We start from the raw sequence: 275006 nt of genomic DNA, 5'->3' as shown, positions 1-275006 counted from the left end.
TGAGATAAGGGAGGTAAAGGCAAAAAAAAGGCCATGGTGGCAAAGTAAATACAATATAGCAAGTAAAATACTGGAATGGTAGATTTGCAGTGGAAGAATGTGCAAAGTAGAGATAGAAATAATTGGGTGCAAAAGAGCTAAATATATAAATACAGTAGTGGGAGAAGTAGTTGTTTGGGCTAAATTATAGATGGGCTATGTACAGGTGCAGTAATCTGTGAGCTGCTCTGACAGCTGGTGCTTAAAGCTAGTGAGGGAGATAAGTGTTTCCAGTTTGAGATTTTTGTAGTTCATTCCAGTCATTGGCAGCAGAGAACTGGAAGGAGAGGTGGCCAAAGGAAGAATTGGTTTTGGGGGTGACCAGAGAGATAAATATGCTGGAGCAGGTCCTACAGGTGGGTGCTGCTATGGTGACCAGCGAGCTGAGATAAGGGGGTACTTTACCTAGCAGGGTCTTGTAGATGACCTGGAGCCAGTGGGTTTGGCGACGAGTATGAAGCGAGAGCCAGCCAACGAGAGCGTACAGGTCGCAGTGGTGGGTAGTATATGGGGCTTTGGTGACAAAACGGATGGCACTGTGATAGACTGCATCCAATTTATTGAGTAGGGTATTGGAGGCTATTTTGTAAATGACATTGCCGAAGTCGAGGATCGGTAGGATGGTCAGTTTTACAAGGGTATGTTTGGCAGCATGAGTGAAGGATGCTTTGTTGCAAAATAGGAAGCCATTTCTAGATTTAACTCTGGAAGGAGAGTTTACAGTCTAACCAGACACCTAGGTATTTGTAGTTGTCCACATATTCTAAGTCAGAACCGTCCAGAGTAGTGATGTTGGACGGGCGGGCAGGTGCAGGCAGCGATCGATTGAAGAGCATGCATTTAGTTTTACTTGTATACACTGATACTGACACTTCTATACACTGATCTTTATAGGAAACATCTTGATCGTAACAGTTTGAGGGCTGATAGCTGTCACCCGCTTCCCATTACATACAGTTAGCCCTACAGCCAATTCTGTCGCATCAAAAACATGGCTGAGATGCAAAAAAAATTCAAGGGGAGAGGGTACAAAAATGGTCAGATTAATACTGCCATTGAGAAAATCAAAAACAAATATTTATGCAGGGACACTGAAAGTCAATCTTAAATGAATAATAGTTTATTTGTCAGCGCGCTGGAAAGGTTCCAACCAACTCATTGCACTATAGTACACACGTCTGTCAGGAAAAACTCTTGCCGGGGCAGTCCCAACAGTTGTCTTATATACGGCTATACACAGACTAGTTAGAATAATTCATTAATCATTACCATTTTGTTTCATCCATGTGACTGACCAATACTGTTTCATAACGTGACAGACCAACACCTCACGAGGCTTCTTTCTCTAAACTGAGACCTTGAAACTGAGATATTTTGTTTGTTCTCAAAACACGATCTGGGCTTACTGCCTACTTACTGCAGTTACTGATAGGTGTGACTTATACAGTCAGCCACTTGCATGAACACAGAAATTGGTTTATAGAACAGCACATGTATAGAACACAGAAATTAGTTAAGAAAAGCACAAACATTAAAATGTCCCTTAATCTCTTTCAAGGACAGTCTCGCAAAAATAAGCATTCTTGCGTCTTCACTACCTGCTATTTAAAGTCCTCTGAACAAATTAAGGGAATCGTTCACAAACATTGCCACATTCTAAGATCCGATGACCGTATTGGTAATGTGTTTTCGGACCCTCCCTTGGTCGTATTCTTGCGGGACAGAAATCTCAATTGGTAAACTGATTTATCCCTGCACAATGTCTATTTGCACCTCCACCGGATGGAAATTACAAATGTAACGGCTGCACTCAATGCAATGTCACTTACAAATGTAGATCCTTTAAACACCCCCAAACAGGGAAACAGATCCCAATCAAAGGTGTTATGTATCTTAACTTGTCCTTGTGGTAAAATGATCTGGGTAAAACCAAGAGTGAATTAAAAGTGCAAATTGTAGTACCATTAGGTGCAAAAACTCGACGTACCCAGTTGCGGCCCACTTTTTGGAAGTGAACCACTCGATTTCATCCCTACGTTATATCGGCATCGAAGACGTCACCCTCCCTTATTGTTAAAACGAGAGGCTGCCCGGATCTTTAATTTAAAGACCCTTGCTCCCCTCGGGCTCAACGTAGACTTTGATCTGAAGCCATTATTGTGATTATTGTGATTTTGCTATTCATTATAAATGTTTGTAGGCCTATGTAGCAAAATGTTATCTATGATTGTATGCTATCCATTCATGTTTTTTGTATGTTCTATTTATATCTCAAAATTAACCAATGATGTCAAGCCACACCCGGTCATGATTACAGACACCTGTGTGTGTCCTTTGACACTATAAAAACGAGTGACCTGCAGTGTTAGTCGTTATACCCTGATGAAGACAGCTTGTCTGTCAAAACGTTGGTTATTAAGTTATTACATTATTCCATCTGAGCTCCTGGAGTGTGTGGCTCTCCGTTTTCAGGACACCGGGGTTAAAACTTCTTAAGGCTAGGGGGCAGTATTTTGACGTCCGGATGAAAAGCGTGCCCAAAGTAAACTGCCTGTTACTCAGGCCCAGAAGCAAGGATATGCATATAACTGATAGATTTGGATAGAAAACACTCTAAAGTTTCTAAAACTGTTAAAATAATGTCTGTGAGTATAACAGAACTGAGAAATACAGACTCCCAAAGCAGGACTTTTTCCACTTTCTACAATAAGACACATTTTGAAGAGCACCACCTTAATTGGCAACCCTGATGTGTCTGTCATTGAAAGAATGCTTTTTTCCCCCACAAACGAAAATGTCTAAGTTTGTTTTATGATGCTGTAAGGTCCTTTTCTGCTGTTGACACACAGAGGGTGAAACAAGTGCGGGAGAAAGAATTGTCTGTTACTATTGACGAAGAGATGTGGGAGGACATTTGGAGATATGCAAAAACAATATCTATATGTAATCGTACTAGAGCTATCCAGTTAAGAATAATACACAGATTGCATATATCCCCAAATCGCAGACATGCCTTTATCCCCTCTTCCTCTTCTCCTCAGTGTCTTAAATGTAAAACTGATACAGGCACCGTAACACATTGTTTATGGTCATGTTCCAAAATACAAAGATGCTGTTCTGGTGTTCTGCAAGAATTTGAAAAGATCCCAGGGGTCGATCTAGAATTGGACCCAGTTTCTTTACTGGTAGGTGACCCTAGCAGACATGTTACTTCTGTGGGTAAGAGGAGGCTTTACAACATCCTTACTTTCACAGCAAGAAAAAACATCTTCTTACAGTGGATTAGTGATAAGGTTCCTTCTATCAAAGATTGGCATAAGATGCTATTTGAATGGGTGCCACTGGAATATCTGACTTGTACATTGCATTCTAAAACAGATCAGTTCTAAAAAGTATGGGAACCGTATCTAAATTATCTAGAACCTGAGGTATCAGATATTGTGCTGCAAGGGTTCTCTTAGAATGGTGGTGATCTATTTATTTCAGACATTGTACGTTCCATGTGTTGAACCTAACTTCTTGGTTTAAACTGAGCTTTTGTGTTTAATTTCTATTTGTATATTTGTTTAAAATGTATGTATTGAATGATGGGGATGAAGTGAGAGAAGCGCCGAGCGGGGAGAGGAAGATTGTATGTATATATGTATGCAGGAACGTGTAAGTGAGTGCTGTTTTTTGCTTTGTCTTTGTATCTCTTAATATGGATGAAAATTGTGAAATTCCAATATTAATGCTGTTACAAAAAAAGATGGGCCCTTTACTTATGACTTAAACAGATCACTTTACCCCCCCCCCCCCCCCCCTTAATAACCTATTACTGCAGTGGGCTAAATGATGGGCACACAGTGTTTCTTGGTAGTCTTAAACAAATCTACAGTGAAACAAAGGTGTACACTTCACACACATAGTTATGGACTTAAAAAAGAAGACACCAGTAACATGTCAGATATAGTTTAAATGTATTAATTTTTGAGTTTGCAACACAATATGCCACTTTAAATACATCACAGAAGACTGAAATGTAACAAAATGCCTACTGAGCTGTACACTGAGATGCTCAGTTGGTCAATATGCCCCTCGAGTGATTCCCCAACATCTTGTTAACATGTGCCCCAAAAATGGAGCAGATATCTTATACCAATCATTCTTTATAGACATTTGTCTTTAACAAGGCCTAGGAGGCCCCTATAGTGTCCAAAAATCTCTCCAAAATGTCAAATGTTTTAAGCATCTGTCACGTTCCTGACCTGTTTTCTGTTAGTTTTGTATGTGTTAGTTGGTCAGGACGTGAGTTTGGGTGGGCAGTCTATGTTTTCTGTTTCTATGTTGGTTTAAAGGGTGACCTGATATGGCTCTCAATTAAAGGCAGGTGGTTTTCATTTCCTCTGATTGAGAGTCATATTAAGGTAGGTGTTTTCACACTGTTTGTTTGTGGGTGGTTGTCTCCTGTGTCTGTGTAAGTGTATGTTGCGCCACACGGGACTGTTTTCGGTTTTGTTTGTTCGTTCGTTTTATGTAGTCAGTTTGCCTGTTCATGAGTTCTTCGTGTTTAATGTAAGTTCGTCGTCCAGGTCTGTCTACGTCGTTTATTGTTTTGTAGTTTATTAAAGTGTTGTCGTGTTTTCCGTTTTGTAAATAAATATTATGTCGAATCGCAAAGCTGCATTTTGGTTCAATCCCTGCTCCTCCTCTTCGGATGAAGAGGAGGAGGAAAGCCGTTACAGAACCACCCACCAAATTACCAGAACCAAGCAGTGTGACTACGAGCAGCGACCAAACAATCAGGACTCGTGGACTTGGGAAGAAGTCTTGGAGGGAAAAGGACACTGGGCACATATTGGGGAATATCGCCGCGCTCGTGAGGAGATGGAGGCAGCGAGAGCCCAAGAGCGGTGGTATGAGGAGGCAGCAAGGAGACGTGGCTGGAAGCCGGAGAATAAAGCTCAAGACCGGAGATATGAAGGTACGCGGCTAGCAAGGAAGCCCGAGAAGAAACCCCAAAAATTTCTTGGGGGGGGGCTAAGAGGTAGTGGGCCAAGGGCAGGTAGGAGACCTGCGCCCACTTCCCAGGCTAACCGTGGAGAGCGGGAGTACGGGCAGACACCGTGTTACGCAGTAGAGCGCACGGTGTCTCCTGTACGTGTGCATAGCCCGGTGCGGGTTATTCCACCTCCCCGCACTGGTAGGGCTAGATTGAGCGTTGAGCCGGATGTCATGAAGCCGGCCCTACATATCTGGCCACCAGTACGTCTCCTCGGGCCGGCTTACATGGCACCAGCCTTACGCATGGTGTCCCCGGTTCGCCTACATAGCCCGGTGCGGGTTATTCCACCTCCCCGCACTGGTCGGGCGACGGGGAGCATTCAACCAGGTAAGGTTGGGCAGGCTCAATGCTCAAGGGAGCCAGTACGCCTGCACGGTCCGGTATTTCCGGCGCCACCTCCCCGCCCCAGCCCAGTACCACCAGTGCCTACACTACGCACCAGGCTTCCAGTGCGTCTCCAGAGCCCTGTTCCTCCTCCACGCACTCTCCCTATGGTGCGTGTCTCCAGCCCAGTGCCTCCAGTTCCGGCACCACGCACTAAGCCACCTGTGCGTCTCCAGAGCCCTGTACACACTGTTCCTTCTCCCCGTACTCGTCCTGATGTGCGTGCCCTCAGCCCGGTGCCACCAGTGCCGGTACCACGCACCAGGCCTATAGTGCGCTTCGAGAGGTCAGTGTGCCCTGTCCCTGCTCCCCGCACTAGGCTTGAAGTGCGTGTCTCCAGTCCGGTGCCTCCAGTTCCGGCACCACGCACCAGGCCTACAGTGCGTCTCAGCCGGCCAGAGTCTGCCGTCTGCCCAACGGCGCCTGAACTGTCCGTCTGCCAAGCGCCGCATGAACTGCCCGTCTGTATTGAGCCTTCAAAGCCGCCCGTCTGCCATGAGCCTGCAAAGCCGCCCGTCTGCCATGAGCCTACAGAGCCTTCCGCCAGACAGGAGCCGCTAGAGCCTTCCGCCAGACAGGAGCAGCCAAAGCCTTCCGCCAGACAGGATCAGCCAGAGCCATCCGTCTCCGCAGCGCCATCTGAGCCATCCGTCTCCTCAGCGCCATCTGAGCCATCCGTCTCCCCAGCGCCGTCTGAGCCATCCGTCTCCCCAGCGCCGTCTGAGCCATCCGTCTGTCCCGAGCCATTAGAGCCGCCCGTCTGTCCCGAGCCGTCAGAGCCGTTAGTCAGTCAGGAGCCGCTAGAGCCATTCGTCAGTCAGGATCTGCCAGAGCCGCCAACCAGACAGGATCTGCCAGAGCCGCCAACCAGACAGGATCTGCCAGAGCCGCCAACCAGACAGGATCTGCCAGAGCCGCCAGCGAGCCATGAGCGTCCAGAGCCGTCAGCCAGCCATGAGCGTCCAGAGCCGTCAGCCAGCCATGAGCGTCCAGAGCCGTCAGCCAGCCATGAGCGTCCAGAGCCGTCAGCCAGCCATGAGCGTCCAGAGCCGTCAGCCAGCCATGAGCGTCCAGAGCCGTCAGCCAGCCATGAGCGTCCAGAGCCGTCAGCCAGCCATGAGCGTCCAGAGCCGTCAGCCAGTCATGAGCTGCCCCTCAGCCCAGAGCGGCCATTTATCCAGAACTGCCCCTCAGTCCAGAGCTGTCTCTCTGTCCGGAGCTGCCCTTCAGTCCGGAGTTGCCCCTCTATCCTGAGCTACCTCTCTATCCTGACCTACCTCTCTGTCCTGTGCTATATCTCTGTCCTGAGCTACCTTATCCCGGTGCTGCCCCTTGTCCCGGTGCTGCCCCTTATATTAAGGTTACCATTAAAATTAAGTGGGTGTAAGATGAGGGTGGTCATTCTAAGGGGGAGACGTAAGCTGGGATTGACTATGGTGGGGTGGGGACCTCGCCCAGAGCCTGAGCCACCACCGTGGTCAGATGCCCACCCAGACCCTCCCCTAGACTTTGTGCTGGTGCGCCCGGAGTTCGCACCTTGAGGGGGGGGTTATGTCACGTTCCTGACCTGTTTTCTGTTAGTTTTGTATGTGTTAGTTGGTCAGGACGTGAGTTTGGGTGGGCAGTCTATGTTTTCTGTTTCTATGTTGGTTTAAAGGGTGACCTGATATGGCTCTCAATTAAAGGCAGGTGGTTTTCATTTCCTCTGATTGAGAGTCATATTAAGGTAGGTGTTTTCACACTGTTTGTTTGTGGGTGGTTGTCTCCTGTGTCTGTGTAAGTGTATGTTGCGCCACACGGGACTGTTTTCGGTTTTGTTTGTTCGTTCGTTTTATGTAGTCAGTTTGCCTGTTCATGCGTTCTTCGTGTTTAATGTAAGTTCTTACGTCCAGGTCTGTCTACGTCGTTTATTGTTTTGTAGTTTATTAAAGTGTTGTCGTGTTTTCCGTTTTGTAAATAAATATTATGTCGAATCGCAAAGCTGCATTTTGGTTCAATCCCTGCTCCTCCTCTTCGGATGAAGAGGAGGAGGAAAGCCGTTACAGCATCTTTATTTTCATGCTTATAACTTGTCAAAAAGTATTTTTATGACCACGTTAAGAGACAACTGCAAAATTATCAGTTTCTCTGGTTTTACTATGTATACGTATGTGTTTGGGTAACATGAACATTTTTGCTTTATTCTATGAACTGCTCTCCACCAGTCTTACATATTGATGTTGGGTAACTTTATGCCACTCCTGGCGCAAAAATTCAAGCAGCCCGGCTTTGTTTGATTGATGGCTTGTGACCATCCATCTTCCTCTTGATCACATTCCAGAGGTTATCAATGGGATTCAGGTCTGGAGATTGGGCTGGCCATGACAGGGTCTTGATCTGGTGGTCTGGCTGTGTGCCATGGAACATTGTCCTGCTGGAAAAACCAATCCTCAGAGTTGGGGGACATTGTCAGAGCAGAAGGAAGTAAGTTTTCTTCCAGGACAACCTTGTACGTGGCTTGATTCATGCGTCCTCACAAAGACAAATCTGCCCGATTCCAGCCTTGTTGAAGCATCCCCAGATCATCACTGATCCTCCACCAAATTTCACAGTGGGTGCGAGACCTGGAGAGACCTACAAGCCAGTGTCTCGCACCCACTGTGAAATTTGGTGGAGGATTGGTTGGAACAACAGTTGGCACAACGTTGACTCCCCTTGGTTCTCATCAACTGCACTGACGCACTCATGTCACTGTCTGAGTGACGGCTACAGTCTGAGCACTGAGACTGCTGCACAGCTTGAACAGCACTGGAAGCATGTGGCTGTGCCTCAGTGATCTTAGTTGCACAGTGAGGTGCTGATTCCAATTGGGAAACAGTTTTTGCTAAAGTCAGATCATCATCTTCAAGGAGAAGCCTCTCCACAGAGTGAGCTTGAGGTTCTTTCAATAAACTGGTGCCTGATCATTTAATCTCTAAAATAAACCAACTGACATGATTTCCCTAGCCCTTTAAGATCACTAACGTACTGTGTCTCTGACTCACCCACATGCTGTGTGCGGTGCCGAAAAGGCAGTCTCTTCAGAAGCACAATCTTCGCGAAATGTCCATCCAAAAGTTCAACAGCTGCATCATATGTGTGTGCTTCCCCGAGCGCATCTTCCAAATGCAGGCCCTCGGCACCGAAACAGTGGAGAAGAATGGCCCTTATCCTCTCAGGGATAACCACATCCAGGCTGGTAGCTACCATGTACACCTCAAACGACAACATCCATCTGTCCCATGGGATTGTTGGTTCGACCGCTTGAGGAAATAACTGCTCCAGTGGAGGTAGGGATATTGTAGAAATACTTCCAGGCATCCTCGTTCACCAAACTAATAGGTTCGGGGAAAATTAAATGCAAAACATTATTGAATTCAAACGATCTGTTTACAGGTCCACAAACAATTTGCAATTGTATTTGTATTTCAGAAACGTCAGATACAGCAAATGTCACTGCAAAATGAAACATTCTGCCAACACCTATAAAGACATTTGATCAAGTGCCTAATTCCAAAACTTCCAAAGTATACAGCAATAAGGGCATTATTGTCACCAAAATGTTGAATGATCGTCGTTTTTCAGGCCGAGTTTTAATAGTAGTTCAGGCCCACAGTTTCAGGACGGGTCTGATTTTTAACTGGAAACATGCGTGTATATAGCGTGCGCTAAGTTAAATCTCAATAGTTTTGTACTGTAGATTACCTTTTGGGGCTGTTTTCTGGCATTCCTCGTACTACCGGCAGTAATCCTGGACTGCCCTCTTCACTCCGGGCCAGTAGAACGGAGCCCGGATCCGATCATTGGTTTTCTCCACTCCTAGGTGTGCTCCAAGCAAATGTGAGTGGGCTAGGTATAGAACTTTTGAGATGTAACATTTGGGCACTAAGAGTTGTTCTACCACTTCGTCTCCCAGTGCCGAACTGTCCCGGTGAAGTTCCCTTTCCTTCCTCCACAAAGTGACACTCTGAAAACATTTCACCTGAGGAATTCTCCTCCTCAAGCTTCTCTTCACCTCGGTGCCGAGGGGGATTGGCTGGGGCCTCCACAGAGTCTGAAGAGGTGGGCGGGGAAGCGGCGGCACAGACTTGCATGATGCTTCTATGTCAGAAAACCGTTCTCTTCCCCTAAGCTCTTCTCCTAGGGGCTGTGGCACCTCTGCTCCAGAATCTCTGGAAAATTGGGCACTCCTGGCCCAGTAGGACATCTACTGGCACTTTCTCTACTACCCCAGCTACAATCACAAAGCTACCTTGAGGCATTTGCACTTCCACACGGCTGGTGGGGTAACTTATCGTATCTCCCAGTGTGGTCTCACCGGGGCGTGGCCATTATAGGCCCAGGAAGGAAACCGTTGGGCCCGGGTTGGTAGGTTGTGCCCATAATGGGCCAAGATGCACGTTTTCAGAGCTGCATAGTTGTTGATGTCCGCCAGTGCCAAGTCTCTACAGTCCTCTGGGCCAGCCCAGTCCTCCTTGGGCCATCACTCTCTCTGCAGTGTGCTCAAATACCTCTAGATACGCTTCAATGTCCTCTCCAATAGTTAGCTTGGTGAGGACCGTGCCTGGTTCTGTCATTCGGTCCGGCTGGACCATGGCTTGGCTAAGCTGTGTTACGGCCTCCTGAAGTGCAATGAGGCTTTGGGTTTTCTGCGTTTGGCCTTGCACCAGCTGAGTTACAGTATCTTCCGTAATGATGTCTTATTTTATTGTGAGTTCAGAGCATGGGAGGGTTGTGCCCTCATTCTCCACCAAATGTGGCAGCCCAGGGGAATCAGAGGTGAATCTCACAATAAAATAAGACAGCAGGAGACCGATTTATGGTGCTCAAAACAAAGTAGTTCTTTAATAAAGGTTGGGGGGAGGGGAGAAATACAAATGAAAGGCCTCTCAGGTAACTGGTGGGTCACTCTCTGAGTGAGAGAGTGATGAGTCTGGAGTTTCAATCCTTGCTCTCAACTTGCGCCAGGTGGCGTGCTGCCCGGGAATAGGTCCTCTTCTCCGGTTCTTCTGAGGACCAGATCTCCCGGCCCAAGAAGAGAGCAGAGACGCTGCTCTTCAGCCGCACTTGCGTCATCGCCAACCGTGATGACCAGCTGTGTCTGATGTTCCGACAGGGTAACCTGAGGGAGAGCCACATGGCCATGAACAGTTGAGGAAGCAGCAGTTTGAAGTCATTGTCCTCCTGGAGGGATTGTGGAGGCCACTGGTGGGTCACACACTCTGTGTTCAGTTACGGAAGGAGGGAGGGAGGCGAAGGGAGGGCTGGGTGGGGAGTGACCCGTGGACAGTGTGGTTAGGCGCTGAGTATATGTTGTGGAAATTTTACACCAGGACACTCAAAGTCAATATTAAATGAATCACTCTTTATTGTCAGCAAGCTGGAGAGGTCACAGTCAAACTTAGATGCATAAGTACCGGTCTGAAGGGAGCTCTAAAAGTACGTTCCTTACATAGAGCCTTCTATACTGCCATCTAAACCTACATAAACATGATTTATTGGATCGGTTCACACATGTGACTGGCTCTGTCTCTATCTTAACTTAAAGAACATATTCTGGGCGTTCTGCCAGATGTTCCCCTGGAGGGGGCCCTCCCCCTCTTCTCTTGACCAGATACAGGCAGGAACCAATGATTGTTTATGAGTGTCACGCCCTGACGTTAGTTCCTTTTTTTATTTTTATTTTTACCCCCTTTTCTCCCCAATTTTCGTGGTATCCAATCGCTAGTAATTACTATCTTGTCTCATCGCTACAACTCCCGTACGGGCTCGGGAGAGACAAAGGTCGAAAGCCATGCGTCCTCCGAAGCACAACCCAACCAAGCCGCACTGCTTCTTAACACAGCGCGCCTCCAACCCGGAAGCCAGCCGCACCAATGTGTCGGAGGAAACACCGTGCACCTGGCCCCCTTGGTTAGCGCGCACTGCGCCTGGCCCGCCACAGGAGTCGCTGGAGCGCGATGAGACAAGGATATCCCTACCGGCCAAACCCTCCCTAATCCGGACGACGCTAGGCCAATTGTGCGTCGCCCCATGGACCTCCCGGTCGCGGCCGGCTGCGACAGAGCCTGGGCGCAAACCCAGAGACTCTGGTGGCGCAGCTAGCGCTGCGATGCAGTGCCCTAGACCACTGCGCCATCCGGGAGGCCCTCCTTAGTTCCTTTTTTATGTCTATATTTTGGTTTGGTCAGGGCGTGAGTTGGGGTGGGCATTCTATGTTTTGTTCTATGTTGTCCTTTTCTATGTGTTTGGCCGGGTGTGGTTCTCAATCAGAGGCAGCTGTCTATCGTTGTCTCTGATTGAGAACCATACTTAGGTAGCCTGTTCCCACCTGTGTTTGTGGGTAGTTGTTTCCTGTTTTGTGTTGTGTCACCTTTCAGGACTGTTTCGATTTTCGTTGTTTCACCTTGTGATTTTGTATTTCGTGTTCAGTTATATTAAATTAACATGGACACTTACCACGCTGCGTTTTGGTCTCCTCCATTAGACTATCGTGACAATGAGACCAAAGATAAGATGCACAAAGTCAATTTCATTCACAAGATTCCATCCTTTTATCACTTGTGTGATTAACAATAATTACATTTAAAAGTAAGCATTTAGATTTGAGCTTCTATCAAAAGGAGGTTCTATAAAATTATATCATAAATCATAATAAAGCTAAAATGTACAATCAAGAAGTTATAACCAACGTGTGTGAGTATATAAAAAAATACATACACAAGGAATCTGTAGATTCAGAGGTGAACAACTCTCAATGCTATCCATTGTTTCCATACCTCTTTCCACCATCTGGTTGGATTGACCGATGTTTTTCACTAATTGTCCCTGGGACATCAACCTAGTCAAGATATAAAAGCCTATTGTTTAACAATTCTGCAAAGACCTTGATCATCAGCTCTATGTTCCACATAATGTAAAACAGATTAAGGGTTTAGATGACCTTACCCTCAACTTAAAAGAAAATAAACTTCAATCATTACTTATCGTCTGCATCTACAAGGGGGAAATGGGAGGTCATCCAGAGTTAGTAGCTCATTAGTTTCACCATTCTCTGGAGGAGCAGAAAACAACATAATAACAGTTGAAATCTTACCAGTCAGAGAGGCACAAATTGCCTTACAGCATGTTAATAACACAATTAAGCAAACTAAACAAAAAACACACACTGCACTGGGCAATTTGGGATCCCCAATTTACAAACAGGGATTCAAACCAAGTTGCAAGCGTCCAATCTGGTTTTGAAGAATTATTCTTAGCAACAGTGGCAATGTATTTGGCAAAATCAGTCACATTTGAAAAGTGATCTGGGACAAAAGTACAACATTCATCACCAATGATTGCACAAGTGCCCCCTTGACCTGCCAAAATATAGTCAAGGGCCTAATAATGTTTGATGGCAGACCCCACCTGGGTATGATCTCTCTCACGAGTGCTTTCACCACATGTGACTGGCTCTGTCTCTATCTTAACTTAAAGAACACATTCTGGGCGTTCTTCCAGATGTTCCCCTGGGGGGGGCCCTCCCCCTCCTCTCTTGAACAGACACAGGCAGGAACCAAGGATTGTTTATGACACCAAAGATAAGATGCACAAAGTCCATTTCATTCACTACATATACATGGCCTATTCTGGATGGGGGACTGAAGCACTGACTCAGAGCTAGAATATGACATTTATTAATTTAAACTTGTATTTAACCTGCACTCATTGAGATTTGAAATCTCTTTATCAAGAGTGTCCTGGCCAAGATAGGCAGCACCAAGTCATTACACAATTACAGACAGACAACATGAAAGACTACAGGTAATCTAGTTAAAACCATAGAAATCACAGGATTATAACAAAATCATAAAACAGCAAATTTAAAACATTGACAGGTCAAGTAATCAGCCTTAGAGTAGGGACATAAATGTTTAGTCTAAAATGCATGCATACATACATGTTTCACGTAAAGAGATCAAGGGTTGAGGAAATAGGGAATGTTTTTCCTAAACAAATGGTATTTAGGTAACAGAACTTTTCAGTTTGAGAAACAAGTAAGAAACTAAATCGCTGTAATTATGTTGCAGCTTTGGCACGTACAGCGCAATAAACACTTGCTGTGGTGTCTGTTTGCTGCAGCAGGGAGGAGAGAGAGACTCGCTGTCTTAATTATTTTATCAAACAGTGTGCTTAAAGCGTCAGACAAGCTCGATGCATGTAAACTCAGCAAAAAAAGAAACTTCCTCTAACTGTCAACTGCGTTTATTTTCAGCAAACTTAACATGTGTAAATATTTGTATGAACATAACAGGATTCGACAACTGAAACATAAACTGAACAAATTCCGCAGACACGTGACTAACAGAAATTGAATAATGTGTCCCTGAACAAAGGGGGGGTCAAAATTAAAAGTAACAGTCAGTATCTGGTGTGGCCACCAGCTGCATTAAGTACTGCAGTGCATCTCCTCATAAACTGCACCAGATTTGCCAGTTCTTGCTGTGAGATGTTACCCCACTCTTCCATCAAGGCACCTGCAAGTTCCCGGACATTTCTGGGGGGAATGGCCCTAGCCCTCACCCTCCGATCCAACAGGTTCCAGACGTGCTCAATGGGATTGAGATCCGGGCACTTCCTGGCCATGGCAGAACACTGACATTCCTGTCTTGCAGGGAATCACGCACAGAACGAGCAGTATGGCTGGTGGCATTGTCATGCTGGAGGGTCATGTCAGGATGAGCCTGCAGGAAGGGTACCACATGAGGGAGAAGGATGTCTTCCCTGTAACGCACAGCATTGAGATTGCTTGCAATGACAACAAGCTCAGTCTGATGATGCCCTGACACACCGCCCCAGACCATGACGGACCCTCCACCTCTAGACCATGACGGACCCTCCACCTCTAAATCGATCCCGCTCCAGAGTACAGGCCTCGGTGTAACGCTCATTCCTTCGATGATAAACGCAAATCCGACCACCACCCCTGGTGAGACAAAACCGCGACTCATCAGTGAAGAGCACTTTTTGCCAGTCCTGTCTGGTCCAGTGACGGTGGGTTTGTGCCCATAGGCGACATTGTTGCCGGTGGTGGGGTTTGGACTTGATAGCAGTAAGACAACTGAACGGACACACAAACAATCAATGCTTTCTGGGTAATATCTATAAATCACTCAAAACCTGACAATTAAAAGTCCTAACAAAGTTAATTTTTTTAAACCCAGAGGTGTTCTAGAAAACAACATCAGCCAACCACGAAACAGTTACCTGGGGAGGGCAGTCCCCGGAACAGTTGATAAGGGGATATGTTTTAATTATGTTTTTTGTGAAGACTTACAGAAAACGTTTGACCTCTGTCATTGCCAACAAAGGGTATATAACAAAGTATTGAGATAAACTTTTGTTATTGACCAAATACTTATTTTCCACCATAATTTGCAAATAAATTCATAAAAAATCCTACAATGTGATTTTCTGGATTTTTTTTTCTCATTTTGTCTGTCATAGTTGAAGTGTACCTATGATGAAAATTACAGGCCTCTCAAATGTATTACATTTGTGTGTTATGCTGTGTTACTCACACCTTACTCTTCTCTCTCTCCATTCCTCTTCCCCCTCCTTTCCCTCCTCAGAGGCCTGGAGGGCAGTGATCGACTGTGTCCAGGAGGCGCGGGCGGGGGCCAGGCTTAGGCAGCTGTCCTTCTCTGGGATGACAGGTGCCCGTATGCTGGGCCTGCTCCACGACACAGTGGTCTTCCTGGTGGAGCAGCTCCAGGGGGCCCGCCGCTGCCATAGCCACGTCTTCCGCTTCTTTAAACAGATCAGCCAAGGAGGACCTGCCTGTCAACCCCTCTGGATGTGCCCACTCTGAGGTCTACCTCAGGTCAGTGTCCCGGTGTTCTGTCCACTACAGGTGCCCTGGAAGTTAAATATAGAAATGACAAGGGGAGTCATTATTTTGGAATGTAATTCGTAAATTGAGTCCGAGTTATCTAACAGATTCATCTTACATATTTTGAAAACATTTTAACCAATACTTCCTAGGTATCATGAGTCGTAGCTTAGAAGTTTAATAAATAAAAATGTGTTCTTTTGGAAGTTTCAGAGAAATTGTACATCACCACAAGTGTAATGGTGGGAACCGGTATTACTTTGTCCTTACCTTGCAGTTGGTCAACCCATACCACTGTCTAGAAAATGTCTGGAGAATCTAGGTTTTCCCCTCTGTAGGTGGTTTTCAACTTCAAAGTGGAAGCTAGTCTCTCTGTGTAGAGTATTGGTGAAATGTATGTTTTGAATGTAGACATCTGTCAGGTTTAGAGGAACAAATGCTGTGTCTGTTGTGTTTCTATGTGAGGGTCATCTCCACCTCCCACAGTCTGCGTAAATTAGAAATAAGACCTGTATGACGTCTATGCTGCTCCATTCATTAACATATGAAGAGTGTGTGGGTGATGTCCACATCCCAAATTCTATACCAATGCTCGGGGAAAAAACAATGATAAAGTAAGTCAAGCCTGCATACTGTAAAATGTAACGTAACACCTTGTTCCTGTCTTCTCTAACAGGAAGACCACCTTCGACATGTTCAACTTCCTGGCTTCCCAGCACCGCCAGCTGCCTGACATCAACCCCTACGATGAGGAAGAGGATGAAGTCCCACTCAAATCCACAAGGTCAGATTACAGAGTTATTGTATGCCGGCCATCGCAAAGGAAGCCAGCTAAATGCTAACATCTTAAAAAAGGAAGCTTTGGCTTAAATACTGCAGGAGCTAGTCCATGAAAGATCTTGTCTAGCAGAACATTCTTAGAAGGTGTTGTACATGGCCGCAAGTGTTGTTCCTTTAAAAAACAACTTTCACATTAACAAATGATCCATTTATAAGTTGGTAGACATAACATATCAATGTTCTCATTCAGACTTATGAGTAACAAAGGAGCTGTACAACTACAGGTTTACATAATCGTTTTTATAGCTGTAACTAATTCACTATTGAAATGTTGTCCATTTCTGTTTTGTAACAGAAACCCTAAAGTCATCTTTGTGGTTGGACTAAACCATTCCGTCATGTCTGCAACTACCTCCTCCTAACAAGCAATGTTAAAAATATGTTCTCACCTCTTGTGTCTGAGTCTCTAGTGACTCATTTCTCAGAGTTAAATGTGAAAGGTCAGAAGCAAGCAAGCTCAACTGCAACTGCGGGGCACGGAAATGCAGACGCTTCCTCAACTAGGGGCAGGAGGAGGACGTGGTACTGCCACAGTCTCTGCAGGGGGAACAAGGCACTACGGGAGGGGCTGAGAGCAGAGGCAACAGGGGAAGACAGAGGTTAAAAGCCTTAAATTAAGGTTTTACTGGGTTGGGAGGTGGGGGAGGAGAAAATACAGGAAAGGATGAGGCACTACGAAGAGACTGGAAGAGGAACCAAGGCCAGGAGATGGGGAGCAAGAGGGAAGAGGAGCGCCACACAGGGACATGCATCCATAAGCTCACATTGACTTCTAACCAATATGCACTTGCCAGAGGTTGGACAAGTTCACCACAGGAGAGGGTGGAAGTAGCTACCGTTATAGTGTGGGTTTTTTCCCTTGAGAACAGGATACTGAACCCTGCAGACATCTGTTGTGGTTATGCTGGTTCTATGTTGCATGGAGGTATTTTCCTTGACGCCCTAATGTCAAGCCCTTTCTGTTGAAATAAGGGTGGAGCAGAAAAGCTAGACTTGGACATATTCTTTATATATTTTTTGTCGGGGGGCGGGGGAGTCGATCCCTTGGCCATATCTCCATCTTTACTTGATCTTGTAATCATAGTTTTATTTATTTGAAGTTATATTTCACAGTGCTCATCATGCGTCAGGTTGTACATATTTGCTTTCCGTTGACTGTTCAGAGAACCATGGTGCTAGATATGATGGGCAATAGGCTTGGAGGCTCCTGGGTCAGAGACCCTGCAAATAATAACTATTTTTCTATCCATTCTCCACTCCCCTCTCACACAGACCGGGGAAGGGACCTCCATTATGTTCAGTTAAACGGTTAGATAACGGTTAGTGTCACCCTTATAGAGTTTGCTGTAGCTAAATCATATATTTAAGAACTTTCCCTTCACCATTTTTGTATGTAGCAAACACTACCCAATCCAAGAGTGAAGAGTTTAGCTGGAAACCTTAGTGCGTCTTTTTTTATTTAAAATTTATGTTATTACTATCATGGCAAATGCTGATTACCTTTTGCAGTAATATTAAGCCTACGACTTTGCTGCATTACAGTTGCGCGTCTTTAGTGAACTAACAAAATCCAGACTCCATATTTCTTCGACATTCAGTGGAGTTAACAAAGAACTGACTTCTCTCTCTGACATTCTCCGCAATCCAAGGGTGGAAGGGTGGAACACTGTCCAAGTTACACCACTAAGAGATGCGTTATAAACTCTATATATTCCCGACTGTGTGGACTGACAGCACCCCTGAGATCTCAAGCATAGCATTAGGCCAGTACTGTACTGTGTTGCTCCGTAGGATGGCTTTAAGAGAGAATCATGTCTTGGTGTAAAACCTAGATAGGGAGAGAATGCACTCAGCACCTTAACGTTTGCTGTCGTACAACTTTAGACAACGCTGTCAGTTCAGACATATTAGGAAATCAAATGTACACACTGTGGTTCACATCTTTACAGTGAGAGATTGCTTGAGCTCTAAAATAGCTGTATTTATTCATGTTTCTGTTCAGATTTTCCCATGTGTCAATCATCTAACACCCTTAGCAGAGTTTGCCATTAACAGGATGCATCTGGATTTCAGGGATACGGCTATCCTTAACCTAGCTTCCCTTTCTGCTTAAAACCGGAAATGGGAACACCTCTCAGAGCAGAAAGTTTCTCTATACCCACTCCACTCCCCAACCTCTTGCCAGGATTCTACCTCAGTTGTTCTGACAGATTTTAAAGAATACTAATGCAAAAAAGAGGATGATGATGATAATATAATAAGAGTAACTTGGTTTTAATGTCCTGCAGAGCTGGCCTGTGTGTTCAATGAAGCATGCAAAGCACTAGTTGGAAACCTGAAGTTACCATGACGATCTCTCCCAGAACTGGTTCAGAAAGCTATATGTTCTATATGGTAGGGTTATTTTAAAGTATAACAAAGTGTAAAAGACATAAGAAAATGTGTGAACTTGTCTTTGTTACCTTGTACAAATATACCCTGAGTTTGTAAATAATTGAATACATATTTCTAAACCTGTTAAATTTTTCTATGCACTTTTTTTTATTTATAATGTTATTTGCTTAAAAAAGATGTTAAGATGTTTGAACAAATCATACTTGGTCAATTGAAAAAATAAATAAATGCTGATATGACATTTTTACAACAACATGCAATGTATAAATACAGCAAAATCGTTGGTTGGTGATAAAATCATGGTGATAATACATTTTGACATAAAATTATAATGATCAGGTAGCCATGATTGTGTGAGGGACAGGTTGGGAACTTAACTCTTCTTCTGAGCACCTGAGATTTACTATGCAATCTGACACACGTCAAATCAGTCATCTTGATCTTCTGATTTTGTGTGAGGATAATGTTCTATACACTGATCTTTACAGGACACCTACTGATTGTAACAGTCTGTTGAGGGCTGATAGCTGTCAACCGCTTCCGTTGAAAAACAGTTTTCCCTGCAGCCAATTCTGTCTAATCACAATAATTGGCAAAAAACAATCAGATTTTGACAGATACAAAAATTGTCAGATTAACACTGCCATTGAGAAAGTCTCAAAAAGAAGCATTCTTGCATCCTCACTACCTGCTATTCAAAGTGCTCTGAACAAATTAAGGGAATCGTTCACAAACATTGGCACATTCTAAGATCCGATGACAGTATCAGTAATGTGTTTTCGGATCCCAATCAAAGGTGTTATTTATCTTATAACTTGTCCTTGTGGTAAAATGAAGCGTGAATTAAAAGTACGGATCTCGGAGCATCGTAGCACCATTAGGTGCAAAAACTCGACATACCCAGTTGCGGCCCACTTTTTGGAAGTGAACCACTCGATTTCGTACCTACGTTATATCGGGGGGGGGGGCTCGACAATTTATTGTTAAAACGAGAGGCTGCCTAGACTTTGATTTGAAGCCATTATTGTGATTTTGCTATTCATTGTATATGTTTGTAGGCCGATGTAGCAAAATTGTATCTATGATCGCATGCTATCCATTCATGTTTTTGTATGTTCTATATACAGTGGGGCAAAAAAGTATTTAGTCAGCCACCAATTGTGCAAGTTCTCCCACTTAAAAAGATGAGAGAGGCCTGTAATTTTCATCATAGGTACACTTCAACTATGACAGACAAAATGAGAAAAAAAAATCCAGAAAATCACATTGTAGGATTTTTAAGGAATTTATTTGCAAATTATGGTGGAAAATAAGTATTTGGTCAATAACAAAAGTTTATCTCAATACTTTGTTATATACCTTTTGTTGGCAATAACAGAGGTCAAACGTTTTCTGTAAGTCTTCACAAGGTTTTCACACACTGTTGCTGGTATTTTGGCCCATTCCTCCATGCAGATCTCCTCTAGAGCAGTGATGTTTTGGGGCTGTTGCTGGGCAACACGGACTTTCAACTCCCTCCAAAGATTTTCTATGGGGTTGAGATCTGGAGACTGGCTAGGCCACTCCAGGACCTTGAAATGCTTCTTACGAAGCCACTCCTTCGTTGCCCGGGCGGTGTGTTTGGGATCATTGTCATGCTGAAAGACCCAGCCACGTTTCATCTTCAATGCCCTTGCTGATGGAAGGAGGTTTTCACTCAAAATCTCACGATACATGGCCCCATTCATTCTGTCCTTTACACGGATCAGTCGTCCTGGTCCCTTTGCAGAAAAACAGCCCCAAAGCATGATGTTTCCACCCCCATGCTTCACAGTAGGTATGGTGTTCTTTGGATGCAACTCAGCATTCTTTGTCCTCCAAACACGACGAGTTGAGTTTTTACCAAAAAGTTCTATTTTGGTTTCATATGACCATATGACATTCTCCCAATCTTCTTCTGGATCATCCAAATGCTCTCTAGCAAACTTCAGACGGGCCTGGACATGTACTGGCTTAAGCAGGGGGCCACGTCTGGCACTGCAGGATTTGAGTCCCTGGCGCGGCGTAGTGTGTTACTGATGGTAGGCTTTGTTACTTTGGTCCCAGCTCTCTGCAGGTCATTCACTAGGTCCCCCCGTGTGGTTCTGGGATTTTTGCTCACCGTTCTTGTGATCATTTTGACCCCACGGGGTGAGATCTTGCGTGGAGCCCCAGATCGAGGGAGATTGTCAGTGGTCTTGTATGTCTTCCATTTCCTAATAATTGCTCCCACAGTTGATTTCTTCAAACCAAGCTGCTTACCTATTGCAGATTCAGTCTTCCCAGCCTTGTGCAGGTCTACAATTTTGTTTCTGGTGTCCTTTGACAGCTCTTTGGTCTTGGCCATAGTGGAGTTTGGAGTGTGACTGTTTGAGGTTGTGGACAGGTGTCTTTTATACTGATAACAAGTTCAAACAGGTGCCATTAATACAGGTAACGAGTGGAGGACAGAGGACCCTCTTAAAGAAGAAGTTACAGGTCTGTGAGAGCCAGAAATCTTGCTTGTTTGTAGGTGACCAAATACTTATTTTCCACCATAATTTGCAAATAAATTCATAAAAAATCCTACAATGTGATTTTCTGGATTTTTTCCCCCTCATTTTTTCTGTCATAGTTGAAGTGTACCAATGATGAAAATTACAGGCCTCTCTCATCTTTTTAAGTGGGAGAACTTGCACAATTGGTGGCTGACTAAATACTTTTTTGCCCCACTGTATATCTGAAAAGGAGCCAATGATATCAAGCCACACCCGGTCATGATTACAGACACGTGTGTGTCCTTTGACGCTATATAAACTAATCACCCCACCGTGTTTGTCATTATACCCTGATGAAGACAGCTTGTCTGTCGAAACGTTGGTTATTAGGTTATGACATTATTGCATCTGAGCTACTAGAGTGTGCAGCTCTTCGTTTTCAGGACACCGGGGTTAACATCTCTGCTTTAAGTAATAAGTGCCATGTTATCACAGTTAAATATCTTATTTGAACCCTAATGCAAAAGAACAGTGTTGCCAATCACTGCCTTGGGACTTTGGGGTCCCCAAGGAAAGCATGCCTCCTACTTGCCCTCTTGTTATATCTCAGTGCCTTGGCAGGTGGTAGAGACTCGTGGTTGTATCTGGATGGAGCCATCTTTTCCGGGCCCAACACAAAACACACCCGGACTAGACAACCTTAAGCAAGGCGAGCTTGGTGAGCACCGCCACTGCGTCGTTCCGGTCCATCTCTCTCAGCAGCCTGGCCAATTGTCCTACAGTCCAGTCTGGGTGCTTGGTGGTGATCCCCTCCAGCACGGCCCTCAGGGGGCTCTTGCTGTCCCTCAGGGAGTAGGTGTAGGTAATCCAGGTGGCGGGGAAGGAGCAGCGAGATGCTAGGTGCCTGGTGTTCTTCGCCCCAGGGATCTCCGGGTCCAGCAGGATCACAAGCTCCTCTAGAACGTCCAGGTTGTCCAGAACCGTCTGCAGCGGCGCCGACTGGATGTCAGGACCTGGTGAGACGAGGGGAAATATCATTAAGGGTGAGTTACGCGTCTGTAATGCTGACTTGTGTCAATCCAGAGCCAAATGCGTAAATCATGAATTAATGGGCCGTTCCACGAAATGAGTCCCTTTTGCGTAGTGTAACTTGGTGGAGAAAAACCTGATTTCACATCATTTTAACATTATGTCATGAGCACACAGTCACCTTAATAAAAAACATGATTTGCCATCTCAAGAGGTTAAATAAAATAATTACTATATTAAGTGGCTAATAAAGTAACCGGGTTGACGATTTCATCTTAAATCAGCTATGAATCCCCTTTGACAGAGGGAATGGAAGCTTATGTGTAACAGGGAGGGGCAATTGAATGCAATCTTCACAATGTAAATTGTTGGGTAACAGGGTTGACTTGTTATGCTCAACCCACTCAGTTTTCAACCTCAAAACACCAGAAAATGTACAAAAAGCAAAAAGAGTAGAACCAGCTCACCTGCTTTTACACTATGATTTGACTATTAGATGTTCAATGTTTCTTATGAAACAATTATTTTAAAAGGAATAGTTTAAAGTCTTTTGAGTCTTTATTCATATGAAAGACCTGATTTTTTAAATTATCCATGTGGTCTATATTAAAGGGCACTTCATTTAATATAGCAGGCATTTCAAATAAAATATTGGTGCACAATTTCTACTTAAAATATTAAAGAAACACAAAAGGGACCCATTTCATGGAACCACCCAAATGTCATGGGAGATTTGAGCTGAAATTTGAGTGACGTGTTAAAACCTCAAGAGCCTTCTAGCAACTTATGGAAGAGTAGTGATGTAGAGGTACTAGTAATACCAATGAATAACAGACTGGTAGTAGCTCTATTAGTAATAGCACTTGATAACTCACTCAAAATGTCCTCTAGGCTCCTTGTCTCTGACTGTAGGAGAGCAACCTCTTCATTGACAGCTGCTGTTCTCCTACTGCTCCGTGACTGTTGGTTGGTATACAGGATATTGTCTGATGGGAGGCAGTTGAGGTTGACCTTAAAGCATGGCTTATTATCCTTATCTGTGTCAAACCACACCCATTCAAAAACAGGACAGGAGAAAAGTGCGTTTTACACAGAGTAAGGTAAGTGGAAGAGTTAAAGCGGTTTTAAGCAAACATGTCAAACCAGTTGGTCTGTGTTATACATTGACAGTTCGACATTTTTTAATTCTGCCTAATGCTCATCATTCTGCTCACCTCTGAAGCAAAAGGCTCTTGATCTTCTCCTTCTCTTCTTAATATAGATGAATAAGAGAAATGCAAGTACAGAGAGAACCAAGATGACAGTAAGCACTATCCCTGAAAGAACAGAGGAGCGTGACAATGAGCAGTTAGACATGTTCAGCAGTATCCTAACAAAGCAGTTTAGTCATATTTTTGAATGGTGAAGGACTGGTATTATCAAACTCAGTACCTTCTAATATTACTTCTAAAATGGCTCATATTTGGGGGTTGGGTTGGAACTTACACGCAGTCTGATGGTTGACATGTAATGTCGGATCAATGTGTTTGGCTGTGGTGGGATTTGATGTTGACATTTGGACCCTTAACGTTGTTGACCGTTGCACCTGTTGAGTCTAAAATTGATGTGAAGTCAACATATTAACTATGTCATTCCAAATGTAATAAGTTTGTTTTGTTTTCTCTTTTCCCTATTGGGAAGTCCTTGACAAAAATTGAAAACATTTGTGAATAAATGGCCTCCCTGGGTCACTGTTGTTGATGTAGTTTGAGTCTACAGAAGAATAACTGCCATGATAAGTTTGAGAGTGGACTTCAAAGTCTACCACACAAATGCTCTTAATAACTAACTAGAATCATCAGCTTCATCATCATAGATTAAACTCACCGTAGTACCCAGGGCTTCTTTCCAACAGCCTGTCTGGTCCCTAGATATAGGGTTTACAGTTAAACATGTTACTCAACCATCCACAACCAGATGAAAAACAAATGGGCATCCTTTTTTTTCTTGTCAAAATTTGAAGCTATCCCAGACTGAATTTGCGCTCACCTCGATCCGCAGCATTGCGTGTTTGTCGTTGCGTTGCATTCGGACAGCTTTTGATAATTTGCGGGGCAGCTAGAACAGGGTTTGCAGGTCACGAAACTCCCATTATTGAAGGTCTGGGCGGCACAAAGTCGATACGGTCCTTCCGACTTCCCCCCATCATCATGCCTGCCACAGTTTGGACTAAATTCGTACCCTGGTAAAAAAAAATGTATATTTGTTTGTAGACTACAAGTGTGCGCTGTGCACAGACAAACGTAGCAACATCAAATAAAGATGATCTTTGCAGCATTTCGAGCTCACCTGGTCGGATCGGATGCTGTGGATGTTGATGACATGGCACACATTTGTTTCTCAACTCATCCCAAAATGTATCCAAGTCATGAGAGCAATTATCAGAATAGTGACCCATTTTGTTAAGAGAAGACTCTGACTCTCCCGAGTGGCGCAGCGGTTTAAGGCACTGCGTCTCAGTGCTGGAGGCGTCCCCACAGACACCCTGGTTCACAACCGGCCGTGATTGCACAATCGGTTTGTTGGTTTCAGTATTTGTAGACTGTCTGGACGAAATATCATACCAGACAGGATCAGCCTTAGACCGCTAGGAGGTGTTTCGCTCGATCGGCTGTTTTCTATGGTGGTATAGTTTCAGCGCGGAGACGCCAAAATCTGTCTTGAATAAGCCCAATTCGAATATGCCCGCCTTCCCGCTTTTGGAACAAAGATTCACAATGTTAGGGCGGAAACTTGAGCATATATACTGAACTCTGGTTTCAGCCTCATGCAAATTGGAAATGATGCTGGATCGTAAATTGATACGTCAAAATTATATAATTATTCCTGTCTAAATAAAATAATTTAAAATACTTCACCGGAGAGCATGAGCTTCTTTTTTGTTGCTGTGGATTGTTTCAATTCAGAAATGTGTTTAGGAAGCCCCGATTTGGGTAGCCACTGTGTGGCAGTAGGTCTAACTGATTGAGTTGCAGCTGTCAGTGAAAAGCGTCTAAAACATGTGTGAACATAGTATAATGTAAAATGTTGCATCAAAAAGAAGGGGAGGGGTGTGTGGCGAAGATATGGTCCCGGTGGTCTCTCTCCAGGATGCATGCATAGGTAGGAAAGTGCCCATTTGGCAATGTGTTATTTCTGATTGTTTTAACTTAACAGGTACACCACTAATACATTGGATTTGGACCCCTTGACATTTGTTACGTTACAGCCTTATTCTAAAATGGATTGAATAGTCGTCGTCGTCCCCCCCCCCCCTCAATAATCTACACACAATAACCCATAATGAAAAAGCAAAAACAGGTTTAGAAATTTTAGCAAATGTATTAAAAATAAAAAAATGAAATATAACGTTTACATAATTATTCAGACCCTTTACTCAGTACTTTGTTGTAGCACCTTTGGCAGCAATTACAGCCTTGAGTCTTCTTGTGTATGATGCAACAGGCTTGCACACCTGTATTTGGGGAGTTTCTCCCATTCTTCTCTGCAGATCCTCTCAAGCTCTCAGGTTGGATGGCACAGCTATTTTCCAGTCTCTCCAGAGATGTTCAATTGGGTTCAAGTCTGGGCTCTGGCTGGGCCACTCAAGGACATTCAGAGACTAGTCCCAAAGCCACTCCTGCATTGTCTTGGCTGTGTGCTTAGGGTTGTTGTCCTGTTGGAAGGTGAACCTTCGCCCCAGTCTGAGGTCCCGAGCGCTCTGGAGCAGGTTTTCATCAAGGATCTCTCTGTACTTTGCTCCGTTCATCTTTCCTTCAACCCTGACTAGTCTCCCACTGCCTGCCGCTGAAAAACATCCCCATAGCATGATGCAGCCACCACCATGCTTCACCGTAGGGATGGCACCAGGTTTTCTCCAGGCGTGACGCTTGGCATTCAGGCCAAAAAGTTCAATCATTGCTTCATCAGACAAGAGAATCTTGTTTCTCATGGTCTGAGAGTCCTTTAGGTGCCTTTTGGCTAACTCCAAGCGGGCTGTCATGTGCCTTTTACTGAGGAGTGGCTTCCGTCTGGCCACTCTACTATAAATGCCTGATTGGTGGAGTGTTGCAGAAACGGTTGTCCTTCTGGAAGGTTCTCCCATCTCCAAAGAGAAACTCTGGAGCTCTGTCAGGGTGACCATCGGGTTCTTGGTCACCTCCCTGACCAAGGCCCTTCTCCCCAGATTGCTCAATTTGGCGGCCATGTCTAGGAAGAGTTTTTGTGGTTCCAAACTTCTTCCATTTAAGAATAGAGGCCACTGTCTTCCCCAGGTCTGTGCCTCGACACAATCCTGTCTCAGAGCTCTACCGACAATTCCTTCAACCTCATGGCTTGGTTTTTGCTCTGACATGCACTATCAACTGTGGGACCTTACATAGACAGGTGTGTGCCTTTCCAAATCATGGCCAATCAATTGAATTTACCACAGGTGGACTCCAATTAAGTTGTAGAAACATCTCAAGGATTATCAATGGAAACAGGATGCACCTGAGTTCAATTTCGAGTCTCATAGCAAATGGTCTGAATACTTATCTAAATAAGGTATTTCTGTTTTTTATTTGTAATACATTTGCAAACATTTCTAAACCCGTTTTCACTTTGTCATTATGAGGTTTTGTGTGTAAATTGGTGATACTTTTTAATTTATTTAATCCATTTTAGAATAAGACTGTAATGTCTTTCCTCTGTAGCTTTCCTCTTGGTTGCACTGCTTCCAGCCCCAGATTGAGATTTGGAGGGCTGGTCTTTATGTTAGATCTTTTATCCAATCATATTCAGCCATCATGTGTTGCCAGGGATCTAAAATCTGCCCTCAGGCCTTCAGAATCAACAGTGCGGGCGCTTGTCGCTTATAGTGAATGGAAATGAAAATTTCGTGTCAACCAATCAGCTTTAGAGTTGGCTATTGTACGCCTGCTGGCTGGCTCCAGTGTTACACAGGAGCCAGCTAGCAGGCGTAGTGCGTGCACGTCTTTTGATTGGATTACCAATATTGAGAGGCAGGTCCTATGGAGATCTAGGAAACTGAATTTGATAAACGAATTAATTCGCGTACTACTAAGCTGTTTTTTCAACCCACAATGGCGGAAGGAGGAGAAGATATCGATTTGGTCGAGGATCTAATTATAATGCCATTCTCAAGACGAACTTTTCAAGAAAAGTTAGACATTGTAAGGAGAGGTCGCCCGACGCCACAAAGCCTGTCACAGGCGGGAAAGGGCTTCGTTCGCTCGCCACTTTCAAAGTTTCAACTACGAGCGCTGTCAATGGCTCCTTGGCTCCGAGAAGCACTGCAAACTGTACTGCTGGGAATGCCTATTATTTGCAAGTGATCGATTTGGTGTTTGGAGCCACACTGGCTTTGCAAACTTGAGTTGTCTAACCAAGGCAGCAACGAGACACCAAAGTACGGCTGGGCACTAACAAGCAATGGTGCTTTTGAAAACTTTTGGGGACACCGGAGTGGATCTACAGCTCAAAGAACACGCGCGCAGGGCAACGGAGCTGCACAATGAAAAGGTGAAGGGAAATATTGAAAAGACTCATTGATTGTGTCATGTTTTTGGGTAAACACTGTTTACCCAAAAATGTCAATTTGTCAATTTGAAGGTGACGCAACGCCTGGTTATACTGCGTTTCTGTCTAAATGTATAGTGTCTAGAGCCATGGCATCATAATGAGGTGGATTAATTCGGGTGGGACTGTGTAATACCTCACTGAAGGCCCAGGCCCCAGGCCCACGGCACGCCACTGGTTGCACTTCACTAGCGATAGCTCAAGTCAAGACAAATATTAAGGGAGGCAGACAGACGGAGTAGAGATTAATGTGATTGAAAAAAATGAATTTTCATCAGGATATTTCGTACTGTTTTGTCGGCATTAGGCCTATATATTGTACTTAGAAGATGACGATTAACGTGACAATGACTTAGAGAAATGAAAACGTTATTATTGAAATGAAACTGTAACACGAAAAAGCGTATATAAAAATAATTTAAACTGGCACACAGATCGGTAGAACTGGTATGATCAATTGTAAGCTTCACCAAACTTGAAACTCACGAGCTGCCTATGGTCTTTACTATTACACCCATTTAAAAAAGGAGGTCCCATGAGAAAACGTGCCCCCTTATGGAAATCAAAGGCCTGTCCAACTGATTCATTCTGCTGCCGGCCCTGGAAAAGGGTATGTGGTCGGAATGTGGGAGGTGGCTACATGGCAGTAGATCGAGCTACATATGGCCTCCGTTTATTTATTGGATATGAGACACATGGCCTGCGTTTACACAAACAGCCCAGTTCTGATCTTTTGCCGAATTATTGGCAAAAGAGCTGAGCCCATTTGGTCAAAAGACCAATTAATGAAAATGTTCAGAATTGGGCTGCCTGTGTAAATGCAGTCTAAGTTATTTATTCATCTTATTCATTAGTTAAAAGCAGTGGAGGACCCTCTGAGGAAGGGGATGACGATCCTTTTCAGTGAATTTCATAAAAATAAAAACAGTGAAACATAACTAACTGTAAGTTGCTCTCCACTGCTTTTAACTAATGAATAAGATGAACAAATAACTTAGACTGCATTTACACAGGCAATTCTAACTTTCACCTTGACTTAGCTAGCAAATGCAGCTAGCTAGTTTAGCCTGCTCAAACAGAGGGATGCTATGTTAGCTAGCTGGCTATGGCTATGGCTATCCAACACTGGAACTCTTCCAAGTCATGGTAAGCTTTTGGTTTTATTAATTTATTGCCACCGGGGCCTGCCAGTGTAACTGCTAAACTGCTTGCTTTACACGGTACTGCATGATTGTAGCGTGTTTACTAACACGTTAGTTCTAGTAGCTATGTTTACTATGACGTTAATATGGTGACAATGATGTAGTCTGTGTGTAGCGGTTATGATATGAAGGTTTGGCTTGGAAAGGTTTTTTCCCATGGTCACAGAAAGCTGATGTGTTGTGCACTGAAGTCCACAAGCGAAGTGAAAAAGGTGAGAGGAGGAGTGCCGTTGACGTGTGAAGGAATTAATCAACAATCAAAGAGATCATGTTGTTTGTATGCGGTTGTTATGAAAGGGAACTGTATTTGCATGTGATCAGGGGTGTATTCATTTAGCCGATTCTGCTGAAAAACGTTTCTTAATGGGAGGCAAACAGAACGAAATGGGGATAAACATACCTGAATTTGTCCAATAGAAACTCTTGTTTGCAACTGTTGGACTAATGATTACACCCTAGACCAGCTAGATGCAGACAATAGTGTGCAAAGCGGTATTACATGTGTCAATGTCTTTCAACCTTGATTACTCACATTTCTGTCGACCTGTGCACCTACTGTACATTGTAAACTTTCCTTCATAGGCTAGGTTGTAGCAACCTCATTATGGGTATAGAGAACATTTGAGTATAATGCACTAGCCTAAACCTATCGCTGTTACATTGAACTGGGTGAATGGAACATGAATGACCGTCATCCAATATGCTGTAATAGAAATAAGGCCATGTTCATTAAAAAAACATATTGTTTTAACGGCACCGACCGCCACTGTTTCAAAGTTGCTTAAAGGCAAATGTGTGTATTGGGTTCGCATGAATCTCAGGTGTGATGTCCTGCTCATAATGTGACCGATCAGACTAAAGGATGATATAAGCAAGCATGTCTGCCTCGACAGAGACTCACCGACCGATGGTCAACGCCTGGACTGTAGGGATGGAGTGTAGGCCCACCTGGCTACCTTGAGTTCGGCATATCAACATTTTCCTAGGCAAGTCATATACAGTATAATATGTATTTTTCAAGACTACATTTTAAAATGATTTTTTCTAATATTGTAGTATATTTTCTGAAAGACTAATAGTTAAACTAGTTTCCAAATGTTGTTTGTGTTTCCTTGTGCTGAAGGAGTTACATTCTTCTTGAAAGAACAACCTTATTAATCCCACCCCCATAAAAACAAGATGCTTTCCAGGTGGACTCAATTATTTTCCAATGTGTTTTTCTGTGCACTGGTTTAGAGAAGATAAGCTGGAGCATATACACAAAGGTGCGGCAACGACAGCATGGCTGTGGGTTCAAATCCTGCATTCACCTCATATGTGTGTAAACTGTAAGTTGCTCTCTGGATAAAAATATTTATAATATTATTGTCCTGGTCAGTGTGGTGCTAGGCTGGGATACCATCAAAATTATGCTGAGACAGAGAATGAAGGGGCTTAGAGCAACAGGCCCTGTTTGAGCCAACAGGTTTAGACCCTAAATCTCTCCCCACCCTACTCTGTCTTTATCTGTCTACTAAATCCCCCTATTGCTGTAAAGACTGTTCCCAGGACAACTCCAGACTGTATATCTGATCTCAGCAGTGTGTAGAGGAAACGCTAACAGAGTGGTTCTGTTGCACATGGTTTTATAGGGTTCACAGGGTTCTTGATTGGTGGGTTGCTGCCAGTTAGACTAGGGAGTGGCTAGGAACATGGTTGTAGGAAAGTACTTTATGTGATGTCCCTGACATGTAGAAGTGGCTAAACAAGCAAACAAGATTTGTAAATTATTCAGGCAGGTTTCATTTTAGGCTGAAGCCTTCCAAAGAGTCTCTGGATCAGGAAATGCCCAATGCAACCTCTAAAGAAAATTGAGACATTTGGCGTAACAGCCAACAGAGATATGGCATGTCTTGCCCTTTTTAGATATGTCAAAATATGCCATAATTAAACTGTGGCTGATGTGTGGAGTGAGCAGTGTTGTCCTTAACACAGTGTTGTAGTGACCAGGGGCCTCATTTGTAAACATTGCTATGCACAAAATATGCCCCAAAATATGCGTGCGCCAGTTTTCAAGCTAAATTTGGCATTTATGAAAACTGAACTTGATTGAGAATTTGCTTATCTTCCTGCGAACTTTAGACCCAGCGTAAGCACATTTTCTAGTGTTTGAAGTATTGCATTGCAAGAAGGCAAAAGTAGCCTAGCCTTGTGAAATGGGGAAAATATGATGACACTCTTATTCCTAAAAAACAGGTAGCTAAATACGCTATAATAACAATATGAAATCATCTGCCATTCGTGAGAACAGCGAAAATCTATTTATTGTATATTTGCAATATACAATAAATAATAATAATATTAATTTCCGTGATCATTGCAGAATAAATTCCTCACCTTTTCTGACTGGTGGTTTCATACTCCTGAAATAGCCTATAAGCCTACAACAAGTAAGGATAGGCTTCTTTTCATCCCATCTCTCATTTCATTGTATCCACTTCACAGTAGTAAATAGATAAGTTAGTTCAAATATTTTGCTCTATGCGCTCCATTCCCGAAGCACAGTTTAACAGTAGAGCAGAGGTTCACCTTTTCTCGAGTAGACAATATTTAATTTATAAACGATACATTTATCATATTATGATATGTATTGTGTATTATTTATTCTGCAATTGTTATGATAACCATTGTATAATAAATTCCTCACCTTTAAAACTTCTTAAGGCTAGGGGGCAGTATTCGGAAGTTCGGATGACTGACGTGCCCAAAGTAAACTTCCTGTTACTCAGGCCCAGAAGCTAAGATATGCATATAATTGGTAACATTGGATAGAAAACACTCTGAAGTTTCTAAAACTGTTAAAATAATGTCTGTGAGTATAACAGAATTGATATGGCAGGTCACAGCCCATTCAAATGCTTGTTTATGGGATATTCAAAGGAATACCTCCCAGATTGCAGTTCCTATGGCTTCCACTAGATGTCAACAATCTTTAGAAAGGGTTTCAGGCTTGTCTTTTGAAAAATTAGTTAGTAATTGTACTTTTTCAAGGTGGCTCTCATTTTGGACTGTAGTCTTGTGGCGCGTGTGGATGAGGGCGCACACTTTGTTATTTATCTCCGGTATTGAACATACTACATTACGTCTTAAATTGTATCGTTTATTTACATATTAGGGTACCTGAGGGTTGATTAGAAACGTTATTTGACTTGTTTGGATGAAGTTTATAGGTACCTTTTGGGATTCCTTTGTATGCACGTTGAACGGGTGGATTACTGAATCAAACGCGCCAACTAAACTGACTTTTTTGGGATATAAAGAAGGACTTTATTGAACAAAACGACCATTTGTTGTGTAGCTGGGACCCTTGGGATTGCAAACAGAGGAAGATCTTCAAAGGTAAGTTATTTATTTTATCGCTATTTCTGACTTTTGTGATGCCTCTGCTGGTTTGGAAAATGTTTTTAATGCTGGTGTCTGCGGGGCACTGTCCTCAGATAATCGCATGGTATGCTTTTGCCATAAAGCCTTTTTGAAATCTGACAAAGTGGCTGGATTAACAAGAAGTTAAGCTTTTAAATGATGTATGACACTTGTATTTTCATAAATGTTTAATATTATGATTTGTTTGTTTTTTGAATTTCGCGCTCTGCAATTTCACCGGATGTTGTCATGGTGGGACGCTAGCGGGACACCTAGCCCAGAGAGGAATGGCCATGATGAGTTAATATTCCCGAAGTAGCCATACAACAAATTACCATGCACATCTCTTTTAATTGGGCCTATTAGATGGGCTATTATAATTTCAAGTTTTTGCTCTATGCATCAGAAGGGGAGCGCGGTTTATAACATACAGGTGAACAGTAGATATTTTGCATTGAATTGTATTGGCTACCACTGCAAGTAGGCCTAATGTAGTTTAAAAAATAATCAGGCAAGACAATGTTTCACAATTCGCGGGCAGTGCTGCATATTTAGGTTCGGGAAAATTAAATGCACAACATTATTGAATTCAAACGATCTGTTTACAGGTCCACAACTATTTGCAATTGTTTTTGTATTTCAGAAACGGTCAGATACTGCAAAAGGAAACTTTCTGCCAACACCTACAAAGACATTGATCAAGTTGGCCATTGCTATTTCCTTTAGATACTCTTGGCTTAATTCCAATACTTCCAAAGTATACAACAAATAAGGGCATTATTGTCACCATAAAAGGTGAATGATGGGTGTTTTTGAGGCAGAGTTCTAATGCTAGTTCACGCGCGCATAGTTTCAGGACGGGTCTGATTTATAACGGGAAACATGCGTATGTATGGAGTGCACTAAGTTAAATCACAATAGTTTTGTACGTGTCCAGTCTTTTTAAAAAAGGCGCATAAATATATTTAGTGTGTCATGTACGCAATGGCTATAAACGAGGCACCTGAGCTGTCTGTGGTTCTGAAATGGGAGCTGGTCAACCATACCTATGACCACGCCCCTGACTCTGCCAACAAGGTTTTATTTGCTTGAGTAAACAAAACAATTATGGAAGTGTACTGTAGCTCCTTTCTCTGGTCATCATGGGTGAACCAGTCATCTGTAAACAGCTTTTAATGAGCTCAGACTGCCTGGGTAAATGACCACCCACTGGGCATACTGGTTGAATCAATGTTGTTTCAATGAAATTACGTTGAACCAACATGGAATAGACGTTGAATTGATCGCAGTGCCCAGTGAGCTATAACCAGCTGCTCTGGAGATGTAAAGGATTCCTGGGATCTCATCACCTGCTGGTTATTTCAAGACCAAGTACTCATCTCTTTCTGTGTTCTGTTTGTTGACATGCTCTTATGTTTCTTTAAGTCTTGAATGACTGGGAGACACTTCCCTGCCATGAACATTGTTCCCATATCTGAAGCCTCACCAGCTATAGTATGTTGACAAGGGCCAAAGGGGCCCCTAGTGCTGAGGCCAGGGGTTCCACAGGATCCACAGGGACCATACAGGAGGGTCCACAGGGCCGGCAGACATCCATCACCAATCAGCCCAAAGTTACCATGATGGTCCAGACCAGAGCTCCAGGGGAGACCGTTCACTATCAGACTCACCTCATCAAGAAGGAATCAAATGTTTACGTGGATGTTTATTAAATATTGAATATGTTCTTATAACTTGATTTAAAAAAATAGTTTCTTATGTTTTTTCTTAATGGGCAGCACTGAAAAAGTAATGCCAATGGTTAGATTTGTTTGCTAAAAAATGAAATCAGAAGAGATAACAGGAATTTAATTGTTTTGCAATTTCTATATTGCCAATATTGCAGTTTTCCAGATGAAAAAGGCATCTCCTGAGAAGAAGGTGTGGAACGTTTTAAAATGTAAGTTCAGCAGAGCAGCATGAGGCACAAAAAGGGAGAGTTAATGTGAGCAAGAAAAAAAAATTGGCCAGGTCTAGGGAAAGTGGTTTATGAATGTAAATCAGTGGTTCTTAGTGCTTTTCCCAGAAGCTAGAGTTCCTCTCAGGACAAACTTTGCTCTCTTGCTCTCTGTGTGTCTCAACTCAAAGGGCTTAATTGACATGGGAAATGTGTGTTTACATTGCCAAAGCAAGTGAAATAGATAATAAACAAAAGTTAAATAATCAATCAAAAATGAACAGTAAGCATTACACTCACAAGTTTCAAAGGAATAGACACATCTCAAATGTCTTATGGCTATGTACAGTGTTAGAACGATGTGCAAAATAGTTCAAGTAGAAAAGGGAAAATAAATAAACGTAAATATGGGTTGTATTTACAATGGTGTTTGTTCTTGTTTTCCCCTTTCTTGTGGCAACAGGTCACAAATCTTGCTGCTGTGATGGCACACTGTGGTATTTCACCCCAAAAATATGGGAGTTTATCAAAATTGGATTTGTTTTTGAATTCTTTGTTGGTCTGTGTACTCTGAGGGACATATGTCTCTCTAAAGTTGTCATACATTAGGCAGGAGGTTAGGAAGTGCAGCTCAGTTTCCACCTCATTTTGTGGGCAGTGTGCACAGCCTGTTTTCTCTTGAGAGCCAAGTCTCTCAATAGCAAAGCCAGGCTCACTGAGTCTGTGCATAGTCAAAGCTTTTCTTTATTTTCGGTCAGTCACAGTGGTCAGGTTTTCTGCCTCTGTGTACTCTCTGTTTAGGGCCAAATAGCATTCTAGTTTGCTCAGTTCCTTTGTTAATTCTTATCAATGTGTCAAGTAATTATCTTTTTGTTTCTCTTGATTTGGTTGGGTCTAATTGTATTGCTATCCTTGGGCTCTGTGTGGTCTGTTTGTGTTTGTGAACAGAGCCCCAGGACCAGCTTGCTTAGGGGACTTTTCTCTAGGTTAATCTCTCTGTAGGTGATGGCTTTGTTATGGAAGGTTTGGGAATCGCTTCCTTTTAGGTGGTTGTAGAATTGAACACCTCCTTTTTGGATTTTGATAATTAGCAGGTATCGGCCTAATTCTGCCCTGCGTGCATTATTTGGTGTTTTACATTGTACACAGATAATGTTTTTGCAGAATTCTGTATGCAGTGTCAGTTTGGTCTTTGTCCCATTTAGTGAATTCTTAGGTTTTTGCATTCTTCATCAAAACATTTGGCATTGTTTTACATTTTTATTATAAATCAAATTCAATATAATTGATTTATAAAGCCCTTCTTACATCAGCTGATGTCACAAAGTGCTGTACAGAAACCCAGCCTAAAACCCCAAACAGCAAGCAATGCAGGTGTAGAAGCATGGTGGCTAGGAAAAACTCCCTAGAAAGGCCAGAACCTAGGAAGAAACCTAGATAAGAACCAGGCTATGAGGAGTGGCCAGTCCTCTTCTGGCTGTGCCGGGTGGAGATTATAACAGAACATGGCCAAGACGTTCAAATGTTCATAGATGACCAGCAGGGTCAAATAATGATAATCACAGTGGTTGTCGAGGGTGCAACCTCAGGAGTAAATGTCAGTTGACTTTTCATAGCCGATCATTCAGAGTATCTTTACTGCTCCTGCTGTCTCTAGAGAGTTGAAAACAGCAGGTCTGGGACAGGTAGCACGTCCGGTGAACAGGTCAGGGTTCCATAGCCGCAGGCAGAACAGTTGAAACTGGAGCAGCAGCACAGCCAGGTGGACTGGGGTCAGCAAGGAGTCATCAGGCCAGGTAGTCCTGAGGCATGGTCCTAGGGCTCAGGTCCTCCGAGAGAGAGAATTAGAGAGAGCATACTTAAATTCACACAGGACACCGGATAAGACAGGAGAAATACTCCAGATATAACAGACTGACCCTAGCCCCCCGACACAAACTATTGCAGCATCAATGGAGGCTGAGACAAAAGGGATCTGGAGACACTGTGGCCCCGTCCGACGATACCCCCGGACAGGGCCAAACAGGCAGGATATAACCCCACCCACTCTGCAAAGCACAGTCCCCACACCACTAGAGGGATATCTTCAACCACCAACCTACTACCCTGAGACAAGGCCGAGTATAGCCCACAAAGATCTCCGCCACGGCACAACCCAAGGGGGGGCGCCAACCCGGACAGGAAGATCACGTCAGTGACTCAACCCACTCAAGTGATGCACCCCTCCTAGGGACGTCATGGAAGAGCACCAGTAAGCCAGTGACTCAGCCCCTGTAATAGACTTAGAGGCAGAGAATCCCAGTGGAGAGAGGGGAACCGGCCAGGCAGAGACAGCAAGGGCGGTTCGTTGCTCCAGTGCCTTTCCATTCACCTTCACACTCCTGGGCTAGACTACACTCAATCATAGGACCTACTGAAGAGATGAGTCTTCAATAAAGACTTAAAGGTTGAGACAGAGTCTGCGTCTCTCACATGGGTAGGCAGACCATTCCATAAAAATGGAGCTCTATAGGAGAAAGCCCTGACTCCAGCTGTTTACTTACAAATTCTAGGTACAGTTTGGAGGCCTGCGTCTTGTGACCGTAGCGTACGTGTAGGTATGTACGGCAGGACCAAATCGGAAAGATAGGTAGGAGCAAGCCCATGTAATGCTTTGTAGGTTAGCAGTAAAACCTTGACATCAGGAAGCCAGTGTAGAGAGGCTAGCACTGGAGTAATATGATCAAACTTATGTCTGAAACACAGGCTTCCAGCAAGGGCAATTTTGGGGCTTCACCGTGTTTCATCGAAATGTACAGCTGTGTGTCATCCACATAGCAGTGAAAGTTAACATTATGTTTCCGAATGACATCACCAAGAGGTAAAATATATAGTGAAAACAATAGTGGTCCTAAAACGGAGCCTTGAGGAACACCGAAATGTACAGTTGATTTGTCAGAGGACAAACCATCCACAGAGACAAATTGATATCTTTCCGATAGATAAGATCAAAACCAGGCCAGAACTTGTCCGTGGTTGTCTGCTTGAAATTTGTAGATTTGAAAGAGCTCTCTCTTTCTCTCCATCTCCCTTCCAGAGTCCCCACGCAGCATCAACCTCCTCCCCTTTTCTGACATCATTCCCAGTGGCTCCTACCAGCCTGAGCCCCCTCATGCGTCGACACAAGCACCACAGACATCCCCCACAGCCCATACCAGGGGGAGGCACGGCTACTTCCGGGGCCAGTGGCTCTCCATCCAGGGCCCCACGTAGGCAGATCAAGCCCTGTTCTGTTCCTAGGTCAATGGTGTTCCCCGACACGCCCCCAGTGTGCCCAACATGGCCAAGCCAACCCCTTACGGGGTCTCACCCCTGTCCCCACCGCACCCCCTCACGCAGCCCCAGCCTCACCCGTGAGATGGACAGGATGGCCAAGGACAGGAAGTGCTGGGTCAACCTGTGTCACATTGCGAAGAGGGGCCGTTTCCTGTCTGACATCTTCACTTCCTTTGTGGACCTGCAGTACTGCTGGTTCCTTTTTGTTTTCATGATGTGCTACACCACCACCTGGTTCTGGTTCGCTGGTCTCTACTTCCTGAATGTGTTTCTGCATGGGGACCTGGAGCCTCCTCCTAATAGCAGCCAGGACCAGACCCTGGGGCAGCAGCCCTGCTACCTGGGAGTAGATGACTTCATCTCAGCCCTGCTCTTCTCTGTGGAGACACAACGCACCATCGGCTACAGCTCGCTCCCCGTCAACCCGGCCTGCCGCGAGGGCGTGTTGCTGGTCATGATGCAGTGCATCGTGGGCTCTGTCGTGGTAATTTCCTGTATTACTAAACATTGAGAGAGCAAACCACACACAAGTCAGAGTTATATTATAAAGTCCATCTTTAATTATATGAGCTTCACCATAGCCCTTTTTGACTCTCAGATCAATTCAGTGTCTATAATTGAATTCTCTGAGAGTCCCCACAAAACAATTCTTAGTATAATTTATAGCCACACACCCCTCTCAACTCACATGACGAAACACAGATCTTAGGAACAGTTCACAAAGAACCTTTTACTTGAAAGAGGAGTATCCCATCCAGATAGCATTAGCTATAAATTATCGTTCAGTTTGGTCTCTTTAACCAAGGTTCTAATCTCGTTCTTGGTACCACTTAGGACCAAAACATTACCTCATCCAATGGCATATATCAATTGTCAATTCTAGATACTCCCATCTCAAATATACCCCATCCTGGACAAGCTCAGAAAGGGGAGTGATTCTCTAGATCATATACCATGAAAGATAAGTTCAACACATCAGAGGGGTAATACAATGGTTCCAGACACTGCCATTCTGCTCCCCTCTCTGGGCCCCAAGTGACTTTTCCCTAGAGAGAAAGGAAAATGCAACTGCCGACAGTATAGTTCAAAAAGAGACATTCTAACTGACAAGTATCCCACATAAGCATAATATGATAGTAAATAAAACATAATATTTATCTATGTTACCTAACTAATTCTGATTCAGCCACGACAGCTCCATGATCGACACTCTCATGGTGGGCTGCATGTTCGTCAAAGTCTCCCGTCCAAGAAGAGGGCAGAGACGCTGCTCTTCAGCTGCACTTGCGTCGTAGCCAACCGTGACGACCAGCTGTGTCTGATGTTCCGACTGGGTGACCTGAGTGAGAGCCACATTCTCCAGCCCCTTCTGGGAGCTGGGCCCTGAACAGCTGAGGGAGCACGAGTTTGAGATCATCGCCCTCCTGGAGGGCATCATGGAGACCACTTGTGGGTCAAACACTCTCCATCAGTGTTCAGTTATGGAAGGAGGGAGGGAGGAGGCAGGGAGGGACCCATGGACAGTGTGGTTAAGAGTCAAGTATACATGTTTACATGTTCTATTCTGGATGGGGGATTCCCACAGCCAGGGCTGTAGCACTGACTCAGAGATAGAATAACACATTGTGTAGAGTAGGGACATAAATGTTTAGTCTAAAATCAGAGCCAGATTTGGGTATACAGTTTAGAGTAAAACTACGTGTTGTAATTTTCAGAATCAGATAAATATTTAGAAAAGCGAAGGATGATGAGTAGCTGTTTTGTTTTATGTTGAGTGAATACATTGGTTCCACAGGACTGTAGAAGGGCTGTGCCATGTAATTACTGTTGCACAAGATCACAGTTATCTAAACCATGTTAATTACAATCATGTGTTGTTGTTTTCTAGCACACTGACAAATAGGCATTAACCCCTAAAAGTCTAAAAATATAGAATTGTTTTTGATTTTGAATGTTTGGACCCCTTTCGGTATCAAAAAAATATATATACTGTATTTGATAAAATATTGCATTTGGCCGTTACTACTATATCGCATAGAAACACATTGAATAACACAATCATAAATGGCAAAAAAGACCAGTCAAAAAATAAATCATGAATAAGGTTTTGGACTTTAAAAAGCTCAGGAAAGCTCAGGAAATATATATATTTTACTCATATTTAACCCCTTACTTTTGTTGGCACAAAACTAACTCCATACTTCCACTCATTTGTATGGGTTACCTTCAGACAAGTCCCTTGACACTTGTGTTGTCCAACGAGCAAAACGTGTTCATGAGACTCTCCCCTTTCCATAGAGTGGTCACTGGTCATATTAGTTTGTAGGCCAAACCATTCCGATGCAACAGAGGTTTTAGTGAGAAGACCGATTTTCGGGATGTCTCATGGTCTGACAAACAGCACTGTAGCTTGGCCACCTTCCATCACAGATGCCGAAGGCAACATAGGCCGATGCGGTTGTTTGAGACGCAGCCCAAAAAATACAACTAATCTCTAGTTTAAACTGACTGATTTTGATGGGGATTTTGTTTTTAATTATGTTACTTAGACTCTTAAGGACCAGTGGTTACAAGAGACCGGTTATTATGAACAACCATAAGTAACAGATGCAAGTTTTGGCTCATAGTGACCTCTTGTGGCAGAATTTGGTAGTTAGAAAAATGTAGTTCAAATTATGTATAACTTTATTAAGTGCCATGGATGGCTATGCAGCAGAAAGTATTCAGAGGCTTATTTGCAAAAATTTCCGGATGCAATGTCTGGACTGACTATATTCCTCTCCCAAGTATGATGTGCCAAGCAAATATCTCCTACATAGATACAGAGACTTTTGTTTATCTACTTCACTTGCTTTGGCAATGTTAACATATGTTTCCCATGCTAATGAAGCCCTTAAATTGAATTGATAGAGTGGGGGGCTTGATGTGAGCCATGCATGACCCTAGAGAAGGGCTCCTTCCGGGTGGACCTGCGTCGGTTCCACTCCACCCCACTGCAGCGCCCGCGAGACCCAGCAGCTTAACGTTCTGGTGGAGTGTACGCTCTACGCACCCTCCAAGGCCAGCAGAGGGAGAGGGATATATATCAGGTGCTCTCATGCTTCCACATAAACTGATTATAATCAACTAAGCTATTTTAACTTAAGATAATAAGCAACTGTAATTTTAAATGTAGAACATTCATTTATTTGTTCATTCCTTATTATTTAACACTGACCGTGTTAAATAATTGATTGTTTAAAGTGCTGCCTTAGCGAATGCTGCTTTTCAGATATCTTTTCAGATAGTTCAGATAAATTATGAGGATTGCTTAGACCAGATGAATGAGATTTTAGATATTGTTGTTTTATGTAAAAAAAAAAGGTACTGTAAGTAAAATTGTAGAACACTGACACAACCTGTCAAAATAAATATTTATTTAAAACATTTATTCTCTGAAGAGATACTAATTGCAAATACACTTTGCATGCCAGCTGCTGTGTAATTTATGCCAAAATGCATTCATACTCAAGTTCAGAGCAAATCAATGATCTCATATCATAAATGTTTGACAGGCTACTGTTTCTTTGTGGTTGGGTGTGACTGTGTGAGGATCTACAAACAGTACAAAAACAAGCCATCTGCCAAATGAGTACATTGATTATAACAATACTATCATTAAAATAGCAACATGCTAAAGCACATAATCAGCACCTATAAAAAGTCTACACCCCCTTGGATTTCTTCACATTTTATTGTGTTACAAAGTGGGATTCAAATGTATTTAATTGTATTTTTTAGGTCAATGGCCTCCACAAAATACTCTAATATCAAAGTGGAAGATTTTTGTATTTTTGTATTAATAAAAAATTAAACACTAATATACCTTGATTAGATGATTATAAGGCTTTGCATTTAGGCCAAAAAGTGTATTCCTTTGCCATGTTTTTGTTGTTCCAGTATTACTTTAGTGACTTTATGTATGTTTTGGATTATTTGGATTCTGTATATTTGTATTCTTCTTTTCACTCTGTCATTTAGGTCATTCTTGTGGAGTCACTACAATGTTGTAGATTCATCCTCAGTTTTCTCCCATCACAGCCGTTGAACTCTGTAGTTGTTTTAAAATCCCCAATGGGGATCATAATAATCATAATAACATCCCTGAGCAGTTTCCTTCATGTCCTGCAGCTCAGATCAGAAGGATGACTGCATCTTTGATGTGTCTGGGTGGTTTAATACATCATCCACAGCATAATTATTAACTTGACCATGCTTAAAGATATATTCAATGTCTGATTTGTTATTGTTACCCATCTACCAATCACTGGTCTTCTTTATGAGGCTTTCAAAAAGCTCCCTGGTCTTTGTAGTTGAATCTGTTTGAAATTCAATACTTGGCTGAGGGACCTTACATATGTTGTATGTATGGAGGACAGAGAAAGGGGTAGTCATTAAAAAATCATGTCAACCCCTGTTATTTCACACAGAGGGAGTCCATATAACTTATGTGATTTATTAAGACACATTTTACTTCATTTAGGCTTTGCTAAACAAAGGGTGTGAGTACTTCTGCAGCTACTATATTTGAGTTTGAGTTTGAGTTTATTTTTATTTTTACAGGGACAGTGCACATTAATCAACGTTTCAGTAAAAGTGACGGCTAATTTTCAACCACAGTCCCTGGGCAGGTTATTAAAAACAATTACAATATAGACATTCATTGAGCAGTGAGCACACGCAGAGCAACATAGGACAAGCAAGACATAGCATACAGACAGAGCAACATAGGACAAGCAAGACATAGCATACAGACAGAGCAACATAGGACAAGCAAGACATAGCATACAGACAGAGCAACATAGAACAAGCAAGACGTAGCATACAGACAGAGCAACATAGAACAAAAAGCAGTAAGACAAAATTCATAAAAGCAACAAAGTGTTTCCACACCTCACAAGCTACAGACAACAGACAACATGGAAAGCGGCAATACACAGCTAGGGATTATGTTCACAAATCTGATTGACCTTTAGCCATGTCTTCATGCATTTTGTGAAAGTGTGATATGTGGTGCAGTTATGTGTGTCTGATGGCAGTGTATTCCAGACATGGGAAGCTCTCACAGAGAAAGCGGATTTACTAAAGGTGCTTTTCCTTAAGGGAACTATACAGTCACCTCTCATGGCAGACCTTGTGGATCTGCTGCCATATGTTTGGGTTTTCTGTTTAACAAAAATACTGAGTGGAGAGGGAGCCAGGCCATTTAGGATCTTGAATACAAGACATGCGTCGGTGTATTGCACAAGATTTTCCCAACTCAGGAGCTCATGTTTTCTGAGGATGTAACAGTGATGATGGCTATCAAGCACTTTGAGAGCCTGTTTGTAGACAGACTGAATAGGTTTTAATGTTGTACAGCAAGCTTGGGCCCAACTAGTCAAGCAGTATGTTAAGTGGGGGAGTATCATAGATTTTTGTACAGTTTTGCTACCTCTGTAGTCAAACAATTTCGTATAAATCGGAAATTAGCTAGGTTGAGTTTGGTTATCTGAATTACCTTTTTCACATGCTTTTTAAAAGAGAGGTTGGAATCAAGTATGATGCCAAGGTACTTAAAATCAGATACCACCTGGAGCTTCTCCCCTGACACATAGACATCTGGCTCAGTAGCATCTGTTGCCCTCTTTGTGAAGAACATGCAAACAGTTTTTTTCACAAACACGAGTCACTGAGCCACTTTGTAACCTGGACCATTACAGTAGTGAGTTCTTGTGCAGCTTGTTGTTTGCTCTTTGCATGCACATATATCACTGTATCATCTGCATACATTTGAACTTCAGACCCAGTACAGACAGAAGGCAGATCATTAATGTACAGGCTGAACAGGAGGGGCCCCAGTATTGACCCTTGGGGCACTCCCACATCATAGCTAAGAGTGGGCGACAGCTCATTGCTCACTCTGACACACTGAGTTCTGCCTTCAAGGTATGATTTCATCCATCTCAAGGCATCGGGGGAAAAGTTGAACTTGGACAATTTTGGGATGAGAATCTCATGGTTAACAGTATCAAAAGCCTTCCTTAGGTCCAGAAACACAGCCCCAACAACTCCCCCTTTGTCCATCTTGGACTTCACATTTTCCAGAAGAAAGCAGTTGGCCGTTTCTGTGGAGTGTTTAGCTCTGAAGCCAAACTGTATGGAGTGTAATGTGAAGGGGCTGTTGTTGAGGTGAGCAATCAGTTGTTCTGCTACACACTTTTCAACAACCTTTGACACCACAGGTAGTATAGTAATGGGCCTGTAGTTACTCACGTCAGCAGGGTCGCCCGATTTAAAGATGGCCGTAATTATGGCCGACTTCCATACCCTTGGAAACACCCCGAGACCAATAGATGTGTTGGTGACCTTAGTAATGGGGCCAATGAGTGACTCTTTGTAGTTTTTAAGAAAGGTAGAGTCCAGCCCAAACACATCTTTGGCTTTAGAGTTCTTTAGTGAGCTAATCACCTTGTTCACCTTTGACTCAGAAACCTCCCTTATGATGAAGACAGGTTGAGCGTCATTCACTAGCACTGAGCCCAAGAAACCAGTGGAGGGGTTCTGTGTCAGTACCCTGACAGAGTCAATAAAGTAGGAATTGAAGGCTATTGCTATTTCGACTGCATCCTGTGTTAGATTGTAATTCACCATGATTTCTAGTCTTTTTGCAGTGTTACTATGGTCTTTCCCTGTTAACTTTTTTAGATTCTCCCAGATCATTTAATCATTTAATTGTTTAGTCATTTAGTCATTTAATTGTTATTCATTTGTAAAAACGTGTAGAATTTTCTTTTCACTTTGACATTAGGGAGTATTTTGTGTAGATGAATTATAAAAAAAATATATATATTTCTATCCCACTTTGAAACGCAAAAGAACATGGGAAAAAAATCCAGGAGGTGCAGACTCTAAAGGCACTGTACATATGAATCAAACAACATCTAAACGTACTAAACACACATGGATAAATGAAAATCAAGAATTTGCGCACAAAACGATTGCTCCAAGTCTTCTTGAGAGAGATAACGGCCAGACATAGATGGACACATTCATATGAAACAAGGACACATTTTTGCTGCCTCTAAATAGTCTTGATGTTTCCTTTCCTTGTCTCTTGTAAGTGACTGACTCTTCAGCTGCAGCCATGATAGAATGGTAATAATACTTTGCTTGATAATGATAATGCTGCTGGTGCTAGACATGTTTTACATTCTTTTCTGAGACCCAGTGTCCTTCTAGTGGTGGAAATATGCATTGACGTACTCCATACAGTTTTGGAGTACATGGATAAATGCTACGGTAACTGGTTTCTTGTTACCATGTATGTACAGTACATTCTATGAGTTAGTTTCCCTGAGATGTAGTTGTTTGGTAGTAAAATGATTCTCTGTTGACATTACATTTGCCTTCAAGCTAGCTCAGGTATGGCATGTGTACAGGTATGTGCTGCTGATGGTCCAGTCTGGGGGGAAGTCCTGCAGCGGGTGGTTCTTCAGGTGTTTCTGCATGGCAGCCAGGCTGCTACAGAACTCCAGGCAGGCAGTACACTGGTAGGGTGTGGCCCCGCCGTGGGTCCGCAGGTGCTTGATCATGGCTGAGTAGTCCCTTGACCGCTGGCCACACAGACGGCACTCAAACGGCTTCTCTCCTGGGGTTGACATTGAGAGTGAGCAGGCAAGCACATACACAATAACTGACACATTGAAACACAGACCCACGCCTACACCCACACCCCCAACCACACACACACACACACACACACACACACACACACACACACACACACACACACACACACACACACACACACACACACACACACACACACACACACACACACACACACACACACGAGATATTGAGATTACAGGGGGATAAGATACCTGTGTGTACCCGGTGGTGTGTATCCAGTTGGTGTTTGAGGCTGAACCTCTTGGAGCACCGTTTACACTGGTAGGGCTTCTCTCCTCCCTGATCTCGCCGGTGGGACGGCAGTGACCGTTCCACCCTGAAGCCACGATCACAGTACTTACACGCCAGAGAAGTCTCACCTGAGCCTGGGGAGGAGAGAGCAACAAGAGGGGGTGGGGGTAGAATTGTAATCATTGTAGGACTTGGGTCACACTCATGACTGTAAAGGCTCACTATTGTCATAGCAGCAACCTTCTTCACTCAATATTTTTTGTTGTCTTCATTTGTGAAGATAAATTCAAAGATTACTTTTTTTATTTTATTACAGTGGGTATTGTATGAAATGGTATTATACAACTGTTATGTAGCCTAATTGTGTTTGTCACACACCTAGATAAGGATACCTAAGACCTCCTTTTACCAGAAATAGTTCTATAAATACACCACATCCTTTCACAAGGTTCAAATTGACAAGAAGAACCTTGGTTTCCTCTCATCGTGTACCTTTGTATTTCTCTATAATCTGACCGAGGTGTGATTCTGAAGTAGAGCTGTCATCTCTCTAGCCCTTTGGTGGCAGTTAGTGATACTGTTTTACACAGTTACTATGGGGCCCTGTAGAACACATACAGGATGCTGAATAGGGGTGGGGAGGGGGGGGGGGGGGGGGGTGGAGAAGGAGATTGAGATGATGAGAGAGGGAGAGAGGGAGCGAGAGAGAGAGAGAGGTGCGGGAGAGCAAGGACCAAGACCACAATAAAGTGTTCACTCCTCTCTCGCTACAATTCAGCCTGTTCTCAATTAGCTTCCTGTCCAAACCTTCTTTGGCCTCTCGCTTAGAACACACAAACCTCTGATGTCTAAGCTTGTAAGTATCCCACTAATGGGGACTAAAATGATCAAGCCTGATAAAAGTGACCAGTTGAAGTCAGTGAAATGCTCATTATTCAACTAAATGTGTTACTCTTGGCTGTCCATTCAATTTGGTGGAGACAATCAGTGGAGATAATCTTGAGTCACATGAATAGCGTCTCTCAGTCGTACTGTAACGAGCGAGTGACAGTGCTAACCCCATCACACAAACACAGACTGTAAAGATGTGAGGCTGATTTGACCACCCTACATAGAGTGAAAAAAAGATGTAAGCTTTTTTGCCTTTGGCATTGTATCAAAACCACCAGCACATTGCAGAACGTACTGTTTGTTCTGCCAGCTTACCGCACTGCTGCACCGCCAGCACAAAGCCACAACTCACTCACTCACTCACTCTGTCTGTCTGTCTGTCTGTCTGTCTGTCTGTCTGTCTGTCTGTCTGTCTGTCTGTCTGTCTGTCTGTCTGTCTGTCTGTCTGTCTGTCTGTCTGTCTGTCTGTCTGTCTGTCTGTCTGTCTGTCTGTCTGTCTGTCTGTCTGTCTGTCTGTCTGTCTGTCTGTCTGTCTGTCTGTCTGTCTGTCTGTCTGTCTGTCTGTTTCTCTCTCTCTCACACTCACTCTCTCTCTTACTTTCTCTCTCCCCCACTCTCACTCTCTCACTCTTTCACTCTCTTTCTCTCTCGTTCTCCCTAAGACACGCTTCTCTCTCTCTCTTTCTCTCTCCTTTATCTCCCCCACTCTCTCTTTCGCACTCTCTTACTCTCTTTCTCTCTCATTCTCCCTCAGGCACTCTTCTCTCTCTCTCATGTTTCCTATATGCTCTGTCCCTATGACGATAGAGGTTAAGGGTCACACTTTGTTAGAAATGTCACTGCAATGTATCCATTAGAATATTAAGAATACAGTCACGTTTTATTTCTGTACAGCTCCCAATACAATATTCACATTTTGAGATTATGCTTTTTGCAATGTACCCCAGTTAGAGGTCTAGTGAAAAAGCACTGAGTGAATGTTGTGACATTACAGTACCTGAGGGGTTGGTGGTTGAGGCCTGCAGCCATGAGCTGCCCAGGAGGACCTTGCTGCAGTGCTGACAGTCCTGGGTTCTTCCTGGACGCTCCTGGGAGTATCTGGCCCCATAGAAGACAGGTTTAAAATAAAACTTTATTTAAAGGACAAGAGTCAATGTAACTATTGTAAGGCAAACACGTGAGCATGGTGGTCACCGAACCACTATTAGATAACCCAGTTGATGTGTTGCAATGAGTGTCATGCCAAAGCAGATTGATTTGCACACCATCTTTAGACATCCTGTCCTTCTCCCCTGCCTCTCCAACCACAGGCTATATGTACCTGTCTATTGATGTCAAATGTAAGCACCCAACTGTCGTAGGTTGGGGTTCTGAGGAAGAGGCCAGGCGTTACAATGGTACTGTATGTTTAGTGTCACATAGAAAAGGGACTTTCCACAGCATCTGACGCACTTTGTTAGCTAGACTGAAAAACCATAGGTGAATGATTTTTCAGAGATTAAAGGAAAAGTGGTAACGCTCTTTATGGCCCTAAAATCCCCAAAATAAACAAGTGACAAATCTGCTACAAAGTCTGCTTGATGGTTTTCTATGCCACCTAAATGAAATGGCCAGAGATATCAGAAAAACCTCAGAGATCAGCAACAGGAGGGAGGAGGAAGTCAGAGAGATGTTGACGACCGATAGTTTCCACACTGAAACAGGATCACATAAACACAGTTTTAAGACTACTGTGTGTGTGTGTGTGTGTGTGTGTGTGTGTGTGTGTGTGTGTGTGTGTGTGTGTGTGTGTGTGTGTGTGTGTGTGTGTGTGTGTGTGTGTGTGTGTGTGTGTGTGTGTGTGTGTGTGTGTGTGTGTGTGTGTGTAATGTCTGTGTGTGTAATGTGTATTATGGGGACCTTATACCAGGACTGAAACGGTTTGTAACCGATCTATAGTGGATCTGAATGTCTTTCATGGTTGATATTTGCAAGGGAGGGGAGAAACTAAGGGGGCTCCCCCTTTAGATACTATGCAGAAAACTGCTTTATAGAGCCTTTCAATTACACCATACTGTACATCATGTCTCTGCATTAGAAAAGAGGAAGTAGCTTCACTGTAAAACTATAAACCAAATAGTGTGTAATGCCACCATCAAGGGACAGACCACATAACATGACTTCAGCAGCTGTTCTGTGGTTTGGACACAGCTAATATGAATGACCATCTACATCCATAATATACATCATGTGAATATGACAGACAGGAGAGGGTTAACTGGAGACAGGGGAAACTCTGCTTGTAGGAAAGAACAGGAGACTAGAACTTTCACTCAGATCCACCCAAACAACAATGAGTCAGATAGCTGTGTCGATATGTGCTACTTAATGTAAGCAAATTAGGGATATTCTGACCTATATTGTAGAAATGAGAACACGGAAAGAAGGAGAAGAATGAAGACCAAAACATCTGTAGTATAAAACCCCTCCAGAGTGGTCTTACCTTTGCCCTTCCCCTGGTGCTCCACCTATCAACACTTTATCCATCGGGTCTCTTTTTCCCAGTAAACCTTGCGTCAGGATGTCCCCCAGCTCCCGAGACCCAGAGAGCAGGGGGTGGTGGTATGGATGCAGGATACCCGGGTAGCCCAGGACGGCGCTGTGGACCTGGGGCGGGATGGAGGACGTCAGCAGGGGGTACATGTGAGGAGTGGAGAGGTGGAAGGGGTATGTCACCAGGTGCTGTGAGGGGTGAAGGGAAGAGGAACTGGCTGCTAGGATGTCGTTATAGTTCAAGGCCATCTTCCTCAGGGTGTTGACTTGGTGCCACATGACCCTCGACGCTGGGGGAGGAGGGGGAGGGGGTTGGATGGTGGCAGCAGTGGTGGCGATGACACTGTCTCTGGATGGAGGCGGTGTGGTGGTCACTAGTGTGGGTGTGAGTGGCTTTGGCCTTTTTCTCTGTGGGGGTGATGAACCAGAGGAGTTATCCCTAGTGTCAGGAAGAGTGGGGTCCTCAGTGAATGGGCTGCTCTGGGGCTCCAGATCAACGGAGGGAATTGTCTGGGGATCCCCCTCTTCTGGAATGGGACTTCCTTTCAGGGATTCTTTCTCATCTCTCTCCTCTGTTATCTGAAGTTCTCTCGTTTCTGTCATTTCTCTAGTTTCTTTTGTTCCTCTCACTCTTATTTCTCTCAACTCTCTTCTCTCTCTCGTCAGGCACCCCAGATTTCTCTTCAGCTGGCTGCGACACTGCTCCTCCAGGGAATGCATCTCCAGGAGCTTGGCGGCCCTCAGAAGCTGGGGCAGATCATCCACAGGGACCTCCAGGGTCTCGGTGTATGCAAAGTCCAGGACCTGCTGGAAGGTGTGTGGAGAGAGGAGCTCCAGACTACAGTGGTAAGGTTGGTCGAGGCGATCAGGCTGGTCTGAGTATGCAGCCTGCAGGGTGAGCTGATGCTCCAGGGTTTTGCTAGCGCAGGCCAGCACCAGCCGATGGGCCCTGAACACCTGGCTCTCCACTGAGATGACAGCGTCACACAGCGTCCCCGAGCGACGCAGGACATCTGCCTGGCGCAGGAAGAGGGAGTACTGGGTGTTGTGAACTCGGATCATCTTAGAGGTCTGGAAGAGGAAGGAAGGTGTGATGGGAAGAGGAGATGGGCAGGTGAATAGTAGATGGTTTAGAAACTGTTTGAGACAACTCCATTCAACCTATAGGAAAAAGTAGACAGTGAAATTATCTAAATGTAGTCCTTTTTTGTAATGTTTCTGAGAAATAAAAAATGTCAGATAGCAAGTTGGAAAATGTATTTGTATAAATAGGTAAATTGCAGAGATTGGGTTTGTGATAAATAGATTATATCCCACGCCTCTGGTTCTTAGTGTTTTTCCATCGATGCCAGACGTTTAGGATGTTTTCAAGCTATCAGGGGTGAGAGAAGAGGGGGTTGGAAACTCAGAGGGCAGATCATATCACCTGCTGACGTAGGTTAGGTTGATAACGTGCTGTTGGTTACTCGGGTTTTGGAAATTCATAGCCCGAAAGGGACTGACACAATGCAAGAATGACTTAAAAAGTTCAACATTACAGGAGCAATTGATATGTCGATTATGTTACATATCAATAAATATTGAGTGGCATTTCATAGTCTGCAGCATGAACTGAAATGAATCTCAAGAACATGTTGTATTAAATTATATCCATTCATGATATTATCTTTAAGTCCATTTCCCCTGAAGTCCTTGTGTAGCAATCTGGGGCTTAAAAGGTCTTTGTCAATTCTGTGGTTGATGAAGTACAGCATATTTCACAGATGTTTTTAACACGTCTTATATCTGACCACTGTAGTAAAAATAAGTGGCGGAGGCTGTATGTCTGGTTGACGTGTGGAAATGTTTTGTTTCATGTCAGCTTTGAAATTCATCTCTCAGCTATACGCTCAGAAGCCACAAACCTCCTCAGAATATGACACTATGACTAATGCAAGTACACACAGGCTTCACAGACAGACGACAAGTTTGTTTGATCAACAATAACCTATAGTGTACTGTAATTTGGTTTAGATAGGCATCTACAGTTGTAACAGTGTGCTGTATGTGGTATAAATCAAGTTGTGCTATTGTAACATGCAGTAGTGAGTCTTGATATGACAGGATTGTGTCGAAAAGAAACGGGTCACATCTATTTACAAAAGTGGGTTAACCGCAGTTCTGTACTATATTGTACACAATCCTACTAAACAGCAGTGGTGGAAAAAGTACTCAATTGTCATGCTTGAGTAAAAGTAAAGATACATTAATAGAAAATGACTAAAGTAAAAGTGAAAGCCATCCAGTAAAATACTACTTGAGTAAAAGTCTAAAAGTATCTGGTTTTAAAGGTACTTAATTACAATGGTGGAAAAAGTACTAAATTGTTAAACTTGAGTGAAAGTTAAAAGTAAAAATAAATGCTGTACATAAAATTCCTTTTATTAAGCAAACCAGGTGGCAAGAATTTCTTGGTTTTCTTATTTACGGACAGCCAGGGGCATGCTCCAACACACAGACATCATTTACACATGCAGTAGTTGCGTTTAGTCAGCCAGATCAGAGGCAGTAGGAATGACAACGTGTTATATTAATAGATGCGTGAATTGGACCATATAGCTGTTCCGCCTGAGCATTTGAAATATAACGAGTACTTTTCGGTGTCAGGAAAAATGTATGGGAGTAAACCGTACATATTTTCTTAAGGATTGTAGTGGAGTAAAAGTAAAAGTAGTCAAAAATATAAATAGTGAAGTACAGATACAAAAAAAAAACGACTTGCTTACACTACTGCAAAACAGCTTAAAATCGACTTTATTTTTTAACTAATTAAAACCCCCTTCATTAAAATATCCAAGTGGTCAGTGATGTGTGGTTGTGTATCCTCTGTTCTGCTCCTCCAGCTGACCTGTCTCTGAGAGAACTGTCCCATGGAGCACTTTGGCACAGTAACCTCTGCTCAGTACAGTAACTCCATTTCTATCGGCCGACGGCGACAGTCGATAAGATCGAGAGTAGACATACCGGTACTGAAATGACAGCACTTTAATGTCATCGTTACTGTAATTGATGCTTAATCTCTCATGCCCAAGAACAGCCCTTAGCTGTGGTATATATGACAAAATATTTATTTTGACTGTTCTAATTACGTTTGCAAACAGTTTATAATAGCAATAAGGCACCTCATGGGTTTATGGTGTATGGCCAATATACCATGGCTCCATGTTGCGTCATGTCTGCGTTGCGTCACCCCCCCACATTATGCACCACATAATGGCTTCACATTGTCCACAAATGTGGAATACATTTTCCCTGCCAAGACACACACACAAAGGCCAATCATTCAATGCTAAATAACGCTGGTTATTGGTGGGGACAAAACAGATCATAGAAATCATCATATTCTGATTTAAATGTTTTTGCTAAACTTTCTCTACACAACATGAGGGATCCCACAATCAAATTTTCGAATTTCTTATTATTGAGAAGCAACTGCTTTAAGTTAATTTAATTTAATTAAATTGACCACCCTTCTCGAAAATAGCAATGAAGTTCATGCGAAAGTGAAACTACAGATTAGCAGTTATCGTACAATTTCCAGCATCACTTTATCCCTATTTTTGTTGGTACAGTAATACTTTATAGGGTGCAAATTTATAGAACGTATTCACTGACATTAATTTGACTATTTACTGTATACTAGAGAATTGTATGAGTGCATTTTTTAAAATAAAGTCATGACAGAAATGATTGTCACCCTTGAAAAAGATGAGCAGTAAATACTGTATAAAATACATAATACAAATACTGAGCTATATTGTATGCTGAAAAAAGGGGGACATTATATTATTTTCTACTAATACAATTTTGCTCACAGAAAGAGATTTTGTTTAACAATAAATACTTTCCCCCTTGAAAAGATAGGGATCAGAAGTATTATCCTCCCTTTGTGAGGATAACGGCACTGAACCTTTTTCTAAAATGTTTTATGAGATTGGAGAACACATTGGGAGGAATCTTAGACAACACCTACGTACAGAATCTTTCCAGATCATTGATATCCTTCGTCTGCGTTTATGGAGTGAGGGCCCTCTTCAATTCAAACCACAGATTTCAATGGTGTTCAAGTCTGAGGTGGTCATTGCAAAATGTTGATTTTGTTGTCAATGACCCATTTCTTTGTGGAATTTGATGTGGGATTGGAGTTATTGTCTTGCTGGACAATTCACCTCTGGCCAAGTTTCAACCTCCTGTCAGAGGCAACCTGGATTTTGTGTAAAATGTCCTGGTACTGGGTAAATTTCATGATGCCATTGACCTTAACAAGGGCCCCAGGACCAGTGGAAGCAAAATAGCCCCATAACATTAAAGATCCACCTCCATATTTTACTGTAGGTATGCGGTTCTTTTCTGTTTATCACATCCTTCTTGCGTTTCCAGAGATGTCTACTTTCATGTCATCTAGCCATAGCACAATAACTCCAAGCACACATAAAATTCCACAAAGAAATGGTTAATTGACTGCAAAATTAAAATTTTGCAATGGCCATCTCAGTCTCCGGACTTGAACACCATTGAAAACCAGTGGTTTGAATTGAAGAGAGCCCTCACTCCATAAGCACAGACGAAGGATATCAATGATCTGGAAAGATTCCGTATGGTGGAGTTGTCTAAGATCCCTCCCAATGTGTTCTCCAGTCTCATAAAACATTTTAGAAAAACACTCAGAGCCATTATCCTCACAAAGGGAGGGTGCCGGAGTATTGAAAACAGGGGTGCCAATAATTTGGACCCCTATCTTTTTTAGAAAGAAAATATTAGTTGTTAAACAAAATATCTTTCTCTGAGCAATTGTATTAGTAAAAATAATACCATGTTCTAATCTTTTCAGCATAGCTTGAACTATTTATTTAATAGTCTTTTTTGCTAATCTTTATCAGGGGGCTAATAATTTAAGTCACGACTGTATGTTCCTTTACTGATACTGACATGTGCTATAGAAGTAAAATGCATTATTATTATTGACATTTGCAGGTAGAAATGTTACATGCAGAACCTTTAACAACAGCTTGATCCACTATCAATGCAACCATCCATACAAACTAATCGATCCACAAAGTTGAATGAGTAGATTTTCCCTGGCTATACGCATATAGAACAGTACCATCATAAATCAGGAACTGATGGCGATATGATTACTGAACATCACACATACAGTAGCGGGCTATATACAGACATTAGGCCTACAGTATGCAGGCCTCAATATTACCACAAGCAAATCTACATGTCCTCAATAGCCCATAAAGCTAAGGGGAAAACCTAGTGTGCACTGACATACCTTCAACATCCTCTGACAACACATGAAAAACCAGAGGGCCTCTCCTCTACTCACATGTAAAGGCTGGAGTTGCATGCGAGGAACCTTTTGAAGCTAAAAACCACAGAGACACCAGCTAGATGACAGGATCAACAGAGAGGAGATAGTGAAGAGAACGAGTTAGAGAGAAAGAGTGAGTGAGAGAGAGAAAGAAAGATAGATAGAAAGAAAGAGAGAGAAAATTTGTAAAATTGAGTAGAATGGCTTGGGAGACCATGCAGGGACGGAAAGTGTAGTAAAGCAGAGGTGTTCGGTGCGATGGAGAGACTCACCAGTTCACGAGTGACTCAACCCACCCACTGTGGAGAGTGTTGACCCTATAGGCATTGTGACCTGGCTGTTGAATGACAGGGTTGGCTGGGTGTCAGTTTAGGTAAGGGAAAGGGTGGTTACCTCTTCTCTCTTCTCAGTCCCTCCTCTTAACCTCATCTGGCCCTGATTGGTCTGTCATGGGAGCATCCGTGATATATGATTGGTTAGTACAGTATACAGAGTTGAACTGGCAAGTTATTGATCTTGGTTGATAATCTCATTTCAAAATAATGTGTTAGGCTAAGACTGACAGTTTGAAATGTAGCTACACACAGGTTATACCAGAGTAATCTCTTTAATCATATTTTTGATCTTATTCTAAAAGGCCCAAACATGTATTATTTTTTTCCCACTCACATCACAGTTGCAGGTTACTGAAATGTTGTAATGGGCTGAAGTACAGTGCTCAGAGAAAACCATTTGCACTTAGTTTAGCTTTGACAGGATTTTGAACGCTAGAGAGGCTGGAGAGGCTGTAACAACATAGAACCAAGCTAAAACCTGTCTACCTGAAATAGCACACGCATTAGCCTGATGGTGCTGCATTTCATGTGCGTGTGAGATGGCTGATGTGAAAACTATGATAAATTAATGATATAGACATGTAGGTTACTACAGTGGGGTCAATGGTCAGATCTTGCACTCTTTACAATGCATGCAGCATCTTTAGTAATACGTTATACAGTAGTGAAGCTTGGAATTTTAAGGCTCTGTTTTTCAAAGATATTTATGTTGATTAAAGGACCAGTTCAGTCAAAATTCAGTTTGTATCATATTGTACAGCTGATGAAACTAACACTGTAAAAGGGTGAATACATTTGATCAGTGTTATTTCCTGATATTTGCTGGTTGAAAATACAGGACCTAACACGGTTTTGCATGGGTGGAGTTTCGGCTTGCCTGGTGACCAGGTGGTAAATTACTTAACCCTTATGTTTAACAGCAGAGAAAACCTCCTAAATGATATTTTTTCAACTTGAAATTGGATGACTTTTCCTAGAGTGACCCCAACATTAGAAAAAGTGAAACATCGCCTTTGTTCATATTCCCATGTACGCTGTACACCACCAGGGTACAAAGATTGTCTTAGGGTCATTTTAGACCCGGCAGTTATAAAATTATTTACACACCACACAAACCACAAAGACACACACACACACACACACACACACACACACACACACACACACACACACACACACACACACACACACACACACACACACACACACACACACACACACACACACACACACACACACACACACACACACACACACACACACACACACAGACAGACACGAGATATTGAGATTATGTGTGCTACTGATTGAACTCAGAAAAACTTTATTGTGCATGTGCAGCATCTCCCCTCCACGACCCCACACATGACTCAAGTTCACAGACAAAATAAAAACTATTTCAGACAAAATAAACAACATTTCAGACAAAATAAAAATGTATTGAAAGCATTGTTAACTAATGGGGAATGCAGTCAGAGGCTATAAAGGTGGTGCAGATGACAGTCCCCCCAGTTCTCTCTTTGCTGAAGCCATGACTGCACGTTTCAGTGCCCAACAGGTCGTAGATCAGATTTTTTCAGATGTCCAGGAGGAACAAGAGAACAATGATTTAGAAGAGGAGGAGGTATCTGAAGAAGATGAGGAAGAATACAACCCAGAGCACGATGCATCATCTTCAGATGAAGAAGAAATCCCCCAATCTGAAAGAGAGACAATTTTATATCAAAGAACAGCAAAATAACATGGTCCTTGTCACCATATGACAACCAGGGCAGCATGGCAGCACAAAATGTCATAAGGATGACCACAGGGCCCACAAGACATGCAGTTTCCCATGCCCAGGACATCGCCTCAACATTCTACATGTTCATCACACCAGCCATTGAAAAAATCCTCCTGGAGATGACAAATTTGGAGGGTTTCCATAAATATGGAGACAACTGGAAAAGGATGGACGAGATTGACCTGCGTGCCTACACAGGGCTGCTAATCTTAGCGGTGTGTGTAGGTCCTGAGGCGAGGCTATATGTAGTCTCTGGGATGCAGAGAGTGGAAGGGTGATTTCCCATGCCACGATGCCACTGAAAGTCTTTCACACTTTCTCAAGAATGCTACGATTTGATAACCATGAGTCAAGACCTGCAAGACGTGTGAGAGACAAACTGGCGGCCATAAGAGAGGTCTGGGAGAAGTGGGTGGAGCGTCTGCCATACCTCTACAAACCTGGGCCTGAAGTAACAGTGGATGAGCCACTGGTTCCATTCAGAGGTAAACTTGTATTTTCATATCTGTAATGTAAGGGATTTTCACTGTTCATTTTATTATGTATTGCTGTAATATCATTGATTTATGTGATTGTATTCTGTGATACTGATACTAATTACTGATAGTAATCTATTTTATCAAAAGGTCGCTGTCCTTTCCGGCAGTATATGCCCAGCAAGCCAGCAAAGTATGGCATCAAGATATGGGTGGCCTGTGACGCACAATCCAGCTACGCTTGGAAGATGCAAGTCTACACAGGGAAGCCGACCAGTGGAGGCTCGGAGAAGAACCAGGGGATGCGGGTTGTGCTTGATGTGACAGATGGACTGAGGGGGCACAATATCACATGTGACAATATCTTCACCTCTTATGAACTCAGCCAGCAGCTCCTGAAGAGGAAGATCACCATGGTTGGCACAGTTAGAAAGAACAAGCCTGAGCTCCCCCCTGCATTCCTCACATCAAGGGGGAGAGAGGCCTTCTCATCAAAGTTTGCCTTCACCCCCACCACCACTCTAGTTTCTTACCTCCCAAAGAGAAACAAGAATGTTTTTTTTTTTGTTGACAAAAAAGTTTATTAGCTCCACAATGAAATAGGGTGCAGGCCAGGCAGCATGCTGTTAGCCAGCCTGCCAGCTTAGCGGAGTCTGCCACTAGCACAGTCAGTGTAGTCAGCTCAGCTATCCCCATTGAGACCGTGTCTGTGCCTCGACCTAGGTTGGGCAAAACTAAACATGGCCTTAGCAATCTCACTAGAATAAAGACCTCCTCCATTCCTGCCATTATTGAAAGAGATCGTGATACCTCACATCTCAAAATAGGGCTACTTAATGTTAGATCCCTCACTTCCAAGGCAGTTATAGTCAATGAACTAATCACTGATCATATTCTTAACTGAAACATGGCTTAAGCCTGATGAATTTACTGTGTTAAATGAGGCCTCTCCTCCTGGTTACACTAGTGACCATATCCCCCGCGCTTCCCGCAAAGGCGGCGGTGTTGCTAACATTTACGATAGAAAATTTCAATTTACAAAAAAATAAAGACGTTTTCGTCTTTTGAGCTTCTAGTCATGAAATCTATGCAGCCTACTCAATCACTTTTTATAGCTACTGTTTACAGTCCTCCTGGGCCATATATAGCATTCCTCACTGAGTTCCCTGAACTCCTATTGGACCTGTAGTCATAGCAGATAATATTCCAATTTTTGATGACTTTAATATTCACATGGAAAAGTCCACAGACCCACTCCAAAAGGCTTTCGGAGCCATCATCGACTCAGTGGGTTTTGTCCAACATGTCTCCGGACCTACTCACTGCCACAGTCATACTCTGGACCTAGTTTTGTCCCATGGAATAAATGTTGTGGATCATAATATTTTTCCTCATAATGCTGGACTATCGGACCACCATTTTATTACGTTTGCAATCGCAACAAATAATCTGCTCAGACCCCAACCAAGGAGCATCAAAAGTTGTGCTATAAATTCTCAGACAACCCAAAGATTCCTTGATGCCCTTCCAGACTCCCTCTGCCTACCCAAGGACAGCAGAGGACAAAAATCAGTTAACCACCTAACTGAAGAACTCAATTTAACCTTGTGCAATACCCTAGATGCAGTTGCACCCCTAAAAACGAAAAACATTTGTCATAAGAAACTAGCTCCCTGGTATACAGAAAATACCCGAGCTCTGAAGCAAGCTTCCAGAAAATTGGAACGGAAATGGCGCCACACCAAACTGGAAGTCTTCCGACTAGCTTGGAAAGACAGTACCGTGCAGTATCGAAGAGCCCTCACTGCTGCTCGATCATTCTATTTTTCCAACCTAATTGAGGAAAATAAGAACAATCCAAAATGTATTTTTGATACTGTCGCAAAGCTAACTAAAAAGCAGCATTCCCCAAGAGAGGAGGGCTTTCACTTCAGCAGTAATAAATTCATAAACTTCTTTGAGGAAAAGATCATCATCATTAGAAAGCAAATTATGGACTCCTCTTCAAATCTGCGTATTCCTCCAAAGCTCAGTTGTCCTGAGTCTACACAACTCTGTCAGGACCTAGGATCAAGGGAGACACTCAAGTGTTTTAGTACTATATCTCTTGACACAATGATGAAAATAATCATGGCCTCTAAACCTTCAAGCTGCATACTGGACCCTATTCCAACTAAACTACTGAAAGAGCTGCTTCCTGTGCTTGGCCCTCCTATGTTGAACATAATAAACGGCTCTCTATCCACCGGATGTGTACCAAACTCACTAAAAGTGGCAGTAATAAAGCCTCTCTTGAAAAAGCCAAACCTTGACCCAGAAAATATAAAAAACTATCGGCCTATATCGAATCTCCCATTAGTCTAAACATTTTTTGAAAAAGCTGTTGCGCAGCAACTCACTGCCTTCCTGAAGACAAACAATGTATACGAAATGCTTCAGTCTGGTTTTAGACCCAATCATAGCACTAAGACTGCACTTGTGAAGGTGGTAAATAACCTTTTAATGGCGTCAGACCGAGGCTCTGCATCTGTCCTCGTGCTCCTAGACCTTAGTGCTGCTTTTGATACCATCGATCACCACATTCTTTTGGAGAGATTGGAAACCCAAATTGGTCTACACGGACAAGTTCTGGCTTGGTTTTGATCTTATCTGTCGGAAAGATATCAATTTGTCTCTGTGAACGGTTTGTCCTCTGACAAATCAACTGTAAATTTTGGTGTTCCTCAAGGTTCCGTTTTTGGACCACTATTGTTTTCACTATATATTTTACCTCTTGGGGATGTCATTCGAAAACATAATGTTAACTTTCACTGCTATGTGGATGAAACACAGCTGTACATTTCAATGAAACATGGTGATGCCCCTAAATTGCCCTCGCTGGAAGCCTGTGTTTCAGACATAAGGAAGTGGATGGCTGCAAACTTTCTACTTTTAAACTCGGACAAAACAGAGATGCTTGTTCTAGGTCCCAAGAAACAAAGAGATCTTCTGTTGAATCTGACAATTTATCTTGATGGTTGTACAGTCGTCTCAAATAAAACTGTGAAGGACCTCGGTGTTACTCTGGACCCTGATCTCTCTTTTGACGAACATATCAAGATTGTTTCAAGGACAGCTTTTTTCCATCTGCGTAACATTGCAAAGATCCGACATTTTCTGTCCAAAATTGATGCAGAAAAATGTATCCATGCTTTTGTTACTTCTAGGTTAGACTACTGCAATGCTCTACTTTCCGGCTACCCGGATAAAGCACCAAATAAACTTCAGTTAGTGCTAATTAGGGCTGCTAGAATCCTGACTAGAACCAACAGATTTGATCATATTACTCCAGTGCTAGCCTCCCTACACTGGCTTCCTGTTAAGGCAAGGGCTGATTTCAAGGTTTTACTGCTAACATACAAAGCATGACATGGGCTTGCTCCTATCTTTCCGATTTGGTCCTGCCGTACATACCTACACGTACGCTACGGTCACAAGACGCAGGCCTCCTAATTGTCCCTAGAATTTCTAAGCAAACAGCTGGAGGCAGGGCTTTCTCCTATAGAGCTCCATTTTTATGGAATGGTCTGCCTACCCATGTGAGAGACGCAGACTAGGTCTCAACCTTTAAGTCTTTATTGAAGACTCATCTCTTCAGTAGGTCCTATGATTGAGTGTAGTCTGGCCCAGGAGTGTGAAGGTGAATGGAAAGGCACTGGAGCAACGAACCGTCCTTGCTGTCTCTGCCTGGCCGGTTCCCCTCTCTCCACTGGGATTCTCTGCCTCTAAACCTATTACAGGGGCTGAGTCACTGGCTTACTGGTGCTCTTCCATGACGTCCCTAGGAGGGGTGCGTCACTTGAGTGGGTTGAGTCACTGACGTGATCTTCCTGTCCGGGTTGGCGCCCCCCCTTGGGTTGTGCCGTGGCGGAGATCTTTGTGGGCTATACTCGGCCTTCTCTCAGGATGGTAAGTTGGTGGTTGAAGATATCCCTCTAGTGGTGTGGGGGCTGTGCTTTGGCAAAGTGGGTGGGGTTATATCCTGCCTGTTTGGCCCTGCCGGGGGATATCATCGGATGGAGCCACAGTGTCTCCTGACCCTTCCTGTCTCAGCCTCCAGTATTTATGTTGCTGTAGTTTATGTGTCAGGGGGCTAGGGCCAGTCTGTTATATCTGGAGTATTTCTCCAGTGTCCTGTGTGAATTTAAGTATGCTCTCTCTAATTCTCCCTCTCTTTCTCTCTTTATTTCTTTCTCTCTCTCCCTCTCTCTCGGGGGACCTGAGCCCTAGGACCATGCCTCAGGACCACCTGACATGATGACTCCTTGCTGTCCCCAGTCCACCTGGCCGTGCTGCTGCTCCAGTTTCAACTGTTCTGCCTGCAGCTATGGAACCCTGACCTGTTCACCAGAAGTGCTACCTGTCCCAGACCTGCTGTTTTCAACTCTCTAGAGACAGCAGGAGCGGTGGAGATACTCTGAATGATCGGCTATGAAAAGCCAACTGACATTTACTCCTGAGGTGCTGACCTGTTGCACCCTCGGCAACTACTGTGATTATTATTATTTGACCATGCTGGTCATTTATGAACATTTGAACGTCTTGGCCATGTTCTGTTATAATCTCCACCCGGCACAGCCAGAAGAGGACTGGCCACCCCTCATAGCCTGGTTCCTCTCTAGGTTTCTAGTTGGTTTTGGCCTTTCTAGGGAGTTTTTCCTAGCCACCGTGCTTCTACACCTGCATTGCTTGCTGATTGGGGTTTTAGAATGGGTTTCTGTACAGCACTTTGAGATATCAGCTGATGTACAAAGGGCTATATAAATACATTTGATTTGAAGACTTGTTGTTTCCCTTCAATAAAATGCATTCAAATCTACTTTCTGCCCATTCCTGCTACTTTCTTAGGCTATACAAGTGCTATCTCTTGCTAAAAAATGTAAAAGGCAGGGTCTACAGTCAATCACGGACTACAAAAAGAAAACCAGCCCCGCCGCAGACTTCTTTGCTCGCTTTGAGGACAATACAGTGCCACTGACACGGCCCGCTAACAAAACCTGCGGGCTCTCCTTCACCGCAGCCAATGTGAGTAAAACATTTAAACGTGTTAACCCTCACAAGGCTGCCGGTCCAGACGGCATCCCTATCCGCTTCCTCAGATCATGCGCAGACCAGCTGGCTGGTGTGTTTACGGACATATTCAATCAATCCCTATCCCAGTCTGCTGTTCCCACATGCTTCAAGAGGGCCACCATTGTTCCTGTTCCCAAGAAAGCTAAGGTAACTGAGCTAAACGACTATCGCCCCGTAGCACTCACTTCCGTCATCATGAAGTGCTTTGAGAGACTAGTCAAGGATCATATACCCTCCACCCTACCCTCCACCCTAGACCCACTCCAATTTGCTTACCGCCCCAATAGGTCCACAGACAACGCAATCGCAATCACACTGCACACTGCCCTAACCCATCTGGACAGGAGGAATACCTATGTAAGAATGCTGTTCATCGATTACAGCTCAGCATTTAACACCATAGTACCCTCCAAACTCGTCATTAAGCTCGAAACCCTGGGTCTCGACCCCGCACTGTGCAACAGGGTCTTGGACTTTCTGATGGGCCGCTCCCAGGTGGTGAGGGCAGGAAACAACATCTCCACCCCGCTAATCCTCAACACTGGGGCCCCACAAGGGTGCATTCTCAGCCCTCTCCTGTACTCCCTGTTCACCCATGACTGCGTGGCCATGCACGCCTCCAACTCAATCATCAATTTTGCAGACGACACTACAGTGGTAGGCTTGATTACCAACAACAACGAGACGGCCTACAGGGAGGAGGTGAGGGCCCTCGGAGTGTGGTGTCAGGAAAACAACCTCACACTCAACGTCAACAAAACAAAGGAGATGATCGTGGACTTCAGGGAACAGCAGAGGGCGCACCCCCCTTTCCACATCGACGGGACAGTAGTGGAGAAGGTGGAAAGTTTTAAGTTCCTTGGCGTACACATCACGGACAAACTGAAATGGTCCACCCACACAGACTGCGTGGTGAAGAAGGCGCAACAGTGCCTCTTCAACCTCAGGAGGCTGAAAAAATGTGGCTTGTCACCAAAAACACTCACAAACTTTTACAGATGCACAATTGAGAGGATCCTGTCGGGCTGTATCACTGCCTGGTATGGGAACTGCTCCGCCCACAACCGTAAGGCTCTCCAGAGGGTAGTGAGGTCTGCACAACGCATCACCGGGGGCAAACTACCTGCCCTCCAGGACACCTACACCACCCGATGTCACAGGAAGGCCAAAAAGATCATCAAGAACAACAACCACCCGAGCTACTGCCTGTTCACCCCGCTATCATCCAGAAGGTGAGGTCAGTACAGGTGCATCAAAGCTGGGACCGAGAGACTGAAAACAGCTTCTATCTCAAGGCCATCAGACTGTTAAACAGCCATCACTAACATTGAGTGGCTGCTGCCAACATACAGACTCAATCTCTAGCCACTTTAATAATTAATAATTGGATGTAATAAATGTATCACTAGTCACTTAAACAATGCCACTTTATATAATGTTTACATACCCTACATTACTCATCTCATATGTATATACTGTAATCTATACCATCTACTGTATCTTGCCTATGCCGCGCGGCCATCGCTCATCCATATATTTATATGTACATATTCTTAATCATTCCTTTACACTTGTGTGTATAAGGTAGTTGTTGTGAAATTGTTAGATTACTTGTTAGATATTACTGCACGGTCGGAACTAGAAGCACAAGCATTTTGCTACACTTGCATTAACATCTGCTAACCTGTAACGGTCGTCTGTTGAAGAAGGAGTGGACCAAAGCACAGCGTCGTAAGTGTTCGTTATTTATTTTCAAAAAACACTTGAACAAAATAACAAAGAGCAAAACGACAACGAACAGTTCTGTCAGGTGCAGAAACACAAAACAGAAAATAACTACCCACAAAGCATCGGTGGGGAAAAGCTACCTAAGTATGGTTCCCAATCAGAGACAACGATAGTCAGCCGTCCCTGATTGAGAACCATACCCTGCCAAAACAAAGAAATACAAAACATAGAAAAAAGAACATAGAATGCCCACCCAACTCACGCCCTGACCAAACCAAAATAGAGACATAAAAAGCTCTCTATGGTCAGGGCGTGACATAACCATTTGTATGTGACCAATGAAATTTGATTTGATATGATGTTGACACTTATACAGTACTTTTAGCAATAATAATAATAATAATAATTAACCTCTACTTTAGTAAAGAAAACAATTATGACAGGTGTGCTGTAATAAAAACATTAGTGGTGTCCCCTGATGAAATGCAGTCTTTCTACATTGTGAAGAGGGAAAACCCTGATATTCACAAAGTTTGTGATGAATGACAGGTTGTTTCTTCATGCAAAATAGATTTGGGTTTTAAAATTAAATTAAGCTGCTTTCTTTTAGGGGTTTAGTGAAGGCGGATAATTTTTTACCCTTAGGACAAGGGGAGTATATAGAATGTTAAGACTACACAAGGGTTAATAGATCAATCACAACGAGAGTTCCAAACTTCTCTGCCAATAACAGTTCCCCCCCCCCTCCCCACTTAGACCACTCCCAGACAGTCCCAGCTAAATTCTTGTTTGAATAATATTTTATAGTCTTTTGACCATTTTAATTGAAAACTATTACAGTAAGGTTCTTAATTGTTACACATAAATGATTAGATATTGATATAAAAACGTCTGCATTGGCCCTTTAAATGAACCTCCATTGTGTTGAGAAGACATACTGTACTGTAGTATGGAGAGTCTTGACCAATCATTCGTTCTGCACTATGCCTGATGTTTTTTAAATTTTACTAAGAGAGTGGGTGGGTGGGTGAGAGGGACACTCAACCATCTCAATGGTCCAGTGTTTTCCCTTTCACCCCTACTCCTTCACCCCTAACGCCTGTTTTTGCATATCTGCCCAACGGCTTTCCGAGACAGAAAGAGCAACGATGACACACGCGAGGGGAAACCATGTCAACTTTAGTGTCAAACACTTATGTGGGGTTCCCTGCCTAATCTTCCCCTTTATAGGTCCGTACAAAGAAAAGCTGCATTTAGACATTTTTTTTACGGGACATCTTTTTTTCAGCAGAGAAGATAACTGATCATGTGATTTGATTGATCCAAAATGTAACTTTCTGAAAAGTCTTTCATCCTCATAATGTTCATAACACGTTGACTCTGGATGTGCATGTTGCCTGTGAAACAGAAGTAACACAAATACCATGATGAAGTGCAGTAGGCATGTTGGTGTTGGTGGCCACCTTGCATCTCCCTTAGTTAGTCATCATCAAGCACTCCTGTTGTTGGGGTTAACCACAAGGTGGTCTGTTCATCACATTATTTAGATCACAGATAATACAAGGTGTAAGGGTAGCTGTCTAGAAACACACCTACACATCTTTCTCACAGGAAAGAAAAACCTTTCAGAAGAAAACTATTCACATTGTGCGAGAGTGAGAAAGAGAGTGAGTGAGTGAGAGAAAGAGAGAGAGAGAGAGAGAGATAGAGAGAAAGATAATTACTTGACACATTGAAAATAATTAACAAAAAACAGAGCGAACTAGAATGCTATTTGGCCCTAAACAGAGAGTACACAGTGGCAGAAAACCTGACCACTGTGACTGACCCAAACTTAAGGAAAGCTATGTACAGACTCAGTGAACATAGCCTTGCTATTGAGAAAGGTCGCCGTAGGCAGACCTGGCTCTCAAGAGAAGACAGGCTATATGCACACTGCCCACAAAATGAGGTGGAAACTGATCTGCACTTCCTAAACTCCTGCCAAATGTATGACCATATTAGAGACACATATTTCCCTCAGATTACACAGACCCACAAAGAATTCAAAAACAAATAAAATTTTGATAAACTCACATATGTATTGGGTAAAATACCACAGTGCAATTACAGCAGCAAGATTTGTGACCTGTTGTCACAAGAAAAGGGCAACCAGGGAAGAACAAACACCATCGTAAATACAACCCATATTTATGTTTATTTATTTTCCCTTTTCTACTTTAACTATTTGCACATTGTTACAACACTGTATATTGCCATAATATGAAATCTGAAATGTCTCTATTCCTTTGGAACTTCTGTGAGTGTAATGTTTACTGTTCATTTTATATTGTTTATTTCACTTTTGTTTATTATCTATTTCACTTGCTTTGGCAATTAATTTAGTTGAGAGAGAGAGTTAGCGTTAGAGCTCCTGTGTCATGCTCTGAGACTACTTCACTGTTTGGTGTTGAAATGACTTAAACCCAAACCACCGGACCGTCTCGTCTACTCTATGTGGCTGTAAGTGATTATGAGTGGTCCCTCTAACCAAACACAGAAATGTCACCCTTTCAGATACCGGGCAGAGACAGCGAGAGATGGTGTATGAGGCTGTTCTTTACTGTCTCTTATACAGTAATAGCGAGAGTACCTCTCCCCCACATCCCACCTCTTAACACCTGCTAGTCCTCTACTGCCAGTTTAACGTTCACTACACTCACCCTGCCCCGCGTCTATGCTGACTCACTGGTGTGTGTCACTGGAGTGTGTGTGTGTCTAGTCTTTATCAACCAAACCAATGTAAGTTGAATGTATGGTTGCTGACATGGTCGTCCATTCAGCACATCTGTCACTTTGCTACAGATGTTTATTCCAGTTCTCCTAGTCCCAGGTGACCTGCATGACAACACCTATATTTCAGTCATCATTCAGATGAGACAAACTCACTGTTATTTCTCCCTGCTTTGATCTGAGTCTCATGACACACATCTTTGTTTCTGTTAGAAACAGTTTTATATTGTCTCTGAATGAATCAAAGAGTCCATGAATGAAAAGCAGGAGCAGCAGGTGAGATGTTAACAGAAGTGATAAGGTCTGAATGTGATGCTACGATGCTGCGTTGTTACAGTACACTACAACACGGTAAATGCCTGTGTCTGAGTACTTCAGAGGAACCACTACCAAGATGACTGTGACTTACACAAAACGCATGAATGGCAAACCGTCACTGTACGGCCACAGACCCTGTTCAGAGTAATCTGTGTATACAGGTCTTACAGTCAGTAGAGCAGAGGCACCTAAAAGTTGTGGTGTGGTAGAGATGAAGCTGCAGTGAGAAATAAAGGGGACAGGTCTGTGAAATTCTCTCTAATTTGTGGGTGATGGTGGAGATGACAATGAGAGCCTGTACACATTGACTATCAGGTGGATCATAGTCTGGGAACTGTGTCAGAGTCTGCTGAAGGTATTTGGTCTTGTGTCTATTATATGCTAATGCTACTACTGCAATAACAGTGCATTCGGAAAGTATTCAGACCTCTTCACTTTTTCCACATTTTGTTACGTTACAGCCTTATTCTAATGTATTACATCATTTGTTCCCCTCATAAATCTACACATAACACTCCATAATGTCAGAGCACATTTTTTGGTGCAAATTTATAAAAAAATATAAAACATAAATAAAATAAATAAATAAAACTTAGGTATTCAGACCCTTTGCAATGAGACTCGAAATTGAGCTCAGCTGCATCCTGTTTCCATTGATCATCCTTGAGATGTTTCTACAACTTGATTGGAGTCCACCTGTGGTAAATTCAATTGATTGGAAATTATTTGGAAAGGCACACACCTGTCTATATAAGATCCCACAGTTGACAGTGCATGTCAGAGCAAAAACCAAGCCAAATAAATTGTCTGTAGAGCTCTGACACAGGATTGGGTCGAGGCACAGATCTGGGGAAGGGTACCAAAAAAATTCTGCAACATTGAAGGTCCCCAAGAACACAGTGGCCTCCATAATTCTTAAATGGAAGAAGTTTGGAACCACCAAAATTCTTCCTAGAGCTCGCGGCCCTGCCAAATTGAGCAATCGGGGGAGAAAGGCCTTGGTCAGGGAGGTAACCAAGAACCCGATGGTCACTCTGACAGAGCTCCAGTGTTCCTCTTTGGAGATGAGAGAACCTTCCAGAAGGACAACCATCTCTGCAGCACTCCACCAATCAGGCCTTTATGGTAGAGTGGCCAGACGGAAGCCACTCCTCAGTAAAAGACACATGACAGCCCACTTGGAGTTTGCTAAAAGGCACCTAAAGGACGCTCAGACCATGAGAAACAAGTTTCTCTTGTCTGATGAAACAATGATTGAACTATTTGGGCTGAATGCCAAGCGTCACATCTGGAGGACACCTGGCACCATCCCTATGGTGAAGCATGGCGGTGGCAGCATCAGGCTGTGGGGATGTTTTTCAGCGGCAGGAACTGCAAGACAAGTCAGGATCGAGGGAAAGATGAACAGAGCAAAGTACAGAGAGATCCTTGATGAAAACCTGCTCCAGAGCGCTCAGGACCTCAGACTGGGTTGAAGGTTCATCTTCCAACAGGACAACGACCCTAAGCACACAGCCAAGACAACGCAGGAGTGGCTTCAAGTCTCTGAATGTCCTTGAGTGGCCCAGCCAGAGCCCGGACTTGAACCCGATCGAACATCTCTGGAGAGACCTGAAAATAGCTGTGCAGCGATGCCTCCCATCCAACCTGACAGAGCTTGAGAGGATCTGCAGAGAAGAATGGGAGAAACTCCCCAAATACAGGTGTGCCAAGCTTGTAGGGTCATACCCAAGAAGCCTTGAGGCTGGAATCACTGCCAAAGGTGCTTCAACAAAGTACTGAGTAAAGGGTCTGAATACTTATGTAAATGTAATATTTCAGTTCTTTATTTTAAATAAAAATGTACCTGTTTTTGTATTGTCATTATGGGGTATTGTGTGTAGATTGATGAAGAAAAAACTAACAATTTAATCGATTTTAGAATAAGGCTGTAACGTACCAAAATGTGGAATAAGTCAAAGGGTCTGAATACTTTCCAAATGCACTGTAGATGTATGAGAAAATTGTAATTTTGTAACTGTAGTTCTGTATTGATCATTGGGCAGGGAAAGGTGGTACAGAAAGCATTGTGTGTTGTGCCAATGTCATTGATTGATCCATTTGCACAGGATCATTTGTATAGGAGCCACACTACCTCTATACCTTGTATAGCCCTGGTCAACAAACTCTTGTCCATAATACCACTGGTTCAACTAAAATAAAATGTTATTCGTCAAATGCTTCGTAAACAACAGGTGTGGACTAACAGTGAAGTGCTTACTTTTGGGCCCTTCCCAACACTGCAGAGAGAAAGAAAATTGTGAAATAATAGAGAAGTAAAACACATAGTTATAAAAGATAGACAATTAGTAACGATAACTTGCCTATATAGCAGAGGTACCAATACAGAGTTGATGTGCAGGGGTACAAGGTAATTGAGGTAGATATCTACATATAACTAGGAATAAAGTGACAAATGGTAAACAATAGCAACAGCATATGTGATGAGTGAAAAAAGTTAGTGCAAAAAGAGTCAATGCAGATAGTCCAGGTAGCTATTTGGTTAATTATTTAACTAACTATTTAGCAGTCTTATGGCTTGGATGTAGAAGCTGTTCAGGGTCCTGTTGGTTCCAAACTTGGTGCATTGGTACTGCTTGCCGTGCGGTAGCAGGGAGAACAGTCTATGACTTGGGTGGCTGGAGTCTTCTACAATTTTTGCAAACTAGACCCTCCCTTGGTCCAGCAGACACATTAAGCCAGTGTTTCAGCCGGGGCAGCAGGTAGCCTAGTGGTTAAAAGCATTGGGCCAGCAACCAAAAGGTCGCTTGTTAAAATTCCCAAGCTGACTAGGTGAAACATCTGTTAATGTGCCCTTGAGCAAGACACTTAACCCCAATTGCTCCATAAGTCTGGATATGCATGCATGCTTAATGAGAACCTCAACCAAGACAGACTGGGTGGAAATACTGTAGGTCTGGGTGTAACTAACACCACATTAGGTGTGGGTTCAGATGGGGACAATAGCATCATATGCAAAGGTTTCAATGGAACCAAGAGGTAGTGTGGCTCCTGACAAGGAGGTAGAGAACATTTCAGGATGTAGCTGGCTTATGTGCATGTACTATAACCACAATTCATGACACAAGCCTGAATACAGCAAACACATTTTCCATAACACCTCTTTTTTTTCAGTCTAGCTGTCTGAACCCAGTAGGCCAGAGATCTCCAGCCTTTGGTCAAATCTGGTGCTTAGTTAAAATCTTTACAGTGGAACCCTAGCTTGATGCTGTAGTCAACGTTTGAGTAAGTGAGGAATCCTTGAGATAACAGGCAGCCAGTCTGAGTTAGTAGTCCTTATGGTACAAGAGAACAGATGATAATATCTACTTTCAGCTAAACTCGTCTGCTTACAATCTTAAAGGGATAGTTCAAGATTTTGGCATGGTACTAGCATTCTTGGCTTCTATTTTTGTATTTATTTATTTTTTACTTCAGTTTATTTAATAAATACTTTCTTAACACTTATTTTTCTTAACTGCATTGTTGGTTAAGGGCTTGTAAATAAGTATTTCACTAATAGGTCTACACCTGTTGTATTCGGTGGATGTGACAAATAAAATACTAAGCTATGTGGAATTGTTTTAAGGTCATACCAAGGATCATTTTGCTATTTGATTTAGAATTGTAAGACCCCTTGAAATATCCCAAAAATGTATACAAAAATTATTTAATGAAAAATGATTTTGACCCTTAGTGCTATTAGCCCATACAAACGCATTAAATAACAGATTCACCACATGGAACAACAGATAGACCGCCCACAAACAAAATCTAAAGGTACTTTGTTCTGAAGTGTCTGTCCTATATCTGAGTGATATAAGAAAGATCAGGATTTTTACATTTTATTTTAATGTATTTAACCCCTTATTTTTGTAATTAACTGCCTGAAGTCTGCAACATTTCGACCCACCAGACGCTGGGTATCTTCTCTGGTGATGCTCTGCCAGGCCTGTACTGCAACAATTGAGGTGTCTTTTGAGTCACGACCCACCGTAAGGGTTGAGCGGTAAAGAAAAACATACACAGACCAAAGAATAAGGCACATCTATTATCTTGGCAGTAGACAGAACATTTAGCAGTTTCAAAGCTAATCTCCTGAAATTCTACACATCCTGACAAGGAGCTGAAAGAACATTTAGCAATTTTCAAGCCAATTTCCTGCAATTCTATGCATTTTGCCATGGCTGGTGTCTAGCTTTTATTTTGTTGAGTGTAAATTCTTAAAGATTCTAGGCTATTAATTGAAAAATGTATAGGTTCATTATCTTTTCTACGCACTTTCTATTTTGGTTTTAGTCATTTAAGTTTACACTGAAAACTTTTTCTATGTGCTTCCGCGACCCACCAGTGGGTCCCAACCCAGAGTTTGGAAACCACTGCTTTAGCAGACAAGTTGTTTCTGCACACTTCAGAATTCATTCTGCTGCTGCCGTCAGCAGTTACATCATCAATGAAGACAACCATAACATCCCCTCCACCATATTTCACAGATGAGGTGGTATGCTTTGGATCTTGGGAAGTTCCTTTTTTTCTCCACACTTTCCTCTTGCCATCACTCTGGTACATGTTAATCTTTGTCTCATCTGTCTACGAGACCCTTTTCCAGGTCATTGACTTTAGAGGTCTTCCTTGGCCCACCAGGCCATTTGCGATTGCTGAGCTTACCAGTGCCTTCTTCCTTTTTAATGATGTTCCAAACTGTTGTTTTTGGTAAGCCTGAAGTTATGGTCATGTTTCTGATAGATTTTCCCCCCTGTATTGTTCAGCCTTATAATGGCTTCCCTGACTTTCTTTGACACCTCTTTGGTCTTCATGTTGACAGACACCAATAGCAGGCTTCAAAGGCAAACGAAAAGCCTAGAATGAAGACTACACATTGACAGCTTTCTTATGCCTGCACAAATCATGTGAAGGAACACACCTGACTAACCAGAAACACCTGTCAAGCCAATTGTCCCAATACTTTTGGTGCTGCGAAATAGGGGGGCTTCATTGCCAAAATCTTGAACTATCTATCTATTTAAAGCCATATCTCCCCTGGAAGATCATACAGTATGACAGACTGATTCACTCAAAAAAATCTGGATTCAAATGAATGAAGCCTTAAATGTGTGTGTTTGTTGGTTGTGTGCACATGTACATTACTATTTTTCTGTATAAACTCTTGTGTAAGTTTCTATTTCCTAAGAAAAGCAATTTTTCCAACTTGAATGTGCACTGGTTTGAGTCAGAGGGCCTTCCCCCTATCCAACATGAACCATTCATGACAACTTATACACTACACAGGTAGCATAATAACAGCTCCAATTACTTCCCCCTTCTATATATAGCCTACAGATGCTTATCATGTATTGCAACATCTCCAAGGAAGGAAGGGAACAATCAAGATTCAACACTTTATTGTCATACCAACCGAAGCTGTTAGGAAATGGATTTATTTCAGATCACAGTGATATTACACATTAATATAAATCTTTATACTTGCATAACCTGTACATACACCAGACACAGTGAACATAATTCATGGTAGAAAAGTTCAAAACAAAGGGAATATAAAACATTACAGTCTAGTCCTGAGTAGTTAAGTTAGTGTTTCTGTTCAGTTCAAGGTTCTTAGGGCTCGACTCAATCCGTGGCACTGAAGATCAGGTAATTTCCGGCTGAGCCAACATATGCAGCGTTTACCTTGAATGCTGTCTCCACGAATGCAAAATATTGCTTTTAAATGTATATTGCAGAACAGAGTAGAGTGTGGGAGGGGTCTTCCCCAATGTTAAAGAGCGGGAACCCACTATATGTACATCAAATTAGGTCCTTCATATAGGGTGTTCCCTCTCAGTTCCCCTTTCACACTTTAGTACACAGAACCATTTAACTTTCAGTGAAGTCCAACTCATATACTGTATTTCTATTATCAAGACTAGTGCAAATATAGTGTTCATGCCATTTAATGATACTTAATTAGTTGCATATTTAAAAGTATTGGAACTGAAGACATTTGACAAGATGCACATTCAGTCAATCAAGTAAGCACAATACAATAAAATATATATTTTTAAAAGCCAATATAAGAAGCTGGGAGATGAAGTGTGGGATGTTGATCCCGCCTCTCCCTCTGTCTCTCTCTAAAGCAAGACACTGCCCCCTTGTGACAAAAAGGTGGAGTTACTGTAAGTATATCAACAGAGCTCATTTCGGCAGAATTCAATCATTGTGGATAAAGCACCAAAGTCCACAAAATAACAAACAATTCATATTGAAAATACAAAGGAAGGTTAGGATGGGAGTGGCTTCATACTATATCAATATCCAATGACAATGTCAATAGAATGTCATTATATGAGTGCACAGGGTTGTGATAGGAAGCAGACAAGTTTATCAGTCATAATAAATCAGGCACCTCTGACACTGCATAAATAACCGGGGAGAAGTATAAGAAAATCCGCAATGATTGAATCCCAGCCTTATTCACATGGTTTAGTGTCTGCTAATCTCCCTGAACATTATGGCACATGAGGTCCTGTTACATCATGAACATAGTCACAGTTTAAAGGCGTTGCTACTGTAGGTATATGGTAAAATCAGGTGCCTGCACCAATATAATTCCATATGCATATTAGACTGTAGCTTGTTTTTTCAACAGTTTTCACATATTTACGGTAATTACAAATGTTATTTTTCCGATTACATTCCATAATACAATGTGATGGGTCAGAGGGTAAAATACACTCATGGTCATTAAGAAAGGAAATCTTCATCTTATTTAAAGTTGCTTGAACATCTAAAATGTAACATCTAAAATTACAATGAACAATTCAATAATTTAGCTGATGATCAAGCAATGAGTGCATCCAAATAAGGATAATGAAGCAAGCACATAATGCACTGTAGGTACTGTAAATCTAAAAACAACAGTAGAAGAAATCCCCACAATTATAGAATCCTAAATTACAGAGAAAAGAAAAATCAATAATTAAAATTGAACACAAATATTTTCTTGAGTAAGTGCACAAACACAATTAGTATTTAACAGTAGTAAACAATAAGTCGTAGGTAGGAGAGGGTAAGACAAAACAGTAACTACACTGTATGGACAGTATAACATTCATTCTACCATTCCAGTGACATGGACAAAAAAAGTCCTTTGCTCTCTTCTAAAATTATCATCTTATCATGTCTTAACCAAATATTAATTTATTTGTTTGGTATCTTGAAAAAAGTATTGTAATTGGGGTTAGGATGAAGTCAAAATACTCATATCAGTTGATGATTAATGCAGTTAGTGTAGTTAGTAGTGTAACAAACATTAAAACAGCTATATCCAGTTTGAGCCCCAGCAGTTAACAGTAAGGTTGAGTCATGGGGAGTAGATTGAATGAGTGGATGTTAGAAAACCTCCCACGTTCCACCTGAGTCATGCTTCACATATTATCAGATTATTAAACTAATAATAGAAGAGGGAGAAGCCTTTGATCGTATGTCATTTTTTGGTGGTCATATTAATTACTCCTTATAATAACATTTGTAGTAACTACTGTAAACCATTTTCAAACTTTCTGTTAAGGTACAGTACCAGTCAAAAGTTTGGACACAGCTACTCATTCCAGGGTCTTTCTTAATTTTTACTATTTTCTACATTGTAGAATAATAGTGAAGACATCAAAACTATGAAGTAACTAACACATATGGAATCATGTAGTAACCAAAAGTGTCAAACAAATCAAAATATATTTTATATTTGAGATTCTTCAAAGTAGCCACCCTTTGCCTTGATGACAGCTTTGCACACTATTGTCATTCTCTCAACCATCTTCATGTGGAGCCAGGACAATAACCTCTCCCTCAATGTGATCAAGACAAAGGAGATGATTGTGGACTACAGGAAAAGGAGGACCGGACCCCATTCTCATCGACGGGGCTGTAGTGGAGCAGGTTGAGAGCTTCAAGTTCCTTGGTGTCCACATCACCAACAAACTAACATGGTCCAAGCACACCAAGCAGTCGTGAAGAGGGCACAACAAAACCTATTCCCCCTCAGGAGACTGAAAAGATTTGGCATGGGTTCTCAGATCCTCAAAAGGTTTTACAGCTGCACCATCAACAGCATCCTGACTGGTTGTATCATTGCCTGGTATGGCAACTGCTCGGCCTCCGACCGCAAGGCACTACAGAGGGTAGTGCGTACGGCCCAGTACATCACTGGGGCCAAGCTTCCTGCCTTCTATACCAGGAGGTGTCAGAGGAAGGCCCTAAAATTGTTAAAGACTTCAGCCCCCCTAATCATAGACTGTTCTCTCTGCTACCGCACAGCAAGCGGTACCGGAGTGCCAAGTCTAGGTCCAAGAGGCTTCTAAACAGCTTCTACCCCCAAACCATTAGACTCCTGAACATCTAATAAAATGGCTACCCAGACTATTTGCATTGCCCCCCCCCCCCCCTCTATTAAGCCGTTGCTACTCTGTTATTATCTATGCATAGTCACTTTAATAACTCTACCTACATGTACATATTACGTCAATTACCTCAACTAATCAGTGCCCCCGCACATTGACTCTGTACCAGTACCCCCTGTATATAGTCTCGCTATTGTTATTTTACTGCTGCTCTTTAACTACTTGTTACTTTTATTTATTTTTCTTATTCATATTTTTTAAACTGCATTGCTGGTTAGGGGCCTGTAAGTAAGCATTTCACTGTAAGGTTAGTGGGACTATCATTTGTTTTCAACAGGACAATGACCCAAAACACACCTCCAAGCTGTGTAAGGTCTATTTGACCAAGGAGAGTGATGGAGTGCTGCATCAGATGACCTGTCCTCCACAATCACCCCAACTCAACCCAATTGAGATGGTTTGGGATGAGTTGGACCGCAGAGTGGAAGAAAAGCAGCCAACAACTGCTCAGCATATGTGGGAACTTCTTCAAGCATTCCTCATGAAGCTGGTTGAGAGAATGCCAAGAGTGTACCAAGCTGTCATCAAGGCAAAGGGTGGCTACTTTGAAGAATTTCAAATCTAAAATATATTTTGATTTGTTTAACACTTTTTTGGTTAGTACATGATTCCATATGTGTTATTTCATAGTTTTGATGTCTTCTTTACTATTACTCTACAATGTAGAAAATAGTAAAAGATTAAGAAAAACCCTGGAATGAGTAGGTGTCTCCAAACTTTTGACTGGTACTGTATGTTAATGTAGGCATTCTTTCAGGTGTTTTATCACTGCATCATACATGATGGCAAACACTAATCCATGCAGATTTTATATATCTTTTAAAACATTTTATTAATTTACCCCAATGAGATTAGTATTAAAATAGCCTGCTGGCTGAGGGGAGATGATGGCTCATACTAGTGCACCCATAGGTTAACCCCTGCAATAATACCTCCTCATTCGTTTTTTATACCATTCCATCCACTTCTATATACGCCTCATCACGTGTCTGAATTGAATCCTTTTTCTTCTGAGAATAAAACAATGGTTGGATTGCATATTTATTTTTGTTGGTGCTCCAAAATCATAGCAATTGTTGAAAAATTACAGTAATGAGTTACAGTATATCAACACTTAATCATACTCCTATTATGAATAAATTATTCTGAATAAAAAATGTCTCTACAAAGCACAATTATATTACTGTAGATAACTTACCTGACATCGATTAATCCAAATCCCAACGCTAAGGCCAAAGGCAAAGGCAAAGGCAAAGGCAAATGATCCACCAGGGTGTATTGTGTTTTGGCTCTGAAAAACATGAGAACTATGACATGGAACTCCAAAAGAACAATACACGACTGATACTCAAATGAATCCATGCAGATACATACTGTAGATCAGGCATTCCCAAATTGGGAAGGGGGTACGTGCAATGCCGTCGGGGTTACTCCAAACAAAAATGTGATTCACATGTAAAAAACTTTTTTCTTTTTTTTCACATTTTCAAACAGTCCTTATATTTTCAAACGGGGTTATACATTTGGGTGAGTTTTCTCTCGCCTGAGTAGCCTCGTTTCACTGCCCAAAATAAAATTTAACCATCTAGTGTTCAGCGAAATAACAACACAATGTCGAATACAGGTAGCCTAGTCAAGTAACATCTCTCGTGGGAATTCCACTAATGGTCCATATATAACCAAATGTAGCTGCTGCTCAAGTTGGTATCTGTACTGATGGAGCAAAAGCCATGACAGGGAGACATAGTGGAGTGGTAACGCGCGTGCAAGGAGTTGCTCCCGATGCCACTTGGGTACCATGTAGCATCGACCGAGAGGCTCTTGCTGCCAAGGGAATGCCTGACAGCTTGAAAGACGTTTTGGACACTACAGTGAAAATGGTTAATTTTGTTAAAGCAAGGCCCCTGAACTCTTGTGTATTTTCTGCACTATGCAATGATATGGGTACCGACCACGTAACGCATTTAAAACATACAGAAGTGCGCTGGTTATCAAAGAGCAAAGTATTGACCAAATTTTTTTTTATTGAGAGATGAGCTTCAAGTTTTCTTTACCGACCATAATTTTCACTTGTCTGACCACTTGCATGATGACGAGTTTCTCACACGACTGGCCTATCTGGTTGATGTTTTTTCTCGCCTAAATGATCTGAATCTAGGGACTCTCTGCAACTATATTCATTGTGTGGGACAAAATTGAGGCTATGATTAAGAAGTTGGATCTCTTCTCTGTCTGCATTAACAAGGACAACACACAGGTCTTTCCATCATTGTATGATTTTTTATGTGCAAATGAACTCAAGCTTACGGACAATGTCAAATGTGATATAGTGAAGCACCTGAGTGAGTTGGGTGTGCAGTTATGCAGGTACTTTCCCGAAATGGATGACACAAACAACTGGATTCGTTATCCCTTTCATGCCCTGCCTCCAGTCCACTTATCGATATCTGAACAAGAGAGCCTCATTGAAATTGCAACAAGCGGTTCTGTGAAAATTGAATATAATCAGAAGCCACTGCCAGAGTTCTGGATTGGGATGCGCTCAGAGTACCCTGGCTTGGCATATCACGCTGTTAAGACACTGATGCCCTTTGCAACCACGTACCTATGTGAGAGTGGATTATCTGCCTTCACTACCATGAAACTATATACAGGCACAAACTGTGTGTGGAAAATTATTTAAGACTGATTCTCTCCAATACAACCCAACATTGCAGAGTTATGTGCATCCTTTCAAGCACACACTTCTCATTAACCTGTGGTGAGTTATTCACAATTTTTGATGAACAAATAAGATTTTATATGTAAGGGCGAAATAAAGAGCAAAATGATTGATTATTATTATTTGTGCCCTGGTCCTATAAGAGCTCTTTGTCACTTCCCACGAGCCGGGTTGTGACAAAAACTCACACTCATGTGTGTGGAAGGCTTACAATGATGGCAAAAAACAACATTTGAGAGTGCGCTGACCCTGGTGCTAGAGGGGGTACGCAGCTGGAGGTTGAATGTTTGAAGAGGTACGGGACTATAAAAAGTTTGGGAACCACTGCTGTAGATCAACCTCTGTCCAGTAGACCCTTCATTTTGCAATGTATCTCTGTACATCAGGTTTTAATACATCCACATCTTCCAACTCAATGCTTTTTCTTCTTCTGGGGAACTGAGAGATTGTCATTGTGATAAAATCTAATACAAAATGTAAACAATAAATTACCTGTTTCATTCTCCAGCTTTTCTGGTTCTCTTGATGTTGTTGGTAGTTGTGTTTCTGTTGCAAATATGGCAAAAACACAACTTCTAAATAAGAAACAGCACTGAAACATGCACAATCATGTAAACCTGTAATGATGTAATTCATGACACAAATCTGGTTTTTTTATTTAATTTTTTTTTATTTAATTTTTTATCCCATTTTCTCCCCAATTTTCGTGGTATCCAATAGCTAGTAATTACTATCTTGTCTCATCGCTACAACTCCCGTACGGGCTCGGGAGAGACGAAGGTCGAAAGCCATGCGTCCTCCGAAGCACAACCCAACCAAGCCGCACTGCTTCTTAACACAGCGCGCCTCCAACCCGGAAGCCAGCCGCACCAATGTGTCGGAGGAAACACCGTGTACCTGGCCCCCTTGGTTAGCGCGCACTGCGCCCGGCCCGCCACAGGAGTCGCTGGAGCGCGATGAGACAAGGATATCCCTACCGGCCAAACCCTCCCTAACCCGGACGACGCTATGCCAATTGTGCGTCGCCCCACGGACCTCCCGGTCGCGGCCGGCTGCGACAGAGCCTGGGCGCGAACCCAGAGACTCTGGTGGCGCAGTTAGCACTGCGATGCAGTGCCCTAGACCACTGCGCCACCCGGGAGGCCCACACAAATCGGTTTTGTTCAAATTATACCAACTACTAGTTCAGGATATGGATATCCCTGCTGCCATTCAAATTATTATTGTATACATTATAAAACATTTATATATGTCCAACTGACAAGCTACAGTATATACTTACTCATACGTATGGTGCATCTTACACTTTCACCTTCAAGTGTAGGGAATCCACAGCTTTTATTGTCTTTGCATATCGGTGCCACTGGTACTGATTGTTGTTTTTGTTTCTTGTCTTTCTTTACTTCATCCGTCTCCACTGAACATTGAAACTTGTCTAGAAAAATAAATAATATAAAAGTGCACATTATTAACACTTTTCTTCACTCTCCTCTGCCAACCCTGGTGGTACTGGGTACAATTACAATTATTATTATTTGTAGGGAAAACCAGAGAGGTCAGAAAGGACTTGGTGGCACTCATAAACTGTGACTCTGGACCAGTGTTTGGGGGAAACTTCTTCAGTAGTTTTGTGAAAAATTAATCAATTGCATGAGAACAATGTTTTCACTTGTCTATATTACAGCATAAAAAGAGTTAACATTTCATTGGGATTAATTCCCATTGATAAATACAGTAAAACATTTTAGAACACGTTTAAAAATGCTAATCACTGAACTTACCATTATCAAGCGGGCAATCAAATACAACTTCTTTCAAGAAGCCAGTCCATTTACAATCTGTGATGTTATTACATATGCGTTTAGGACCGTCATTACAATTTAATTCAATGGTTGGTTTATGGTTCTCTTCCAAATCTAGAAATCAAATACAAGTAAAACATAATTTAGTTTATGAATATTCTTCAAAATCAAGGATGATATTTCATGACTTAAAATTACTGTAAATGTTACAGACTGTGGCTTTAATTGTAGTTAACAACCATAACAGCTATGGTGAATCATATCATTGCGTGGTGCAGAAAATACACAAGAGTTCAGGGACCTTGTTTTAACAAAGTTAACTATTTTCACTGTAGTGTCCAAAATGTCTTTCAAGCTGTCAGGCATTCCCTTGGCAGCAAGAGCCTCTCGGTGGATGCTGCAGTGTACCCAAGTGGCGTCAGGAGCAACTGCTTGCACGCACGTTACCACTCCACTATGTCTCCCTGTCATGGCTTTTGCACCATCATTACAGATACCAACATGAGCAGCAGCAACATTTGGCTACATACGGACCGTTAGTGGAATTCCAAAATGTAAACAATCAATTACCTTTTCCATCTTCCAGCTTTTCTTGTCCTCTTGATGTTATTGGTGGCTGCATTTCTGTTGAAAATATGTCAAAAACACTATTTCTAAATAAGAATCAGCACTGAAACATGCATATTAATGTAATGATGTAATTCATTGCTCAAATTGGTTTTGTTCAATTATACCAACTACTAGTTCAGGATATGGATATCCTTGTTCAAATTATTATGGTATAATAAGTAAAACAAGGCATATAGTATACATTATAAAACATTTATATGAGTCCAAATGACAAGCTATATAATTTATTTATTTATTTTTATTTAACCTTTATTTAACTAGGCAAGTCAGTTAAGAACACATTTTTATTTACAATGACGGCCTACACCGGCCAAACCCAGACAACGCTGGGCCAATTGTGCGCCGCCCTATGTGACTCCCAATCACGGCCGGTTGTGATACAGCCTGGATTCAAACCAGGGTGTCTGTAGTGACACCTCTAGCACTGAGATGCAGTGCCTTAGACCTCTGAGCCACTCAGGAGCCAGTCGGGAGCCCCCTTTACTTACGCATACGTATGGTGCATCTTACACTTTCACCTTCAAGTGTAGGGAATCCACAGCTTTTATTGTCTTTGCATATCGGTGCCACTGGTACTGATTGTTGTTTTTGTTTCTTGTCTTTCTTTACTTCATCCGTCTCCACTGAACATTGAAACTTGCCTAGAAAAATAAATAATATAAAAGTGCACATTAGAAACTTTTCTTCACTCTCCTCTGCCAACCCTGGTGGTACTGGGTACAATTACTATTATTATTATTTGTAGGGAAAACCAGAGAGGTCAGAAAGGACTTGGTGGCACTCATAAACTGTGACTCTGGACCAGTGTTTGGGGGAAACTTCTTCAGTAGTTTTGTGAAAAATTAATCAATTGCATGAGAACAATGTTTTCACTTGTCTATATTACAGCATAAAAAGAGTTAACATTTCATTGGGATTAATTCCCATTGATAAATACAGTAAAACATTTTAGAACACATTTAAAAATGCTAATCACTGAACTTACCATTATCAAGCGGGCAATCAAATACAATTTCTTTCAAGAAGCCAGTCCATTTACAATCTGTGATGTTATTACATATGCGTTTAGGACCGTCATTACAATTTAATTCAATGGTTGGTTTATGGTTCTCTTCCAAATCTAGAAATCAAATACAAGTAAAACATAATTTAGTTCATGAACATTTTTCAAAATCAATGGCTATATTTCATGACTTAAAATGACTGGAAATGTTAGACTGTGGCTTTAATTGTAGTTAACAATCATAACAGTTATGGTCTATCAATTGAGAATTCATTTTCTAAATTACTGCAGGTTAAAATTTCTCAAGGACAAGGTAATTAAAATAGTCAACAAAATAGGTTAGGTGTCTTACCATTATAGGTACGCTTAAGTAGCGTAAAAAATATAATGGTTATATAGAGGACAACTGATGTCATATTCTGAAAGAGACAAAAAAAGATAACAGATTTTTCTGTCAGTCAAGGTATTTAATTTGGATTTAACCATAACGTAACCATATACGTAATCTTCAGTATGGCATCGGTTAGGACAGACACTTTCACTAAAACTAGATTTTTCAACATCCCTTCAAGAGAACTTGAAGAGTATGAATTTGTAGATGATTTAAAATATAAAAGTCTAAGGCAAGCTAATGTCATCATTTTGGGGGAAGTTATAATGAAATGTTTCTGGCGAAGTCAAAATCTGACGTCCTACAGTAGGTAATAAATGTATGAGTTTATGTTGCAGTGTTTGATAAATTAGCAAAAGGTACCAATATATGAACTATGCCATTTAAATAATCTGGCTAGAGACAAACACACAAACACCTCTAGACACCAACACAGGAACAAGAAACAAAGCAATATGAACTCAAGGGACACACAATTACCCACAATCCCATGGCATCTTGCTAGCATGATACTTTCAAGGCAATGTGACACAACTCAGAAATGTGTTGTTACATTCGGACAAACCAAGAAAAACCATAAACCAAAACAAAATCTTCAGAAGATAGTCAATTCAGTTTCATATAAGTTATTTTATATATCAATAAAAACTGAGAAAATATGCAGAGATTGCTTGGGAATCTGAGAAATATAATTTGACAATGTGCTATATTTGCAGTAAGCCTATGTGAAGATGGTAGGATTATGTGATCCAACACCAATTTAATCAAATAGTCTGCCATCATCAACTATCTTCAGATGTCAGATGAGGCGACTGCAGCATGATCTAGCTCAGTGGTTCCCAACCAGAGGTACTAGGACCCCTGGGGGTACTTGGCCTATCAACAAAGGTTACTTGAGAAGACCCCACATGCCTACTGTTAAAATGTACATGAGGGGGTACTCCTGGCAAAGCCTAATTTAGTTGGTGGTAAAGTAACTGAAAAAAGGTTGGGAATGTCACGCCTACTCTCGTTCTCTCTCTCCGGCACTCGACGTCGCCGGTCTACTAAACCCGGTCCTGGCAACCCACATTACGCACACCTGGCAACCATCATTACGCACACCTGCTCCCCATCGTCATGCACACCTGGACTTCATCATTACCTTGATTAGTTACCCTTTATTTAGCCCACAGTAGCCTCAGTCTTCAAGCAGTATTGGTTTTGTTCACGTTCAGTACACTTCTTCTGTTTTGTTCATCTGCTTATTCTCATTATTAAAACACACCTTCTGCACCTGCTTCCTGACTCCTAGCATATACGTTACAGGGAACCATTGACCAAGCTGCACTTTATGACAAGTAGCCTATACAGCATATCCTGTCTACAGGCTTCCGTAACGTTTCTGTGTCTCTGTATTCATTGTGGCTTTTTTTTTTTGTACTCTTTGTTCTACAGTATGAAGTTATATGATTACAGGAAAACAAGGGTTGTTCATTTTCATTCGTAGTTGACACTGAACGAGAACAATCTACAGAATCATGTGCAAACTACCCATTTGGTGTTCTATAGTATTGCTGTTATTCCCAGGTAAGACACTTAACAAATATATGTAAGATATTATTGTCCATAATAATTATCTAAGATAAGTATTGCTATGGTTGAGATAATGGATGTTATTTCTAAAATAAGAATGTAAGACACTTTTACCTTGAACATTTTCAGAAGATGTTGACAATCATACTGCATGCAAGTTAAGGTTAAGGGTAGTTCAGACATTCATTACTATGCATGTTTGTTTCCTCCTAGTCCCTGCAACTGCCAGGGTGTGGGTGAACCAGTGGTCCTCAAAGAATGCTTACATAGTAGGGGACACAGTTGCTCTTTATTGCAACATAATCTCAGATCATGAGGAAATAAGAAATTGCAAAATGAGATGGATCATTGAAGATCAAGGAGATGTCACAAGTTTGGAGTTGTATAAGCATCGTGTCAACATGAATTCGAGCAAAACAGCTACTATTATGACATTGAGAAACCTGACCTTGAATGACACCATTATGCCAACTTGCATCGCAAAGTGCATCATTGACAGTCTCAACAGCAAGGTTTATGGGGAGGGGGGCACACTTCACATTTTTGAAGGTATGTATCATCAACACCACCATTGACATGTAATTGGTTTAAATTACATTGGTTTTCAGAAAATAGTTTGCTTTCAAAAACTTTTGCAGGTGAAAACACCAGAGAAGCTCTTATGTTTTTTTTCTTTATGCTTTACAACATTTTGTACTGTTACATAATAATTAATAATGACAGAAAGCACACGTTTGGGTGTTACCCAATAACCACAAAATTGTTGTAGCTTATGCATACTTTTGAAACACGCATATAGGCTACATTACAAAATAAACCATTGTTATGCAGCTGAATTTCTGATGAAATTCTAAAGAAATTGTTTATACTATTGTAAAGTGGCCATCTCTCCTTTTTCCTGTGTAAGACATCAACCAGATGACCCTGGTATCAAAGTTGACAACACTGGTCCCAGAGTTGACAACACTGGTCCCAAAGGGTAAGTGTTGGTACAACTTGACATGTGTCTGTTTTGTTGGCCTACTATTCAAGTAGACATGACTGTAACAACCACTTTCCTCTTGTTTCAGAAATCAAACAGGAACATGCTCTCACTTGGCTGAACCATGTTTTTCTCAGCATAAACATCCTGATTTTCATTGTGGCCACAATTATTTGTGTGTCATACATCAGAACCCAAATGAATATGAATTAAAAAGGGATTGCATTAGTTGTTAAAATATTGCCTGAAGCACCCTTCCAAGTTATAGCCTAAAGCCTATGCTCTAACACCTTTAGTAAACTGTAAACTGTGATTTGAAACGTTTTCGGAGCTATAGCTTTCTTTATGTACTGCATTGTTATTGTGTTTTTAGGCCTGTTCATATTTTATTACTCTAATGTATAGAATGTAGGCCTACTGATATATATTTTTTACTGTCTTGTATTATTATCTGAAAACAAACAAGTAAGGTAAAGGTGAAAGGTGACAAGCATCTGGTAAATGCATTCCAGACTAGAGTGGGCAAAAGACTACATTTGATTTACTTTCCTTTAGTATCCATGTGGACATTTTGAATACAGTTGACATATATTTCTTTCATCGTGTAGCCTAATCATAATCATTGCTATTGATAGAGTATAGATTAAAGTTGATAAAGTTTAGACTATTTTTCAAAATTTGCTAATACATTGGAAACAAAATTAAATACTGTATATACATTGTCCTGATTTTTTTAGGCTATTGCAAGGTTGAAGTCAAGGCTAAATTCGAATTCAAGAGTCAGTCAATTCAGGAGGTTTGAATTAAAACACGGAACAACTTTAGGTCGTTTATTGTTTTCAGAATAGGCTGTGTCACGTCTGCTCCCACTTGAGGGCACCAGGCTGCCCTGCATCACTCACTCCTATCATCGATTACGCACACCTGCCTTCCCTCGTCACGCGCTTCAGCGATATTGGACTCACCTGGACTCACTTATCTGTTTATTACCTCCCCTATATTTGTCAGTTTCCCTGCTGATGCATTATTAGTTTGCTGATGCTGTTCATGTCTGTTCTTTATTAAAAGTCACTCCCCGTACCTGCTTCGTCTCTCCAGCGTCATTACATGTGACAGAATGCATCAGCCTTCATAAGAAGCATCAGGGGGTACTGGCGTTCTGGTTGGTATGGTGGCATCGGCTCTGGGTCGCCAACAATGGAACCGGGGATGCCTAGCCAGCTCGTCGGGCTTCCACGCCCTATCTGGCTCGAGAGGTTTCCTTGCCCCGGTTGGCTCGGATGGCGCCCATCCCACGTCGGGCCTCAGTCGGATCGTCAGTTATTTTTCGCCCAGCCGGTCCAGGAGTTTTTATTTTATTTTGTTTTGTTGGTGACGTCGGGGTGAATTCTGCCGTCGATGGACCCGGGGTTGCCTAAGCCAGCCCGTCGGGCTTTCACGCCCTGGCTGGCTCGAGAGGTTTCCTTGCCTCGGTTGGCTCGGCGGCTTCCCATCCCACGTCACACTCCACCGGCTCTTCGGGCTCCCTCTTTGCAGCGGGATCGTCGGGCTTCCGTGCCTCAGCCAGCTCTCACGCTCCTGCTGGTTCGTTGGGCTTCCACGCCCCAACCGGCTTGCCCAGAGCCCATGTCTCGGCCGGTTCGCCCAGGTGGGACGCCGGGGGGAGGGGTACTGTCACGTCTGCTCCTGCTTCTGCCTAGACAGCATTGCTGATGAAAATGTACATTTGTTGTAATGATCGCACACAACAAACCACAGGGCCTTTTTCAATCAGGTGGTTTAGTTTAATAAGAAACATTGACACAAAAGCGTTAAAATGTGGGGTAAAGTGCTGTTGTTTTTTACTGATTGCCTCTGATTAGCTGTTCCTGCCATTACAACACAGTTCATGGGTTAGAAAAATCTGTGATGGTTTCAGCTCTAAAGGTGAACAGCTGCAATGGAACATTTGAGGTGTAAGAACAGGATGTGATGACTTTGTGCTTCATGATCTGTTTACTCTAAATAGAGATTTGGTTGATGTGTGGTTATGTTCAACTCCCCTCTCTGACATCCATAAAACGGCATAAACACATTTGCAGAACACTTGAGGTTTTATTCCCTGAACTATCAATGCTGGTTATGTTTCTCAAACCTCAAATATGGCAGCAAATTGTTTATTGTGTTGCACACAGTATAGATGCTCCAATCTAGACAATACAATACACCCAGCCACACAATCTAAGTGTCACGAACGTCGTAATCCTCCTCGTCTGAGGAGGAGCAAGGATCGGACCAAATGCGCAGCGTGGTTTGAATACATACTTTAATTTATAAACGAAGACGAAAACGAAGAACACTTGACAAACTACAAAACAATAAACCGACGAACGTGACGCTAAAGCTAAACAGTGCAGACACAGGCAACTGACATAGACATAGACAATAACCCACAAACAAACAGTGAACACAGGCTGCCTTAATATGGTTCCCAATCAGAGACAATGACAAACACCTGCCTCTGATTGAGAACCATATTAGGCCAAACAACATACCCAACATAGAAACACAAAACATAGAATGTACCCACCCAGCTCACGTCCTGACCAACTAAACAAAGACTAAACAAAGGAAATAAGGTCAGGAACGTGACACTAAGTCATAAGACATACTTCAGAACACTCCACATTCCTGTTGGTGGTGTGTTTATTAATGTGTTATTATAACCACCTCTATGGTTATAACTGTGATAGAACATATTAATATTTTTTAGTGACCTTTTGCAGGCTGATATTACAAATATCCCATCCTTGTCACGCCCTGACCGTAGAGAGCTTTTTATGTCTCTATTTTGGTTTGGGTGGGCATTCTATGTTCTTTTTTCTATGATTTGTATTTCTATGTGTTTGGCCGGGTGTGGTTCTCAATCAGAGGTATCATTGTCTTTGATTGAGAACCATACTTAGGTTTCCTTTTCCCACCTGTATTTGTGGGTAGTTGTCTATGTGTTGTTGCCTGTCAGCACTCATTGTTGTATAGCTTCACGGTTCGTTTGTTATTTTGTTAGTTTGTTTAGTGTTCATTCTTTAATAAATAAATGAGTATGTACGCATCCCACGCTGCGCCTTGGTCTCCTCTCTTTGACGGCCGTGACAATCCTGTGCTTAGAGGTGAAGAACAGTGATTCAAGAAAACAGAGCGACAGGGTTTTGTGGGACATTTGTCATTGTATTACAGTTTTAAAATGCTTAATTCATTGCTCAGATTTCTCTGGTGGGGAGGGGAGGAAGGCCAACATAGAAGTATCTTAATCAAGAGAGGACATACAAATGTGTGTTCAGTCACTACAGTATATACCATTCTACATCTGCTAAATGCTGGTATGAAAACCTTGAGTCTTTGGGGAAACACAGGCAAGCTTGTTCTCTTCTATAGTTTCAGTAGTATCGATACAAGGTTCAACTGACTTAAACTGTGAACATTCCACGTTTTCATTCACTAAAGAGAGCTGTACAAATTATACAAAGAGTATCTAGGCTTTCTACTTATCTTGATGCAGCAAACACAACCTGTGATTCATACAATCCAAAAGCAATACATGAACAATTCATATATCTGAGTTCAAGCATTTGAACTCCTCTTCCCATATTCAAAGCAGTGTTTGAATAAAGAAACAGAACGGTTTGAGGTGATGAGGGTGAGTCAGCCACATCTCTCCTCTGATGTGATCACTAATTTACTCCCTCGTGTCGCCAGTGGTTCCATGGAGTACACAACAGCAGAACAACCTAGCCATGAGTTATAAATAAACGATGAACCTCTAAGGATGTTTCAGGACTGGTGGTGTTTTACAAAGTGCTATTTTCAGAATTCTGAGAGTAGTGAAAGATGATCAAGATAGAACTGCCAAAATGGGAGGAGTTGCAATCTACTGCAGAGAGAGCCTGCAAAGTTCTGCCAAACTTTCCAGGTCTATGCCCAAACAGTTCGAGCTTCTAATTAAAAAAATGAATCTCTCCAGAAATAAGTCTCTCACTGTTGCCGCCTGTTATAGACCCCCCTCAGCTCCCAGCTGTGCCGTGGACACCATTGGTGAATTGATTGCCCCCCATCTATCTTCAGAATTTGTTCTGCTAGGTGACCTAAACTGGGATATGCTTAACCTGTCTGGCTCTGGCGTTCCGCCAGCGGAACTCCTCCCACATTCCACTGAAAAGGCAGAGCGCGAAATTCAAAAGATATTTTTTAGAAATATTTAACTTTCACACATTAACAAGTCCAATACAGCAAATGAAAGATACACATCTTGTGAATCCAGTCAACATGTCCGATTTTTAAAATGTTTTACAGCGAAAACACCACATATATTTATGTTAGCTCACCACCAAATACAAAAAAGGACAGACATTTTTCACAGCACAGGTAGCATGCACAAAGCCAACCTAACTAACCAAGAACCAACCAAACTAACCAACAAACAACTTCATCAGATGACAGTCTTATAACATGTTATTCAATAAATCTATGTTTTGTTCGAAAAATGTGCATATTTCAGGTATAAATCATAGTTTACATTGCAGTTACAATCAGAAATTGCACCGAAAGCAGACAGAATAATTACAGACACCAACGTCAAATACCTAAATACTCATCATAAAACATTTCTGAAAAATCGATGGTGTACAGCAAATTAAAGACAAACATCTTGTGAATCCAGCCAATATTTCCGATTTTTTAAGTGTTTTACAGCGAAAACACAATATAGCATTATATTAGCTTACTACAATAGCCTACCACACTACCGCATTCATTCATCAAGGCACGTTAGCGATAGCAATAGGCACGTTAGCGATAGCGAATAAACCAGCAAGATATATAATTTTGACTAACCTTGATAAGCTTCATCAGATGACAGTCCTATAACATCAGGTTATACATACACTTATGTTTTGTTCGAAAATGTGCATATTTAGAGCTGAAATCAGTGGTTATACATTGTGCTAACGTTGTGCTAACGTAGCATCTTTTTCCCACAATGTCCGGATATTTTTCTGACACTTTTTCTGACACACATATTCTGACCAAATAACTATTCATAAACATAACTAAAAAATACATGTTGTATAGGAAATGATAGATACACTAGTTCTTAATGCAATCGCCGTGTTAGAATTCTAAAAATAACTTCATTACGACATCCAGCTTAGGTATAGCGAGAGAGTACCCAAAAGCTGGGCGCAAACGACTAGTTCACATGTACGACAGATATATGAAATAACATCATAGAATGGGTCCTACTTTTGCTGATCTTCCATCAGAATGTTGTACAAGGGGTCCTTTGTCGGGAACAATCGTTGTTTGGTTTTAGAACGGCCTTTTTCCCTCTCGATTTAGCAAGCACACTTGCCAAGTGGCACGAATCTCTCCATCGTCAACAAACGGAAGAGAACGGAACACGGCAAAACTCCCGAAAAAATGGCAATAATCTGATTAAACTATATTGAAAAAACATACTTTACGATGATATTGTCACATGTATCAAATAAAATCAAAGCCGGAGATATTAGTCGTCCATAACATCAGCTTATCAGAAGACAAATCCAGGTCCCTCCTCGCGCTCTCCAGAAAACAGGAAACTGGTGACACGTCATGCCAAGAGCTATGATTCGAGTCCAGATCAAGTTACACACTCAATTTCTTCTCTCACTGCTTGTCGACATCTAGTGGAAGACGTATGAAGTGCATCTAAACTAATAAATATCAAGGACTTTAATAGGCAGCCCCTAGAACAGTGCATCGATTTCAGATTTTCCACTTCCTGTCAGGAAGTTTGCTGCAAAAGGAGTTCTGTTTTACTCACAGATATAATTCAAACGGTTTTAGAAACTAGAGAGTGTTTTCTATCCAATAGTAATAATAATATGCATATTGTACGAGCAAGAATTGAGTACGAGGCCATTTAAATTGGGCACGATTTTCCCCCAAAGTGAAAACAGCGCCCTCTGTCCTCAACAGGTTTTAACACCCCGGCCGTCCTACAATCTAAGCTAGATGCCTTCAATCTCACACAAATTATCAAGGAACCGCGATATGCAACTTTTCAGGGAAGTCAGGAACCAAATCACACAGTCAGATAGGAAAGCAAAGGCTAGCTTTTCAAACAGAAATTTGCATCCTGCAGCTCTAACTCCAAAAAGTTCTGGGACACTGTAAAGTCCATGGAGAATAAGAGCACCTCCTCCCAGCTGCCCACTGCACTGAGGCTAGGAAACACTGTCACCCCCGATAAATCCACGATAATCAAGAATTTCAATAAGCATTTCTCTAAGGCTGATCATGCTATCCTCCTGGCTACCCCAACCCCGGCCAACAGCTCCGCACCCCCCGTAGCTACTTGCCCAAGCCTCCCCAGCTGATCCTTCACCCAAATCCAGATAGCAGATGTTCTGAAAGAGCTGCAAAACCTGGACCCATACAAATCAGCTGGGCTAGACAGTCTGGACCCTCTCTTTCTAAAATTATCGTTGCAACCCCTATTGTTGCAACCCCTATTACTAGTCTGTTCAACCTCTCTTTCATATCGTCCGAGATTCCTAAAGACTGGAAAGCTGCCTCGGTTATCCCCCTCTTCAAAGGGGGTGACACTCTAGACCCAAACTGTTACAGACCTATATCCATCCTGCCCTGCCTTTCCAAAGTCTTCGAAAGCCAAGTTAACAAACAGATCACTGACCATTTTGAATCCCACTGTACCTTCATCGCTGTGCAATCCGGTTTCCATCGATAAAAGACAGTACTGTGCAGCCGTCTTCATCGACCTGGCCAAGGCTTTCGACTCTGTCAATCACCGTATTCTTATCGGCAGACTCAACAGCCTTGGTTTCTCAAATGACTGCCTTGCCTGGTTCACCACCTACTTATCAGATAGAGTTCAGTGTGTACAATCGGAGGGCCTGTTGTCCGGACCTCTGGCAGTCTCTATGGAGGTACCACAAGGTTCAATTCTCGGGCCGACTCTTTTCTCTGTATATATCAATGATGTCACTCTTGCTGCGGGTGATTCCTTGATCCACCTCTACACAGACAACACCATTCTGTATACATCTGGCCCTTCTTTGGACACTGTGTTAACAAACCTCCAAATAAGCTTCAATGACATACAACACTCCTTCCGTGGCCTCCAACTGCTCTTAAATGCTAGTAAAACTAAATGCAAGCTGTTCAACTGATCGCTGCCCGCACCCGCCCGCCCGACTAGCATCACTACTCTGGACGGTTCTGACTTAGAATATGTGGACAACTACAAATACCTAGGTGTCTGGCTAGACTGTAAACTCCCCTTCCAGACTCATATTAAGCATCTCCAATCCAAAATTAAATTTACAATCGGCTTCCTATTTCGCAACCAAGCCTACTTCATTCACGCTGCCAAACATACCCTCGTAAAACTGACTATCCTACCGATCCTCGACTTCGGCGATGTCATTTACAAAATAGCCTCCAACACTCTACTCAGCAAACTGGATGCAGTCTATCACAGTGCCATCCGTTTTGTCACCAAAGCCCCATATACCACCCACCACTGCGACCTGTATGCTCTCGTCGGCTGGCCCTCGCTACATATTCATCGCCAGAACCACTGGCTCCAGGTCATCTATAAGTCTTTGCTAGGTAAAGCTCCGCCTTATCTCAGCTCACTGGTCACCATAACAACACCCACTAATAGCACGCTCTCCAGCAGGCATATCTCACTGGGCATCCCCAAAGCCAACACCTACTTTGGCTGCCTTTCCTTTCAGTTCTCTGCTGCCAATGACTGGAACGAATTGCAAAAAATCTTGTTGGAGACTTATATCTCCCTCACTAACTTTAAGCATCAGCTATCTGAGCAGCTCACCGATCGTTGCAGCTGTACACAGCCCATCTGTAAATAGCCCATCCAACTACCTACCTCATCCCCATATTGTTTTTAATTACTTTTTTGCACACCAGTATTTCTACTTGCACATCATCATCTGCACATCATTCACTCCAGTGTTAATTTGCTAAATTGTAATTAGTTCGCTACTATGGCCTATTTAGTTCGCTACTATGGCCTATTTTTTGCCTTACCTAATTTCCACACACTGTAAATAGATTTTTCTATTGTTATTGACTGTACTTTTGTTTATCCCATGTGTAACTCTGTGTTGTTGTTTTTTGTTGCACTGCTTTGCTTTATCTTGGCCAGGTCGCAGTTGTAAATGAGAACTCTCAGAGAACTCTCTCTGGTACCAAAGGGGGGACAATCCCTCCTTATCTATATACAGTGAATGATATTGATCATAACAACTGTGACCGATACTTCAGTGAGATGCAACACATCTCCCTTGGATGAGAAATGGGACTGAAAAAGTAGCAACAACAGTGGATTAACATTCAACTGGTGTTGAAACAGAATCTATATGTTCATCCTGCCTGCAAACCGGCTATGTCCCTAAAGATTCACTTTAGGATTAACCAATAAACTGAAAATAGATTAACCAATAAACTGAAAATAGCTCAGGTGTGCTCGAGCAAATATTGTGGTCCCACCTAATCTGAGCAATAGTCCAATCCTCGGCGTACCTCCCTTAGGTGCAACTGTTCCACAATATCACCATGTTGCCAACATCACTATGTTCCCTAATGCTAAAGTCCATTGCACCACAATAATGAATGACATCCCACTGTTCTCATTCAGACCTGCAAAAAGTGAAAAGAGACATCCAGTGTTACACTACAGTGAGATAATGAGGAAGGTATTGGATATGTAGCTTGTCTACTGATTACCGGTTAGTCCTTGGGGTTCTACTAGGGGAGTGATGCCCTACCGAAGAAGAAATGGAGTCTCAACGTCTACCTAAAATACATTCAGTCAGAAGTTAACTGTGTCGTCTTGTGCTGGTTTTTACAACCAGCCATGTTTGGAAAATGTTCTCTCTCTCTCTCTGAACAGCACAACATATTCTTATTTTTATGTTTTTATTCCATTACACTGATGCAAATTCATTCTAGAAATGTATATTTTTAAGTCATATTTTTTCTAAAGATATTTACACTGTTCATTTTAATCTGTCACATTTCCATCTTATCAAAAGCAAAGAACAGGAACAACATAACGACATAAATACACAAAATCTGCATGCTTTCATTAAAATAATGGACTTCCCCTTTATTCTAGACCAGAAGAGTAAGAGGATGGATCAGTTGGTAAAACATCTCTGTTACTGGTTTACATTCCAAATACTGATGTGAGGATATGGTTGGTCAGAGGTTTAACCACCGTACGGACTCGGGAGAGGCGAAGGTCGAGAGCCACGCATCCTCCGAAACACAACCCAACCTAGCCGCGCTGCTTCTTGACACAACACACATCCAACCCGGAAGCCAGCCGCACCAATGTGTCGGAGGAACACCGTACACCTGGCGACCTGGTCAGCGATGGTCAGATATCCCTGCCAGCCAAACCCTCCCTAACCCGGAGGGTGCGACAAACCCTCCCCAACCCAGAATCTCTGGTGGCACAGCTAGCATTGCGATACAGTGCCTTAGACCCCTGCACCACCTGGGAGGCCCTGGTAATGATACATCTTAATACATCATAGGGGGTGTGAATTGGACCGCAACTAGGAGGGGAACAAAGAAAGGGAGCACCTCATGTGATTGGGCATGGCTGGGAGGCCACACCCACTGCCGCACTCTAGAAATAGGCCCGAGTTCCAGACTTGGAATTCCGAGTTGGATGAAAATGTATTTTCCCAGTCGGAGCAAAATTTTTTATGAATTACCAGTTGTCTTGAACGCAGCAAACGTCATGCTAGATTGACAGCATGGCCAGTTGTCAAACGGTGGGAGTAGCTGGTGCATGGACGTCAAGCGCAGGAGAGCAGAGATGAGTGGACAAAGCACTTTACTGAGGCAATACAAAGTACAATAACCAAGTACAAAGTACCGGCTGCCACAAAGCACGGGTACAAAACAAAACCCGGCGCAAACCAGCCAGAAGCTTGCCAACCTTGACAATAAACTATACCCCACACAGACATGGAGGGAACAGAGGGTTAAATACATATAGTAAATATGAGGAGATGTAAAACAGGTGTGCAGGAAAACAATACAAAACAAATGGGAAATGAAAGGTGGAGCGGCGATGGCTAGAAGTCCGAGACCCCCGCTGAGACCCCCGCTGTCTCCGGCTCCACACCTACCCGGCCATCTAGAGGTGTGAAGTCAGTGACAAAGAAGCGGAGGTGGGGAAGAGAGAAACCTGCAGACAGAGGGCCAGAGGGTCATTGGCAATCTGTGTTAGAAGATGATGTGGAACCAAATCCACCAGTTTTTAGACCCAAAAGGCAGCCAGGACCTCAACTAGACATGACTGCAAAGTACAGCCCCCTTCAACTTTTTCAACTGTTTTTCACCTCGTCAGTTGTTGATTCCCTGGTGTCGAACACCAATAAGTACAGGGCTAAGAAGCAGGCAGGAAAGAAAGAGGCATGGAAGACCATTTCCATGTCAGACCTTTTCTGCTACTTTTCAATGGCTTTTTACATGGGGCTGGTGAAGTTGAAAACTCTAAGGGACTACTGGAAAACGTCAGCTCTCTATCAACTGCCTTTCCCCATGACTGTCATGTCTTCTAAAAGGTTTCTGACTATCTCACGGGCGCTTCACATCAGTGACCCAGAAGTTGATGGGGAGAATGACAAGAAGAGAGGCACACCAAGGTTTGATAGGCTCTGTAAAATATAACCTCTCTACCCCAGCATCGTTGAGGCCTGCAAGACCTATTTTCAGCCCGCCCAGAACCTGTCCATCGATGAGAGGATGGTAGCCTCAAAGGCCAGAATCAGCCTCAAACAATACATGCGTAACAAACCAACCAAATGGGGTTACAAACTGTTTGTTTTGGCTGATTCTGTGTGTGCCTACACTTGCAATTTTCTTGTTTATGAGGGGAAAAACAGTTTTGCTACCGGTAATGGACTGAGTTATGATTCCGTTATGGAGTTATTGGATTTTCAACTGCTGGGGAAGGGCTACAAACTGTTTGTGGACAACTTCTACACAAGCCCTACCCTGTTTACAGAGCTGAGGAAGCGGGAGGTGTGGGCTTGTGGCACCATTCGTACCAACAGGGTGGGATTTCCAAAGACAAAGGTGAATGACATGCCTAAGCGGGCTGAGCGGGGTACAATGCGATGGATCCGTGAAGATGGCCTGCTGTTTGTGAAGTGGATGGATACCAGAGAGGTGGTCATGTGCTCCAGTATCCACAAGTCCTTCAGTGGAGATCACGTCGTCAGGCGTGTGAAGGACGGTGCCGGGGCATGGACCACAAAAAATGGCCCCATTCCAGCTGCTGTGAAGGACTACAACAAGAGCATGAGAGGTGTGGACCTGTTAGATGCGCTGATAGGATACTACAATGTTCTCCACAAGACCGTGAAATGGTACAAGACATTTTTCTATCATTTCATTGACATTGCTGTGGTGAATTCCTTCATCCTCCAGAAGGAAATGGCCAAGAGCTGTGGACAGCCCCCCATCTCACAGCTAGCCTTCAGGGAGCTGCTCATCCAGGAGCTTGCTAGCTACAGCAAGTCCACTGCAGCACCTTCTGTCCCTTCTGCTCCAACCAGTAGTGTTCACCTGCCCAGATTCATCTCTGCAGGCATGAATGTGCCTCAGGGCAAAACGGGCACAGTAGGGAGACGTCGTTGTGCCCTTTGTCACAGGAAATGCCCCATCACCTGCACCACCTGTTCAGTAAGCCTCTGCTTTACAGCAGAAAGAGACTGCTATGGGCCATGGCACCAGCAGCACAATATTGTGTAGAGGACTGAGGGTCTTCACAATATTGTAAATAGAAAATGTGTAAATAGTTACCCTTGTTATTTGTTTGTTTATTATTATTATTATTATTTTTTTCATATATATATTTTTTTTTTTTTGGGGGGGGGGGTGTTAGAATAGCATTTATGTATTTTGTATATAGTTATTTCCTTCAAAATGTATCACTGTACCAATTCGGCCACTTGCGTACATTTGGGTACATTTGTGTGGGACACCTGGGTGACTTCATGCTCAATGTCATGTAGCTCGCTCATTTTTGAAGTTATCTGTCTAAAACTTTGCTCAGCTATTGTTGCCATCTTATGTTCTTCATTCAAATCATCCACGGCATCCTATCTGTATGTTTGGCTGTTCTTGGCCATTTGAAAGATGATGCAGCAACAATAAAAAACAGAAAACGTATGTTTATTTCCTTATATTTTCTTCTACCAGATCTATTGTGTTATATTCTCCTATATTCAATTCACATTTCCACAAAATTCAGAGTGTTTCCTTTCAAATGATACCAAGAATATGCATATCCTTTCTTCTGGGCCTGAGCTACAGGCAGTTAGATTAGGGTATGTCTTTAGGCGGAAATTGAGAAGAAGGGGGGTACCCCAAAGAAGTTAAACCCAGACTTGGACTACACACACACTCCACTGAATAGCAGGCCAGTGATTACTTTGCAGTGCTTGCAGTTAGCCACTGATTCCTACCAAACCACTCATTGTTGAATTAGTGATTTCCATTCCGATGAGCACCGATACATTGTATCTATAATTTCTCTTTATAGTTTCTCTTCATATGACAACGATTGTAAAGGATTTTCCAGTAGATTGTTGACTTCATTCATGATGATGATAGCTAGCTTGCTAGCTAAGACTTTGAAAGTATGATGTTGAAGCTATGGTACATACAGTATAACCTGATTTGACGTAATTCTGTCTGTGGCCAATGACCTTGAGCCTTTGTGGATGGGCACATCTAATGTAACTCTATGGCAGCATCCAAGGGGTTTGAATTTTCGATCTCTCCCCATAGATTTTGTGTTGACGTAGTGTTCCCATGAGTGACAGAACACTGAGCCAATCAGGCCGCAACTAGAGAACATTACCAGCCCCTATGCTCCGTATTTTCCGCTGGCTACCCCACCACCACAGAAAGCATTGAGCTCGGGTGAACGGGGTAAGGGGAATACCTAGTCAGTTGTACAACTGAACGCATTCAACTGAAATGTGTTTTCCGCATTTAACCCAACCCCTCTGAATCAGAGAGGTGCGGGGGACTGCCTTAATCAAACACCTGCATTTTGGAGCTGCCTTACTCAAGAAAGCAAGAAATAAAACATGTTTGTATGCAGCTTTTTTTTTTTTTTTTTTTACATTATTTGCAAACTGATATATGATATATGCAAAAATATATATATATTTATTTATTATTATTAAATATTTTTTTTAGCTAAACAGGTGGGGCTCAAAACAGGAGGGGCTCTGGTCAAAGATGGGTCGCCACTGGTCAAAGGTCACACTGATAAAGTACAAATAAGTGCTAAGGTATAAGGAAGTACTATAAGCAGGAAAGAGGGGACACTACTGTCTCATTAGCATAAAATACCTTGCCTACCTGCCGCTGCAGGGAGAGAAACGTTGAAACTTTGAACACCTGCCATGAAAAGCAAACTGACATTTACTCCTGAGGTGTTGAACTGTTGCACCCTCTATAGCCATCATGGTTATGATTTGACCCTGCTGGTCATCTATGAACGTTTGAACATCTTGAAAAACGATCTGGCCTTAATTATCACTATGCTTGAATTGCCCTGCCAATGTTGTTCTTCTGAAAATATGATCACAATGGTAATATATAATTTGTTGTATTACTTGTGAGGCACAGTTGAGTGAGCATAATAATATACACTATATATACACAGAAGTGTGTGGACACCCTTTCAAATTAGTGGATTCGGCTATTCCAGCCACACCTGTTGCAGACAAGTGTATAAAATCGACCACACTGCCATGCAATCTCCATAGAGAAACATGGGCAGTAGAATGGCCTTACTGAAGAGTTCAGTGACTTTCAAAGTGGCACCGTCATAAGATGCCACCTTTCCAACAAGTCAGTTCTTGAAATTTCTGCCCTGCTAGAGCTTCTCCGGTCAACTGTAAGTGCTGTTATTGTGAAGTGTCAACCTCTAAGAGCAACAACTGCTCAGCTGTGAAGTGGTAGGCCACACAAGCTCACAGAACAGGACTGCTGCGTGCTGAAGTGCTTAGCGCAAACAAATAGTGTGTCCTCAGTTGCAACACTCACTACCGAATTCCAAAATAACTGTTTGTTGGGAGCTTCATGAAATGGCTTTCCATGGCCGAGCAACCGCACACAAGCCTAAGATAACCATGCGCAATGTCAAGCGTCGTCTGGAGTGGTGTAAAGCTCGCCCCACTGGAGCAGTGGAAACGATTTCTCTGGAGTGACGAATCACGCTTAATTTTAGTGAACGGGTTGGTGTACCTAATAAACTGGTGTATATTTGTATATGATGTGAATAGTGATGATGAGCTAATGAAATAGGCTACCAATGCCACATAGGTTAGTTTAGTCTACTGTCGGCTGCAGAGTTTTGTAGTTCACCTGCAAAACCGGTCAGGTAAAATCTTGTGGCGTCATGGGGATCAAAATCGAAAGTAAAATGTTTCTTTCGTTTTTATTTTATTTTCAACTTTGCAATGTTCATTCTAGAGGTACTGTAGGCTACTATGCTATTGATGAACAAATAATTCATCATAATCAAGTTTATTTGATTGGTACATCGATTATTGGATGTTTAAATGAATTATATAGCCATGGATTATTGTTAAATTCCACTGTTTTACACCATAAGAACACAAAATAAGACATTGTTTTACTCCATTGTTTGTAAACAATGTACTCTAATTATAAACGGAACACCGTACCACTTTAAACCATGGTTAAAACGATCATTTTCAATCAATGGATAATCATGTCCTTCCATTCATAGCTCAGTCTATAAATGAGAGTGGTTACATTTCAGCCCCATATCTCAGCTGCTAAATAAAATCCCAGACGATATTAAAATGAAAGCTTTAACAGCCTCTGCTGTTTTTCGAATCCCAGACTGTATATTTAACACATAATTATCAATAGGATCTTTTTTGTTGTTGTTGCTAGGTTTAGACCTACTCTCTACATGTATCTTTATGGTGTATGATATAAATAGTGATAGATGAGGTAATACAATCGGCTACCTACAGTATGATACAAAGCCTATATCTATGGGCTACTATCCTGGCCTAGGCTACTGTAAGGCGGAAGCTTCACATTTTCGCCTTAAAATAATAGTCAAATAAAATGTGGAATCGTGGATCAAAAACGAAAGTTAAATGTTGCCTTTGTCTTTATTTTATCTTTTTAACTTTACAATGTTCATTCTATAGCTACTGTAGAACTACTATGCTATTGATTAATACATAATTTATCATAATCAAGTTAACTATTCACTTTAATCTTGGTTAAATCTGAGGCGTAAAACATAAATTCCTACCGTTGTGCAGGTACAGTACCGGGGTGCAGCCGATTGGCGTTCAAATCACTTTACAGGCATAGGACTTGGAACAGTTCACCGTCAGGTAAAACAGGTTACTGACTAGCGTGACCATTAGTGCAGCCTAGGCTACGGAAATAATAATAGTATAATGAATACAGATATTTACAGACGCAAGTTGAGTTTATAAAGGTAAAAAAGGAAACTTACACCATTGTATGCAATGTGTACTCATGTTAGCAAATGTTATATATAAATCACACACAATGTAGGCTACAAACGTATTACAAATCTAGCAGGCCAATCCTTCTGCTGGAGGTATGCCGGGTATATTTACCATTCCAAACAAACTGAGTAAATTCAGGGAATACTTGTATAGCTGTGAGAGGAGTGCTATGATCAAACTGCCATTCACCTCCTGAAATCCAAATCAGATCACATTTTATTAGTCACAAAATGCAGGTGTTGGATACGAATAAGAATAACAAATAAAAGTAACAATTAATTAAAGAGCAGCAGTAAAATAACAATAGCGAGACTATATACAGGGGAGTACTGGTACAGAGTCCATGTGCGGGGACACCGGTTAGTTGAGGTAATATGTACACGTAGGGAGAGTTATTAAAGTGACTATGCAAGGATGATAACAACAGAGAGTAGCAGCGGTATAAAAGAGGGGGGGGGGGGGGGGGGGGGGGGGCGGCAATTCAAATAGTCTGGGTGGCCATTTGATTAGATGTTCAGGAGTCTTATGGCTTAGGGGTTAAAGCTGTTTAGAAGCCTCTTGGACCTAGACTTGGCGCTCCGGTACCGCTTGCTGTTCGGTAGCAAAGAGAACAGTCTATGACTAGGGTGGCTGGAGTCTTTAACAAATTTTAGGGCCTTCCTCTGACACCGCCTGGTATAGAGGTCCTGGATGGTGCAACCAGTCAGGATGCTCTCAATGGTGCAGCTGTAGAACCTTTTAAGGATCTGAGGACCCATGCCAAATATTTTCAGTCTCCTAAGGGGGAATAGCCGCTAGGTGGCGGGTAGTCTAGTGGTTAGAGCGCTGGACTAGTAACCGAAAGGTTGCAAGATCGAATCTCTGAGCTGACAAGGTAAAAATCTGTCGTTCTGCCCCTGAACAAGGCAGTTAACCCACTGTTCCTAGGCCGTCATTGAAAATAAGAATTTGTTCTCAAATCAAATCAAGTTTATTTTATATAGCTCTTCGTACATCAGCTAATATCTCGAAGTGCTGTACAGAAACCCAGCCTAAAACCCCAAACAGCAAGCAATGCAGGTGTAGAAGCACGGTGGCTAGGAAAAACTCCCTAGAAAGGCCAAAACCTAGGAAGAAACCTAGAGAGGAACCAGGCTATGAGGGGTGGCCAGTCCTCTTCTGGCTGTGCCGGGTGGAAATTATAACAGAACATGGCCAAGATGTTCAAAATGTTCATAAATGACAAGCATGGTCAAATAATAATCAGGAATAAATGTCAGTTGGCTTTTCATAGCCGATCATTAAGAGTTGAAAACAGCAGGTCTGGGACAGGTAGGGGTTCCATAACCGCAGGCAGAACAGTTGAAACTGGAACAGCAGCAAGGCCAGGTGCACTGGGGACAGCAAGGAGTCAGCAAGGAGCAAGGAGTCATCATGCCCTTAACTGACTTGCTTAGTTAAATAAAGGTAAAAAAACAGGTTCTGTCGTGCCCTGTTCATGACTGTCTTGGTGTGCTTGGACCATGTTAGTTTGTTGGTGATGTGGACACCAAGCAACTTGAAACTCTCAACCTGCTCCATCGATGAGAATGGGGGTGTGCTCGGTCCTCTTTTTCCTGTAGTCCACAATCATCTCCTTTGTCTTGATTACGTTGAGGGATGGCATAGCAGTGCAGACGTGGTTTGTCGTCCTCTCGTTTACTTTTTGTATTATTATTATTTTTTTGTAGTCCTTCACTCAACCTCCTTCACTCACGCGACAAACTTACCCTAGTAAAACTGACTATCTTACCGATCCTCGACTTCGGCGATGTCATCCACAAAATAACTTCCAATACTCTACTCAGCAAACTGGATGCAGTCTATCACAGTGCCATCCCTTTTGTTACCAAAGCCCCATATACCACCCACCACTGTGACCTGTATGCTCTCGTCGGCTGGCCCTCGCTACATATTCGTCGTCAGACCCACTGGCTCCAGGTCATCTGTAAGTCTATGCTAGGTAAAGCTCTGCCTTACCTCAGCTCACTTGTCACGATAACAACACCCACCCGTAGCACGCGCTCCAGCAGGTATATCTCACTGGTCATCCCCAAAGCCAGCACCTCCTTTGGCCGCCTTTCCTTCCAGTTCTCTGCTGCCAGTGACTGGAACGAATTGCAAAAATCTCTGAAGCTGGAGACTTACATTTCCCTCACTAACTTTAAACATCAGCTATCTGAGCAGCTAACCGATCGCTGCAGCTGTACATAGTCCATCTGTAAATAGTCCACCCAATCTACCTACCTCATCCCCATATTGTTTTTATTTACTTTTCTGCTCTTTTGCACACCAGTATCACAACTTGCACATCATCATCTACTCATCTATCACTCCAGTGTTAATCTGCTGAATTGTAATTACTTCACTACTATGGCCTATTTATTGCCTTACCTCCTCACGCCATTTGCACACACTGTATATAAACGTTCTTTTTTTTCTATTGTGTTATTGACTGTACGCTTGTTTATTCCATGTGCAACTCTGTGTTGTTGTTTTTTGTCGCACTGCTTTGTTTTATCTTGGCCAGGTCGCAGTTGCAAATGAGAACTTGTTCTCAACTAGCTTACCTGGTTAAATAAAGGTGAAATAAAAAAATAAAAATAAAAAAATAATAAAAGGTAGAGGTTGTTGTCCTGGCGCCACACGGCCAGGTCTCTGACCTCCTCCCTATATGCTGTCTTATCGTTGTCGGTGATCAGGCCTACCACTGTTGTGCCGTCAGCAAACTTAATGATGGTGTTGGAGTCGTGTTTGGCCACGTAGTCGAGGGGCCCCAGTATTGAGAGGCACCAGTGTTGAGGATCAGCGTGGCAGACGTATTGTTGCCTACCCTGCCACCTGGGGGCAACCCGTCAGGAAGTCCAGGATCCAGTTGCAGAGGGAGGTGTTTAGTTCCAGGGTCCTTAGCTTTGTGATAAGCTTTGTGGGTACTAAGGTGTTGAACGCTGAGCTGTAGTCAATGAACAGCATTCTCACATAGATGATCCTTTTGTCCAGGTGGGAAAGGGCAGTGTGGAGTGCGGTTGAGATTGCGTCATCTGTGGATCTGTTTTGGCGTTATGTGAATTGGAGTGGGTCTAGGGTATCCGGGATGATGCTGTTGATGTGAGCCATGACCAGCCTATAAAAGCACTTCATGGCTACCGACATGAGTGCTACGGGCGGTAAACATTTAGGCAGGTTACCTTCGCTTCCTAAGGCACAGGGACTATGGTGGTCTGCTTGACACATGTAGATATTACAGACTCAGTCAGGGAGAGGTTGAAAATGTTAGTGAAAAATGTTAGCTTGTCCCCTATCATTATACAATGTGACAGAATAATCAACTCATCTAATGGAGACAGCAGAAAAGGTCGAGCTGGCGACCATCGTAGAGACAGTCCAGCATCAAGAGGACTGTCTCTCCAGACTCGGCATCGCCATGGACAGCGTGCTGGCAACCGTCCTGCGTTTGGAGGGGAATGTGCAGTCCCTCTAGTCTCCAGTGCCGGTTCCGGCACCAGCCCTCACACCACTACCTGCCTCCGTCCCATCTGAGCCAGTCCGCGGAATACCCCTGTCCCTCCCGGAGCGCTTTGACGGCGCGCCGGGCGGACACGAGGTCGAGTCCTATGAGCGCTTCACCCTCCTCTTCCGCTCTGTGTTTGATCAAACTTTCGAGGGCCGAGAGGTGGGTGAGCGCCTACTCCGACCACGCCAGGGATCTAGGACCGTCTCAGAGTTTGCTCTGGAGTTCCGAACAAAGACCTGCGCGGAATCCGGAGCTCATGGCTACACCTGCTCCTTGGCCAGAGCCGATGAAGGTGGGCTCTGCACGTTTGCCTGAGGCAGAGTAGGAGAAGGAGGAATCTGGGCCTCTGTTCCTATTGTATAGAAACCCAGGCAGGATGCAAGATCTCCCCTCCTTTTCTGTCAACTCAACCAGTGTGTTTTCCCATTAAATTCCCTGAATACCCAAGCCCCTCACTCCCATTAGCTCTGATTGATTCCGGAGCTGCCGGGAATCTTTTAGATAGCGCACTGGACACTGCATTACGCATTCCTTGGTTCCCCTACAGTCACCCATTCTGGTTTGAGGCCTGGATAATCATCCAATAGGCACAGGACTCGTACATCACATCACTGTTCCCGTTTCTCTGCTGACCCATGACACTCATTTAGAACAGATCCCCTTTTTGATTATAGACATCCCGACGCACCTCGTTGTTTTAGGTCTCCCCTGGTTGAGTTGACATAACCCTGTTATTTCCTGGTCCGAGGGGAGACTGCTGGGTTGGTCGCAGGAGTGTCAGGCGAGGTGTCTAGTGGTGTCTGTCAACACCACTACGGTGGAAAATCCAGACCATGCCCCTCAAGTGGAGTTACCTGAGGAATACCAGGATCTGCACCGGGTTTTCCCTAAGACCCAGGCTACACGCCTGCCTCCTCGTCGTCCCTGGGACTGTGTCATTGACCTGCTGTCTGACGCATCCCTCCCGAGAGGACATGTCTATCCCCTCTCCTATGCGGATACCGAGGTCATGGAGACCTAGGTACAGGAGAGCCTCCAGCAGGGTTTTATACGCCCCTCTATGTCACCAGCCTCCTCAAGCTTCTGAAAAAGAAAGGTGGGGGACCGCGGCCTTGCATTGATTATCGAACTCTGAATAAGCCACCATTAAGTTCAGCTACCCTTTACCCCTCATCCCAACCATTATCAAACAAATGCACGGGGCCCAGTACTTCACGAAACTGGACTTGAGGAGCGCCTACAATCTGGTGCGCATTCGTGCAGGCGACGAATGGAAAATGGCCTTTTCCACATCCACGGGCCATGGAAAAGACTGGGAAGACTGTTGGAGCATGATCTATATGCTCATCACCAAATAATGTGGTGGACATTTTACTCAATCAGGATATTAACTTTAGTAAAATAACTTATCTATAAGGGAGCTGGTCACACCACCCACAAAGTGAGTAGAGTGAGAGCCCACTGAGTGGAGTGAGCCTCTGGGTTATATACTACATAGGTGCAACATCAGAGATGACGTTGCAATGGTTCTAGACATCAACCCCACACATCCTGTGCCAGACATTGGCCCCAAATGCAAATAGCTTGTTGTTTTGTTCACTACTAAGAACGTAAAAGGACATTTGTTGTTACTTAGTCTCCACCTTGCTAAAAAGGGAACTAGGGGAGAGAACAATCCCCCCCAAGGCCCAAGGTAGGGGTGACTGATGCACAGACATTGTGGAGACAAGTGATTGGTTCCCCATTACTCACGCCATCCCTTCACATGGTTTGCAATAGGTAAAGACACATTTACATATGGAAACAATGTTCCCTTCTGACCTCCTTTGCACTATTCTCTTTCTGATATTCTGCACAGCAACAGGGACATGTGATAGACAAGCCTGACTTCTCCCCTCTCTGGGTCCCAGGTGACTGAGGCCCATATGAGGGAGGAAGTGCAGCTGGCAACACCAGAGTCAGAAGGGAGACAAGAGTCTCCAGTTCAATCATATAACAAGAGTTCAACCGTTCAATCATATAAGCATATTCTGCAGATAAGACATCTTACTTTTCTATGTTACCTAGCTAATTCTGATTCTCCTACCACATTGTATGTGTCCTTATTTTAGCAAATGTTGTATACAACAATACAGTTAAAAGTCACTCACAATGTAGGCTACAAACATATTACAACTGTAGCAGGCCAATCCTTTTACTTGATGTATGCTGGGTGTGCAGGCTTCTGTTCTAGCCCAGCACTAACACACCTTATCAAACTTAATGAGTTGTATTATTGCTGGGCTGGAATAGAAGTCTGCTCACCCAGTAGATCAGGGAGTGGTGCAAGTTTTAATTTTTTTAACCTTTATTTAACTAAAATGTAATCAAACTATAATATTTCTTATGGAAAGAAGTATGTTCAATAGGAAACCGATTTTAGCAGGTGCATCCTGTCTTCATGGCGCGCACAAACACACATTTCCAAGACTGTCCCTGTACTAAAACTGATATTTCTTATTCGTTTTTGAAGTTACAAGCCTGAAACCTTGAACATAGACTGCTGACACCCTGTGGAAGCCATAGGAATTGCATCCAGGGAGCTTTCACTTGCCCTTCTAAGAGGCTGGTCTCCCTCAAAAAAAATATTCTGTTTGTTTTTTCTTTGGATTTTCTCCTACCATATCTATTGTGTTATATTCTCCTACATTATTTTAACATTTCCACAAATGTCAAAGTGTTTTCTTTCCAATGGTACCAAGTATATGCATATCCTGGCTTCAGGGCCTGAGCAACAGGCAGTTTACTTTGGGTACGTCATTCAGGCGGATATTGAGACAAAAGAGGCCTAGCCCTAAGAAGTTCTAAACTCTCTCTCATTGTTCTATCTGTGGGGACACTGTATTCCAACTGATGGCCAAACTCAGGTCGTACTGCATTATTTCTGACTCATGCACCAATTGATGTTGTTACTCCTTTGACCAGAGAAAGTGAAATATTCCTTGCTATTAAATTAGACACAAGCCGCTAATAATAACAACGCAAGCTTATCGGAACACTTTGCTATACTCATTCAATGCAGCTGCAGTACTGGTTGTAGGGGGAACGCTCATGTTATGGCTTATAAAAGTGTTAAGGTCTTGACAGTGCTGACTAACAACTTAAACATGAACTTACTCATAAAAACAGCAGCTCTTTGCTGTATTCGTTGACTTTCTTTCTAGTCATGTTTTTTTAACGTTTTGAAATCTCACAGCATCAACTTTGCTGTGCGTTCGAGGCTTCCTTTTACAGTCTTTGGCTCGAGGTCAAACAAGGCGATCTGAGTTATCTGATTGGCCAGCGGTAGCTTTATAGGTGCACTTGATTTGCTCTCTATGCCTGCCGGGAAGGCGGAGTTCTACCCTCAGACACATGAAATGGTTAAAAAAGGAACACGTAGCCTTCCCAGCGCTATGGCTGCTGAATCAAGTGCACGTAGCGGGAACAGCGCAAAACGAATACAAAAACAGGAAAGCAAGGCTTTATTGTTGTTTTTTTACAAAAATGTTTGATGATCGAATAGGAATTCCTCTGAGATCGACCAGTAGATCGCTACCGACTGGTTTGTGACCACTGGCCTAGATAAATAATGATGTATCAAATGTCATATAAAAAGTCATAATTAAAGCCTAATAACGTTACAACCAAATAACATGTGCTGAGCCTGCTGACACTTTTTTCAATTTTTCGAAAATAATTCCACTCAGATGAGTTTAAATTGAAACAGGTGAATTTAACTTAGTAGACAAGCAAAACCACTGTCTATGGTGTTTAAGACAACATTGCTGCCGAAGGTTGTCATTTGGCCTAGAATAAACCATAAAACCATAACCAAGTTGACTTCCTGACATTGCAGATAGTTTCAGTCTGTGACGTTTTAAAACTGTAATGGAAATTGAGGTGAAAGAACAGGATGTGATGTCATTGTGCTTCATGTTCTATTGAAACTAAATAGGTGTTTGGTCGATGTGTGGTTATGTTCAACTCCCTGCATAAACACATTTGCAAAACACTTGAGGTGTTATTCCCTTAACTATCAATGCCGGTTATGTTTTGTACAAATATGAAGGTGGGTTTCAATCAAGACCTCAAACCCCAAATATGGCAGCAAACTGTTTATAGTGTTGCACACAGTATCGATACCTTCACCAATCTAGATAATAAAATAGGCTACACCAGGCCACAATAAAAGCCATACTTTAGAACACTCCACTTTCATGTGGGTGGTGTGTTTATTAATGTGTTATTATAACCAGAGAATATCTCTCTGGTTATAGCTGTGACAGAACACATGCGTCTCTCTTGGTGACCCCATGCTGGCTGATATTATAAAATCAAGACAACTATCCCATCCTGTAGTCAGAGGGGAAGAACAGTGATTCAAGAAACATAGTTTCGTGGGTCATTTGTAATTTTATTAGTTTTAATTAGCTTAATCAGATCTCCATTGCTCAGATTTCTTGCACAGGAATTATATTCTATATAGCTCAGGGACAATTGGCCAAATTAGTCAGTTGTCTGACCTCTTCTAGAGCAGAGTATGTCTTTGGTCAAGTTCTGAATGGATTTGAAGATCAGCTCCCTCATTCCAATCAGAGTATAGTCAAAATGGTGGGAGTTCACATTATATAGTCAGTATTTGTCTGACATAGAGCAATATTTTGTTCACAGTTGTGCTTGGCGCTACACCATGGACAATTTAGTTATAGACTTTATTATTTTTAAATTGAACATTTATTTAACTAGGCAAGTCAGTTAAGAACAAATTCTTATTTTCAATGACGGCCTACCGGGGAACAGTGGGTTAACTGCCTTGTTCAGGGGCAGAACGACAGATTTTAACCTTGTCAGCTCGGGGATTCGATCCAGCAACCTTTCGGCTACTGGCCCAACAATGCACTTAGACAGTGTAGGTCTGCTGTATCTGAACTGCAGGTTAGACATTTAACCTGTTTACAGTGCCTTAAACAAGCTACTATATTTTTCATACAGTGAGAAAACATGACCCTCAATCCAATTGATAATTACTCAAATAAAAAATACATAATTACATCCAAAACACAGCATTGTAAAAGGCAATAATGCAGCAATTAAACTCTCCATATAATTGTTTATATTTTCTCTGGTGGGGAGGGGAGGAAGGCCAACATAGAAGTATCTTAATCAAGAGAGGACATACAAATGTGTGTTCAGTCACTACAGTATATACCATTCTACATCTGCTAAATGCTGGTATGAAAACCTTGAGTCTTTGGGGAAACACAGGCAAGCTTGTTCTCTTCTATAGTTTCAGTAGTATCGATACAAGGTTCAACTGACTTAAACTGTGAACATACCATGTTTTCATTCACTAAACGGAGCTGTACAAATTATACAAAGACTATCTCAGCTCTCTAATTATCTTGATTCAGTAACCACAACCTGTGATTCCTACAATCCAAAAGCAATACATGGAAAATTCAAATCTCTGAGTTCAAGCATTTGAACTCCTCTTCCCATATTCAAAGCAGTGTTTGAATAAAGAAACAGAACGGTTTGAGGTGATGAGGGTGAGTCAGCCACATCTCTCCTCTGATGTGATCAATAATTTACTCCCTCGTGTCGCCAGTGGTTCCATGGAGTACACAACAGCAGAACAACCTAGCCATGAGTTATAAATAAATGATGAACCTCTAAGGATGTCAGGACTGGTGGTGTTTTACAAAGTGCTATTTTCAGAATTCTGAGAGTAGTGAAAGATGATTGGTTTTGGTAGGATCCTCTGTAGTACAGTAGGCCAACAGTAGTTGTAGTTGACACCGTAGCTTACGAAGAAACCTCCTGTGTATGTGACCATCCAACACAGAACTCTCTCTGGTACCAAAATAATGTAGTGGAAAATAAATTCAACATAAAACCCATCCAAGAGGTCAACAATCAGCCATTGAACAGTGGACAATTCCTTCTTATCTATATACAGTGAATGATATTGATCATTATAACAGTGACAGATACTTCAGTGAGATACAACACATCTCCCTAGTAGACTAACATTTAACTGGTGTTTATACAGCGTCTATATGTTCTGTATTGTATGTTCATCCTGCCTGAAACCGGTTGTCCCTAATAAAGATTCAACTTGAATTTGAAGCAATAAACTGAAAATAACTCACTAAGGTGTGCTAGAGCAAATATTGTGGTCCCACCCAATCTGAGCAATAGTCCAGTCCTCCGCGTACCTCCCTTAGGTGCAACTGTTCCACAATATCACCATGTTGCCAACATCACTATGTTCCCTAATGCTAAAGTCCATTGCACCACAATAATGAATGACATCCCACTGTTCTCATTCAGACCTGCAAATAGTGAAGAGAGACATCCAGTGTTACACTACAGTGAGATAATGAGGAAGGTATTGGATATGTAGCTTGTCTACTGATTACCGGTTAGTCCTTGGGGTTCTACTAGGGGAGTGATGCACTATCGAAGAGGAAATGGAGTCTCAACGTCTACCTAAAATACATTCAGTCAGAAGTTAACTGTGTCGTCTTGTGCTGGTTTTTACAACAGTCCGTTTTCAATCAGCCATGTTAGGAAAATGTTCTCTCTCTGAACAGCACAAGGTATTCTTTTTGTTTTTATTCCATTACACTGATGCAAAATAATTCTAGAAATGTCTATTTTGAAGATGTTTTTTTCTAAAGATATTTACACTGTCCATTTTAATCTGTCACATTTCCATCTTATCAAAAGCAAAGAACAGGAACAACACAAAGACGGTAGCATCATACACCAAATCTGCATGCTCTCATTAAAATAATGGACTTCTCATTACTTTGTTACAATTTTGTAGGTAGCAGTCATTCACTTAACTTAAATGGTACATTTGGTACATTAGTTCAATTAAATAGTTCACATCACATAGAATAGGCACTGGGTGCCGGTTGTGTCAGATGCCACAGACTGAAGGAGATGAGGTTGGGCTTAATATCAAGACCACAAACCCATTTTACTATGGATTGATAATATATGTTGGTGTAAGTAATAACTAAGTAACAACTAAGTTAATCAAGCTTCAATACCTCACATTCCCAACCCAACCTCCTCATCTCTGCTTCATTCATTATAACTACCCAACCTCCTCATCTCTGCTTCATTCATTATAACTACCCAACCTCCTCATCTCTGCTTAACCTTTACAACTGTGCCTGGCTTTGAAATAAGATATCCTTCATTGACTCATGGAGGTGGGGTTGGCTTGGTGGTCATCATGTCAGAGTCATTGTAGCTTTAGATAGAGAACCAGTTTGTATGGAGATTTAAATCAGTTATACTATAATCAGACTATATTCTTTGTTCACATTTTACACCATTTATCTGAACTGGAATATAATGAATCAGAGCTGTAACACAATCCAACAAAGAATAAACAGATGACATACACAACAAAGCAAAATGCACTGTTCAACATTGAGTCCGTTTCTGACAAATATCAATCCATTTTATTAAGAATAAGGGGGTCAACTCAAGCCATTCCAATGGCATTCCTATCCAAGTAGACAGGAGTGAATCTCTCCAAAGGAGATGATTGTTACACTGTGGCATTAATGTCCACCCCTTTATTCTAGACCAGAAGAGTAAGAGGATGGGTCAGTTGGTAATACGTCTCTGTTACTGGTTTACATTCCAAAACTGATGTGGGGACATGGTTGGTCAGAGGTTTGGGGCATATACCCCCTATTTGCTTGTCAAGTTACATTAAAGTGTTGGTCGTAATGATACATCTTAATACAACATAGGCGGTGTGACTGGGACCACCCCTAGGAGGGGAGCAAGGAAAGGGAGCGCCTCGTGTGATTGGGCATGACCGGGAGGCCACACCCATCGCCTCAGTTCATTTGCTCAAAGAATTTGTAGGTGGGGTTTTCGTAGCCGTGGTTCTGCATCTTGTTTAGTTGGCGCTCCTCTGGGGTCAGCATGGGGTCAACCTGCTGTGAGACACGGAGGGTCAAAGGTCATACTGATACAGATACAGTACAAGTAAATGCTACGGTATAAGGAAGTACTAGCAGCAGGAAGGAGGGGACACTAATGTGCTATAAGCATAAAGTGCCTCTCCTCCCTGCCGCTGCAGGGATAGACACTTTGAATACCTGCCGACGAAAAGCCAACTGACATTTACTCCTGAGGTGTTGCTCTGCTGCGCCCTCTATAGCCACCATGGTTATGATTTGACCCTGCTTGTCATTTATGAACGTTTGAACTTCTTCAAAAATTATCTAGCCTTAATGGCCACATGTATCTCCACCCGGTACAGCCAGAAGAGGGCTGACCACCCCTCAGAGCCTGATTCCTCTCTAGGTTGCTTCCTAGGTTCCTGCTTTTTAGGGAGTTTTTCCTAGCCTCTGTGCTTCTACATCTGCATTGCTTTCTCTCTGGGGTTTTAGGCTAGGCATCTGTAAATCACTGAAAACTGCAGATGTAAAAATGGCTTTATAAAATACATTTGATTGATTGATTGTGTTTAGTTTTATTTTGCATACAGCTAAAAGCTGTACAAACAAACATCAACTAATCAACAAATTGTGTGAGTAATGGAACTGGAAGGGACGATGATCAAGGAAGAAGGATTATGGCATTGAGATCGGAGGAAGCCTTGATGGTCAGATAAGTCAAAACAATATTTAAACCCACACACTAATAAAGAGATCTACTGGACTTCGATTTATTTGATTTAACCCTTATTTAACCAGGAAGGGCTCATTGAGATTTGAAATCTTTTTCAAGAGTGTCCTGGCCAAGATAGGCAGCACCAAGTCATTACACAATTACAGACAGACAACATGAAAGACTACAGGTAATCTAGTTAAAACCATAGAAATCACAAGAGTATAACAAAATCATAAAGCGGCAAATTAAAAACATTGACAGGTCAGGGAATCAGCCTCAAAATCCTTCATCAGTGATTTAAAAACACCAATCGGGACAAGTTGTTCCAGTTTACAAGTTTTGGAAGCATCAAAGTGAGCAGGTGTTTGTTCTGTCTGATTCCCTGCCTCCTACCTCCACAATGCCGTGGCTGATGGTGCCATACGGCTTCCTGCGCACCAGCAACAGACTGATCACCATCACCAAGGCGATGGCCACGGCAACCACCAGCAACCCCACCATGGCCCCACGGTTGAACGTCTCCAGGGCGTCTGGTTGCTAAGGACAGAAACAGAAAAGGGGAAGAGAGGGCACAAAGAGGGGAAGATGGAGAAATGAGGTTGATATCATCATGGGAATGACTTACAATACCACAAGAGAGGACTGGGTCCGCTCAGCCCAGCCCATCCAGACACTTATCTAGGTAGCAGACTCACTAGTTCATCGGTCTGGATCTCAGGAGACTTGTAGACCACCTGCTTGAGCTCCAGAGAGGTGTTAATCTAGAGAATGAGAGCAAAAGTGAGAGAGGGGGTTATTTAATAGGTCATTACAGAGGAAGTACCACAGAATTAAATAGAACACATTAACTATATCTCTATGGGAGTTGACTTCCTGCTGTGGGTGGATATTATAGTAAGTGAGTAAAAATGTAGCAGTTTATCACGTGGAGGCTGCAGTGCGACACAAGCTATTTGTCCATATACACATGATGGGTGAGATACAAAGTGGGTAGGGATGGAGGGAGAGAAGGAGAGATGAGATGATTGACAATGTGTCAGCGTAACTCTTGGCTGTGTTGTAAACACAAGTGCAAGTAGGATGCCATGTCTGTAAAGTAATGTGTATGTTTATAATAAAAAAAAAGATTTTTCTTACTTTCTCCTCATATTCATATGTGGGGCTTCTCTCAGATGTGGCATAGTCATACTCGTCTGTAGAGGCTGAGTGCAGAGGCAGAAAACACAGATCAACTTCAACTTTTTCTTTCTTTGAAAATGACATTTTGGCAGACAAATACCAGACTTCATGTCCCTTCCCTTTAACTCACCTTTCTTAGTGTTGGGCTGTGGGTCTTGACAGGACAGAAACAATAGAGATAAATAAAATGTTAACCTACTGCTTGTATTCAAAGAAATGAATTAATTCCTGAACTATTTGAAGAGGAGCATTTTGTGTGTATGCGTGCATTCATGAGTGTGTGTGTGTGTGTGTGTGTCCCTGTACCGATGCGGGGTGGGTAGGGCCTGTTCTGGAAGGCTCTCTCCTCCTCCTCCTCGTCATCCTTCTCCTCCTCACTCTCGGCAGGAAGCAGCTCCTCGGTGGTGCGTGTCTCAGAGAAGGAAGTGGTCATGAGCTCACTGATGTCTCCTCGCTCCGCCTTCACCAGCTCCTCTACAGGGAGGGAGGGAGAATTAAGCAGGTTTTAAACACAGGAAAGCTTGATATACAGTAAAGTATAATGTATATATGGTAACACTGCGTTATTTACACCTTATATCCACCAATCCTTTATTTTCTGAATGTCAAGATTATAATAACCTACTAATTAGATCATGTGAATTTGGAACTTTCACTGTCTTACAAAAGACATCATGATAAATGCTAGCTTATCTCTTTCTAAATGTCTTATGAAGGAACTAAAACATGAATATTAGGACAGGGTCAGTAACCCCACATCCTGGTCTACATGGCTAACGCTAAAAGGAGAGTAGAGAGGAGTGTAGCGTACGGATATCATCGTGCAGCTCCTCAGCCAAGGCAGGGACCTGGTAGAGTAAAGCCAAGCTCTGGTTTATCCTCTCCTCAATCACATGGAGGTGGGTGTAGACCTGCAACCTCAAGAGATCAATGCTGGTTAGGTTCATTACAAGACAAAGCCCCCACTGAGTCTGAAAGAGTCATGTGTTGGTTTAATGTATTGGCATTTACAAGTGAAAATTAGTTTTGCTGTGAAGGATGATTATGACATCAGGTATTGATCATTTTGTTAAAGGGGCGACCTGCAGTTGCTACATGCATTTTTGGACTTATAAATAAATTATATGGACCCACTGATTCTTGACAAATATAACTTATAAATGCCTCATGAGCTTAGTTCAACTGTGGTACCCCATTAGAACCCAATCTATAAGCTTTTTTTACTCCAATAGCCTCAAAAACATAATTTATATCATGAATGGTCAGTCATAGCATCCATAGCTCTGTCTATGAATTTGAGAGTGGTTACATTTCTCCAGCCCCATCCCTCAGCTTTTAACCAAAACAGGCGCGGAGATACACTTTTTTTATTGTTTCAACTGCTGATTGCCCCTTTGAGTTATTTTATGAGCATCCGTTTTTCATGAAGCAGCATCACTGCTTAAGGAAGAGGTACAGTATATTTTCATTCTAGTATATTCCAATATATTTTCATTTCACACCTGGAACTTCATCTGCTCAGCCTTCTGGGGGTCGACGGCCTCAATGTGCTGGTAGTGTCTCAGAGTGTGTCTGCGGTCCTTCTGCTCTGCTGCCATGTATCGCTTCAGAGCCTGCAGCACCCGCTCCGGCTGTTGAGAGAGGAGGGATATTATAGTCAGAGTATGGAGGGGGTGGACAAGGTGTGGTAGAAATGAACACACTACAGTCCACTCATACTCTCTGCCTAACAAATATACACTGAGTATACCAAACATAAGGAACACCTTCCTAATATTGAGTTGCACCCCTCCCTTTGCCCTCAGAACAGCCTCAATTCGTCAGGGCATGGACTCTACAAGGTGTCGAAAGCGTTCCACAGGGATGCTGCCCCATGTTGACTCCAATGCTTCCCACAGTTGTGTCAAGTTGTCTGGATGTCCTTTGGGTGGTGGACCATTCTTGATACACACAGGAAATTGTTGTGTGAAAAACCAAGCAGCGTTGCAGATCTGTACAATCATGCTCTCTGCCTAACAAATGTAGATATCCCTGCTGCCCCTGCTGTCTGCGGACCTGAGGGGGCTCGGCCTGCACGGCGGTCAGGTAGCTCTCCAAGGCCAGTCTGCGGTTGTTGTTGAGGGTGGCCACCACACGGGCCAGATGGGTCTCCACCAGCCTCTGTCTCTCCCCTGCCACCTGCTCCTCCAGAGTCTGCAACACAGACTGGAAATGCTGGGGGGAGAGGAGAGGAGAAGGGGATCATTGTTGTGTTAATAGGTATATGAGTGTCCGTCTCCCATATTTTCTTCCTTCTTTAATCCCCTTCTCCTTTCTTCCATCCCCTCCTCTTCCTATTCCATCTTCTTACCTCATTAAGGGCCTGGCGGTCAGACTTGGGCAGGTTCTTAGACTGGTTGTCAGCCTCAGCCCATTCCTTCATGATCTGAAAAGGCAAGGTGCGTTAACGTCATTCACAAACAAAGAGCCAAGTACTAATTTCCTCAGACAGGAATCCACCAAGGACCATTCTGATGTTTAAAATGCTCCATATCTGCCTCAAACTGCAGCTACTAAAAAAGTCTGTCTGTTCTTGGGTATCCACTTGGCTTGGTTCACATGAAGTAAACAGTGGGACAATCTCAATTGCATACTCATCGCGTCCTCTCTCCTCGCCACCTTCTCAAAATCCATTGGATGAGAAAGCAGGCGGTCCCCCCCTCTGACCTTCTCCTCCAATGGGTTTTGAGAAGGAGTTGAGAGGACATAGAGTATTCAATTGAGATTCTCCCAATATATTAATATTGCATTAAAACCTCACTTCAGGTCCCAGAGCAATTTGCCCCCGTCTGTCAACAGTGGGTTCTGTATGAGATCACAGATAAGGAAACAGCACAGCAGGCCTGGCTTCATCTTATTGGTTCATTGCCTGTCCAAACCCGCCTCTCCGCCCACCTTACCTCATTGATGCGTTTCATTCGCCGCTCCTCCAGGTCCATCTTGGCACGCAGGAAGTTGGCGTGTTCGCTGTCGTCCCCTGGCATCTCAAAGTAAACATCCACACCATCTGTGGGGCGAGGGGTGGGTACTGCAGAGGAGAAGGAGGAGAGGGGGATAAGGAGAGGAGGAGAATGAGAGGAGGGAGAATAAAGGATGGAAAACAGAGAAGGAGAGAGAGATGGAGGTACAGGCAGTGCAGCAGAATGAAAGACAGGGGAAGGATGAGGGAGACAGAAAGATATCCTAATCACTGCCATTACCCAGGGAGAGAGAGCCAGAGAGCCATTGATCCAGATAGTAGGGTGAGTGGTCAGCATTATTGAGTTGGAGACGAGTAGTGCTGTAAATACATCAGCCAGCCACTCCTATCTAACTCCTATATCCAGCCAGACAGATAGGCATGGTGAGTGTGTGTGTGCACGTGCGTGTCCTTGCATGCATGCGTGTGTGTGTGTAATTATCCTTAGTCTATTACAGAGAGATAGAGTGTGAGAGAGAAAGTACTGGAGATGCTAACTGGGCACTACAGTTCATTCCCCAGTAAGTAAGAGTAAGTGGGAGAGTGATGTCAGCATTTACCCAGTCTTTTTACTGCCCTGTTAACCACTAAGTGTAGCAACTACAGTCTATTCCCTTACTGAGACTGGCCTTTAGAGAGAAAGGTCCAGACTAGACACAAAACCCTAGACACGACTTAATACCCCACTTCTCCACTTTTGTAGGTAAGAATATAGACAATATGGTTAAAATTCCATCTAGGGCAAAGCGGTATTCCTATAAAGCTTATGCCCAATAAATACTCTCAGATCTAGTTGAGAGGTGGTAAGTAGTGGCTAAGGATGGTTTCTGGACAGGGTGAAGATGTAACTGTGAGATAGAAGGTAGAGGGTTACTCACGGCTGTCTCCCCTGGTCTGGGGTGGGGATGTGGAGGGGTTGCGACCAGCCTGACCCTGGCCTTTCTCATAGTAGAAGGAGTCTGTGTAGTCAGTAGCCTGGTAGGGGCCAGAGTCAATGGAGTACTCATACTCCTCTGGGTCTTTCACTGCTGCTGCTTCTGCAACCTCCTGCTGCTCCTCCTCCTCCTCCTCCTCTTCTTCTTCCTCCTCCTCCTCCTCCTCATCCTCTACTGCCTCTTCCACCACCTGCTCATCCTCTTCCACCATCTCATCATCTTCCTCCTCCATGTCTGCCTCGTCCACATCGGTGCCAGGAGAGGGGCTTGGAGTGAGTGTTGTCACTTTGACTCTGGGAATGGGGTACAAGGTCAAACATTATGATCATCATCACTATCATCACCACAGAGAGCAGGGGTAATGGGACTCACCCTGTGTTGACTTTGGCCTGAGGGTTAAGGGCCTGGGGTCCTGCTGAGAGAACGTCCCCTCCCTCGGTCTCCCCCCTGCCACTGGACCCGCCCCTCCCCGGGCAGCACACATACTCCACCCCACGGAAACGGTCGCCGCACGGCAACAGCATCCCATAACTATGCAGCTCCAGACTGTCTGCTGTGCAGGCCTGAAACAGAAAGAGAGAGGATGAGAAAAATAGGTTAAACATGAATCAAGATTGGAAAAGACCAAGGTGAATTAGAGAGAGATCAGGGATGTATAGAAAAAGAGAGGAAATGTGAGTGTGATCAAAGGGAACTAACTAGCAGGTGAATGGAATACGAGGGGGTAACTTCTTCATCAGCATGATGAAGGTGAGTTATAAAAACTACAACCTACATCACCTCCCCTGCCCCTAATAAACTACCTCACCCCCCCGGCCTCTAATAAACTACCTCACCCCCCCGGCCTCTAATAAACTACCTCACACACCCCCCCCCCCCCCCCCCCCCGGCCTATAATAAACTACCTCACCCCCCCCGGCCTATAATAAACTACCTCTCACCCCCCCGGCCTATAATAAACTACCTCACACCCCCCCCCCCCCCCCCCCCGGCCTATAATAAACTACCTCACCCCCACCCCCACCCCCCCCCCCCCGGCCTATAATAAACTACCTCACCCCCCCCGGCCTATAATAAACTACCTCACCCCCCCCCCCCCCGGCCTATAATAAACTACCTCACCCCCCCCGGCCTATAATAAACTACCTCACCCCCCCCCGGCCTATAATAAACTACCTCACCCCCCCCCGGCCTATAATAAACTACCTCATCCCCCGGCCTATAATAAACTACCTCATCCCCCCGGCCTATAATAAACTACCTCACCCCCCCGGCCTATAATAAACTACCTCATCCCCCCGGCCTATAATAAACTACCTCATCCCCCCGGCCTATAATAAACTACCTCACCCCCCCGGCCTATAATAAACTACCTCACCCCCCAGCCCTATAATAAACTACCTCTCACCCCCCCGGCCTATAATAAACTACCTCTCACCCCCCCGGCCTATAATAAACTACCTCTCACCCCCCCGGCCTATAATAAACTACCTCACCCCCCCGGCCTATAATAAACTACCTCACCCCCCCGGCCTATAATAAACTACCTCACCCCCCCGGCCTATAATAAACTACCTCTCACCCCCCAGCCCTATAATAAACTACCTCTCACCCCCAGCCCTATAATAAACTACCTCTCACCCCCCCGGCCTATAATAAACTACCTCTCACCCCCCCGGCCTATAATAAACTACCTCTCACCCCCCCGGCCTATAATAAACTACCTCTCACCCCCCAGCCCTATAATAAACTACCTCTCACCCCCCAGCCCTATAATAAACTACCTCTCACCCCCCCGGCCTATAATAAACTACCTCTCACCCCCCCGGCCTATAATAAACTACCTCCTCACCCCCCCCCGGCCTATAATAAACTACCTCTCACCCCCCCGGCCTATAATAAACTACCTCTCACCCCCCAGCCCTATAATAAACTACCTCTCACCCCCCAGCCCTATAATAAACTACCTCTCACCCCCCAGCCCTATAATAAACTACCTCTCACCCCCCAGCCCTATAATAAACTACCTCTCACCCCCCAGCCCTATAATAAACTACCTCTCACCCCCCAGCCCTATAATAAACTACCTCTCACCCCCCAGCCCTATAATAAACTACCTCTCACCCCCCAGCCCTATAATAAACTACCTCTCACCCCCCCGGCCTATAATAAACTACCTCTCACCCCCCCGGCCTATAATAAACTACCTCTCACCCCCCCGGCCTATAATAAACTACCTCTCACCCCCCGGCCTATAATAAACTACCTCTCACCCCCCCGGCCTATAATAAACTACCTCTCACCCCCCCGGCCTATAATAAACTACCTCTCACCCCCCCGGCCTATATTAAACTACCTCACCTCCCCGGCCTATAATAAACTGCCTCACCTCCCCGGCCTATAATAAACTACATCACCCCCCCGGCCTATAATAAACTGCCTCACCTCCTTGGCCTATATTAAACTGCCTCACCTCCCCGGCCTATAATAAACTACATCACCCCCCCCCCCCCCCCCCGGCCTATAATAAACTACATCACCCCCCCCCCCCCCCCGGCCTATAATAAACTACATCACCCCCCCCGGCCTCTAATAAACTACCTCACCCCCCCCGGCCTATAATAAACTACCTCACCTCCCCGGCCTATAAAAAACTACATCACCCCCCCCGGCCTATAATAAACTACCTCACCCCCCCGGCCTATAATAAACTACCTCACCCCCCCGGCCCATAATAAACTACATCACCCCCCCGGCCTATAATAAACTACATCACCCCCCCCCCGGCCTATAATAAACTACATCACCCCCCCCCCCCCCCGGCCTATAATAAACTACATCACCCCCCCCCCCCCCCCCCGGCCTATAATAAACTACCTCACCCCCCCGGCCCATAATAAACTACATCACCCCCCCGGCCTATAATAAACTACCTCACCCCCCCGGCCCATAATAAACTACATCACCCCCCCGGCCCATAATAAACTACCTCACCCCCCCCCCCCCGGCCTATAATAAACTACCTCACCCCCCCGGCCCATAATAAACTACATCACCCCCCCGGCCTATAATAAACTACATCACCCCCCCGGCCTATAATAAACTGCCTCACCTCCCCGGCCTATAATAAACTACATCACCCCCCCCCCCGGCCTATAATAAACTACCTCACCCCCCCGGCCCATAATAAACTACCTCACCCCCCCGGCCCATAATAAACTGCCTCTCCTCCTTGGCCTATATTAAACTGCCTCACCTCCCCGGCCTATATTAAACTGCCTCACCTCCCCGGCCTATATTAAACTGCCTCACCTCCCCGGCCTATATTAAACTCCTCTAGCTGCTCTCTCTGCTGATGCAGTATGATACTGTATGTTACACTACACCCAGCTTGGTACAGTTAGCTTCCAGCCCCAGTCTTTTACTGCAGTCTACACTGCAGTTTAGTTATTGACTCAATTAGTCCAAGTCAAAGTTTAATGTCTCATAGCAGTCTATGCTACCTCTCTATAAAGAGTCCTAGTTGTGTTAAAACCCAATTAAAACTTAAGAAATGAATTGAAAAATGAACATGTAATATCATTTAGGCATAATTTAATTAACTGTAATATAATCTTAGTTAATATAATGTCGCTCCGCCCGCACCTCCTTGGCTATGTTGTGCCAGTAGACGTAGCTCTCACAGGCATCCATCTGCTCCTGGTGCAGGAAACGGCATCGGTCTGGAACCAACAGGGCTTCACTCACATACTCACCCACTGCAGAGCGAGAGAGAGAGGAGGGAAATGGAATGAGGGGGAGAATGTTTATATTTTAATACTTGCCATGGTTGTAAAAAAAAAAGAAGAAATGATCTAAAATGTTCATAAACCCGAGAGAGACAGTCAGTCAGACAGAGACAGGCAGACAGAGAGAGCCTTGAACTAGAAAGGTTCAGTATAATAAGATAATGCCAACATTACAGTGCCTCTGCACTATCTGAGCTGAGGACAAGGTGGGGAGTGGAGATTGATCCAGAACACCATGGTGTGCTGCTGCCTGCAGTTCTACTTTCAAAAGCTGCAGGCAGCCAGTCAGTCAGTCAGTCAGTCAGTCAAGGACAGAACAATGTGAAATATGCTTAATTTCAGATTTTCATTTAAGTCATTTGATTCCATCGGTCACAATAGTAAACAAAATTACTTTTGTACTTTACAGACTCTAGAGAAGTTAAAGCTGTATTTATTAACAAATAAGCCATATATTATGCATTATTCAGGTATCTAATATGATTCAAAACCAAATAAAATTTTATTAGTCACATGCGCCGAATACAGTGAAATGCTTACTTACTAGCCCCCAACCGACAAAGCAGTTAAAAAAAATATGGATAAGAATAAGAAATAAAAAAGTAACAAGTAATTAAAGAGCAGCAATAAAATAACAATAGCGAGACTATATACATTGCGAGTCAATGTGCGGGGGCACCGGTTAGTTTAGGTAATATGTACATGAAGGTAGAGTTATTAAAGTGACTATGCATAGATAATAACAACAGAGAGTAGCAGCGGTGTAAAAGAGGGGGCGGCAACGCAAATAGTCTGGGTAGCCATTTGATTAGGTGTTCAGTAGTCTTTTTGCTTGGGGATAGAAGCTGTTTAGAAGCCTCTTGGACCTAGACTTGGCACTCCGGTACCGCTTGCCGTGTGGTAGCAGAGAAAACAGTCTAGGACTAGGGTGGCTGGAGTCTTTGACAATTTTTAGGGCCTTCCGCTGACACCGCCTAGTATAGAGGTCCTGGATGGCAGGAAGATTGGCCCCAGTGATTTACTGGGCTGTTCGCACTATCCTCTGTAGTGCCTTGCGGTCGGAGGCCGAGCAGTTGCCATACCAGGCAGTGACGCAACCAGTCAGGATCTCTCGATGGTGCAGCTGTAGAACCTTTTGAGGATCTGAGGACCGATGCCAAATATTTTTTCAGTCTCCTGAGGGGGAATAGGTTTTGTAGTGATTGTATCATCTCCTTTGTCTTGATCACTTTGAGGGAGATGTTGTTGTCCCAGCACCACATAACCAGGCCTCTGACCTCCTCCCTATAGGCTGTCTTGTCATTGTCGGTGATCAGGCCTACCACTGTGTCATCGGCAAACTTAATGATGGTGTTGGAGTCGTGCCTGACCGTGGAGCCATGAGTGAACAGGAAGTACAGGAGGGGACTGCGCACACACCCCTGAGTGGCCCCTGTGTTGAGGATCAGCGTGGCGAATGTGTTTCATGTGACTTCTCAAAATCGTCACAATACATTGAATTCATGATGCCCGTGGTATATGAAAATATTTAAGCGGAAACATGTGACCAATGGCTTTAACATATTATGTATATTTAATCATAGCAGATACATTTTTTCAGTAGATTGAAGTTGAGTTGGGTTATGGATATATTTGATCAAGATGATCTTACAGATGATTTTACCATTATTCATTAGTCTTTACATACATTTACATAAGTGATTTTGACTGTAAACATCACATTTTGTTATTTTAGGGCGAATTGGCCATGTATAGACCCATAAACTGAATTAGTGTAATAACTTAACAAATATTTAATGTTAATAGGTTTATGTGAGTTTTGCTGAATAGTCACAAGGGTAGACCTGGTTTATGTGAGTTTTACTGAATAGTCACAAGGGTAGACCTGGTTTATGTGAGTTTTACTGAATAGTCACAAGGGTAGACCTGGTTTATGTGAGTTTTGCTGAATAGTCACAAGGGTAGACCTGGTTTATCAGAGTATTGGGATAGTCACGTGTAAACCTGGTTCATATGGGTAATTGGCTGCGATATGCAGGTGTAGATCTGGTTTATATTAGTATTGGGACTCAGTCAAAGATGTAGACCTAGTTTGTAGGAGTATTGGAGATGAGGTGCAGGGGTAGACCTGTTTTACAGTTTATGAGTATTCAGGCTTCGGTACATTTAGACCTGGCTTAGTTGACTAATTGGGTTCAAACACAGGTGCATACTTTACAGATATGTAAATTGGAGCTGAAGTACAGGTGTAGATCTGGTTTATATGAATATTGGGGCTGAAATGCAGAAGTACAACTATTTTTTTATGACAATTGGGGCTGACATGTAGCAGTAGACCTGTTTTTTTTTCATAAATGTTTTAATCCATATTGGGTTAGATGTGCAGGTGTACACCTGATCTGTAAGAATATTGGGGCTGAAGTACAAGTGTAAACCTGGTTTGTATTAATATTGAGGCTTGGGCACTGGGGTAGACCTGTTTTATATAAGTATGCCCATGGATTTCCCTGGTTTATCTGAGGAAAGGGGTGTACACTCTTAGACAAAAAGGTGCTATCTAGAACCTAAAAGGTTTCTTTAGCTGTCCTCATAGCAGAACCCTTTCAATTACCCTTTTTGGTTCCAGGTAAAACTATTTTGGGTTCCATGTAGAACCTTTTCCACAGAGCGTTCTACATGGAACCCAAAAGGATTCTACCTGGAACCCAAAAAATAGTTTTCTTATGGGGACAGCTGAACAAAGAACCCTTTCGGAACCCTTTTTTCTAAGAATGTAGGGCTAAACAAGGCTCATACAGATAATGGGTCTGTATGGACGTCTATTGCCCATTCAAATCCTTTCTGGCAACATACCTGTCATGCCCTGACTTTAGTTATATTTGCTTTCTTTATTATTTGGTTAGGTCAGGGTGTGACAAGGGTGGTCTGTGTGGTTTTTGTATTGTCTAGTTTTTTTTGGTTATCTATGGGGATTTTGTATTGTCTAGGGGTATGTAGGTTTATGGTGGCCTGAATGGGTTCCCAATCAGAGACAGCTGTTTATCGTTGTCTCTGATTGGGGAGCCTATTTAGGTTGCCATTTTCCATGTTGGTTTTGTGGGTAGTTGTCCAAGTTTAGTTGCCTGGATGCACTACGTTGGCGTCACGTGTCGTTTGGATATTTATTGTTTTGTTGGTGACATCATTAAATAAAGAAGTATTTACGCTCAAAACGCTGCGCCTTGGTCCACTCCTTTAAACGGCCGTGACAATACCACTGTACTATGAGTTTATCTATGAAATGATTAGCGTATACAAGTAAGAGGTCACAGGACTAAGATATTAGCATAACAGGGTTGGGGTGTGCAGCGAATAGCTGGATATAGGTTACTGTTGGTGACATGGGGAATATAGGCCTAAGGAAAGTGGGTAAAAGGGCTGAGATAGGCAAGTATCAGGGATGAGGTGTATTGACAAAGGATGAGGTCTATGAGTAACAAATAGGGCATTCAGGGCTAGGATATGGGTGTATCATTCAGGGCTAGGATATGGTTGTATCATTTAGGGCTAGGATATGGGTGTATCATTTAGGGCTAGGATATGGGTGTATCATTACTTGATTGTATCAATATTAGGGTATTGGCATGTGGGTGTTAGGGTTAGGGCATGGGGGTAAGAGGGATGGGGTGTGTGGGTAAATGAGCTGAGGTATATACAGTAGATATTGGGGCAAATGTCTGTTCATTTTATTATAGGCAGAGCACTGTATGTTCCCATCAGTCACAATTCTTTGTACATACCTTTCAATTACTATAATTTTTTAATCAATTTGGATTACGTGTTAGGGTTACTAATGGTGTAAGATGTGCATAGTGGAATGTTTGGAAAAATGTGGGGACAAGTGGGTTAATATTCAACACAGACTGAAAGACCTTCCCACCATTTTGATGGAGTGAAGCCCTTTGGTGCACCTGACAAAGCTTTGACAATGGAATCCATTCAAATGAACTATTAGACATACTATGTCCGTTTCTATTATTACTTCCCCGAGGCTGAATTTGAACGCTACTTAACCATATAACTGAAATTACATGCTTTGTATTAAACATAATGATGACATGATGTTACTTATTAATATAATAAAGTTATCCGTCCGATATGGGGTGGGTGATCAAAGGGAAGTTGTGCAATGTTTTGAGTGATATTTGTGTAGGGATATGCTGAAGATTAGAAGGATGATGATGATGATGCTGAGGGTGCAGACATTGCAGACATGTGGTTCTTACCCTGGCAGCGGTAGGGCATGACGATGAAGGGGCGTGTCTGGCAGTGGCCCCAGCCCTTCTTACACCAGGCTGGGATGGTGACAGGGCTGGAGGACTCCTCCACATGGGAGATCTGTAGGGCTGGGTACATCTGGTTGGACAGATGGACGGACAGACAGACGGCGGGAGAGACAGACAGAAAGACGGCGGGAGAGACAGACAGAAAGATGGATGGACGATATGGACAGACAGGACATCAGGGAGGAGTTAGGACAAGAGAGAGGAGAGAGACAACAGGGTCAGACAAATTGAGAGGGAAAAAGGAGGGTTGAGGAGAGAGGAGACGTACAGTAGACAGAATGAGAGAGGGCAAGAGGGAGAGAGGAGGAGAGGGAGAGAGTAGGAGAGGGAGAGAGTAGGAGAGGGAGTGAGGAGGAGAGGGAAGAAGGATAGCACAATCAATAGGGAGAAAGGTAAAAAGGAGAGACTCATGCAACGGTCTGAAACACTTCGGCCCTAAGGGTCTATTTTCTGACTATGCAGGTCGTACACTGATATTCTCCTTAAGTTGTAGAGAAAATTCCAGGCTGAAAACAAGTTGACCTATACAATCCCACTTCCAATTATTTCAATAATCCCAATTTCACATCTGACTACTTTCAATTAAAATGTAGGGCAATGGCATACGCACAGCCCTATAATGAGGTTTAATGGATTGAGAAATGTATTTGGCACACTGTCAGAGCCGGATCCACAGACGTTGAGGAAAAAGGAACGCTTTTGTGGAAAAGCAATCACAGACGCATAATGAGCTGGGTAATCACATTACAGCCATTTCAACTGTGTGACTGCTGTTTTCTTTACCTGCTGTGCTTCATTTAGCCACCAGGTGGCGCATGATGTCGTTTTATAAAAACTGTCTCCTTGCTCTTGTTTCAGAGGGGGAGCAACGAGTCTCAAATCAAACCAAGGCTGTGGCTAGGCCTGTTACGCCATTGATATGCCTTAAATTTGGCATGCAGGAGACGTTCAGGAATTAGGGGGATAAACGTGGCAGGAGGAAGATCGATGGATGGTAGTATTAATATTCAGGAAATATCAATAAATATTTCCTCCTGACCACCATCACTCCACTATATATACGGAAATATATAGATTTGATAGGACAAGACAAACCAAGTGAGACAGATTGGGAGATTAGGGTTGGTTACTACTACTCATATTTGTAATGTTGTGTGAGGTATCTATCTATACCAGTCTGTCCACCCATTTACAGTGCATTCAGAAAGTATTCACACCCCTTGACTTTTTCCAAATGCTGTTACAGCCTGAATTTAAAATGGATAACATTTTTTAAAAATTGTCACAGGCCTATACACAACACCCCATAATGTCGAAGTGGAATGATGTTTTTAAATGTTTACAAATCAATAAAAAATGTAAAAGCTGAAATGTCTTCAGTCAATAAGTATTCAACCCCAACCCCTGTTATGGCAAGCCTAAATAAGATCAGGAGTAAAAATCTGCTGAACAAGTCACATATTAAGTTGCATGGACTCACTCCATGTGCAATAGTGTGTAACATTTTGAATGACTACCTCATCTCTGTACCCCACACATACAATTATCTGTAACGTCCTTCAGTCGAGCGGTGAATTTCAAACACAGATTCTACCACAAAGACCAGGGATGTTTTCCAATGATGGGTAAATATATATATGTATCCCTTTAAGCTTGGTGAAGTTATTAATTACACTTGGGATGGTGTATCAATACACCAAGTCACTACAAAGATACAGGTGTCCTTGCTAACTCAGTTGCCGGAGAGGAGGGAAACCGCTCAGGAATTTTACCATGAGGCCAATGGTGACTTTAAAACAGTTAGAGTTTAATGGCTGTGGTAGGATACAACTGAGGATGGATCAACAACATTGCAGTTACCGTATGCCACAATACTAACCTAATTGACAGAGTGAAAAGAAAGAAGTCTGTACAGAAGAAAAATATTCCAAAACATACATCCTGTTTGCAACAAGGCACTAAAGTAAAACTGCAAAAAATGTGGCAAAGCAATTCCATTTTTATCTTAAATATGTTTGGGGCAAATCCAACACAACACATTACTGAGTACCACTCTCCCTATTTTCAAGCATAGTTGTGGCTGCTCTTGGTATGCTTGTAATCATTTGCAAAAACATGTTTTCACTTTGTCATTATTGTGTGTAGAATTTTTTTTAAAGCCATTTTGAATTCATTCTGTAACACAACAAAATGTGGAATAAGTCAAGGGGTATGAGTACGTTCTGAAGGCCCTGAATCTACCACTATCTTTATATCCATAAACCTATCTAAAGTATCTGCTCTCTAGTATGCTATTGCAGCAGCATTGGAGATGAGCATTACAGTAACAGTGCAGTATGAGGTCGATCTCATAACCATAGCAGTGTTGTTGGCTCCTACCTCTTGGCAGTAGGACAGGATCTGGTTGGGCTCTGTGAAGCAGCCCTGGCGGCCCTGAGGGTCAGGCTCCCATTGGCCAGTCTCAGGGTTCATGTGCAGCAGCTGACGCCCACAGAACATGGCAATCTGCGGCTCGGCAACCAGGGGCCCTGGTCCATTCACCTCAGCCATGGCCAAGGCCTAGAGAGAGGGAGGTAGACAGGGAGAGGGAGAAGAGAGGGGGTGAGGGGAGGTAGAACAAGAAAAGACACATTGAGAAATAGAAAGAGTAATAGATGGAAGTAGAGAGGAAGGAAGGTGGTAAGGTGGAGGGAGAGAAATACTTTGTTATGGTTGTCCTGAGAGAGAGAGTGTGAGTGTAATGTTTACTGTTAATTTTTATTATATTTCACTTTTGTTTATTATCTACTTCACTTGCTTTGGCAATATTAACATATGTTTCCCATGCCAATAAAGCCCTTGAATTGGATTGAGAGAGCGAGAGAGATGAAGAGCAGTCAATACAAACAAAGTGGTGGGATATTATCGAGTTTGAGAATGAAGGACAGGACCTTAGATTAGACTAAATGTACCAGCTGGTATAGTCTCTCTGATCTATCTCCCAACACAGACAATGGCTTAGCTGCCGTGAGAGAGAGTGTGTGTCTGTGTGTATAGAGAGAGATGGACTTTCAAGCTAATGCATATACCATTTAGTCTCACACACTGTAGCTACAGTGATTGAGAAAATTGGCAGAAACAAGGATCAGAAAATATTTATACCAGATCGTGCGTTGAGTGACACCCAAAGCAGATGAAAAGTCTGACTTATCGACTGACAAACTACGCCCTGGTTCTGTTAGCAATGTTAAGCGTTGAGAATATAAAGATAGGGTGGATAAATAGGAAGTGTACAACAACTATATACTGTAAAGCCTGCTCCCATCTGCCCCTCTTATCCTCTTTCTACCACTCCCCTTTATTCTCTCCCCTACGGTCTCTCTCCCTTAGCTCTTTCTCTTTTCCTCTCCCTCCATCTCCATCCTCCCACCTCCTCTCTCTTTCCTCCCCTCTCTCAGTAGCCTGCTAGGATGTTATTGATCATGGGATCCGTTCCCTCTGCCTGCAGCCTGGGGGTCGGGCCCAGGGGAGGCACCATGGAGGAACAAACACCAGCCGGCCCCAGCCCCGCTGCTCCCAGTCAGGTGTTAATACAAGCTCATTGACCGCCGGGCCACTTCAAGTACATTAACACACAGGAGAGGGAGGGAGGAGGGGAGAGAGTAGGAGAGGAAGGGAAGGGAGAGGAAAGGAGGAGAGTCGAGGGGGGGAGACAAAAAGATAAGATCTGCAGATGTAGAGACCAAACATGCTCGTTTTGTAACACAAGCTGAGTATTATGACGTCAATGCCTCACTAGGATTATTTTAGAAAGGGACATAGAGGGATGGAGTTATCAGGTGTTGTGTTCACACATACAGTATATATAGCACAGAGATATGACTCCTCTTTGGTGCAGAAAAAGTAGGGGAATATTTCAAAGACATGCTTGAACATCTCCCTAACAAACCATTTAGCTCAGTCTTGCCATTCTCCTGGCTTAACAGCCAAGAGTCACTTATGAAAACTGATATGACAGAAAGTTCAAACAATATCCCTATCCACACTGAAACTGGCAAATGGCAACCCAGAACCCATTCAACCCGTCTTATGACTGGCCCAACTGCTTTAATCTTCATAGACAGACAGGCGGACTGACAGGCAAGAAGAGCAACACTCAGCCTATTAGCATCAAGATGCCCAGGGGTAAAGGGGGAGAGGAGAAGAGAGAGAGAGGAAAGCAGGACGAGTGAAATCTGATCAAAGGGAAGCTCTGCCTCAGCCGAAAGCTGCTAAAATGTTTGAAGTTCTAATTGAAATGTATAATAATCGGAAATAAATATATATAAACCCCATTAATAAATATATACAAAACCCATTAATAAATATACAATAAATATAATAGGACCGGAGGAGTCTGAGCTTTAGAGCCCCACTTTAGATATGAATGGAAACCATGATAATGAGTTCATTGGATTATAATTAAAGCTGTATGGATGTGGCTTAGGGAGGCCTTGAGGAATGGGGTTTGGAGCTCCAGAATGGTGCAGACACCCAATTTATTTGGAGTTCAGTGATAACCTTAGTACTCTGTACTTTGTTAATTAAAGTCTCTATGAGTGACTGCTGGTACTGTACGTGACTTTAGACTCAACTCCCCATATACAGTAAGTGGACATAAAAACTGTTTGCATATTATTAAGAGTGGTGCTTAGAGATGTTGATTTCTGCTGAACTGGCAGCTTTCCGGGAGCACGTTATTGATGTGTGTTGAGGAATGTGTGTGTGTGAGAGAATAAAAGCTCTTGCTTAAGCTACACACAGCCCACACTGACAAGCCACTGTGCCTGCTGAGGTAGTGGTTAAATAGATATGTCTCTGACTCAGGGAAGGTCAACGCCACAAAAAAATACTCCTGGATATTTGAGAAGATGACCTGACAGCTCTGCTGTGCTCCAGCTTTCACCCCCCCCCCCCCCCCCCCCCCACACACACACCCCCCCCACAACACACCCCCTGCAGCCTGCTCTCTCCACTCCTGCACTTCAGCAGAAAATCGATGATGTACGCCTGCAACTGGATCGCCATGCTCCCTCCGCCCTCCGATCAATAGGAGTCCATCTGGAGCCAGATGGCCTGACCTCCAGCGTGGAGAGGAGGCTCCGCAGCACCTCAGCCAATCCCAGCTCTCCCTGATTCACCACCAGATTAGATGGGCCTGCCGTGATAACAAATACTAAATCACAAACACTCTGCCTGCGTTCCCTCAATATGCCCTGGATTTATTTGTTTACTCTCTCTCTCTCTCTCTCTCTCTCTCTCTCTCTCTCTCTCTCTCTCTCTCTCTCTCTCTCTCTCTCTCTCTCTCTCTCTCTCTCTCTCTCTCTCTCTCTCTCTCTCTCTCTCTCTCTCTCTCTCTCTCTCTCTCTCTCTCTCTCTCTCTCTCTCTCTCTCTCTCTCTCTCTCTCTCTCTCTCTCTCTCTCTCTCTCTCTCTCTCTCTCTCTCTCTCTCTCTCTCTCTCTCTCTCTCTCTCTCTCTCTCTCTCTCTCTCTCTCTCTCTCTCTCTCTCTCTCTCTCTCTCTCTCTCTCTCTCTCTCTCTCTCTCTCTCTCTCTCTCTCTCTCTCTCTCTCTCTCTCTCTCTCTCTCTCTCTCTCTCTCTCTCTCTCTCTCTCTCTCTCTCTCTCTCCTCTTCAGAGTTACCATGTCCTGCCAGCAGTTATGGACATGCTGTCTTTGACCCACTTTGGGAATAATCACTCTGCATTTCACCATCTCACCACCATGACAACCATCACACAAGGATAGACATCCCACCCTCCCACTCTCTCCCACTCCTCCGTGGTGTGACTGCCACCCTACCACGCAGTGTCTCAGCATGGCGCTGACTGGGAAAAGTCACAGGTCTGATTGCATGAAAGTACCACTGCAAGCCATGATAGTCCAAGTTTAAATGTTCCAATCAGAGCTCCGTTGCATTCAGTTCAGGAAATAAAAGCCCTGGCATATTTGCATTATAGTCATTTTGAAACTCAAAATTAAAATGCTGAATTGACAACAAGGCTGCCTCGCTTCATAAAAAGGTACAGTATCTCAGTGTGTTCATTAATGCATGAAATTGTTCATAAATGCATGAAATCAGTCAATTTCAATCGAGAGACCCAGGAGAGAAACTCTCCCACCCACACACAGACTCATTAAAGAAGCCTTGTATCTCTGTTGTCAGTGAATCAGACAGGCTGACTAACACTGTTGTTTACAGAAGGAACGGTACAGTTACATGCGTGTGAACAGGAACTAGCTGCCGTCACTCTGTCATTTACTTATGACAATTGTTTAGCACGCCTGTTCTACAGTCACCCGGGGCCTGCTCAATCTGGTGGGTTGCAGATAGAAGATGTACTGCATAGACCTGGCATGACAGTTTATTACACATAATATAATGTCATATATATTCTATACAATGCACCTCTATCTGGAACATTTTGAACATCAAAATCCTAACTGTTTAGGTCCCTGTCAGGAGATGGATTCTCTGGCTGTGATTGGTTGGTCAGACAAGACAGCATGCCCTCTGCTAATTGCTCTAAATGAGTTTTAGGAGGAAGTACCAAAAGCCTGAATGAAAGGTGCTGGTGTGTTCTTGGCGTTTGCCTTGGCACACTAGGGGAATCTGGCAGCCAGTCACTAATCCGGTTTAAATGGTAAATCAGTCAAGTGTAGCCCCCACCTAACCAAGGCAGTCAACTGAGAAGATGCTTTTGCTAAAGGGTAGCAGGAATAGACCGCTAGAGCAAACACATTTCCAGGTGTAATTAATTTTTTCTATATATTCAGTAGACTTTTAATATTAGTCCTAATGGAATTGGAACTGATAATTAGTCTCACATAAAAAGTATGTTTTGTCAGTTTTTGACTCCTTTTAATTATCTCTCTAATAGTCTCTTCGTTCTCTGCTCAGTAGAAAAGCCAGTTCCTCTGCCTGCCAGGACGGGGGCTTTTCATTCTATTTCTTAGTCAATTAGGCTTAAGACCACTAAGACCTCTCTGCTGTGACCACAGCGGCGACCGGTCGGTCTGAGACGTCCTGATCCACACTGCTTCACAATAACACTTCCCAATCTGTTAACAATTACCCAGCTCCTCCATGAAGAGAGAGATGAGAGCGGCGGAGGCTGGAGAGCTGCTCTGTTCTGTACTTTCCCCCCTGGGCCAACCTTAATTGGACAGTAAAGGCCTGGATGTCTCCCAGAGATGTACAGTACAGTGTGAGCTGAGGTGTGTGTGTGTTTGAGGGGTGTGTGTGGTGCCCCATCACCCACCCCTCTCCCTCCACCTCCTTCAAGGCCCTCCCTCTCTCTCTCTCCCTTCCCCCTCTCTCTCCCACAAATCACACCTTAGTGCTGAGGGAGCTAAACACAGTGGACAGGAGAGGAGTGCTCCCTGACTCAACCACTGCACAGAGGAAAAGAGCCAGAGCCCACCTCATCATTAATAATTGCCTGTTGACACAAGCCCAGAGACATCAATTGCCTTTTTGCCTTTTCCTGGTTCCTTCCCTCTTTCTTGCTCCTCATTCTCCATTGATATTTCCCTCTTTTTCTCCAACATCCACTAACTAGGGATGGATGGACTCTACTCCTTTCATGAACAGTACTCCCTAGTCCCCATGTTCCCTATTCTCCAAGGAAGAAAACATCACAAGGAGGTATTGAGTACTCTGACACAAAGAGCACAAAGGGCAGGGGGAAGCACAGCGGTCTGGGAATATCCTAGCATAGCATGAAGAAAAAAAGAGAGACAGTCATCCTCATTTCTCAGATACACCTCTGATAGGAGGTAGTTAAGCTACAATGCAGATGCATGTGTGTGACTGAGTACAGGGGACAAATAAAGAGACCAAACGAAAACCATAATCTTGCCCATAAATATCTCTGTGTCAGCTGGATTTAGCTCGTGCCAGGCCAGGGCCGCCATCAAATTTACATATTCCTCTGGCATCGCCACGGCCCACCCCTTTGTCTAATTAAATATGCAGCACCTGTTCCCTCCTGCCTGCCTTTTGTTGCAGGATGACTTCATCCTCTGATATGATGCAATCACCAAGTCCTACATGGCAAGGCCAGGCAGCGGAGGGGGAGGAGCCACTCCATCGTCTGCCAATCCCTTTAATCCATCAGATGGCCCTGCCATAAATGTTAGCTGAGCTGCACGTCTGACACCGACTCATCACTTCCTATGTGTGTGTGTGGGGGGGGGGGGGGGGGGGGGGCAGGCGGTGTCCAAGCCTAATGACGCTGATCTAAGGTCAGTTTGGTTTTCTTCCCTCTAGTGGTTAAGGTTAGGACTTGGGAAGGGTCAGCTGATCTTAGATCTGTAGCTAAGGGCTGTGTGTTGAGAGGACCATGTTAAGTCTATGTTCAGACTGGTGTACTGATGTTGATGGATGTTTAGTGGGGTCGGGTGGTGAACTGGAGACATGGGACCTCTGAGGGGTTAATCCCTTGGCAGTAGGGATCTGGGTTATTTCACCTGCTAATTTACATCCCTTCTCCCTGAGGGCTGGCTGGCCGGGTGACACTGCAAGGGCGAGGTGCGCGCACACACACACACACACACACACACACACACACACACACACACACACAGGGATCCAACGTAAGGGCGAGGCACACACACAGATAAGCACATACACTGGGATAAATACTGTACACAAATGTACTCACACACACGGATTAAAACACATTAATGCACATGAACGGATGCACAGAAATGCATGCACGCATGTACACACACGCTGAAACGCACACTTACAAACACACACAGCCTGAAGCCGTGCTGTGCCTGTCTCTGTCTCTGTGGTTCTCTGCCGCACAGATGGTCAGAGAGTGGGTGGCTGCCCGGCCCTGCTGCCCCTCCCTCCCTCCCTTCCAACTTCCCTCTACCCTCGGTCCTCTCCCTCCTATCCCATTCTTCCTTCCCTCCCACCTTACCTCTGCTCTCTGTAACCTCCCTCTCAATCCCCCCCTCCACTCTCTGTCCTATCTTCCCCGCCTAGATTTTCCCTCCATCCCACCCACATTCCATTTGATCTCTGTCCTCTCCCTCCCTCGCTCTCAATCCCCCCCTCCACTCTCTGTCCTATCTTCCCCTCCTAGATTATCCCTCCATCCCACCCACATTCCATTTGATCTCTGTCCTCTCCCTCCCTCGCTCTCAATCCCCCCTCCACTCTGTCCTATCCTTCCCTCCGAGAATATCCCTCCATCCCTCCCACATTCCGTTTGATCTCTGTCCTCTCCCTCCCTCAATCCCCGCTCCATTCTCTGTACTATTCTTCCCTCCAAGACTATCCCTCCATCCTTCCACCCCTTCCACATTGTCTTTGATCTCTGTCCTCTCCCTCCTCCCTCCCTCTCAATCCCCCCCTCAATTCTCTGTACTATCCTTCCCTCCTAGACTATACCTCCATTCCTCACACATTCCCTTTGATCTGTCCTCTCCCCCCGTCTCTCCCTCCTATCCCTCCTCCCTACACCTTCCCTCCCTCCCCACCACCACACCTTCTCTCCCTCTCTCCCTCCCCACCACCGCACCTTCCCTCCCTCCCCTTACCACCGCACCTTCCCTCCCTCCCTCCCCTCCTTCCCTCCCTCCCCTCACCACCTTCCCTCCCCACCTACCCTTCGCTCCCCACACCACCCCTCCCTCCCTCCCCACCACCGCACCTTCCCTCCCTCCCCTTACCACCGCACTTTCCCTCCCTCCCCTCACCACCTTCCCCTCCCTCCCCTCACCACCTTCCCCTCCCTCCCCACCTTCCTTTGCATCACCACCTTCCCTTGCATCACCACCTTCCCTTCCCTCCCCAAACCACACCTTCCCAGCCCACACTCCCTTCACTCCCCACACCACACCTTCCCTCCCCCCCCCCCACCACACCTTCCCTCACCACCTTCCCTCCCCAAACCACACCTTCTCAACCCACACTCCCTTCGCTCCCCACACCACCCTCCCCTCACCACACCTTCCCCTTCCCTCACCACAACACCTTCCCTCCCCAAACCACACCTTCCCAACCCACACTCCCTTCACACCACCTTCCTAGCCCACCCCTCACCGCCTCCACACAAAGCCCCACACTCTGCTGTTGTTCCATCCCATCGCTGGGCTCAGACTAAATGGTGAAATAGATTTGGGAGTACTCATCATTGTAATCACAGTGTTTAATTATTCATTGGCTTTGCCAGGGTCTCTTCCTCATCTGCCAGGCAGGCTGGGTCCATGATAATGAGAGAGGTGCGTCAGACACACAGGGATGCAGAGAGTCTGGTCTGGTGGAGCATGGAGACAGTTAAGGTGTGTGTCCCAAATGGGGGCCCTGATCACAAATAGTGCACTATATTTATAAAATAAATATATGTAAAATACATTTGACTATATAGGGAATAGCGTGCCATCAACATCAACCCCCATCATCGCTCCATACTAATTAAAACCCCACTGCTAAATTGTTGTGGTTGCCAGTTTGTGTTAGATACCTAACACACCAGCTTAGTGGCGGATTGGTAGACCCTTAACCTGCTGGGCTTAACCCCCAATGTACGCTACTTTTGCTGAATGGCCAAATTGATATGCACAAAAGAGATCCAATTTGACATGCACAATAGCGGACAAAAGTAGACATCATGCCAGGGATATGGTTAAGAGGCCACAGTTCAATAAAAGCTGTTAGGTTCCAGGCTAAGAAGACAAAAGATTATTGCACTGCAAGAACGCACTTCAGATGCATTCAATCAATAGAACAATGTTTACTATGATATTTGTGGGCTATACTCAGCCTTGTCTCAGGGTAGTACGTTCCTGGTCTGTTGATATCCTCCGGTGGTGTGCTTTGACAAAGTGGGTGGGTTATATCCTGCCTGGTTGGGACTTATCCGTGGGTATTGTTGGACTGGGCCAGTGTCCCCCGACCCCCCCGGTCTCAGTCTCCAGTCCTGTCTTATCTGGTGTCCTGTGTAGAGGTCTTCACGGATCTACCTGTGCCTGAATACACGAGACACGATCCAGGAACGTGTGGATCCAGAATTCTAAATGTCACGGATCTGGGTTGGATCTGATATGATTGTCTCATGTATGTGTAATTTTAACTGACTTGTCCGGAAAAGCCCGTACAGATCCGAACGTGACTGCTGCAGTAGTGAGATAAATGTATGCTGCTACTCTTGCTTTTCATGAGAGTGGAGAATGCAGCTTGTTGTAGTTGTTGGCCAATCATAAGTCATCAAAGCTGCAATAAGCTACAATCATAGAGCCTCAGTTTGTGGCAAAAGTTAGGAGATATTTAAATCAATGGAAAATGGAATTACATTTACTAAATTAAAAGTTAAAGGAGAAGGATAGCCAATAACCAACAGGTAGGCTGCTACCAATAACCAACAGGTAGACTGCTACCAATAACCAACAGGTAGACTGCTACCAATAACCAACAGGTAGGCTGCTACCAATAACCAACAGGTAGGCTGCTACCAATAACCAACAGGTAGACTGCTACCAATAACCAACAGGTAGACTGCTACTTAATATTCTGAAAGGAGATGTTGTTTGTAACTGTAGGATGAGAAAGTGCATGCAGCCTCAATTAGCCTAGCTAGCTTATGTTAGCTTAACGAGCTTCTCCCGGTTTGATGCATTCAAAGCAGATACTACATAATCATATTGATGATAAATAACCTAGCTATGGCAACGTTAAATCTACTATAGCGCGAGTCGGCTTGGTTGGTAGCTGTCTCTCCCTCCCTCTTCCCGTGTCACTCGCTCACAGTACAGCCCCATCCCCCGCCTGCTAGAGCGGAATCCCTCTCTCCCTTTATCAGCTCCGGTTAATAAAATAGCTTAAAAAAAATGACTTTTCTGCTGCTTCCCTCATTCAGATCAGGTCTGGATCTAACCAGGTCTATACAGAATGGTTCTAGTTGTCCTCGGGTTCGTTCGGAACCGGTCTCTATATTAAACTAATAAATGTATGCATATTAGGTCCGGTTGGGAAAGCCTAAGGTCTATTTCGGAACGGGTCAAACTATAGTACTGTGTGATCTTAAGTATGCTCCATCTAATTCGCCCATCTTTCTCTCCCCTCCGGAGAACCGGAGCCCAAGGACCACACCTCAGGACTACCTACAAAAGATAGCCTTACTTGGTAAAAGACCAAGTCCATATTATGGCAAGAACAGCTCAAATAAGCAAAGAGAAAAGACAGTCCATCATTACTTAAAGACATGAAGGTCAGTCAATACGGAACATTTCAAAAACGTTGAAAGTTTCGTCAAGTGCAGTCGCAAAAATCATCAAACGCTATGATGAAACTGGCTCTCATGAGGACCGCCACAGGAAAGGAAGACCCAGAATCATCCGAGTCTGCTCTAAGTTCAGAGCTACCAGCCTCAGAAATTGCAACCCAAATAAATGCTTCAAGTAACAGACACATCTCAACATCAACTGTTCAGAGGAGACTGAGTGAATCAGGCCTTCATGGTCGAAGTCAAATTGCTGAAAAGAAACCAATACTAAAGGACACCAATAATAAGAAGAGACTTGCTTGGGCCAAGAAACATGAGCAATGGACATTAGACCAGTGGAAATTTGTCCTTTTGTCTGGAGTCCAAATTGGAGATTTTTGGTTTCAACTGCGATGTGGGTGAACGGATGATATCCGCATGTGTATTTCCAACCATGAAGCATGGAGGAGGTGGTGTGATGGTGTGGGGGTACTTTGCTGGTGACACTGTCTGTGATTTATTTAAAATTCAAGGCACGCTTATGGCTACCACAGAATTCTGCAGCGATACGCCATCCCAACTGGTTTTGGCTTAGTGCGACTATCATTTGTTTTTCAACAGGACAATGCTGCATCAGATGACCTGGCCTCCACAATCCCCCGACCTCAACCAATTGAGATGGGTCGGACCGCAGAGTGCATATATATATATTATTTTTTTTAAACCTTTATTTAACTAGGCAAGTCAGTTAAGAACAAATTGTTATTTTCAATGACGGCCAAGGAACAGTGGGTTAACTGCCTGTTCAAGGGCAGAACGACAGATTGTACCTTGTCAGCTCGGGGATTCGAACTTGCAACCTTTCGGTTACTAGTCCAACGCTCTAACCACTAGGCTACCCTGCCGCCCCGTGGGAACTCCTTCAAGACTGTTGGAAAAGCTGGTTGAGAGAATGCCAAGAACAAATCTGTCATCAAGGCAAAGGGTGGCTATTTGAAGAATCTCAAATATAACATTTATTTTAATTTGTTAAAAAAGAAATTGGTTACTACATGATTCCATATGTGTTATTTCATAGTTTTGATGTCTTCACTATTATTCTACAATGAATGCATCCCTGTAATGGAGGATTGTTGTCTTTCCTTCAACCCAGAAATTAGTGGATGCCTTACACAATCAAATCAAATAAAACATGGCTTTAGATCATCCTGGTAGAGGGTCTTATTTATGGTTATACTGTGACATTGTCCCTCAGCGACCCGGACTTCATCCAACCAGATTACAGCAGTGTCCCATCCAGCTGGGCCCACTGGGAGCAGATGGTCTATAATCACCCCGGCACCCCACAGGTCACGTAGGGCCACAGCACCGGCCAGAAACCAGCCAAAAGCCACAGAGCAACATTTAATTGAATTTCAGATGTGGCTTAAAATAAGGGGCGTAGGCTATCAGCTGACACAAACATCAGAGTCCAGAGATGGAGAGATTGGTCAGCAGTTATATAAACCAGTTCATGATGGTGATCGTCATATTTTGGGGATTCTATTTCTATGGTGGCTATACCTCTTAGAAGTAAACCTACAGTGTGTATAATTTTTCTGAGTCATATGTGCACTGGTCCGTACATATACAGCATCATAGATACTTAGTAGAAAAAAACCTTACTAGCCTACAGCTCCATTCTCTGAGCGCCTGCTTATCATCCTGACCTATCAGGCTGTGGCTTGGAGAATAAGCAGCACAGTAAGTCGTGACTTACAGTAGGCATCTCTCCTCTGCAAAGGTCCCAAACTTCTCCTGAAGTCATGAGGCTGTGGATGGCGGGCAGAGTCCTGTCTCCCACAGACGATGGGACCAGTCCAGGTCCAGGAGCATATCACCCAACAGACTTGTAGGCATCTCCTCCACAAAACTCCCCCATTCACACAGATGGGTTCACAGCCGTGACTCAAACACACACACAGTATTTGTATCAATGCTATAGTGTAGGAGCACATTTTAATCATTCCATTCAATGTATCCATCTTCTGTTCATATTCTGTCTCTCCACTCCTTTATAAGTGGTTTGTTTATGCATTCATACACTAAGGGTTTTATCTAGATGTTTTCTTCCATTAGAGGCAAGGCTTTAGTCATTTGAAATATGGACTTACACAGAAACAAGCACTAGTGCACCGCTTTTGTTGTTATCCATTTGTTTACCTAATACTTTCTCTCCATTTACTAAACAATAGAACAGAGACTGAAGACACAGCAAGAGTCATCCTATCAGTCAATGAAAACCTTACAATTCAATCAACACTAACTCCCATTGACACTAAAATGATTCATGTGCTCTGGAATGATTCTTATTGAGAGGCACTCATTCCCAGACTTGTTATATTGACGGTTCTATTGTAGTCAGGATTTCTCTTTAGAGAATGTAGTGATTGGTTAAAGAGAGGCCACCCCACCTTCTTTCTCTCTCCCCCTCTCTGACTCCCACGTCTTGACAGATGCGTTCTCTCTCCGAGTCATGCACCTTCGTCACACTAGAAGTGGGAACCTACGTGCGTACAGTAACTGTTCTGATCTTCAAACAACACAAGGAGGTCTGCCCAGAATGTCCTGCTGTTTCAACGTCTCCACTGACACTAGGGAGGACCTTGGACTTTGAAAACTGAACTTGTCTAACTTTGCATTAGTAGGCTGTAAACTGTTCCTGTGCTTCAAAAGGAAACTTCCGAACATGCAAGTCCAGCAGTTAGTCAATACCATCAGAATCTCAACATCAAGTCCACTGAAATTAACATTAGATAACCTGGTCCACCGACACAAACCATGAAATGCAATTTCCATGTAACATACTGGTCGTCCATGACAGTGAACATCACACTAGTAATGTCATCATGTTAATGCCAAGTGTTGTGTAACTCTTCCAGATGTGATGAAGGCCTCCCAGCTAAAGTGTTACAGATGTAGGAGCTTAACTCTTTTGTTGCTGAGAATTGTATAACATACTATATATATATATAATAATACTGGTCAAATTAAGATCCTACATCTGTACCCTCGGGGGTTTAAGGAATCAAAGGCTTAGCTCTAGTTGGAGCTCCACTGCAGATCTCTATGACTGCAACACCCAACTGTCAACTCAACTGTTACCCAATCAGAGATTGAGCACTAGACTTCACTCAGCACCTGGCTGCTTGCCTCAGATAAAGACAGGTAGTATGGAAAGCAGCCTCAACATGCCTCAAAAGACAACATTATCCTATGTAAAGGCTCATCTAAAAAGCTGGTGTGCAACAGAGATATGTTTACTCAATATGTCAATGGTTTAAATTGCTAGATTAAATTATGAAACCTTAGTTATATGATACCATGTAAGATGCTTCTAGCTGTCCAGAGACATCAATTCAATGTCTATTCCACGTTGGTTCAACGTCATTTCAGTGGAAACATTGTGGATTAACCAGTGTGTGCCCAGTGGCTTGTCTGTCATTTTATTGCATGTGTGTTTTATGCCATGGTCAAGGTGACAAAATAATATCCCTACAGGGATGAATAAAGCATAGGCCTAATACAATCAAATCTAATGTTCTGTCCCTATTCAAATGAAACATAAAAAATATCAATCCCAGATAGTCACATAGTGAACCAATTCAGTGTGGGCTTCAGCTAAGCAGGCGAACCAGGCATCTAGTTGGAAAGGAAAGCAGTCAGGACAGGACAGCCAGGACAAGACAGGAGAAGACAGGACGGTAGCTGCATCTCCTTTCCTCCTCGATTTGAGCGTGGTGAATCAGCCGCCCTACGTTTAACTGGCTGACAGCCGGTGCATTGAACTGGGTATGTTACCAGTGTGAAATTGTTAATCCCCCTTTGGAACCGGCCACTTTTCATCCCAGGTTATTGGAGATTACGGAATATGCGTGAGATTGGATTTTTTTTTGGGGGGGGGGGGGCGATACGAAGCTTTTCTTTCATTTCTTTTGGTGTTTCTTTAAAATAAAAGGAGGTGCATGAGGGGCAGAGCCATTGTAGACTACTGTACAGTGGCCAGATTTGAAGAGGTATTAAAACAATGTCATAATATTGTATAATATTGCACATTGTTCATGATAATAAAGGAGCTGCTAATGTGCTTTAATGGACAGGAGGCAGAGCAGCTGGGGCTGCCTGGGAGAGAGCTGTGGAGAGAGCTGTGGAGAGGCTGGGGTCTCTGCTGTGCTCCACTGAGGTGACTCATTTATAACCGTTGTGTAAATTTCACACAAAATATTGAGATTTATAAACTTGGTGCACGCCATACATACGCATGTTTCCTGTTATAAATCAGACCGTTCGTAAAACTGTGTGCACATGAACGAGCATTAAAACACCTGGAAACCGCCGCCATTCACCTTTCATGGTGACAATAACGCCCTTCATTTGCTGTATAATTTGGAACTATTGCCATTAGGCCACGGCATAGAAAAACTAAATATTGAACAACAATTTGTCTTATCAATAGATTATTGTGTTTCTTTACCCTGCCTTGGTATAGACGCTGAGATTAAATATGCAACGATATCGCGCTCCTATTGCACAGCAATACTGTAGCCTACCTTACTGTCAACGATTTTACATAAACTACTGGTCTATTTATGGTATTGGCAGAATTTATGTTGTATCTGGAAAAGGATTGCGTCAGTTTCTGAATGAGAAAACAATGGCAAATTGTCATGGACTGTCAGCAGAACATTTGAATTTTTAAAAATAAATACAGTACCAAAAGTTTGGACACGTACTCGTTCCACAGTTTTTCTTCATTTTTACTATGTTCTACATTGTAGAATAACAGTGAAGACATCAAAACTATGAAATAACACATATGGAATCATGTAGTAACCTAAAAAAGTGTTAAACAAATGAAAATATATTTTATATTTGCGATTCTTCAAAGTAGCCACCCTTTGCCTTGATGACAGCATTGCACACTTGGCATTCTCTCAACCAGCTTCATGAGGTAGTCACCTGGAATGCATTTCAATTAACAGGTGTGCCTTGTTAAAAAACTTAATTTGTGGAATTTCTTTCTTTCTTAATAATGCATTTGAGCCAATCAGTCGTGTTGTGACAAGGTAGGGGTGGTATACAGAATATAGCCCTATTTGGTAAGGACCAAGTCCATATTATGGCAAGAACAGCTCAAATAAGCATTACTTTAAGACATGAAGGTCAGTCAAACCAGAAAATGTCAATTACTTTGAAAGTTTCTTCAAGTGCAGTCGCAAAAAGCATCAAGCGCTATGATAAAGCTGGCTCATATGAGGACCGCCACAGGAAAGGATAACCCAGTGTTTACTCTGCTGCAGAGGATAAGTTCATTAGAGTTACCAACCTCAGAAATCAGCAATTAACTGCACCTCAGATTGCTGCCCAAATAAATGTTTCACAGAGTTCAAGTAACAGACAACTCAACATTAGCTGTTCAGAGTAGACTGTGTGAATCAGGCCTTCATGGTCAAATTGCTGCATTGAAACCACTACTAAAGGACACCAATAATAAGAAGAGACTTGCTTGGGCCAAGAAACACAAGCAATGGACATTAGACCGGTGGAAATCTGTCCTTTGGTCTGATGAGTCCAAATGGGAGATTTTTGGTTCCAACCGCCGTGTCTTTGTGAGACGCAGAGTAGGTGAACGGATGACCTATGCATGTGTGGTTCCCACCATGAAGCATGGAGGAGGTGGTGTGATGGTGCTTTGCTGGTGACATGGTCTGTGATTTATTTAGAATTCAAGGCACACTTAACCAGCATGGCTACCACAGAATTCTGCAGCGATACGCCATCCCATCTGGTTTGCGCTTAGTGGGACTATCATTTGTTTTTCCACAGAACAATGACCCAAAACACACCTTCAGGCTGTTTAAGGGCTGATTGCTGCATCAGATGACCTGGCCTCCACAATCCCCCAACCACAACACAATTGAGATGGTTTGGGATGAGTTGGACCGCAGAGTAAATGAAAAGCAGCCAACAAGTGCTCAGCATATGTGGGAACTCCTTCAAGACTGTTGGAAAAGCATTCCAGATGAAGCTGGTTGAGAGAATGCCAAGAGTGTGCAAAGCTGTCATCAAGGTAAAGGGTGGCTACTTTGAAGATTCTTGTCACACCAGCCTTCGCTTTGGCTCCCCCTCTTGTCCAGCTCAGGCGTTCGGCGTCGCCAGCCTTCTAGCTGCTGCCGATCCTACTACTGGCAAACGCCCTTCACTCATCAACCCCGGACTTGTCTCGTCATCACACACACACACACACCTAGTTCCAATCCCCACTCTATATATACACTCCCTCTGCCATTTGTCTTTGTCGGTCATTGCAAATGTTACTTGTTTTCCTGAGAGAAATCTCTCCTACTATTTCCTGAGTACTTTATATTTTGCACTTTGGGTTCGCCCTGTGCCTTTTGTTTCTGAAGATATGTTTTGAGCACAACAGTATTTGAGTTCCGTCTCTTTGATCTATAGTCCTTAAACAAACTCAGTAGTTCTAAACCTGCAACTGCCTCCTGCCTACTCCTCTCTACACCAGTGACAAATCTAAAATATATTTTATTTGTTTAACACTTTTGGTTACTACATGATTCCATATATGTTATTTAAATTTTCTACAATGTAGAAAATAGTAAAAATAAAGAAAAACCCTTGAATGAGTAGGTGTTCAAAAACTTTTGACCGGTAGTGTATATAATCAACTTTTCCCCCAACCCAAATATGCCCGCAAATTCTGAAACATTGTAGGGTAGGCTACTCAAAAAACTAAATTACAGTACTTAGTGCTATTTCTCAAGCGTTTTGTTCTACTTGACTTTAAAAAAAAAATAGTACCACTGATATTCATTACTGCATTGTTGGGAACGAGCAAGCAAGAAAGGCATTTCACTGTACTTGCGCACGTGACAATAAAAACATGGAACTTGATACGTAGGTCTACTCCAACGTAAAAGATCAGCTGTTAAATTCAACTGTATACTGGTAACATAAACAGAGCTGCCTACGATATTGCAAAAGTTTAAATACATATAGCCTATCTATTTACTAGGCTACTAGATCCAATTAAATGAGAGATGTGTCATTTGTTGTATGGCTCCTTCAGGAATATGAACCCATCACAGACAGAAAAGGTGAGGATTACAGTATATTCTGCAATTGCTATAAAAATAAAAATAGGAAAAAGATTCATATGTCTAATTATAAGATTCCTATATCTAATTATTTCAGATTCTAAAAATAAAACAAAGATTTTAACTTCTCACTATTGGCAAATGGTTGCATTCTTGTTAATATGTTTTCAGATTTTTTTTTATGAATAAGCTTTTCATCATATCCCCCATTAGCACAAAAGACATATTTGTCAGCTTTCAGTACAACATTTCAACCACTAGACGATGTGCACATGGTCTAAAGCTGGGCCCTCCAACCCTGTTCCTGGAGAGCTACCCTGCTGTAGGTTCACTCCAAACCCAGTTATAACTAACCCGATTCAGTTTATCAACCAGCTAATTATTAGAATCAGGTGTGGTAGATTAGGGTTGGACTGAAAACCTACAGGACAATAGCTCTCCAGGAACAGGGTTGGAGAGACCTGGTCAAAAATTGCGGGGAGATGAGAACATTCTCATGTCAAGTAAATTTAAATACAAACTTTTGTGTGAAAACTGGCGCACGTACATTGTGGGGTATATTTTGTACGTACACACGGTTTATAAATGAGACCCCAGGGTATCCCAGCTCTCACACAGTCCCTCTCACCCCATCCGTCTCTCTTTATTTTACCCTCACTTCACAGAGAGAGAGTGTTAAGAAATTTCCATGAGGAGCGGAGGCTCCGCTAAATGGACTAATTAATGAAACACGCATCACGGCACACCTCAATGACACACTCACACGTTTTTCATCAGCTTCCTCTCCTCCTCTCATCTCATTTAACATCCCCTCTCACATCACACACTTACGCATACATTTCCCCCCCCCCCCCTCTCCTCTCACTCCCTCTTCTCTTTCTCCCTCTCAGCAAGATCACTTGGCCACTGAGACCCGTTGCCGTGGAAACACCTCCCATCGGAGCTGGCTACATTCCCTGTTACCGTAGCAACTGGCTCCCTGCAGAATTTCAAAACACGCCACTTGGTCTCTCTCCTTTGCTTGCTCTCACTGTGTCTGATAATTGTGTCTCCATGTTTGCTCAGTGATATGGGCTCAGTAGGTCACTGATGGCTGGAGGAATGGTTGGTTCGGCAATGTTTAGCATTGCCAGCTGGTTGTTGTTTAGTTCACACATCCATTCAATTGCCCGTCAACGTGGAAGTATGCATTTGTTGGGAAAGACAACATCGGAAAAAATGTTTTCAAGAATTCTGTCACGGAGCTGGTGTCAGTTCGTGTATGATATTATGACTCCTTACCCCGGGCGATGCTATGCCTTATGTTTCTTGCTAACCTGTTATTGGAGAGTGTGCATTTATAAAATGTCCATGTAAATGCCTGCACATGCTTTTTGGTTATTTCCTGTCTTTATTTCACGCCAGTGATATTTGATTGGTCAATATTGGTATGTTCCAGGTGGGAGGATATCCCAGGTACTATTTAAGCCTTGTCATTTCTGTAACTGGCAGACATGGGTAAGGCTGGCATACTGCTGGTTCAGGCATGATTGAGGCCTGCGTTATTTGAGTTTAATGTATTATTTGATTTACTTTGTTATCCCCAGTTTATGGTACTCATCTTAGTCATCGTCCTTTTTGTTGTATACATATACACAGTGTAGAGTTTGCCACTCACTCTCCTGCACATTAAATAAAAGTCCTCCCCCTGGACATTGCACTGCTACAACTTGTCTGCCTCCTCTCTGAAACCTCCATCTTACGAGTGCCTCCTTTACAAATTCCTAGAAACAATTGACACATCACAATAATTTTAATAATTAAATGCAATTGACTAACTAAAATGCATCACCAATCTCTAAACAGAAAAATCCCATCCAAACAGCCTATCAGAGTTCTGCATGCCTGAGAGTCATGTTAATAGGAATCACATCAATGATTCAGGCCTCAGGTCCAGACTAATGAGTAGTAGAGGACACTAACAGAGTGGAAGATAGATCTGTTTAGAGCTCATGTTTTACCAACACTACTGATAAACAAAAACTCATAACAGTCTGATTTGCTGAGCCTCAAATCAAATCAGATATATTTCTTCTTCCCCGGGCTAATCACCCTGCTCTTCCCAGACGTGAGCCACTGGTCAGAGCCACTCCTGATGAACCATTAGATTACCCAATCCCTTATCTTGTGGCAACATCCCTTCTGTTCCCACTGCCTCAGGGCACTGTGGAATGACAACGCATCTTGCTTCAGAGCAGACTGTGCCCATCTTTCCTTATTTTTTTATCATCCTCGCCTTCGATCTTCAAGCCTGAATCTGTTCTACTGACAGCTGCTGTGATATGCCACACACACCTTGTCTTGTATGACTCAACACCAGTACATTTCCTTGACACAGTCATTATCATGGAATCCACACTGCCACCCCGATCACCATGTTTGAACTGACTGCAGGTGACTCACCCTGTAGGAGGTAACACTTCACCACATGATAATAGCACAATAATATCAGTAACTTCACCACTGTCACGTTCCTGACCTTATTTCCCTTGTTTTGTCTTTATTTAGTATGGTCAGGGCGTGAGTTGGGGTGGGCAGTCTATGCTATTTGTTTCTATGTTTAGGTTTGTTCGTTTGGCCTAATATGGTTCTCAATCAGAGGCAGGTGTTTGTCATTGTCTCTGATTGGGAACCATATTAAAGGTAGGCTGTTTTCACTGTTTGTTTGTGGGTGATTGTTGCCGTGTCTGTGTTTGTTCGCCACACGGTACTGTTTTCGTTCGTTTGTTCACATCGTTTATTGTTTTGTATTTTTGTCAAGTGTTTTTCGTCTTCGTTGCTTTAATTAAAATATGTATTCAAACCACGCTGCGCTTTGGTCCGATCCTTGCTCCTCCTCAGACGAGGAGGAAGACGAGCGTTACAACCACATGATAATAGCACAATAATATCAGTCACTTCACCACATGATAATAGCACAATAATATCAGTTACTTCACGACATGATAATAGCACAATAATATCAGTTACTTCACCACATGATAATAGCACAATAATATCAGTTACTTCACCACATGATAGCACAATAATATCAGTTACTTCACCACATGATAATAGCACAATAATATCAGTCACTTCACCACATGATAATAGCACAATAATATCAGTTACTTCACGACATGATAATAGCACAATAATATCAGTTACTTCACCACATGATAATAGCACAATAATATCAGTCACTTCACCACATGATAATAGCACAATAATATCAGTTACTTCACCACATGATAATAGCACAATAATATCAGTCACTTCACCACATGATAATAGCACAATAATATCAGTTACTTCACGACATGATAATAGCACAATAATATCAGTTACTTCACCACATGATAATAGCACAATAATATCAGTCACTTCACCACATGATAATAGCACAATAATATCAGTTACTTCACCACATGATAATAGCACAATAATATGAGTCACTTCACTTTTTTACATAAAGGTCAACCATACAAAATCTAGTACACTATACAATTCAGATAAGGCTACATACAACCCTACATGCACTAGTCCTTTAACAGTAGGCTATGCAATTTGGACAAGGCTACATATCACCATGTTACATGCTGTAGGGCTACAACGATCACTGTGAGAGGCTTGACACCATCTCTCCACTCAATCTGAGCCTGTCACTCCCAGACACAGCTCAGTGCCTCTTTATATGAACACCGCATTGTGTTATTGCTTTCCTGCTATTCCCCCTCTTTAAAATCAGAGTTAAAGAAATGGTTTGAGGGCTGGCATCTTGTCGTGACACAAGATGGAAAAATAGGCACTGCGGATAACAGGCCAGGAATAGTGTTATGAAACAATGCCAAAATGACATGTCCTGTCTTGTACTGCCCCGGTCTGTGTGTGTAACTGCATGTCCTGTCTCTGTGTGCTATTTCAGCCTGTGCCGCTCTGGTGAGAATGTGTTGCAGGGTGCAGTCTGCTGGTCTGTCTCTGTGTGTGTCATTTCAGCCTGTGCCGCTCTGGTGAGAATGTGTTGCAGGGTGCAGTCTGCTGGTCTGTCTGTGCTCCAGTCCCTCAGTAGATTAAACATTAGTATTATCTCATTTCCTCAGGCCATCAAATCCCTATAGACTGTCAGATGAGGGAGAAGAATGGTTGAATCATTCAGACGATCTGTAAAATGAACCCTCTATGTCCAGGCCTAGAAAACTCCATTTGAGCTTCTTGTCCTTTCTGAACTTATTTTTTTGCAGACAGTAGACCAAAAAATATCCAATTTGTCAGTGGAGCTAGCGTGAATATTGGCTGGTGTGTGCAGCTGAGAGCTTGGCCTTGGTGAGCTGGGGGATGAATGAAATATTGAGCTGTCTCAGTCTCTGTCGGAGTCCTATTGTCACAGATTAAATACCTGAGACTTTTCATTAGCTGTTCCCTTCCATATCGAACACAGATACCTACGTCTGTCACCTTAGCCATTACCCCAAGAGGTCTGAACCTCTTGACAAGGTTGTAGGTGTCACTACAACATGTTTACAACCATGGTATCCTCGGCACATACATTACTTTATGGCAATACAGTAAGAGGATATCTATCAACTTACTATTTTGTTGGTGTAAAAATATGTGCTATGGCAATTGAGTGCAGTTAGAGATTTCTGTTGTGAGAACATACTGTATGTGGAGGATATTGTCTCGTTTGAGGTATGAAAAATGTACACTCAGACGAGCAGCAGTGAGATCTGATGAGGTTGGGTGAGGATGGACGACAAGGAAGATGGAGACAGAGAACATAGAGGAGAGAGAGAAAAAGAGGACAGGAGAGAGAGTGAGAGAGAGGTAGAGAGAGAGAATGGAGAGTGGGCGTGGAGGATGAATATTTCAAGAGCAAACATATTGTATTTGTAGAAAAAAACCTGGAGAAGAGCTGGTGTACAGTCAGGATCCACTCTGAGGCTGGGAGGGGAGGACGGAGGGAGGGATGGGGCTGGGGCGGGTTCTGGGGAGGAGTGAGTGCGTGACAAGAGTTCCAGAGCTCAATCCAACAAGCAAGAGCCCAAACCTTTCCAAGGCCGTCAATAATTGATGCAGCTGCCGCAGCGTGCCATCTTTTTAAAGCAGTGAGTGTGAGTGCCTGGATAGTGTGTGTGTGTGTCTGTGTGTGTGTGTTGGATTACCCTGCATGTGTCTGGGCTGTTTGTCTGTTAGCACGTGTAGAGGTGTGTGTGTCATTGAGTTGCATTGTGTACCCACTATCCCTTTCGTATTCATGTGAGCATAGGAAGGAGGAAATTAGTCGCTAGCGCACCCGCTTCACACCACACCACCTCACTGACCTGCCACCAGCTGCTGGGTTTGCCCTAGCTACCGCTGTGCCATGCTGCATCCCTCTGCTGCTAGAGATGGCAGAGAGCAGGGCACTGACACTGATCCAGACATCTCCCTCTATGCCAATCCACTCCACCCATCCAATGGTGTGTGGAATGTTAATGCACTGCTGATCAGCCTCACCAGACCCTCTGAAATTCTCCCCACCACTACCTGTCAGCCAGGCCAGCCTCCTCCCCACCACTCCCTGTCAGCCAGGCCAGCCTCCTCCCCAACACTCCCTGTCAGCCAGGCCATCCTCCTCCCCACCACTCCCTGTCAGCCAGGCCATCCTCCTCCCCACCACTCCCTGTCAGTCAGGCCAGCCTCCTCCCCACCACTCCCTGTCAGTCAGGCCAGCCTCCTCCCCACCACTCCCTGTCAGTCAGGCCAGCCTCCTCCCCACCACTCCCTGTCAATCAGGCCAGCCTCCTCCCCACCACTCTCTGTCAGCCAGGCTAGCCTCCACAAATCTATCCATGCGTCCCAGTGTCATTATGGAAACGTCCTGTTGCAGTCCAGCCCCGCCTCGCCCTCCTCTTCACTGGCTCTCTGCATGTGTGTGTGCGCACATGTGTGTGAATGGGTAATGACTAGGCTCAGTGCTATGGCCTGCAGGCAGTGTCCTTCCTTCACTTTCCCTGGGCCACCTGTGAATACATATACAGTACATGACAGAGATTAATCTCTGCCTTTCAAGACACCAGGGTCAGAGAGCCTGTGGGTTTAGAGTTTCTCTTAGCACCAACTATGTGCCTTCTACTCCCCTCCTACCCACCAAGCCTATATCACCGCTCTCTCTCAGTAAACTGTCTCCTCTCCCTCTGTCTACTCTCTCTAGCCTCCCCCACTCTCTCTGACTAATGGAGGACACGCTCTCTCTCTCTCCCCTCCCAAACACGGAGGACAAATGTTATCACTACGCCGCAGATGTCTCGCGGGCGGCTCTACTGAAACCTCCTGCTGGCTTCAGCAGGGACCAGCCAGACCCACAGCTCCCTTTCGCTTCAACTTTTTACAGCAGAAATTTAGCCAATTAGGCTTACCAGGCCTAGCGTTTGGGATGGGGGACCTTGGATTGGAGTGATATCTCCAGCCTGCCAGAAGTTCTGACATGCAAGCAGGCACAGGATCCAGATGTGATCAGAGTGGTTATGGATGTACTGTATGCCTCACACTCCCTCCCTCTCCACACGTTCCCCTAACTCCTAAACATGCACACACAGTTTTAGGGAATATTAGTTCCCATTTGTGCTGCACCCTCCCAATCTCTCTAGCTGTTGGATTTGCATGAGACTCCCGGTGGCCATTCATACTTCGTGATTCCATGCACTTCCTTGAATGTCTGTCATGGCACGAATAACCCAGGCCGCTTGTTAAATGGCACACGTAACGTCTTTTCATTTAGCCATCACCTCTGGTAACGGCTTGATTGCTGAGGCACATTTCCAGCAATTATTTTATCTCATGCCTTTCCTTTCATTGTGCCCAGGTTTAATTTCACAATGACTGTGCAAGATTTTGGATCAGGTCCTTGTTATGTGCTTTCCCCATCAAAACGCTTGGAAAGAGCACAATAAAGAGAGGAGAGGAAAGATGGGATCCAATAAAATGGTACATGTCCTCTGGCACAGGCACACGACAGAGCAAAGCACAAGGGAAACCATTAAGGAAACCGGATTATCTCCTGGCTCGGAAATTAATTAAAGGAGAAAGAAATACAGACAGACAGAAAGAGAGAGAGAGCTGCTAGTATCCTGTAACTGTTTCTACATATCCATAGCACTGCAGTCACAGGCAGGGGGAGTGGAGGGGTGAGCGTCTGTGTTCCAACACAAGGCCTGAAAGTGCTGAGGGGGGAACATGCGCAGCAATTTAGCAACTCCCTGTATCCGTTTAATCTTCTTCCTCCTCTTCTAAACATACCCCACTATCTTTCTCCCCCTTCCTCCCTCATAAATTGGAGTGCATATGAGACCCGGAAAGCTGCGTTTCATGGCTCTACCAATGGCAGGTAGCTTCTCCGGCCTCCCTTGGTTCCAGTGGCCTTCTCTGCAGTAATTTATCTTGATAAACACGATGTGCATTTCCCCCAAAGCTTGCGGTTTACTGTACTGTACCCCTTTCTCCCCAATTTGGTGGTATCCAATTGGTAGTTAGTCTTGTCTCATCGCTGCAACTCCCGTATGGAATCGGGAGAGGCGAAGGTCGAGAGCCATGCGTCCTCCGGCTTCTTGATACAATGCCCGCTTAACCCGGAAGCCAGCCACACCAATGTGTCGGAGGAAACATTGTACACCTGGCGACTGTGTCGCTAGAGCGCGATGGGACAAGAACATCCCTGCTGGCCAAACCCTCCCCTAACCCGGACGACGCTGGGACAATTGTGGGTCTCCTGGTAGTGGACGGCTGCGACAGGGCCTGGACTCAAACCAGGATCTCTAGTGGCACAGCTAGCAACTGCGATTCAGTGCTTTAGACCACTGCGCCACTCGGGAGGCCTGTACTGTACTCAAATATATGCACTGGCAGATAATGATGAGGAATGAGCAGGTTTCGTTAATACATCACTTGACTCTTCAGCTTGAAACAAAACATGTCTTTGAGGAAACGTTCATCTTCATCATCATTGCCATCTTTCCATTTTCAGGCAGGTGAAAGTAGCATGAGGCTGAAGTGCTGTTATAAAACAGAATCTGTCAATGTTTAAGATCATCAACATAATCTTTTTATAGCAGTTATTTTCTGTCAGAGTCATGACACACGCTGTGTTATTGTAGGAAAGGTGACCTCTGCTTCACTGACTACCAAAACTCCTTGCTCCGGCCAAACGCTACACCACGCCCACTAGTTTCTTCTCTGCAATGAGTCTGGATCTGAGTACCTCCCCTACAATTTCTAGAATGCAAACATGTTCTAGACCGTCTGATTGGTCATTCTAGACAGTCTGATTGGTCCCAGAAACCGATGGGTTGGGCCCAAGGATTTATATATATATATATACACACACACTATATGACTGATAGGGGGTGCTGTGTTGACACCACCATGCCTCCATCATGGCACTCCCCACCATTATAAAGAAATATTTTGAAGATATAGAAATGCATTTATTAATGTCTACAGACACCTTGATGCAGACACCCTAATGCATACTTTTAAATTAGATTATGTGAGCTAAACATAAAACATTTCAAATAAATGTATTAAAATAAATCCTTAAAGTACTTTTTTAATTTTATTATGTTACTGTCACCACTACAACAAAAACACTGAAATACATGTATTTTTGTCCTTAAAAATTGTATTGAAATACTGTAGAATTTCATTGATTCTTATGGAGTACTGCTCCTACTGGGGAGTGCCAATATGGCAGACAGGTGACTTCAAAGCCTCTCAAATCGCCAATACAAAGCATCAGCAATCCAGGGTTGGGCCAGAGACAAAACGTGTGGAGCGGGAGGGAGCAACATTTTGAAAATGTATCATTGTCTTTGATACTCTGATTGGTTAGAGATGATCCAATCACTGATGGCTTTGTTTTGTACAACACCACTCATTTTGATGTCACCACAAACAACTTGAGATTGCAGTCTCAGACTCAAGTATTTAGCGAATTAAGAATTCAGTGAGTCATCAGGCAAGACCTATGCCAAGTTGTCAATCAACTAAACAATCTCAGCACTGCAAGTGGCACATGTCATTGCATCCAAGGTGGCTGAGGTTAAGACACATAGGACAGTATAGATAAACTGTAAAAGTATCATGCTAGGAGTGTCACGCTACTGTGTTAGCTTCATGGACAATGATGTGAAGTAAACAGTAAAAAAAAAAAAAATCTACAATGCACTGGTCCCTGCTATTAACACAATACACATTAAGAACATCACACACAGTATGTGAATAGCAATCAAAATGGAGAACAAGGACAGAGAGCAGAAGAACACATTGCATTATGGTTGTGTTTCAGATAGGTAAATGTTGACTTTGCCCTTGTGCTTTGAAACTCTCTAATGCCTTCGTTCTCTTACATTTCGTTCTGTGTAAACAAACACCATTTGTACTGCACCCTAAAGCCCTTACATTATACAGACAACAGTTTGACTCCATCTCCTTTACAAAGGCATTATTAGACTATAAAAATACAGAGTAGTGCCATCTACCAACAATGCATTAAGTGGAAAAGATCAGGCTGTAGCAACGCAAAATTGCCCAATTTCAACCTTTACCACGGAAATGGTGACACAATTCAAGAACCATCTTTAACACAGCTAATACCAGGGTGTTAAACCAGCAAGCCAGCCCTCTTCAAAGTGTAATCTGGACTGTAAACCTTCACATATCTGCGGGTCTCCTTGTGTAAACCTAAGCATGGTTCCTCAGCATACAGCAGTAATCCCAGTAATGCTCTTACAGCAGTGGAATAATTCCACAATGAAAGGAACAGGTTTATGGCTAATAAAACGCACTGTGAGCAACCAGCGCCGATGGTTAATAAATACACATGCTAATCCTCTTAACATCTTCAGAATGAATCCTTACACACCACACTATGATGATTACATGCTTTCTACTGACTGGAGATTGGGATTTATAATACCTTCCAAGGGCATAATGTACCGTTGGTAGACAGTATATGAATAGATACAATAAATAGATAGAAAGATCAATGTGTAGATAGATAGACAGATTATGCATGTGAGCTAGTTCTTACAGAGGAACATAGAGCTTCTCCTCTAGTCTACCTACACCCTTACAATGCAACAGTAACAAAGAGAGGGAACAACTCACACTTCTATTTCCAGGTGGAAAGTAAGCTTGACCTGCACTGTAACTCCAGCTGAGACTCCATGAGTCACTGCTCACGCCCCACTCTCCCCTGCTTTCCACCCAGCACAACCCTCTGCCATTTTATACCTCCCCTCCACTCCAGAGCCCCCACAGGGAGCCTGGCCTCCCTCATTAGCTGTGGGGCTGAAGGCCTCTGGGGGCTGGGTGAGGGAGGCGTCTGGGTCTAGTGGTCCCTGGAAGTCACCTCTGACGCATTGGCACAGCTCGGTGGTGGGTGGCACAGGCTGAAAGGGCCCATGATGGCACACATCAGTCTGGAGTCTAGACCTTCATAGGTGTTCTATATAGAATAGCCAGATGTGAGAAAATTCTGCACATGTGCTATGGTTTCCCAATTAGCCTAAGGAGTGATTTGGACAAGGTTAAATGTTATGTCTAAGTGTTAGCACTTTGAGATACACGAGCCGTTATATAAAAAGGTAAAACGGTAGAATAGAAAAGAAATTACCCCATTCAAGTAACACAGCAAGGTACTAACAATTCAAACGTCATGATTTTGAGTTGGGAAACTAAAATAATTGGGTCTATTCTAGTGATCCATGGGGGAAATGGAAGAGTCATAGTCTGGAGAGTGCAGTGCTATGCTGTGGTAGAGCTCATTAAAGTCTGCTGTCAGTGATAGCAATATGGTGGGAGGGCAGAGTGACTGATGGCTGCCTGGTCATTACATTGATCTGGCCCCAGAACAGTCTGTCTGTCAGAGACTCTTATCTACAACACATGAAGCATGAGATAGAGCCTGCTGAGCTGACCTGAGAACAGCCATTTGCATTATTATTATTTTTTTCATTCAGTGCAGTGACAAGATGGAGCTTAGTAGTGGCTCAGGCCTCAGCCTTAGTTCATTCTACATCCTGCTATACAACATGTAGTCGGATCAAACTTAGATCAAAGATGACCCCATATCAAAGCAGGAGGCTAAGGTGTAGGCTTACAGAAAGATAATTTGCACTCATTAAAAAAAGAAAGGATATAAGATGAAAAGCACCACATTTCACAATCAATACAGAATTTCTCTCTTTCCCCTGGATTCACAGTGGCGCAATAAAGGTTCAAGCACAGGCCTCCACTGCAGATAAATCTTATGCATCCGATGCAAGTCCCAGATTCAAGACATAGCCTGGAGAAGACTGTGCATTTTCATTAAAATAGCAGGTGTGATGCTACTCTCTCTCTGTAGGCAGCCGGAAGGCCTACTGTGTTCTCTCATTCAGCATTCCTAGCATGGGCATCATGACAAAGCAAGCAGGCAGCCAGTGGGGCTCCTCTACAGCCCCCCTACCTTCTATACTGATGGTATAAGGCCACCATTACATTCATGGCTCTGTGATGTTCAAACAACACTTGATTGTGCATTCTTTCGATAGACTTGCAGGCCTATAATAGCATATACCAGTCTATGGCCTACTGATATGATACTAACAAATTAGATGTTGCGTTGCATTCTTCATTTTTTCAATTAGACCAGAAGAAAAAACAACAAAAAACAATGACCCCACCCCAGGCTATGAAGACGTTCAGTACATTTATCTCTTTGTTTATCAAGGGTAGATCCCAGATGGTCTCTCTCTCCTGCTCACTAAAACCATGGGGGAGAGGCTGACATACAATAGCCTAATACAAAATAAATGTATTGGCTTGAATACTTGGTTGGCATGACCAAATGTCTACAGATATTTTCTGCATTTCAATAATACAAATTTGCTAATTGGACAATAGCATATATTCTGCGTAGGTAGGTTACTGAGCGTTCCTTCTTGTTGACGTGTCATTTATCATCTGACAGTCTGTGTGCGCATTCATTTGCTAATTAAATCTGTCCAAGATAACGGTGCGCGTCAGCAAAAAGGATACGAATTGATATTCATGACACGAGTGATATCGATATGAACATTTACAACACCACTTCGAGCAAAACGCATGTTTATACAACAAATATAAAGCAACAATGTGTTTATCATAGAAATGAAAGATAATACTATTGGGGCTTACCTCGACATTTCCCCACATGCAGTGGGACAATACGGCCATCAAAATGGGTAACACTGTATGTCCCATTTTCACCCCTTCTTCTTTTCCGTTTCTCAATTGGAACGTTTTCTCTTTATAATCTGAATTGATTCCCAAATACAGTTAAATCAGATACTATGCTGAGCTCTGTTCTGGTCGGTGCCTGCCTCGGATATCGTCTGCGTCCGTGCGCACTTGCTCTCTCCAATCGCAGCCCAGACTATTATGTGGCTGCAGCCTGGCCAGAAAAAAAAGCTTTTTTTCTCAACGCCCATCTACGAGCTTGTATTGTACCATGGACTTTCCTTAAAGCGCCAACATTTTTAGATTAACTGCGGTTTGATTTGGTAGAGGGAGACACCCAATGGATATGAATGGGAAGTGCAGGCAGTGGATAGAAACTGGTCTATCTATGAAACTGCCTGAGCGTTTTCATAATATGCGTCACCAATTCAGTGACAGCAGTGCTGAAAGAGGCTGCGTTCATGTGCTACTCGGAACTAGGCAACTTTGAAATGTCCGATTTGGGATTGGGAGATTTGACGTCGGAAGAGTTACATGGTGTGTTAAGTGGGGGTGTCCCATCCTTTCAGGCTGAAATATATTTAAATAGTGGAGTATGGTATTTATTTTATTTTTAGGTAGGTTATTGTTTTTATTTTATTTTTTAGCAACGTATAAGGGAGTTATACTCCAGTCTAGTAGGTGACGGTAATGCAATATTTATTGGATGGCAACCGCCGTTAAACCTCATCAAAGAAGAAGAAAAAGAAGAACGCACCCTTAAAACACAATAACCTTACAATTCACAATGATGTAATTGATCACATGCCGACTTTTTCCCGTGGTGCATGTTTGATTGAATTTCAGTGTGTTTTACCTTGTAAGTATGGTCGGGTCCAAAAAATATTTCCTGGCCCAAGCATTAAGCAATGGACCCAGTCATTCATCATACGAACGATAAAAATATGCCAATTCTGTATTTGGTCACTAGGGGGCACACAAGGTAAGATAATGGTCTCGTTCTCTACGTGAGGGCTATCAGTGTCTTCAATCACTTCCAATACTGTATTGGCGATTTTTCTACTTTTCTACTTCTACACAATATACACAATATTTTTCTCAGCGTTATGAAGATGTGATATAGACCTATCTGTTATAAAACGTTGCTATAGAGAAGATATATATGTTTTTAGCCTACGTACATGTAGAGCTGATATAACAGAACCGCATCTGTTTACACAAACTACTTCTAATTTAAATGTTCTGTAAAATCGCAACTTCCTGATCTCACCTGGCGTTCTGGCCATTTACAAAGGCTGCACCAGGTGTGGGCGTGGCTAAATGTCGTGGGTGTGGATGGAAAGGGTCAGTTTCAAGGTGTACAATTGTTGACTGAAACAAACACCTCAGCCACGACAACCACAAAGGTTTCACACCTTTTAACCACAGGATTTGAGTCATTGAAGGAATTTACCAAAGGGACAGTTGCTACTTTTGATCAACATTTTAAATAAAGCTCCCTCACGCGTTGATTTGAAACTTCTTGGACCCCAGGGAGGGAGGACTATAGTCCCGTGCATTTAAAGTGTCTAAATCGTTTTGATTGATCGAACTGTCTACCAACTGGATTTAACGCTGAAATAATTGAAGAAAATGAATTCCGCAAGATTTGAATACGAGGTAAGTTTATTTTTTTGGGAAATGTTGTGTAAACCAAACAAATTAGAAATGTAGGAACAACGATGTAACCAAGTCGCGCATTCGCCATTGCTGTTACTTTTGCATTTTCACAGTTGTATTGTTGTTAGAAACTTCATTTGAAATTCTATTTCACAGACAAATGCACAACGTTTAATTCCAGTCACCATAATGTTTCTGTAAGGCCCACCTGTCAAACTCAGCCATATAGGCAAACTTACTCCAATTGACTTTCAGTGACAACATACCACAAGTAAACACTTCAAGGAAGTAACGTTACGTTGCTTTCTCACTGGCCTTCAGGTTATCCCAGTTAATTTTGAACTTGTATAGTTCACTTTTATGTAGGGTAGTTATTCATTATTATATAATTTGAATATGGATTGGCATAATTAGATTTTAAATAAAGGTTAAATCATTTAATAAACATTTGATTGTTTTGAATGCGATGTATTTTTGATGACTTAAAAAAATTGTGTTGGAGGAAGGAACACAGGATAGGATATGTTATTTTAAAACATCCTTTATTTAACCAGGGAAGTCACATTGAGAATTACATCTGTTTTCCAGATGAGCCCTAGATAGCATGAATGAAACACCTGTAGCCCAGTTAGCAGGGACCCTCCCCATCTTGACTGTCTGGATATTTCTCAACCCTTATGTTAATTTAAAGACCGTAAACACTTTGATAGGAGACACACATGACAAGTGTAAAGGTATCAATTCATGATATAAGTCACATAACTCTAATTAATATGTCAGCACCGTGTACTCAATCTCTCCCTCACTGGTCAGGGCGGCCATATTGATTTCATATACCTGCAGTGTTCAGTGATCACAAACTAATTACATGTCCCTGCTGTACTAAGGGCAGGCACCGGCCCCCTGGTAACAGTACATAGTATTGAGTCCCCACTCCTAGCCCAGACAGTGCTGCCCTGCCCCAACTTCAAGGTATTCTGATACCCTGTGGATTCCAGACTTGTCCTGACTCGATCCCCCTCTAGCCTCGCTGCTGCTCACCCACAGAGGAAGACTACTGAGAAGAAAGTTAGTCGCTGCACAGAGGAGTTTAGAGAGGGGGGGAAGGTAGGTTCCTCTATGGTATACCTCTTTCACACACTATACATTTTGATATTATTCTAAATGTTAGTTTTGATGTTTATACACGTACATACATGTTGATTAAAAAGTGAGGCTTGTGAAATGCTACATAGTTTTGAGCTCAGTCAAAAAAGAAAAGCAAACAGGAGGTTGGAGTCCTGAAAGAACATGCACTTTTTAGGGACCAATAATGGATATCATATTTGTAAGGGAAAGGAACAACAGTTCTTAATACTTGCTGGTATACTGAATTATATGGTCCGTTTTCCCTGAGTGTCCTGATGAGATGGGCGCTTGTGCAGTTCATTCATCCTCAGGAATGTAGTCATAGTTTTCCTAGTTTGTACAGTATGCATTGTCATAGTTCTTGGACTGTCTCTAGGTTTCCCGTAACAAATACAGAAATTATAGTAAAAACTCTGTCACCAGAGGTCTTTAGTTAAATATTAGCTACACATAGAAGAGCTGGATTAAGTATAGTCTGTAGAATTGGGTCATGGAGATGTCCACACAGATATCCTGTTTGTCATTGATTATGTTTCCAGGTTACACAGTAAGTTAGTACATGCAGTAGCTTTTCATTAGTTGTGTCTCAGGGAAAATGCTCCATTGCTTCCACAAGTGTCATTAAGAGCAGTTCCCTGATGAACACGTGCACTACTTGACCAAAAGTATGTGGACACCTGCTTGTCGAACATCTCATTCCAAAATCATGGGCATTAATATGGGAAGACTTTCCACTAGATGTTGGAACATTGCTGCGTGGACTTGCTTCCATTCAGCCACGAGCATTAGTGAGTTTGGGAGCGGATGTTGAGCGATTAGGCCAGGCTCACAGTCGGCGTTCCAATTCATCCCAAAAGTTGTTGAGGTCAGGGCTCTGTGCAGGCCAGTCAAGTTCTTCCACACCGATCTCGACAAACCATTTCTGTATGGACCTTGCTTTGTGCACGGTGGCATTGTCATGCTGAAACAGGAAAGGGCCTTCTCCAAACTGTTGCCGCAAAGTTGGAACCACAGAATCATCTAGAATGCCATTGTGTCCTGTAGCGTTTACGATTTCCCTTCACTGGAACCAAGGGGCCTAGCCCGAACCATGAAAAACAGCCCCAGACTATTATTCCTCCTCCACCAAACTTTACAGTTGGCACTATAAATTGGGGCAGGTAGCGTTCTCCTGGCATCCACCAAACCCAGATTAATTTGTCAGACTGCCAGATGGGGAAGTGTGATATATCATTCCAGAGAACGCGTTTCCACTGCGCCGAAGTCCGATGGCGGTGAGTTTTACACCACTCCAGCCGACGCTTGGCATTGCACATGGGGATCTTAGGCTTGTGTGCTGCTGCTCGGCCATGGAAACCCTTTTCATGAAGCTCCTGACGAACAGTTCTTGTGCTTATGTTGCTTCAAGAGGCAGTTTGGAACTCGGTAGTGAGTTTTGCAACCGAGGACAGACAATTTTTACAGACTACGATCTTCCCCTTCTGTGAACTTGTGGCACACCACTTCGCGGCTGAGCCGGTTCTGCTCCTAGACATTTACACTTCACAATAACAGGACTTACAGTTGAACGAGGCAGCTCTAGCAGGGCCAACTGGCTTGTTAGAAAAGTGGCACCCTATGATGGTGCCATGTTGAAAGTCACTGAGCTCTTCAGTAAGGCCATTCTACTGCCAATGTTTGTCGATGGAGATTGCATGCTAAATGTTATACAGCTGTCAGCAGTGTGGCTGAAATATCAAAAGCTACAAATGTTTAAAGCGGTGTTCACATACTTTTTAAAATATATAGTGTATATCTTTTTATGTGTGGTATTAGTTGTTTTTCACAACCCTGAACCCAATAGAGAGTTGCTTTTCATCAATGATATTAATAACCATGAAGCATGTGACTAAGTCTTTACTGGTTAGAGATGATGTGTGTGTATGTATGTGTGTGTGTGTGTGTATATATATATATATATATACATATATATATAAAGTGTCACTAGTGGAAAGATGTCGAAGAAATTGATGTTGTGCAAACAAATTAACTAATTTGTATAGGTAATAATTTGTATGGGTCAGGATTGCTGGAAAGAAGATCCCCTTTTCTGTAGTGATGGGGGAAGAAATCCATACAGTTACATATTGGGATATTATTTTTGATGATATATATTGCAATATTATTTTTGCGCTTGTTGGCTTTACGTGCACCAAAACGCCAATATTTTTCCTTCATAGCTTGTTCCCCATCTTTTTAAAAAGGGACCCAATTTTCTTTCAGAGCTTTTATTTCCACTACTGAACAAGACTTGTTTTCATGGCTCTCTGTTTCTTTCTGCAGCAGACAGTTTGAGCAATATGTTTGGAACATCGAATCGCAATAAAATCACAGTATCAAATTGTAATAAATTCACAGTATCGAATCTGAAATACATATCGTATCGTGATAATATCGTATTGTGAGGCCCCTGGCAATTCTTAGCCCTACTTTTCTGTACTTTGCCTTAGCTCCCTGCCCTGGCCACATCCTGTATTTTTATTAATGATATATATATTTATATATACACACAGTACCAGTCAAAAGTTTGCACACACCTACTCATTCCAGGGTTTTTCTTTATTTTTAATATTTTCTACATTGTAGAATAATAGTGAAGACATCAGAAATATGAAATAACAACTATGGAATCATGTAGTAACCAAAAAAGTGTTAAACAAATCAAAATAATTTTAGATTCTTCAAAGTAGCCACCCTTTGCCTTGATGACAGACAGCTTTGCACACTCTTGACATTCTCTCAACCAGCTTCACATGGAATGCTTTTCCAACAGGCTTGAAGGAGTTCCCACATATGCTGAGCACTTGTTGGCTGCTTTTCCTTCACTCTGCGGTCCAACTCATCCCAAACCATCTCAATTGGTTTGAGGGCGGGTGATTGTGGAGGCCAGGTCATCTGATGTAGCACTCCATCACTCTCCTTCTTGGTCAAATAGCCCTTACACAGCATGGAGATGTGTTGGGTCATTGTCCTGTTGAAAAACAAATGATAGTCCCACTAAGCGCAAACCAGATGGGATGGCGTATCGCTGCAGAATGCTGTGGTAGCCATTAAAGTGCTGTATAGAAACCCAGCCTAAAACCCCAAACAGCAAGCAATGCAGGTGTAGAAGCACGGTGGCTAGGAAAAACTCCCTAGAAAGGCCAAAACCTAGGAAGAAACCTAGAGAGGAACCAGGCTATGAGGGGTGGCCAGTCCTCTTCTGGCTGTGCCGGGTGGAGATTATAACAGAACATGGCCAAGATGTTCAAATGTTCATAAATTACCAGCATGGTCAAATAATAATAATCACAGTAGTTGACGAGGGTGCAACAAGTCAGTACCTCAGGAGTAAATGTCAGTTGGCTTTTCATAGCCGATCATTAAGAGTATCTTTACCGCTCCTGATGTCTCTAGAGAGTTGAAAACAGCAGGTCTGGGACAGGTAGCACGTCCGGTGAACAGGTCAGGGTTCCATAGCCGCAGGCAGAACAGTTGAAACTGGAACAGCAGCACGGCCAGGTGGACTGGGGACAGCAAGGAGTCATCATGCCAGTTAAGTGTGCCTTGAATTCTAAATAACTCACTGACAGTGTCACCAGCAAAGTACCATCACACCTTCTCCTCCATGCTTTACGGTGGGAACTACACATGCGGAGATCATCCGTTCACCTACTCTGCGTCTGACAAAGACACGCAGTTGGAACCAAAAATCTCCCATTTGGACTCATCAGACCAAAAGGACAGATTTCCACCAGTCCAATGTCCATTGCTCGTGTTTCTTGGCCCAAGCACGTCTCTTCTTCTTCTTGGTGTCCTTTTAGTAGTGGTTTCTTTGCAGCAATTCGACCATAAAGGCCTGATTCATGCACCCTCATCTGAACAGTTGATGTTGAGCTGTGTCTGTTACCTGAACTCTGAAGCATTTATTTGGGCTTTAATTTCTGAGGCTGGTAACTCTAATGAACTTATCCTCTGCAGCAGAGGTAACTCTGGGTCTTTCTTTCCTGTGGCGGTCCTCATGAGAGCCAGTTTCATCATAGCGCTTGATGGTTTTTGCGACTGCACTTGAAGAAATTTTCCATGTTGACTGACCTTCATGTCTAACTAATGATAGACTGACATTTTTATTTGCTTATTTGAGCTGTTCTTGCCATATGGACTTGGTGTTTTAGCAAATAGGGCGCTCTTCTGTATACCACCCCTACCTTGTCACAACACAACTGATTGGCTCAAACGCATTAAGAAGCAAAGAAGTTCCACAAATTTAAATTTAACAAGGCACACCTGTTAATTGAAATGCATTCCAGGTGACTACCTCATGAAGCTTGTTGAGAGAATGCCAAGAGTGTGCAAAGCTGTCATCAAGGCAAAGTGTGGTTACTTTGAAGAATCTCAAATATATAATATACAGTGGGGAGAACAAGTATTTGATACACTGCCGATTTTGCAGGTTTTCCTACTTACAAAGCATGTAGTGGTCTGTAATTGTTATCATAGGTACACTTCAACTGTGAGAGACGGAATCCAGAAAATCACATTGTATGATTTTTAAGTAATTAATTAGCATTTTATTGCATGACATAAGTATTTGATCACCTACCAACCAGTAATAATTCCAGCTCTCACAGACCTGTTAGTTTTTCTTTAAGAAGCCCCCCTGTTCTCCACTCATTACCTGTATTAACTGCACCTGTTTGAACTCGTTACCTGTATAAAAGACACCTGTCCACACACTCAATCAAACAGACTCCAACCGCTCCACAATGGCCAAGACCAGAGAGCTGTGTAAGGACATCAGGGATACAATTGTAGACCTGCACAAGGCTGGGATGGGCTACAGGACAATAGGCAAGCAGCTTGGTGAGAAGGCAACAACTGTTGGCGCAATTATTAGAAAATGGAAGAAGTTGAAGATGACGGTCAATCACCCTCGGTCTGGGGCTCCATGCAAGATCTCACCTCGTGGGGCATCAATGATCATGAGGAAGGTGAGGGATCAGCCCAGAACTACACGGCAGGACCTGGTCAATGACCTGAAGAGAGCTGGGACCACAGTCTCAAAGAAAACCATTAGGTACACACTACGCCGTCATGGATTAAAATCCTGCAGCGCACGCAAGGTCCCCCTGCTCAAGCCAGCGCATGTCCAGGCCCATCTGAAGTTTGCCAATGACCATCTGGATGATCCAGAGGAGGAATGGGAGAAGGTCATGTGGTCTGATGAGACAAAAATAGAGCTTTTTGGTCTAAAGTCCACTCGCCGTGTTTGGAGGAAGAAGAAGGATGAGTACAACCCCAAGAACACCATCCCAACCGTGAAGCATGGAGGTGGAAATATCATTCTTTGGGGATGCTTTTCTGCAAAGGGGACAGGACGACTGCACCGTATTGAGGGGAGGATGGATGGGGCCATGTATCGCGAGATCTTGGCCAACAACCTCCTTCCCTCAGTAAGAGCATTGAAGATGGGTTGTGGCTGGGTCTTCCAGCATGACAACGACCCGAATCACACAGCCAGGGCAACTAAGGAGTGGCTCCGTAAGAAGCATCTCAAGGTCCTGGAGTGGCCTAGCCAGTTTCCAGACCTGAACCCAATAGAACATCTCTGGAGGGGGCTGAAAGTCCGTATTGCCCAGCGACAGCCCCGAAACCTGAAGGACCTGGAGAAGGTCTGTATGGAGGAGTGGGCCAAAATCCCTGCTGCAGTGTGTGCAAACCTGGTCAAGAACTACAGGAAACGTATGATCTCTGTAATTGCAAACAAAGGTTTCTGTACCAAATATTAAGTTCTGCTTTTCTGATGTATCAAATACTTATGTCATGCAATAAAATGGTAATTAATTACTTAAAAATCATACAATGTGATTTTCTGGATTTTTGTTTTAGATTCCGTCTCTCACAGTTGAAGTGTGCCTATGATAAAAATTACAGACCTCTACATGCTTTGTAAGTAGGAAACGCTGACGATTTTGCAGGTTATCAAATACTTGTTCTCCCCACTGTATTTAGATTTTTTAAACCATTTTTTTTGGTTCCATCATGATTCCATAGTTGTTATTTCATATTTCTGATGTCTTCACTATTATTCTACAATGTAGAAAATAATGAAAAACCCTAGAATGAGTAGGTGTGTAAACTTTTGACTGGTACTGTATATTTCTTTTTACTTTGTTCCTCATGTGAAAGCTGAGATACCTGGTGCTGTCACTTGTCAGCTGTATAAAGTTTCCTCACTATCATATTCTATTTTCTCAGCCTCAAGTTTTCTTTGTAGAATTGTTGTGTATGTCAACCATAGATAACCATAGCTAACCCATGAATCGGAAATACACTGCTCAAAAAAATAAAGGGAACACTTAAACAACACAATGTAACTCCAATCACACTTCTGTGAAATCAAACTGTCCACTTAGGAAGCAACACTGATTGACAATAAATTTCACATGCTGTTGTGCAAATGGAATAGACAACAGGTGGAAATTATAGGCAATTAGCAAGACACCCCCAATAAAGGAGTGGTTCTGCAGGTGGTGACCACAGACCACTTCTCAGTTCCTATGCTTCCTGGCTGATGTTTTGGTCACTTTTGAATGCTGGCGGTGCTTTCACTCTAGTGGTAGCATGAGACGGAGTCTACAACCCACACAAGTGGCTCAGGTAGTGCAGCTCATCCAGGATGGCACATCAATGCGAGCTGTGGCAAGAAGGTTTGCTGTGTCTGTCAGCGTAGTGTCCAGAGCATGGAGGCGCTACCAGGAGACAGGAGGAGAGATGTGGAGGAGGCCGTAGGAGGGCAACAACCCAGCAGCAGGACCGCTACCTCCGCCTTTGTGCAAGGAGGAGCACTGCCAGAGCCCTGCAAAATGACCTCCAGCAGGCCACAAATGTGCATGTGTCTGCTCAAACGGTCAGAAACAGACTCCATGAGGATGGTATGAGGGCCCGACGTCCACAGGTGGGGGTTGTGCTTACAGCCCAACACCGTGCAGGACGTTTGGCATTTGCCAGAGAACACCAATATTGGCAAATTCGCCACTGGCGCCCTGTGCTCTTCACAGATGAAAGCAGGTTCACACTGAGCACATGTGACAGATTCTGGAGACGCCGTGGAGAACGTTCTGCTGCCTGCAACATCCTCCAGCATGACCGGTTTGGCGGTGGGTCAGTCATAGTATGGGGTGGCATTTCTTTGGGGGGCCGCACAGCCCTCCATGTGCTCGCCAGAGGTAGCCTGACTGCCATTAGGTACCGAGATGAGATCCTCAGACCCCTTGTGAGACCATATGCTGGTGCGGTTGGCTCTGGGTTCCTCCTAATGCAAGACAATGCTAGACCTCATGTGGCTGGAGTGTGTCAGCAGTTCCTGCAAGAGGAAGGCATTGATGCTATGGACTGGCCCGCCCGTTCCCCAGACCTGAATCCAATTGAGCACATCTGGGACATCATGTCTCGCTCCATCCACCAACGCCACGTTGCACCACAGACTGTCCAGGAGTTGGCGGATGCTTTAGTCCAGGTCTGGGAGGAGATCCCTCAGGAGACCATCCGCCACCTCATCAGGAGCATGCCCAGGCGTTGTAGGGAGGTCATACAGGCACGTGGAGGCCACACACACTACTCAGCCTCATTTTGACTTGTTTTAAGGACATTACATCAAAGTTGGATCAGCCTGTAGTGTGGTTTTCCACTTTAATTTTGAGTGTGACTCCAAATCCAGACCTCCATGGGTTGATAAATTTGATTTCTATTGATAATTTGTGTGATTTTGTGGTCAGCACATTCAACTATGTAAAGAAAAAAGTATTTAATAAGAATATTTCATTCATTCAGATCTAGGATGTGTTATTTTAGTGTTCCCTTTATTTTTTTGAGCAGTGTACATTGCCTTCAGAAAGTATTCATACCCCTTGACTTTTCCACATTTTGTTGTTACAGCCTGAATTAAAAATTTATTAAATTTAGATTTTCTGTCACTGGCCCACTCACAATACCCCGTAATGTCAAAGTGGAATTATGTTTTTAGACATTTTACAAATGAATTAAAGATGAAAATCTTGACTCAATATCTATTCAAACCCTTTGTTATGTCAAGCCTAAATTTGCTTAACAAATCGCATAAGTTGCATGGACTCACACTTTGGCCATAATAGTGGTTATCATGATTTTTTTAATGACTACCTCATCTCTGTACCTCACACATACAATATGTGTAAGGTCCCTCAGTCAAGCAGTGAATTTTAAACACAGATTCAACCACAAAGATCAGGGAGGTTTTCCAATGCCTCGAAAAGAAGGGCACCTATCGGTAGATGGGTAAAAATAACAACGGTACAGCAAAAGTTGAAATATTTGAACTCAGGCGGCAAGTTCCGTCTACTGGGGCAGCGAACGGCATTCACAGCCAGGCTCAACGGCATTCACTGTTGTGCTCTCATTGAAAACAATGACATCCGGTTTGCTGTCTATCTCGTACCATATAAACACTTCATTACAGACTTACCGAGAGAGACTCACAGCTGTAGTCACTGCCAAAGGTTATTGTAACATGTATTAACTCAGGGTTGTGAATACTTATGTACATTAGATATTTCTGTATTTCATTTGACATACATTTGCAAAAGTTTCCAAAAACATGTTTTCAAATCAAATTGTATTGGTCACATACACATGGTTAGCAGATGTTAACCTGATGAGGATAGAGGGCGCTATTTACACTTTGGGGGAAAATCGTGCCCAATTTAAACGGCCTCGTACTCTATTCTTGCTCGTACAATATGCATATTATTATTACTATTGGATAGAAAACACTCTCTCTAGTTTCTAAAACCGTTTGAATTTTGTCTGTGAGTAAAACAGAACTCATTTGGCAGCACACTTTCTGACCAGGAAGTGGAAAGTCTGAAAATGATGCTCTGTTCAAGGGCCTGCCTATAAATGGGCATGATACGTATGAGTATACATGCACGTCATACACCTTCCCCTCGATGTCAAGAGGAAGTGAGAGAAGAAATGAAGTGTTTATCTTGGTCTGAGGTGGAATAAATCATCTTGGCACGACGAGTCATCCATTTTTTGTTTTCTGGAGAGCGCGAACATGGACCTGGAATTGCCTTCTGAAAAGCCGTCGTTATAGGCGACTACTATCTCCGGCTTTGATTTTATTTGATACATGTCACAATATCATCGTAAAGTATGTTTTTTCAATATAGTTTTAATAGATTATTGACATTTTTTCGGGACGTTAGGCGTGTTGCGTTGTCTGTGTTTGTTGACGATGGGGAGCTTCGCGCCACTTGGCCAGTGTGCTTGCTAATTCAAGAGGGAAAAACGATGTTCTAAATCCAAACAACGACTGTTCTGGACAAAGGACCCCTTGTCCAACATTCTGATGGAAGATCACCAAAAGTAGGACCCATTTTGTGATGCTATTTCATATATGTGTCGAACTGTGTACTAGTAGTTTTGCGCCCAGGTTTTGGCCACTCTCCTCGCTATAACATAAGCCTTATGTCGTAATGAAGATATTTTTAGAATTCTAACACTGCGATTGCATTAAGAACTAGTGTATCTATCATTTCCTATACAACATGTATTTTTTTGTAATGTTTATGAATTGCTATTTGGTCAGAATAGGTGAGAGTCTAATAGAAATATCCGCACATTCTGGGAAATAGAAGCTACGTTAGCATAATGGATAACCACTGATTTCAGCTCTAAATATGCACATTTTCGAACAAAACATAAGTGTATGTATAACCTGATGTTATAGGACTGTCATCTGAGGAAGGTTTATGAAGGTTAGTGAAAATTAATATCTTTTGCTGGTTTATTCGCTAACGCTAACGTGCCTATTGCTATCGCTAACGTGCCTTGATGAATGAATGCGGAAGTGTGGTAGGCTATTGTAGTAAGCTAATATAATGCTATATTGTGTTTTCGCTGTAAAACACTTAAAAAATCTGAAATATTGGCTGGATTCACAAGATGCTTGTCTTTCATTTGCTGTACACAATGCATTTTTCAGAAATGTTTTATGATGAGTATTTAGTTATTCCACGTTGGTCTCTATAATTACTCTGGCTGCTTCGGTGCTATTTTTGACGGTAGCTGTGATGGTAGCTGCAATGTAAAACTGATTTATACCTCAAATATGCAAATTTTTCGAACAAAACATAGATTTATTGTGTAACATGTTATAAGACTGTCATCTGATGAAGTTGTTTCTTGGTTAGTTTGGTTGGTTCTTGGTTAGTTAGGTTGGCTTTGTGCATGCTACCTGTGCTGTGAAAAATGTCTGTCCTTCTTTGTATTTGGTGGTGAGCTAACATAAATATACGTGCTGTTTTCGCTGTAAAACATTTAAAAAATCGGACATGTTGACTGGATTCACAAGATGTGTATCTTTCATTTGCTGTATTGGACTTGTTAATGTGTGAAAGTTAAATATTTCTAAAAAATATTTTTTGAATTTCGCGCTCTGCCTTTTCAGTGGAATGTGGGAGGAGTTCCGCTAGCGGAACGCCTCGGCCAGACAGGTTTTAATGTGAGTGTAGCGAAATGCTTGTGATTCTAGTTCCGACAGTGCAGTAATATCTAACAAGTAATCTAACAAATTCACCACAACTAACTTATACACACAAATGTAAAGGGAATAACAAATAAGAATATGTACAAATAAGAATATGTACATATACAGTTGTAGTCTGAAGTTTACATACACTTAGGTTGGAGTCATTAATTCGTTTTTCAACCACTCCACAAATGTCTTGTTAACAAACTATAGTTTTGGCAAGTCGGTTAGGACATCTACTTTGTGCATGACACAAGTAATTTTTCCAACAATTGTTTACAGACAGATTATAACTCACTGCATCACAATTCCAGTGGGTCAGAAGTTTACATACACCTAAGTTGACTGTGCCTTTAAACAGCTTGGAACATTCCAGAAATTGTCATGGCTTTAGAAGCTTCTGATAGGCTAATTGACATCATTTGAGTCAATTGGAGGTGTACCTGTGGATGTATTTCAAGGCCAACCTTCAAACTCAGTGCCTCTTTGCTTGACATCATGGGGAAATCAAAAGAAATCAGCCAAGACCTCTTTATACCTTTTTATTACATTTACCAAAGTGGCCAGAGATTTGAGTCTATGTTGGAAGCATCCACTCTATGTTAGTGATGACTATTTAAGTCTGATGGCCTTGAGATAGAAGCTGTTTTTCAGTCTCTCGTTCCCAGCTTTGATGCACCTGTACTGACTTTGCCTTCTGGATGGTAGCGGGGATAAACAGGCAGTGGCTCAGGTGGTTGTTGTCCTTGATCTTTTTTTCCTTCCTATGACATCGGGTGGTGTAGGTGTCCTGGAGGGCGGGTAGTTTTCCCCCGGTGATGCGCTGTGCAGACCACACTACCCTCTGGAGAGCCTTGCGGTTGTGAGCGGAGCAGTTGCCATACCAGGCGGTGGTACAGCCCGACAGGATGCTCTCGATTGTGCATCTGTAAAAGTTTGTGAGTGTTTTAGGTGACAAGCCAAATTCCTTCAGACTCCTGAGGTTGAAGAGGCGCTGTTGCGCCTTCTTCACCACGCTGTCTGTGTGGGTGGACCAATTCAGTTTGTCAGTGATGTGTACGCCGAGGAACTTAACTTTCCAACTTCTCCACTGCTGTCCCGTCAATGTGTTTGGGGGGTGCTCCCTCTGCTGTTTCCTGAATACCACTATCATCGCTATTGTTTTGTTGACGTTGAGTGAGGTTATTTTCCTGACACCACACTCACTTTGTCATTATGGGGTATTGAAATCATTTTTTAATAAATGTACTCCGTTTTGAATTCAGGCTGTAACACAACACAACACAATTTGGAATAAGTCAAGGGTTATGAATACTTTCTGAAGGCACTGTATATTTTCCACCTTAGTATCGGGGAATGATGTCATAGTCCTGATTTGTGCTTTGTCATTTCCTCAGTTACCAATTTAGGATTTCCTGTGTGAATCCTCTTGAGTATTTGTATTTATTATGCCAGCAGCTTCTTTTCCTGGTGTCCATCCAAATTAAAGCAGTTTTATACAATTAAAAAACATGACATAAAATTTCACAACAGATACACATTAAGTGTGTGCCCTCAGGCCACTACTCTACTACCACATATCTACAACACATGATCCATGTGTACGTGTGTGTGTATAGTGCGTATGTTATCGTGTGTGTATGCCTGTGTGTGTGTCTTCACAGTCCCCGTTGTTCCTTAAGGTGCATTTTAAAGTTTGATTTTACAGCTTGCATAAGTTACTTGATTTGGAATAGAGTTCCGTGTAGTCATAGCTCTATGTAGTACTGTGTGCCTTCCATAGTCTGTTCAGGACTGTGAAGAGACCTTTGGCGTGTCTTGTGGTGTATGCATGGGTGACTTATAACAGTGAGTGAGTATTTATAATAGAGAAAAAATTCCTTCACTCAGAGTTTGTGTAAAGATGTTGTTTATTTTGGCTAGCTAAATTGCAGGGGGGGGGGGTGGAAGGTGTACTCATTGTACACCCATTGATTCTGGAAGAATATAACTTTATAAATGCCTTATGAGCTTAGTTCAACTATCGTACCCATCAGAACCCCAAATATAAGCTTGTAAACGTAAACAAACACCGTATAGTCTCAACAAAGTTAAATCAAACATTTTGATATAATGGATGGTCAGTCCTTGCATTCATAGCTCTTTCTATGGATTTGAGAGTGGTTATTTTTCTCCTGCCTCATACCTCAGCTTTTTACAAAAACAGTGGCGGGGTACCCACTTTGTTATTGTTTGAACTGCAGATTGCCCGTTTTAAATTGCGCTTCAAGAAAGGTTTTCTAGAAACGAAGCAAGAGAACATGAGTGATTCCACTATTATAACCACCACCAACTCTGTTCTGGCCAGTAATGCATATTCCTCTACCGACTGGCATAATTGCTCACAGAAGATCTATTTGTACATGTGGAGATGCGTTTCATCCATAAACAAGGTGGATCCCCAAATGTAAGGGCACAACAGCAATATTCTGATCTTAGAATTCCAGAGATCCCAAGATTGAGCTGAGGGTCAGGTCAGGTGAGGTCAGTGTGACCGGTCCTTTTCCAGACAGGATCAGTGTCAGCAGTGGAGTGTGATTATGGGAGAATGTGGTTGTTTCGGTCAGATCAGAGCACACAATGTCCTCCTTCCCTCGCTCTCTATCTGGTAGTGAGTGAAAGGTGTGGGTCAGAGTGGAAGTGAGCAGTACAGGGACACCCAGGTAGGAATTCAACAAGGGAGTCTCCGACAGTCTGCGGTCTTATCTCCTGACTGTCCTGTGGAATGGCCAGTTAACCCTGCCTACTGCAGTCTCTCACACATGACCAGTAGAGCAGGTTGGTTATTAAATGAACCGAGTCACCTAGTAACGTCAGCAGGTCAGTTCCACATCGTGTGAATTCTCTCTCCCTGGACACCAACTCAGCACAATGTGGTGATGTTATTGTACTAGAACAAAATAACCTCTACAATGTCCATAGTAGTGACACTTGTCATGACCATTTTCTACCACTTATCTGTAATCTAATGTTATGGGTTATTATATTGTCAAAGTTCCATAACATAACATGGACTATTAGAATGCTCATTGTCATAAACAAAGCATCGCTATATCATGACTTTATTATAACACTACATTTTCAATTTAAGTTAGTTACTAGCCTGAGAAGGTTAGTGTAGTCATGTTTGATGTGAAATTTACATTAAATATGCTTTCACAAATGCATTACACTTTCATAAATAGATCACTTAATTTGTGAATTTTAAGCCATTTCAGATCTCGCGCTCTCTCACGCTCTCTCTCACACTCTCACGCTCCTCACTTTCTTACAATGTATTTGTCATGTAGTTTTAGGCTGATGAGATATTTCAATCAACAGGTTTCTAAAGTTCTGGTGGAGCTGACAATAAAAAGGTGCTACCTAGATAATGATTGAAGGTTTAAATAACAACCATTGAGTCCTGGTTAATGTTTAAACAGATGGAATGCCTGTCTATTTAAAGCGCAGTTGCTCTGCTCAGTTATATTGTGTAGGCCGAATCAGACTACTCATTGATTTGGTTTAACTTTCATTCCCACTCTCTAAAGCCACATCTTGTAATGTGTACTATACAATATGAAAAACACAGAGGATGCACATATGTATGTTTACATTACAAACATCAAATGGTTGTGTGTGAAAAGGAGCTTGTCAGTGCTAGCTATTTCTCTGGACCACGCCTCTCAGTACAGAACACCTCATTACCCATCAGTCTAACTGGTTTGACTAATATGCTGCTGCCCTGCTGTATGCCTAGCAGTCCTACTATACCTTATTGTTTAGTTAATACCATTAGCTCTCCAGATGTCCCCTCGTGCTTGTAGTGGTCACATACAGTGCCTTCAGAAAGTATTCACACCCTTTGACTTTTTCAAAAAGATAAATAGTTTTACAGCCTGAATTTAAAATGGATTACACTTAGATTTTTTTGTCACTGGCCTATACACAATAAGTAGAATTATGTTTTTAGAAATGTTTACTAATAAATATGAAATTAAAAGCTAAAGTGTCCTGAGTCAATAAGTATTCAACCCCTTTGTTGATGCAAACCTAAAGTTTAGGAATATGACTTCCACCTTACCTGTCACCCTAGACCCAGTTCAATTTGCTTACCGCCCCAATAGGTCCACAGACGATGCAATCGCCTTCACACTGCCTTATCCCATCTGGGCAAGAGGAATACCTATGTAAGAATTCTGTTAATTGACTACAGCTCAGCATTCACCACCATAGTACCCTCCAAGCTCATCATTAAGCTTGAGGCCCTGGGTCTCAACCCCGCCCTGTGTACTTGGGTCCTGGACTTTGACGGGCCGTCCCCAGGTGGTGAAGGTAGGAAACAACATCTCCACTTCGCTGATCCTCAACACTGGGTCCCACAAGGGTGTGTGCTCAGCCCCCTGCTGTACTCCCTGTTCACCCATGACTGTGTGACTATGCACGCCTCCAACTCAATCATCATTTATGAAACATTTGAACATCTTGGCCATGTTCTGTTATAATCTCCACCCGGCACAGCCAGAAGAGGACTGGCCACCCCTCATAGCCTGGTTCCTCTCTAGGTTTCTTCCTAGGTTTTGGCCTTTCTAGGGAGTTTTTCCTAGCCACCGTGCTTCTACACCTGCATTGCTTGCTGTTTGGGGTTTTAGGCTGGGTTTCTATACAGCACTTTGAGATATCAGCTGATGTAAGAAGAGTTATATAAATAAATTGGATTTGATCAAGTTTGCAGATGACACAACAGTAGTAGACTTGATTACCAACAACAACGAGACAGCCTACAGGGAGGAGGTGAGGGCTCTCGGATTGTGGTGTCAGGAAAATAACCTCTCACTCAACGTCAACAAAACAAAGGAGATGATCGTGGCCTTCAGGAAACAGCAGGAGGGAGCACCCCCCAAACACATCGACGGGACAGCAGTGGAGAAGGTTGGAAGTTAAGTTCCTCGGCGTACACATCACTGACAAACTGAAATGGTCCACCCACACAGACAGTGTGGTGAAGAAGGCGCAACAGCCTCTTCAACCTCAGGAGGCTGAAGAAATTTGGCTTGCCACCTAAAACCCTCACAAACTTTTACAGATGCACAATTGTGAGCATCCTGTCGGGCTGTATCACTGCCTGGTACGGCAACTGCCTGGTACGCCCACAACTGCAGGGCTCTCCAGAGGGTGGTGCGGTCTGCACAACGCATCACCGGGGGAAAACTACCTGCCCTCCAGGACACCTACAGCACCCGATGTCACAGGAAGGCCAAAAAGATAATCAAGGACATCAACCACCCGAGCCACTGCCTGTTCACCCCACTACCATCCAGAAGGCGCGATCAGTACAGGTGCATCAAAGCTGGGACCGAGAGCCTGAAAAACAGCTTCTATCTCAAGGTCATCAGACTGTTAAACAGCCATCACTTGCACAGAGCGGCTGCTGCCTATATACAGACTTGAAATCATTGGCCACTTTAATAAATGGAACACTAGTCACTTTAATAATGCCACTTTAATAATGTTTTCATGTCTTGCATTACTCATCTCATATGTATATACTGTATTCTATACTATCTATTGCATCTTAGCTTATGGTGCTCTGTCATTGCTCATCCATATATTTATATATTCTTATTCCATTCCTTTACTTATATTTGTGTGTGGAATTGTTAGATATTACTTGTTAGATATTGCTGCACTGTCGGAACTAGAAGTACAAGCATTTCGCAACACTCGCAATAACATCTGCTAACCGTGTGTGTGACCAATAACATTTGATTTGATTTGAATTCAAATTTGCTTAACAAGTCACAAATTGCACGGATTCACTCTGTGCAATAGTGTTTAACATGATTTTTGAATGACTACCTAATTTCACTACCTCACACATACAGATAATTGTAAGGTCGAGCAGTGAATTTGAAATTCAACCACAAAGACCAGGGAGGCTTTCCAATGCCTCGCAAAGAAGGGCACCTATTGGTAGATGGGTGAAAAAAAGCATACATTGAATATCCCTTTGACCATGCTGAAGTTATTAATTACACTTTGAATGGTGTATAAACACCCATTCCCAACAAATATACAGGCGTCCTTCCTAACTCAGTTGCCGGAGATGGAGGAAACCGCTCAGGGATGTCACCATGAGGCCAATGGTGACTTTAAAACAGTTAGAGTTGAATGGCTGTGATAGGAAACAACTGGGGATGGATCAACATTGTAGTTACTCCACAATACTAACCGAAATGACTGTGAAAAGAATGAAGCCTGTACAAAATAAAATAATTCCTAAACATGCATCCTTTTTGTACTGAATACAAAGTGCTATGTTTAGGGCAAATCCAATACAACACATTACTGAGTACCACTCGCCAGATTTTCAAACATAGTGGTGGCTGCGTCGTGTTATGGGTGAGTGGCCGAGTTCTAACTTAAATCTTCTTGAAATTCTATGGCAAGATTTAAATGGTTGTCTAGCAATGTTCAACAAGCAATTTTGAAAAAGATTCATAGCTGTAACTGCTGCCAAAGGGGATTCTAATATGTATTGACTCAGGGGTTTGAATACTTATGTAAATTCGATATTTGTTTTTTCGTTTTCATAAATTTGCTAAAATTTTGAAAAACATTTTGTCATTATGTGGTCTTTTGTGTGTAGATGGGTGAGACAAATGTATGTAATCAATGTTGAATTCAGGCTGTAACACAACAATGTGGAATAAGTCAGGGGGTGTGAATACTTTCTGAAGCCACTGTATTTTACTTTTTGTGGTGTAAAAAAAAAAAAAAGGTTTACAGGCATAATACTGTGACAGGCTTTTGCAATGTTTTTGATTTGTTTTCCTCTGTTCTGTTTATACTGTCAGTGAAAGTTGTGTTTGTATGTGTCCACTGCATTCAACACCATTTCCTGTGTAATCATATGACACTACTGAGGCCTGTAGCTGGAAAGACATCAGCACAGTTCACATGGATCTAACTGGAGGGAGTATTTTTTTGTTTGAGGGCAGAGAGATGGAGGCAGGGGATATGACGAAAAGCATGTAATGGTTTTATTAGGCTGTGATCAGGGTGACTGATGGAGAGGGTGACCACCCCGCCCCCGCCCCCCCGAGCGCTCACTGACCCCATCCCTAATGATTCCCTTAATTCCAGACCGTGATTGCTGTTATAAATTCCAATTAGGAGTTATGTGTGAGAGCCGGAGCATGGTAAGAATGGCCTTAAATTGCGATGAGTTATCATCTAGACCAGTGTAATTGAGCCCCCATCTTAAGGGGCGGCACTTCTGACAAATTGATTTAATACCGAAGCGATTCTCCCGTCCCTAATGGTGGATCGGGTCCTTCTCTCCACGCTGGGCCACAGGCGCAGAGGCAATTGTGTGCGGTGATTACTATCTGCTCTGTAATCGCTCTCTGCCGTCTGCGTGCGCAAGAGGACTCGGACACACCCTGGACCCAGGGCAGGGCACATAGATCTTAGCCTATGCCCCAGGTAGCCCTGAACTTACCCATCATACTGAAGTACTGTAGGGAGAGAGAGAGAGGGCTGATATGGAGAGTCACTACATATACACTGACATATATTACAATTAATGGTCACATACACATATTTAACAGATGTTAGTGCTTGTGTTCCTAACTCCAACAGTGCAGTAATATAAAACAATTCACAACAATACAAAGAAATCTAAAAGTAAAAGAATGGAATTTCAAATATATAAATATTAGGACGAGCAACGTCGGTGTGGCATTGACTAAAATACAGTAGAATAGAATAAAGTGTATACACTAGAGGTCGACCGATTTTAATCGGAATGGCCGATTTAATTCAGGCCGATTTCACGTTTTCATAACAATCGGAAATCGGTCATTTTGAACACTGAGTTAGATCCATTTGTGAACTGTGCTGATGTCTTTCCAGCTACAGGCCTCAGTAGTGTCATATGATTACACCTTTATTTAACTAGGCAAGTCAGTTATGAACACATTCTTATTTTCAATGACGGCCTAGGAACGGTGGGTTAACTGCCTTGTTCAGCGGCAGAACGACAGATTTTTACCTTGTCAGCTCAGGGATTCAATCTTGCAACCTTACGCTTAACTAGTCCAACGCTCTAACCACCTGCCTCACGAGGAGCCTGCCTGTTACGCGAATACAGTAAGAAGCCAAGGTAAGTTGCTAGCTAGCATTAAACTTATCTTATAAAAAAACAATCAATCAATCATAATCACTAGTTATAACTACACATGGTTGATGATATTACTAGTTAATCTAGCGTGTCATGCGTTGCATATAATCGATGCGGTGCGCATTCGCGAAAAAGGACTCGTTGCTCCAACGTGTACCTAACCATAAACATCAATGCCTTTCTTAAAATCAATACACAGAAGTATATATTTTTAAACCTGCATATTTAGCTAAAAGAAATCCAGGTTAAGAGGCAATATTAACCTGGTGAAATTGTCACTTCTCTTGCGTTCATTGCACACAGTCAGGGTATATGCAACAGTTTGGGCCGCCTGGCTCGTTGCGAACTAATTTGCCAGAATGTTACGTAATTATGACATAACATTGAAGGTTGTGCAATGTAACAGGAATATTTAGACGTATGGATGCCACCCGTTAGATAAAATACGGAACGGTTCCGTATTTCACTGAAAGAATAAATGTTTTGTTTTCGAGATGATAGTTTCCGGATTCGACCATATTAATGACCTAAGGCTCGTATTTCTGTGTGTTATTATGTTTAAGTCTATGATTTGATAGAGCAGTCTGACTGAGCGATGGTAGGCACCAGCAGGCTCGTAAGCATTCATCCAAACAGCACTTTCGTGCGTTTTGCCAGCAGCTCTTCGCAATGCTTGAAGTATTGCGCTGTTTATGACTTCAAGCCTATCAACTCCCGAGATTAGGCTGGTGTAACCGATGTGAAATGGCTAGCTAGTTAGCGGGGTACACACTAATAGCGTTTCAAACGTCACTCGCTCTGAGACTTGGAGTAGTTGTTCCCCTTGCTCAGCATAGGTAACGCTGTTTCGAGGGTGGCTGTTGTCGATGTGTTCCTGGTTCAAGCCCAGGTAGCGGCGAGGAGAAGGATGGAAGCTATACTGTTACACTGGCAATACTAAAGTGCCTATAAGAACATCCAATAGTCAAAGGTATATGAAATACAAATCGAATAGAGAGAAATAGTCCCATAATAACTACATCCTAAAACTTCTTACCTGGGAATGTTGAAGACTCATGTTAAAAGGAACCACCAGATTTCATATGTTCTCATGTTCTGAGCAAGGAACTTAAACGTTAGCTTTCTTACATGGCACATATTGCACTTTTACTTTCTTCTCCAACACTTTGTTTTTGCTTTATTTAAACCAAATTGAACATGTTTCATTATTTATTTGAGGCTAAATTGATTTTATTGATGTATTATATTAAGTTAAAATAAGTGTTCATTCAGTATTGTTGTAATTGTCATTATTACAAATAAAAATAAAAAATCGACCGATTTTAATCGGTATCGGCTTTTTTGGTCCTCCAATAATCGGTATCGGCGTTGAAAAATCATTATTGGTCGACCTCTAGTATGTACAGTGCCTTCGGAAGTAGTCAGACCCCTGTATCCTTAGGATACAGCCTCATTCTATAATGTATTAAATTGTTTTTTTCCCTCATCAATCAATAACCAACACACAATTTATTACAAATAAAAAAACAAATCTCACATTTACATAAGTATTCAGACCCTTTACTCAGTACTTTCTTGAAGCACCTTTGGCAGTGATTACAGCCTCAAGTCTTATTGGGTATGACGCTACAAGCTTGGCACACCTGTATTTGGGGAGTTTCTCCCATTCATCTCTGCAGATCCTCTCAAGCTCTGTCAGGTTTGGAGGGAGGGGGGGGTAGCTGCACAGCTATTTTCAGGTCTCTCCAGAGATGTTCGATCGGGTTCTGGGCCACTCAAGGACATTCAGAGACTTGTCCCGAAGCCACTCCTGCGTTGTCTTGGCTATGTGCTTAGGGTCATTGTCCTGTTGGAAGGTGAACCATCACCTCAGTCTGAGATCTTGAGCGCTCTGGAGCAGGTTTTCATTAAGTATCTCTCTGTACGTTGCTCATTTCATCTTTGCCTTGATCCCAACTAGTCTCTCAGTCCCTGCTGCTGAAAAACATCCCCACAGCATGATTCTGCCACCACCTTGCTTCACCGTAGGGATGGTGCCAGGTTTCCTCCAGACGTGACGCTTGGCATTCAGGCCAAAGAGTTTAATCTTGGTTTCATCAGACCAGAGAATCTTGTTTTTCATGGTCTGAGATTCTTTAGGTGCCTTTTGGCAAACACCAAGCGGGCATGTGCCTATTACTGAGTTGCTTCATTCTGACCACTCTACCATAAAGGCCTGATTTGGTGGAGTGCTGCAGAGATGGTTGTCCTTCTGGAAGGTTCTCCCATCTCCACAGTGGAACTCTGGAGCTCTGTCAGTGACCATCGGGTACTTGGTAACCTCCCTGTCCAAAGCCCTTCTCCCCCGATTGCTCAGTTTGGCCAGGCGGCCAGCTCTAGGAAGAGTCTTGGTTTCTAACTTCTTCCATTTAAGAATGATGGAGGCCACTGTGTTCTTAGGGACCTTCAATGCTGCAGAAATGTTTTGGTACCCTTCCCCAGATCTGTGCCCCGACACAATCCTGTCTAGGGGATCTACGAACAATTCCTTCAACCTCATGGCTTGGTTTTTGCTCTGACATGCACTATCAACTGTGGGACATTATATAGACAGTTGTGTATCTTTCAAAATGTTGTCCAATCAATTGATTTTACCACAGGTGGACTCTAATCAAGTTGTAGAAACATCTCAAGGATGATCAATGGAAACAGGATGTACATGAACTCAATTTTGAGTCTCATAGCAAAGGGTCTGAATATAGGTATTTCTGTTTTTTATTTTAATAGATTTGCAAAATGTTCTTGCTTTGTCATTATGAGGCATTGTGTGTAGATTGCTGAGGATTTTTAAAATCCATTTTAGAATAAGGCAGTAATGTAACAATGTGGAAAAAGTCGAGGGGTCTGAATACTTTCAGAAGGCACTGTACATATGAAATGAGTAAAGCAGTATGTAAACATTATTAAAGTTACCAGTGTTTACATGTCTATGTGTATATAGGGCAGCAGCCTCTAAAGTACAGGGCTGAGTAACCGGGTAGTAGCCAGCTAGTGATGTCTGATGGCCTTTAAGATAGACGCTGTTTTTCAGTCTCTCGGTCCCAGCTTTGATGCACCTCGCCTTCTGGATGATAGCGAGGTGAACAGGCCGTGGCTCGGGTGGTTGTTGTCCTGGAGGATCTTTTTGGACTTCCTGTGACATCAGGTGCTGTAGGTGTCCTGGAGGGCAGGTAGTTTTCCCCCGGTGATGCGTTGTGCAGACTGCACCACCCTCTGGAGAGCCCTGCGGTTGTGGGCGGTGTAGTTGCCGTACCAGGCAGTGATACAGCCCGATAGGATTCTCTCAATTGTGCATCTGTAAAACTTTGTGGGTCTTAGGGGCTGTTGCGCCTTCACCACACTGTCTGTGTGGGTGGACCATTTCAGATTGTCAGTGATGTGTACGCCGAGAAACTTAAAGCTTTTCACCTTCTCCGCTGCTGTCCCGTCGATGTGGATAGGGACGTGCTCCCTCTGCTGTTTCCTGAAGTCCACAATCAGCTCCTTCGTTTTGTTGACGTTTAGTGACATGGTGAGGCAGTGGCTAGGGAGTATTGTTGTTGATGTCACCAAGTACTTGCTCACAGTTGGCTGTTCCTTAGAGAAGGTGGAGCACATACAGAGTGCCATGGAAGTCTTCTCTGCAGTGCAACGTGTGTGCTCTCAGGTCACTAAACTGGTTGGGCCTGTTTTGACGTCAGGATTCGTTCTGAGCCTGTTTCAACTTGTCAGTGATTCTCCCTAAACAAAAACATGAAAAGTAATGTAAAACAGACACGTTATTGTTATGGTGTGAATCAGTGTTAGCCGTCTTTGCAATTCACCGTCAGTCTAATACAGGGTGATGATCCTGATGGCGGTCAGTTTCACAAACAACGCAATTGTCTGTCTTTCCCCTGCTGACCTACACACACCACACATCTGACTACTACACCGATAGACACACACTGAACTTTCCATGGCAGCACCTCAAGGACATCTCCCCCCCTGTCTCTCTGTGCTCATCTCTTTTTAAATAAGGTTTTAGCCTCCAATGTGAAATGAGAAGTATGGCAGAGGTTATACTAACGATACATAACCCTTCCTGATGAGAACAGTCAGTTCCTCTTTGGGATAATGCAGCTGCGGTTGCTTCTTGATTTTAGTTGCCGAGCCACAGAATTTTAGCTTTCATTTAGTTTTTTGTTACTGTTCGAATGTTGACGATGGGATCTTTCTGATGCCAGGATCAGTAGAATTGGCACTTTGTTTCTAGTGCCTTCGTTGATGTCACAGGCTTTTCCTTTGTAGCTTTTTACAAGTCCACTGTCATTACTTTCACCTCGTATGGTAAGACTGGAGTCTGGAGGTGGCTATAGCTACTGTCTTGTACTTAGTTTCAGGATGATTTTAGGAGGAGACTGAACACTATGATCTCCTAACAATCTCCATGTCCTCCAAGTTAGGTGACTCACACACTACACTGGATATGTTATTGTACTCCTACGTCTTGAGTATTAGTAATCTCATCATATAACTGTAGGTAAGAAATTAACTTATCTCCCTCTTTATGTCTCTGTCTACCTAGGGGCAGAACGGGCGGCATGAGCAGGTCACCTTCCTGGATAACAAAGAGAAGATGGCATCGAAGAAGAAGACTGGAGTGATAGTGGGAGTCCTCATCGCTCTGCTTGTCTTGGCAGCCGTGGCAGGAATCCTCATCTGGCTCTTTGTTAGTGAGTACAACTTTACTATGTAGTCTGAGACTAATGCATGTAATAATCATAGACTAGGTACTATCACTCAGTCTAACTGAAAATGCAAAGGATGCCCCAAAGTGGCTCAATAACTCCAACTGTACTAATGTTTCTAATTTCCAATCCTCTCAGTTTGGCCTGGAGTATTCTGGGAGGTTTGTTTCTTCTAATGTCTGAATATAAAATTGATACCTGAAATGTAAATAATGGCAAACAGCTTTTTATAATCTACCCGGAAAGACTTGGGTTTGAGTTGGCAGCCCTAGCCAACTGCAATTGGCCAATCTAAACCTGCCATCTACAGAGCACACCCAGGAGATTTCACATTCACAGGCGCTGCCTGACTGCTGCTTTGTGGGCCTAGACGTTTGATACAAATATCCTAAATAAGTGTGAAGTTTGGAAGTTTTAATTTGCCATTGATAACCTGTTTGACAGGCCTTAATTTTAGTGTTAATAATTCAGGGGAGTAAAGTGGCGCGGTGCAGAGTAGACGGAACATCCTGACAGTCACACACACACCCTCACTCTACAGCCTGATCAGAGGCTTTTACTGAGAGATAATCAAAAGATTAACAAACTCCTAATTATCCTAAATCCCTGTTCTCTTTTTATTTGCTCCAGCAGAGAATCATATTAACCATCTCTGGAAATGTATGAGGAGGCATTGGTGTTGCATGTACAATTTATCTAAATGACTTCCTCTTTCTCCCACTCTCTTTCCCTCACTCAGTCAAAGGCAGAGAGTCGGCGGCCACCATAAGTATGAAGCGTGTCCCAGCTCAGCGGGTGTATAGCGGGCACATGAAACTGGACAACGTGCCCTACAACCAGAATCTGGAGGACCCCACCAGCACAGAGTTCCAAAAGCTGGCAGACGACCTGGAAGAGATAGTGAGTTTGACCCAGGTTTAGGCTCAGATACCATGTCCTGGTGATGTTCTGTTAAAAAAAACGATTGAGCTTATTGTTTTTGTATGGTGACAGACAAAAGTGATGAGATGACAGACAGACATCAGTCATTTCCCATCATTTTCTTGCCTGCGTCAAAAGTTGAAATTAGTTGAACTTTTGATAGATAGGTTGATGACTGGCACAATACCCTTCTACCAAGTTAACCTCCACCCACAATACCCTTTAGGCCAGGTATTAAGTCAGGTGTCAGAGTTCAGAACTGACTGAGATTGTTTTTCTCTCTTGTTTGTTGTAGCTATCTGCCACAGCATGTTTTTCTCCTGGTGGAAGGAGATTGCTAAAGGCATATTTGTGGGGGTGGACTGGAAGAGAGAACATCATTTAGTTACTCTGTTATTTCCTCCAACAACATTTCCTTTCACTGGAGTTATGGAGATGTGTGTATCGCCACTTGGGAACATGACAATGATAAACTGCTATTGCTAAACCCCCGGTCAGTGTGGCATTGCTTTAGAATGTATGGCTGCATGAGTGACAATGTAAGGTAGGTGGTCTGAATGGAATTCTAGATGACTGTTCAATGAGCATTAATGTGACAACAGAACACACCCCCACCATTATTCTCTCTGCTCGGTACATTCAGTTCATCCTCTGGCCATGTATTGCAGATGCAGTAGAGCAAAGTGTCATTATATGTTGGTGATTGGGTCTATAGTATATACAACTGAACTAACAAAGCCAATCAGACACCAACACACTATTGGCTCCACTGGCAAGACTAAAGAATACACAGTTATTTTTAAATTGAGGGAACAATGCACCTCTCTGTATGTTGGCGGTGCTGTGTGGTTGACTTGGTAGTCTGCTGTTACCTGCTGTAGAACATGGTATTTGTGCTTAGAAATGGCTTTGAATAAGGAAATCCACACGTAGGAGACACTGTGTCTCTCATCTGAGCTCTGCAAATGGCAATGGGATCACATTCTACACTTCTGGGTTCAACTTCAGTGGATCACTCATTTTGCTCTCCTCTGAAATTGTTAATGGGCTTTCTCCATTGTGGTCCATTAAAGTCTCCAGCCCATTTCTCGGTTCTCAATGTGGTCTTATCAGAGTTGATACAGATGAAGATCGTTCACTACTCTCTTCAGTCTGTTTCAGGGAGCTGAGGTGAGTTCAGCTACTCTGCCTTTATAATGTACCTTTTGGATTTAACATTTACCAGCCTGATAATTACATGTCCGCTACATGCGTTATTATTCACAGTCTGAACTGGAGTTTAACACACACTATGAACAGACAGCATGATTAGTAACAACACATGCTAGGATTCGAAATCCAGTTTCTTTCTACATTTCTTTCACATAACTGTAGCTGAAGACACTCGTCCTCCATGGGATCTCCAATGGAAGCCCTGTTATTCATGGCATGCAGGCAGTTTGAATGCAAGCATACACACTTGTTCTCAGGGGCCTTATTGCAGCCGCAGACAAACTTTTCTTGGTATCGAACTGGCCAATACCTGGAGCACTCCCAACACCATGGTAACCTTGATCAATTAAACCATATATGGAGGATTCAGCTGAACTCTGAGGTCATGGCTCCCTATCTTCGCCATGGTAACAGCAAATGGGTTGTCAGGTAACCTAATGAATGCTAATTTTTATGTTTGTCTTTTTTCACCAGCTTAAGATTAACTACAAACAAGTTGAGTTCCTCTCCAAGTACTACACCACATCTGTGGTGACCGCCTTCAGGTAGGAGAGCATTCTGGGATGTGGAGGTTCTGCATGTTGGTAATGTACAGTTGGCCATAAAGCTAGTCATGTGATCACTTTGTTTATTACATAATATGAATCTTTGAAAATGCTTATTGGATAAGTGTGATTTGGACAATGGAACGTCCATTGCAGCAACTCAAAACGCCAGCTGTTGTTGAGGAGAGGTTTGGTCAAACCTGCACTATAGAAACGTTGAAGTGCATAACTGAGTGATCAATGAAGGCCTCAGTCAGCATAGTTTGGTCTTCTTCCTTCAAGTCCCTCTCTCTCTCCAGTGAGGGGGTGCTGGCCTACTACTGGACCCAGTTTGACATCCCGGCAACGGACCTGGAGATGCTGCCAGAGTTCTCTGAGGAGCGGGTCCTGGAGGTACTGTGGAATGGCATCAGGGAGCAGGGCAAACGCTCCGGCCAGAGCCTCCGCATCAGCCAAGTCACTGCCTCACGTGAGTTAGTAGTTAGTACAACCCAGTCAAGACCAAACCAGGGGGTCTAGTCTCTGGGGCAGGTGGTTTATCTAGAGGCTTAGGGTTTAAACTAAGCAAGCAGTGACCAACCCTCCTCCTGGAGAGTTACCCTGAGTCCTGCAAGCTTCCACTTCAACCCAAATCCAAAACCTATCATTCTATTAATTGGCTGCTCACCAGGACCTTGATCAGCTGAATGAGGGGTAACAGAGTTGGTCACCAGGACCTTGATCAGCTGAATGAGGGGTAACAGGGTTGGATCAAAAGCCACCCAGTAGCTCTCCAGATGCAGGGTTGGCCTCCCCTCAACTAAAGGGTCATGTTTAATGAAGAGAAATGTATTGTCTGAAGCAAGCCCCCTCTGTCATTTTCCATAAGCATTCATATCTGATCTGATTTCTGCCATTAATGGCTGTTCTATGCCAGCTAGATGTCTCTGACATGCCCTAATAAGATAACGTGGAGGTATAAGGGATGCCACTCTGTTTGTATTGTATCAGTGATTGGACACTTTATGTAGTTTGGGTCCTCTAATGACGTTACAGTAGTTGGCCCCTGGGCTGCCCTCTAGCTGCCTGGCTCTAGCCATTATCATTATTCTAGCTTCTGTCTACTTCACATTGCATTGAAAAAAGGTCACCCTATATGACTTAGTGGTTTTGCTCTCTTTAAAATGATTTCTGTTTATATGATTTGATGTGGCTGTCAGACGGTTAGACAGAGATGTATCCCTGGGCTCCGTGGGGCAATGGGGGGGTTTAAAAAAAAAAACTGTCCATCGGCAGCTCTCTCAACAGCAGTGCGTACGGCGAATTGGAACAGTAAAAGTGCAACCCAAATATTATACGCCCGTGCATCAAACTCTATCAGCCTCTCAGTAAGGTAACACTCTTAACCCTCCCTCCTTATCTCTCATTTCCCCTTTCCCTTTCCTCCTCAATTCTCTCTCCTCCTTCTCCATCTCTCCTTTTCTCCCTTCTCCCTCCCCCTCTTATTCCACCACTCTTCTGTCTCTCTCCCTCACCCCCCTTCTCACCCCCCCCCCCCCCCCTCTCTCCAGGCACAGACCCCAGGATGGCCCGGAACCCCAGAGCCGGTGAGTAAACCCACTGTCTCCCGTTTCAATCACACGCCGCTGTAATTTTCCAGCCCGCTAGATGTTCACCCCGCTGCTGCCAGTCTGTGACGAATGCCTGCCCCGCTTGATACATAATGCTGCTGCTGCTCCGTTCATGAAGAGATTGAGAGCACTGGCTATATAGTACATCAGTGGACTACTGAATAAAAATGGATGTTGGCCTATTTCACTCGTCTTCTTTTACCCTCTGTTGAGGCGTAATCCTCAAACGATTTTGCGCATGTTCCATTTAATTTCAGATGAGAGTTGATAGTTGACATTGCATCAACAGATGACACTGGATGATGAACAGTGTAGTAGACATGGTATAAGATGTGTACATTTCTCCACACCATGATATGACATTTTGATTGATGCCATACAACACAGCTCAGCACAGCTCTTTTTTCCACTATGTTATCTGCCTTGGCGTTTGCACTTTTGGGACTAGCGAGTCTAAAGTTCTTCCTTAGCATGTGAGCTGACCAGGGAAAACCCACAGCCTTGTTGGGCTACTGTACCTGTATGTCTGTACATCTACTAATGTAATCTGTTATGCTGTTCATTTCCTGACCGTCAGATTATGAGTGTTTCTTCCGGTTGGAGGCTGGCACCTTAGTTCAGAGCTTCCAGTCTCCAGGCTTCCCAGATCAGTACCCGGCCCAGTCCCGCTGCCAGTGGCAGATCAGAGCCCCGGAACAGAACGCCATCTCAGTCCGCTTCTCCCACTTCCACATAGAGGACGACTGCTCCGATGACTTTGTGTCCATCTACGACTCCCTCAGCCCGGATGAGTCCCAGGCCATCACTCAGTGAGTGCTCTCACAACCACTACTGTGATAATGATGATAGATAAATAATATGAATAATGCATTGATTTTTTATTAGTGCATTTCATGAACCCAAAGACTCTAGTACAGGGATGGTGATGAGAGAGGCTGAATCAGGCCAGTGTCTGTCATAATGCCACTATTCTCCACAGCCCAAGGAAATCTGTGACAAACTCCATCTTAATATCAGCAGTGATACACAGACAAGTGAATTCAATTGTAAGATTTCAAATTTGTGTGAGACATATTGTCTTTGTTCAATCGGAGGTGGTTTCCTGGTGTCTAGGCTAGGTGTAATTCATAGGTTGTTGTGCTGCGAGAATGCGGGTTTGTTTCCAATCAATAAGGTTATGTTACAGTGGGGAAAAAGGAAGCAGGAAGTCAACTTCAAACTTGCTTTCTTTCAGCACAATAAATAATATATTCTTCATCCTACCAAGATACATAGACAGGTTAAAGAATGACTTTTAAACCAAGTGAAATATGGATTGTTTGTGTGCCATTCAGAGGGTGAATGGACAAGACAAAAGATATTAGTGCCTTTGAACGGGGTATGGTAGTTGGTCCTAGGCGCACCGGGTTTGACTGTGTCAAGAACTGCAACGCTGCTGGGTTTTTCACGTTCAACAGGTTCTTGTGTGTATCAAGAATGGCCCATCACCCAAAGAACATCCAGTCAACTTGACACAACTGTGGGAAGCATTGGAGTCAACATGGGCCAACATCTGTGGGTGTACAACGCAATATTAGGATGGTGTTCATAATGTTTTGTACACTCAGTGTATCCCACTTGTTTACAACCTTTTATTCATTTAGGGTCCAACCAAGACATGCATACTACCAGTACCAACATATGCTTACTTAATGAGGAAAGAAGGTAAAAGTGTGTCATGTAGTTTTCCAGGATTCCCAAGAGGGACCGGAACATCACTTTGTATTTGGCTAAGGTCCCCAGTGGGAATAGAAAAACATGGGCGAAAACGGTCGTTTTGAAGTGTAGCGAATGCTGTGGACTTCATTCCCAATACATCATTGGTGATTTTAGTCACTTGTTGGGATCCTGGTGCATTTAGCCCAGCACGTCGTCTTTCATTGTTAACATTGGGGACCTTCAGTGAGATTGAGTTGGCTCAGAAGGACCTCTCTTTTCCAATCTACCAGGGGTGCCACCCAGGAGCCATGCTGCTGTGTGTAATTGTGGTTGGTTGTCTGTGGACTCTGTGGGTGTCTGTCTCTCTTGCGCTCTCTCTCTCCCCCACTGTGGCAACCTGAGTGCAAATCAGTGGGGGCTACACTGCAGGCAATTTCAAGTTCCAGACCCTTCGCCAAACAAATGCGGGTAGCCAGGCGCTGCATAAGATTTTTATATTGCTGCTCAGCCTTTCAGATTTATCCAAGGTGACACCAGGTTTGAGAGCCTTAATACAATAGTTTCTAATGGCATCACGTTGCTGCAGGTAGATGTAGTGCTGCTCTTGCAGCGTCATTCACACTTCTGTGGCTCCGGCCGCCGGCCCACGCTGCAGGAGCGTTTTGCTAAAATACCTGTTTGACTTTGAAATGTGTGTCTGAGCGGGCAGGGCTATTTTTCTTCCCTTTAATAGTTGACTTAATGCTTTTTGATGTGTGGGTGCTCATCAGTTATTTAGACATTTCAAATGTATTTAATGGGCTTCTTTGGGTTTCTGATTCATGTGTTTTATTAAAAGTGTACTATGTCACTCTAACAACACAGTGTAGATGGTATACTGATGGTTTATGCCTTTCACGCCTGCACCACATTCTGTCAGTGAATGAATTGAAGTCCCACACCTTGATCAGTGTTGCCCAGCCCTGTCATTTGTTGACGTCTCCATTTCCTGTATGAATCGCCTCCTATAGCAAGTGTGGTCAGAGGCCTCCCAGCAATCCTCTGGAGGTGGTGTCGTCCAGTAACATCATGCTCATCAACCTCATCACCGACAGTGCTGTCCAGAGGCCCGGCTTCAGTGCAGAGTACGCAATCATCCCCCTAACAACATGTAAGATAACATCACACAGTCATCCCCTTACCAAGATGTACAACGACAATGCCAGTCAAACAGTCCATATTTCACTAAGTTAACATGATGAACACTCTAATGACCCAACTGTTGCCATTTTAGCTGAAAGTTGTGGAGGAGTCCTGAGTGATGCTCAGGGGAACTTCAGCTCTCCCCATTACCCCAGCTTCTATCCCCCAGCCCTGGACTGCAAGTGGACCATCGAGGTTGGTGATCCTGCATCATAGCCCCTTCTGTTACCCCCTCTCTCTGCTACCTCTCTATTTACCCCCTCACTCTCTGGTCCCGCTCTCTAGTTCCCTCTTTCCTGCACCATCCATAGCTCTGTATGAGGGGAATGCTGAGGCTGCAGAATGTCAGCCAGGCTGTTCAGTACCTCTTCCATCTTCATATGTCCTATTGCAGCAGCAGTCCTTAAGGTTTTGTGTCTGGGGGGAGGAGGTGGGTTAGGTGTTCTCCCACAGCTACTGTAGTTTGAGTTCCAATTCCCTACACCTCCCACTTGGTTCCGTTCCCCTTGTGGATTTCAAATCATTGAATTGGTGTGAGCAGGCTTGAGAGACCACTATATTTCCTACACCATTTATTTAGAAACTATGAGGAGGAAGGAACAAGTGCGTACCTCTAAGGAGCAGGGCAGAGGGGAAAAGTGGTGGCATTTTCCAACTCTTAAGACTCACATGAACACAACCCTGTCTCAGGTCCCTGCAGGGAAGCAGGTACGTGTCAAGTTCACCATGTTCCGTATGAAGGAGCCGAGAGTGGACGTCAGGGTGTGTCACAAAGACTACATAGAGGTCATGGGCACCAAGTAAGAATTTTCCTCTACTTACTGGAGCTCTATAGTATGACTTTATTGTTTTTCACAGGATAAAGGAAATGTGTCCTCTGTATGTCAACGGAATGTGATGGTTTAAAGCAATGTCAGTATTTCCACTGAAATAAACGTTGTGTGCTTTGTGTCAGGTACTGTGGGGAGCTGTCTTCTCTGGCCCTTACCAGTACCACCAGCTCACTGGTTGTGATGTTCCACTCTGATGAGTCCTTCACAGACAAAGGCTTCCAGGCTCAGTACAATGCATACGATCCTTCCAACCGTGAGTGGTTTCTCTCTGGTGTTATATATGACTCTGGATTGTATGAAACGTCCTATGAAGGTGTTACCATTTTATGGTACTGTTTTCAAACCACTCTTAATCTCAATGGCAACTGATATGGGAGTGGTGGTGCTATTGAAGTGAAAGTTGCTATATGACAGAGTAATCGTCACTATAACAACTGAACTAGTGCCCCAAACCAAGTGGCACGCTGACTGACACTCAGTCAGAGACGGTTCAATGATGGAGGTTTACAGACTGCAGCTCTGACTTCACAGGTCCACCAATCACCATGAGAGTGTGTTTATTGTCTGTTTTATCAGGCAGGAGCACTTCTAGTCTCTGTCTGTCCCCTCGTCCCCTCTACCCTCTGTAGTGCTGCTCTTTCAGAGTTTGGGCCATAATGGATTTCAAATTGCTTTGATCAATAGGGACGAGCAGATTGCAACAAGACGGATGGGCCGGATATACACTGTCATTCCCTCACACTCCATCTTTCTCTCTCTCTCATAGCTCACTCTCATTCGCCTCTTCCCCCTGTCTCCCTCTCTCCCTCCTTCCTTCCTCATTCCCTCCATTCTGTTACTGTGTGCAGCTTGCCCCAACCAGTTTGCCTGTGGCTCTGGGTTCTGTATCAAGAAAGAGCTGCATTGTGATGGCTGGAACGACTGTGGGGACATGAGTGATGAAATGAACTGCAGTAAGTAGACTCTGGCCTTGCTTGGCCTCACCTCACCCCTACCTCACTCCCCTCCCTCTTTTCCCCTCACTTCCCGTTCACCCTCCCTACCTCGCTTCCCCCTTCACCCCTCCCTACTTCGCTTCCCCCTTCAACCCTCCCTCACTGCCCCTTCAACCCTCCCTCACTGCCCCTTCAACCCTTCCTCACTCCCCCTTACCCTCCCTTCACATACTTCCCACTCCCCTCACATTCCTATGTGTGTGCATATCTGTGTGATAGAAGCCTCTGACACACTGGACATTTCCTCTTGCTATTTTCAGAATGTGAAAAGGACCAGTTTGCCTGTGACAACGGGATGTGCAAGCCCAAGTACTGGGTGTGCGACCGTGTCAATGACTGCGGTGACGAGAGTGATGAGAAGCACTGCAGTGAGTAGCCTCCTAGTCGGCCAGACCCTCTCTATCTATGTAATGCCAGTCTGCGGGCTAAACGGCCCGCTAATGCCATGCTAATTGTGCTAACATTAAAGGCGCTAATCGGTGGACACTGGCTCCTAGCTCGGCTGTGTGTGGTCATTACTTTATCAGTAATGTGGCTTGTTGGAAGCCTTGCCCAATTTGCTCAGCCTCCGTCTAGACTCTTAATCATGTATAATGCATTCAGCCTTTTAAAACACAGAGCAGGGGAGAGATGGAGGGAGAACAAGCATCCAGTCTGGCCACCAGTAAAAATGTCTCTTTCTCTCTCCTCCCCCCTTCCAAGGCTGTGCTAAGAATGAGTGGAGGTGTGGCGACGGGACCTGTTTGCCTCAGGATGTGGTGTGTGACACTAAGATGGACTGTGTAGACGGGAGTGACGAGGCTTCCTGTACCGTCTGTAAGTCAACACACACCAGACTCACTCATTACATGACAGGACACACCTCTCTTTTGACATACATTAGCTATGCTACTGCACACACAACCCTGTCACTCCTTTTCAATCTCAGTTTTGTGATTAAAGTGGGATGTTAGACTAGACAGTCTCAATCAATACAGCCAGTCAATGTAAACCACAGCACCATCACCATGTATGGTGCACTGCATTCTAATGCCTGACTGATTGGAGTGTCTTTTTCATCAAACCTGGCCTAGCACTGAAATAGGTTTATGAAAAATGGGATTGTTTTTTTAATATCAGAAATGTGTTTTCTTATGATTTCTTGATGGGTTTTGACTTTTATTTTACATTTTTATCCACCTCTCTCTCTGTGCAGCTCCTGGTATCTGCTCTGACTTCAGCTTTAAGTGTAAGAATGAGGCGTGTGTGAACAAGGTGAACGCTGAGTGTGACCGGGTCAAAGATTGCACCGACGAATCAGACGAGGAAGGCTGCGGTAAGACAAGACAACCCAGCAGCAAGCTCTTTCATTCCTCCTCTCATTTACGTCTTCACTCGCTTCCTATTCTCTGGGCATCTCTCTCTGTCTTTGTAAAAACATCCATGAGTTAGCATGTAGTTTTAGAACTCCTGTTTGATGCAAAAACCTCGACTAGCACATGAAACCAGTTGTAAACTCATCATTGTCACTCCTAACAGTGAGCTACAGGACAGCAGAGTAGTGGGGCTGGGATAACGTATGACTGGCTGCTTGTCTACAGAACACCAAACAAGCCGGAGGGCCTCCATCCAGCACTCTTATTTATTTGATTCTTCTTTGGAGAACTATTGACATCTGTGTGAATATTTTTGTGTTTTTCCTTTCCTACAAGCCTCGGGGTCTGGCAGTGTTTTTTTGATAAGCTAATGTCGGTACCTTATTTCAACGAGCCGTTCAGTTCAGCGCCAAGGCTGCGGTGTCAAGTTGAAGTTATTTTCTCCTTCTCTTCTGTTCATTAACGCTCATCTCACTCTTCCTCTCCACCATACCTTCCAACAGACTGTGGCATCCGGCCATATAAGCTTAACCGTATTGTGGGCGGGGAGAATGCGCAGCTGGGGGAGTGGCCCTGGCAGGTGAGCCTGCACTTCCAGACCCGTGGGCATGTGTGTGGCGCGTCAATCATCTCCAACCGCTGGCTCCTGTCTGCCGCCCACTGCTTCAAGACCATCAGCCTTGAGTGAGGTCCACATACACAACACTGCTCTCCTTCCTTCCTACCTGCTCCTCCTTCTTTCCTCTCTGCTCCTCCTTCCTTCCTCTCTGCTCCTCCTTCCTTCCTCTCTGCTCCTCCTTCCTTCCTCTCTGCTCCTCCTTCCTTCCTCTCTGCTCCTCCTTCCTTCCTCTCTGCTCCTCCTTCCTTCCTCCCTGCTCCTCCTTCCTTCCTCTCTGCTCCTCCTGCCTCTCTGCAGTTTGTCCTTCCTATTGTTTCGAATGTCCTCCCTTCATCCCTCCCTACGCCTCGCTTTTGTTCTCTATGCCTCTTTTTTTGGGTCCGTCTATCCCGTCATGCCTGTGGGTAGTTTATGGCTTCTCTACTCTACTGAAGCTTCTCTCCTTGACTTCTTCTTTCAAGATCTCCAGCCCTGTATGTGTACATGGCACCCCTCACACCTCTTCTGGTTTCTGATTCACAGACAGATCATCCCATCTCTGCTTCTGAAGCCTCTATCTCCCACCTCCCTCTACTCTGCTTTCAAACATCTTTTTTTGGACCTTTCCCACGCCCGGGGGTAGTTTATGGCCACTCTGCTGTCTTTCAACTACTTCACTGAGTTAACTTAGTTTGTTGGCGCCCCATTCTCGTTGTTATTATTATTATTATTATTCATTATTCCTGAGGACATGGTTTTAGAGATCCTGTTCATTTTATACTAAGGGCTTTTCAATCTGTAAAGCTGAAGAGTTCCAGGTTCCACAATAGAAATGTAAAGGTATTGAGCCAACATGTGCAGCGTTTACCATGAATGCGTTCTCCACTAAAGTGGGAACATTGCCTTTACATTTCAATCACGCTGTAAAGCTGAATTTCCTCAATGCGGATTGAACAGAGCCCTAAGAGAGATGCGAGTATGATGGGTAAACAGTGCTTTACACAACACAGGAGTTTTGATCCACAGCACAAGGACTGAGAAATTACCCCTTGATTATACTATTTAGAAGAGATGCTTCAGGGCCACATTTACATCAAAGCAGCTTTATAGTGTGTATATACTGTGTGTAATTAGCTGGGCTGCCAGTAGGTGGAGCACTAGCCCTGCACTAGAATGTGATCCAGCACTGCTGTGTTGGGATGGATGTGGTCTTTTCCATTTAGAGCCAGCCACTGTAGGAGATGATGTAGCTGTGCACTGCGGCAGTTTCATGAACAGTACAGAGATTTACAGAGCTCTGCTGCTAGCATTGGTTCCCCTCACAATCACACAGTCAGCTTGGAAGAGAAATGGCTTCCTTTCTGTTTACAGACAGCATTCTCTTATGCTGTGGAGAGGCTCTATAGGAGTAGCTCAAGCTCATATCCTATAGCAGCAGTAGGCAATCTTAGACTCAATCTTACACGGACAATTCAATCAATTGAGTCTTTATTAAAGACTAATTAGTTCATTATTTGAATCAGGTGTGTTGCTGCTTTGGCCGTGGCAAAAGCCTGCCACCACACTGGCCCCTTTCAGATAAGACTGCCAGCCCTTTGCCCTGTAGGCTGGTTAACATGCCCACAATCAATTCTATCCACTCCTGTACTTTGTAAAAAAAACACTTTCAAGTGAAATTTCAAAGGCAGAGAGGCCAGCAGAATAACTGAATAATGTTAACATCCCATGCCCTCTCTCTCTCTCTCTCATCGCCTCTAGAAACCACGTGGCCTCCAACTGGCAGACGTACAGTGGCATGCAGGACCAGTATAAGCAGGATACTGTTCAGAGAAGCTTGGTGAAGACCATTATCACCCACCCAGACTACAACCAGATGACCTATGACTACGACATCGCCCTGCTGGAGCTGAGCAAGCCGCTGGAGTTCACCAACACCATCCACCCCATCTGCCTACCCGCACGCTCCCACCTCTTCCCTGCTGGCATGGCCTGTTGGGTTACAGGCTGGGGCACGCTCCGTGAAGGAGGTGGGGGATCATATAGTTACACTGTTGTTCTTATAGACCTAGGTCATATACAATACATATGTTGAATAGCTCCAAATGCTAATGTTGCAATTGATTTAGTGCATGGGGTCAAAGTTAACATACATTTACTTCTATTTCATGCTACAGAACTGGGTCATACTAGGGATGGTCATTTGAAATGTTTTTACTGTTAAGAGTACTCTCATTATTATTTTTTTGTACTAGAGTACTCAAGTAAAAGAAAGTATATTAGAACACACTAGAGGAAAATATGTGCACGTTTATCTATATGCCAACAGCGTGCAAAAATGCCTAATTTATCATAACCTTCACAGATAACATGTTCTATATAGCCTAGTATATTCAGTCAATAAAAAACCAAGTGCCATTTTAGAATCATTAATTGAAACCATAATGAGCTGTATTACCTGCTCGGCTCTGGCTTCGCCTAGCAGTGGCAAAAAATAAAAGATAAAACGCATAAGGAAATAATCTTACTGCGTTTTCTAAACGCAGACCTAAAATTATGCTCGGCATCAGACTGCTTCAGTTGCGCTTCTTCACTCTGATGAGAATTCCCCAACTGGCATTCTATCAGCAGACAGCACTCGGACTGATTTGTAGCTACTTTTCTCGTAGCTTCATTTTCTCTGGTAAAATGCAAGATTAACTTCAAATAAAACATTAGATTATGAAATGGAGCTGGTACACAACACTAGAAAAACACTAGAAACAACACTTTTGCAAAAAATGACCTTACTCATTGGAAGCTCATTTAATTGTGTGGCTGCTAGCCAAATAGCGTTGCACTTCGGATGTCATCTGATGAAAATGAAACTATTTCCTGGTGAATGTGTTGCGCAAATGTATTTTCTGTGAAGGATATAGTTGCTCAACCCTGATCACTCTATTGAAGAAAAAAACGCGACTTCCAACAAAACGCAGGTGAAAGGGTTTAAACTCGACCACCTATCCCGGCGTTCGACCTAGGTAGTCCACATCTGTGCGCACTCAAGCAATACTGACAAGACGGAGAAACCAGACATGTTGACATAAAACTGGCAAATATGATTAATAAACCACAACTTCATCATCAGTGAGCTCTCAAAACAACGTCTCCACTACAAGAATGAGAGTGGTATGCTGGACTAATACATTGAATTAACAGAAATGACCGTAACCAAACATTCTAGATGAATGGGGAAATTGCAATGATTAACGGTAGCCTACATTTACTGCTGGTGATACTTTTGAGATATAGCGGGGAATTCATAAACTTTCACAAACAATTCACACCATGAAAACAATGATTGAGCACAAATTGGCGGAAGAGTGTACATGGAGAGAGATGCACACTATCGCCAATCTCTGGTTAAAGATTATTTTTGACATCCATTCGAGTACTCGGTACTCAATTACTCATGCCCATCCCTAGGTCATACATGTTGAATTCTTTAAGATTGTTGAGCTGTGCTTGATTTAGTATTAAGGGTCTCATTTAGACCAGCACTACTGTTCTCATACGGCAGACTTGGGTCAAATACTGTGCATTAGATCAAGTATTTCCATATGCTTGAGCTGCACTTGATTTCGTTTGAAAGGAATGGAGCCAAGAGACAGTGGAATAGTCCAAGAAAGTGCTGAATCAGCGCACCTCACATACTAACCATTTGGCATAGTATTTGACTCAGTCAGGTGTGTTATAACTCCTCTATGATGTATATACATCTTTTACATCTCTCTTTCTTCTTGGCATGCTGCGCTTCCCTCATCTTGACATTCCTCGCGCGTTCTCTCCATCCCTCCCTCTTCATCCCTCTCATCTGTCTCCCATCATGGCGTCTTTCCCTTCATCGCCATGGCATCCTTCTCTTCCCTTCATCCCTCTCTCCTGACGGCCGTCTTCCCTCACCTCCTCCCCATTTTCATTCTCAACCCTCATCTCTCCCGTTCATGACATCCCGCTCTGTCTCCCTTCATCTCTCATGACGTCCCTGTCTTCTGTCACCCCTTTCCCATTCCTTCTCCCTCATCTTTCATCCTAATATTTTCCTCATCTCTCTCATCATGTCATTCCTCTTGTTCCCTTCATCTCGCACACATCTTTTTCCTATCATCCCTCTTCCATTACACCTTCTTCCACATCCATATTTCATACCAGACCTCCCTATCCCTCTCCCTCTTTCTCTTGAGGGATCTCTTAACTGTACATTAGCCAACCCAAAGCCAACTCATTAGCACCTGGGTTGTAGGCAGTAGCTAGTGGACATGAAGGTCGTCTCCTGCTAGTTATAACCACGTGTCCTCTCTTTCTCGTGGCGGTCAGGTGCCATAGCACGGCTGCTGCAGAAGGCGGAGGTGAAGATCATTAACGACACGGTGTGTAACGTGGTCACCGAGGGTCAGGTCACATCCAGGATGCTCTGCTCCGGCTTCCTGTCCGGAGGGGTTGACGCCTGTCAGGTGGGAGGGATACGCATGGCAGGCTACATTATCACACACACACACACACACACAACACAAACACATGCAATTATAAACAGAAACGTATGTCATACACCTACATCTTAAAACACTCCTAAACACATTTCCTTTGTGCCCAATGTAATGTCTCTGTCCTCTGTTGCTCTCATCACTAGGGAGACTCGGGGGGTCCCCTGGTGTGCTTCGAGGAAAGTGGGATGTGGTTCCAGGCAGGCATCGTGAGCTGGGGTGAGGGCTGCGCTCGTCGGAACAAGCCCGGCGTCTACTCGCGCGTCACCAAGCTGAGAGACTGGATCCGCAAGAACACGGGGGTTTGATGCTGATGATGGGGGAGGGGGAGGGACAGCGGGTAGACAGTTTGGGGGTCTGACAGGACAAGACAAAAAATAAGGAATATGGAACATTGAGTCTGATTGAGGTCGAGTCCCCCCATGATGACCAGAGCTATCCATCCTTCTAGCCAGCCTCAACCAGCCTCCGACACCCACTGAGGGCCTGCATGGGGCTAGCTACTGCTCAGATGAATGATTTCAAATGGGTTTTGGATTAGATTTTTCAATGTTTTTATGCTGTACTGATGCAACCCTGGTTCTCAAAGGCTCCGAGAAGCAGCAAGACTCCTGCACCTCTATCAATCATGTCATGTTCCACTGGTTTGATTAATATTCTCCAAGTGTAAATAATGGAAGATGTATATTTTGAAGATGCACTTTGTTTTTAGTGGTACAGTATTTGCCAAATCTCCCCCATTGCTATGATGTGAGATCACATCTTCTGTTAGACAGACAGACATACCAAATGAACTGAGGGAATTAGAAATGTAACAGAAGTAGAATAGTTGGTTGTATTTTTACAATGTATTTCTTTACCAGCTGTTTTCACCTGCCAATTTTCACTTAAAGTGCCTTGACAAGAACATTGAATGTTTTATAAGTCAGTGTGATACTAGTGATGTTAGTAATTAGTAATTCCACATTTTGTTACAGCCTGAATTGAAAATGGATTAAATATAAACTTAAATCACCCATCTATACACAATACCCCATAATGACAAAGTGAAAACCTATTTTTAGAAATGTTTGTACAGAAATATCTCATTTACATATGTATTCACACCCCTGAGTAAATTCATGTTATAATCACCTTCGGCAGAGATTACAGCTGCGAGTCTTTCTTGGTAAGTCCCTATGAGGTTTCCACACCTGTATTGTACAATATTTGCACATTATTATTTTCAAAATTCTTCAAGCTCTTTCAAGTTGGTTGTTGATCATTACTGGACAGCCATTTTCAAGTTTTGCCATAGGTTTTCAAGTCGATTTTAATTCAAAACTGTCACGAAGCCACTCAGGAATATTCAATGTCATCTTAGTAAGCAACTCCAGTGTATATTTGGTCTTGTGTTTTAGGTTATTGTCCTGCTGAAAGGTGAATTAGTCTCCCAGTGTCTGATGGAAAGCAGACTGAAGCAGGTTATCCTCTAGGATTTTGACTGTGCTTAGCTCTCTTCCATTTTGCCATTTTGTCAGGATATACACTACCGTTCAAAAGTTTGGGGTCACTTAGAAATGTCCTTGTTTTTGAAAGAAAAGCACATTTTTGTCCATTTAAAATAGCATCAAATTGATCAGAAACACAGTGTAGACATTGGTAATGTTGTAAATGACTATTGTAGTTGGAAATGGCAGGTTTTATGGCCAGCATCCCGGAGTTGCCTCTTCACTGTTAACGTTTAGATTGGTGTTTTGCGGGTACTATTAAATTAAGCTGCCAGTTGAGGACTTATGAGGCGTCTGTTTCTCAAACTAGACACTAATGTACTTGTCCTCTTGCTCAGTTGTGCACCGGGGCCTCCCACTCTTTCTATTCTGGTTAGATCCAGTTTGCGCAGTTCTGTGAAGGGAGTAGTACACAGCGGTGTACGAGATCTTCAGTTTCTTGACAATTTCTCGCATGGAATAGCCTTCATTTCCCAGAACAAGAATTGACCGATGCATTTCAGAAGAAAGTTATTTTGAGCCTGTAATCGAACCCACAAATGTTGATGCTCCAGATACTCAACTAGTCTAAAGAAGGCCAGTTTTATTTATTTTTTAATGAGCACAACAGTTTTCAGCTGTGCTAACATAATTGCAAAGGGGCTTTATAATGATCAATTAGCTTTTATAAAATGATAAACTTGGATTAGCTAACACAACGTGCCATTGGAACACAGGAGTGATGGTTGCTGATAATGGGCCTCTGTACGCCTATGTAGATATTCCATAAAAAATAATCAGTTTCCAGCTACCATAGTCATTTACAACATTAACGATGTCTACACTGTATTTCGGATCAATTTGATGTTACTTTAATAAACAAAAAAAATGTGCTTTTCTTTCAAAAACAAGGACATTTCCTAGTGACCCCAAACTTTTGAACGGTAGTGTGCATTTCATATCTTTGCCACTTTTTTTTGCAGTTTTACTTTAGTTCCTTATTGCAAACAGGATAGATGTTTTCCAATATTTGTATTCTGTACAGGCTTTCTTTTCAGTCTGTCATTTAGGTTAGTATTGTGGAGTAACTACAATGTTGGTGAGCCATCCTCTGTTTTCTCCTGTCACAGCCATTAAACTCTGTAACTGTTTTGAAGTCACCATTGGCCTCATGGTGAAATTCCTGAGCCATTTCCTTCCTCTCTGGCAACTGAGTTTGGAAGGATGCCTGTATCTTTGTAGTGACTGGGTGTATTGATACACCATCCAAAGTGTAATTACTAACTTCACCATGCCCAAAGGGATATTAAATGTCTGCTTTTTTCCCCCTTTTTTTCCCCCATCTACCAGTAGGTGCCCCTCTGCGAGGCATAGGAAATCCTCCCTGGTCTTTGTGGTTGAATTTGTGATTGAAATTCACTGCTCGGGACCTTACAATTACCTGTATGTGTGGGTTATACAGATGAGGTAGTCATTCAAAAATAATGTTAAACACTATTGCACACAGAGTGAATCCATGCAATTTGTGACTTGTTTTTATTCCTGAACTTTGAGGTTTGCTATAACAAAGGGTTTGAATACTTATTGACTCTAGACATTTCACCTTTTCATTTCTAAGAACATAAATCCACTTTATTATGGAATATTGTTCGTAGGCTAGTGACACAATCTCAATTTAATCAATTTTAAATTGAGAATACAACACAACAAAATGTGGAAAATGTCAAGAGGTATGAATACTTTCAAGAGGAACTGACAAGATATTTGAGTGACCGCTCTAACAATGGAAGTACATGTCCTCAAAGATGGAAGGCAGGCAGGAGGAGGCAAGATCAGGTGGGACCATTCTAGCCAATGAGAGGGCCGATACGTGTGTGTGTGTGTGCACAACAGGCCATAGAGATAGATGTATGACTCGTCTTGGTATCTGTGCCACTATAGTGTCTGTGTTCACACACGTATCGATGGTGCTTCCCATGCTATCTCTAGGGTTGGAAGGTATTCAGATTGCCATACCTTCATACTGTGCCATCCCGGGATATATGGTATTATCAGCAGTGCAATTTATCTTATTTTTCTTCGTTAACCCCCCCCCCCCCCCCCTTCAAAATAAAACTGAACTTACCAGAATGCTGACAAAATGCTAACATGTACTATGGAATCCCCCATAGTGAATGCTAGGTAAATGCTAACGACTGCATGCAAACATTTACTACTAAATCAGACAACCCAGCTCATGAAGTACAGTTGAAGTCGGAAGTTTACATACACTTAGGTTGGAGTCATTAAAACTGTTTTTTCAACCACTCCACAAATTTCTTGTTAACAAACTATAGTTTTGGCATGTCGGTTAGGATCAACTTTGTGCATGACACAAGTCATTTTTCCAACAATTGTTTACAAACAGATTATTTCACTTATAATTCACTGTATCACAATTCCAGTGGGTCAGAAGTTTACATACACCTAAGTTGACTGTGCCTTTTAAACAGCTTGGAAAATTCCAGAAAATTATGTCATGGCTTTAGAAGCTTCTGATAGGCTAATTGACATAATTTGAGTCAATTGGAGGTGTGCCTGTGGATGTATTTCAAGGCCTACCTTCAAACTCAGTGCCTCTTTGCTAATGGTTCTTCCAAATGGACAATGAGCCCAAGCATACTTCCAAAGTTGTGGCAAAATGGCGTAAGTACAACAAAGTCAAGGTATTGAAGTGGCCATCACAAAGCCTTGACCTCAATCCTATAGAAGATTTGTGTGCGAGCAAGGAGGCCTACAAACCTGACTCAGTTACACCAGCTTTGTCAGGAGGAATATGCCAAGATTAACCCAACTTATTATGGGAAGCTTGTGGAAGGCTACCTGGAACGTTTGACCCAAGTTAAACAATTAAAGGCAATGCTACCAAATACTAATTGAGTGTATGTAAGCTTCTGACCCACTGGGAATGTGATGAAAGAAATACAAGCTGAAATAAATCAGAAAATTACATTTCACATTCTTAAAAATTAAAGTGGTGATCCTAACTGACCAAAGAGAGGAATTTTTACAAGGATTAAATGTCAGGAATTGTGAAAAACTGAGTTTAAATGTATTTGGCTAAGGTGTATATAATCTTCCGACTTCAACTGTATCTCAAAGTGCAGTTTGCAGCACCCACAAAACAAATTTTAGACCACAGGGATCTTAGACCAGGAGGGGATTGTCTCTGCTGCTGTTACCAATAAGCTTGATCTTTTAAGCTAATGTTAGCCACTTAGCTAACATTATCAAGTTAGCAAAACCTGGAAATAATGTATTTGGCACGTCTTAGTTAACTTATTAATAGTAATACGATATCTAGTTGGCAAACAGTAAATTTCCTGTAAATTGATCACCTCACTTAAAATGGAAATATTTACTTTTTTGGGTACCTGATCAATTTCACATAAATGTGAGTTATAGATCTATCATTCTGCTTGAAAGCAAGTCTAAGAAGTGGTAGATCTGTTCTATGTGTGTCACGGAATACTAGGTGTGTGAGGGAAGAATCAGGCGCAGAGAGCAGAGAGTTCCATAGGGAGAAGTGCACTTTAATATGGCACCAAAAGCAATGCCCAAAACACAGGGCGCGAAAAATATGGACCAACCCAAAACACAGGGTACCCGGTCCGGAGCACGAACACACCCAACAACACAAACACGTAACACAAGAATAATCACGCACAAAACAAGGGCGGGTAAACTAGCTTTAAATAAGGAAGCCCATCAGGCAAACACAAATAGACACAGGTGCAACTAATAAGACAAAACAAACAGAAAACGATTAAAAGTGATGGTCGGAGGCTAGTAGGCCGGTGACGACTACCGCCGAGCACCGCCCGAACAGGCAGGGGAGCCAACTTCGGCGGAAGTCGTGACAATGTGGGCTATTTTTATGCTTCTCGTTATTAAGTTTTGTTTTAGCGTCTCCAACTTTCAGTTTTGTATAACAGCGTCAAACAACTGAAACAATATTCTTGGTTATGGAAAATAGTGCATATTTCACAGCGGTGTAGATGGTGCAATGATTCTCTACACTATACTAGCTTATTTTGTCACATAAACTGAAATTAGGCAAACATTTAGTTTTAGCAACCAGGAATTGGTGAAGCAGGAGTGAATCATCTCACAAAGCTCCTGTTTTCTTTGTTGTGCTTCTTTGTAAACAAGCACTTGACTGGCTGAAACAGCTGTTTTGTGAAACTAGTACATGTAAGCTTCATAGTGAAAAATAATGTAACAGGAAATGAGGAATGCGATCTGTTTTATCTATTACCTAGTGCATAAGTTGAATGCAGATATTTATTTAAGAAGTATAAATATTCAAAAACAACTGTATTGGAAAATCAAACAGAGCGTATTTCTAAATACCACGGGATACTGTATACTGCTCAACCCTAGCTATCTCCATTTTAAAGTAGTCAATTTTCTCCTTCATTGGGTGATTGCTCCCAACTCTAGAATCCTCACCCAGTTGACTAATTTAAACTAGTGGAAGCCCTCAATGGCAATGCCCATGATAAATGGGTTATATCTATGATGAGTCCTCTGTGAAAATAGGCACAACTCTGATATAAAGTTGTTTTGGGTAAGTTGCAGAAAGGCCACATGCTTCCTCTTATATCAGTAATAACCAAAGTATTACAGAACGTATATTTTATCAAATAAGCGGCACGTAGCAAATTAGCAATAAAACATGTTTGTTGACCAAATTCGACACCCCGTGGACTTATTTTCGTGGACAGATTTTGACCAGAGTAAAACCTCTCGCTTCGCCTCTTCCTCTCTGAGGGTCAATGGGCACAGTGCAATTTGGAGGTTCCTATCAATTCCAATAGATGCTTGGCCATTTCCCTCACATTAGTATTCTAGGAGAACTCAATATACAGGCTAGCTAAAATTGTCTCCATTTGCCAGTTGAGCTGAGGGTGATTCGGGTCTTCACTCCCCTACACACGGCAGCTCAAGAAAATCAATTGGGTTTAGCTGTTTGCACGGAGCAACACAATGAGTTCATCTCATCCCTCTCAAACAGTGGACTTCTTATTGGACAATCTTGGTCCTGCTTTTAACTGTTCAGATTCTTCATTGGTTTTCTTTCACTCTCTATTTTGGCTTGTATTTGTGCATTTACTGTGACTTGAAAACCCAAAGATCTCCATTATGTTTGTAAATGATGAAGTGCTGAAGAGATTTTAATTGTTAAAGGTTGAAGATATATTTTTTTGTATTCCTCATTTTTATATAAAATATTTATGAATCCTACACAATAAACATACTTTACCTGAATCTTCTGCATGTCAATTACCTCCATTTGTAATGGACTGATTCGTGTCTCTATAATAGTTATTGCATAGTAAGTATTATCTGAGTCTATTGTGGGGCCATGTCCCTTTACACAGCAGCCTGTTGTGAATGTGGAGCTCTCATAGCACTCATCTCCTCCCTGCTGTGACTAGCATGTCTACCTGGAGACGAGATGTAACAAGAGACCGAGGTGACATGACAAGCTGATATTGTCACATTATACCTAGCTTTGTCACAGCAATATCCTGTTACCAGGGGAGCTGGGCGTGTGGGTGTAGGGAGGTGGATATACAGACAGTGGGGGATCTACAATCACATCTGTCTTCATTAAAAGCTACACTCCACCACGGGAATAGAAGAATCAACATAGACAGCTCTTCTAATTTATGTATTCATCAACTTCAGTACATAAGCAGCTTTGTTTGTACCTGTTCCCCCATGACATACACACAACACACACACAGCATACTCACTGCATCTCCTCATCGTGCCAACGTACAGTACAGTACTCAAACCACGCTGTTCTTTATCTGAAATGGTTTTATTTAAATATAAATATGTGTACAAAGTTACAAGCAACAATAGCTCATTTTTAGCAAATAAAATCCTTAATACATTATTAAAAAAACAAAATGAACCAAACCAACAAATGGCAATTAGTTGTGTTCCCAAAAAGAATTGTTCATCTTTCTGCATTCAGTGATTGATGAACAACGGAACAGAAAGAGAAAAATTGTGGACCCAAATAAAATCAATCAAGATATAGATTTATGTATATATAATATAAAGATACTTTACAGTAAAGCAGCTTACAAGCTGTACATTAAGGCTTATATAAAATATAAAAATAAAGACGAGCGATGATTTTTGTTTTAAATCACTTGGTTCACTTAGTGACATTTGTTCTCCAATTGGGCCGACTGACCAGTAGCGCGGCTCTCGACCCAAAATGGCAGTACAGGGTTCCAGTAGTGTCCAGAACCGGAATGCAACTGAGCCAGGTGCAGTAAGCAGTCTCTCAAACAAGCGTAATGAACATGGAAAAGAAATGCTGAAGAGTTTCACTAGACACATCATCTGCATGCAACAGAGAAAGAATGGGGCTTCTTCACCCATTTGTACAGTTGATCTAGTCAGTATTTCAGGGTAGTACTGTGTTTTTGTAAACATATTGAAGCTACTTGATTGTGTCATAAAGACTGGCGTGTGGATGGTGTCTGAAGAGGGACAGTTTCACAAGTAGGTCCCATCTTAGCCTGTTCAAGTTGAGACTTCACCTTGAGATTATTCAAGTTCAAGACTGCCACCATTTTACAAACCACATTCTCTGATTGTTCTGGAAATAGTCTCCATTTAGCAATCTGGTAAACACAGAAGTAATACAGTACTCAGAGGAATTCATCTCTATCCCTAACGCTTTCAATACACTGCTATGTACTGTAGCTCACCATCTTTGGGTTTTTCTATTTCCTTTTCTTGTCCACCAGGGTAGAATGATAACACACAGGCTGTCTCTCTATTAAGCGAAGGCTAGGATACACATTCTCTCCATACCTCACTCTGCTTTCACTCCCCAATAACCCACACACAAGCCACACGTACTGTTTTGCAGAACGGTTTATGGCTGCCACTGTGGAGCTCAGGCTTCTTTAAATGGATAGAGAGACACGAATGTGCTTAGAACTCCTTTCACATGCCGACAAACAACAAATTACCACAATGTGTTGACTTTTCTTTTTTTTAAATGAAGACGTCTGCATTTTTTATTTTGTTCATAGTCTGTTATAAATTCTATTTGTCTGAGCAGTCTGTTCTTTTTGAGAAATGTTAGCTAGGCTCCAGAATCCAGTTAGTTTAGGCCACCCAAAGTCATGAGATGCTCCTGTCTGGTGATTTCCAGTTTGCCTTCCTCCCATCCCCTCACTGGTAAAACAAAACCAGTGTCATGACAGAATAGCAGGCTCATCTCTGAAGTAGCAGACACTGTAGTAGATGATTTATTGATGGGGAATGACTCCATTGGGACTCCATTGGGACCATTCAATCCCAGAATGACAACTGAATAACAAATAAGGAAGGCAATCCCTGTCACCTACATCTCCTTCCAAAACGTGTCCAGGAGAAGGACCAGCCATCCAGTCCTCTCTCCTCATGTTAGTCTGGCCACACTTATGACCAATGCTTCCCCTTTACATGGCCCTCCGCGCTCCACCCCCTGTTCCGCTGTCCAATCAGACGTGAGTCTGCATGCGTTGTGACGGCCGTCCGTAGTCGGACTGCTGGGAGGAGACCTGCGATGATGCATATGAGAAACGGGAGGAGCTAGACACCTTGCTGGCCTGGTCCGATTGATCGTAGGCGTCCACCTTCTCGTAGGAGGCGGGCTTGACGTAGCTGGTGAAGGCTCGGCCGTATGTGGCGGCGGTGGGCAGGTAGGCAGAGCCGCTGTAGACGGGGTCGGTGGGGTAGATGGCTCCGGGCTGGGCTGCCGCTGCCTGCTGCTGCTCGTAGGTGGAGCGGGCCCCTGTGGTGGTGGCGTAGCGGTGGGAGAAGTCGTAGATGCGGGGCTGTGTGGCTGCCACCACTGTGTGCTGGCCGTACAGCGGGCTGGGGGACGGCAGCTGGGATGGCGTGTAGACAGGACGGGGGTTGGGCACGTAATCTGAGAAACCACTGCGGATCACCCGGTCCTCGTGAGCATGCACGTTGTAGTAGCCGTTAGTGGGGTCCTGAGGGGAGAGGAAATAACAACAGGGTGTTAAGTTGTTCAACCGCTTTTAAAGATACAGTGTGTATATAGAGATTTCAGACTTTTTCAAAACCCCCAGCAAAACAGCATATGCAACAAATGCTCAACAAATGTTTGCAATTTTTCCCATGCATGTATATTGTATAAACATTGTATAAGTGAGTGTTTCTCCTTACGGTTTTTACCTTGATGTCGGACCTCTCGTCCTCGTCCTCCTCCAGCAGGTCGCTGTGTTCCGTCCGGGACGTCCCAGGAGACTCACTGCTGTTGGGGGCCTGAGGGGGAAACAACAGGCCCTACAATTACAAAGGTGGAACATCTTAGACTCAGATGAACATGAGCACAACAAAATGACTGTACTGTGTGTCATCACATCATCACAGTAAAATACATTATATATATATCTGTTATATAAAGATGAAAAGGTATTTGAAAACCTACTGAAAGTGATTGAACGGAGGCATTTACCATGGGCTCCTTGACATCCTCCTCATCATCGTTGCCACGGGTAGCGTTGTGGTCGCTGTGCACAATCTGAACTCTGATGTCACTCTTTGAGAGGCGTGTGCACTTTTTACCTGTGAGGATTCAAAAGAGACAGGTGATTTAGAAACGATTCTAAAACTGCTTTTCATGCCTGTTGCCTTTATAGAAAAGGATTTGATTGTGCTCCTTTCATGAAGTTGAAACTAGCCATGCATCGCTAAGGGTTGGGGTCAGTTCTATTTCAATTCAGTCAGTTCACATTGATTGAAAAATATTGAGTGAATAGTCATTTACTGAATGTCAATGTATTTCCTTGAATAGGGTGAATTGACATGGAATGTAGCCCAACCCCAGTATGGCCCATATCTGACCTTCGACCTCACCTTTCCCGGTGTGCCTGCAGCAGAGAGAGACCAGGGTGACGACACAGATAAGCAGGACACACCCTCCGCCCACCGCCGCCCCAATGATGATCAGCATGGGCAGGGCCTCTGTGAGGAGAGAGAGAGAGAGGAAAAGAGAGAAGTGTCAGGATCTTGCTACTGATCAGAGAGAGACAGTGAAGGAGGCAGAACCAGATCCAGTCTCCTCTCCTCTTCTAACGCCACTCTACTCATTCCCCCCCAACTAATCTCTGCCAACGCCTGCTCCTATATAAATTTATCTGCAGTGGTCCCTCAGAAACACACACACACACACACACACACACACACACACACACACACACACACACACACACACACACACACACACACACACACACACACACACACACACACACACACACACACACACACACACACACACACACACACACACACACACACACTTAGAGTCCCCTGCGTCCCCACAGCCTCGGCTATTGTGTCTAATCTCTCTGGAAGAAGGGTAACAAGGCCTGACATGCAATGAAGCAATAGACAGTAATCTAATTAGAGATTCCAGGAGAGAGATACGGCGCACCGCTCAACTCTCCCGAGACCCCGGCTGAGCTGCCTTGATGGAAATTGCTGGCGAGGACCTTATTTTTGGTGTCTACTGCAACAAAGGCCTTCCTTCCTTACTTCCGCCAACTCCAGTGTGCAGAGTGTGTGTTTGTGTGTGCATATGTGTGTGTGTGAGTAAGTAAATTGTGGTTTAAGTAAATTTGAAGAGGGTGGCTCTCACACGCTTAGAGAGAGAGGGAGCTAAGGGACCGCCGGCGGCTCAGCCTTGGGACACCTGTGGCCTGATCTAATTGACTTTAGTCCCCGATCAATATCTATGTTATGGGCCCAATGTATTCATTAAGGCCCACCATCTGCTGATTAAGTTATATTGATTAAAATAGTATAATTAAGATAAGCACTCGATTGGAGTTCTGCTTTGACCTCATCTAACCCCTCTCTCTTCCCAGCACCGTCTCTCCATAGTGCTCGTCTTAGTGAGATTGGTCATGCTGACTGTGTGAGATGATAGATAATAAGGACCCCTGTCCAGTTCCTACCCGTACCTTGCTCCTTGAGGGTGACCAGCGCGGTGCCTGTGCCGAAGCGGTTCCATGCGGTGCAGTTGTAGCGGAGCTGGAAGTCCTGGGCCAGGGTCTCAGACAGGACCAGGGAGGACAGGACCCCGTGGTCGCTGGTCACCGTCTGGACAGAGAAACGACCGGAGGAGCCCGAGGAGAGGGTCACGTCTCCAAATGTCCACACCTAGTGAGAAAGATGGGAGATGAACAACAGGTGAGTGGCTAGCAGCGCTGTCAGAGCTCAGATCAACCACTACTTCCCATGCTTAGATCAATCACAGGTACCCTCTAACCAACCACCCTCCCTCCTTCTCTCTTTCCTTCTCTCTGTTTTCCTCCCTCTCCATTCACCTGGCTGACATTGCTAAGGGCCGTAGGTCTAAATTGCCTCCTACGTCTTGCCCTGGAGGTAAGCCCTGTCAGCCTCTAAGCCCTGCCAGACCTGTGAGGCTGTGTAAGATGCTTCTGTCGGTGCTGAAGCTTCTCTCCTGCTGCTAGGTAAGGTCTACGGGGTGCCTGCCTCTCACTCCCCCTCAGACCCTAATTATCCTCTGTCAGAGCTGCCCACACACCCAGGGTCACAACGGGGTCAGCCCACCGAGGCCTGATGGATGCAGCGCTAATTGAGCCATGTGGTTTGGCTGCAGCCTGCAGAAGCCCCCCCCCCCCCGTCTAGTTACCTTTCTGTTCTCTCTCCCTCTCTCTCATCCCCATTGAGTGGTGAAGGAATGATGTGTGTGTGTGTGTAGGTGGGGGGAGTCGGTGTGTATTAAATGTGCACACACTTGTGTGCGTGAGCACATGCACGCACGCACACACAACATTGAAACAGGAAAGACAGGAAAAGACAAGAGGCTCACTTACAATCTTGTCAGGCGGGGGGCTGTTTCCCACCAGGCACTCTAGCTTGCCCTTGGAGTGCTTGACAGCGTGCTGTGTGGCGTCCGCTGTAATGATAGGTGGGCCTGGAGAGAGAGAGAGAGAGAGAGAGAGAGAAAGTGTTTGTGTGAGAGAGACGTGGGGGAGAGAAAGAGGGAGATTTTGAGACATTGACATATTAAACACAGATGCATTGTCAGATGGTTGACACATATTATGCTTGAGTAAACATTCTACATATATAATACCAAACGTGCATCTTTAATATTCTACATCTAAAAGTCAACAAAAAACATCATGTTGAAAGTGGTATTGAATTAGCCCTATTTTCAGACTATTGAGACTAATATGAGACTTACCGTTGACAGTGAGTGTGACGTCCCTCTCAGCCACACCGATGCGGGGGACGATGGCCTTGCAGGTATACGTCCCAGCATCCTCCTGGGTGACAGCCTTCAGCTGCAGGGTGTTGCCATTACTGAGCACCTGGGGAGGGAGAGGAGGGGAGGGAGAGGGGAAAATAGAGAGAGAGGGGTGGACAGGAGGGATAAGAGGAGAGGGAGGGGAGAGAGTGAGTGAGTGTCTTTTTAGCAGCAGTTCATTGGGGCAGTTGTTGCAGCAGAACGGATGTGGCCGTACGTACAGTCTCTCCAGCTCCTACACTCTGTTTCAGTTTAATTTAATGGTGGTGACAATCACAGACATGAAGCACTCCAGCCACTGCTGCTCTGACTCCAGCTACAGCCTCCTCTGGAGTGACCATGCTGCTGTGGAGATTGTCCTAATTAAACGTTGCCGGCAGAGCATAACGTTATCATGGTGTGAGTGGGCCGTAGCCTTTAGAGGCTGCGACAGTTCGCTCTACACTTGCGCACTCGTTAGCTCATTGATCCCACCATTCCATCAAGCGGTGATTAATCCATTTACTCTCCCTCTATGCCCCTCCTCTCCCTCCCTCTGTCCTTTCACTCCCACTCTCCGTTTTTTATTCAACCACAATTATAGAGTAACCTAATGAATCCGTTACTGGTAGCTGTGTGAGGCATGGTGGCCGCGGTGTGTGTGGATTAGAGAGCACTGCCTGTTCTTTTCTTCCCGGAGAGCGTTGGTTCACTCTGGGAGATGGAGATGACAGCATGGCTTTTACAGCATCGCCTGCTGGCCTGCAGCTCTCTTCTCTTTAGCGGTGGCGTTTTTAGCAAAAGCTGCCTCTGAAATCCGATGAAACACCGGGAGAGGCTCCCTGGAGATAGCGCTGATAGTGTTGCCTGGGGTGGGGTGGGAGACCTTGAACCAGGATGACGCAAACTAAAGGTGGAACTGGGCTGTTTGTAAGCTACCTCACATAATCCTCCCTAGATGTTCTTTGTGTTGTGTCTTGGTCTGGGTTGAGGAGCGGTTTGAGAAGCTGTTCTCGCAGTGGGATATGAAATGTGTCGGCTAGTTTTTAACTAGTGTGTCTCAACTGTGGATGTGATTGATTTAGTGTTCACGTTGTTATGACAGAGTGTCACCTCCCCTGCTCTCAGCAGTGTGAGAACCTGACAGTCATCACACACACTGCCTCTGAAGGTTTAGCTCTGATGTCTGAGGGCTTTCTCTCATTACACACTCGCATCCGACACACACACACACACACACACACACACACACACACACACACACACACACACACACACACACACACACACACACACACACACACACACACACACACACACACACACACACACACACACACAGTATAAGTATTGATTGAGCTACTTGTCTTACTACGCTGGAGCCCTGTTTGGTCCAGGCCAGGGTGAGGGGAGGGTTGCCTGTCCAGGTGCAGGTGAAGGCAGCGTCCATCCCAATGTCCACGTTCATGGGCTTGGGCTCCGACAGCAGCCTGGGACCAACTGTAGAGGAGCCCAGGACACCATCAGAACTAATACAGCCCTTATTCACCATTCATTATGACTTTATTATATCCCCTAAGGCCTTTTCAAAGCATAAAGCATATGACACAGTATCCTCCAAAGACACGATAACTCTTGTGACGAGGGTGAACATGTGTTCACAGACACACTACTTGGATTACACTATAGGCTACTAGTACTGTACTATGATGCACTGATGTGCTCCACTCACATTGTACATCCACCAGGGTGCTGACGTTGGTGCTGCCCACTGAGTTGGACACTTCACAGGAGACAGGGTCTGTGAAGTACGAGTGGTCTACCGTCACCTCCAGGCTGTCCCCGTTCGCCTCCGAGATGGGGACTCCTCCCTTGGACCACCTGGACCACCAGATCACCACATCACATAGGGTTAGAATGTCAATTTACCACATCACATAGGGTTAGAATGTCAATTTACCACATCACATAGCGTTAGAATGTCAATTTACCACATCACATAGCGTTAGAATGTCAATTTACCACATCACATAGGGTTAGAAGGTCAATTTACCACATCACATAGGGTTAGAAGGTCAATTTACCACATCACATAGGGTTAGAATGTCAATTTACCACATCACATAGCGTTAGAATGTCAATTTACCACATCACATAGCGTTAGAATGTCAATTTACCACATCACATAGGGTTAGAAGGTCAATTTACCACATCACATAGGGTTAGAAGGTCAATTTACCACATCACATAGGGTTAGAAGGTCAATTTACCAGCTCACATAAAGTTGCAAGGTCAATTTACCACATCACATTGGGTGACAAGATCACTTTGGTTTACCAGAACATATTGGGTTACCATGTCACTTTGGGTCACTAGATAATTTTGAGTTGTGCCATAATAATAAAGTCCAAACTGGACCAACTAAAAGGCTAATAGTTCCATAATAATGCAGTACACACTGACTATGAAAGAAATGAACCTAATAAAGTGTAGGTTGAGGTGCTGTTTTTTACCTGTATCCTGTGATCTCAGGGTTGGCAGAGGCAGAGCAGATGAACAGAACCTTGGCTCCCTCCATGACAGTCTGGGGCTGGACGGACAGGGTCACTGATGGAGGGTCTGCAGGATGGAGGGGAGCACACAACATTACTGAGAGGTGAACATAGTATGTGTCATATCTATCACTATGGAGGTGTCACGACTTCCACCGAAGTCGGTTCCTCTCCTTGTTCGGGCAACGTTCGGCGGTCGGCGTCACCGCTCTTCTAGCCATCGTCGATCCACTTTTCATTTTCCATTTGTTTTGTCTTGTTTTCCTACACACCTGGTTTTCATTTCCCTCATTAATTGTTGTGTATTTAACCCTCTGTTCCCCCCATGTCTTTGTGTGGAATTGTTTGTTGTAAGTGCTTGTGCACATGATTACTGGTGCGCGTCGGGTTTTGTACCCATATTGGTTATTTCTTTATGCCGTTGGTTTTTGTATTAAACTGCTCCGGCTATTACCTAGTTCTGCTCTCCTGTGTCTGACTTCCCTGCCACCAGTTACGCACCCCTTTACAGGAGGATTCTACAGTATATGAAGGCTGAATATGTGTCAGTCAAGGGAGAAGGAACAGGACAGCAGTACTAAAGGAAGCTCTGTGAACACTGGAGGTATGTGTCACTGAGCTAGGACCTATATGAAGGGGTGTGTGTTTGTCACAGAGAGGTTAGTGTATGAATCATTGAAGGGTGAGCGAGTGCATGTGCAGGCAGGCAGAACTAACCACTCTTCCATTAACTCTAAAGTGGTGCTGGGTGAAATGTATTTATTCAACCAAAGCCCTCAACTAATGCCTAGAGTATATAAATAAATATATTATAGATGATATATGTGTATAGGCTACTACCTAGTCGTTATTGGCAGTATATTTGTCACTATAAACTTTACCTATAGGACTATGTCCCAATATCCACACTAGCATACTAGTATCCACAATAGCATACTAGTGTCCATGGACAATACATCAGTACATACTAAGTAGTATGCAAGTGTGATAGTTGGTAGTTAAATGTATTTGACTCTGAATTCTCCGTCCTCTGACAGAGTGTTGTACCCAAGGTGTGTCCCCATCACTGGGACGAGGGCACTACAGAGTGTTGTACCCGAGGTGTGTCCCCATCACTGGGACGAGGGCACTACAGAGTGTTGTACCCGAGGTGTGTCCCCATCACTGGGACGAGGGCACTACAGAGTGTTGTACCCGAGGTGTGTCCCCATCACTGGGACGAGGGTACTACAGAGTGTTGTACCTTAGGTGTGTCTCCATCACGCTGGACGAGGACACTACAGAGTGACTGTAGGGGACACTAAGCATCACTGAGGACACTCACGCTGGACGTTGATGGTGACGGAGGTCTGGAGTCCGGCGGGGGCGGCAGGGTTGAGGACGCGGCAGGTGTAGGTACGACCAGAGTCCTTGTCCTCCGGCACCACAGGAAGCATACTGACAGCCAGTTCCCTCTTCCCATCCTCCATCCGCGTCTAGGAGAGACAGACCAGAGACATGGAGATAAGACATCTACGATGTTTTCTGTACATCTCAATGGTCAAGACAGACAAGAGACAGCTGTTAAACATGCAGAGGGAGTTATGAGTCCTTATTTCACCTCTTGGGTTAGATCCATTAATTAATATATGTTGGTCCCTAAAGAGACAAAGGGGTTTAAGTAGGGAAGTAAGGTATAGAATAGGTGTAGCCTCATGTAAGGCCCTGCTGAGTCTTCCCCCTCTGGGTGTCTGTGTGACACTGCGGGACCTATCTTTCTGACGTGTGAGGCATTCAAATTGCCATCCAGTCCATTGGCATGGCAGTTAAATCATATATTTTATGATGTGCCTGGGGATATGTGCTGTTTCCACATTTCTGAGAGTGCTCCCAGTCAGCGCTCCTTGTTTGTCATCATCTTTGAGATCTATTTATTGCTCACAGGAATCAATACGCCTAAGTGAGGAAAGGGGTAGATTCTGGAGATATCGCCCGTCGCTTTCGAAGGACACACAAAAAAAAACTCACACACACACACACACACACACACACACACACACACACACACACACACACACACACACACACACACACACACACACACACACACACACACACACACGGCTGTCAGACAGTGTGCAGTAATGGCAGAGGTGTCTGAGTCCGTATTTCTGGGCTGTAGCCGTGAGGACGGGGGGCCGGGGGAGGGTTGTCTCACAGGCAGCTCTGGAAAAGGGCAAGGGCAGAGCAGAGCCCATTCCCTGGATGGACGGACAAACAGACAGCTGAATCAATGAATCACTTCCTCAGCCAGACACACAAAAAGCATTTTTACGCTAGATCGAGTCGCATCACTCCCTGTCATCACCCCTCACTCTGCCCCAAGCCACCTCTCCCCCTCTCTACCTCCCCCTCACCTACTCTAGCCTTCCTTCTCTCTAAAAGCACCAGTTTTCTTTCTTTCTTTCAGTGAACTGTATCTCAGTATCTCCCACCCTTCTTTATTTTACTCCCACTTTCTCTCTCCCTTTCTCTTTCTCTCCCCTCCTGTCCCCCTCCTTTTCTCCACTGCTGGCTCTAGTCTCCTTAAATGTGTCATTTAGCATAGATTAGCGTGGTCAGAGAGCATGACAAATGTGACTCTTTCCCGACTGCGGCTGGTTCACGCTCTGGCGCATCCCCCCATTGTGTTTCGGCATTGTTGTGGGTGATTTCTCCTCGGCAGAAATTCTACTGTATCAAACGCTCATGCCTGTCTGAGCTTTGGCATGCTCCAGTTATGTTGTAGTGTCGATGCATTAGAGTGCGGGGGGGGGGGGGGGGGGGGTTCAGGTATGAGTGAAAAAGGGGAGGGCGACTGCAGAGAGGGAGGTAGTGAGAGAAGGAACAAGTCCTGAGAGAGAAAGAGAGCGAAATAGAAAAGAAAATGAAGAAAATAGAGAGAAAACAGGGAAACGGAAAAGGAAGAGTTGGCTGAGAGAAAGTTGCTGCATTTTGAGTAGCTGCTGTACCTTGCCTTACCTGCTTAGATGGGCTCTGCTGTACCTTGCCTTACCTGCGTAGATGGGCTCTGCTGTACTCGGCTGTGCTGTGTTGGTGTTGTGTGGGTGTTAGTGGATCCTGAGGAGGTTGGGCATGGCCCTGCTCTCTCTAACCTGCCCTGGCTCAACCTGTTATCTGATTGTGCTGTAGTCTTTCTGTACCTTGGAGTATATGGCCGTGTCCATGACCTCTCCGTCTCTGTACCAGGTGATCTCGGCGGCAGGCTTGGCCCCCGAGGAGCGGCAGGTGAGGTTGTAGGGTGTGTGGGCCTTCACACGTATGATAGGACCCCCCTCCACCACCGGGTCTGTGGGGGGAACTACAGGAAGAGAAGGAGGAAACACAAAGCATTCATGTTAGAGAAGAGAAACAACCCACCAAACTGAAAGCTCCTTTTACAGTACACAGCTTCTGAATGAGAGGAACATCTAGTGAGATTAATGTGATGTGTTAACGCTGCATCAATTCATCCACTGCACACAGAGAAAACAATATCCTTTCATCATCGTGTTGGTTCACGAGGTGTGTTTCTACTTTGTAGACTGGAATGGAAACCGACAACATTTGGCTGTGAGAAGAAAAAAACAGAAGAGCTATTTAATTTTCCTTCTTAACATTGAGACTGGCATTAATACTCTCTTTTACTCCCACTGTTGCCCAGTGATGTTTCATCTGAATTGCTTATTTGTTCATTTATTTGCATGGTTTCGCACAAGCAGAGCGTGCCACCTCTGATGAAGGCGTCTATCTCCCCAGGCAATAACGGCAGGCGTAAACAGCAGCAGGCCTGCGCCCCGGTCTCTCTCTTGCTCCCTCCGCTGAACCAATTTCTGTGTGTGTATCTGAATTGTCAGAGGTCCTTCCGCCACTGCGGCCCGGACACTAATGGAATCCGAGTGCTAGGTGATTTTAATTTCCATGCCGACTCCCTTGGCTGCTCTCCCGCCGTTGACTCCTTTGAATGCGCCGGATTGCTTTGGTCTCATCTGGCTGCATTGACCCCCCCCCCCCCCCCCCCACACACACACATACTTCAAGACTCTAGCCTCTGTGTATCTGTGTTCTCGAAACAGGCCTACACACACACACCCCGGTCCCTGCTGGATTTGTTCCTCTCTTAATGCGGACGTTCTACAAGGTGTGAGGAAACAACATCTATCGCCTTTTCTGTCCACAAAGGCTAAGGTCAGTGTGACTGCGGAGGTGGCTCACGCTCACGCTAACCAATCAAACAGTCCATCCTCGCCCACCTCCACTCTGTGCTGTGCGGTGCGGTGCGGGCATTGTGAAGCAGGGTCGGGGTGGGTGTATGTGGGTGTGTGTATGTGGGTGTGATCTCTATTGACTGTGCGGCACTGTGCTCTCTTGAGAGGCGCGTGGTCGTTGAAGTGTTCCTCATCATGGGTCGTCAGAATTCACATGATCAGCCTTTCATTTGCTGCCTTTTCTTCTCACCCTCGTCTCGCTGCTTAAACGAGCTCATAAAATGACAGAAACAAGCAGGGCAGTGAGGAGACAGTACAGTAGCCTAGCCTTGTTGTTGGTGCATAGAGCTGAGGCTCCAGTGTCTTCTGTAACTGTCTCTCTGCTTTGTTGGGTGTATTTGCCAGATCATCAGAGAGACGTTCAGTAAAGACTAATGAATGTGCTGCTGCCTGTTCCCCCATCGGCCACCAGGTGGCAGCAGTGTTTCACTGTCTGGGAGTCCCACGAGGGGCCACTCTCTCCTCACCCTCCCCTCCGCCATCCCTCTCTCCACCACCACCCTCCTCTCCCCACCTCTGGATGCCTGGTGAATATGTAGATCACTCACATTGCGTCAATGTAAAAGCTGCCCCACAGTTGACAAATATTGTGACTCACTGTAAAATGTGCTAACTGTGCAGATCTTGACTTTTAAGTGTCCATGCAAGTCATTTGTGACTGCAGCAATCACATTATCCTAGACTTACACAGTCTTGATTATCGATACTGAAGGAAAAACAGTTTTTTTTGCTGGCTCTGCTGGGTTTGAAAAATATTTACAGGGCTGATATACGGCAGTAAGTACATTTTCCAGGTGTTATTTGTGAAAGCTGATAACAGCAGGTGATGTCATAAACAGTCCCAAGACATAGAAACCATGAGCATTTTTTAAAATGTGTGTGTGTGTGTGTGTGTGTGTGTGTGTGTGTGTGTGTGTGTGTGTGTGTGTGTGTGTGTGTGTGTGTGTGTGTGTGTGTGTGTGTGTGTGTGTGTGTGTCAGAACCATAATGAAGATGGGTGCCTGACAATCTCCCTCTGTAGAGCCAACCTGCAGGTTTTGGCTGGAGGGCTGCTGTGCAGATCAGGGTGTGTATTCCCCTGTGTGTGCCTGTTTGTGGTGTGTGTGCAGCAGCTGTGTATCTTACCTAGAACAGTGAGCTTGGCTCGGTGGGAGCGCAGTCCGGCCTGCGTAGCCTGACACTCGTACACGGCGTCATCCGCCAGTTCTGCCGAATCGATCATCAAGCTGTGCTCGCCTGATAGCGGGTCGCCCATTAAGGAGTAGCGTGTCCACCCTGCATTAAGCCAACACAAGGAATACAGTGAGTCAGAGAATGGGAAAGAAAACAAGAAAACAAACCCAACAATCAACAGCAGAACAACAAACCCAAACTGGAATGAAAAGACTGCAAAATGAGCAGACTCACGCCACAAACAAACGCCAAGGGCCTTTAAGACATAAATGGAAATGGTGCTGCACCACCCCCGGTTAAGCACTGAGCCGTTCAGTTGGCTGAGCAGTGTGAGACTGGCTAGGGGAAGGCAGCAGCTACATGTGAGATGGGGGCGTGAGGCGACTGACTGTCCTTTAAAGCACAGACAAAATCAAGATGTAGTGTCTAAGGTCAGCCCCGAGCCTCTCCACCTTCCCACTAGTCCAGAACACAGCTAAATGTCAGCGCGTGACACCAGCCAATTGATTATCCACCTTGGTACAAAAGCCTCAAAATGCTAAACAACAAATTAAACGCTCTTTGTCTGTTTGCGGTAGAAAGACTGTCTGCAGTATATTTGTTTCTCTCCACCTCCATTAATTTGAGTAGACAGACAGACAGAGAGCCAAGGCTTCCTAATGAGACCATGAATTGATCAGGGGAGAGAGAGAGAAGTAGGGGAGCGAGAGTGTGAGAGAGAAAGACAAAGAGAAAGAGGGAGATGGGGGAGCCAGAGGGGGAGACAGAGAGAGGGGGGGGCAGATAGAGAGAGAGAGAGAGAGGGAGTCAGAGAGATAGAGGGGGAGACAGAGAGAGTGAGGGGGGAGACAGAGAGAGAGACACACAGAGAGATGTTGGTCAGATCAGATACCTGGCAGATCTCTCTCTCCACCCAGCGCCAGGCCGTCTTTGGTCCACTGCACCATTCCCCGGTACCCCACGATAACACAGGGCAGAGTCACCGATTGGTCAGACACCACTACCTGGTCTTGGGGCTGCTGGGAGAAGTAGGCTGCTTGGGTAGCTGTTGGAAGAACGGGGGAGGTTTGATGAGTAACATGTAATGATATAGTCTAATAGCGTTACTTGAGCCAAATGCATTGCCATATTTAGCCTGGCCCCATAATGGACTGGCCTGTTCATTCTGTTGTTTACGTGTTGCCATGTTGTTACATGGGGTGGATGGAAAATATGTATTTTCCCTTTAAAATGGTGGCTGAGCTGAGCAGGAAGAGTCAGCTGCCTCATGACTTATTTAACTCTTTCCCCAGACCATATGGCAGCCACCGCATGGTGACATGAAACAAGCACACTGCGGAGGAAAGAAATCTGCCACTCTTTGGGGGAGCTTTTTGTTAAAATGGATGTTAAACAATCAAATCTCCATTAAGTGTCCCAGGGGAAGCATCCGTCTGAGCCTGCTCAACGTCAACCAAGACACCTGCCTCTGTCTGTTCCATTGCTGTGTTTAAGGATGGGACACACACACACCGAACACACACACACACATGAACACACACACACACTGAAAGCTGTTGGCTCGCCTTCACTCACACACACTGGAATACTCACTCACACTCACAACACACACCACTCGCGTCGCAACATACACCTGCTCAAACACACACACACAAAGTTTGAATACGACTCCTCTTTCCCCCTGTTTGTGCCACAATGCTGGAGATTGAGTATTACAAACCCAACTGACAGGGGAAGAAGATGGCTCCCCTCCAGAGGTAGAGCTAAACCATTGGGGGAGATATGAAGAGAGGAAGGGGCTGAGAGAGAACAGAGTTGGTTGGCTAAGTAGAGAAGAGAGAGAGGGCTTTATCTTTCCCTTTCCCTTAAAAGAAAGAACCTTACTTTTTTTTTCTTTCTCTCTCTCTCTCTCTCTCTCTCTCTCTCTCTCTCTCTCTCTCTCTCTCTCTCAATTCAATTCAATTCAATTCAAGGGGCTTTATTGGCATGGGAAACATGTGTTAACATTGCCAAAGCAAGTGAGGTAGACAATACACAAAAGTGAAACAAACAATACAAATTAACAGTAAACATTACACATTCTCTCTCTCTCTCTCTCTCTCTCTCTATAGGAGAATGGGGGACCAGGGGGAAGATAAAGAGGGGTCTATTCACTCAGTGCTAAGCCCTTCTCCAATGGTTCTCTGGGTGGGAGTGCTTAAACAGACAGGCTGGGGGCTCTCCTGGGGAAAGAAAAGCCGGTGAAAGGAGGGCAACATACGGCGACCAGAGACGCGCTATTGTCCTCTTGTCCCTCTCTTTTAATAGGCCTCTTCATTTCCAATCAATCCTGCTAAATGCAAGTTTAATAGCTTTTCAATAGCAGATTTTTCCCCCCGAGGGAAGCTAGGATTTTCTCTCTCCTTCTCAACCCGCTCACCCCTCTCCTCTCTCTCCCTCTCCCCTCTCACTCACTCCATCATTCTCTCTAGCTTTTCTTTCTTTTCAAAAGGGGGCTACCGAGGTTGGTTGGTGGTGTTTGTTCCCTACTCAATTATCCACTTCATCTAGGGCTGGAACAGGACCACTGACTGAACCCTGTTCTTCACCTCCTCCCCCACCTCCCCACCTCCCCACCTCCCTCCCTCCCTCCCTCCCTCCCTCCCTCCCTCCCTCCCTCCCTCCCTCCAGTATAATCAGACCTGCCAAACAGTTAGCCCATCAGGAACGTGAGTTCTCCATGGCTCAAGCCTTGCAGCTTGCAGCTCTCCTAACAGCTACTGCTTTCCCACGTCTGCCCAAGCACTCTCCTCCTTTCTTCTCCTTTTAGGTTGAGAAAGATGGAGAGAATCATGTATAATAGCAGTGAATATCACCAGGAAAGTCCACTAACCCCAATTCCCTTCATATTGCTAATGTCTTTAAATAAGCATATCAATCTGTGTGTGTATGTGTCTGTGTCATAGACTGCAGATCAAAAGAGTCCAATTTGAGTGTCAATGAGCAGTGAAATGTTTTCATGCTCAGGCTATTAAGCATTTGGTAAAGGCTGGCATTTTCTAGTCATGCCTTCAAAACTGCTGCTTTTATAGGCTGTCTGTCCCTAATGTTCGTTTTTTTTAGCTATATCGAGCATTTTCATAGGCCGCTCCGCTGGATGGCGCGTTGGGGATTTTCCTCTTTATGCTTGCTGCAGTATAAACATTGATTGCAATTAAGTATCTTGCCCACAGTACCTAAATGTTTACAATGGGCCATCCTTTATCACACTGGCAGGTTGTTAGAAATGGATTACATCTGTTACAACTGTTACTTTCTCTCTGTCTCTCTCTCGGCCTCTCTCTTGGTCTCTCTCTCTTTCTCTCTCTCTTGTTTTCTCTCTCTCTTTCTCTCTCTTGTTTTCTCTCTCTTTCTGTCTCTCTCTCACTCTCTCTCACATTCTCTCTCTCTCTCTCTCTCTCTCTCTCTCTCTCTCTCTCTCTCTCTCTCTCTCTCTCTCTCACACACGTATGGGTACATTTTTATATATAGCCTGTGTGATATAGACTGACAAATTGCTTCACACCATGGAGTGATTCATTGCATTCCAAATTCCTTATTGAGAATGCTCAACAAAACATCTCCGGTGGCTAATGAGTCATTGCATATTCCTTTAATTCCTCCTTGCTGAATTAGCCAATTCCTTGACGGTGTATTAGCAGCTTAATTACATGAATACATTTCTGACAGGGGAGAGAGGGAAAAAAGGAGAGGAGAGGACAGGAGGGGAGAGGAGCCGTGGGTGTGAAGTGGTCCTCGTGTGTTGCTGTCTACCATCTCTCACAGGTAATGATGGGCTGGTACTTTTCAAAAACAGGTAACACCTCTGACCTCTGTGTGTGTGTGAGTGTGTGTGTGTGTGTGTGTGTGTGTGTGTGTGTGTGTGTGTGTGTGTGTGTGTGTGTGTGTGTGTGTGTGTGTGTGTGTGTGTGTGTGTGTGTGCGTGCGTGCGTGCGTGCGTGCGTGCGTGTGTGGGTGCGTGCGTGCGTGCGTGTCCATCCCTCCAGTACAAGGTCAAAACACATTTTAATCCCAATTTTTCTAAACGGAATATAATTTCACGGCAGTGGATGCACAGAGGAGGTTAGTGTGTGTGTGTGTGTGTGTGCCTGTGTGTGTTTGTTGTAGCATAAATAGGGCAAGCAAATTGTAAGGGATTGGAGGGCACATTTAGCAGTTACTTTGACATAGTGACTTTGCCTTCTCCGTCACACGGTCAGAGTTAAGTCCAGAACAGCAGGGCTGACATGGAGCATAACATATTAAAGAGCTTTGCAGTCCCCTGGCACCAGCCTTCCTCTCTCTCTGTGCCATCTGAACGGATAGGAAGGGAGGGAGGCACACTGCTGCTGATGGGGACAGGATGGACAGATGTCTCCAATGATCCGCTACTGGGCATCTGCACTGGGGACTAACATGGCCTTGATGGAATTATGGGGAAGTGTGTCTGTGTGTGGCAATGTGTATCTGTGTGTTCTGTTCTATTCTCAGTGCAGTCCAATTAAGTAGTGGATGTGACCTTTGGGTGCACTGGGGCTAACTACTGAAAGCAGCAAATCACTATAATCATAATCTTTCATGCCAACATAGCGGCCTGGCTAAAACAGGCTTGGAAGCCCTAAACCCCAAAAAAGGGATCTCGCACCACACACACACACACACACACACGCACGCACACACACACAAACACACACACACACAGACACTTTATGTATATTTATCACTTCAGTGTCCTCGTCATGCTAGTGTAGTTTCCATGGACAAGCAGGGAGACTCAACAACCTACTTCAGCTACACAGGCTGCCCTTGGTTATACAATAACACTTAAAGTGTGTGTGTGTGTGTGTGTGTGTGTGTGTGTGTGTGTGTGTGTGTGTGTGTGTGTGTGTGTGTGTGTGTGTGTGTGTGTGTGTGTGTGTGTGTGTGTGTGTGTGTGTCGAGACCCAGACTAAGAGGTTCTGAGCTCAGTAGACGAAGGAACAGTTTCTCTTTCAGGATAATCTTGAGCGTCCTTTCTTCCCATCCACTGAAGTCCGGCTCTAGACAGCACCGCCCCGATCGAACAGGCTCTATAAACATGAGCACTCTCAACTTGACTGGGCAATTGCTCCATGCAGTAATAATTAAAAATGTCAAAAAATATAACCAAATATCTACTGGTGTCCTGTACACTCTGACAGTAGCAGTGTTCTATGTGTCAGTGGTGTTGGTGTGGATATTCCACAGTAGCAGTGTTCTATGTGTCAGTGGTGTTGGTGTGGATATTCCACAGTAGCAGTGTTCTATGTGTCAGTGGTATTGGTGTGGATATTCCACAGTAGCAGTGTTCTATGTGTCAGTGGTGTTGGTGTGGATATTCCACAGTAGCAGTGTTCTATGTGTCAGTGGTGTTGGTGTGGATATTCCACAGTAGCAGTGTTCTATGTGTCAGTGGTGTTGGTGTGGATATTCCACAGTAGCAGTGTTCTATGTGTTGGTGTGGATATTCCACAGTAGCAGTGTTCTATGTGTCAGTGGTGTTGGTGTGGATATTCCACAGTAGCAGTGTTCTATGTGTCAGTGGTATTGGTGTGGATATTTCACAGTAGCAGTGTTCTATGTGTCAGTGGTATTGGTGTGGATATTCCACAGTAGCAGTGTTCTATGTGTCAGTAGTGTTGGTGTGGATATTCCACAGTAGCAGTGTTCTATGTGTTGGTGTGGATATTCCACAGTAAAAGAGAGAATAAGAGGGGGAGGAAACACAAGCAGAAAAAAAAGAACACAAAACAATTGGCAAAAAAAGTCACGCTCGGAATAAACAAGCCCTCTCCCCAAATACCATCCATTGTACTGTGTCTAGATACGGCCTCTAAATCGGGCTGCAAATGCAAGCTCCATTTCTCTGTACTGAATGGTTATCCTTTTTGACTCAGGGTCTTTTGTCTTCCTCTCATTGTCTCTTGCTGCATGTGTTTGTGTGTGTATATGTGTGTGTATGTGTGTGTGAAAGTGTAAATATCCCGCTGTATGTGTGAGCGTGTGTAGAACGACAGCACATAATGCTTAGGTAGCCGAGCAAAATAGTTTGTTCCAATGGGGATCCCTGCTCCCTACCGTCTCAGGTCTGATTGGGCCAGGCTGTAATCTCATTACCATGTCTCCTACAGGAGTTGTGTGGACTTGGAGGGAAGCGAGCAGAGGAAACCACCCACCACCCAAACACCATCATAGTCTCTAGTCTCCAGACACAGACTGAATCTGTGACCGCCTGCATCTGCTTCTCTAGTCTCCAGACACAGACTGAATCTGTGACTGCCTGCATCTGCTTCTCTGGTCTCCAGACACAGACTGAATCTGTGACCGCCTGCATCTGCTTCTCTAGTCTCCAGACACAGACTGAATCTGTGACCGCCTGCATCTGCTTCTCTAGTCTCCAGACACGGACTGAATCTGTGACTGCCTGCATCTGCTTCTCTAGTCTCCAGACACAGACTGAATATGTGACCGCCTGCATCTGCTTCTCTAGTCTCCAGACACGGACTGAATCTGTGACCGCCTGCATCTGGTTCTCTAGTCTCCAGACACAGACTGAATCTGTGACCGCCTGCATCTGCTTCTCTAGTCTCCAGACACAGACTGAATCTGTGACCGCCTGCATCTGCTTTTCTGGTCTTCAGACATGGTCCTGGCTGAAGCATGCCTGTGTTTGTCTCTCTCCCTTTATCTGGCCTTGTCTCTCATGCCTTATCTCCTCCCCGCCCCGCATTCCAGACGCACTTTTCTTCTCTCTCTACCCATAAACCCCTTTGTGTATTTTTGTGTCTAAATTGCAGTCTAACAGCTTTTTAAGAGCTGTTTTGCTGGAGTTTAATCCTCCTAGCCTCCCCTTTCAGCCTTTCTTCCATTGTGAAGATTCTTGGCTCAGACCCGGACCTCTTTTATACGGAGAAGATCGGCTCATCCATCCATCCACCCGCCTGCCCCCCCTCCCCTCCCATCACCACCCAACACCCTCCATACCCACCATTCTCTTCTACCATCCCTCCATCCCTCCACACGTCAGCCTCTCCGCCAGATTCCCCCATCCCCCCTTCCTCTGTGTATCTCTTATACTATACAGTCAGTCAGCCATGATCCCTGAAATCAGTGCCTTGCAAGCTCCTTTTCAGAGTTATATAAGGTGTTACTAATTGTTGATTTGCCTTCTCCATGGCACCACTCGCCTTCTCCTCTCCACACTCCCCCCGTCAGCATCGTTACCCAGCCTTCCTGTCCCTCTCTCTCTCTCTCTGTTCTCCATCTCTTTCTCTATCTCTCTCTCTCATTCACACTCTCTAATTCTCTCTCTCCCTGTCCCTTTCTCTCCCTCTTTTTCTCCATCCCTGGCGTGAAAATTGCAAGGGTTTGTGTCAGCTTGTCAACACACTGTGCTAGAAGAACCAGGACAGCGGGAGGCAACAACAAGAAAAGACACACTGGAGTGAAAACCTGAGGTACTGTACGGTTGTAAAGAAAAATAACCATAAAAGTGGTCTCCTGTCAGGTCTAAATTGTAAAGGGCCGGGGCTGTAAGAGGCGATTGATGGAATGCTGTAATCAGTCCGTCACATGTGCTGTCACCCTGCATGACGTTGATTTCCACGCTGCTCCCATCAGGGCGAGGCAGACTGCGAGGGAGGCGGGCCAAGGAGGAGCTGATCGCATGGGCAAGCAGCGGCTGTGTCTCCCTGGGCACCTGCCACCACAGACACAGTGGATGGAGTGATAGAGAGGTAGAGAGGAAAGGAGGAGAGGACCGAGGAGTGCTGAAGGGAAAAATACTGTGTGTGTGGAGTGTGTGTGTCTGTGTAGGGTGTGTGTGTGTGGAGTGTGTGTGTCTGTGTAGGGTGTGTGTGTGTGTGTGGAGTGTGTGTCAGAGACACTGGCACAGACACTTCCTGTGCTCTCGCTGGTGTCTCTAGTGAGCAGGAGAAGTTCTCTGAGTGTCATTATACCACAGTTGCCATCCCATTCACTGCTCCACTCCAGTGCCTAAGAGTTGACACTATACAGGGGGTGGCTGGCTGACTGACTGGCTGGCTCGACGACTGGAAATGAAAAGCCATGGAAAAAAAGAGGAGGGCAGAGGGGGGGGTTGGCGGTATAACATTGTCTGTACACATCAGCCAACAGTCTTGACAAGATGTTGATTGAGCCAGCCTTGTCATTTGGTTCCCTCTTGCCCCCTGGTGTTTTCAGTACAAGACAGCTGCTGGCTGAATCAGTGTGTCATACTCACTCCCAGTCCGCCCCCTCGATCTCTCTCTCCTCTGTCTCTCCCTCTCTCTTCTCCCTCCTTCTCTCTAGTACCCAGTATAATTTACTGTGCTTTTAAATCCTTCACTTCTTGTGCCGTTTGCAAAAGCCTGGGTTTAGCGCGCACACAACAGCTGACATGCTGGATAAAATGGCACTAGTGCTCAACATGTGACGGGAAGCCTAGCTGCTCAAAGATGGGACTCAAATAAATAAATAAACTCTTCTTTTTACATCCACCCCACTTCGCTCCCCAGCTGCAGAAAATCACAAGTAAACAACAACAAATAATTAAACAATAGATTAAAAATCTATAAAACAATGAAAAGATAATGTTAAAAAGTGCCTCCTCCTCTTTCTCGCTCTCTTGCACTTTCTCTCAAAGGCAAAGGAAATGAAAACAAAGGAATTCTCCACTTAGACTCCACCACTGGGACTGGGTCCAATGTCCTGGGGTGTCAATTAATTTAGTCCAGGGATTTGTGGCCTACACTTCCTAATTGAGCCCAGTGGAGGCCCCCTTGGCTCTTCGCGATAGGAAGTAGTGCGTTTCATAATGAATACTTTTTTTCTTCCTTTATTATTATTATTTTTTAATTAGGGTGGTAATGTTGTAAATGTATGCATGTCAGTACTATTGTTGTCTGCTGATGCTGCTGTGCTGTGTGCTGGTGTTGTTGAACTATAAAGCAGAGGCAACCTCTGTTGGTAACAGTGGTGGCGGCACATTGAAGTCAAAGCAATTTTTTTGTGTGTGTGTTTGAAAATAAAAAGACTGGTTCAATGAGAGTCTCATTAGTGCTGCTTAATGTGTGTGCTTTATAAAGCTTAGAGGTTAATGTCGAATTGGCATCCATTCCGTTGAAGCTTCCCTCTAATTTGAGATGGAATTTTCTTCTCTTCCCAGGACCTGACAGAGGGCTTCAGAGGGAGAAAATGACTTGTGTGTGAACTGTATATCCAACAGGGATAAACATGAATGTAATTAAACCATTTCACAATGCTTTTTATTCGTTTTCACTCTCACGGTTGTATCACACAATTTTTTAAAATTTTGTCTAGGCTACTCTTCCCCACACCTCTGAAACTCCCTGGCACGTAACTCCTGGCGATTACACAAATTACCCAGCGACGTCCCGGGAGAGGCATAGATCCCGGGGAAACAGCATAGACCTGTCCTCCACAACCCCAGCGCCTGTCTCCTCTTACAAACCATCTTCAAACCGTCGTTTATTCATCAATGCCCGCTGTTTCACCGGCCACCACCGTTTCTATTCCCCTTTCTCTGGGAAAGATGGGGAAAAAGGCAAGTTTTAATAAAATGGCAAACTTTATTCCGTTCATCAGATTACATCTGCCTTGAGACACTCTTTTAAAATTGGTGATGACTAAGGGCTTTCAGAGTACAATAAAGAGAGGAGAGGGGAAGAAAACGTTACCTGGCGAACTCAATACATCCTGCTTTGGGAAAGAAGGGAATAACCGAATTTCCTGAAACTCAATTTCTTAAACGTTGATTAGTGCAGCCGCGTAATTAGAGTGAAATGTGAAGTCAGGCTTTTTTTTTTCAGATTCCACCGCTTCCTCTCGAAAAAGCAGGCCGTGATTAATGAATAAATGATTAATGAGAGAACAAATTAATCAATTAATTATTAAGCAAGCACTCTGAACAAGAAGAAGGGGAGGATAGCAGCCAGCAGGGAAGAAAAGTGATGGAGGGATGGGTTGAGGTGTGTGTTATTAGAAAGAGGGGGATTTGGAGAGAAGGTTCTGCTTGTTTGTTCACTCAGTTTGTGTAGTTTTTCCGAGGTGGGAGGGAGGGAGACGGAAGACAAGAGTGAAGCCAACCCTTTAACATTTGTTCAGCTCGTGTCTTCTTCTCTGTAAACTCCTGACTCAGCTAGTACTGTCTTGTAAGTGCTGATCTTGTAACGTCAGGCTTTGCAACTTCTCCAGTACATCAAGGCTGTGGTCATGTGATTGTGTAATGGTGTAGCCTGGCAGAACCTCAAACTACTATGCGGCGGTCTGTGGGCACTGGGCGGCGATGTTGGTGGGCGGTGACTGCTGCCATGCGACCACACGACCAACACCGAATGCCCCCCTTCCCTCTCCCGCAGATAACCCAAAGTCCCCCCCACCCCACCCCCTGGCTTTAAGTAGGACACCCCATCAATCTTTGATAATGTGTGGCGTGGGCCTCTCCAGTGTGACCAGGGGCTGATGAGACATCGCAGCGGGGAGTTGATGTATGAAATGTGGGCCTGGACTGTAATTGTGATCTACTGTAGTGTTTCCAGTCAAGTTGACCTTTTTTCTTCCATATTCATTGCTGCAGTGATATAAAATATGTGTGATCTACTCCCCCCTCAGGATCCCCCTTCTCCTCCCCCTCTACACTTTACTCAGTGCTGGGGGGACTGGCAAATGTCCCATAGTGCACACACAACAGGATATGACACACAAAATATTATTTTATGATGGGATAGGTTTACTGAGGGCCATTAAAATGCAACATAACTCTATAAAGCCTATCCTTCTCCACCCTACTCCTACCCCAACCTCCTCCCTTCTTACTCCAGGAAAACATATCCTCAAAGCTTGAACATGAGAGGAATAGCTTTCATCCCGGCTTGGTCTCCTTCCTGGCATTTATTGCTGGCCTTATTACAGTTTTTCTCAATTGCTAAAACACTAAAACCCATTGGCTGAACAAAGTTCTCAGTTGCCTGGACTCATTTAGCTAATTATGCAGTCTGTTGTCAATACCTTAAACCATTTCACATGGTAAAACACAATTTGCAGATCTCACTTAGACTTTTCAGCAAAACTCTAAACACATTCTGCACTCTAATGCACATGTCATCCATACTGGTAAACACAAGTGGCAACAATCAAATACAAATAGAGAACACATGTCATTGATTGAACACAACCACTCAAAATTGATTTAACCTGTTTCAAATGATGCGACACAACCAATATAAGCCAGTTCAGAGAGCAAACAGGTTGTTGAAGGTGGGAAGGAGAAAGTCTGAGAATGGATAGAAGAAACAATGTGAGAGGACGAGGACGAGTGCGTATGCGAGGTGGGCGACGAGGAGGAAGAGGAGGAGGAGGGCAAGAAAGAGGAAGAGGAGGACGAAGAGGAAGAGGAAGACAAAGAGTGGAAGTATCTGATGAAATTCGAGCAACAGTTATAGACCATGTTCTTGTCCATGGACTGACAATGAGGGAAGCAGGACTTAGAGTGCAACCCAATTTGAGCCGATTTTCTGTGTCCACCATAGTAAGGAAATTCAGAGAAGAGAACAGCTACAGTATACTACTGTATTTTTGTAATTGCAAATTTACTGTACTACACTATATGCAGCTTTTTCAATAGACATTTGTAAAGTTAATCACTGTATGTATTGTACTGCATGAATATGTTTTGTAACTGCACAACTACTTTTTGTAGAATTGCAAGGCTGCCACATGCAGGTGGAAGGACAGCTATATTCACTCGGGAGCAAGAGGCCGTTATAGTTGGCATGGTCCTTCAAGATAATGCAATACGACTCAGAGAAATCCAGGAACGAGTGATACAAGACAACACACACTTCCAGGGAATCGACAGTGTGAGCATTTCCACAATTGACCGTGTCCTCCATCGTAACAGGATGCGAATGAAACAAGTATACAGAGTAACTTTTGAGCACAACTCACCAAGGGTGAAAGAACTGCGAGCTCAGTATGTGCAAGTAAGTGTACATTCAGAAACAATTACTGTAATCCAGATTGTCTACAGTACTAACACATACTATGTGAATGACATTACTCTTCAGTACATACAATGTATGTGAATCAGAAGCCTAATTGTACTCTACAGTATAGCACTGTCTCTGTACGACTTACAAAATCCTACATACAGTATATTGTATTTCTACACAGACAATATTTGACTTGGAATCCTTGGACAGACCCCATGAGTTCATCTTTGTCGATGAAGCAGGCTTCAATCTAACAAAGAGGAGAAGGAGAGGCCGAAACATGATTGGACAGCGGGCCATTGTTGAAGTCCCTGGTCAACGAGGTGGCAATGTCACAATCTGTGTTGCTATCAGCAACCATGGTGTTCTACATCACCATGTTACACTCGGGCCATATAACACCCAGCACCTTCTAAGAATTATTGCCAATCTAAGAGATATTTTATTTGAGCAGCAGGTTCAAGAGCAGCAGGGTCAAGAGCTAAATGAGAATCCCATTCCCACCTATGTGATAGTGTGGGACAATGTCAGTTTCCACCGAGCTGCTCAGGTAAGGGAATGGTTTAACATCAATGGGCAGTTTATGAATTTGTACCTCCCTCCATACTCGCCTTTCCTGAATCCGATTGAGGAGTTTTTCTCCTCTTGGAGATGGAAAGTGTATGATAGACAACCCTACACCAGAGTAAATCTGCTGCAAGCCATGGATTTAGCCTGTGGTGATATAGGTGAGGAATCATGTCAGGGCTGGATACAGCACACAAGAGGCTCTTCCCCCGTTGCCTCAGGAGGGACAATATTGCTTGTGATGTCGACGAAGTGCTCTGGCCTGACCCAGCCCAAAGACAAGAAGAAGCACATTGATCACATGTTTACTGATTTTTGTCCCTTTTAGTATTGCATACTGTAGTACAGTGCATTGTAGGCTGTATACTGTAATTTCTGATAAATTTTGAGCTACTATGATAGAACATGTTTTCGTTCATCAAAAGACAATGACGGAAAAATATGAATATTGTTTTAGATTAAAAATGTACTTCTCCCTGAGAATTGTATGTTTTCAACAATGTGTTTTCTATTTTTCGGGGTGTATTGTTTACTGACTGCTTGAGAGTGTATATCATTTTGATCACTTTGTTTATGATTTGAAAGCAGTGTTTGATTTTCAGAAATTGTGTTTTAGCAAGAGAGAGAGAGAGAGAGAGAGAGAGATCTGACCTGTTGCCACAAGAAAAGGCCAACCAGAGGACGAACAAATCCCATTGTACATATTTATGTTTATTTAGTTTCCCTTGTGTACTTTAACTATTTGCATATCATTACAACACGTTATATAGACATTATATGACATGTGGAATGTCTCTATTCCTTTGGAATATAATGTTGTGCCATGTTTACTGTTCATTTTTTATTGTCTATTTCACTTGCTTTGGCAATGTAAACATATGTTTCCCATGCCAATAAAGCCCTTTGAATTGAACTGAATTGAGAGTGAGAGGAGAGAGAGGGGGCTGCAGGGAGGGTCTCTAAGGGCCCTCTGGAGAGAAGGCTGCTGCAGCCCTGTGGAAGAACAGAGAGATGGGGCCACAGCACAGGGCATCATCCTCAGCCTGCCTGTAATGCCTGGTAAAGGCCCCTCTCTCTCTCTCTCTCTCTCTCTCTCTCTCTCTCTCTCTCTCTCTCTCTCTCTCTCTCTCTCTCTCTCTCTCTCTCTCTCTCTCTCTCTCATATTCATATATATATATATATATATATATATATATATATATATATATATATATATATATATATATATATATCTCTCTAACTCGTGTATCCCTGGTGTTGACTCACTGGTGCTGTTTTCTGGCCTAATGGCAGCGTGGAATTGCAGATTTCCTCAGAGCTCAGTGGGTGTGAATGGGTCTTTGTCCTGCTGGCTGGGCTGGCCCATTGACTGGAGGACCTGGACATATGGTCCCTGACTGTGTGATGTGCTGGGACGTGCCTAGCTGAAGAATGCTGTGGGCTGGGCCCTTGACCTCTGCCTGGCCCTTAACACCTTGCCTGCCTGAGCAAAGCTGGTGGCTTGATAAACTTAACCACTTCATTGTGTCACTCCATTTTTCTGGAGTGGGGTTTATTATTTGGGGGGTTTGTTAGTTGAGGGAGAGATGTGTGACTGTTTCACCACTCACACGCAAACACACACACAAAGGAAGAGACACAAACAAACACACAGAGATGCAAACAGAGAAAAAACACACCCACACGTTGCTCTGCAACTCGCCAATCTGCCTGGCTGCAGTAATGGATAGAGTCTTGGTGCCAGTGCCAGTATCTTTGATGTTCAGACTTATATTAGGAGAATCTCACTGTGCCTCAGTGTGATAAGGCCTTTAAATTAAGTGTCTAACAAGGACGTCCAGGGAGTCCACAATGGTGACATTGCTACCCAAGTATAACCCCATCAAGCAGGGAAATGGACCACTATCTACCCACATCTACCCACACCATGACTGTCCACTCCAAACAGCAGCCAAAAAGTTTTAGTGCAATTATGCCAAACAGCTGTCTCTCTTCTCTCTCTGCAAATACTGATTTATATTTTTTTTCATTTACAGTTCACAGCTCTGTCTGTGGCCCCTGGTTTGTGGCCCTGATAAACAAGTGGAGCGTTGCAGGCTCTTAAAGCCATCCGGGGAGATTATCGATCATTAGACAGAGCGTGGAGATAACCCTCTCAGCTGGCCATATCGTCTCCACAGGATATGGTATGAATCACAGGAAGTTGAGATCAATCTACTGTATATAGATTGTGCCGCTTGATTACAGATAGGAGAAAAAAAATCCCATTTGGCTTAAACCACCCCAATGCCTGGGAGCGCGCGTATGTGTGTGTGTTTAAGCACAAGAGAGAGAGGAGATTGGGAAAGAGAGATTGTGTGGCATATCATATCTTTTTCTATTTTTGTGACTTCTGGTCACAAAGCCGCCTCTCTGCCTCCCATCCTATTCCACCACCGCCAAGCAATCTGTCCCACCTCCACTCCTTCACTCTCCTCAGCCTGGCCTACTCTTACATCTCCCTTCTTGAGGAAGGCTTCTTTTAAATCAGAATTAAAACAGATTCCAAACCTCCAGCTCTCCCATGGGCCGGCTGAAAGCAGCTTAGAACAATCAAGCAGACAGATTAGAATTTAAAAGAAAGGACGGAGAGGAAGGAGAGTGGGAGAACCAGAGAGAGGGGAAACAACCCAAAGAATGGAATGGTGGAGAAAAATATTGAGAGAAGGAAAAATGTATCCTTTACTCCACCTCCCTCCCTTCTTCCCTCCCCCCTCTCCTCCCTCCTTCGGCTCTGTCCCTCCTTGTTCCTGACCTATTGCCATTCAGCTCTTGGGTAGATTAGGCAGCGAGCGGAGCCGGAGGACAGGGTAAACACTATGGGGGAACAAAGACCAACAGGAGGCCACCTTATTGGATTGTAATTCTGAACTGGGGGAGAGCTTGTAGAGGGGCGTGTTATACAGTGCTGTGGAACACAAGTTAAAGTAGAGTGGTAACACCAGGCCAACTTTACTTTCATCACCTAGCCTACACTCATCCCCCACCCTTTCACTAATATTCTCTCCCTCTCTCCTCTCTTTTTCCTCTCTGGTCCCCCCCTCTCTTACATATTGCCTGTGAGAATGGCAAACAGAAGCTTCTCAAAGCACTCCTCATAGAGCTATCTGTCATCCCCCTTTCCCGGGTTCTTTCTCTTTCTCTCCCCTTCTCTTTTAGCAAGGTGGAACGAGACTCATCCCCTAGAGGTGGCTGTTAGAGCGATAAGGTTAAAATGGGCTGAAAAATTGGGGAAGATTATTTGATATTGGACAGATTGAATTATCTGGAGTGAGAGGGAGGGAGGGAAGGGAGTAGAGCAACATAATTGTTCTGCAGTGCCCCAGGAGGAAGGGTTGGTGTGGAGGAGGAGAGGAAAGCGAGAGAGAGAGACTGCTTTTATATTAATGGTCACCAAACTCAAAACCAAGTCAAGAGAACGAAAAAGGTCTTATTTTTTCCTCTCAAGAGTCCAATCTTCCCAATCCACATCCCTGCTAATTTGACTGTGAAAACGCAGTCTGTCTGAGTCGAGCCAGGAATTATACATATGTGTGAACTTTCTCGCTGGCGTTGTGGCGAATCAAACCCGTTGGCCCCTCTGATTAGGCTTGTGTTCAGGTATCTCATGTTCCCACTCGCCCCCTTGCGCTAATTACAGAGTGGGCTAATTAATGTAAAGTGTCAGAGAGGACCCTGCCATCACATGCACACACACGGTCTAACACGGGAGAGAGAATGGTCTAACACGGGAGAGAGAACGTTCTAACACGGGAGAGAGAACGGTCTAACACGGGAAAGAGAACGGTCTAACACGGGAAAGAGAACGGTCTAACACGGGAAAGAGAACGGTCTAACACGGGAGAGAGAACGGACTAACACGGGAGAGAGAACGGACTAACACGGGATAGAGAACTGTCACGACTTTCTAAAGTAGAACCCAGAAGCAGACCAGGACAAGGAGAGTAGGACGAAGGTGAGTATTTATTTACAAGTTTAACCGTAAAGGTAGAAAGATCCAGGTGGCGGAGCGGGCAGCGGAGGTGAGTTGATGGGAGTGAATAGGCAGATCCAAGGGAGTAACAGAAGCCACCGACGACCAGGCAGGGATGGGGTGAGTGTTCCGGGTGAATGACTGTAGACAGAACAAACGGAGGTAAGTTCAAGGCAAGCAAGACGTACAAAACAACAAAACAAACTATCAAACTGGAGGCTGATACGCTGGCATAACATACTGTTCATGGCTAACGATCCGGCAGGGAATGGATGTCAGGTCAGAGCTTATGAAGTGGAGGGATGATGATCAGGACCAGGTGTACAGATAGCTGATGGGATACAGGTGCGGGTAATCAGAGATCTCCCAACTAGCTACGTCGTCCGGCAACCAGACAGGGTGCGTTCCAGGACACCGGAAAAACACTCCAGGACAGAACAGAGGCAAAAACAGACTCAGGAAACGGGATTCGTGACAGAGAACGGTCTAACACGGGAGAGAGAACGGTCTAACACGGGATAGAGAACGGTCTAACACGGGAGAGAGAACGGTCTAACACGGGAGAGAGAACGGTCTAACACGGGATAGAGAACGGTCTAACACGGGAGAGAGAACGCTCTAACACGGGAGAGAGAACGGTCTAACACGGGAGAGAGAACGGTTTAACACGGGATAGAGAACGGTCTAACACGGGATAGAGAACGGTCTAACACGGGATAGAGAACGGTCTAACACGGGAGAGAGAACGGTTTAACACGGGATAGAGAACGGTCTAACACGGGAGAGAGAACGGGGGAAGAAACACACCCGTCCGCGCGCCGGCAAGAGACAAGCCATCCTCAGCCTCACAAAGCTATTCATTAATTGGTGTGAAAACACACACACGCATATGTACACACACACACACACACACCCACACACAAATACACACACTAATGTTATGAGTATTCTGAGAAGCTGTTGCTCGTTAACACATTACCCAGAAGGGAGGGAAAGAGAGAGAAGAAATTAGAGAAAAGAAGAGTGGTTGGTTATATGGAGCGGCGAGAGGGAACATTTTGACCCAAGTGTTGTGTTTGTACCTTTGTGGTGTTGGCCAACACAGTTCATGTTTCACACAAGATGGCAGCTTCCTCTTCCGTACCCCGGCGGTAAGTGTTGTTGGATTTGACATTTTGAACATTGAGATATTAAAGACATGATAGATCAGATGCATAGTATATTAAGGAGTGAAAGAGACTGGGTCTCTAGAAAGACAGATAGCTGTGGAATGTGTTGGGTGGACAAGAGGAGAGCAATGTGTTAATACAGGGGAGACAGATGGACATCTGTGGATTAGATGAAGGAGGGGTTGAGGTCAGGAGGTCAGATCCCCTGAAGGGAGTAATAAGGGTTTGGTATATTGTTACTCTTTTCCTGTTAAACCATAAGATGTAAGGATTGGAGAGGAGGAGTGTCTTAAGTGGGATATATATATCTGGATGGGAGAAATGTTGGGTTGTCTGATTTCAGCTGCACAGAACCTTTGGGAAGAATTAAACTTGGTTAAAGCTTCTCTAGTGTCCGTGAGTTATTTATTCTGAAAAATAAGAACCTAACAGTGTGAAAAGGCTTTTCTTGACCACTGTGAATTTCTAATCAAAGCTGCAGGAAATTAATCAGAAGCAACAGTTGCGATTCGACCCCAGAGGTAAAGGTGGAATTGCCACTTGCCACTGTTCATTTTCACACCATTAAAGCAAACGTCATGCTCCTACGGCACAACTGAAGAACCATAGATTTCCCCTCCCCATTCATTACTGTTCTCACCTAAGAAAGCCATGCACCACTTCAAAAACCTATCTGCTGTTAATTAACGAAACCGAACAATAAACAAAAGCACACAACAAACAAAACCTTCACATAACATAGTCACTATTCGAACTCCCGGAGGTGCAAGACAAAGGAGCCCAATTCTAACGGGGTTTTAAAGACCTCCAAGAACAATCAGAACTCTTTTTTAAAAAAGAGAGTTCACTCTCTCCAACCCCTATGGTCTTTCTAAAGGAGTGCTCAGTCAGTTAGGCAGTGTAAGGCAGTTAGGCCGTGGTCTATGGAGCAGTGAATGGCTAATCCAGAGTTTGAAGGACCCAGAACCGCCCTCCTCGAGCCCAGGCTGAATGCAGACTGAAGGGGCCTCGGAGTAGGACTGATTGCCCCACAGTCTATGGTCAGCTTTTTTTTAAGTAGCCTGTGATTGAGCGGTTCCATTAATGTCCCATTTATCTTCCTTCCCTGCGCCAGAGCTCTGAAAGAGCGGGTGACACTCCTGGACACACCCACGCAGAGACAGGAGAACGGAGCATGCGCTTGGGCGCACGCGCACACTCACTCACACAAACGACACACACACGCATAAACCATCTCTCATACACACACATACACACACACACACTGGAGTCGTGACTGGACACAGGCTTTTCAGAACCACAATATTACCACTTTGTGTCTATCTAGTGCACTACGAGCAACTGCAAACTGCCAGCACTGTCACTGTGTTAAAAGATAAACAACTGTGATGACTTGGTACAATCACTCAATAGTTCTCAAATAACACCCGAAATACTGTCAGTCTCTCAATAACTCCAAGGACATCTGTCGCTCAGCATACACACTTTTAAAATACAGAAGGCTGAATTAATGCAGCTGACGCCCCTGGGCCCGGGCCCAAGAGGAAGCAACATTTAAAAAAATATTTTTTACCAACAAATAATAATAAAGGGAATATATACTTGTATATATTATCTACAGTTGAAGTCGGAAGTTTACATACACTTAGGTTGGAGTCATTAAAACTCGTTTTTCAACCACTCCACAAAATTCTTTTTCACAAACTATAGTTTTGGCAAGTCGATTAGGACATCTACTTTGTGCATGACTCAAGTAATTTTTCCAACAATTGTTACAGACAGATAATTTCACTTACAACTCACTGTATCACAATTCCAGTGGGTCAGAAGTTTACATACACCTAAGTTGACTGTGCCTTTAAACAGCTTGTAAAATTCCAGAAAATGATGTCATGGCCTTAGAAACTTCTGATAGGCTAATTGACATCATTTGAGTCAATTGGCGGTGTACCTGTGGATGTATTTCAAAGCCTACCATCAAACTCAGTGCCTCTTTGCTTGACATCATGAGAAAATCAAAATAAATCAGCCAAGACCTCAGAATTTTTTTTGTAGACCTCCACAAGTCTGGATCATCCTTGGGAGCAATTTCCAAACGCCTGAAGGTACCACGTTCATCTGTACAAACAATAGTACGCAAGTATAAACACCGTGGGACCACGCAGCCGTCATACCGCTCAGGAAGGAGACGCGTTCTGTCTCCTAGAGACGTACTTTGGTGCAAAAAGTACAAATCAATCCTAGAACAACAGCAAAGGACCTTGTGAAGATGCTGGAGGAAACAGGTACAAAAGTATCTATATCCAAAGTAAAACGAGTACTATATCGACATAACCTGAAAGGACACTCAGCAAGGAAGAAGCCACTGCTCCAAAACCGCCCTAAAAAAGCCAGACTACGGTTTGCAACTGCACATGTGGACAACGATCGTATTTTCTGGAGAAATGTCCTCTGGTCTGATGAAATATAAATATAACTGTTTGGCCATAATGACAATCGTTATGTTTGGAGGAAAAAGGGGGACGCTTGCAAGCCGAAGAACACCATCCCAACCGTGAAGCACGGGGGTGGCAGCATTATGTTGTGGCGGTGCTTTGCTGCAGGAGGGACCGGTACACTTCACAAAATAGATGGCATCATGAGGAATGAAAATTATGTGGATATATTGAAGCAACATCTCAAGACATCAGTCAGGAAGTTAAAGCTTGGTTGCAAATGGGTCTTCCAAATGGACAATGACCCCAAGCATATTTCCAAAGTTGTTGCAAAATGGCTTAAGGACAACAAAGTCAAGATATTGGAGTGGCCATCACAAAGCCTTGACCTCAATCCTATAGAAAATTTGTTGGCAGAACTGAAAAAGTATGTGCGGGCAAGTAGGCCTACAAACCTGACTCAGTTACACCAGCGCTGTCAGGAGGAATGGGCCAAAATTCACCCAACTTATTGTGGGAAGCTTGTGGAAGGCTACCCAAAACGTTTGACCCAAGTTAAACAATTTAAAGGCAATGCTACCAAATACTAATTGAGTGTATGTTAGCTTCTGACCCACTAGGAATGTGATGAAAGAAATAAAAGCTGAAATAAATAATTCTCTCTACTATTAATCTGACATTTCACATTCTTAAAATAACGTGGTGATCCTAACTGACCTAAGACAGGGAATTTTTACTAGGAATAAATGTCAGGAATGGTGAAAAACTGAGTTTAAATCTATTTGGCTCAGGTGTATGTAAACTTCCGACTTCAACTGTATCTACAGTGCCTTGCAAAAGTATTCACCACCTTGGCGTTTTTCCTATTTCGTTGCATTTCAACCTGTAATTTAAATCGATTTTTGGGGGGATTTCATGTAATGGACATACAATACAATACATATTACATATGTAGTATGTATTTTATATTTTTTACTGCAACCGCCAACCACAGGAGGATTTAGGAGTGTATACAGCCTGCTGCCGCTCTGCTAATCATCAGATGGGGGAGGAGAGGAGGTAGGGGGACACGTCAGTAACTGGGGGGCCTTGCCTTCATTGGGTAATTGATTAATAAAAAGTAAAAAATTAACTGCAATAATAAATACATGTGACTGGTCAATTGTGTGAGTCAGGGCCCAAGCGACAAAAAAATGCACATACAGGTAACTAACAAAATAAAGGAAACACCAACATGAAGTATATATTTATTTTTATTTATTTAACCTTTATTTAACCGTGTGTGTCTTATAAAGGTGTTGGGCAGGCAAGAGCTACCAGAACAGATTTAATGCACCTTGGCATAGATTCTAAAGGTGCACCTATTTTTATTTATTTTTTATTTATTTCACCTTTATTTAACCAGGTAGGCTAGTTGAGAACAAGTTCTCATTTACAACTATGACCTGGCCAAGATAAAGCACAGCAGTTCAACACATACAACAACACAGAGTTACACATGGAATAAACAAAACATACAGTCAATAATACAGTAGAAGAAGAAAATAAAAAAAGTCTATATACACTGAGTGCAAATGAGGTAAGATAAGGGAGGTAAGGCAATAAATAGGCCACGATGGCAAAGTAATTACAATATAGCAATTAAACACTGGAATGGTAGATGTGCAGAAGATGAATGTGCAAATAGAGATACTGGGGTGCACAGGAGCAAGATAAATAAATAAATACAGTATGTGGATGAGGTAGTTGGATGGGCTGTTTACAGATGGGCTATGTGCAGTGATCTGTGAGCTGCTCTGACAGCTGGTGCTTAAAGCTAGTGAGGGAGATAGGAGTCTCTAGCTTCAGTGATTTTTGCAGTTCCTTCCAGTTATTGGCAGCAGAGAACTGGAAGGAAAGGCGGCCAAAGGAGGAATTGGCATTGGGGGTGACCAGAGAGATAAACCTGCTGGAGTGCGTGCTGCGGGTGGGTGCTGCTATGGTGACCAGTGAGCTGAGATAAAGCAGGGCTTTACCTAGCAGAGACTTGTAGATGACCTGGAGCCAGTGGGTTTGGCGACGAGTATGAAGCGAGGGCCAGCCAACAAGAGCGTACAGGTCGCAGTGGTGCCAGGAAAATGCACCCCACACCATAACATATACTTTGTATCCCTCATTTACTCAAGTGTTTGGCAGTTACAGGTATGCCTACAGTCAGGAAGGCTGCAGTTTGGGCAGTATGCATGTCAAATATACAGTTTATTGCGTGGCCATAGACATATAATCCATAGAAGGATATTGTAACCTCTTACCCTGGCAATTTGACTATTAAACTCATGGGTACACTAGCAATGGATACCAGTCCTGACTTGAATGGGAACTGCCATCTATGGATTATATTTCTATGGTTGGTTGCAGCTGTCGGTTTGCGTTTTGCAGATTTCAAAGTACAATTGCGGGAAAAATTTACTGTTTGTAAAGCAAATGGCTACTGCTGAAAAGAGACGACTAGTCTGTCTGTAGAACCATTAGAAACAGTTTTCTCAACAACTCCCAATTAGATTTCTTAATCTGGCCCTGAAAGTATAACAGGAGCTGCAGGTTTTTCACAAACGATCTTCCCCAGGCTGATTAGTCTTGGGCTGTAGTTTCAGACAGTAACCTGTAATCATCTCTCTCCATTGAACAAGTTGAAGGACAGACTGAGGACTTGCTGCTCTTCTGTTGTCTGCCTGCAGCTTACTGCTCCACATGTTCCCCACCTCCTCAACCTCACACATTCACAAACCAGGGTGTGTGTAAAGTGGTGTCGGGGTGTGGGTAGTGGTGCTGGGGTGTGTGTATAGCGGTGCCAGGGAGTGTGTGCTGTGTCTTTAGTGATGGTTTGGCAGGTGGCTGTGTTTGAGGTGTATGAAGCAGAGATAAAACAGTGTGTGTTTGTATGTGTGTCAGGGTTGTGTGAATGTGTCAGGGTTGTGTGTATATGTGTCAGGGTTGTGTCTGACGGAGACAGGAGCAGGGCCCTGTGGCCTCACACATGGAGGTTGGAGACCCGCCCAAACAACTGAAAACAAACAGGCACTTCCAGGGACCAGACACTGCCTTGATCTGGAGGAGATCTCTCTCTCTCTGCTTTCCTCTCCCCATCTCTTTCACCCCCCCCCTCTCTCTCCCTCTCCCCTCTCTCTCTTCTGCTTCTCAATGTTAATCTTTCTCTCTCCTCCTCTTTCTCCCCCCCTCTCTCTCATTCCTCATCTCCCCCTGCTCTCTCTCTACCTCTCTATCCCCTTCCCTCCCCCTCTCCCCACCTCCCTGCATCAAACGGGGTGACTTTTCAGGAAGCATCTGGCTGCATCTAAAAGTGCAGGCTCTGAAGATAGCTTTTCTCTCCTCCTCTCTCTCATCCGTTATCGTTCCATCTCTCTCTGTCTCCTTTACTTTATACCGCACCCTTACTCCTCCTCCTTGGTAGCCTTGAACGTTGAAATGGAAAGGGACTTTTCCGTTGTCTACGCATCTCATTTCATCTGCACCTCTGTATCTATCTCCCTGTGGCTATCTATCTCTCTTCTCTGCCTTTCTCTTTATCTATATGTCTAATTATGCTGTCTCACTTATGTAATTAGAGCAAAAACAAATGGCTAACCCCCCCCCCCCCCCCCCCCCCCCCCCCTAGCAGAGCCCTGAGAAAACAAATGATGGAGAACAATGGGTAGAAATGGCTCCTGCACCAAACCACATGATGGATGCAGCCTGGAACTCTGCGTCTCATCCCCCTCTCCCCCTCTCCCTCCATCCACTCCTCTCTCCTCCAATATTATCTCCTGCTCTATCTGTCTCTGTTTGGAAACTCCCTGAAAACCTGCAGTATCTATACTCTCTCCTTCCCTCCCTCCAGCCCAACCATCCTATCAATAGCAGGTTATATCATATGTCATAGACTGACACTGGATACACACTCACATCATCTTAGACAATGTCATCCCTATTGTGTATGTGTCTGTAACACTCTCCCTCTCTCTCCCTTTCTCTCTTTCCTCCCTTTGTATCTCTGCTTCTCCCTTCCCTCTATCCCTGCTGTTGCTTCTCCCTTACCTCTACCCCCCCCCCCCCCCCCCCCCCCTTGATCCCCCCTATCCTCCAGAGCGTTCCATTCTATGCACCATGGCTGGGACTTTCAAAAGCAAACAGACATCATCCTGTAGCAGGAGGGCGTAGAAGCCCAATCTGTGGAGGGAACAATCAGTTCAATCTGATGAGTGCTGGGATGCCTACATCGGACAGGTAAAATGTGCTGGAACAATGGAGGGACTAGGGTTGCTTTCAATAAATTCCCTGGTTTTCCTGAAATCAGAAGGGAATAAGCAGGAAATCCGTAATCCTTTTGGGAAAACCAGGGTATTTATTGAAAATGTATTGAAAGTTCCCGGAATGGTTCAACCCTAGGAGGGACTGCTGCTGACTCCTCGCTGGGGTGCAGGGGTGTAGAGGGTTATAAGGTTCACCCCTGTCAGCTTGGGAAGCACTTAGCTTTCCAGACCCTAACCCCACTGGAATTCTACTGGAATGTTGTCAGGATCAGGACACACACACACACACACACACACACACACACACACACACACACACACACACACACACACACACACACACACACACACACACACACACACACACACACACACACACACACACACACACAAAACCCTCTTCAAAAAACATTCTGTGTCTTAAGTCCATCTTCATGGCAAAGGGATACCTCAGGTTGTAATGTTTCGCCCTGAGGCGTTGAAACAACCCCTTTCAATTCTTCCTCCCCGGATTCTCACTTCAGTTACATCTTTGTTATTCTTTTAGCTACCCTGTGCTGGGAGAAAAAACACAGGTTCGCTTTACACCAACACAAGCATATCCATTACCTTTAATGCTATGCTGCTGGCAGTAAATCCTTCTGACCCCCCCTCTCTCTTTCTCTCTCCCTCTCTGTGTCTCTCTCTCTCTCTCCCCTCCCTCCTCCCCCGGCTGAGGCACAGCTCTCTCTCTTTCTCTGTCTCTCTGCTCAGACAAACATCTCCTCCCAACCCCCTGTCCAAAGGATCTCCAATGCCTATCTCTGTGTGAAGCTCCTGCTTTTCATCACCACAGAAGTTGGAGACCCACCTTACCCACCTACTGACTCTCACCCCTATCCCCCAAACCCTCCGCAGCCCCCGGCTGTCGCCCCACCCCTCACTGCGCCTCTCATCTCCAACACGGCTCAATAAAATTACCATGTTTGGACATTGAGGGAGCCACAGTTAAAAGCCTGATCGATGAGCTTTGACTGACACCCCTCAGTTGATAGCAAATTGGCCGGCTTTCCTTAGCGGCCTCCCACAGAGTTTCAAAGCCTTGCTCTAAATTCCCCGCTGGAGGAGAAGGGAGAGAAGAAAAAAAGTGTCTACACTTTCTGCCAACCCTTCACCCAGCTGTCTGCCTCTCAAAACAACACAGAGAGGCAGAGAGACCTACCGTTCTCACTGAGAGAAGGAGGAGGAGAAAGAGAGTTTAAGAAGCGGTTTCCTTTCCTGACCGCCGAGCCCAGTATTTTGTTAACGGTTGAGTCACTATCACAATATTTGCCCTCAGATTCCTGTCAGCTTAAACTGGCAGGAAGCAGGAAGATGGAGCTCTATGTTTGAGGAGGAGAAAGAAAGCCAGAGAAAGAAAGACAGAAGGAGACAGAGAGAGGGGAAGGAGGGGACCTGAAGCCCAGGGGAGCATGGGAGTTGTCCCTCCCTGCACGCACTCAACCCTCTGGTCTCTGTAATGTCCACCCAGCCCAGCCAGGCCATTGCTTGTTTCCTTGAGTGCATTCCTTTCCCCCTGGTTGGGTTGAGTTGAGTGGAGACATGACATCCTGAGAGATAGAGCGTCATTAATTAGACAGTCGGGCTTTGACTAACTGCTCCATAAAGGGCACATAGCCCCAAAGATGGGAAACACTCATCTCAGCTCATCATCCTCTGCCCCAATGCATGCCCTTGACCCCCTGTCTTAGTGTGTGTGTGTGTGTGTGTGTGTGTGTGTGTGTGTGTGTGTGTGTGTGTGTGTGTGTGTGTGTGTGTGTGTGTGTGTGTACTATGAGCAACACATAGTTTAGGGCGTTGCTTTGATAAGCTCCTCATGAGTCACTTATGGACGTGCACACACAACAACCCTCCAAAATAGCACACAATGGCCACATGATATTAACGTCCCTCTGCTCAAGAGGAGCCACTGAAAATCGGACCGCATCTCAAGAACGGATTGAGTGGGGAATAAAAATAGATAAATAAGTAGAAAATATATAGACAGACAAATAAATAGCTTCTCACAGGATTCATAACCGCATGGGTTTTTCCCCCTCAGTCCCTTCTCAGCTGCCAGAATCACCCCCCAACAGGGCAATCTTTAAAAGAAGGTTGAGGAACACGGCTAGTGAAGATAACAAAGGCCCAGATATTGCTGCAACACGGGAGATACATTTCAATTTGCTGTTGGTTTCTGTGTCTCTGCAGGAGATAGGAAATTCTTGTCTTGGAGGGCAGAAATTGATTGGAAAATATAAACGAATGTTTGGTCTAGTATGTTGGAACTCTCTTTATGCTCTCTGGGTTTCTTGGGTTGGAGGTCTTGCCAAATTGTGATACATCTCTCTATATCCCCCCCCAAAAATATAATAAAAATACAATTTGTTTCACTAAAATAGCTAGCTGGCTTGCTACTGTTTGAACACAGTGGCTGTGCTACTGCTCTACTCTCTCACTGAGCTCTGTTTTAATGATTTGCAAAGAATTAACCCAGGGTTCCGTCTCGCTGTACCACAGTTTGGTGGAGGAGAATGCAGAGAGTAAACAGCCTCTGCTCTCTCCCTACTGTATTCTAATCAGTGGGTGATAATAGAGCCCAGTAATCTGCCGGCAGTGGATGGAAGTGGGGCTGTTGTAGGACTGGTAGGGGCCTTGGGCTGAGAGGCTGAGGGGCCGGGCGGCATGTGTGTGTTATTTGGACCAGTTATTTGGAAGAGGAAGCTGACACAGCCCCTCCATTGTCCCTGTCTTTATGTGTCACTTCCTGCAAGGATCTTCCTCTGCCCCGGAGGGAAACAGAGGTGAGGACGTGCAAAGACAGAGACAAGGAGAGAAGGAAGGGAGGAAGAGAGCAGTGAGAGTTAGAGAAGCAGAGAGTTAGCGTTAGAGAGAGAGAGAGAGAGAGAGGGGGGGAGAGAGAGAGAGAGGGGATGAAAAGAGGGGGAGAAAATAGAGCGAAGAGAGAGGAAGCGAGAGAGAGACAAAGACAGGGATGGAAGTGGCCAAGTGCCCGAGCTGGTAGTACAGCTCCAGCATATCTTGCCTGGCTGCCCACACAACACAAGGCCTTCCCTGTTGTGTTGAGCCGTGCCATCAACTACATCCAGTGAAGTAGCTAACAGCTGATAACAAGGCCCCTGGACACAATGCCAAGTTCTTTATCTCTGTTTCCCCGCATGGCAAAGCTGATTAGTGAGACAGAGCTTGTTTTATGAAGCCCCATTGTTTATTTTCTCCCTCCGATTTCTGCCTCTGTACACAGCAAAGTTGTTGAGGGGGTGGGGGTTGGGGGGATTGGGGGCCAAAGATGAGTGAGGAAGACCCCAGGGGTCATTGTGTTGTTAGTCAAGGAGGCGAGGTCCGAGGAAGAAGACAATGCCAGTGTGCGTGAACATGTCTTGTGGCTGGAAGACACAGTAACCCATTGTTATAGTTTCTCCCCTCTGCATGCCTGTCTGTCTGTCTGTCTGTCTGTCTGTCTGTCTGTCTGTCTGTCTGTCTGTCTGTCTGTCTGTCTGTCTGTCTGTCTGTCTGTCTGTATGGCTGTCTGTCTGTATGTCTGTATGAATGACTGTCTGTCTGTATGGCTGTCTGTCTGTATGTCTGTCTGTACGAATGACTGTCTGTCTGTATGAATGACTGTCTGTCTGTCTGTCTGTATGGCTGTCTGTCTGTATGACTGTTGGTTTGTCTGTTAGTACCTTCGGATGAATCAGTTCTGAGTTACTGGAGGGAAAGTAAAAGTGCAGGGAAAAGAGGGCTCTCTACAAAAGGTTAAGGTGTGGTTGGGAATGGATATGAATCGTTGGTTTTCTGAGTGTACTGGTCTGGGGGGAATAACTCTTTCAGAGTGACTCATGAGTAAGTGTCTACAATTTCACTCAAAACAAAACAAATCTTAAGAGCTCTCATGCCATGAACAAAAACGACCTTTAAAGTTTGATTCGTGCCCCCTCCCCTGAATCCTATTCCTTTCCATAGTCTATGAGGTCTGTCTGGAAATCAAATCTCCACCAGTTTGAGCCATGGGTCCATTGCAGAGAGCACTCCTAGTGTGGGAATCAAAGTAGGCCAAACTCATCCATATCTTTACCATGGGTGCGTCTCCTAAATAATGCAACAGACTTCTACACCAGATGGATTCTGCTGCGTCAGCACTATTGTGACCGTGCACCCCTGGTCTGACACATCCTCAACTTGGCTTCTCTTCTCCCTCTGCCTTCCAACTTATTCTCTCTCATTTTACTTTCTCCTCAATCCCTTTTCCCCCCTCAGCAACAGATAGAAAATGAGGGAGAGAGATAGGCGGGAAAGGAGAGAAAATATGGAGAGAAGTTAATGATGCTCCATGGTATTCCCTAACGTTTTCCCGCCGCGCGTCAACTTGATCATCACACTGGCAGTTACACTTCTGAGTCCTGTCTCACTCCTCCTCCTCCTCCCTCTCCCTACAACCCCTTACACTCCTCTGTCCCCCGCTCACTCCGCCCAAGCCTGACTCCTCCACAAGAATTCAAAGCAGCGGAGGTTCATGAAATATGCACAGTCCCCCTAAAACAAACCTCCCTAGCCACGCTGCCACCGAATCGCCCAGAAATATTTCTGCCACACAGCTCAGATCCAGGACAAATCTCTGCTAATGGGGAAGGGGGAGGAGGTGTGTGTGTGTGTGTGTGTGTGGGGGGGGGTCAAGGCAAAGCTATATGTTCCTCTGATGGTGCCTGTCTAGGCCTCATTGTGTATTTACAGTATATCCATGGTGAAAGGCTGTGTTTGTTTGTGTGTAGATGAGTTCTACTAGACTTACTAATGCCCCACAACACATTCCCCTCACTGGGCAAGTTCAGAGGAGGATGGTGCTGGTAATGCATTTTCAGGGTGCTTCACTGGGTTTAGACACGAGTGGCGACAGCCAGGACTTGAGGAAAAAGCAGCGAGGGAAATGTGTGATCTCAGCTCCCAGCCCTTGAACTTGGCCCTATGAGACTCAGCAAACCAAAGCTAAAGGTTCCAAAAAAGAGCTCATTGAAGATTACTTGGAATACTGATGCAGGGTGGAATCCAATTCCAGTGAGAAGCCAGGGGACATTCTGAGAAAGCAAATGATGGATAGATGCTGCCGTTGCTCCTGCTGCAGAGGAGGGCCACAGAGAGGACATACATATGGATGGGTGAACAAGCATTGAACAACCAAGTTTTCTGGGACTGTGTGTGTGTGTGTGTGTGTGTGTGTGTGTGTGTGTGTGTGTGTGTGTGTGTGTGTGTGTGTGTGTGTGTGTGTGTGTGTGTGTGTGTGTGTTGCAGCCTGTGAACCATGCTGGCTGCTGCCCCTCCCCAGCCCCTGTTTGTCTGTCAAGGAATTGTTCTGCTGCTGGTGTCATCTTACACCCGGTCCCCTCTACCCCCTCCCCTCTCTCTGATGATCTGATGAGAAAAACATGCGTGACAGACACAGAGTAAATCTATGACTACTCTACCATGACAAATGGTACATTAAAGTTTGTTTGCCATTTGTGGTGTTTGTTTGTCAGGAATGGATCCACTAGGACCCTGGAACTCTGCTGTTGTTTGTTTGTGCTCCTCACAGTCAATAGTTAGGGGAATACTGTATTTCCCGACCCTCGTTGACAATTCTTTAGGAGGCAAAAGTCTGTTTGTGCTTGTGTTCCAGTTCCAGCAGGCGTTCCATCTCCATCTCCTCTCTCTTTTCCTCCCAGAGGAGAGTGGGTGTCAGTGTGACAACGTTGTGTATTCTGATTCAACATTTAAATGTAATTACTGCCTCCCCATGTGTCAGTACTCGGCTCTCGTTCATCAAAGACAGTGGGAAGAAAACACGGCTTAACTGCCAATAAACATTTTGTTTTTAATTCATTTACTGAAGCGTTGACCGAAAGCGCTTTACTTTACTCCTGGATGCTCAATGTTAATTGGAAGAAGTAAGATCCTCTGAATCCGAGGGGTCGGGGGATTTGAAGCCTTTATCTAGAGCCGAATCAAAGCCGGCGTTAATAATACACCAAAAGTAAGGAAATGTTTGTTGAAAGGTGTGGAAACTGGAAACAACAACACACATGCATAAAAATAGAGCAATGAGGGGTTGGGTATGAAAATGTACATTTTCTATGACTGTGGTCTCACTCAATCAAAGGGCCCTTAGAACCTCAATAGGGGCCATTGTTGTTTACTTTCCAATACAGAATGATGTATGTTTTGGCTGGTGCAATCAGATTTCTTCTCTGGGGGATAACTAAAGGATTATGTTATTTTACAGAATAATGCAATAGCCTATATTGCCTACTGTGCTGTAACTATGGAAAAAGTACCCTAGAGGTTGTATTTGCTCTAAATGGGTTTTTACTTCTATTATATGCAGGCATGTTGATATTGCATAACCATTCAAAGGCCACATCAACTGATTTTCTAGCACATAATAACACACACATGCACACACACACAGCCAAGATTAGTAGCCTATCAAAAGAAAGACCCACTGTTTGGAACAGTTGAATGTGAAACCTCCTTTCCTAAGAGGCACACTAATTGGACATTGCAGAGACTTGTAAGTACAGCGACAGTTTATAGTAAACTATCATTGGCATAGGCCACTACACAAATGATTGACACGCTAATGTTGACTCCCATCAGACGATTGCCCCCAGTGGCTGAAGTCCTCACGTTAAATAACACAAACAGCAGTTGCACAGATGAAAGAAAAATCATTGCACCATGCCCGGGGTCTGTTGGCTGCCTTTAATAGACATTTACTTTATTTCTAGATCGTTTCATTGTTGACCTTTTCCGTGTAGCCTAGTGGTGGTGCAGCCTTTTCCACCTGGCTGCGTTTGGCTATGAAATTATTCATTGGAGACGTGTGTTTAAAAGCCGTCTCAAATCCAACCCCATGGCTGTTTATGCACTTACAACGAGACATAGCCTAGATGTCCCCCCTCTTAAACCTATCGAACGCTATTTGGTCTGGACTTTCGGCTGAGTGAGGTCTGTGATTCAACTTTATAGGCTACTAGAGGTTAGGCCACATTGTTACTTTCCATATAGAATAATAACACAATAGTGTTGTCTGATACATTACAAATACAGGTTCCATAATAGGCTAGTATATATTTTAATATGAATGACACACAGTGGCCTTTGATAAACTTCTGTAAAGGTCGGCTAAAAAAGAGATGGAGAGCTTGCTGCGGCGGTCTTACAACATAACGTGGTTTCCTCACGCTTCAATCCCCATGCAATTCCACTCTGTGTTTAAAATATAAAGCCCATTCAAAAATAAATGAAATATGGGTGAGATAGGGGGTGTGTGGGGCGAGAGAGGGAATGTGTCGGGGTGGAGAGGTCGATTCCTAGCTGGTGCATTTTAAGGTCTGCTTGGCTGCATTAGGGGAGTGTTCCCAGTTTATCTCTACTAGGCTATACATGTTGTTCGTTTCAGCAGAAACAAGCACCGTGTTTTCCCCCACATCTCATTAGAAATTATGATCGGTGATACCTGCGGCCAACCTCATAGGCTACTATCCTTCGCCTGGTAGACTAGTGCGATCTAGAGGCGGATATAAGCACTTTCTCTCCGTCCTTCTCTCTGCTTTATCTCTTTATTTCTCTTTCTCTTGCTCTCTCTCTCTTTCACTCACTCACACACACACACACACACACACACACACACACACACACACACACACACACACACACACACACACACACACACACACACACAAACCACTTGCTTCAACAGCGACTTTTGATGTCACCGCAGACCTCAGTGGCAACAAGCCCGGATTGCACGAGTTTTGGTCTAGCCTTACGTCTGCCTATCAAATAACCACGTGCACTAACATGATGGACTGTTTCCAAACGATCAGCAAAAAAAACACGCCGCATAGCCTACACCAGATAAATAACCGAATGCGTAAAATCAACAAAAACCGCATCACCTCGCCACTGTGCGCTTTGGTAAGGATCGGCGTTAGTGCCATTGAACCGGTACCTCGGGTAAGCTCTTTCAGTAGCGGAACTTTGTCTCAACATCCCTAGAAAACTATAGTTCCTCGGAGCAAAAGCGGAGCCGCAATATTACCTCCTCTCTAATCCCCGTCAGCACAGCGCATCACTAGGCTACAGTTTGACGCAGCGCGCCCTGAACGGAACGCGGAGCGAGCATCTCATGAGTTTATAGCAATAGCGCAGAAAAACAACCAGCAAAAAAATGTGACAAGAACAGTTTTCTTACCTGTTCCCATAAGGCAAAGGACGAGGTAAAACGGCAACATTTTATCTTGTCTTCTGTCGCCGGTTTGGCTGTGTTTTCCCCGAAAGTGTAGGACGGGAATCTATTGTTCCGTCAATGCGACTGGGGTGAGGGCTGCCGCTTGCTGGTTATTCTCCGCCGCCGTGCAAAGCAATATTACTACTTGGGTAAATCAAACGTACCGGTGATATCTCTGTCTCTGGAATCGTATGCTTCTCAAAGCACTGGTATTGTCCGAACACTTTGCTTACAGTCATTTAGGAATTATTTTCCATAGTTAGGAACTTTTCCAATATGACAGCGTATATGTATCCTCTGTCCGATCGATGTATTCCTCTTCCCTTTCAAGTTGTTGCGACTCACTGCTTTTGAATGAAGTACATCTCACCCTCTGTTTGTCCACAGTAGTGTCCTGAAGGCTATTCTCTCTTTTTCCGGTCGGTACTGATGCTGAGTTGCGCTCCGTCCTGCTTCTCGCGCAGTTCTGCCTAAACTCAATGAAGTTGCTACTCTCTCACCCCTCCACTCGAGTTTCACTCTCTTGCTCTTGCTCTGCTCTCTCTCTGTATCTTCAGCCAACACAGTCTCACATTCAATTCGCGCATATATGTACAAAATGTATTTCAGCAGATTTCGTGCGTTTTTGTGCATTTTTGGGGTGTTTTGGGGTGGTTCAATTCGTTTGAAAATACACGAATTTCTGTGCTACTTAATTCGTGCGAAAAGACACAAATTTAACCAGTAGGTGACACACAAGCCGTTGCAACAACCATGTAGACGCGATAATTTGTATTTCATTTTTGTTCTTCTTAATGGCTAATTCAACGTCATGAATATACAGAAATGTTGTCTTTGTTTAACCATGTTTTAAAATGTGTCGTTGTATGCCTATATGTACTGTTTTAGACTTGCTGAACAGAATTTTTGAGAAAAGACGCACATTTACCTGCGACTTAATTCGTGGGAAATATTGTTTTATTAATGCCAATGCTGTTTTCTGTGCTTGATTTCGCTTAATACTTTGGATACTGGTGCACTTGTAATCAGAACGCCTTTTTGTCATGTAGGCAACCATACACGATTTTCTTCATAACCCATTTCATATTTCGTGGAGCCTAAATTACACAATTTTCTTCATAATGCATGTATTACATGTTAATGTAAAATAATGAATTATGTTGGCTTACACTTATGGCCTTTCCAAGGCCTTTCCATACCTTAAGGGAACATTTTAGCACTCGCCATATGGTTAGTGAGAAACGCCACATTGCAAATGTAAGGTCCCTTACTAGACGTCCTGCAACGTTTCTAAAATTCGCGGACGGCGTCGGGCCGTGCGCGGGGGAGAGATCTTTCAGGAAGTCATCAAACTAAATCTCTCGGACGTTCGGTTTCCGTTTTATAAAAATAACACATTTTGGTCATTTTTCCGCAGTCTAGGAAATTCCCACCAGAGGGAAAATAAATAATATTGCAAATGCACAAGCACATTGCAAATGCATGTGGCCTTTTCTCCTAAACGGAAAATATTTCGAAGACGTAATGGACAGTTGGCCCCGAACAAGATGGCGTCGAGGCCTCAACGCTTTTTGAGTTATGGCCATTTTTCTGGGATTAAAGGTCAAAAACGTAAAGTAGGGTGCTAATTTGACCGCTTCACGTCAAAGTACATAAGCATACGGTGTCAGGAAAAAAAGAACCAGCCATTTATCTATCGTAATTTAAGAGAAATCGTACATTGACAAATTGGTCATGTTCACAAAAAGGAGTTAAAAAAAAAAAAAAGTTACAGATCCAGTTGCAGTGTGTTCAGACGAACATTTTTTAAGTGGGTCTCGAAGCTCTGCCACTGCATCGCAGTGCTAGCTGCGCCACCAGAGTCTCTGGGTTCGCGCCCAGGCTCTGCCGCAGCCGGCCGCGACCGGGAGGTCCGTTGGCCTAGCGTCGTCCGGGTTAGGGAGGGTTTGGCCGGTAGGGATATCCTTGTCTCATCGCGCTCCAGCGACTCCTGTGGCGGGCCGGGGGCAGTGCGCGCTAGCCAAGGGGGCCATGTGCACGGTGTTTCCTCCGACACATTGGTGCGGCTGGCTTCCGGGTTGGAGGCGCGCTGTGTTAAGAAGCAGTGCGGCTTGGTTGGGTTGTGCTTCGGAGGACGCGTGGCTTTCGACCTTCGTCTCTCCTGAGCCCATACAGGAGTTGTAGCGATGAGACAAGATAGTAATTACTAGCGATTGGATACCACGAAGAAAAGGGGATAAAAGGATGGAGTGAAAAAGTACGGTGCTTAAAGACACACAAAGCCTGCAATGGCATTGCCATTATCTCCAGGCCGTGCCGAGTTCAACGAGATGCCCCGCTTGACCGTAGCTAGCTCGGTCTGAGTGCAGCGACAGGGACAAGAAGAAGGACCCAAATGACCCTTTGACCTCAATTTCATAGTTTTTTGCTTTTGGGAGACAGAGAGAGAACCGTTAAGGTTAGAAGCACAATTTGACCTCAGGAACGTTCCTAAGGTCCTCCCGATCTGTGCAAGCCTAACATTGACCGTGTGGCATTAACCCTTAATAGTTAAAAGAAGGTGTTTACATCAAACAGTTTACAATGACATGTCTCCCCATAGGAATACATTGCCTGCTCCCCTAAATTCAACCTGAAGCCTATGTGGGTTAATAATGCCTTATGAACCTGTCTTCGATGACAATCCATCAGGCCACTATGAGGTCTACCTGTGTCGATTCTAAGCTTCCTGGAGCAACCGGAAGTGGTTAAATCACCCTAAAAGTGTTTGCCATACCCAACCTGCATTTTGAGAGAAATAGTGCATTCAACCCTATGTAAATCAGTGAGTTCTTAACGTATAGACTTAAAACTCAGGATTCTGTAAAAGCCCACTCCAATGAGGATATGTGTTTACTTTCAGCTTCCTGTGCCAACCGGAAGTGCCATAATTGGTGTCAAAAGGGCTGTTTCGAAGGGTTAAAAAAGTCAAATCTTTCCAAAACTTAATATATGTGAATAGGCAACCCTCATGAACTGTAAATCAGTCATTCATCCCATCAGATTTCAAGGAAAAATGTACACACCCACACAGAAAGGATGGAGTGACACAATGAGGGGCTTAGAGGCAGACAGTGCCTGCAATAGTTACTTTTGTTTGAACTTTTAAAGAACCGTCAGACCTAGAGTTCTGAAACTTTACAAACCTGTTCTAGAGCTCAGGTCGATTAAGCACGGTGAGTTATGTGGCTCTAGAAGGTTCTCGGACCGATAAAAAGCCTCGGTGCATTTGCATTGACTTCAATTCATTTTGAGCATTACAAAATGGTGACATTTAGAAAAGTCCCAGAGTTGCAAGACTAGGTGCATTGAAACCGGCTCGGCCCATAGAGACGGACCCCGACATTTCTGTCCGATAGCTCATTCAAGGACCCCGTAGCAAGGCATGGAAAAAAGTGGAATTTCAGCACCAATTAAGGTTTTGCTCGGGCACCGAATGACCTATCGAGCCGAAACTTGGGATTCGAGGTCGCCTCACATAGGGCTAAACATAATGTGAAAACTGGACCCGCAGCTAGAACATAACTACGTATTATTTGTTTTATTATGGTTTAAATGGAAGGCGCTGTGAATTTTGGGCCTGCTCTGAAATATGTGATAGTTGGCTTCTAAACGAGTTGGAAAAAGTGAGTTTGGAGTCAGATGGTATCAGTTTGGTGTCTGAAAATATCTAATTAGCTGATGGACACTGACTTGCTAGTTGACTTTTGTGCATTTGCAATATGTTTCAACAGTGAAAAACCACCAAAATAGCATTCTGAAATCACCACTAAAAATGACATCACCATAGCCGTGCCGAGTTCAACGAGATGCCCCGCTTGACCGTAGCTTGCTCGGTCTGAGCGCAGCGACAGTGACAAGAAGATGACCCTTGACCTACATTTCAAGTCTTTTGCTTTTGGGAGACAGAGAGAGAACTGTTAAGGTTTAGAAGCACAATTTGACCTCAGGAACGTTCCTAAGGTCTCTGTGCAAGCCTAACATTGACCGTGTGGCATTAACCCTTAACAGTTAAAAGAAGGTGTTTACATCAAACAGTTTACAATGACATCTCACCCCATAGGAACACATTGCCTGCACCCCTAAATTCAACCTGAAGCCTATGTGGGTTATGAATGTCTTATGAACCTGTCTTCAATGACAATCCATCAAGCCACTATGAGGTCTACCTGTGTTGATTCTAAGCTTCCTGGAGCAACCGGAAGTGATAAAATCACCCTAAAAGTGTTTTGCCATACCCAACCAGCAGTTTGTGATATATAGTGCATTCAACCCTGTGTAAATCAGTCAGTTCTTAACGTATAGACTTAAAACTCAGGATTCTGTAAAAGCATACCCCGATCAGGATATGTCTTTACTTATAGCTTCCTGTGCCAACCGGAAGTGCCTTAAAATTGGGTCATAGGTGCTGTTTCGAAGGTTTAAAAAAGTCAGATCTTTCCAAAACTTTAAATGTGTGAATCGGTCAACCCTCATGAACTGTAAATCAGTAATTTCGCTAAACAGATGTCAAAGAAAAGCTCTCTCTCACACACACACACACACACACACACACACACACACACACACACACACACACACACACACACACACACACACACACAGCAAGGATGGAGTGAAAAAGTATGGTGCTTAAAGACACACAGAGCCTTAAATGCTTTTAGGGGGGATCCAGACTTCCATACCCGCTCTGGGAGCGCTATACTACCGCCCAAAATCAATGGGTGCTGGCCTGAGTGATTTATGGAGGTTTTCTAAGTCCAAACTTTTCATGCACCTGGTATTTTTTTGGGGTTACCAGGCGTCATTTTTCAAAACGGTTGAAATTGCTTTTAGGGGGCATCCAGAGTGTCACATGACCGGATGAGGTAACTATTCTTGTTCTTCTTGTAACTTTCCGGTAGGCTAGAAGCTTTCCGGTGTTTTGCTGCTCGACACAGGTCGACGCAGGTATTGCACTTGATTTATCGTTATCGTAACCGTAGATGCAGCCAAGTGGAAATATGAAAGCTTTCTAGCTATTTCGCACTGACGGTAATTTGAACACAAGAACGTTTCTAGTGAAAAGGTGCTTACACTCAGAGCCATGTATTTACACTCAGCCACCCTAGCCTTATTACGGGTTAACGTTTTGGTAATTTTGGTTGGCCAACAAAATGTAAGACTACAATGACTGCATACGTTTCCCCAAATGTTATACGAAAAAAAAATGTTTTGTTATTGATGGACAATGGCAAGGCTGCCATTGTATTTTCAGTTACATTCTGTTCAATAAAAATGGTTTACACGTTTATTTTTTAAGAAATACATGGAACTACAACCGAATAAAACACCATTAACCATCATGCATTGCTTACATTCATTCTATCCTGAAAAGTCTGTTCAGAAAAAATCGAAAACAGTACATATAGGCATAAAACCACAATGTTTTAATAGGGATTAAATAAAGACAATATATATATAACCTCTTATGGTTAAATGGTTAAAAAAAGACAAAATATCTATATATTCATAACGTAAAATAAATAAATACAGGCGATCGCGTCTATGGTTGTTGCAACGGCTTGTGTGTCGCCTACTGGTTCAATTCGTGTCTTTTCGCACGAATTAAGTAGCACAGAAATTCGTGTATTTTCGCACGAATTAAGTAGCACAGAAATTCGTGTATTTTCAAACGAAATGAACCACCCCAAAAATGCACAAAAACGCACGAAATCTGCTGAAATACATTTTGTACATATATGCGCGAATTGAATGTGAGGCTGGGCTGCTTCAGCAGCGCATACATACACTCTCTTTCTCTCTCTCTCTCTCTGTCTCTCTCTCTCTCTCTGTCTCTCTCTCTCTTTCTCTCTCTCTCTCTCTTTCTCTCTCTGTCTCTCTCTCTCTCTCTCTCTCTCTCTCTCTCTCTCTCTCTCTCTCTCTCTCTATTTCGTCCTCTATTTCTCGTAGCAGTCTGCTAGGGGAGATAATCCACACTGACAATCATAGGATCCCCTGAATTTAGGCATACTGAAATCTGCTGTGAGCTGGAGCTGAGAACGTCCCTTTCCCATTGACAAGAACACAAACTAGTGACGAGGGGTTCACTGTTGGTGTTATTGGTTGACAGGGGACAGAGCATCGGGGGATTAACATCCATATGCAAAAAGGGGTTGAATCTCCAATATGGAGAAGGAGCTATACAGATGTTTTTATATTTATGTATTTATTTCACCTTTATTTCACCAGGTAGGCTAGTTGAGAACAAGTTCTCATTTGCAACTGCGACCTGGCCAAGATAGAGCAAAGCAGTTTGACACATACAACAACACAGAGTTACACATGGAATAAACAAACATACAATCAATAATATAGTAGGAAAATCTATATACACTATGTTCAAATGAGGTAGGATAAGAGAGGTAAGGCAATAAATAGGCCATGGTGGCAAAGAATGTATGATCTTAATTTGAGCCAGTTTCATACAGCAGGAACATAATCCTGCAGCAACAGGGAATGTGATTTATTATGTGGATTATAATTCATTTACATTTTTGTAGGGGTTGAAAGGGTAATATTTGGGTAAACACCCATTGTTTTGCATGTCAGCAATCAAGTGTTCGAGATTCAGTTGAAGTAGAAAGTTTACTTGTATATATTATCTACAGTTGTAGTCAGAAGTTTACATACACTTAGGTTGGAGTCATTAAAACTCATTTTTCAACCACTCCACAAATTTCCTGTTAACAAACTATAGTTTTGGCAAGTCGGTTAGGACATCTACTTTGTGCATGACTCAAGTCATTTTTCCAACTATTGTTCACAGACAAGATTATTTCACTTACAGTGGGGCAAAAAAGTATTTAGTCAGCCACCAATTGTGCAAGTTCTCCCACTTAAAAAGATGAGAGAGGCCTGTAATTTTCATCATAGGTACACTTCAGACAATGTGACAGACAAAATGAGAAAAAAAAATCCAGAAAATCACATTGTAGGATTTTTAATGAATTTATTTGCAAATTATGGTGGAAAATAAGTATTTGGTCACCTACAAACAAGCAAGATTTCTGGCTCTCACAGACCTGTAACTTCTTCTTTAAGAGGCTCCTCTGTCCTCCACTCGTTACCTGTATTAATGGCACCTGTTTGAACTTGTTATCAGTATAAAAGACACCTGTCCACAACCTCAAACAGTCACACTCCAAACTCCACTATGGCCAAGACCAAAGAGCTGTCAAAGGACACCAGAAACAAAATTGTAGACCTGCACCAGGCTGGGAAGACTGAATCTGCAATAGGTAAGCAGCTTGGTTTGAAGAAATCAACTGTGGGAGCAATTATTAGGAAATGGAAGACATACAAGACCACTGATAATCTCCCTCGATCTGGGGCTCCACGCAAGATCTCACCCCGTGGGGTCAAAAGGATCACAAGAACAGTGAGCAAAAATCCCAGAACCACACGGGGGGACCTAGTGAATGACCTGCAGAGAGCTGGGACCAAAGTAACAAAGCCTACCATCAGTAACACACTACGCCGCCAGGGACTCAAATCCTGCAGTGCAAGACGTGTCCCCCTGCTTAAGCCAGTACATGTCCAGGCCCGTCTGAAGTTTGCTAGAGAGCATTTGGATGATCCAGAAGAAGATTTGGAGAATGTCATATGGTCAGATGAAACCAAAATATAACTTTTTGGTAAAAACTCAACTCGTTGTGTTTGGAGGACAAAGAATGCTGAGTTGCATCCAAAGAACACCATACCTACTGTGAAGCATGGGGGTGGAAACATCATGCTTTGGGGCTGTTTTTCTGCAAAGGGACCAGGACGACTGATCCGTGTAAAGGAAAGAATGAATGGGGCCATGTATCGTGAGATATTGAGTGAAAACCTCCTTCCATCAGCAAGGGCATTGAAGATGAAACGTGGCTGGGTCTTTCAGCATGACAATGATCCCAAACACACCGCCCGGGCAACGAAGGAGTGGCTTCGTAAGAAGCATTTCAAGGTCCTGGAGTGGCCTAGCCAGTCTCCAGATCTCAACCCCATAGAAAATCTTTGGAGGGAGTTGAAAGTCTGTGTTGCCCAGCAACAGCCCCAAAACATCACTGCTCTAGAGGAGATCTGCATGGAGGAATGGGCCAAAATACCAGCAACAGTGTGTGAAAACCTTGTGAAGACTTACAGAAAACGTTTGACCTCTGTCATTGCCAACAAAGGGTATATAACAAAGTATTGAGATAAACTTTTGTTATTGACCAAATACTTATTTTCCACCATCATTTGCAAATAAATTCATTAAAAATCCTACAATGTGATTTTCTGGATTTTTTTTCTCATTTTGTCTGTCATAGTTGAAGTGTACCTATGATGAAAATTACAGGCCTCTCTCATCTTTTTAATTGGGAGAACTTGCACAATTGGTGGCTGACTAAATACCTTTTTGCCCCACTGTATAACTCACTGTGTCACAATTCCAGTGGGTCAGAAGTTTACATACACTAAATTGACTGTGCCTTTAAACAAATGATGCCATGGCTTTAGAAGCTTCTGATAGGCTAATTGACATCATTTGAGTCAATTGGAGGTGTACCTGTGGATGTATTTCAAAGCCTACCTTCAAACTCAGTGTTTTTTTGCTTGACGTCATGGAAAAATCAACAGAAATCAGCCAAGACCTCAGAAAACAATTGTAGACCTCCACAAGTCTGGTTCATCCTTGGGAGCAATTTCCAAATGCCTGAAGGTACCACGTTCATTTGTACAAACAATAGTACACCGGTAAAAAGACCATGGGACCACACAGACATCATACCGCTCAGGAAGGAGACGCGTTCTTTGGTGCAAAAAGTGAAAATGAATCCCAGAACAACAGCAAAGGACCTGTGACCTGTGAAGATGCTGGAGGCAACAGGTACAAAAGTATCGGCAAATCTGACCACGACTCCATTTTGTTGCTCCTAGCCTATAGACAGAAACTAAAACAGGAAACGCCCATGCTCAGGTCTGTTCAACGCTGGTCCGACCATTCTGATTCTACGCTTCAAGATTGCTTCGATCACGTGGACTGGGATATGTTCTGGATAGCGTCGAACAACAACATTGATGTATACGCTGATTCGGTGAGCGAATTTATTAGGAAGTGCATCGGTGATGTTGTACCAACAGCGACTATTAAAACCTTCCCCTACCAGAAACCGTGGATTAATGGCAGCATTCGCGCAAAACTGAAAGCGCGAACCACTGCTTTTAATCATGGCAAGGCGGCCGGAAACATGACCGAATACAAACAGTGTAGCTTTTCCCTCCGCAAGACAATCAAACAAGCTAAGAGTCAGTATAGAGACAAAGTGGAGTCGCAATTCAACGGCTCAGACACGAGAGGAATGTGGCAGGGTCTACAGTCAATCACGGACTACAAAAAGAAAACCAGCCCCGTCGCGGACCCCGATGTCTTGCTCCCAGACAAACTAAACAACTTCTTCGCTCGCTTTGAGGACAATACAGTGCCACCGACATGGCCTGCTACCAACACCTGCGGACTCTCCTTCACCGCAGCCAACGTGAGTAAAACATTTAAACGTGTTAACCCTCGCAAGGCTGACGGCCCAGACAACATCCCTAGCCGCATCCTCAGAGCATGCGCAGACCAGCTGGCTGGTGTGTTTACGGACATATTCAATCAATCCCTATCCCAGTCTGCTGTTCCCACATGCTTCAAGACTGCCACCATTGTTCCTGTTCCCAAGAAAGCTAAGGTAACTGAGCTAAACGACTATCGCCCCGTAGCACTCACTTCCGTCATCACGAAGTGCTTTGAGAGACGAGTCAAGTATTATATTACCTCCACCCTACCTGACACCCTAGACCCACTCCAATTTGCTTACCACCCCAATAGGTCCACAGACGACGCAATCACAATCACACTGCACACTGCCCTAACCCATCTGGACAAGAGGAATACCTATGCAAGAATGCTGTTCATTGACTACAGCTCAGCATTTAACACCATAGTACCCTCCAAACTCGTCATTAAGCCCACCCTGTGCAACTGGGTCCTGGACTTTCTGATGGGCCGCCCCCAGGTGGTGAGAGTAGGAAACAACATCTCCACCCCGCTGATCCTCAACACTGGGGCCCCACAAGGGTGCGTTCTCAGCCATCTCCTGTACTCCCTGTTCACCCGTGACTGCGTGGCCATGCACGCCTCCAACTCTATCATCAAGTTTGCAGACGACACTAGAGTGGTAGGCTTGATTACCAACAATGACGAGATGGCCTACAGGGAGGAGGTGAGGGTCCTCGGAGTGTGGTGTCAGGAAAACAACCTCACACTCAACGTCAACAAAACAAAGGAGATGATCGTGGACTTCAGGAAACAGCAGAGGGAGCACCCCCCTATCCACATCGATGGGACAGTAGTGGTGGAAAGTTTTAAATTCCTCAGCGTACACATCACGGACAAACTGAAATGGTCCACCCACACAGACAGCATGGTGAAGAATGCGCAACAGCGCCTCTTCAACCTCAGGAGGCAGAAGAAATTTGGCTTCCCACCAAAAACACTCACAAACTTTTACAGATGCACAATCGAGAGCATCCTGTCGGGCTGTATCACCACCTGGTACGGCAACTGCTCCGCCCAAAACCATAAGGCTCTCCAGAGGGTAGTGAGGTCTGCACAACGCATCACCGGGGACAAACTACCTGCCCTCCAGGACACCTACACCACCTGATATCACAGGAAGGCCAAAAAGATAATCAAGGACAACAACCACCCGAGCTACTGCTTGTTCATCCCGCTATCATCCAGAAGGCGAGGTCAGTACAGGTGCATCAAAGCAGGGACCGAGAGACTGAAAAACAGCTTATATCTCAAGGCCATCAGACTGTTAAACAGCCATCACTAACATTGAGTGGCTGCTGCCAACATACTGACTCAAATCTCTAGCCATTTTAATAATAAAAAATTGGATGTAATAAACGTATCACTAGTCACTTTAAACAATGCCACTTTATATAATGTTTACATACCCTTTGTATATACTGTACTCTATACCATCTACTGCATCTTGCCTATGCCGTTCGGCCATCGCTCATCCATATATTTATATGTACATATTCTTATTCATTCCTTACACTTGTGTGTATAAGGTAGTTGTTGTGAAATTATTAGATATTACTGCATGGTCGGAACAAGAAGCACCAGCATTTCGCTACACTTGCATTAACATCTGCTAACCATGTGTATGTGCCCAATAAAATTTGATTTGATTTTGATTTGATTTATATCCACAGTAAAACGAGTCCTATATTGACATAACCTGAAAGGCCGCTCAGCAAGGAAGAAGCCAATGCTCCAAAACCGCCATAAAAAAGCCAGACAACAGTTTGCAACTGCACATGAGGACAAAGATTGTACTTTTTGGAGAAATGTCCTCTGGTCTGATGAAACAAAAATAGAACTGTTTGGTCATAATGACCATCGTTCTGTTTGGAGGAAAAAGGGGGACGCTTGCAAGCCGAAGAACACCATCCCAACCGTGAAGCACGGGGGTGGCAGTATCATGTTGTGGCGGTGCTTTGCTGCAGGAGGGACCGGTGCACTTCACAAAATAGATGGCATCATGAGGAAAGAAAATTATGTGGATATATTGAAGCAACATCTCAAGACATCAGTCAGGAAGTTAAAGCTTGGTTGCAAATGTGTCTTCCAAATGGACAATGACCCCAAGCATACTTCCAAAGTTGTTGCAAAATGGCTTAAGGACAACAAAGTCAAGGTATTGGAGTGGCCATCACAAAGCCCTGACCTCAATCCTATAGAAAATTTGTTGGCAGAACTAAAAAAGCGTGTGCGAGCAAGGAGGCCTACAAACCTGACTCAGTTATTCCAGCTCTGTCAGGAGGAATGGCCAAAATTCACCCAACTTATTGTGGGAAGCTTGTGGAAGGCTACCCAAAACGTTTGACCCAAGTTCAACAATTTAAAACAATGCTACCAAATACTAATTGAGTGTATGTAAACTTCTGACCCACTCGGAATGTGATGAAAGAAATTAAAGCTGAAATAAATCATTCTCTTTACTATTATTCTGACATTTCACATTCTTAAACTAAAGTAGTGATCCTAACTGACCTAGGACAGGGAATTTTTACTAGGATTAAATGTCAGGAATTGTGAAAAACAGAGTTTAAATGTATTTGGCTAAGGTTTATGTAAACTTTGACTTCAACAGTATATAACTTTCTGTCTGGTATGATGCGTTCTGCATCATTATGCATGATACTGCCTGTATTTTGAAAGTTATATATCTTGAAAACTTGATTGCTGACATGGAAAACATTTTTGGACTATTTCAAAAATGACTAATGAAACAAATACTTAAAGATCGTTTTCCTTTAAGGGTGTAACGATCCTCTTCCTGTGAATGACCGGACCAAAGCGCAGCGTGGTAAGTGTTCATGTTATTTTTATTTAAACAGAACACTAAACAAAATAACAAAGAGAATGAATGAAAACGAAACAGTCCTGTCAGGTGCAGCAACACAAAACAGAAAACAACTACCACAAAACTCATGTGGCCAAGAGCTACCTAAGTATGGTTCTTAATCAGAGACAACGATAGACAGCTGCCTCTGATTGAGAACCACACCCGGCCAAACAACATAGAAATACAAAACATAGAACACAAAACATAGAATGCCCACCCCAACTCACGTGCGTGACAAAGGGAAATGCATATTTTCTGACTGAAAAAAAGCTAAGTTTGGTAAGATTTAGATATGTGCATACTGGGTGTCCTTCAGCGAACACATTTTGAAGGGAAATAAGTGGGCAGAATATTTTTGATGTTGTTATAAAAAAGCTGAACATTTAGAAAGGGGGTGCTTTCCCCCACTATCAGGGGGAGACATCCATTTTATATGTTTTATTTAGGCTTTTTTTGTAATTGACTCTTAAAAGATAGGCGTCTTATTTTAATTAAATAGATCAAATATACTAACAAAATTACCTTACACATCTCACTATTAATATCCTCACTATGTATTAGGACTCAGGCTAAGACCCAGATGCAGACACAGAAGGTGGATAGTACGAGTCTCAGAGTTTATTAAAGATGAAGGGGCAGGCAATCAGTAGGTCAAGGCAGGCAAAGAGTCGTAATCCAAACCTGGAAACAGAAGACAAAGGGCTGTGAGACAGGGGTTTAATTCTAGATTCATGGAAAGTGGGATGTATATGGAGAGTGTTGGGCAACAGAAGGCTAACAGCAGAGGGGCTAAGGACATTAGAGATGGAGAAATGGCCGGTAAAATGGGGGGAAAGTTTACGGGACTCCACCCAGAGGGGCAGATCCCGAGTGGACAGTCATACCCTCTGCACAAGATGGTAGCGGGGAGCAGGAGTCCAGTGGCGGTCTGCCTTTCGCTGATACTTGGAAGTGGTCTTGAGGAGGGCGGATCGGGCTCTCTTCCAGGTATGGCGACAGCGGGCCGAGGGTATGCTTACCTCTTCCTCCTACTCAGGGAAGAGCGGAGGCTGATAACCCATGGAACACTCAAACGGCGAGAGACCAGTGGCCGAGCAGGGAAGGGTGTTGTGGGCGTATTCCACCCACACGAGTTGCTGGCTCCAAGTGGTAGGGTTGGCGGAGACAAGGCAATGAAGAGAGGTTTCCAGGTCCTGATTGGCTCGCTCCGACTGTCCGTTAGATTGGGGGTGAAAACCGGAGGAAAGGATGGCTGATGCCCCAATGAGGGTGCAAAATGCCTTCCAGAACTGGGACGAGAACTGAGGACCGCGGTCGGAGACCATGTCCCCCGGAAGTCCATGGATCTGGAAGACGTGCTGCACCATGATGTGGGCCGTTTCCTTGGCTGAGGGTAACTTGGGAAGGGGAATGAAATGGGCGATTTTGGAAAACCTATCCACCACCATGATGATGCAGGGTGCAGGTTGTGACGAATGCAGAGATGTCAGGAACCAAGGTGGGCCACCAAAAACGTCATCCTACAAAGGCCACGGTCTGACGGGAGCCAGGGTGGCAGGCCAGTCGAGAGGAATAAGCCCATTCCAGAACCGGGAACGGGCAGAGTCCGGGGCAAACATCCGGTTAGTCGGCCCCCAACCCAGGGTCCGGCAAGGAATACTGCGCCTCACGAACATGGTTCTCTATACCTCAGATGAGTGCAGCCACGAGACAAGAGGTAGGGAGGATAATCTTGGGGTACGATGGTGTATCAAAGGGGCTATAGAGGCATGAAAGCACATCTGGCTTCACATTCTTGGACCCCGGGTGGTAGGAGATGGTGAAGTTGAATCGAGTGAATAGCAGGGCCCATCGAACTTGCCTGGAGTTGAGGCGCTTGGCAGTGCAGAGATATTCCAGGTTATTGTGATCTGTCATACAATGAATGGGTGTTCCGCCCCCTCTAACCAGTGCTTCCCCTCCTCCAACGCCATCTTCATCGCGAGTAGTTCTCAGTTACGCACATCATAATTCCTTTCCGTGGTGTTGAGACGATGGGAGAGGAAAGCGCAGGATGCAGCTTTTGGTCTTGGGCCGAACGCTGGGACAGGACAGACCCCACTTCGAATTCTGAGGCGTCGACCTCCACCACGAACTGCTGGAATCCTTCCATAAGGTTGTGTAGTAACTCCTCGTGTCTTCCAATGGTGGCTCCGTGGGAGGAGACGGCGTCGCGGAGCTGGTCCGAATCTGCTGGGTCAGTCAAGGCCAGTTCGTACTATCAGGACTCAGGCTAAGACCCAGATGCAGACACAGGAGGCGGATAGTACGAGACTCAGAGTTTATTAAAGTACAAGGGGCAGGAAAAATGTAAGTCAAGGCAGGCAAAGTGTCGTAATCCAAATCAGAGTCAGGCAGGTACATGACGGCAGGCAGGATCAGGGTCAGGACAGGCAGAAAGGTCAAAACTGGGAAGACGAAGAAAAACAAAAACTAGAGCACAGGAAACACTGGAACATGCTGGTAGGACTTGACGGGACAAGACAAACTGGCAACAGACAAACAGAAAATGCAAGTATAAATACACAGGAGACAATGGGGACAAATGGGAGATACCTGGTAGGGGGTGAAGACAAGCACAAGACAGGTGAAACAGATCAGGGTGTCACACTATGATGAGGTTTTGATGTATGGCCTTCTTTTTATTTTCACCCTTCCTGTCCAAATCATCCTAAAGTATCTCAAAATTGATTGTGTAACTCAAAGAAGTTATTTATAGATGATTTGGAAATATAGGTACCATTGAGTTGCATTGATTGCCCTGGGGGCATTTAGAATTTTGCCCCAAACATACTCACTTAAAATGTTACTTAAAATTATACTTTATTTAAAATTAATGACATTTTTACTCTCTTTCAAGTGGCTTATTTATGTTTAGGTTCCCCTAATGGTATATATTGAAACAAGTTTAGAGATCTAACTTCACTAGATTATAAATGACAAAATATTAGTCTTATACCCAACACATCCAGTTGTAGTCTAAATATTGATTTAAAACATAAGGATGAAAAAGACTAATCCCATCATAGTTGGAATTGGAGAAGAAAACATTCATGGTATTGGGTTATGTCTGTCAGACCCCAGAAAGGAAGAGTTGAACTTTCCCAACATAGCCTATGCGGAACTCTGCCATTCTACCAATAATGCTTTAACCTCAAATTCAATGCCTGGGCACCGCACCAAAACTGGGCAGCATCCTTCTCCAAAGACTACCGAACATAGTCCTAATGGTTGATTTGTATCCAAAAATCCATCTATTTTTTTTTACATTTAGCAGATGCTCTTATCTGAGTGACTTACAGGTCCTCTGTGAGATTCAAACCCACAACCATGGCTTTGCATGTGCCATGCTCTACCAGCTGAGCCACACAGGACCACAGTCTGTTCTCTTTTATAGACTAGCCTACTACTTTGGTGTTATTCATTAATTTAGTCATTTAGCAGATGCTCTTATCCAGGGTGTTTGTATGTTATTTTGTTACAATTTGTAGAATGATGTATTGTTTCTATTGTACTAATTAATCTTTCAAGTATTCCTTAACCATTGATTAATCTAATAAAGGGGCAATTAATTAACTTATTGATCACCCATGCCCAAGCATTGGCTCAAACAATCCCTGTTGACGTTCCCACACAACTCTGATCTAGTCTATCACATTCTCACTTTTCAGGTTACTGATAATTACTGTGTGAAAAGATCACTAGAAAAGGTGAGATTTAGGGTCTGACACTAAACAATGTGAAAGATTGATGGACACGAGTCAAAATAGAGGGAGGTAATTTGCAGATGTGTCCTTTCCTGCTTAAATAATTTCCAAAACGTACTGTATGTCAAGAGTTGGATGGTAATGTTGTTCTACTACTCAATAATTACACTCAAAGCTTTAAGGGTTTTCCCCAAACAATAGTTTTCTAACAAACCCTGGGGCCTCAGTCACTGTTTATTTATTTATTTATTGCCGTGCTGTAATGCAAATGTCAGGGTCCCCTGCCAGCAAACACATGTTGATGGAAGAAACAGCTTGCCTTAAGGCCACAGCAGCTGTGTAGAGCAAACCTATGTAGTGTGGGTGTATTAAATGTGTGAGTGTGAGTGTGAGTGTGAGTGTGTGTGTGTGTGTGTGTGTGTGTGTGTAAAATGGGGGGATGGGGGAGTTAAATGGGAGCCCCAAAACCGAGGGGGGTTCACACCAGCTGTAGTAAACATCAACATCCATTGTGTAAAATCTGTCACCTGGTGACAAGTTGCGACTGAGACTTGTGGATCAACAACAACTCTTTTCTCCAACAGAAGCTAGTTCTGATGCAGTCAGCATATGTTAGTGTCACTCACAGCAATGCTCTTAATTAAGCTGGTCTCTGTAGTATCAAATGGAGGGCACCCATACTCCCCAAGCTTTTCAGCATGCAAATGATTTATATATATATAAAAATAGGGTTTTTCGGCTGTGGGTTTATTAATAATGAATACAGTTTGATATTTACTAAACTCTTCAGTGAGAGAAAGGGTGGCAGTTAAGATGTCGTTTGCATGGTAATTGCAAGAAGGGTTATAAATAAAGCATGAAGTGAAGTTATATGGAAATGCGATTCCCGGGGAAATAAGAATAATTTAACAAAATATTATCTCAGTCCCTATTTGACCTGGGGTCAATTAAAAAAGAAACGTTAACGTCGGCGAATGCCTGAGCGGAGCCTTGCTGTTACGATCGTCGTAAGGACTGGACCAAGGTGCAGCGTGGTAGGTGTACATTTTCTTTATTGAATTTTCCACCAAAAAAACAATAAACAACACAACGAACGTAAAGCTTCAGAGTGCAACACATGCAACAAACAAAGATAAGATCCCAACACCTAAATGTGGGAAAAAGGGCTGCCTAAGTATGATCCCCAATCAGAGACAACGATAGACAGCTGCCTCTGATTGGGAACCACACTCGGCCAAAAACAAAGAAACAGAAAACATAGAATGCCCACCCAAATCACACCCTGACCAAACCAAATAGAGAAATATAAAGGCTCTCTACGGTCAGGGCGTGACACTTGCAATTACAATTGGTGCTTTCTCTTCTGTCTGGTTGGAAAGCAGATCCAACGTTCAAGTGGAATAAAAATGTATTCATACCAACGACACACACCGTGTGTTTAGTTTGAATGAATATTAAACAGTATGAAATTGACTTCATTATCAACAAAAGGAAGAAAAGCACGACTTCTATAATAATATAAAGACATCTCTAACTAAGAGAACACTTAAAGAATGTAACTCATTGAGTTTCTCTCAAAATATTAAAATCTGATTGAAATCCAATCTAATTGTATTCGTCACATACACAGTTTATAGCAGGTATGAAAGAGACAGCGAAATGCTTGTGTGCTAGTTCCCTCAACATTGCAGTACATCAGTCAATAACGACAATAACAATAATAAGAGTCAAGTCAAAAATAACAAGTAATAGAAGAGGTTGTATGCATAGTAATAATAGACTGTATTTACAATTGTGTGTGTGCGTGTGAGTGTGTGTGTGTGTGTGTGTGTGTGTGTGTGTACTTGTGTGTGAGTGTTTATGAGTGTTTGTGTGTAAGGGTTGAATGTGTGGAGAGTCAGAGAAAATAATCTCTAAGGAGCAGATAGTCTTTGAGGTGCAAATAGTCTCAAAAGTGCAGGTCTGTGTAGGGATATACACGTAGGGTTAGCTGTTTAGCAGTCGGGTGGCCTGGTGGTAGAATCTGTTTCGGCGCATGTTGGTCTGAGACCTGATGCTCCGATACCGCTTACCAGATGGCAACAGAGTGAACAGTCCGTGGCCCGGGTGACTGCAGTCCTTGACGATCTTCTGGGCTTTCCTCAAATACCACCTGGTATAGATGTCCTGGATGGCAGGGAGCTCGGCCCCGGTGATGCATTGGGCCATCAGCACCACCCTCGGTAGAGCCTTGTGGTTGAGGGCGGTGCAGTAGCCATACCAGGCAGTGATGCAGCCGGTCAAGATGCTCTCAATTGTGCAGCTGTAGAACTTCTTGAGGTTCTGAGGGCCCATGCCAAATGTCTTCAGTCACCTGAAGTTGATCAGACAAACATTACAGGTCCTCTGGGACACCCTGAAGCTTTTGACCCTCTCCATTGCAGCCACACCGATGTCAGTAGGGGCGATCACACTGCCCTCTGTTTCCTGTAGTCCACGATCAGCTCCTTGGTTTTGCTAACGTTGAGGGAGAGGCTGTTTTCCTGGCACCGCTCTGCCAGGGCTCTAACCTCCTGTAGGCTTTCTCGTCGCCATCGGCGATCAGGCCCACCACCTTCATACAAACAACAAACTTAATGATGATGTTGGAGTTGTGCGTGGCCACGCACTTGTGGATGTAAAGGGAATACAGGAAGGGGCTGAGCACACACCCCTGGGGGGCACCCGTATTGAGGGTTAGCGTTGCGGAGGTGTTGTTGCCTACCCTCACCACCTGGGGTCTGCCTGTCAGTTAGTCTAGGATCCAGTTGCAGAGGGAGGTGCCTTGAGCTTAGTGACAAGCTTGGAGGGGACTATGATGTTGAAGGCTGAGCTGTAGTCGAGGAACAGCATTCTCACATAGGCATTCCTCTTCTCCAGGTGGGATAGGGCAGTGGGTAAAGCAATGGTGATTGCATGATTCGTGGATCTGTTGGGTCGGTATGCAAATTGTAGTAGGTCCAGGGTGTCAGGTAAGGTGGACCTGATGTCGTCCTTGACCACAGCCTCTCAAAGCACTTCATGATGACAAAAGTGCTACGGGGCGATAGTCATTTCGGTAGGTTACCTTTGCTTGCTTAGGTACAGGGACATTGTTGGACATCTTAAAGCATTGAAAGCTGTCAGGTCAAAGTTTAAATATTTTCAGACAAAAAGTCACACATTTTCATACAAAACCACCTACATACGTTTTGTAATGTCAAGATCACATTAGTTTTCCTGAATCCTCAAATGAGTCCAAGAGGAATCCATGTAAATAACAAGGAAGTAAGAATAGGACAGGTGTTATTCTTTACATCCAATGATAACTGATCTCTCAGGGAGTAGCAGTCTCTGGGAGTAGCTGTATTTGGGTTCAGAGAGGTCCAGCAGCAGGTGTCCTAACCTAACCATATGAGCAACATTACAACAGCTCTTACTGTAATTGTGATATTGAGCGCAGTGCTGATCTGTGTCAACCGTAACTCTGAATACAGCTACACGCTCATAACTCATTAGAACTTATACCTTTGCCAGACAACACAGCATAACTAATGCCATGGTATTCCTCCACCAGGCATGCATGCAATTCAAAACCTTCCTCCACACTCAAATTCCAAGGACATGACGTCAGTCTGGGCTCAAATCCACGATTAAGCATATTTTTTATGTTTGATTGACGAGCGCAATTGCAGAGGCTGTTAAATCAACAACGCCAACCCTGAGCACCGCGGTTGGGAGTCTATCGCCTACGAGCCATTACTATTTCTAGATTTCATGTCAACTCTGTCCTCTGTTTTAATATCAACATAGGGCTATGCCCACCCTGTCGGATGCTGTTTATGCCGTAATGGTAGTCTCTCAGAGGATGTGGTGGAGGGACTCTGTTCTTCAGGGGTCAAGGAAAGGTTGAGGCTGCTGGTTCAAACTACACCTGGGAGAGCGTGTGGATTACAGAATAAATAAATACATGTATTTAACCTTTATTTAACTAGGCAGAAATGTGACCGTGATGGACTATTGCTTCAATCCACAGACATCCAGAATGATTTCAGACTTTGATTCCATGTATTCTTAGATCCGGTCATCCTGATTGGCTTATACCAGGGTTGGGTGGGCTACTTTCTAAATGTTATCCGTTACAGTTACCAGTTACCTGTCCAAAATTGTAATCAGTAACGTAACTTTTGGATCACCCAAACTCAGTAACGTAATCGGATTACATTCCATTACTTTTAGATTACTTTCCCCTTAAGTGGCATTAGGAGAAGAAAAAAATGTATGTTACCGATTGAACGACATCTATTGAAGGATAAATCAATGTTAAAGTTTACATAGCTGGCCATATATGGATGTTACATTTTACTTTATGGGTTTGTTAACCTTTTGTCAATAGGGGGAGCAGTTAGCATTTTTTTTTTCTGGGTGTTGCCAAATTAAACTGCCTCGTACTCAATTCTTGCTCGTACAATATGCATATTATTAATTCTATTGGATAGAAAACACTCTCTAGTTTCATAAACCGTTGGAATTATGTCTGTGGGTGACCCAGAACTCTTTCTACAGCGAAATCCATGACAGGTACTGCGAAGGTCTGAGAGCGAAGCTCTGGTCTCAGATCAGTTTTAAAGGTCTGTGTGTATCCTATGGAACGACATGAACTGCACCCGCCTTCCCCTGGATGTCAGTAACCAATGAGAAGTGGAATGGGCTTTCTACGTAGCTCTCAGAGTTTATAAAAGGCCAAGGAGTGAGGTGCGCCTTCTTTTCGACGCTGACCATTACGCAGAGAAGGACCTCAGGATGCCATTTTCAAACGCTCAGTTATCAACCTTAGATGTATCCGTCTGTAATTTAATTCGATATAGGTGTTAGAAACATCATAACGAAGCTATTTTAAACCGAGTTATATCAGATTATGCGAGTATATTGCTATTTTTCGGAATTTCCTCAGTATTGCGTCTTGAGGATTTGGACACGTTGGGGCAAAATAGCTATTGTTAGCTATTGTTAGCTGCTATATCAGAAGTTGAATGCAACGTTTTACAACCAAGCAACGATTCTTTTGGACAAAGGACCACTTGGCCAAGATTCTGATGGAAGCTCGTCGAAAAGTAAGAGCTATTTATGATGTTATTCCGTTTTTATGTGGAAAAATGTAAACTCAATAATGGCGACTTGTGACGCCATTATTGCGGCACTAGTCTGGCTGTAACGCACACTGTATGTCTAGTAACGTTAATTTTAAAAATCTAACTCAGCGGTTGCATTAATAACTAATGCATCTTTCATTTCATGTCCAACCTGTATTTTTTTAGTCAAGTTTATGAATAGTTTTCGATAAAAATAGTTGTATTTTCAAGATGGCGCCGGGCAGATTGCTTGAGTAGTTGGACACTATTTCCATTGTGTAAGCACGATTTGTGCCGCTAAATATGCACATTTTCGATCAAACTCTATATGGATTGTGTAATATGATGTTACAGGAGTGTCATCGGAAGAATTCTGAGAAGGTTAGTGAAAAAATTAATGTATTTTGGTGATGATAACGCTATAGCTCATTTTGCCTTGAATCAATGCTCGGGTAACGTTTGCAAATGTGGTATGCTAATATAACGATTTATTGTGTTTTCGCTGTAAGACACTTTGAAAATCTGAAATATTGTCTGAATTCACAAGATCTGTGTCTTTCCATTGCTGTGAGCTGTGTATTTTTAAGAAATGTTTTATGATGAGTAAATTGGTAATACACGTTGCTCTCTGTAGTAATTCTAGTCGCTTTGGGGAGATTTGTGATGGTGGCTGCAATTGCAAACTATGATTTATACCTGAAATATGCACATTTTTCTAACAAAACCTATGCTATACAATAAATATGTTATCAGACTGTCATCTGATGAGGTTTTTTCTTGGTTAGTGGCTATTTATTTCTTTTTTTGGTCGAATTGGTGATAGCTGGTGATGGAGTGGAAAAATAGTGGAGTAAAAAAAATGGTGTCTTTTGCTAACGTGGTTAGCTAATAGCTTTACATATTGTGTCTTCCCTGTAAAACATTTTAAAAATCAGAAATGGTGGCTAGATTCACAAGAAGTGTATCTTTCATCTGGTGTCTTGGACTTGTGATTTAATGATATTTAGATGCTACAATTTACTTGTGACGCTATGCTAGCTATGCTAGTCAGGG

General features: G+C 43.7%; 6 protein-coding genes, 1 long non-coding RNA gene and 1 pseudogene across 9 annotated transcripts in view; 4 read left to right on the top strand and 4 right to left on the bottom strand.

Annotated features, from left to right (window-relative positions):
* The first annotated feature begins 8548 nt into the window (after nt 1–8548).
* Nucleotides 8549–16703, top strand: LOC120047220 (annotated as a pseudogene).
* Nucleotides 16704–21346: 4643 nt separating this feature from the next.
* LOC120048577 (IGF-like family receptor 1) lies at nt 21347–24577 on the bottom strand. The gene is made up of 7 exons (XM_038994666.1): nt 24446–24577; nt 24146–24338; nt 23984–24023; nt 23603–23711; nt 23332–23433; nt 22993–23154; nt 21347–22101 (listed from the first exon to the last, which is right to left on the bottom strand). The coding sequence occupies exons 1-7, from the start codon at nt 24552–24554 to the stop codon at nt 21779–21781; spliced, it is 1038 nt and encodes a 345-aa protein (XP_038850594.1). The 5' UTR covers nt 24555–24577; the 3' UTR covers nt 21347–21778.
* Nucleotides 24578–44284: 19707 nt separating this feature from the next.
* LOC120048560 (zinc finger and BTB domain-containing protein 45-like) lies at nt 44285–50086 on the bottom strand. Its single transcript, XM_038994643.1, has 4 exons — nt 48888–50086; nt 47403–47503; nt 45475–45648; nt 44285–45239 (listed from the first exon to the last, which is right to left on the bottom strand). Exons 1-4 carry the CDS (start codon nt 49997–49999, stop codon nt 45010–45012), a joined length of 1617 nt encoding a protein of 538 aa, XP_038850571.1. The 5' UTR covers nt 50000–50086; the 3' UTR covers nt 44285–45009.
* Nucleotides 50087–83279: 33193 nt separating this feature from the next.
* On the top strand, nt 83280–85330 carry LOC120048581. The gene is made up of 4 exons (XR_005477016.1): nt 83280–83429; nt 83649–83984; nt 84343–84414; nt 84506–85330. It is a non-coding gene; the product is annotated as an uncharacterized LOC120048581 (long non-coding RNA).
* A 24872-nt stretch (nt 85331–110202) lies between these two features.
* LOC120048556 (amyloid-like protein 1) lies at nt 110203–157327 on the bottom strand. Of its 2 annotated transcripts, none has more exons than XM_038994640.1 (17): nt 157073–157327; nt 127853–128032; nt 125414–125543; nt 121006–121118; nt 117733–117923; nt 117304–117653; nt 116367–116494; nt 115778–115852; nt 115483–115641; nt 114930–115058; nt 114239–114338; nt 113734–113901; nt 113558–113581; nt 113386–113450; nt 112944–113009; nt 112642–112785; nt 110203–111566 (listed from the first exon to the last, which is right to left on the bottom strand). In XM_038994640.1, exons 1-17 carry the CDS (start codon nt 157136–157138, stop codon nt 111468–111470), a joined length of 2187 nt encoding a protein of 728 aa, XP_038850568.1. In that variant the 5' UTR covers nt 157139–157327; the 3' UTR covers nt 110203–111467. The 2 variants fall into 2 exon arrangements, with proteins under 2 accessions (XP_038850568.1, XP_038850567.1); XM_038994639.1 differs by having other exon boundaries at nt 110203–111569; nt 157073–157326.
* A 1137-nt stretch (nt 157328–158464) lies between these two features.
* LOC120048555 (suppressor of tumorigenicity 14 protein homolog) lies at nt 158465–200464 on the top strand. Of its 2 annotated transcripts, XM_038994635.1 has the most exons (19): nt 158465–158773; nt 183281–183428; nt 184183–184343; nt 186051–186121; nt 186421–186590; nt 187672–187707; nt 188309–188540; nt 190440–190579; nt 190703–190806; nt 191302–191411; nt 191567–191697; nt 192293–192397; nt 192700–192807; nt 193142–193255; nt 193635–193754; nt 194298–194478; nt 196151–196419; nt 198746–198882; nt 199059–200464. In XM_038994635.1, the coding sequence occupies exons 1-19, from the start codon at nt 158747–158749 to the stop codon at nt 199218–199220; spliced, it is 2526 nt and encodes an 841-aa protein (XP_038850563.1). In that variant the 5' UTR covers nt 158465–158746; the 3' UTR covers nt 199221–200464. The 2 variants fall into 2 exon arrangements, with proteins under 2 accessions (XP_038850563.1, XP_038850564.1); XM_038994636.1 differs by lacking the exons at nt 190440–190579; nt 190703–190806; nt 191302–191411.
* A 5775-nt stretch (nt 200465–206239) lies between these two features.
* On the bottom strand, nt 206240–253014 carry LOC120048549 (kin of IRRE-like protein 3). The gene is made up of 15 exons (XM_038994627.1): nt 252531–253014; nt 220635–220787; nt 219695–219844; nt 217466–217623; nt 215608–215758; nt 214245–214350; nt 213464–213612; nt 213104–213231; nt 211690–211816; nt 211316–211416; nt 210437–210635; nt 209328–209435; nt 208927–209036; nt 208644–208733; nt 206240–208438 (listed from the first exon to the last, which is right to left on the bottom strand). The coding sequence occupies exons 1-15, from the start codon at nt 252568–252570 to the stop codon at nt 207941–207943; spliced, it is 2268 nt and encodes a 755-aa protein (XP_038850555.1). The 5' UTR covers nt 252571–253014; the 3' UTR covers nt 206240–207940.
* Nucleotides 253015–266524: 13510 nt separating this feature from the next.
* nphs1 (NPHS1 adhesion molecule, nephrin) overlaps nt 266525–275006 on the top strand; it is a 138172-nt gene continuing 129690 nt past the window's right edge. The window contains exon 1 of the mRNA XM_038992749.1: nt 266525–266795. Within this exon, the coding sequence (XP_038848677.1) occupies nt 266525–266795 (271 nt within the window). The remainder of the gene's footprint in view (nt 266796–275006) is intronic.

Source organism: Salvelinus namaycush, chromosome 5 (assembly GCF_016432855.1).
Source record: "Salvelinus namaycush isolate Seneca chromosome 5, SaNama_1.0, whole genome shotgun sequence".
NCBI classification, from domain to species: Eukaryota; Metazoa; Chordata; class Actinopteri; order Salmoniformes; family Salmonidae; genus Salvelinus; species Salvelinus namaycush.
This window is presented reverse-complemented; position numbering and strand designations above follow the sequence as displayed.

Coding starts and splice junctions, on each gene's coding strand:
- LOC120048577 (XM_038994666.1), bottom strand. CDS start 24,554: ATGGGTCACTATTCTGATAATTGCTCTCATGACTTGGATACATTTTGG. Junction 24,339..24,445: donor ACAGCATCCGATCCGACCAG/GTGAGCTCGAAA, acceptor TTTTTTTACCAG/GGTACGAATTTAGTCCAAAC. Junction 24,024..24,145: donor ACGCAATGCTGCGGATCGAG/GTGAGCGCAAAT, acceptor CCCTATATCTAG/GGACCAGACAGGCTGTTGGA.
- LOC120048560 (XM_038994643.1), bottom strand. CDS start 49,999: ATGATCCGAGTTCACAACACCCAGTACTCCCTCTTCCTGCGCCAGGCA. Junction 47,504..48,887: donor GCACCAGGGGAAGGGCAAAG/GTAAGACCACTC, acceptor CTATGGGGCCAG/ATACTCCCAGGAGCGTCCAG. Junction 45,649..47,402: donor CTCAACCACCAACCCCTCAG/GTACTGTAATGT, acceptor TCTCCTCCCCAG/GCTCAGGTGAGACTTCTCTG.
- LOC120048556 (XM_038994639.1), bottom strand. CDS start 157,138: ATGGGACATACAGTGTTACCCATTTTGATGGCCGTATTGTCCCACTGC. Junction 116,495..117,303: donor CCAGACCAGGGGAGACAGCC/GTGAGTAACCCT, acceptor TCTCCTCTGCAG/TACCCACCCCTCGCCCCACA. Junction 113,902..114,238: donor GGAGCTGCACGATGATATCC/GTACGCTACACT, acceptor CCCTCCCTGTAG/AGGAGCTGGTGAAGGCGGAG.
- LOC120048555 (XM_038994635.1), top strand. CDS start 158,747: ATGAATTCCGCAAGATTTGAATACGAG. Junction 190,807..191,301: donor ACTGCAAGTGGACCATCGAG/GTTGGTGATCCT, acceptor ACCCTGTCTCAG/GTCCCTGCAGGGAAGCAGGT. Junction 193,755..194,297: donor ATCAGACGAGGAAGGCTGCG/GTAAGACAAGAC, acceptor ACCTTCCAACAG/ACTGTGGCATCCGGCCATAT.
- LOC120048549 (XM_038994627.1), bottom strand. CDS start 252,570: ATGTTGCCGTTTTACCTCGTCCTTTGCCTTATGGGAACAG. Junction 220,788..252,530: donor CCTTTGCCTTATGGGAACAG/GTAAGAAAACTG, acceptor TTCTTCCAACAG/CTACCCAAGCAGCCTACTTC. Junction 209,436..210,436: donor GGTCACCCTCAAGGAGCAAG/GTACGGGTAGGA, acceptor CTCTCCTCACAG/AGGCCCTGCCCATGCTGATC.